At 40.9% G+C, this 288,358-nt stretch overlaps 2 protein-coding genes and 1 non-coding gene across 28 annotated transcripts; 2 read left to right on the top strand and 1 right to left on the bottom strand.

Annotated features, from left to right (window-relative positions):
- The first annotated feature begins 179,280 nt into the window (after positions 1-179,280).
- Positions 179,281-287,082, top strand: PRICKLE1 (prickle planar cell polarity protein 1). 26 transcript variants are annotated; one of them, XR_005021553.1, is made up of 14 exons: positions 179,281-179,490; positions 184,198-184,320; positions 271,718-271,809; positions 272,973-273,082; positions 273,788-273,874; positions 274,481-274,694; positions 275,466-275,651; positions 277,357-277,470; positions 278,138-278,275; positions 278,870-279,073; positions 280,406-280,592; positions 281,516-282,379; positions 284,786-285,922; positions 286,010-287,082. XR_005021553.1 is itself a non-coding variant. In XM_036866615.1 (14 exons), the coding sequence occupies exons 8-14, from the start codon at positions 275,517-275,519 to the stop codon at positions 285,646-285,648; spliced, it is 2,505 nt and encodes an 834-aa protein (XP_036722510.1). In that variant the 5' UTR covers positions 179,281-179,490; positions 184,198-184,320; positions 271,718-271,809; positions 272,019-272,098; positions 272,973-273,082; positions 273,788-273,874; positions 274,481-274,694; positions 275,466-275,516; the 3' UTR covers positions 285,649-287,079. The 26 variants fall into 26 exon arrangements, 25 of the variants coding, with proteins under 25 accessions (XP_036722510.1, XP_036722515.1, XP_036722509.1 ...); XM_036866615.1 differs by adding an exon at positions 272,019-272,098 and having other exon boundaries at positions 284,786-287,079; XM_036866620.1 differs by having other exon boundaries at positions 273,791-273,874; positions 274,597-274,698; positions 284,786-287,079.
- On the top strand, positions 216,541-216,613 carry TRNAN-GUU. Its single transcript has one exon. It is a non-coding gene; the product is annotated as a tRNA-Asn (tRNA).
- Positions 266,246-267,088, bottom strand: LOC118902752 (proline-rich protein 2-like). Its single transcript, XM_036867436.1, has one exon. It carries the CDS (start codon positions 267,086-267,088, stop codon positions 266,246-266,248), a length of 843 nt encoding a protein of 280 aa, XP_036723331.1.
- Positions 287,083-288,358: the final 1,276 nt, after the last annotated feature.

Below are 288,358 nucleotides of genomic sequence, written 5' to 3'. Positions count from 1 at the left end.
CTACAGGAGTAATTTATTGGTGACCTAAAAAAGTGAATGCATCAACCCCATGACTAACTTACATGCAGGGAGTAATTTACTCTCCTGGAAGCATCTGGCTCCTCACTTTTACTATAGTTTCTGCACATATTCTGAAGAAGGTGTCAATCACTTGACTATCTAGGTACAATTGACATAATTCAAAACAGATGTCACATCTCAAGAATGGAAAGAAGGTTCTGTTTGGAGAACTGCTGAAGGGCACAGGAAGTGCTTGCAGCTGGCAGGCCCTGAGGCTGAGCCCACAGGCACGACCACTCCTCAGCAAAGTTTTCAGGTAGAAGTTGACCTACAATACACCCAAGCATCCGCTTTCTTACTCTTTTTCCCTTTGACCTCTCTCCCTCATCATCTACTCATCATTCTCTCTGGATCTAAGGAAAGAAGCCAATAAACTAATTCGCACTAAGGTGTAAAAACCTGATAAGGCAGCTATGGGATATGAACAAGGTCACAAGGCAAAGAAAAACATCCTAGCAATGAGATTTGAGGGAATCTTGAGCCAATGAGGAAATAACCCAGTCCAGATTCCCTCAAATTAATCCGTCTACTCATTTCGAGCCTGCCTTATCCCCAATGTATCACAGAGGATGCACAGATGGTAAGAATGAGGACTGTTTTTCCTCAGCCTAGTGTGTCCCCATGGACTCCAGATGTATGGGAAACTGCAGCCCACCATTTGTGCTTGTTTCTCATGAGCAATTTAAGTGTTCTAACTAATAACAGGCCAGCACTATCCTCTCCTGTGTGCTGCTTTTTCCACTGACTGAAACTCATAAGCAGTACGCTCAAAATACTTTTCTCAACATCTTTCTCTCACTACTGAATTCTCTCTCCAAAACTAATTGATAGGATGGATGGATAGATATATTAGATAGATGATAGATAGATAGATATAGATAGATAGATTTTAAAAAACCATCATAAAGGGCAAATACAAATTTTCAAACAAGAGAACAAAAGGAAATGAAATACAAAGTAGCCTGAAAAGATCTCTTTTTCTGAGAGTATTGGAAAGGCTTTCAAACCAATGTTCGCATTCACACACTACAGAACTATACTTGTAGCCCTGTAGATTCCTAAAGAAGCATCCTTTATGCTCTATCCTTGAATGGTCCTACCCTGTTGTCTGCCCTCCCCACTGTGCCATCCCTCCATATACCCAGCCCTTAAGCAGCTCAGATTCATTTTAATGCCAACAGCGCACTGCATGAGGGCCCCAATTTGCTAGAGCCAGGGCAAAAATAAAGCTATGAGATTGTTTGCGAGAGCTTAAAATAACTAGTCTGGCAATGCTCAGCTACACTTTGAGCGACAGCAGAGCGGCAGAAGATAGAATTCTAACCATCCTGCTGCCCAAAAATGACCTCCCTGCTCTGCCCAGCAGTGCACTTCCTCCATAAGAGAACATCTTCCCCAAGGCAGTGACCATCATTCAGCTTTTTATCTTTCACCCACATATCATCTTTCTAAATGTCTACTGAATACTAAAAGACCAGTGGCAATGAGAGAAGGGCTTTTAATGTAATTTAATATGACTTCAGAAACCACATCCAGGAGACAAATACATCAGTAGATGTATTTTTCTTTTAGAATGACCAAAATCTACTCATCATGAAATCCTCTGTTGTAAGCCTGTCCCAAAGGATTGCAAGACAAAAGCTAGATTCACCACCAGCTTCTTCCTTGCTTAACAAGACTCACCCTGTCCCTTGGGGCAACCAGCAACCAAAAAGAATTTGCACCCCGCCCCACAGGGCAAACGACTGACAGCAAGAAGAAGCCTAACAAGAGGAAGGGTGGGCAGAGGACGTCCTGGCCCCACCTACACTGTCCAGGGCACTGAACCACGTCACGTGGATGGAGGTCCAACAATTGCATGCATGTTAATCAACAGCAACCTCAGAGTTTCTCTGCAGCAGGCAGAGCCAACACGATGCACCAGCAGGCACACAGACACTTGCCTTCTTGCCAAACCCCTCGGGCAAGCTGGATCCGGTCTGCATTATCCAATTTGATTCTGGGCCCCTGACTACAATGGTGGATGAGGTCCAAGCCCTAGTAAATCTTCATGCCCTGAATGGTTCCCAGGAACTCAGGTCAGCCCTGGCGTCTCCTCAAGGGTGATACTGACACTACGTACCCTCCCTCTCTCCTCTACTAGCAAACAGGCAGCTTCCCTGGAGACTTGCAAGCTGGAGGGAGCCAGAAATTAGACAGGATATTCTTAAGCAAATAGGAGCAGAAGCTGACATCAGCACCCAGCCAGGATTTCTGAGGGGCAAGGAGCCCCAGCACGTTCCTGAATACGCTGACTCCCAGACTGATGACCAAAGTTTCAAAGTTTTATATCTCCCTCAAATACCGTATTCAAGACTAAACTTGTCCTAAATACATAAATTTCATCTGTAGCTATCACCCATTACAAGACATTTTTTATTGAAACTCTGGCTATCTGATAAATTGAGGGGGTGGTGCTTAGAATCAATTTTCAGTTCACTTTGGTATCCCTAGAACCCAGCATTGAGTCTGGCACACAATGTGTAAGCAGCAAACCTTCACTGAACTTAATGATCCTGGCTAGTAATGTGGTACATACCACTGATTACATACTCCCTTGTATTCAACTTACTTGTATATTACATTGAATTTACTTGTATATCCTAGTATAAGCTTGTAAAGGAGTGGAGGCATCATAGCTGACCAATAAATACGTGTTCATCAAATAAAGTCAGAGAAATCGTGAATTCCTCAAAACGATGACATTTTTAAAAAATTAATTTGGGCTTATTATTTCAAAACTATCTACCACCAATTTTTTTTAACCACCACTGCTAAGATGTTGAAGAATGATACATATTGGCTCTAACCACCTCTTCTAATCAATATTCTAATGGGCACAGAGGGGGAAGGAGAGACATCTCTTAAAAGTCAAAGGTTTAGCAAAAGAGCAGAAAAATTATTGCCTCGTGAACTGAGTATTTTCTGTACTAGCAGAGCTACTTAGTAAGCTTGCTGCAATGGGAAGGGTTTTGGTGGTTTTGGTGGTCTCTGCGTGTCAGCACCTGGTCTCTGGGCTTGTTGCCCAGCAGTCTGGAGCTGGGGGCAGATACATCTCAAAGCAACTTTTTCTCTCTCAAACACATTAGACATTTAGCTAGCTGGGCCAAATTGTTCCCATGGATACTCCTCATATCAAGAATTGTATAAGATCTCTATGTTATTTGATTAATGCATTTTCAGTGTTAATAAATTCAAATTGGTAAAGCTTACTAGAAAACAGGAAATTCCTAAGGTGAAAATTTAATGCAAATCAACTTCCTATGTGTTACCGATTATGATGCAATTTGTTAAATGTAACAGTATATTCCAGAGTGTCTCGAAAAATAGAACCTGGATGACATCTTAAATATATACCATTCTAATTTTACCCAAGCTAAATAATTGTATGTTATTATAATAATACACACCATTACTAGGCAATAATAGGATTGCATCCATATACTAAGCATTCTGCAAGTGGTTACCATCAAGTTTGCAAAAAGCTTGCTGCCTCCATTTTCACATGCTCATGTGTACAACTGAATTTTCCAAAATCCTTAGAAAAGTCACAAACGGATGTGATAACTGAGAAAAAGAGAAAGGTGAGGGAGTTTTGCTGTTTGCAAAAGGATGGTGGTTTATGAAAAACAGTGTGGACTTAGGAGTCAGACTAATCTGGATTTGAATCCTAGCTCTTATTTACAGAGTTGTGTGACCTTGGGCAAGCAATTGATTGAACTACTCTTTCCTAATCACTAAGAATGGTGATAATAATACCCTTCAGAAAACTGATGCAAAGATTAAGCCAGAATAATGTATGTGAAAATACCTCACATCACGTTCGGAAAATAGTACTTGCTCATAAATATTTAGCTTTCTTCTTTGTGTAAAGTGAATTCTTTGCTCAAAATTCACAGCTGACGCCGGGGAGCTTGGAGCGCTTTGCACCCCCTCTCCCATTTTCCCCACGTTCTCGAGGTAGCCAGGCCCCATCCTCACATTTCTGCCCTCCATTCTTCCCTTATTCTTCAGGTCAAATAAAAATTTGATCTCAGATAACTGAGATTTCAAGGAGTTAAAAGGGTACCTTCCTACAGACAAGCAACATGTTTTTAGGATAGTCTAGATTTTTGGCTCACCTTGGTATTCTAAAGCAGAATGAGGTAGAGGAAGTGGTCTGTGAGGTCTTTAATCCAGAAAAAGTAAAACACAAGCTGAAAAATCTGAGTTTCTTCGCTCTGGAGACAGGTGTGGTAATTGGCTCAGGGGAGACTCAAGGAAAATGCTGTCTGTTAATCTAACTAGATAATTACAAAGATGCCTTCCTTTCAGGGAACTCACAGATCTTGAATATCAAAAGTTCCAGTTGTACTAAGAATATATTTGCCCTACTTCAGAAGCTCTGGAACTCTCTCAGGCCACTAAAGGTAACAAAAACTTTAAAACTGAAAGCTCTTCATATGTTTCCCTTTAGGATACATTTAGTTCAATAAATGAAATGTAATTTACCTGGAAGATTTATTATGCATTTCCAAAACGTAGACATTTACTCTCTCCTCATCACCAGGATTAGGCACAATTATGTCATTAACCTTCCAAACATTCCTTTTGGAGGGTGGTGTATTTCCTAATAACCATTATGGTCAAGCTGAGGTCAGAGGTAAACAAAAGGTTAAGTATCACAGAGTCTAGGGTCATATAACTTCAGAGGCAAAAACCATGATTGGAATCTAGGTTCTCCGGCTAATTACCTCACTGCCTTCCCAGCTGGTGTGTCTCTTCTGATACCTACAGAGACCTTTAGTTCCTGATGTGCACAGATCAAGAGGAGAGCTAAAAAGAGATGGAAATATGGTCAAGAGACCATGGACAGAAGGAAAGTCTCCTTAGCCTGCTTCATCATGGTTATGGCCTGCCTATTAGGGACACAGCATACACAGCCAGCGCTTTATAAAGAAAAATCTAGATCAAATGAGTGGGTATATTCAACATGGCAGCCAACGTGAAGCCGAGCAGCATCAAGCAGTGCAGAGAAAAAAGGGGGTTCTTGTGGCTGAGCTTTTTCCTGCTTTCTACCTAGGAAATAAGCAGAAAATCCCTTTCCTCTTAGTATGTGAATTATCCAGTTTGCAGCTCAGATCCTAAGTTTACAAAGTTAAAATAACTGAAATTTTCTGAGATTCTACTGCATGTTATACACTGTACTGTGCTGGATGTTTTATATCCGTTTTTAATTTAATCTTTGTATCAAATAAAATGATCAGACCATCCCCCCCCACCCCCGCAACTTAGACCATTCACCTACAACTTCTGACAGCCACCTTCAGCTGGGATTGATTTTTTTGAAGTGAAATCATTTCAACCTTGAGAATTAGTTTGTCTCTTCCTATGCATGCACATAGGAAGTGAGCACATTTTCATTTGAATATTCTTAACACAGAATAAGTTATGGGAATGAGAAAAACTCAATTTCCCATTTCTACCCATAAGGGCTACTTTTTCGGCGCAAATAAATCAGACAATAAAACTTGAAGATATTGAGATGGCTTCCCGTCTCAAATATACTTAGTACCAATATGTAAGAAACAATTTTCTGAAAAAGTGTGAAGGAAATATCTATTGGTAAATTCTGTTTGAGTCTTGCAGAACTGTTTTAATTCTGCAAAGTTTTTGGCTTTAATAAAATTATAAAATGAAGAAATAGCTGTGCAATATAGCAATATTGATTTAGGTATGTTTGATCTTATTTTTCACCTTTGTCTTTTTAAATTTTTTTTAATCTAGCTTGAGTCAGTTACACAGGGATTAATCAATGAAACCTTTGTCTGGCTGTTGGATTTATTTGTAACTAAACATGATGTTATAGGTGAAGTACAAGCAAATATCTTCAAGCATTTTAATGCAGAGCCAGAGACGGGAGAGTTGGATTGGGAGTAGAATGATTTAAGGTAATAGGACACATGAAATATCTAATCAACAAAGGAGTCATTCCATACTGTTAAAATGGAGACAGAATGTTCTAAACTCTTGGAGAGGGTTCAGAGGAAAGCAATGTATATAGATATAAATATACACATACATTTAATCCTCACAGCAATCCCGAGGTAGATACTGTGATTATCCATATTTTTCTTATGAGAAACTGAGGCACAAAAAGATTAAGTAACTAGTTCAAAGCCAGTTAGTAAGAGTGAGAGCTGGGATTTGAACCCTGGTAGTTTGACTTCAAAACTCAACACTCAACTATTGCACAGAAGTGCTCTTTAAAAGATTAAAAGCAAGAATCTAGGAAGGAAATAGGATCATTTGTCTCAAAGAAGTGATAGATCAATTTAAATCTTGTCACACTGAAGGAAGACCTGGCAATTACTCTGTTAATTTTATCTCTATAGAGAGAAATTCCTTTGGAGTTGAGGAGAAAGGAGGCTGAAACGTCCCCTTCTACTGTCTATACTCATCAAATTAACCATGTAATTGTCAAATGCTAAACCCATCTTGGTAGATACAGCCATAAAGTTATTCTCTAAAGATAAACAGTTTTGTAAGCAAGCATCTTCCGATTCCCACTTCCACTGACGACTAGAAAGCACCTCTGCGTGGCAGGCTGAGTAATTACCTCAGATCTGAAGTGAGGGACTCCAAACCCATGAGGAGACTCATCATGGCTACGTCAGAAATACCGCTGGGAATTAGAAAAGCCCTGCACCCACCTGCTGCTACCATTTCTCCTTCCTCTAGTCTTAGAAGTGCCCTTGCTTTCCTCACTTTCTCCCCAGTCTCCCCTGCCTCCACCTGCCCTTTCCACATGGACATTTCCAAGGTTCTGGTCCTCAGCCACCGTTGTGGATCCAGCCATCTATCATAAAGCAATTCTAATTGTAAGTCTCCTGCCTGATCCCTTCCCTGACTTCCAGACCCCCATTTCTAACTTTCTACTGGACAGTTCATTCATTTGTCCAGCAAAGGACTCATATGCTTCTCCCTCAAAGAAACAAAAATTCCCATGTCAGTGATTATAGCTAACAGCCATCTTCTCTGTTATCCAGCACTCCCCACCACTTACCAGCACTTCCTATGTTCCCAGAATGTTGGGTGAATCCCAACATTCACCTAATGCTGATTTCCAGGTCTTCACTTTTTTTCCCTTCCTCCCTTCATATTACAGCCTGCCTAGATTTCCAGCTCCCAGCAGGTCACCCAGCCTCTGGAACTGTGCTGCAGCCATGACCCACACGTGGTGACGAGGTCCTTGAAATGTGCCTCATCTGAAATGAGACATGCTGTGAGTATAAAGACACACTACATCCCAAGACTTGGTAGGGAAAAAAAGAATATAAAAGATCTCATTAATAACATATATTGATTGCATGTTGAAATTATTATATGTTTAATATATTGGGTTAAAATACTAAATTATCTCACCAGTTTCATTTTATATATTTTAATGGGGCTGCACAATGACCCCCCAATGCTATCAACATCCAAATCCCTAGAACCTGTGAGTATTTACCTACCAGGGCAAAAGGGACTTTGGAGATGTGATTAAGCTAAAGATCTTGAGGTGGGAAGATTGTCCTGGATCATCCGGTTAAGCCTAATGTAATCACAAGGTCCTTATTAAAGGGAGACGGAGGGAGAGTTGACTACAGAAGATGCTATTACTACTAGCTCTGAAGGTAGAGGAAGGGGTCGTGACCCAAAAAATATAGGCGGTCCCTAAAAGCCAGAGTTGTCAGGGAAACAGATTCTCACCTAAAGACTCCAGAAGGAAAACAGTCCAGCCAACAGCTTGATTTTAGACTTCTGACCTCCAGAACTGTAAGAGAATAAATTTGTGTTTTTTAGGCCCCTAAGTTTATGGTAACTTGTTACAGTAGCAACAGAAAACTAATACATGTGGCTACAAGGAAATTTAAAATTACACCTGGCCATGCTTTGTTGCTCACATTATATTTCCATAGATAGCACTGCTCTCGAATCTTCTCCCTGTCAGTCCATCGCCCTGCTAGAGTGATCTTGTGCTGTCACTCCTCTACTCAAATGCTGTCAATGGCAACACAGGTGAATAAAATGAAGCCCAAATTCTTATTTGACTTTCAAATATCTCTCCTTCACTTGACATTTTCCAGACTTTGCAGTTTCATCAACACTACACCCCCTAAACACCTGATCTTTCAACCAATCTGGCCTACTTCTGTTGCCACAAATTTTCCTTATTTTCATGTTTTTGCTCCCTTTTCCTAGATGTTCCCTCTACTCTAAATGCATTTTATTTTCATTTACGCCCATCAAAATCCTGTCCATCCTTCAAATTTTGGTTTAAATCCCAATTCTTCTGTGTAGCCAGCCTTCCACAGCTCCCAACAGGAGGTAATTTAGCTCCATCATTTGTCTCCTATTGTGTGTTATCCCTTGTATCACAGCTTTATTGAAATCTGACTTAGAGATGGTCCTGCACTGGGTTGTTTCCCAAGGCAAGGGCCGGCCTTACCCATCCCGGCTCTGTGTCCACCAATGGTGTCCTTCCTGTGCCAGCGAAATCAGTGCAGAAGTTTCAGGATTGGGGCTCCACTGCTAGCTTGGGTGCTAAGGATTGATTTGTGGGCACCATGGAACTATATGAAGAGGGGCTCCCAGGAAAAAAATGGGACTTTCTTTGCAAACTGGTGGAGACTCAAAGCTGGTGAGATTTGAAATGAATGCCTCATTAGTATTCAAAGGCCGGTGAAAGCTGTGACATACTGCAGACGAGAGATAGCCAAAAGAATCTGTGATACCACATAAAACATTAAACAGAAAAGATGTGCCTCCTGAGGGCTTAGATATCATTTATGCCACCTCCTCATTGGTAACAGAACCCCAACCAGAGTGCAGGTCTTAAGGCTCCTTATCCATCATCCATTCCAATTGTCTATCTTGCACAGTCATTTTCTGTCGTGAGGTCTTTGAAGAGATTTTTTTTTTTATTTCCATGAAAGAAATGTTTTAATAAGCATTCATTTTTTTTTTTTTTAAAGAAAGCTGCGTTTTATAGCTACTTTATTTATTTATTTATTTATTTTTGGCTGTGTTGGGTCTTCGGTTCGTGCGAGGGCTTTCTCCAGTTGCGGCAAGCGGGGGCCACTCTTCATCGCGGTGCGGGGACCGCTCTTCATCGCGGTGCGCGGGCCTTTCACTATCGCGGCCCCTCCCGTTGCGGGGCACAGGCTCCAGACGCGCAGGCTCAGTAGTTGTGGCTCACGGGCCCAGCCACTCCGCGCCATGTGGGATCTTCCCAGACCAGGGCTCGAACCCGTGTCCCCTGCATTAGCAGGCAGATTCTCAACCACTGCGCCACCAGGGAAGCCCTAAGCATTCATTTTGAACTTCATTCACTTAAAAATATATACTGGGACAAAGGGCCAGAGGAAAACTCTTCTTTAACTCCAACATAAAAGGGCCCTGAATTGTATTTGTAGGTGATGACAGATCTCTATTCCTAGTTCCCTGAGTGACACCACCTGTCCAATACATGAGAATTCTGAAACATTTCCCCAAAGAACAATGTGTTAAATTATGCCACTTTCACCACCTTGTGAGAATCATAGCCCAGAGCTCCAGACCTAGAATGTCTGCCTTCAGATGGATCAGGTTGAAATTGTACACGAACTTAAGAAAAGAATCTTACATTTACAGGGTCATATACAGGCTGTATTATTTTGTTTGATCCACAAGGTAACTTTGGAATGTGGGTAAAACATATATTTTCATCCCTATTTTATAGCAGAGGAAGTTTAAAGCTAAGATGTGATAGAGGGGAAATTCAGACTAATGTTCTCACACATGATTAGAAAACATACCTTCAGATGTAAACAACTCAGGGACTGTTAGATTGAAAAAGAAGTCAAGGAATCATCTTGTTCAATACCCTGGTTTTACTGGTAGAGGTAAGACTAAGAAATGCTTGCTTCCCCTCATCACTGAGCTTTTGGCCTTGCTGGTCCCACTTAATAAAAACACTCTGCCAGCTGTCCCCACCCCCAACCCAAATCCTTACGTAGAGGCTTATTCTCATCCAGGAAGCCTTGCTTGACTTCCCTGACTATGCCACATTCCCCTATTCAAGGCTCTGCCCAAACCGTTAATTTCACAGCACTTCCCACTCCAATAATTTTATATGTATTCATGTAGTTCTTTAATTATACAAGATTGTACAATCGGTTTTAATGTCTATCTTCCCCACTAGTTGATCAGCTTCATGAAGGCACCATTGCATCCCCAGCACCCCCTAGAATGCTAAATTTGAGTAACAATTTACTAGATAGATTTATTTGTCTTTTACTCACGTCTCCTGACTCTAGTCCAATTCTTTTTATCTATTTCACTATGGAAACCTGAGTTAACTCTTCTCTACTTATATTAACAAATTGTTCAGAATCTTAAGGGAGTATTCTGTTCAAAATAGAGTTTCTTAATTAAGAGAAAGTGAAAATTCCACACACAAACTAAAAGATAATGTACCCCCTCTCCTACAGCCCTGCTCCCTTATGCCTAATAGAACCTGCCTGTCGAGAGAATCTGGTTCATTAATCTTGTTATCCCAGATGTAGCCCAAGTATCTCAGGCTTCGTTAAACGGTGAATACAGATAGATCCACGCCACTGTTAATAGCACTTGTCTTTGACTCCAAAAGGTGTGGAAACTTAATCTCCCTTCAGTCACAAATATGTGAAGGAATCTTCAGGACAAATATACCTGGCCAGGGGCTTCCCTGGTGGCACAGTGGTTGAGAATCTGCCTGCCAATGCAGCGGACACGGGTTCGAGCCCTGGTCTGGGAAGATCCCACATGCCGCGGAGCAACTGGGCCCATGAGCCACAACTACTGAGCCTGCGCGTCTGGAGTCTGTGCTCCGCAACAGGAGAGGCTGCGATAGTGAGAGGCCCGTGCAACGCGATGAAGAGTGGCCCCCACTTGCTGCAACTAGAGAAAGCCCTCGCACAGAAACAAAGACCCAACACAGCCATAAATAAATCAATTAATTAATTTAAAAATATGTATATATATATATATATATATACCTGGCCATAGTTCTCCATCACTATCATGTCACCCAGGACCACACAAAATCTCATGGAAGACAACTCTGGGTCAGAGATTCTGCTTCTGTGACACTGCTCCCTGAAAATTCTGTCAGTAAAACTGGTATATCACATGACAGCTGAGTGAGAGACTATTCTTTCTGTATCAGCTTCAGTTTGGGGCCAAGTCATCGGGCTTGACCGTGGTCTTCCTATCGACAGGCTGACTCGTTCCCAGGGTGCTTGAGTTGGAATGGGTTCTGTGACTGTCAACTGCCATACTTCTCCCCTCTGACCTCTGGGCCAGCACTGGGTCTGACTCTGTGAGCCAGCCTTCTCTTCCACTTTGGTGAGCTCTCTCCAGAGGTCTTCTGGGTCTCTAAATGGCGCAACAGCAAACTCCATCTTGGTTACCCTAGTCAAACAGATTTTGATCAGCCTGGCCAAGTTCACATCTCTCCCCTATGGGTTCACTGAGGCAGGAAAATGTAACCATGAGGAGAACTGCACCCCAACTCCAGTCACCCCAACTTCTACCCTGTTTGGATTAGAGCAGACAACTAATCCTCTAGGTGTTGGAGACACTTGAAAAGCTAACTAGAATAGTGGGAAATATCACAAAATCTGCAATAAGAGAGACCTTTACTTAAACTCCAACTCTATCATTTACTATCTAAATTACTTCAGGCAAATTCTTAACCTCTCTGGGCCTCAATTTCTTTATCCATTAAATGGAGATCAAAATACCTATCTCAAAAGGTTGGAGAGAATATTAAAAATTAAACACTATACATAAAATGGTCTGGAACAGAGAAAGGGAAACAGACATTACTGCCCTACAACTTTCCTTTCAAAGGTATTAAGACTAGAATGAAGAGAGAGAAAGAACAGGCATAAAAGAACGGGAGGAAGAGTTTAGGACCCAATACTAGTGTTCATAGGTTTACACAGTAGAAGAATTATTTCCCAAAATATATTCACATCTCACCATCAGTTTGGCATTCATGCTTCCCTAGGGATTGGCTGATGCAACTACTGTTATCTATCAACCCATTCTTGGGAAAATTGAGGCACTAAGGAAGTGACCTTCCAGGTTTGTCCAGGAAGTCATTAAAAGTGCGAAGTAAAATTAACCATTAAAGTAAAAGAGAAAACCGCCCACAGGAGCTAAATTTTCAGGCTTCTTGAGAAGACCAGTCTAATAGTTGCTCTTTACTTACAGCCTACTGCATATCAGCCACTCTGCTAGGTGCTTTATGCAATCTTTTTATTCAACAAATATTTGTGGAGCATTACCCATAAGCCAGGCACTTTATTAGACACTGGAAATATAAATGATAAGCAAAAGAAACAAGGTCTCCATTCTCATGGAGTCCTGCATAAGAGCCAAAGACCAATCAAATAGACACACAAGTGAGTGAATAATTACACACCGTGCTAAACACTATGAAGGAAAGTTATACAGTGTGACTAGAGTGTACAATGATGTGTAAGGGACAGCTTCCCAGCAGAAGTGGCATTTGAGCCAAAATCTAAAGGATGAGTAATAGTGAACTAGGGGACCAAGAGGAAGAGAAGTTTTCAGCCAAAGGAAACAGCAAGTGCAAAGACTCTGGGGCAGGACAGAACATGCAACAGTCAAGAAACTAAGTCTATCATAGCTTGTACACAGACAGAGAGGGAAGAATAAGGTCAAGTGAGTCTAGAGAGACCCTGCAGGGACTAGTATATTACCTTGGAAAATATAGGCTTTATCCTAAAAGCAACAAGAAGTCATTGACTTAATTAATCTACTGAGTGTTTCTAGGTTTTTCTGGGATATCATCCACTGTAAACATCTACATAATATACAGTATAGAATCCAAATCCACTAGACCAGTAAATAAATGCATTCTGCATCTGATTCGCAATCCAATAGCCTTTGTAATTTAACAGCTGCCAGATAGGCCTAAACCTTTTATCCACAAACTCTAGTGCAGACTTTTAGAATCAAACAGGCATGATGTTACACATGTTATGCCGCTCAACACATGGGTTCAGCAGTGATGGAAAACTTATTCATGATGCTAAGACAGATCACCGCTTCTCACATGTTATTGTAAAAGTAAGGCATTTTGAGATAAAAGCTGAATTTTGGCTTCAAGGTTCTCAAAACAGCTATGTCTGCACCACTCAACATAAGCAACCTGGAAGCTCACATGGTGAGAATTAGGCATTTCTCACTCAGTATAAACTGTGAAATGCACTTGAAAATAGAGTTTTCTATTAAAATTAGCATGTTTTTTCATACTTGGCCAGCAACAGCCATCTTGTTACAAAGTCACATTATTTACAGCATGAAGATTATTGAAATGGGCTGATGCTCTGATCTCCATGAACTGTCACAGGCTCAGGAAGGCACATCAAGTTCTTCTCGGCTCTCTGTACAATGATGAGATGGTATAAGATCAGAACACAGTTCATCAGAAGACTGCTTTTAGGCAAAGTTGGGGAAAGTAGAAATTTAGGTTAAGTAAAGTTTCCAGATGCAAGAAATGTCACAATGAGTCCATAATTTCTTAAAACTTTTCATCTAGCACCCCATATGCCAGGGATTGCAAACATTTTCAGTGTTTTCAAGCCCCGTTATCATTTGTTGCATTTACTAATATTTTTCTTTTTCTCTTAAGTTCACTTAATTTCTCCTATGTTCACTTCGTGAGGGGCATGTCACTTTTGAAATTAAAAATGAGTTTAATTTAAAAATTTTCCATTTCAAGAAATTTAGATACCTTTAAGGTAAGCAAAAATACCCTAGGATTTTTGCCAAAGTAGAGTCAAGTAATCACTGTTTTTTATCTTGGTCAGACTAAGGACTCTGGACAAAATACACAAAACTTACAAGGATGGAGGAGAAAAAAAAATTCTGTGTCAAATATTTAGGGTCAACTGTTTTCAGGATCATGAATATATGAGTTCTTATGAAAAATACATGTCATTGTTTAGTTAATTCCTAATTTCTGAACTGGCAACACATACATGTCTTTATATTTTTCCTGTTCACCTTTTGGCCATTATGATGATTATTACTGTTTCTTTCAGAATATTGATAATGGAAAGGAAAGCAATAAAATGGAAATAAATCTCTTCGGTATCTTAACAATTTTTGCAACAATTTAGTCAGAGAGGATACAAACTCTCCAGTTCAAGGAGATTTCTGCTTATTCTGAACATGGTCTCTTTTCACGCTCTCCCCGTTCATCGTTAACACATCTAATGAAGACCCCGAGCTGAATCTCCTTGGGGTTTGGAGCAGACACAACAGCACAAGAAATGTTAACAGCTGAACTGCCAGCACACTTATAATCTATAATGTATATAATCTATACAACACAACTCAACCTAAAAACTTGTGTGGTGTCGTGGAAAGAGCATTGACTCTAGGTCAGGAAAGCTGGGTCTGCATCTCTGCCTCTGCTAGGAAATTGACTCACGATCTTTGATAAGTGAAGATTCAGGGCAAATTCCCTCCAGCTTTCACAACTATCCCAAGTAGAATGAGACCTTCTCGGTACTTCTCAAGCACTGTTCCCATCTCTATCGTTAGGTCTATAGTAATTTGTTAACCTACAGATGTCTCCCAATTCACCTCTAACCCTCATCCCCCCACACCACTTGGGAACAGAAATAAATCATTCATTTTTATCTTCTTAGTGACTTGAATGGTGCTTGACATACTGAAGGCCTTCAACAAGTGTTCACCGCAGACATGTATCGTCATGAGTGTCACCTCTGTTTTATCCAATTATGACTCGTTTTTCCTCTCTAAATATCCCTGGCACCCCTTCAGGACTTGTTTTCCTATAGATGGTATTCTGATTGTTACTGGATAATAAGTTGCCTTATTATGGTTATCTTAAACAAGTAGAAAATTTAGCACTAACTTTGAGATATCAAATTCCTTTTGATCATTTAACAAAGATGGGTTCTTAAATGAACTTGGCTAAATGAGTTCTCACTCCCCAGCAAAATAAGTGTAGCAAGCAGCCACAATGATACTTCGTACCCCACAGGCTCTTCTAGAACCTTGAGGCCCCCTATCAAAAAGTAGAATCTATGCTTTCCCCCCTTGAAGCTGGGCAGGCCTTTGTGACTACTTTGAATAACAGAGTATAGGTGAAGTGATGCTCTGTGATTTCCAAGTTAGTGTATAAAAGGCAATACAGCTTACAGGCTCTCTCTTAGGATACATGCTGTTAGAACCCAGCCACCATTCTGTGAGGAAGCCCAAACCACGTGGAGAAAGCCATGTGGGGAGGAAGCAAAGCCCCCCACCCTCAGTCGCAGCCAAGCTCCCAGCCGACAACCAGTGCCTATTTGCTAGGCATGTGAGTCATCTTGGAAGCAGCCCTTTCTGCCCTCAGTCAAGCTGACACTTTATGGAGCAGAGACAAGCCTTCCTCACCACGCTCTGCCCAAATCACAAATTCATGGACAAAATAAATGATTGTTGTTTTAAGCCACTAGGTTTTAGGGTGGTTTGTTATATGACAAAAGGTAAGGGGAACAGCAGTGCTATGGTAGGAGTTAGCCAGGATGGCTCATCTTGCTCTCTCATTGATTCAAAGAGAGACTCAATTTCCATGCATTCAAACACTTCCCATCTTGAAAATGTTTGTGATGCAGATGTAGAGAACAAACGTATGGACACCAAGGGGGGAAAACCGTGGTGGGGTGGGGATGGTGGTGTGTTGAATTGAGCAATTGGGATTGACATGTATACACTGATGTGTATAAAATTGATGACTGATTAAAAAAAAATAAAAGTTCTTACAAAATAATGGTTATAGTACTTTTATCCCCTTTTCTCACTTGGAAGTCTCCCTACAGAGGCAACCATTATATACTGTTTAATATCTTCTCTCTTTTTAAAAATTTTTTATATAAGATGTGTAATTTTTGTGTGCATGTATTTTTAAACTATAAAAAAAATTTTGTGATGATTTAAGAGAATGTAATAAAAATAAATAAACCCACCAGAGTACAGATTCACTTTTGAATAGAGTCTTTGGCATGCAAAAGCTTTTCCTGCTTTATTTCCTACTATTTGGGGTCCTAACGTAGTAAACTTTTCCTGTTTTACAAATCTTTATATTTTTTACCCCTATTTTTATTTCTATTTATAAACAAGTCCATGCCTGAGTTCACCTCATGTTTTAATACTTTTTAGTCACAGCCAGTAATAAACCGTACACATTACTTACCATTCTGTTTTCCAACCACTCCTCCAAGAGGTCGAGGCTGCATAGGCACTTAGTCTGCCTTCTGAGTTATTACAGACAATGGTTTTACCAAATATTTTGCCGCTACATAAAATGAGTCACTGCTTTTCCAGTTTCTGATATCCATTTCCTTGATGCCCAGCCCTTGCCAACCTCCACCCAACCATCAAGCCAATTTCACATCTTTTAGGCTTTGTTAAAGAAGAACATCACTTCGAGTTCCAGTATATATATTAATTATGGTAATTCTACCTGCATACAAATAAAATCTCAGTGGCTTAACCAGTGATGTGCTAGTAAAATGACTCCCCAAAATAAAAGCTCTGGTTTGTGGCATTTGCCAATTTCTGTGCTGTAAATGCTCCAATCATGATGATTTGAAGCCATCAACTTGATGTCAACGAGCTACAAAATTCCTTAAAATTTAACAGTCAGCTCTTGCCAACCAGGACAAGCCAGAGACAGCACCCCAATGGACTTAACCCAATGCATAAAATCCAGTCACCAGTGGGAAAGGCTGAGAAGAGAAGTTTGCGTCACAGGGACCCAAGGTGACGAAGGCTCCACCACGTTCAACACATGGTTCCCAAGGTCATCTTGATGCCAACATCCAGGCAGCAGACAGGGAAAGTGGGGAGTACAGGATCCCAAGGAGGATTTTATGGGTCAGGCCTCGGAGTGATATGTACACTTCCAGTAACTTTCCATTGGCCAAAATTCAGTTCACAGTTACACCTCACTGCTAGGAAGGCTGGGGGATGTTGTCTAGCTGCATGTACTGGTGGAAAGGAAAACAGTTTTGGCAAACACCTAGCCATCCTCTGGCACATTTCCCTAGACCCAACTTCCAGCCCATCAGTAGTATCATTAATACCTTATCAACAGTCACTTGACAACTGTGTTTTATTAGCCGCAGAGAAGAAAATTATGGTGACCTCAGTGTGAAGTATGGCCTAATGTTGTCAGAATTATGCAATAATTGTCACGACAGGCACTGAGCAAATGTATCTCTGATTGGCACTGGAGAGAGAGGTACACATTATACCTTGTGTGGCTAATGTTCTACCAGGTTCGTGGAAGAGGTTACTTGTCCAAGTTACAGTAACAGAACCACTAGCTTTCTTATCTGCTCATGCAAACTTGGACGCACAGGATGACAAAAAAAACATTGAACTTGGAATGCAGGGGTGCTTCATCATATGTCCACATCTTTAAAAAGAGAAAGTGTTCACATGGCCTGGGATTCCCATCCTGCCTTTGTCACTGTCAGCTCTCTGATTCAATTTCTTTATGTGCAGATAGAATAATTACACCTAATTCACAAAATAATGATGATTAATTTAAATAATTATTACAAAATACTGGCACATAATAGGTACTCAATAAATGTTATTTCTTCCTTACCTCCCTACACAACACGGGGCACACTTGGCCACATTCTCACAGGCAAATTGTTTGCCTGTGCTCTTTTCAGTCCCTCTGTCTCTTGACATGATCTATCACATGCTCTAAAGTTTCCCTCTCCTCTCTTTCCCCAAGAAAATGTCTGTGGCCTTTCAGCCTGGGTCATGCATGGCTCTCTACTGACTCGGTTAATGTGTTTAGTAATTCTTGAACATTTTGGAGACATTGTTATTGCCAAAATAACTGGGAGGAGAGCGTCAGAGACACTAAACATCCTGCAATACTCAGGAAATTCCACACAACAAGAATGACCCTGCCATCATGTCAATAGGGCTTCTCATTGTAAGGAGTTCTTTAAGAGCAGAAATTTCAAAATGCCTTATGGTGGGGACACAGAAAGGACTTTTCTGAGACGGTATATGATGGCCACTCTTCCTCCCCTATGTAGTCTTTGACTGGTCCATCTCCCTGAAGTGTTTCTGAAAGGGAGAAAGCCTTGTACCTCCATTGTACCTCCTCCTTGTACCTCTTCCCCCCCAGTAACTGGCTCACATCCCACCCCATCCCTACCCACAGAGTACTCTGCCCACTCCAGCTATACATCTGACCTCATGGTCTAACTACATATAATAAACTCTGTGGGAATCATCCCATGGGTAAAGGCCATTTCTTTCCATTTAAAATGGTGATGATTGACCTGTGAAACAATAATTAAGTCTGGGTATAGATAAACAGTAGGTAAACTTGCACAACCAAATTCCTCATTACAACCCAGTCAAAGTTAAAACTAATGACAAGTTGTGTCAAAAATAATGACACACAAAACCCCCTTGCTCAAGTGTATTTAGTTAAAAGACAGTCACTTCTAACTACAAAACAGCCCTCCTATTCATTTAGATGTCAGGAAATCATAAAGTTTTGCTGCCTAATTTGGAAAACTGTTAGCTGATGCATATTTATACTTCTGTTTAAAAACAAGAGTGTTAAATCTTTTCCCCTAAAGAGACGTTGCGTTGATCAAAGATACAGGATTGTCCTAATTCTTTTCAAATGTAGACCATCTTTAAAACGTTATAACAGGAACCATGTCTATGATGAAATAAAATTAAAACTTATGATGCTGGCCACTTAAGATTTTTATCTTTTTGCTGGGACTAAATCTCAAAGCATTTTATTACTGGGTCAAGTCCCTTTTCTCATAGCATGGGTTCTGTGTCCAGGACCCAGCAGGTCACAGGTTTGCCTTTCAAAATATACAATTTATGGAATAAAACTCCTCCAAGGCTGAGCTAAAAAGCACAGAAGGTTCTCGAGTGCAGCAGTCTGCCTTAAATCCTGTATATTCACAGGCACTGGGCAACTGGCCCTCTGGCTCCAAACCAAGGAAGTTGCTTCAGGCTGAGCTGGTTCATTCCTGGAGTCATTTCACCTTCACTTCTCAGCCAGAGCTTGTTTAAGTATTTGGCTCTTCAGATCCAGTTTTTGGCCCCCTTGTTCTTGAGGGGCTCTCTAAACCTCTTGTTTCTTGTCTTATGACCCACAGAGGATCTCTCTGATTAGAAGGGAAGAAGCAGTCGAAGCTGCACCTAAGCCCTTTTCCATGAGCCTGAAGTCTCCACTGACATCACCTCTGCCTTTCAGCCAGGACATTTTGAATCAGCCAGAACTGATTTGATTTTTCCCATTTGATGGGATTATACCTGAACATAGGACATCAGGAGGCCTAGACAAGATGCACTGGATGATTGTGAACTAAAACTCCTTATTCTTTAAGATTAAGAGACATGTGCTAATTCTGCTTCCCAAGGCCCAAGGCATCAGATTTCTCTCAAAGCAGACTTGCCTCAAATTGGAAGGGAACCGTCATTAAAAACCTTGTTAAAGATATTCTATTTCTAAGTTGGACCCAACAACCCATAAGTCAGACACAATTGCTTTCCTGCTACCTAGAGATCCATTTACTGGAGTCTAGACAGTATCTCGAGGGAGAGGAACATCCCTGGTCGTATTCTCACAGGGTCCTCTCCCAACACAAATCCCCACTGTGATGTGCTGCCCAGTAAATGGCTGGCAAACATCAGTCTTCTCAGCACCAATGACTTGATTGTGGGGAGATAGTCTCAAACTTTATCTCCTGTGTACATCACAACCATCTATGAGGTCCAGGTCACTTCCTCCACTTTACACATGGAAAACCTGTGGTCTGGGTTCTGGAAGTGACGAAGGGTCCAAGGGAAAGGAGAGCAAGTTCTTGTTTGTTGACTGAGTGGGGCTGGTGAGTTGACTGCAAGAAGCCAGCAAGCATTAACTTGCAACTAAAGTGGGTCTCATCAGCTTTGTATGTGAGTTTTGTAATCGGACGAATCTAAATAAGACACTAGTGTGGGTTTTTATTTTAGTTCAGCCTCCAGACCACTACTGGAGAGCATGTTGCTGCTGGTTCTTAGCAGGTCAATTAGTGGGAGAATGCTGGCATCCTCCAGGAACCATATGCTACTGGACAATATTTAGCCTACACGTAACGCCTTGAAATTATAGGAACTGAAATATAACATATTACATACCCAGGTCCACACAATCAAAGGGAACTACCCAAATGATGGTCCTTCAAAAATGCCTCAGCTAGGTCCTGAATTGTTTAGGTAATTAAGGCCAAACCAAAGCTGCTTGTCAGAAAAACCCAGTCACATGTGATTTTCTGTGCTCTGTACACAAGCCCCATAAACCTAAGTCATTCTTTTGTGCACTTTATATACTTTCATATATGTTTATCTTTACAGTCATGTGCATTTTCCTATTTTACAGGCTTAGTTATTTCCGCAGCTATTTCTAGTCTTGAATAAAGTGGTTATTTCCACAAACCACAATTTCAACAGTTAGAAGATACATCCCTAAACACAGGAGGGGGCCTCCTTGAAAACAAGTTGACAATTCACTCTTCTGCTTGGATATTAACGACAGACACAGCTAGCAGACCGTGCAGTCAGAGTAAGAGCAGCAGAGAGAGGAGACCCTAACTGTCATTTCAGTGGCCTCTGTCGTTCATCTCACATTATTATTATTGCCACCAAGTTCAATTTCTTCCTTTCCCTGCAACTAAATCATTCTAAAGAAGCCATGTTATTTTCATACCATTTACCTCCATTGGAGGGGAGAACTATAATAAGCTAAAAGGGGGGCTTCCTTGGTGGCACAGTGGTTGAGAATCTGCCTGCTAATGCAGGGGCACGGGTTCGAGCCCCGGTCTGGGAAGATCCCACATGCCGTGGAGCAACTAGGCCCGTGAGCCACAACTACTGAGCCTGCGCGTCTGGAGCCCGTGCTCCGCAACAAGAGAGGCCACGATAGTGAGAGGCCCGCACACCGCGATGAGGGGTGGCCCGCACTTGCCGCAACTGGAGAAAGCCCTCGCACAGAAACGAAGACCCCACACAACCAAAAATTAATTAATTAATTAATTAATTAATTTTAAAAAAAAAAAGAAAAGCTAAAAGTGAGTGGATCTGTTCTTCCCCTCTATATGAAAGTAACAATGGGCTGTGTTCAATATTATTCTCTGACTCTTTTTATTGTAATGTTTTCTTGTGTCTAATCACTTTTCCTTCTGCTGTCCGCAGCTAAATAGACAGCTGGAAGTCAGCTGCATACCGTCTAGTTTAGTAGGTTTTCAAATGTTTCGCTGCCCGTTAATTGTGTGACATTGTCCCTCATTCTGTTTTGCGAATGCACTATGCTGTATGTCGGAGCTAGCAATTTGCCACCGTTGCTGCTCTAGACGAGCGAACTTTCCCTGTTACCCCTGCAGTCAAGGCTAGAAAACCAGGAGGTAGAGGGCTGGGAAAATCCTAACTTTGAGGATGTCCCAGAGCTGAAGTTCTGACTGGGGCACCACCATCCCAAAACCAATGTCCACTCTTATCCTCATTTATAGTTTTGGTCACCCACATGAAGTCTTTTTATTGCCGGGGGTGGGGAGGGGCTCCGTTTTTATGATTTTATAACCCTGTCATTAGAAATGTTTGAAACAGCATTCCGCCCTCAGGTTGCATTGTGTGGTTATGAACTTCATTTGATCACGGCTCCATCAATTTCGCGTTAACTGCTGCAATTTACAACAGCTCCAGCTTTCTAGCTACAATTGTACCTTCTGCCTGTGGAAAAAAAAGGAGGGGCGGGGGGGGGGCGGTGCGGAGGGGGAGACCTTTGCTGCCCAGGGGAAGTTTAAAAGAATGTGATGTCTTGTTAAAACCTGAAGGGGCAATGAAAGGGGGAAGGGGGATCTCTGAAGACAGCAAACCCAAGCCTGGTAATGAATAAACGCCTCGCTCCCGCTGTGAGCATCGGAGACCCTGCATGGCCGGGAGTGAATAATTCACCGCGCGAGTCATAGTCTTCCTGGTCCGCCGCAGCCTTGCTTTGTCTTACAAATATGTTCTCCCACAGAATCAGCCTTGACAGGCGAGTTCGCTGCTTGGGAAATGTTTAAACAAAAGCCTTGTGTGACGGAAAGAGCACCTTGTGATTTTGGCACCAGGCTCCCAGCGCTGAGGTTCCCGGGGAGCGCTTGGCTGGTTAATAAATCCTCAAGCATCAAAGCAAAGGTAATCAAAAAGGGAACAGGGCAGAAGACGCCAGGCCGTGTTCGTGTCTGATGCAAGAGTGATGGAGTCAAACAAGAATCCATTTTCACCACACATGCATATTGAAGGCACATTCACTGTCCCACTTGGAGCCACAAAGTGAGGAAACTAGAGTGCAGCCGGGAATCCCAGGTGACTTGTTCACCCTGACTTTTGCAATTTAATTTAAATTAGAAAAAAATGTATATTTCTCCTTGAATGAAGAACCAGAAAGTGATCGAGATTTTGGTTGAATCTGCTCTTTTTGGTGGGTTGAAAGTAGACACAGAGGGTTATTTGGAGGCTGGGGCAATTAGTTGTTGGTTCTCTTGGATTTTGGAAGAAGGAGGTCTCAGTGTTAGGCCAAAGAATAAGATAATCTGAGATCTCAGCTCCTCTTTTCCTGTAAGGGACCAGGCAGCAGCCCTGAAGAGATGAATGAAACAAGTTAGAGCTGGCCTCCAGGAAGAAGATTTCACAGACTGACCTCATTCATTGTGTACCCTGAGGAAGTGAGGTCATAGAAACCTGGAAAAATACAGGGAGGCTGTCCCCAGCAGGCATCTGATACTCCCTTCCTATCGATCAGGATTTCTGTAACTTAGCTGATTTCTAAGTTCAGGACTGGGGACTTACCGCATTTGAACAAAGTTTTACTCAGTTCTGAATTAATGCTTAACCATAACTAAATTGCTTCTTGGTGTGTATCATAAACAGCCAACTAAGTTACACCAGCTTTGAAACAGACTCCCTAAGCAAAGCTCCCATAACTTTAAGCAAAGACCCAGGCCCACCTCGTGAGAAAGGGTTCTAAAATTCCAAAAGTAGTCACTCCTCTCCACCTCCCCAAATAGGTTCCAGTATGAGAGCATCGTGAATGAGCCATGGGGCTCTGTCTGCTGTTCAGAGTTGAGGTTAGTATTGTCTCCCATCCTTGCCAACCTTTGGCATTGCCAGTCTTTTCAATTCTGATACGTGGTGGTGTTTCACTGGGATTTTAGTTTGTATTTCCCTGGTATAAGTAGGGCAACCACAAAATGTATCATCTAAACCAAAAGCGAAAGGGGGTGTTTTTAAAATTTTAGTGAGTTAAGCAGAGTAAACTGGGACTATTACCAGGATATATGGTCCTCCGGCACACTAGCGAGGTTAAACACTTTTTCATATGTTTATTGGCCATTTGGGTATCCTCTGAGAATTTTTCTATTGGGTTCTTTTTTTTCACAGATAATAGGAGTGCTTAATCTAGTCTCCTTGCATTTTGGTGCATATATATTCATTTTTGTATATTCATATATATGTATTTCATAAGGATATATATTCTTATGAAATAAATTACCTTAGTAAACTACCACTACTCTATTTTATATATTGGAGTTTGGCATTATACATTTCTAAATGCTTGAAAATCAGTGCTCTAGAATGATGCAGTTAAAAGGCACTGTACTTTGCTTTTATCCAGATCATATGGTAAACCAATCCGTCCATTGTGACATATTAAGACTTTCACTCAGTCCATTTTTCTCATTGAAAGACTTTCTTCTAAATAAATGTTATTCTTTGTTTTTAACTATGAGATATTTCAATTGAAATTGAACATTTTTCTATTGACATTATAGAATATAACAATAAACATTCTTGAACATTTTGCCATATTTGCCTATTCTATTATGCTTTGTTTTGTTTGGAAATAAAACATTACAGATACAGTTGAAAATTCTAGCCTGTCATTTCCCAATCCCATTCCATTCTTTCTACTACAGAGCAAACCTCTTTAATATATTCTGTTTTTCATTTCATACAGCTTTAATAATATTACAACTTATATATATAGTTATATATAGTAAAGTTTTAATATATATACAGTTTTATATTTATGATAACCATTCTGTACCTTTTTTTTTTTTTTTTTGCCAAGCCATCTTTTTTGAGATTTGTCCATATTGATACACCTAGTTGTAATTAATTCATTTTAAACTGGTAGGTTAGTTGTCACTGTTGCATGGCTATATCGCTATTTATTCGTTCTCCTGTTAATGGACATTGAGGCCATGAACCTCCTCGGTTAATAACAACGCAACAATAAATGAGACGCCTTGTTCACGAGTGTAAGGTTTCTCTGAGGGTTATACCTATATGTAGAATAGCTGCTTCATAGAGAATACTCAGATACAAAATTATAAGATATTGTCAAAAAGCACTCTCCAAAGTGTTCTCCTTAGCATTATATGTTCTCTACATTGTATGAGGATTACAACAGCTCCATGATCTCTACAGCACTTGGTATTGTTCATTTTTGCCTCTCTGATGGGCATGATATTATAGCTCACTTTCCCTTTAATTTATATTTCCCAAATTACTTGTTAGTTTGAACATCTTTTCTTATGTTTAATTGTCCATTTTTAACTCCCTCTTCTTAGAATTACCTTTCTGTTTCTTTTGCCCATTTTCTCTTGGGTTGCCCTTTTCTTCTTTTTTTTTTTTTTTTTTTTTTAATATTTATTTATTTATTTATGGCTGTGTTGGGTCTTCGTTTCTGTGCGAGGGATTCCTCCAGTTGCGGCAAGCGGGGGCCACTCTTCATCGCGGTGCACAGGCCTCTCACTATCGCGGCCTCTCTTGTTGCGGAGCACAGGCTCCAGACGCGCACGCTCAGTAATTGTGGCTCATGGGCCTAGTTGCTCCGCGGCATATGGGATCCTCCCGGTCCAGGGCTCGAACCTGCGTCCCCTGCATTGGCATGCAGACTCTCAACCACCGCGCCACCAGGGAAGCCCCAGCCCTTTTCTTCTTAATTTGTAAGATTACTTCATATAAAGCTTTATATAAAGAGTTTCTTTAATATTTTTTGTCAGTTACATGCCTGACAAATATCTCCTCTTTTGTGACTTCTCTTTTAACTTTCTTATAGTGCCTTCTATTGAACATTTATTTCAGTCTTCATGCTTTGTGCTTTTTGTGGTATCTCTACCAATTTCTTTCCTACTCTAAGGTTATACAGATATTTTCCTATATTTTCATCTAAAACCTTACTTTTTTTTTCATTTCATATTTAGGCCTTGAATATACCTGGAATGTTTTTTGTGTAGTTTGAGGTAAGGATTTACTTTTTTATATGTGGCTAACCAATTGTCCCAGAAAAAAAAATATTGAATATTCTCCCTTTCTTCTACTTATGTGAAATGCACACACATTGTCTGTTTCCAGGCTGTCAATTTTTCTGACCGGTTGCTACAGTATATAATAGGCCTTGAGATATGATAGCACAAGTCCCCCCCATGTTGTTAACCTTCACAATTTTCCTATTTTTCACAGTTTGCTGTTTAATGTTAATTTTCAGATTGAGTACCACAAAATATCCTTATAACATCTGATTAGAATTACGTTAAATGTATGGATTAATTTGAGGAGAACTGCCATCTTTACAATACTGAGTTGTCTTAGTCACATACATTATCTATCTCTCCATTTATTCAGTTTTCTTTTGTGTCCTTCAGTCTTTGGTAATTTTCTCCATGAAGATTCTGCACATTCTTTGTTAGATTTGTTTCTATCTACCTTCTATTTTTGGTTCTTATTGTAAAAGGGATCTTTCAATCTATTTCACTTTCTATCTGTACAGAAAGTTATTGATATTTTTATGTTGATCTTATAGTCAACAATCAATGTTGCTAAATGCTTATTATTTCTAAGAATTTACTTGTAAATTCTTTTTAATTTTCTACGAGTGAATCCTATCACCTGCAAATAAGGATAGTTTGATCTCTCCCTTTTTACCATTTTTCTTTGACTTGTCTCATTCATTGGCTAGAATCTCAAGTACCAAGTTCAAAAGAAATGTTGACTAAGGGCATCCTTGTGTTCTTCCTGACTTTAATGAACATGATTCTAAGGTCTCACTGTTATATGACATTACTGTGGAAATTTAGTAGACACACTTTATTAGGGAAAGGAAATCTCCTTCTATCCATATTGTGTAATCATTATAATTGAGAATTGTTATTAAATTTCATCAAATGCTTTTTCTGTATCTTTTGAGATAATTTTTAAATTAATCTATTAATGTATGTACCTTTTAATAGATTTTTGGATGATAAATTATCCCTATATTCCTGACCATGGCCTTGGATTAATTTTGAAGTGCTGGAAGCAGCTTATTTAAGCTTTTTTTTTTTTTTTAATTTGTGTAAAAATTAAAATGACCCAAAACTTTTTTTCTTATGCTGCTCTTGTCTGGCTTAAGTGTCAAAATTCTCCTAGTGTTATAACACAAGCTAACTGGGTTTCCTGGTTTGTTTGTTTGTTTGTTTTAATTCTTTGATACTATTTATATAACATAAAAGTTATCTGTTTTGAACATGTTATTTAAAATTGTCAGTAAAATCATCTGGGCCTGTATACTTTGGAGAAGAGAAGACTTTTGACTTAGCATTAAATATCTGTAGTAATTGAAATTTAATCAGGTTTTCTATTTCCTTTGTGTCAATGGTAATAATTTATATTTTTCTAAAAAGTACAGATGTCACTTAAGTTTTCAATTTATTAACACCAACTTGTTGGTGATATTTCCTTGTTATTTTTTAAAATCATAACTGTAGTTATTCCCCTTTTTGTTCCTAACAGCATAATGATTAAAAGTATAGGCTCTGGGTCAGACTCCTAAAATCAAAGCCTAACCCCATCACTTATTAGTTTTGCAGCCTCAACAAAAATACCTAACTTACCTGTGCTTCATTTTTAACAATATTCTAGCTTCATTTTAAACTCTACAGACAACTACTATCCCTTCTCAGTAAATGGAAGCTCATGCTCCCTCGTCCCAGTCCTGGAGAATCCACCATGCAGGTGCTGGCAGGGCCACTGCCGAGAATTGATGACGGGCAGGTCCCAGGGCCCCCTGCCACTCAGTTCCTCACTCTCAGATCAAGGAGTTGCTAGGAGTGTCCAGTCCTTTTCAAATACCCTCAATGATTCATCCCAGGAACAGAAGCAAGCAAGTTATTTCCAAAAAATTATTCTGGTTTTCATTAACATTCTCCCATGATGCTCACCACTCCCTAATCTCTCTCTGGGCTCTAGAGATCTTTCTTCCAGAAAGTATCCAGGAAGTATATACAATTCTGTAACCACACTGCCAAGAATGCCCTACACTCCTCCAAAACATTGAAAGCCTCCTACGGCGTCCCCAAAGACTGCCCCTGTTCCTGCTCACTGATCTCTTCTCGCATGGAAACCCACAAGACACCTACGGAAGCCCACCGGCACCTCAAGCAAGCACAAAGGTGGCATAGGACATGTTCAGAGACATGGTTTCTGAGAAGCAAGAGAGGAAAAATACTTCCTGAACCCCAAACTAGTCATTACCCCAAACCTGTAATGATGTGATGGTGTCAGTCTCTTGGGGGATTGTTGGAAGGACTAAGTGAAATATATAAGTGCTTAACAGAGAAGGTGCTCTGAAAATGGGATTATTTTCATTCTACCCACAACTGGAGCCCTTTGCCCATATAGTAGAATGGGAAACAGGACAATTCTTCAAGCAGAGCTACCTGTCTGTAATGAAGAGAACACTTAACTAGCCTGTATTAAACATTTCCTACATGCCAGCCACTCTTTTAAGCACTTTGCATAAGTGGTTCTTATCTGCCACCTTAAAGACCACAGCTCAGAGACAGAGGGTGGTTTATCCAAATCACCCAAAGCCAGCCAGCTAGAAACCGCAGAGACAGGTCAAGGTTAAAAGAATGGGATGCAAATGCCAGAGTAAGTAAAACTATGTGCAGAAGCTTAGAAAAGTATAAATATATAAGGGAATGAGGTTCGTTTGAGGACAGAGAAGATTTAGGTGTGGGGAATGGCCTAAATGGTATGGGACTGACATAGATGACTTAGATATTTTGGTCAAAAGTCAAATGTTGTAGGAATACATGAAGATGCAGAAAGGCAGTTGGGAATGTGGGGACAGAAGCACTGCACACCTAAGTACAATTTGATTGGAGCATCAATAGTGAACCAAGAGTTCAGTTTTAAGTCATTCTGGGCTAATTATACGTTTATGAGTAGACATCAGAAGTTCACTTTGAATGAATATGTACTTGATTCTGTGCCCACATGAAAGGCTGCAATTAGCTTAAAGTGAAAAGTTTTAAGGAGTTCCAAGGACAGAACATTTTTCTCAGAAGGGCCAGTGTCTTTAATAGAGTGAATTTGCAAACAGCCCCAGGCAAATGCCAAGTACGCCAGCATCACAAGACTTTCAGCCTGGTTGGGTCAAGTCCTCAAGACAGACATAATTATCTCTAGCATGATGCTGTTTCATACCAATACAATACATAGCTTTGGATTTAGCTTAGGAGAGAGCACACAACTGGTTTGGGGCTCAAGAAGAGTGTATGATTACAAAGACCACTCCCTTACACGTTTTAATTTTTTTACGATTCCCCAGAACAAATGTATAGTGGTTTTTCTGGCTGTCTAGCAAGAAACCTGGTGCCCCCTAAGCCACCCTGGCACAGCCTCTGAAAGTTTTTAAGATGAGCTGAAGTCAAGGAAAAACTGATCTGAGTAATTAAAAGACACATAAACAAAAGATCATGTACGAAGATGACTTGAAACACTTTAGTAAAACCATTGTAACTTGTGCTTTGGGGAGAACACAACCATAAGATATTATAACAAGTAAACACATTATTGTATTATACATAATCTCAGAGCCATGGACTTTCCCAATTCTGCTTCTCTAATTTTCTATAATCTTTGTTATTTTTTGCTTGACAAAAGCCCTGAGAAACCAGTCTTTGAAACAATGATCTTTGTTGTGGGGCAGTGACATAACACAACAAGCTTGAATATGACCCACTACAAAATCCAAGGAGGAACCCCTCTTTGTTGTATACCATGTACACACAGTACACACACACACACACACACACACACGCAAAACCTCCCCACCTTTCTCCACTGAGCTGAGTGTATTTGTTGGGCTAATAGGGGTAAGTTCTTGAGCAGGAAGGATGGGTGTGCTCTTTGTGGAACAGAGGAGGAAGCTATCATGAGGCGAGAGAGGGCAGCAAGGAGGTTGCACCAGGAATAAGAGGGCACAGCCACATACCCTGTCAGCAAAGGGAGGGACACACAAAAGCCTCTCACCCCCACCCACTGGGAGGGCCCCTCACAGTCCATGGGCCTGGAGAAAACCAACCTTTGGATCCAGCATTGCCCAGGGTCACCATTGGCTTTCAACCCACCATTGGGTAGACTAAAGCCAACCCAAAATTTAGAAGGGCGAGGCCATGGTGGATCTCACTTATGACTAATATGAAGGGAAGTTTTCCCAAATCATCTGTAAAGATCCTAGGTGAAGTCAGACAGGAAAATCACCAATAACAGAAATACTCAACTGAGTTTGGAAGGTTTACAAGGGGACAGTAAAACCAGTACTTGCTGAGACTCAGTGAGCCATAAACTGTGCTGGTTCCTCTACGACTATACTATTTAATGGCTACATTATTCAATGGTTATATTATTTAACTCTGAAGGAGAGAACAGATCCCTGGCCTCTACTAGAAAAGTACAAAAAAGTCAAGATTTCCTCAAGGGTAGGCCAACCCCAAAGCCCTGCTCAGGACATGCCAACCCAATAACATATTCACAGTCAAGTCACATACCAAAATTCCCTAAACATGGATTATAAGTGTTCTCCATCTTCCTTTTTGTGGGGTCATAACTAAATACTGGAAGTCAGAGCATCAAGGTCAAGGAATACTTACTACCACCAATTTAAAAAACCAGAGTTCCTAGATGGAATTATAATAGGTCCTTCCCATTTCCAGACACCCTCTAGCACCAGATGTCATTGTCAATTTTATAGATGAGAAAACCGAGAATTAGAAAGGCTAAGTGCCTTGCCCAAGTCAAACATATATATTCAGAAGGGGAGCCTTGATCACATGACACTGTACAGTACCTAGGCATGAAATTTTTTATCCCTAAAGCAATAATTTACTGAACAGAACGTAGATTTACTGGAACAGTCTGATGCAGCTTTCATAGGTCCCTAACTTAATCTCAGGGACTAGTTTTAGAACTGGAGGAATCTGATTCAATATTTGTAAGTCTTTATTTTAGTCTTACCTTTTAACCCCACAATATCATGAGCCTGGTTCAGATTCCCTTGGGAGAAATCACTGGAGACTCTACCTCCTTATCTGAAGATCTTTTCTATTAACACAAACTACAGTTGACACTTAACGTTCACAAAGACTAACATCATGAGAAATTATGAAGTCATATTTGCAAATGCCTCTATAACATATAATTTTCTCTGTAAAATGTAGTCTTTCATTTGCTCCTTCATTTAAGAAACATCTTATTGAAATCTTGCTACAGGCAGGCAATAAAATAAAACCAAACAATTTAAATGACCCTTTTAGAGCAGAAAACAGCACAGCTGGGTTGAGATTGGATACCAAGCAGTCAGCTAGGCTCATTCACCAGTGAAGTGACTCATCTCAATGTACCAGCATCACTATGCATGCATTCAAATCCCTGCTTCAGCAAAATTATAAATACTACATGCCATGGGTTTTAGGTCATTGGTATGTAATTGAAACTACAAGTATTAAATCTATAAATGTCATAGATTCCTATACCTGGTGCTGGAGACTTAAATTCTAGTACCGTTTGGCTGTGTGGCACTGGGTCAATCACTTGACTTCTCTGTGTCTTCATTTACTCATCCTAGAGTTGAGGTAGATCATCTGTAAGATTGTTCCTGGCTCTAAACACTGATTCTATTAAGGGCAGCTTAGGAATTGTGAATTTTAATTTTAAGGGCTGTCATAGTCTGTTCAGGTTTTTATAGCAAAATACCATAGACTAGTTGGCATATAAACAACAGAAATTTATTTCTCACAGTTCTGGAGGCTGGGAAGTACATATATAAGGCACAAATTTGGTGTCTGGTGAGGCCCTTCTTCCTGATTCACAGATGGCCATCTTTTCACTGTGTCCTCACATGGTGTGGAAGGAGTAAGGGAGCCCTTTGAGTCCTCTTGTATAAGGCCACTAATCCCACTCATGAGGGTTGCATTCTCAGGGAGTGACATGATATATTTAAAGTGATGAAAGGGAAAAACCAACCACCAAGATTACTCTACCCAGCGAGGATCTCATTCAGATTCGATGGAGAAATCAAAAGCTTTATAGACAAGCAAAAGCTAAGAGAATTCAGCACCACCAAAACAGCTTTACAACAAATGCTAAAGAAAGTTCTCTAAACGGGAAACACAAGAGAAGAAAACGACCTACAAAAAGACCAAAAACAATTAAGAAAATGACAATAGGAACATACATATTGATAATTACCTTAAATGTAAATGTATTAAATGCTCCAACCAAAAGATACAGACTGGCTGAATGGATACAAAAACAAGACCCATATATATGCTGTCTACAAGAGACCCACTTCAGACCTAGGAATACATACAGACTGAAAGTGAGGGGATGGAAAAAGATATTCCATGCAAATGGAAATCAAAAGAAAACTGGAGTAGCAATTCTCATATCAGACAAAATAGACTTTAAAATAAAGACTGTTACAAGAGATAAGGAAGGACACTACATTATGATCAAGAGATCAATCCAAGAAGACATAACCATTGTAAATATATATGCACCCAACATAGGAGCACCTCAATACATAAGGAAAATGCTAACAGCCATAAAAGGGGAAATCGACAGTAACACAATGATAGTGGGGGACTTTTAACACCTCACTTACACCAATGGATATATCATCCAGACAGAAAATTAATAATGAAACACAAGCATTAAATGACACATTAGACCAGATTAGGGTTGCATTCTCATGACCTAATAACCTCCCAGAGGCCCATCATATAAATGGACCAGATACCATCCAAATACCATCAAATACCATCCACCTCCAAATACCATCATATGAATTTTAGAACACAAACTTTCAGTCTATATCAAGGACATTTATTTGTTAGGAGTGATGTACACATTGTCCCCTCAATTCATTTTCATAAAAAACATATTTTTTATTCTCTTCAGGGACTAATCTCTTAAACTTTGTCTCTACAATTGTAAAATCTGGAAAGATAGTGCCTTTGATTGTGTATAATAGAGAAGCAGCAGCTGCAGCAGCTATACCAATCAAGCAAGTAAGCATTTCATGGTTTCCATGAAACCAAGTAGCCAAAATGTATATTTTTATAATCACCTGTACTAAGTTTTTATGGAAGGCAAGGTATTCAGTTCTTCAATCCATAAAAAATTACTTTAAAATATCTCAGCCTTTGGACCATACTGTTATCGTATTTCTCTCTCATGACTTATAATTGCTTTTAAGTGTGTGAGTGAGATCTATTTCTGGATCATCATTTTCCAAAGCAGTCCCACAATTACTGTTGCAGGTTTGCTACTAACTGCTCTACAAAGCCTTTCTCAAGCTTGCATAACGGTGGTGATAAAACTGCTGCCAATAATTAATATTCATTGCCTGCCCACAATATGTCCACAAAACCGTATGTGCAGTGCAAGCTTTCTAGCATCATGGACTCAGACAATATGTTTCCTGTAGCAGGACAGTCAACTACAAATGAGGGGATCACCTTCAAAGGTGAGTTTAAAGCATTAGTCACAAACTAGGCTTTCTGGGAATGAGATCACAGCTCACTGACATGGGCTTTTAAAGTTTTTTTTACTTAGTTGCCACTATTTAAAAACTGGGATACGCAACATTTTAAAAATCTGGATTTCTTGCTTCACATGATTTAGATGATCTGGCAACAACAAAGCCTACCCAACGATGGGCTGGAATTGACTAACCCCTTGGATGGGCTTCACCTCTTCCCTACTCCATTCATTTACAATTTGTTCTGATAGACATTAAGTTTTCAATCCCATTTAAACCTATTTTTAAATAATCTATTGGGAAGAAATATGAACATCCTGGCCTAAGGTAACACAGAGTCCTTCACATGGGATTCATGGCCCATGCCTGGCACAGAGCAGGCACGCAGAAATGTTTGCTGGACCAAATTGAATGGAATGCAGTACACAGGAGGGAAGTGGATACTGAGTTTAGCATTTTGTGACCACTGAAAAACTTAGAAACAACAAATTTCGATCAGATTATAACCATGGACAAAGGCTTCTTTGCCACACTGGCATCGGGTGAGAGTGTCCTGTTGCCTCTCCCAAACATGCTGGGCACTCAAGGGCCTGGGTGCCACATGCAGGACAGAACACTCTCATTAAATTAATGGCCTCTCCCAAACATCCAAAGGTCTTCAATCAACACCAGTATTAAAGCCGTGTTGGTGGCAATAGGGGCCAAGGGATTTGGGATTGTATTTTTCATCTGATTCCTGCTGCAAGTAGCGCCTGCCTTATCATAGAAAAATTAGGAAGTGTTCCTAGCACTGTCCCCTGAGCTACTGAGGGGACCAAACTGACCCCCAAGTTCTACAGACTTGTTGCATCAATGGCTCCCACAGCTTAATGCAAGCAGCACATGTGTGCCCACACCCCCCCACACACACACACATTCTCATGTGTTGAGGTTGTGTATTTCAGGACTGGAACAATGGCACAGAAATGGGCCATATAGACGTTCTGTTCATGGTTTTCTGGCCAGGAAGTTTCCCCTGAAGTGATACATTTATTACATACTGGCTATGCAAGAATTTCCAGCCTAGATAAAATCTCTGTATTTGCAAGGGACATTGAATTAAGACACAACATCACTCTGGGCTTCTATTTTCTTATCCGTAAAAAGACAGCTCAGCGGTTCTCAAATATTTTACTGGAAAAAATGGCAAAACATTTCTTCCCTAAATAAATCCTACTCCGAACCACAATATATAAAACAAAAGCTGACCTGTTCTTGTTGAAAGGAACCAAGTCTTCCTTTCTGCTCCCTTCCCCAACACCCATACTCTGGGAAACTCTGAAACCCACTGCACTAAATGATGTCAAAGGCTCCTTCCTGCCCTGAACTTCTATAACTCTATAAGTCCTGTATATAGTTAGGTATACCTGTAACCCATGTAATATGGGATACAATAGGACTGTAATAGGGAAGAACAAATCTGACTCCATATTAGATCTGCTTCTTTTACTTTAACCTTTGTATTCTATTGCTTTTGCATCCAGTTAAGAATGTTGCCTATAGCCTGAAATATACAGGAAAGTCCATTCTCAAGGCTCTGACTTTTAAGGGTATAACACTTTTCCGTTCATATAAAGATAAAAGTTGCAGAACAGAGAATATCATTTGTCTCATTGGAGGTTTACCGTAACGTCATGACCTGACCTACGGAACAGCTTCAAGAACAAAGAAGTCTGCAACAACCAATCTCACCCCTCCTTCACCTGGCCTTTAAAAATGCCTTGCTCATCATCAGAAAAATCTACAAACAACAAATGCTGGAGAGGCTATGGAGAAAAGGGAACCCTCTTGCACTGTTGGTGGGAATGTAAATTGATACAGCCACTATGGAGAACAGTATGGAGGTTCCTTAAAAAACTAAAAATAGATTTACCATATGATCCAGCAATCCCACTACTGGGCATATACCCAGAGAAAACCATGATTCAGAGAGACACATGCACCCCAGTGTTCATTGCAGCACTATTTACGGTAGCCGGGTCATGGGGTGGCCTAAATGCCCATTGACAGATGAATGGATGGAGAAGTTGTGGTACATATATACAGTGGAGTATTACTCAGCCATAAAAAGGAACAAAATTGAGTCATTTGTTGAGACGTGGATGGATCTAGAGACTGTCATGCAGAGTGGAGTGAGTCAGAAAGAGAAAAACAAATATCGTATATTAACACATGTATGTGGAGCCTAGAAAAATGGTACAGATGAGCCGGTTTGCAGGGCAGAAGTTGAGACACGGATGTAGAGAACAGACGTATGGACACCAAGGGGGGGAAACTGCAGTGGGGTGGGGATGGTGGTGTGCTGAATTGGGCGATTGGGATTGACATGTATACACTGATGTGTATAAAATTGATGACTAATAAGAACCTGCAGTATAAACAAACAAACAAACAAACAAAACAACTAATACTAAACTTTCTTTGGGTTATTTGTATGGAAATATGTTAATATAAATGTTTCAGACATTACATGAAATTTCTAAAAATCTTATATGTTCTGGTATAATGTTATAAGTCATAATTCTAGTTATTACTTTAAAATGTATATCTCAGAAATAACTAAATTTCCTTGTCAATTGCATTATTATGAACCTTCATAAAATCTTTAACCGTGGTCATTTTTAAGTCTTTTGTTACTTACAGACAGTTCTGGGTGTACTCGGATGCTTTTGCAAATATGTTCCTATAAAAGGGTTTCATCTTCTAGGAATTCATGGCAAAGACTCTGACAAGTACAGGTTTCTGGTAACTGACTGTACTGCTGAACTGAATGAATAAGCATTTTCAGAACTCTAATGGAAAACTGATGAACTCATAAAAGTGCTAACGAAAGATCAAGATGAAAAAAAAATTAATTACATGGGACTGAGTGAACTGATGGGGATGATTATAACTTTTGTGACATTCTGTTTGAATTTAAAAAAAAATCCCACAAGGACTCAGAGGCAAAAAATATACAAATCAATTTTCAGTGCAAAGTAAAGGAGCTGTTACAGTGGAGGATTACTGGACTGAATGTCAATATTATGACATAGTATGAGTGTGTTTCATGTTTGGTAATTGCAATCATTGTTGCTTTTGTTGTGGTCATCCATTTACAATGCTTGGTGTCAGTCTATTTATCTCTTATAAAAATAAAATACAGTGTGTGTGTGTGTGAAAAAAAACAAAAAAACAAAAACAAAAAATATATATATATATTATCCTATCTCCCTTTTTTATGTAGAATCATTATGTTCTTTTTAATTTATTTTATTGAAGTACAGTTGATTTACAATATTGTGTTAATTCCTGCTGTACAGCAAAGTGGTTCAGTTTCATATTTTTCATATTCTTTTCCTTATGGTTTATTACAGGATATTGAATATATTCAATAGTTCCCTGTGTTATACAGTAGGACCTTATTGTTTATCCATTCTCTATATGATAGTTTGCATCTGCTAATCCGCAACTCCCAATCCATCCCTCCCCCACCCCCACTTCCCCTCGGCAACCACAAGTCTGCAAGTCTGTTCTCTATGTCTGTGAGTCTCTGTTTCCCAGATAAGTTCATTTGTGTCATATTTTAGATTCCACATATAAGTGATATCATATGGTATTTGTCTTTCTCTTTCTGACTGACTTCGCTTAGTATGATGGTCTCTAGGTCCATCCATGTTGCTGCAAATGGCATTGTTTCGTTCCTTTTTATGGCTGAGGAGTATTCCATTGTGTGTATGTGCCACATCTTCTTTGTCCATTTGTCTGTGGATGGACATTTGGGTTGCTTCCATGTCTTGGCTATTGTGAATGGTGCTGCTATGATCATTGGGGTGCATGTGTCTTTTTGAATTATGGTTTTGTCTGGATATATGCCCAGGAGTGTGATTGCTGGATGGAATCATTATATTATTTATGCTTTCAAAATTCCATATTAGAAGCACATTAATTGCATAATACACACCCATAAAAATGGCCACAGTGAAAATTGCTGACGATACTAAAGGCTGTTTAAGCCGTGGAGCAACTGGATCTCTCATCCATTGCTGGTGGGAGTGCAAAATAGTACAATCACTTGAGACATCGGTGCAGTATTTTCTTTTATACTATTATATCACACAACAATTGATGCAACTTTCCCACTCAAGATAGTTGCTTTTCAGGAATAAAAACTTACATTCATGAAACCTGCAGGTAGAAATGCTTCTTAGAAGCTCAATTTATAATTGCCAAAACCTGGATGGTACTCCAACATCCTTCACTGCATGAATGGATAATCAACAGGACCCGTTACTATAGTGGGATACCCCTCAAAAATAAATGGAACGTGGTTTTCTTTAAATCTAATTTCAATTTTAACAAGTGTAAATTTACTGTATGTATTGGAAAAGTTATATCATGTAAACAATAATAATATTGGATTGGCCAAAATGTTCATTCTGTTTTTTCCATAAAATGGCTCTAGTAGCACTTGGTTGTCTTTAACTTCATTCGAAACGATTTTGTTAGATTGTATTGTGACAGCTGTTATATCAGTGTGCATTCAAAAAAAACTTATCAAAATTCGTGAATTTTTGTGTAGCCATTTTAATATTGAAGATGGAAGAAAAAAAGCAACATTTTTGGCATATTATGCTTTAATATTTCAAGAAAGGTAAAAAAGCAACTGAAATGCAAATAAAAAAAGATTTGTGCAGTGTATGGAGAAGGTTCTGTGACTGATCGAACACGTGAAAAGTGGTTTGCAAAGTTTCGTGCTGGAGATTTCTCGCTGGATGATGCTCCACGGCCAGGTAGACCGGTTGAAGTTGATAGCGATCAAATCAAGACATTAATTGAGAACAATCAATGTTATATCACGCAGGAGATAGCCGACATACTCAAAATATCCAAATCAAGCGTTGAAAATCATTTGCACCAGCATGGTTATGTTCATCACTTTGATGTTTGGGTTCCACATAAGTTAATCGAAAAAAAAACCTTCTTCACCATATTTCCACATGCGATTCTCTACTTAAACATAATGAAAACGTTCCGTTTTTAAAACAAATTGTGACAGGTGATGAAAAGTGGATACTGTACAATAACATGGAATGGAAGAGATCATGGAGCAAGCGAAATGAACCAACCACACCAAAAGCCAGAAGGTGATGTTGTGCATATGGTGGGATTGTAAGGGAGTCCGCTATTATGAGCTCCTTCTGGAAAACCAAACGATTAATTCCAACAAGTACTGCTCCCAAGTAGACCAGCTTCAAGCAGCACTCATCGAAAATCATCCAGAATTAGTCAACAGAAAACGCAAAATCTTCCATCAGGATAACGCAAGACCGCATGTTTCTCTGATAACCAGGCAAAAACTGTTACAGCTTGGCTGGGAAGTTCTGATTCATTCACAATATTCACCAGACATTGCACCTTTGGATTTCCATTTATTTCAATCTTTACAAAATTCTCTTAATGGAAAAAATTTTAATTCCCTGGAAGACTGTACAAGGCACCTGGAACAGTTCTTTGCTCAAAAAGATAAAAAGTTTTGGGAAGATGGAATTATGAAGTTGCCTGAAAATGGCAGAGGGAGGGTAGTGGAACAAAAAGGTGAATACATTGTTCAATAAAGTCCTTGGTGAAAATGAAAAAAGAAAAAAATGCCTTGCTGAAACCCTTTGAGGAGTTCAGGGTTTTGGGAGACATGAGCCACCCATTCTCCTTGCATGGCCCTGCAATAAACGTTTCTCTGCTCAAAACTCCCACGTTCTGGTATTGTTTGGCCTCTCTGTGCATCAGGCATGTGAACTTGTGTTCGGTAACAGGACTACACAGTAGTACCTTTTAGCTGCTTGAGTCAGGTATTGGCAGGAGACATGGCTTTTCACAGAAAATGGTAGAGCTTTCAAGCTTTGGCTCAATGGAGGATATGTTTCAGCTCAGTTACCCTTGTGCCAAAAGCAGTGGCTCACAAACCTTCCCACCACTAGAGCCCGGAGGGAAGGGAGAGCTCAGAGAGCAGGAGCCCCAGCCCAACCAAACACAGAGATAGAATTAGAGAACAGAGGGCAGAACAAACCACACAGAGATAATACGCCATGCCAAACACTACTTTATCAAGACATTTCTGCCTTTATCCACACCATTCACACATTTACCTATTTTCTGTGAAAACTAAGATACTGTGAGGGGAGTCCATAGCATATACTGTACTTGATGTTCAATAAATAGTATTACAATCTGAATTTTCCACCTTTGGAGTCTGGATAGAGGTGTCATGCTCTCATTTTCACAGGAAAACCTATAAAATATGCCATCTATTTACTCAACCATATGAAGAATCAAAGGTCAGCTGAGCATACCACATTAGCATAAAGATTCTAATATATCTTTTCTACAAATGGAAAAATTACTCTTGGAATATCACCAAATACTCCCTTCTTCGGACAGTAGCTTGGACATGAGAACAATGGGTGGCTGAATATATTCTTTTTGAGAATGCATTTGGGTAGAGACTTTTAAATATAAAACCATCTTCAAGACAAAAGTGGATTCTGCATAAAATATTCACTCCACATTCTGAAATGTATTATAAATGCAAAATGGAATATTTTTAAGTAATTGTATTCCAGATATTTCTTTTTATACTCAGATACACTGTTTTTTGAGATCCCATTTAATCAGAAGAAAACTAAAATAAGAATTCTAAAGGTGGAAATGTTGGAGTGTAATTTTTGCTATCATTTAAAATATGCTTTGTTTAAACTCTAAAAATGTAGAAAAATGTAAATTGTACTGTATTTTGCAGTGGGCCAATAATCAAAACAATTTAACTGCAAATATTGTAATTAAAGTAACAACAGATTATCCCATCTAGAAATTGCACTGTCTTCTTTGCAGTGCTGCCTTGCTTATCTCCTTAATAAGAATTCCTATTCACTCTGAAAATGCTGCACTTTAAAAGAATAACAAATAGAGACTATCATTAATGGTTAAAAGAAAATAGGGAGGAGGGGGAGGAGAGAAGATGGCGGAAGAGTAAGACGCGGAGATCACCTTCCTTCCCACAGATACAGTAGAAATACATCTACACGTGGAACTGCTCCTACAGAACACCCACTGAACGCTGGCAGAAGACATCAGACCTCCCAAAAGGCAAGAAACTCCCCCGGTACTTGGGTAGGGCAAAAGAAAAAAGAAATAACAGAGACAAAAGAATAGGGACGGCACCTGCACCAGTGGGAGGGAGCTGTGAAGGAGGAAAGATTTCTACGCACTAGGAGCCCCTTCATGGGCAGAGACTGCGGGTGGCAGAGGGGGGAAGCTTCGGAGCCACGGAGGAGAGCGCAGCCACAGGGGTGCGGAGGGCAAAGCGGAGAGATTCCCGCACGGAGGCTCTGCGCTGACCAGCGCTCACCAGCCTGAGAGGCTTGTCTGCTCAGCCGCCGGGGCAGGCGGGGCTGGGAGCTGAGGCTCAGGCTTCGGTTGCAGGGAGAGGACTGGGGTTGGCGGCGTGAACACAGCCTGAAGGGGTTAGTGCACCACAGCTAGCCGGGAGGGAGTCTGGGGAAAAAGTCTGCAGCTGCCGAAGAGGCAAGAGACTTTTTCTTCCCTGTTTCCTGGTGCGCGAGGAGAGGGGATTCAGAGCGCCGCCTAAACGAACTTCAGAGACGGGCGCGAGCCGCGGCTAACAGCGCGGATCCCATAGCAACAGGGGCGCAGAGGGAAAAACGGAGAGATTCCCGCACAGAGGCTCGGCGCCGAGCAGCGCTCACCAACCCGAGAGGCTTGTCTGCTCCCCCGCCGGGGCGGGCGGGGCTGGGAGCGGAGGCTTGGGCTTCGGTTGGATCGCAGGGAGAGGACTGGGGTTGGCGGCGTGAACACAGCCTGAAGGGGTTGGCGCACCACAGCTGGCTGGGAGGGAGACCGGGAAAAAGTCTGCAGCTGCCGAAGAGGCAAGAGACTTTTTCTTGCCTCTTTGTTTCGCGGCGGGCAGGGAGAGGGGATTCAGAGCGCCGCCGAAACGAACTCCAGAGACTGGCGCGAGCCGCGGCAGTCAGCGCGGACCCCAGAGACGGGCGTGAGACGCTGGGGCTGCTGCTGCCGCCTCCAGAAAGCCTGTGTGCGAGCACAGGTCACTCTCCGCGCCGCCCCTCCTGGGAGCCTGTGCAGCCCGCCACTGCCAGCGTCCCGTGATCCCCGGACAACATCCCCGGGAGAACGCACTGCGCACCTCAGGCTGCTGCAACGTCACGCCGGCCTCTGACGCCGCAGGCTCGCCCCGCCTCCTCTGTACCCCTCCCTCCCCGCGGCCTGGGTGAACCAGAGCCCCCGAAGCAGCTGCTCCTTTAACCCCGTCCTGTCTGGGCGGGGAACAGACGCCCTCAGGCGACCTACACGCAGAGGCGGGTCCAAATCCAAAGCTGATCCCCAGGAGCTGTGCGAACAAAGAAGAGGAGGGGAAATCTCTCCCAGCAGCCTCAGAAGAAGCGGATTAAAACTCCACAAACAACTTGATGTGCCTGCATCTGTTGAATACCTGAATAGACAACGAATCATCCCAAATTCAGGAGGTGGACTTTGGGAGCAGGATATATTAATTTTTCCCCTTTTCCTTTTTTTTTTGTGAGTGTATATGCATATGCTTCTGGGGGAGATTTTGTCTGTATAGCTTTGCTTTATAATAGCTTTATTTTACTTCACTATATTATAGCTTCTTTCTTTCTTTCTTTCCTTTCTTTCTTTCTTTCTTTCTTTCTTTCTTCCTTCCTTCCTTCCTTCCTTCCTTCCTTCCTTCCTTCCTTCCTTCCTTCCTTCCTTCCTTCCTTTCTTTCTTTCTTTCTTTCTTTCTATTTTTTCTCCCTTTTACTCTGAGCCGTGTGGACGAAAGGCTCTTGGTGCTTCAGCCAGGCATCAGGGCCGTACCTCGGAGGTGAAAGAGCCAACTTCAGGACACTGGTCCACAAGAGACCTCCCAGCTCCACGTAATACCAAATGGCAAAAATCTCTCAGAGATCTCCATCTCAACATCAAGACCCAGCATCACTCAGTGACCAGCAAGCTACAGTGCTGAACACCCTATCCCAAACAACTAGCAAGACAGGAACACAGCCCCATCCATTAGCAGAGAGGCTGCCTAAAATCATAATAAGGCCACAGACACCCCAAAATACACCACCAGACGTGGACGTGCCCACCAGAAAGACAAGATCCAGCCTCATCCACCAGAGCTCAGGCACTAGTTCCCTCCACCAGGAAGCCTACACAACCCACTGAACCAACCTTAGCCACTGGGGACAGATACCAAAAACAACGGGAACTACAAACCTGCAACCTGTGATAAGGAGACCCCAAACACAGTAAGATAAGCAAAATGAGACGACAGAAAAACACACAGCAGATGAAGGAGCAGGGTCAAAACACACTAGACTTAACAAATGAAGAGGAAATAGGTAGTCTACCTGAAAAAGAATTCAGAATAATGAGAGTAAGGATGATCCAAAATCTTGGAAATAGAATAGACAAAATGCAAGAAACATTTAACAAGGACGTAGAAGAACTAAAGAGGAATCAAGCAATGATGAAAAACACAATAAATGAAATTAAAAATACTCTAGATGGGATCAATAGCAGAATAACTGAGGCAGAAGAAAGGATAAGTGACCTGGAAGATAAAATGGTGGAAATAACTACTGCAGAGCAGGATAAAGAAAAAAGAATGAAAAGAACTGAGGACAGTCTCAGAGACCTCTGGGACAACATTAAACGCACCAACATTCGAATTATAGGGGTCCCAGAAGAAGAAGAGAAAAAGAAAGGGACTGAGAAAATATTTGAAGAGATTATAGTTGAAAACTTCCCTAATATGGGAAGGGAAATAGTTAATCAAGTCCTGGAAGCACAGAGAGTCCCATACAGGATAAACCCAAGGAGAAACACGCCAAGACACATATTAATCAAACTGTCAAAAATTAAATATAAGGAAAACATATTAAAGGCAGCAAGGGAAAAAAAACAAATAACACACAAGGGAATCCCCATAAGGTTAACATCTGATCTTTCAGCAGAAACTCTGCAAGCCAGAAGGGAGTGGCAGGATATACTTAAAGTGATGAAGGAGAAGAACCTACAACCAAGATTACTCTACCCAGCAAGGATCTCATTCAAATGTGATGGAGAAATTAAAACCTTTACAGACAAGCAAAAGTTGAGAGAGTTCAGCACTACCAAACCAGCTTTACAACAAATGCTAAAGGAAGTTCTCTAGGCAAGAAACACAAGAGAAGGAAAACACCTACAATAACAAACCCAAAACATTTAAGAAAATGGGAATAGGAACATACATATCGATAATTACCTTGAATGTAAATGGATTAAATGCTCCCACCAAAAGACACAGGCTGGCTGAATGGATACAAACACAAGACCCATATATATGCTGTCTACAAGAGACCCACTTCAGACCTAGAGACACATACAGACTGAAAGTGAGGGGATGGAAAAAGATATTCCATGCAAATGGAAATCAAAAGAAAGCTGAAGTAGCAATACTCATATCAGACAAAATAGACTTTAAAATAAAGACTATTACAAGAGACAAAGAAGGACACTATATAATGATCAAGGGATCGATCCAAGAGGAAGGTATAACAATTGTAAATATTTATGCACCCAACATAGGAGCACCTCAATACATAAGGCAAGTACTAAAAGCCATAAAAGGGGAAATCGACAGCAACACAATCATAGTAGGGGACTTTAACACCCCACTTTCACCAATGGACAGATCATCCAAAATGAAAATAAATAAGGAAACACAAGCTTTAAATGATACATTAAACAAGATGGACTTAATTGATATTTATAGGACATTCCACCCAAAAACAACAGAATACACATTTTTCTCAAGTGCTCATGGAACATTCTCCAAGATAGATCATATCTTGGGTCACAAATCAAGCCTTGGTAAATTTAAGAAAATTGAAATCGTATCAAGTATCTTTTCCGACCACAACGCTATGAGACTAGATATCAATTACAGGAAAAGATCTGTAAAAAATACAAACACATGGAGGCTACACAATACATTACTTAATAATGAAGTGATTACTGAAGAAATCAAAGGGGAAATCAAAAAATACCTAGAAATAAATGACAATGGAGATACGACGACCCAAAACCTATGGGACGCAGCAAAAGCAGTGCTAAGAGGGAAGTTTATAGCAATACAAGCCTACCTCAAGAAACAGGAAACATCTCGAATAAACAACCTAACCTTGCACCTAAAGCAATTAGAGAAAGAAGAACAAAAAAACCCCAAAGCCAGCAGAAGGAAAGAAATTATAAAGATCAGGTCAGAAATAAATGAAAAAGAAATGAAGGAAACAATAGCAAAAATCAATGAAACTAAAAGCTGGTTCTTTGAGAAGATAAACAAAATTGATAAACCATTAGCCAGACTCATCAAGAGAAAAAGGGAGAAGACTCAGATCAATAGAATTAGAAATGAAAAAGGAGAAATAACCACTGACACTGCAGAAATACAAAAGATCATGAGAGATTACTACAAGCAACTCTATGCCAATAAAATGGACAACCTGGAAGAAATGGACAGATTCTTAGAAATGCACAAACTGCCAAGACTGAACCAGGAAGAAATAGAAAATATGAACAGACCAATCACAAGCACTGAAATTGAAACTGTGATTAAAATCCTTCCAACAAACAAAAGCCCAGGACCAGATGGCTTCACAGGTGAATTCTATCAAACATTTAGAGAAGAGCTAACACCTATCCTTCTCAAACTCTTCCAAAATATTGCAGAGGGAGGAACACTCCCAAACTCATTCTACGAGGCCACCATCACCCTGATACCAAAACCAGACAAAGATGTCACAAAGAAAGAAAACTACAGGCCAATATCACTGATGAACATAGATGCAAAAATCCTCAACAAAATACTCGCAAACAGAATCCAACAGCACATTAAAAGGATCATACACCATGATCAAGTGGGGTTTATCCCAGGGATGCAAGGATTCTTCAACATACGCAAATCAATCAATGTGATACACCATATTAACAAACTGAAGAAGAAAAACCATATGATCATCTCAATAGATGCAGAGAAAGCTTTCGACAAAATTCAACACCCATTTATGATAAAAGCCCTACAGAAAGTAGGCATAGAGGGAACTTTCCTCAACATAATAAAGGTCATATATGACAAACCCACAGCCAACATTGTCCTCAATGGTGAAAAACTGAAACCATTTCCACTAAGATCAGGAACAAGACAAGGTTGCCCACTCTCACCACTATTATTCAACATAGTTTTGGAAGTGTTAGCCACAGCAATCAGAGAAGACAAAGAAATAAAAGGAATCCAAATTGGAAAAGAAGAAGTAAAGCTGTCACTATTTGCAGATGACATGATACTATACATAGAGAATCCTAAAGATGCTACCAGAAAACTCCTAGAGCTAATCAATGAATTTGGTAAAGTAGCAGGATACAAAATTAATGCACAGAAATCGCTTGCATTTCTATACACTAATGACGAAAAATCTGAAAGTGAAATTAAGAAAACACTCCCGTTTACCATTGCAACAAAAAGAATAAGATATCTAGGAATAAACCTACCTAAGGAGACAAAAGACCTGTATGCAGAAAATTATAAGACACTGATGAAAGAAATTAAAGATGATACAAATAGATGGAGAGATATACCATGTTCGTGGATTGGAAGAATCAACATTGTGAAAATGACTCTACTACCCAAAGCAATCTACAGATTCAATGCAATCCCTATCAAACTACCACTGGCATTTTTCACAGAACTAGAACAAAAAATTTCACAATTTGTATGGAAACACAAAAGACCCCGAATAGCCAAAGCAATCTTGAGAACGAAAAATGGAGCTGGGGGAATCAGGCTCCCTGACTTCAGACTATACTACAAAGCTTCAGTAATCAAGACAGTTTGGTACTGGCACAAAAACAGAAATATAGATCAATGGAACAGGATAGAAAGCCCAGAGATAAACCCACACACATATGGTCACCTTATCTTTGATAAAGGAGGCAAGCATATACAGTGGAGAAAAGACTGCCTCTTCAATAAGTGGTGCTGGGAAAATTGGACAGGTACATGTAAAAGTATGAAATTAGAACACTCCCTGACACCATGCACAAAAATAAACTCCAAATGGATTAAAGACCTAAGTGTAAGGCCAGACACTATCAAACTCTTAGAGGAAAACATAGGCAGAACACTCTATGACATACATCACAGCAAGATTCTTTTTGACCCAGCTCCCAGAGAAATGGAAATAAGAACACAAATAAACAAATGGGACCTAATGAAACTTAAAAGCTTTTGCACAGCAAAGGAAACCATAAACAAGACCAAAAGACAACCATCAGAATGGGAGAAAATATTTGCAAATGAAGCAACTGACAAAGGATTAATCTCCAAGATTTACAAGCAGCTCATGCAGCTCAATAACAAAAAAACGAACAACCCAATCCAAAAATGGGCAGAAGACCTAAATAGACATTTCTCCAAAGAAGATATACAGATGGCCTACAGACACATGAAAGAATGCTCAACATCATTAATCATTAGAGAAATGCAAATCAAAACTACAATGAGATATCATCTCACACCGGTCAGAATGGCCATCATCAAAAAATCTAGAAACAATAAATGCTGGAGAGGGTGTGGAGGAAAGGGAACACTCTTGCACTGTTGGTGGGAATGTAAATTGATACAGCCACTATGGAGAACAGTATGGAGGTTCCTTAAAAAACTACAAATAGAACTACCATACGACCCAGCAATCCCACTACTGGGCATATACCCTGAGAAAACCATAGGTCAAAAAGTGTCATGTACCATAATGTTCATTGCAGCTCTATTTACAATAGCCAGGACCTGGAAGCAACCTAAATGTCCATCGACAGATGAATGGATAAAGAAGATGTGGCACATATATACAATGGAATATTACTCAGCCATAAAAAGAAATGAAATGGAGGTATTTGTAATGAGGTGGATGGAGTTAGAGTCTGTCATACAGAGTGAAGTAAGTCAGAAAGAGAAAAACAAATACAGTATGCTAACACATATATACGGAATCTAAGGGAAAAAAAAAAAAAAAAAAGGCCATGAAGAACCTAGTGGCAAGACGGGAATAAAGACACAGACCTACTAGAGAATGGACTTGAGGATATGGGGAGGGGGTGGGGTGAGATGTGACAGGGTAAGAGAGTGTCATGGACATATATACACTACCAAATGTAAAATAGATAGCTAGTGGGAAGCAGCCGCATAGCACAGGGAGATCAGCTCGGTGCTTTGTGACCACCTAGAGGGGTGGGATGGGGAGGGTGGGAGGGAGGGAGATGCAAGAGGGAAGAGAAATGGGAACATATTGTATATGTATAACTGATTCACTTTGTTATAAAGCAGAAGCTAACACACTATTGTAAGGCAATTATACTTCAATAAAGATGTTTAAAAAAAAAAAAGAAAATAGGGAAGTTCTGAAGATGCTGCCTGGCTTTGAAGTATAATTGCAAAGACCTTACAAAGAAATAACGTTAGTTTTATGAAGACTGCCAAGCAGTTAATTCTTACTCTCTTTTCCCCTCATTTAATTCCATCACTGTTACTTCCTCTAAAACTTATTTGATATAACTTTCAAAAAGTCACCCTAAGGTAGGTTCAAGCACTGAGATTTTCAAGATTATGGATTTGATGACCACCCCAGGAACATGGCATAGAGCCTGGAGAATACTGGCACAGTCAGCGGACTGGAGGCACCGTACTGCCTGCTGGTCTGCCCTTCCAGCCTCAACTGCTTGTGACAGTATGAAACTTCCCTGCTAATGGGACCCGCATTAAATGAAGTTTTCAAACTCTCAAAAATAATATTATGGAACATATTTTCCAGAAACAATTGTTCCATTTTCTTCTCCAGTTCACCTGAATCAGAAGTAGCACATGTGTCTGGCATAAATGGCGAGCTCCCTAGAGCAATTCCAGGGAATGGTGGGTTAATGGCACTTGGTTGAAGTTAATGCTGTGAATTCCTTCCAGCAGGCAGTTTATCCTCAGGAAATGTCCTGATCCTCTGTCATTTTTTCCTAAATCTTGCAACAGAAGGTCTCTCTTAAAATCTTTGAGCTGTCAATACCTGGATGTCTTCATGTAGTTGCTTGGGAGACATTGACAAATATTTCTCAGATCTAGGAAAACCTCTGGTTTCTCCTCCAGTGTTGCTGGCACCACCAAAGATTCACAGCAAATCTCATCAGTCATATTTGATAACTCCAAAATATATATATGACCAGTCTAATACTGATTTGTTTCTAGTTGTTGTTGTTCTTGGTTTTTGTTTGGGGGGCGTTTTGTTTTGTTTTGTTTTGTTTGCCAAGGTGATTGATCACATAGACATTCCTGTCAACAGTTTTTTATAGCTTTTCTGACTCAGGACACATGGAGACCTGGGGTGAGACATGACTTCCCACAGGATAATGTTAGAGAGATTTACGAATTTGTACGACTTCTTTTCTTTCTTTTCTCCTCTTTTATTTTTTTCTTGAATTTTTGAATTTTATTTATTTATTTTTATACAGCAGTTTAGTTACCCATTTTATACATATTACTGTATATATGTCAATCGGAATCTCCATTTCATCCCACCACCATCCCCTGCCACTTTCCCCCCTTGGTGTCCATACGTTTGTTCTCTACATATATGTCTCCACTTCTGCCTTAAACCGGTTCATCTGTACCATTTTTCTAAGTTCCACATATATGCATTAATATACAATATTTCTTTTTCTCTTTCTGACTTACTTCACTCTATATGACAGACTCTAGATCCACCCACGTCTCTACTAATGACCCAATTTCGTTCCTTTTTATGGCTGAGGAATATTCCATTGTATATATATACCACACCTTCTTTATCCACTCATCTTTCGAAGGACATTTAGGTTGCTTCCATGACCTGGCTATTGTAAATAGTGCTGCAATGAATACTGGCGTACATGTGTCTTTTTGAATTATGGTTTTCTCTGGGTATATACCCAGTAGTGGGATTGCTGGATCATATGGTAGTCCTATTTTTAGTTTTTTAAGGAAACTCCATACTGTTCTCCATAGTGGATGTATCAATTTACATTCCCACCAACAGTGCAAGAGGGTTCCCTTTTCTCCACACCCTCTCCAGCATTTATTGTTTGTAGATTTTCTGATGATGCCCATTCTAATTGGTGTGAGGTGATACTTATTGTAGTTTTGATATGCATTTCTCTAATAATTAGTGATGTTGAGCAGCTTTTCATGTGCTTCTTCGCCATCTGTATGTCTTCTTTGGAGAGATGTCTATTTAGGTCTTCTGCCCATTTTTGGATTGGGTTGTTTGTTTCTTTAATATTGAGCTGAACGAGCTGTTTATATATTTTGGAGATTAATCCTTTGTCCATTGATTCGTTTGCAAATATTTTCTCCCATTCTGAGGGTTGTCTTTTCGTCTTGTTTGTAGCTTCCTTTGCTATGCAAAAGCTTTTAAGTTTCATTAGGTCCCATTTGTTTATTTTTGCTTTTATTTCCATTTCTCTAGGAGCTGGGTCAAAAAGGATCTTGCTGTGATTTATGTCATAGAGTGTTCTACTTATGTTTTCCTCTAAGAGTTTGAAAGTGTCTGGCCTTACATTTAGGTCTTTAATCCATTTTAAGTTTATTTTTGAGTATGGTGTTAAGAAGTGTTCTAATTTCATTCTTTTACATGTAGCTGTCCAGTTTTCCCAGCACCGCTTCTTGAAGAGACTGTCTTTTCTCCACTGTATATTCTTGCCTCCTTTATCAAATATAAGGAGACCATATGTGCATGGGTTTATCTCTGGACTTTCTATCCTGTTCCATTGATCTATATTTCTGTTTTTGTGCCAGTACCATACTGTCTTGATTACTGTAGCTTTGTAGTATAGTCTGAAGTCAGAGAGCCTGATTCCTCCAGCTCCGTTTTTCTTTCTCAAGACTGCTTTGGCTATTCGGGGTCTTTTGTGTCTCTGTACAAATTTTGAAATTTTTGGTTCTAGTTCTGTGAAAAATGCCAGTGGTAGTTTGATAGGGATTGCATTGAATCTGTAGATTGCTTTGGCTAGTACAGTCATTTTCACAATGTTGATTCTTCCAATCCAAGAACATGTTATATCTCTCCATCTATTTGTATCATCTTTAATTTCTTTCATCAGTGTCTTATAATTTCCTGCCTATAGGTCTTTTGTCTCCTTACATAGGTTTATTCCCAGATATTTTATTCTTTTTGTTGCAGTGGTAAATGGGAGTGTTTTCTAATTTCACTTTCAGATTTTTCATCATCAGTGTATAGGAATGCAAGAGATTTCTGTGCATTAATTTTGTATCCTGCTACTTTACCAAATTCATTGATTAGCTCTAGTAGTTTTCTGGTAGCATCTTTAGGATTCTCTATGTATAGTATCATGTCATCTGCAACAGTGACAGTTTTACTTCTTCTTTTCCAATTTGTATTTCTTTTACTAATTTTCTTCTCTGATTGCCGAGCCTAGAACTTCCAAAACTATGTTGAATAATAGTGGTGAGAGTGGGAAACCTTGTCTTGTTCCTGATCTTAGAGGAAATGTTTTCAGTTTTTCACCATTGAGGATGATGTTGGCTGTGGGTTTGTCATATATGGCCTTTATTGTGTTGAGGAAAGTTCCCTCTATGCCCACTTTCTGGAGAGTTTTTATCATAAATGGCTGTTGAATTTTGTCAAAAGCTTTTTCTGCATCTGAGATGATCATATGGTTTTTATTCTTCAGTTTGTTAATATGGTGTATCACATTGATTGATTTGCGTATATTGAAGAATCCTTGCATCCTTGGGATGCCCACTTGGTCATGGTGTATGATCCTTTTAATGGGTTGTTGGATTCTGTTTGCTAGTATTTTGTTGAGGATTTTTGCATCTATATTCATCAGTGATATTGGTCTATAATTTTCTTTTTTTGTAGTGTCTTTGTCTGGTTTTGGTACCAGGGTGATGGTGGCCTCATAGAATGAGTTTGAGAGTGTTCCTTCCTCCACAATTTTTTGGAAGAGTTTGAGAAGGATGGGTGTTAACTCTTCTCTAAATGTTTGATGGAATTCACATGTGAAGCCATCTGGTCCTGGAGTTGTCTGTTGGATTTTTTTTTTTTTTAAGATGATGGATCTGTTACTGTTTTTATTTATTTATTTATTTACTTATTTATTTATTTATTTTTGGCTGTGTTGGGTCTTCGTTTCTGTGCAAGGGCTTTCTCTAGTTGCGGCAAGCGGGGGCCACTCTTCATCGCGGTGCACAGGTCTCTCACAGTCGCAGCCTCTCTTGCTGCGGGGCACAGGCTCCAGACGCGCAGACTCAGTAGTTGTGGCTCACGGGCCTAGTTGCTCTGCGGTATGTGGGATCTTCCCAGACCAGGGCTCAAACCCATGCCCCCTGCATTGGCCAGCAGATTCTCAACCATTGCACCACCAGGGAAGCCCTGTTGGAAGATTTTTAATCACAGTTTCAATTTCATTACTTGTGATGGGTCTGTTCATATTTTCTGTTTCTTCCTGGTTCAGTCTTGGAAGGTTATACGTTTCTAAGAATTTGTCCATTTCTTCCAGGTTGTCCATTTTATGGGCATAGATTTGCTTGTAGTAGTATCAGGATGCTTTGTATTTCTGCGGTGTCCGTTGTAACTTTTCCTTTTTCATTTCTAATTTTATTGATTTGAGTCCTCTCCCTCTTTTTCTTGATGAGTCTGGCTAGTGGTTTATCAATTTCGTTTATCTTCTCAAAGAACCAGCTTTTAGTTTTATTGATCTTTGCTATTGTTTTCTTGGTTTCTATTTCATTTATTTCTGCTCTGATCTTTATGATTTCTTTCCTTCTACTAACTTTGTGTTTTGTTTGTTCTTCTTTCTCTAGTTCCTTTAGGTGTAAGGTTAGATTATTTGAGATTTTTCTTCTTTCTTGAGGTAGGCTTGTATAGCTATAAACTTCCCTCTTAGAACTGCTTTTGCTGTATCTCAAAGGTTTTAGATTGTTGTGTTTTCATTGTCATTTGTCTCTAGGTATTTTTTGATTTCCTCTTTGATTTCCTCAGGGATCTCTTGGTTATTTAGTAATGTAGTGTTTAGCCTCCATGTGTTTGTGTTTTTTACGTTTTTTCCCCTGTAATTCATTTCTAATCTCACAGTGTTGTGGTCAGAAAAGATGTTTGATATGATTTCAATTTTCTTAAATTTACTGAGGCTTGATTTGTGACCCAAGATGTAATCAGCCCTGGAGAATGTTCTGTGCGCACTTGAGAAGAAAGTGTGATCTGCTGTTTTTGGATGGAATGTCCTATAAATATCAATTAAATCTATCTGGTCTATGTGTCATTTAAAGTTTCTGTTTCCTTATTTATTTTCATTTTGGATGATCTGCCCATTGGTGTAAGTGAGGTGTTAAAGTCCCCCACCATCATTGTATTACTGTCGATTTCCTCTTTTATAGCTGTTAGCAGTTGCCTTATGTATTGAGGTGCTCCTATGTTGGATGCATATATATTTATAATTGTTATATCTTCTTCTTGGATTGATCCCTTGATCATTATGCAGTGTCCTTCCTTGTCTCTTGTAACGTTCTTTATTTTAAAGTCTATTTTATCTGATATGAGTATTGCTACCCCAGCTTTCTTTTGATTTCCATTTGCATGGAATATCTTTTTCCATCCCCTCACTTTCAGTCTGTATGTGTCCCTAGGTCTGAAGTGGGTCTCTTGTAGACAGCATATATATGGGTCTCGGTTTTGTATCCATTCACAAGCCTGTGTCTTTTGGTTGGAGCATTTAATCCATTCACGTTTAAGGTAATTATTGATATGTATGTTCCTATGACCATTTTCTTAATTGTTTGGGGTTTGTTTTTGTAGGTCCTTTTCTTCTCTTGTGTTTCCCACTTAGAGAAGTTCCTTTAGCATTTGTTGTAGAGCTGGTTTGGTGGTGCTGAATTCTCTTAGCTTTGGCTTGTCTGTAAAGCTTTTGATTTCTCCATCGAATCTGAATGAGATACTTGCTGGGTGGAGTAATCTTGGTTGTAGTTTCTTCCCTTTCATCACTTTAAGTATATCATGCCACTCCCTTCTGGCTTGTAGAGTTTCTGCTGAGAAATCAGCTGTTAACCTTATGGGACTTCCCTTGTATGTAATTTGTCATTTTTCCCTTGCTGCTTTCAATAATTTTTCTTGTCTTTAATTTTTGCCAATTTGATTACTATGTGTCTCGACATGTTTTCCTTGGGTTTATCCTGTATGGGACTCGCTGCACTTCCTGGACTTGGGTGGCTATTTCCTTTCCCATGTTAGGGAAGTTTTCGACTATAATCTCTTTGAATATTTTCTCGGGTCCTTTCTCTCTCTCTCTTCTCCTTCTGGGACCCCTATAATGCGAATGTTGTTGCATTTAATTTTGTCCCAGAGGTCTTTTATGCTGTCTTCATTTCTTTTCATTCTTTTTTCTTTATTCTGTTCTGCAGCAGTGAATTCCACCATTCTGTCTTCCAGGTCACTTATCCGTTCTTCTGCCTCAGTTATTCTGCTATTGATTCCTTCTCGTGTAGTTTTCATTTCAGTTATTGTATTGTTCATCTCTGTGTGTTTGTTCTTTAATTCTTCTAGGTCTTTGTTAAACATTTCATGCATCTTCTCGATCTTTGCCTCCATTGTTTTTCTGAGGTCCTGGATCATCTTCACTATCATTGTTCTGAATTCTTTTTCTGGAAGGTTGCCTATCTCCACTTCATTTAGTTGTTTTTCCGGGGTTTTATCTTGTTCCTTCATCTGGTACATAGCCCTCTGCCTTTTCATCTTGTCTATCTTTCTGTGAATGTGGTTTTTGTTCCACAAGCTGCAGGATTGTAGTTCTTATTGCTTCTGCTGTCTGCTCTCTCTGCTCTGTACCACTTCTAATGACTGACTTACAGTAAACCATTTGGAGGGAATTCATGATCCTTAAAAAAAAAGATGAAGGAAAATATCAGAAAGAGCAAGTTAAGACTTTTCTAAGATGCCTGAAAACAAATCAAACGTTCCTTTATATCAGAAAACTTGACAGCTGCTACTCTGTAATTTAAAAAATATTTACTATAAACAGCATAGACTTCTTTTTCCTTTGAGGCACTTTGTATTTTTGATAAAAGTCACTAGCACTCAACAGCAGATTCTCTTACTAATGTGGCTTAGATGCTGGTGGGTTAGGGTTTGAGAATGTTAAGAAGATGGACTTCCAGGAAACCAAAAAATAGTTTAGAAAAATATGACCATAACACAATCCCTGGAGTTCATTCCATTAAGAAACCCGTTTGAAGCACTCCCTCACTACTATTTACTATGCAGACTTCACTAACTTATTCTCATTGGATTAGATCTGTCTTGCCTGATACAATTCCATTTTGCCCAGATCTAGAAAATAAACCATGGCCATGTTTCATATAAATCTCTTAATTTTTATCTCTATGCACATTTATTTGCATGTCAAATAGGCCTGTGCTATTTCCTTTGTTTTCTAAATGCTTACTCATCCCGATTCTTACCTTTGTCACAGAGGGAAGCAACAGATAGCCTCCCTAACACTCTTCTAAACCCATGCAAGGAAGCACAGCTTTCCCTGAGGAGCAAGGCAGCCCACAGGATTACCAGGAAAAAGATTTTCTCCTAAAGCTTCCTCAGAAGAGCCTGAACGTGAAGCCCAGCAACATACTCATTTTCATGGAATGCACCCTGGTGAGAATTCCGAAGCACATTGTCCAGCCCTTCTGTGTAACAGGACTGGCTACCAGGAGAGGAAGCCTGGGCAGAGCTGTCAGTGAATGGCCAGGAATCTTCCTTGAGTCCCAGAATAAACCCCGTGTTGATGAGATACTTTGGTCTTGGGCCAGCTTCCTGTGCCACTGCACGTGCTGGGGCTGACGGTCACATGGGGGAGAGGGCTGTTCTATTCACTGAGTGCATTTTTGGAGACACTGTAGCCCAGAGGTGACATGTCAAAATACCTTCCTAAAATAAATGGTGCTCCTGCCAAGGATAAATGCGTACAAAACTAAGGCTGCAGCGTTGGGGCTCTAGATAGCTGGTGGAAGCATCTGCTTGCATCTCAAAGAGGAATAGCAATCCTGCAGGGTGTGAACGTTCTGGTGAGTCAACCTATATCAGGCGCATACAAGTCAATTATAGTTATCAGAGATTATTCCATATTAGCATGGCAGCAAACCTGTTAGCCTGGTCTTTAGCTCTTCTATTAACTGGGAAAGTGGTCCCCTTGTGTATTAGAGTGAGATGAGCACAGTGAAGCTTGCCAAAAGATTTTAAAGAAAAAAAGCCAGTGCATAAAGCTGGTTGATTTTTGATATCTGCTGCCTAAGACTTCAACAAAGCCTGGGCTAAGAAGAAAAGATTATGTTCAAAGTTGCAATTTGGAAACCTGAAGAGGAGACATGTCCTACAATTTAAAAGAATCAGTGGAAACCTTTTCACCCAAGTACCACACCAAAGCAATCAGAGACTGAGAGGCAAGGCTGGAATCTTAGTTTATTGCAAATATTGCCATCATGATTTTAAAATAAGGATAGAAACCATACGTAAGTGTGCTAAAGTATAAGCACATTCAAGTCAAGTCACTGCCTCTGACAGTGACACAAAGGACAGTTTGTAGAGGTCAAAAGTCACTTTCATGAAAAAATAATCATGGTTGGAAGGATGCCTAGGGGTCAGCTAGTGCAGTCTCTCATCTTCCACCCTTCACCTCTGACCTTTCTTTGCAAATGTGGAAGCTGAGGCATAAAAAACAAGGGGCAGAGGGGAACTTCCCTGGTGGCGTAGTGGTTAAGAATCCGTCTGCCAATGCAGGGGACACGGGTTCGATCCCTGGTCTGGAAAGATCCCATATGCCGCAGAGCAACTAAGCCCGTGCATCACAACTACTGAGCCTGTGCTCTAGAGCCCGTGAGCCACAACTACTGAGCCCATGTTCTGCAACTGCTGAAGCCCATGCGCCTAGATCCCGTGCTCCACAAGAGAAACCACCACAATGAGAAGCCTGCACACCACAATGAAGAGTAACTCCTGCTGGCCACAACTAGAGAAAGCCAGCCTGCAGCAATGAAGACCCAATGCAGCCAAAAATAAATAAATAAATAAATAAATTTATGAAAAAAAAAAAAAAAAGACAAGGGTATTTGCCCACTGTCACACAGCTAGTTGGTGCCAAAGCAAGAACCAGAGTCCAGGTCAGTGACCCCTGGTTTACTACTCTTTCCAACCTCCACACATTAGAGATACCACCTATATATTCCTAGCTTTCTCAAAAAGTCCTACTAATGAAACTATGCTGTAAAATAGTACACAAACCTAGTTTTAACCCTTTTTTGACAATGAGCAGTTTTAAGTGCATGTCATATGAATAGCTACTTATATACAATTAGCCTGGATAGAAAAGAAAACGGAACACTGATGATAAAATATTTTTTCGTACCAAAGTCCAAGATTAAGGTAAAGCTAAAAACCACGCTTGGAATCCATAAGATCCAATCATCTTTCCAGATTTAAGTTTGAAAAGATAATAGGAACTTCAAAATGTGTGACCAGTTGGCAGATGTTGAAATCACACTGGTAGGGACCTGAAAATTTAGGGTTGGTGGATAGGGAATGAGCCCTAGTTTTCTCCCAAACCCAATCCAGCTCAACCCCAAATCACAGGGAATGAAGCCATATCCCACTAATCCCAACCCAAATCAACCCAGAGGGTGAAGGGAATGGGGCCAGGTCATCCCCCCCATGTAATCCCATCCAAGCCACAGAACAGCCCAAGCAGAACAGGTCAAAAACTCTAAAAGTACTAGATTTGCCAGTCTCAGATTTTAATTAATATTGAAAAGCAAATAAACGACATGGAACCATAAACTGGGTATTCACTGCCATCCGATGCCATCATTGCTGTTATACAGAGACATATAATAAGGCTGAGGCTATTGCTGTGGTGCCGGTTGATTCAATATGAACTAGCAGAAAGGACCACACTAGGAAAAACATTGACGTTTACTTTGGTTCTCCATCCACCTTCCATTCCAAGGAGCCTCGTGCCTTCCTGGGGAAATCACAACCCTGGGAGTCTCCACCTTCCTCTCCGGCCCAGTTTTTCAGAGTCCTTGCTACAACTTCACTCCCTGAGCCTCCACAGCCTCCGAACCGGCAGGCAGCCTCCTCCCACCACAATAGCTCCTCTGCGCCCTGCTTTCAGCAATCCCTTCCCTGTGGAAAGATGGTGACAGACAAAGCCATACTGGCTTGTTAATGACTGAAGGTGATTTAATGCTGGATTGACAGCATTCATTCTAAAGATAGAAAAAAGTGGCCAAATCTCCTGTGACATGCCCAGGTACTTGCCAATAACCGTCACCTGTCATAAGTCAGCATAGGAAAGGAAAAGCATGATGGCTCTGTAGCAAATGCCCCAAAAAGTGAGAGGAGGAGGTCATAGGCATCAGGAGCCAGGCCAGATGAAAAAGAGCTATGGTGGGCTTGGGGGCAGGTTGATTCTTTTGAGCTTTCCTGTGTGTAAGTGTGTCCAAGGCCCTTGCACAGACCTTAGCTCCTTTCATCAGGGAAGCAGAGGGGAGAGACTCAAGATTCAGGATCAGACCTTCTAAATGTGAATCTGGTTCTACCGCTTACCAGTTGAGTGACCCTGGCCAAGTTGCTTAACCTCTCTAAACCCCAACTTCGTCACCTGTATCTCAAAGGATCGTTCCGAGGATCACGAGTTAATAAGAATAAGGTGTTTTGCACAGTGCCTTGCACAGAGTTGATGCTCAACAGTGTTAAATCATTACTATTATATGGTTTTTTTTTATAATAAAGTTATTCTTTTTTTTAAATTTTTATTTATTTATTTATTTATTTTTTGGCTGTGTTGGGTCTTCGTTTCTGTGCGAGGGCTTTCTCTAGTTGTGGCAAGCGGGGGCCACTCTTCATCGCGGTGCGTGGGCCTCTCACTGTCGCGGCCTCTCTTGTTGCGGAGCACAGGCTCCAGACATGCAGGCTCAGTAGTTGTGGCTCACGGGCCCAGCTGCTCCACGGCATGTGGGATCCTCCCAGACCAGGGCTCGAACCCGTGTCCCCTGCATTGGCAGGCAGATCCTCAACCACTGAGCCACCAGGGAAGCCCTATATGTTTTTAATATTAACCATCCTCATCGTCATAACAAGCCTGTGCACTTTTTACTTCATCATGCTTTTTCTGCAGTCAGCAGCAGCAGCCTCGCATCGCTAAAAAGGGAAACAGTGCCGTGCCAAACAGGGCAGGCTTTGCCATCACACAGAGCTACATTTAATTGTCCAGTCTGCCACTTATTAGCTGTGTGACCTGAACAAGACATCTAACATGTCTGGCCTTCCTCAATTTCTTCATCTGAAAGTGGGAGTAATAACATCTATCTCCTAGGCTTCCTGCCAAGATTAAATACAATAGAGCCCATAAAATGTTTAACACACAGTCTGATGCACAGGAAATGCTCACTAAGTAATAGCTGTCATTATCATCATCATCATCATTCCATCTTGGGCCTGTGTGCTTCAAATGCCTCATCAATCTGCCCCGTTGCAGTCATGACCCAAAGACCTTCATCCATCAATTCTTAGCTCAAATGCCACCTCACCCTTTAAAGTCAATCTCTCCACACATTACTTTGTTTATTTACTTCCTTGCAATTGCCACAATCTGTAATTAACTTGGTGGTTTGGGTTTACTTGTTTATTTTCCTTTTCCCCTTACTGAAATGTAAACTCTAGAAGAGGGGAGGGCTCTTTATCTGTCTTGTTCATAATAGGACACAGTCTGGCTAGTAGAAGATACTCATAAAACATATGAGGAATCAAAAAGGGAAATGAAGAGAAAATGCTGGTGAAGGGACTATTTCCAGGTTCCTTCAGTTATACGATCCACAGGGGCAGAGACTTTCTATCTAACTCCCCATCGTATACCCATACCCAGCAGAGTAAGCTCATGACTGTTTGTTAAATGAATGCATGTACAAATTCTACTCTTAGGCCCAGCCTGCTGGTCCTTGTGGCCCTCAAAGACTTATCCAGAGGGTATCTGAAGGGATTCAGTGGGAAGCGGTCCAGGCCAGTCATCAAATATCTGCCTCGTGCCTATGAGGCTGTGGTTCTCAAAGTTCGGTATGCACAGGCATCACCTGTGGAGATTGTTAAAATCCAGATTCTTGGTCCTCACTACAGCCAGTACTGGATTAGTAAAATGGGTAGGGCCTTAGAATCTACATTTTTAGCTAGACTTTCTAGATGTTCCTGACATAGGATATTGAGGACCACACTTTGAGAATTTCTCATTAAAGTATCCACCTCGAGAGAAAATGGTTAAGAGCTAGTCTCTTCCATAAACTTGTGGTTGCCAAGGGGGGGTAGGGGGGAGGGAAGGATAGGGAGTTTGGGACTAGCAGATGTAAACTATCATATACAGAATGGATAAACAACAAGGTCCTACTATATAGCACAGGGAGGTATATTCAATATCCTGTAACAAACCATAATGGAAAAGAATATGAAAAAGAATATATATACACACATATCTGAGTCATTTAGCTGTACATCAGAAATTAACAGAGCATTGTAAATAAACTATACTTCAATAAAATTTTTTAAAAAAGAGTTAGTGTCTTCCCACAAGGTGAGATATGACAATCTGGTTGAGGAGATAGGACAGTAAATCCTGAGGGGTTCAGATCAAGATGGCAAAGGAGGAAAATCCTGAGCTCACCTCCTTCCATGGGCACAGCAAAACTACAAGTAAATATAGAACAATTATCTCTGAGGAAGACTAGCAGAACAGATTTTCTACAACTAAGGATACAGAGAAAAGGTCACATCAAGATAGGTAGGAAGGTCAAAGATACAACCTAGTCAGAACGAATACCCCTGGTGCAGTAACCCACAAGTGGGAGGGATATCATAACCATGCAGACCCCCACCCTGCTCAGAAGTGAGGGGTCTGAGCCCCACATCAAAATCCCCAATCTGGGGGACCTGCACCAGGAAGACAAGCCCCCATGACGTCTGCCTTTGATAGCCAGTAAGGCTTACATCCAGGAGAGCCAGAGGGCTGTGGGAAACTGAGACTCTGCTCTTGAAGGGCTTGTGCACAAACTCACTCATTCCAAGTCCCAGCACAGAGGCAGCAGTTTGAAAACTGCCTGGATCATACAAGAATGAAATTTATTAACTCATTTTAGGACATGTGCCAGAGGGCAGGGATCTGGTGGAACTTTCTCTGGGAACAAAAGCACTGGAGGGTGCCATTTATTTTACTCTCCTTTCACCTAGCTGGCCCATCAGTCTCCATCATTTCTGTCACTCTCCATCAACCTAGCTAATGCTGTGTGGCCGAACCTGGCATTTCCTGGGGACCACCTCCCACAACCCACTTGCCCTTGCTGGCCCCAGCAAAGTAGTTCCTGCCCCACCCCACCTGGCAGGCTGTGTCAACCTGGCAGTGCCTGGCAGGCACTGGGGCCCCTCTAAAGAGGCTCCCATTCCAGGGAGTCAGCCCTACACTCCAACCTGCCTACAATAGTTGCAGCCAGGACTCACAGCCAGGCATACTGAAGACAAACCCCACACATCAGCTTGCCTGCAGCAGTCATAGCCAGACCTCTCAGCCAGCTGGCCTGGGGCAAACCATGCCCTGAAGTGCACCTGCAACAAAGAAACCCAACCAAAACAGAGGGTGCACAGAGCCCACATAGAGAATACCCCCCTGGAACACCTGGAGGATTGCTCCACTGGGCCCCACAAAACACCTTCTACATAAGGCCACTCTTTCAAGACTGGGAGATCGAGCTCATGTACCTAATACATAGAAACAAACACAGAGAGCTGGACAAATGAGGAGGAAAGGAAATACTTTCCAAATGAACAAACAAGAAAAAACCTCAGAAAAAGAACTTAAAAAAAAAAAAAGATAAATAGTTCAATGGAAGAGTCATAAAGATGCTAACCAAACTAGGGAGAAGAATGGATGAGTTCAGTAAAGACCTTCAACAAAGAGATAGAAAATATAAAAAAAGAACCAATCATAACTGAAGAATACAAAAACTGAAATGAAAAGTATACTAAAGGGAATCAACAACAGATTAAAGGATGCAGAAGAACAGATCAGCAATCTGGAAGACACGGTAGTAGAAATCACCCAATCAGAGCAGAAAAAAAAAAAAAATTAAAAAGAGGATAGTTTAAAGGACCTCTGAAACAACATCAAGAATTCTAACATTTGCGTTATAGAGGACCCAGAAGGAGAATAGAGATAGAAAGGGGCAGAGAATTTATTTGAAGAAATAATAGCTGAAAACATCTTTAACCTAGCAAAGGAAACAGACATTTGGTCCAGGAAGCACAGAGACTCCCAAACAAGATGAACCCAAAGAAACTTACACCAAGGCACATTATAACTAAAACATCAAAATTTAAAATAATCTTAAAAGAAGCAAGCAAAAACAACTAGTTACATACAAAGGAACCACCCTAAGACTATCAACTGCTTTTTCAGCAGAAACTTTACAGGCCAGAAGGGACTGGCATGGTATACTCAAAATACTAAAAGTACAACCAAGAATACCCACCCAGCAAGGTTATCATTCAGAATTGAAGGAGAGATAAAAAGTTTCCCAGACAAACAAAAGCTAAAGGAGTCATCACCACTAAACCACCTTTAGAAGAAACTTAAAGGACTTCTTTAAATGGAAAAGAAAAGGTCACTACTAGAAATAAGAAAATTATGAAAGAAAAAAATCTCACTGGTAAAGGCAAACATATGATAAAGGTAGTTGATCAAGTACTTATAAAGTTAGTATAAAAAAACAAAAGTAGTAAAATTATCTATATGTACAATAAGTAGTTAAAGAATACCCAGAATTAAAAGATGTAAAATATGATGTAAAAAACACATGGAGGTGGGAGTTAAATGTAGGGCTTTTAGAATGCATTTGGACTTAAGACATCATCTACTTAAAATAGACACTTATATACATAAGTTGTTGTATATGAACCTCATAGTAACCAAACACCTATAATGTATATATAAAAAATAAAGAGAAGGTAATTCAAACATAACACTAAAAATAGTCATCAAATCACAAGTGTAAAGAACAAGAGAAGAAGAAGGGAACAGAAAAGAACTACAAAAACAACTAGAAAACAATTAAAAATGGCAATAAGCACACATCTATCAATAGTTATTTTAAATGTAATAAAATAAATGTTCCAATCAAAAGGCTTAAAGTGGCTGACTGGATAGAAAAAATGAGACCCACCTACATGCTGCCTACAAGAGACTCACTTCACATCTAAAGACACACACAGACTGAAAGTGAGGGAATGGAAAAAGGTATTCCATACAAATGGAAAAAAAGATAAAAGAAAAAAGAAAAAAGAAAGCTGGGGTAGCAACACTTATATCTGACAAAACAAACTTTAAAACAAAGACAAACTAGGACATGACATAATGATAAAGGGATCAATCCAGCAATAGAATATAACACTTGTAAATATCTATGCACCCAACAAAGAAGCACCTAAATTCATGAAGCAAATATTAACAGACATAAAGGGAAAAATTGACAGTAATACAATAATAATAGGGAACTTTAACATCCCACTAACATCAATGGCTAGATCATCCAGACTGAAAATCAATAAGGAAACATTGACATTAGATGACACATTAGACCAGATAAAATTAGTAGATTTATACAGAATATTCCATCCCAAAACAGCAGAATACACATTCTTTTCAAGTGTACATGGAACATTCTCCAGGACAGATCACATGTTAGACCACATAACAAGTCTCAATAAAATTAAGAAGATTGAAATCATATCAAGTATCCTTTCCAATCACATTGTTATAAAACTAGAAATCAACAACAAGAAGAAAACTGGAAAAAAACACAAACACACAGAGGCTAAGCAAAATGTTTCTAAATAACTAGTGAGTCAGTGAAGAAATCAAAGAAGAAATTTAAAAATACCTGGAGACAAATCAAAATAGAAACACAATATTCTACAATCTATGGACATAGCAAGAACAGTTTTAAGAGGAAAGTTTATAGCCACACAGGCCTACCTCAGGAAACAAGAAAAATCTCAAATAAATAATCTAACCTTACACTTAAAGGAACCAGAAAAAGAACAAAGCCCAAAGTTAGTAGAAGGAAGAAAATAAAGATAAGATCAGAAATTAATGAAATAGAGACTAAAAAGCAATAGAAAAGATTAATGAAACTAAAAGCTACTTCTTTGAATAGATAAACAAAACTGATAAATCTTTAACCAGATTGGGGGGGGGGGGGCAGGGGTTTAGGAGAGGCCAAAGAAATAAAATCAGAAATAAAAGAGAACTTATAAATGACACCACAGAAATACAAAAGATCATAAGAGATTACTATGAACAAGTATACACCAAAAAATAAAACAAACTAGAAGAAATGAATAAATTCCTAGACACATACAATCTTCCAAGGCTAAATCAGGAAGAAATGGAAAAACTGAACAAGCGAATCACTAGTAATGAAATTGAATCAGTAATTTTTAAAAAAGCTCCCAACAAACAAAAATCCAGGACCAGACAGCTTCACAGGTAAATTTTATAAAACATTTAAGGAAGTGTTAACACCTATTCCTCTCAAACTATTCCAAAAAATTGAAGAAGGAACATGTCCAAACTTGTTTGATGAAGGCAGCATTACCCTTATACCAAAACCAGATAAACACCCTACAAAAAAGAAAACTACAAGCCAATATTCCTGATGAACATAGATGTAAAATTCCTCAACACAATATTAGCAAACTGGATTCAAAAATACATTAAAACAGTCATACACCATGATTAAGTGGGATTTACCTTGGGATTACCCCAGGAATGCAAAGATGATTCAATATCTACAATCAGTCAATGTGATACACCACCTTAACAAAACAAAGGATAAAGATCATATGATCATCTCAATAGATGCAGGAAAAACATTTGACAAAATTCAACATCCATTTATGATAAAAACTCTCAACAAAGTGAGTGTAAAGGGAAAATGCCTCAACATAATGAAGGCCACATGTGACAAACCCACAGTTAACATAATACTCAATATTGAAAAGATGAAAGCTTTTCCCCTGAGATCAGAAGACAGGGATGTCTGCTCTTGCCTCTTTTATTCAACATAGTATTGGAAGCCTTAGCCACAACAATCAATCAAGAAAAAGTTATAAAATTCATCCAAATTTGAAAAGAAGAAGCAAAACTCACTATTTCCAGATGACATGATACTATTATAGAAAACCCTAAAGACTCAACAAAAAAACTACTAGAACTAATAAATGAATTCAATTAAGTTGCAGGATACAAAATCAATATACAGAAATCGTTTGTGTTTCTATACACTAATAATGAACTATCAGAAAGAGAAATTAAGAAAATAATCTCTTTTACAATGGCATCAAAAAGAAAAAAATACCTAGGAAGGAGGTTAACCAAGAAGGTGAAAGACCCATACTCTGGGTCTTTTTGAAGAAATTGAAGATGACACAAATAAATGAAAAGATAGACTGTTCTCATGGATTGGAAGGATTATGATTGTTAAAACGTCCATGCTACCCAAAGCAATCTACAGATTCAATGAAATCACTATCAAAATACCAATGGCATTTTTCACAGAACTGGAACAAATAATCCTAAAAGTTGTGTGGAAACATAAAAGACCCTGAATAGCCAAATCAATCTTAAGAAAGAAGAACAAAGCTGGAGGTATCATGATCCTTGATTTCAAACTATACTACAAACTATAGTAATCAAAACTGTCTGGTACTGGCACAAAAACAGACACATAGATCAATGGAACATAATAGAGAACACAGAGATAAACCCACATTTATATGGTCAATTAATTTATGACAAAGGATCCATGAATATACAGTGGGGATAAGACAGTCTCTTCAATAAATGATTTTGGGAAAACTGGACAGCTATGTTTAAAAGAATAAGACTGGATGATTTTTCACCACATAGAAAAATAAACTTAAAATGGAATAAAGGGCTTCCCTGGTGGCGCAGTGGTTGAGAATCTGTCTCCCAATGCAGGGGACGCGGGTTCGAGCCCTGGTCTGGGAGGATCCCACATGCCGCGGAGCAACTCGGCCCATGAACCACAATTACTGAGCCTGCGCGTCTGGAGCCTGTGCTCAGCAACGAGAGGCCGCGATAGTGAGAGGCCCACACACCGCGATGAAGAGTGGCCCCCGCTTGCCACAACTAGAGAAAGCCCTCGCACAGAAACGAAGACCCAACAAAGCCATACATACATACATAAAAAGAATGTAAGCAGACAAGAATAGCATTAAAAAAATAAATGGAATAAAAATTTAAATGTAACACCTGAAATCATAAAACTCCCATAAGAAAACATAGACAGTACACTCTTTGATATTAGTTTTAGCAATATTTTTTGGATCTGTCTCCTCAGGCAAGGGCAACAAAAGCAAAAATAAACAAATGGGACTACATCAGACTAGAAGGCTTTTGCATAGCGAAGGAAACCATCAACAAAATGAAAATGTCACCTACTGAATGGGAAGGATATTGCAAATGATATAGCCAATATGGTTAAAGTGAGCACAGGAACTCTTGAGCACTTTGGGAGTGCATTGAATGGGGAAGCCTAAGTGTGCCTGGGGCTATAGTTCACCTTTGAGCTTGATATGAAGAGAGGAAAAGTTGGTGCCAGAAAAGTAGAACTAAAGAACTTTCCCCTGTGTACCCATTTGACTGAGCAGTGTGTTACCAATACTGTTGATATCCTCAACATCTCAGAAAAAAATGTGTCCTGATTTCAAAAGTCTGACCTCTTCTCATGGCCTGACCCACCCCACAGAGGCACTGCTAAAAGAAGTTTCTGGAGAAATGAATTGATTTTTGAAGTGTTTCTTTAAAAACAAATGTGACAGAGCAAAACAACTTCAAAAATTCCGTATCTATTTTTTTAGCTTGTTTTCAAGAGCTGCATGAATGTGGGAGAAATGAAATCAGGATGGATACTTATGAATTACATAAAAAGAAGACAGATTTGAGGGGGAGAAGTTAACAAGTTTTTACTTCATTAGAAGAAAAACTGTCAATTCAATTAGTATTTATTTCATTTCTGCTCAAGGAAGGGCACTTTTCTATGCAACAGAATAATGAAGAAGTTTTTATTTAAGAAATTAAATAAATTCAAGCTAATTAGCAATCATGTTCACCTCCTTCTAAAACTGTATCATACTATGGCACAAAATATATTACAAAATATGTTATATTCCACAACTGGAAAGTCCCTTATCAGCTCCAAGGATTATGTTAACACCCAACCTCAACATTTTTACTTGGGGAAAAATTCATTCTAAAAATCATATTCAAAAATTATTCTCTGTGTTTAACCATTTTTCCTCATTTTGCACACTCACTTAAAATTAGAGCCACGGGCTTCCCTGGTGGTGCAGTGGTTGAGAATCTGCCTGCCAATGCAGGGGACACGGGTTTGAGCCCTGGTCTGGGAAGATCTCACATGCCGCGGAGCAACTAGGCCCGTGAGCCACAACTACTGAGCCTGCGCGTCTGGAGCTTGTGCTCCGCAACAAGGGAGGCCGCAACAGTGAGAGGCCCACGCACAGCGATGAGGAGTGGCCCCCACTTGCCGCAACTAGAGAAAACCCTCGCACAGAAACGAAGACCCAACACAGCCAAAAATTAATTAATTAATTAATTTTAAAAAAAATTTAGAGCCACGACAGGACAGGAATAAAGACGCAGACATAGAGAATGGACTTAAGGATATGGGGAAGGAGAAGGGTAAGCTGGGACGAAGTGAGAGAGTGGCATGGACATATATACACTACCAAACGTAAAATAGATAGCTAGTGGGAAGCAGCCGCATAGCACAGGGAGATCAGCTCAGTGCTTTGTGACCACCTAGAGAGGTGGGATAGGGATGGTGGGAGGGAGACGCAAGAGGGAGGGGATATGGGGATATATGTATACATATAGCTGACTCACTTTGTTATACAACAGAAACTAACACACCATTGTAAAGCAATTATACTCCAATAAAGATGTTAAAAAAAATAAAATTAGAGCCACGAACTATTTTGCAATAGCCAAGACATGGAAGCAAGCTAAATGTCCATCAACAGATGAATGGATGAAGAAGATGTGGTATATTTATACAATGAAACATGACTCAGCCATAAAAAGAATAAAATAATGACATTTGCAGAAACATAGTTGGACCTAGAGATTATCATACTAAGTGAAGTAAGTCAGACAGAGAAAGACAAATATCATATGATATCGCTTATATGTGGAATCTTAAAAAAAATGATACAGGGCTTCCCTGGTGGCGCAGTGGTTGAGAGTCTGCCTGCCAATGCAGGGGACACGGGTTCGAGCCCTGGTCTGGGAAGATCCCACGTGCCGCGGAGCAACTAGGCCCGTGAGCCACAACTACTGAGCCTGCGCGTCTGGAGCTTGTGCTCCGCAACAAGGGAGGCCGCAACAGTGAGAGGCCCACGCACAGCGATGAGGAGTGGCCCCCACTTGCCGCAACTAGAGAAAACCCTCGCACAGAAACGAAGACCCAACACAGCCAAAAATTAATTAATTAATTAATTAATTAAATCCATGAAAAAAAAATGATACAAATGAACTTATACACAAAACAGAAATTGACCCTCAGACATAGAAAACAAATTTATGGTTACCAAAGGGAAAGGGCAAGGGGAGGGATAAATTAGGAGTTTGGGATTAATATATACACACTGCTATATACAGAATAGATAACCGACAAGGACCTACTGTATAGCACAAGGAACTATATTCAGTATTTTGTAATAACCTATAAGGGAAAAGAATCTGAAAAAAATATATACGTATGTATAACTGAATCACTTTGCTATACACCTGAAACTAACATAACATTGTAAATCAACTATACTTCAATTTAAAAAAATTAGAGCCATGACTAGAATGAGGGGGTCTTTCTCTGCTATAGTTTTGTAGCAGGTTTTTCTAAAGATAGTGAATCCTTGTAAGAGAAAGGAAATAGACCATATTGAAAGTTTGCCTGGTCAATGTGAAGTGCTGGCAAAATTCCACTTTCTGCTCTGCAGGATTCTAAAAAGATGAGCTTATGTATTTAGTGTAGGATTTAACTCTCACTTCTGTCCCCTAAGGGATTCTTCCATTCATGGAGTTCCTTCCGGAAATCAGGACAGCAGATGAGTTTGGGCAACAATACAGAAGAATGTATGAGGGTGAAAGTGGGTGGTATTGAATAATCAGCTTACCGGGTAGTCTCAGGATTGTACTAAAGCTGGTTAAGTCTGGCTGGAGGGAACATTGGTTTAAAACAGGTCAATTTAGACATCTTCGTGTAGTTGCCCTGTAATCTATAAATAATGTCAATCTCATTGCTGGATGCTTAAAGAGTAGAGGTGGGAACAAGTGGATTTGCTGCAGTCTGTGTGATTCTAATCAACAAGGAACGACTGGTTAGTGATATGGAAATGACTGGAACCTTGAAAGAGAGTGACAGTGTTTCTTGAAGTTGTACAAAAACAAAGAAAGAAGGGATTTTTTTTTCCTAGACTATAGATAGGATGTTTAAAAATCAGAGAAAAGAGCTTATGGAGGAAAGAAACTATAAAAAGAAACACATGTGAAGAAACTCTAAAAATTACAGTCCCTGCTAAAAAAAAAAAAAAGCTTAGAGTGATCTTGGTGAGAAAAAGGAAGAACTGAGTTAAAGACCATGACTGCACAGGCTGCTCTCAGAGAAGCTCCAGTTTTAGAAGAACCTGAATGTGAACAGTCCAGCTGACTCCATGGCCGGGCTCATGCTTCCTCGGCCAGAATGCCTCTTCTACATCCTGCACCACCACAACACAGTTAAGAGCTATGATTAATTGAGCATTTACTATGTGTAAGGGAAAGATACCAAACTGCTCTTTACATAGCATTCACTCACACTGCTCACCACAACTCTGCAAAGTACCATCTCTAGTCTAAAGGTGAGACCACTGAAGTTCAGAAAAATTAAGTGAATTGCCTTAAATCACACAGTTAATGAGCACCAGAGCTGGGATCCCTATAAATGGGTTTATATTGTACTTTTAAACAACTTAGGAGGAAAGCGTCAGGGGAAGATGGGAAGGTGACATAATGTTCACAGAGGACAACAATAATGGTGAGAAGGAAGGTCTACTGTGCACTTACTCTACGTGTGTCATCTCTGCAGAGCTAATCTCCATGGATTTCCCCGCATATATTATCTCACTTAATCTTACCGTCAATCTACTGTAGGAACTCTTATTGCCCCATTTTACAAAGGAGGAAACAGATTAAGTAACCTACCCAAGGTTACACAGGCAGGATTTTGAAACCATGCTCTTAGGCAGTAGGTTATGATTCCTTCCAAGAAGAGGAATTTACTGGCCAATTCCTCTTTACCTTCAAGTGGTCATTGACAATGATTTGTTAACTACCTGCTGGGGGCCTGGCACTTTCTAGGCACTGGAGATACAACAGTGAGCAAAACAAACACAGACAAATGAAAAACCCTGCTCTTGTGGAGCTTAAATTCTTGTAGGAGAGTGAGATAATAAAAAACAAGATAATATAAAATATCTGTTATGTTAGATATTAATAAGTAGTACTAAGGAGAAAAATTAAGCAGCCAAGAAAGAGAAGCAAGGAAGAGACAGAAAGTATGCACAGGAGAATGAAATTTTAGACAGGAGATCTACAAAAGGCTTCACTGAGACTTTTAAATGAAGATATGAAAGGAGTGAGGGCATGAGTCATGTGGGTATCTGGATGAAAAGCATTTAGGGCATAGGAACAGCAAGTGCAAAGGTCCTGAGGCAGTAGGCTGGCTGATGAATTCAAGGAGGAAGAGTGGCTGAAACAGAGTGAGAGAGGAAAACTAGTAGGAGAGGAGGCCAGAGAGTAATTGGGCATAGAAGTAACAGGGAGCCAGATCATGTAGTAGGTTATGGACAGGACACTGGCTTTTATTCTGAGTGAGCTGGGAAGCCATTGCAGGGTTATAAGGAGGGGAATGACATGTTTGAGAAAGATCAGCCTGGCTGCTCTGTGGAAAACAGACTGAAACAGAGCAAGGGTGAAAGCAGGGAGACCAGTTAGGAGACTGTTGTTACAAGCATCTAATAAGAGAAGAAGGAGGCTCATCCAGGGTGGTAGCGGTAAAAGGGGTGAGGAGTGATTTGATTCTGAACGCATTTTAAAGGCAGAGCCAGTAAAATTTGTTGATGTTATGAGAAATAATATAAATCAATGACTCCAAGGTTTGGGGGCTAATGAACTAAAATAATGGAATCGCCATCATAGAGATAAGGGAGCAGATTTCAGGTTGGGGAAGGCAGGCATATCGGGTGCTCAGTTTGAGCTTGTTCAGTTTGTGATACCCTATTTGATATTCAAGTAGAGATGCCAAGTAGGCAACTGAAGTATGAAGCATAAGTCTAAAGTTCTGGGGAGCACCTGCGCTACAGCCATGAATTTCAAAATCACCAACATAAAAGTGTTACTTGAAGCCTGGAGACCAGGTGGGGAGCAACAGAAAAGAGCACCAAGGACTGGCCCCGGGGCATTCCAATATTTAGAGGTTAGAGGTGAGGAAAAACCAGTAAAGGAGAAGTCACTGTGTATGGAGAAAAGTAGGTCAGAAGAAATCAGAAGAGCAGGCCTCTTGGAAGTTAAGTGAAAAAATATTCCAAGAAAGAGACACCAGCTCACTATGTTAAATGCCTCTAATGGGCCAAGGAGTAGAATGATCACTGAGCAAGGATCTAGCGATGTGGGTGATACTGGTGGCCTCAACAAAAGAAGTTTTGGTGGAGTGAGGAGGGGAAAGCCTGACCAGAGTCATGGAGAGCTCAAGTACAGACCACACATTCAGAGACTTTTCCTGTGAAAGGAAATAGGAAAATGGAGCAGTAACTGAAGAAGGAAATGGGGTCTCTGGAGGCCTGTGTTCAAAGTGAAGGAAATCATGTCTATACTCTGGTAAGAAGATCTGATGAAAAGGCATTATTTGGTGGCACAGAAGAGAGCGGGGAGCGTCCCTGAGTAGGCAAAAGCAGGGAGACCCGGCACCGAAGTGGAGGGAGCAGGCAGAAGAGAAGCCCTAGTGTATGGACACAGGCAGGAGGGTAAGTGGGCTGGAATGAACTTGTAGGAGCACCTTCTGATGGCTTCAATTTCCTCAGCGAAGTGGAGCGCAAGGTCACCAGTTGAAACTCAGTGAGGGAAGAGGTGTTAAAGTTTCAAAGAGAAGGAAGAGGAAATCAAAGAATTGTCTAGGAAGCTAGAAAATCATATGCAATAAGAAAATACAGTACAATTGATGGGTGAAGTTATGACCCACTTAGGGTTAGTGATCATGAATTTGAAGTGAGAACAGGCAGCACAGGTAAGTGTTTTTTCTTAGCCATGTTAATGGTGCAACTATAGGCAAGAAGGGGAAAATGAGGGGATTTAACCAGAGTTAGAGTTTAGCCAAGAAAGTACAGTAAAGCAAAGGAGAGTCGTGGGAGTTGAGGGTATACACAAAGGGGTGATAATAATGATTGGTCATGGAATTTAAACTAGGTAAAGAGGGAAGTGAGATCCTGAGGATGCTGGTGAGGGACAGTTAAAATGTGACAGAATGAATAGACTGAAACAGGGCTTTCAGGTACACTTGTGAAGCTTGTGTGCTGCACAGAAGTACCCAGCTGAAAAGGGTAAGTGGCGGCTGAAATCCAGTCTGTGTCCCAAGTCATGGTCTACATCACCCATTAGAGGGAGTTGCTGACCTAGGACAGAAGACAAGATAATTGGAGGAGAGAAAGTCAAGAATCCTCTACATGTCTATTCAAATTGCCAACAGTAAAGAAAGAGTGATGAGGGAATGGCAGTGAGCCAAAGCTAACGTCTTTAAGAAATTAGGCTGAGTGGTCCAAGTTGTGCTAATTGACTGCAACGAGGGTGTGGGGACTAGTGAGATTCATAGCTGAGTGATTTTAGTGGAAGAGAGAGAGAGTATGGTCCAGAGGAGGAAATGAGTAAAAGAATATACCTACTTCACCTCCAGGTCCAGCAGTGCAACAGGGAAGGAAGAGAAAACAGCAATCTCCTGAGAGGGCTGCAGGGAAACAGTGTCTTGGGGAGAGCAAGGAGGTGAAGAGAAGATTCAGCAAAGCCTTGAGGATACGGGGGATTATGCTGACAGTTGACCTTAAATTCCAAAGGGCCAGTGAAATCCTTTAAAGAGGAGACGTAGAATCATAGGGGAATTAGTGTCTAGGGATGAAGATGGCCAGGCAGTCTTGGGCTTTGTGTGATGAGTGACATGATAAGAGTAGTCCTGGTGGTCCCAAGGCCACAGAGGAGGTAAAGAAGGTATGTGTTGGCAGGGAGGTAGGCAGGGCTGGTTATAGGAGCCTGAAGAATTCTACTGCACTCGCTTGACTTCTACTGATGGAGACCTCCAGGCCAGAAGAGGGGGGTCCTACTCTTTTGACCATCTAACCCAGTGTTGCTCCATAGAGCTTTTTGTGATGATGGAAATGTTCTGTCTCTGCCCTGTCCAAAATGGTAGCCACTAGCCACATGTACCATACTGGAAAGCACAGTTCTAACCCCATCCATGTCTCTAACCTTTTTGACCATCTGTTAGTAGTACCAGGAAACCTACTCCTTATTTGGCCACGAAAGAAAACGTTCTTCAAATTATAAAGCATAGAGTGAACCACGTAAAACAGACCAGAAGCCCAAGGGAACAAGTATTTTCCCTTTGAATAAATTGAAGTCTACAGTTCCAGAGGAATTATTACAGGTGATAATTAGAAATGCACACACATTATCATAAAGCTTAAGCCTAACAAAGTTCTAGGATAGATTATTACAGAACTGATTTCTGACACGTACTAAAGGATGTTCACCAGAAGACAGCATTGGCTCACTAAGAGAACATCATGGGAACCTCTCCAGAGACCATTTTATAATCACTCAGTAAATATTCTCTGCTGATGATGACAGCACACTTTCACCTCAACCATGCACTTTTCTCCCAGAAACAGCCTGATGTCCAAAGGGATCACAAGAGAGCAAGCGTGACCTGCGCCTGGGGAACTAGCAGGAGAACAGCATAGAAATTAGGTATCTCCAGATTCAGTAAGCAAAAAATAGAAGCACATCAGAATAGATTAGGAATAATTCAGTTGGGACCATCAAACGCACTAATTTCCATTCCCATCACGGCATACATGGGACACCAGAGAGAGAAAGGAGAAAATAAAACCAGTTATTTTCAATGCTTCACTGAAAGAGAGAATAACATTGTTTTTTCCTCCTTTCCCAGTGGGTTTCATTACGCCTCCAGCAGTAACCACAGCACCCCACCTCTCGGCCGCTCACCATCGTAGATGATGGATGTGAGTGGTCCTCCTTAGCAAACAGAGAGATTAAAGACAGAGAGAGAACAAGGGATCCAATTTTGAGATCTCCTATCAATAAGCCACCCAGAAAAAAGCAAAAGGTTTTCTTCTCTAATCCTTTAAGAAAACACGTATTTTGTCCTCATCTCCAGGGAACCATGGCCATAGAGCGTGTGTGTTGTATCACCTGTCTTTCTCCTAAATGCAACGTCTCCCTTTGTAAAGCTTGGTGGTGGCTGCTTGCTGAGGTTAACACAAGCTTCGCCACCACTGACCCCCAGGCGGACACGGCTTAATGAGTCAGTAAGGGTTAACCTTCAACACCTATTAAGTCCCAGAAAGGGGAAGCCGAGAAACATCTGTCTCCTCTGCTTGACAACGGTGTCATGCGTGGGACATGGTTTCCTGGCTCTCGGAGCTAGCCATGCAGCTAATAAGCTGAATTCCAGTGAAAGAGAAATCTGGGGCCGCTGATAGAAAGCACTCTCTTTCTGTCATTCAGTTACAATGTTATACACTTGACCAGAAAAAAAGCAAGTATTCTGGAAAAGGCACCAGTTATAATTTTCAGCTGCAAATTAGTGGTGTTTTGTGGGCACTTCCTTTGTGAAATTTTCTCTTAGCATAATTAAAATTATGGCTACCATTTATTGAATACTGACTATGGACTCAGTAGGAACCAAAACTAGTACTTTAAATGCCCTTTCTCCCATCATCCTTAAACCACCTTATATTATTTTTTTTCAGTATATATATAATTGTAGATAGTTTATTCTCAATGCTCCAATGCTGTAGAATATGTATCTATCATAACTGACTTATATATTCTATTGTTATAGACTTTTCAATAATTTCCAATTTAGCACCACTACAAATAATATTGCTATAAACATTCTACAATGTGTCTTTTTAGAAGTAAATGTGCATAGTTCTACTGGAATCAAACCACCTTATATATTTGACATCATTCAAATGATGAACTGAGACTCAGTCCAAGATTTCAGCTATGAGCTTAGCCAAGGTAATAAATGGTTGAGTCAGGGCAGTCTGACCCCAGAAGCCCTTAATCATGATCATGCTATTGGATAAACAGTGTCCAAGGTGAAGCCAGCAATCAGCCTTCACACTCTGCGCAGCAACCCCTGAGTCCTGCTGATTCTTCTGTAATCTAATCTAATAAAACTCACCCTGTATTATCTTCAATTTTGGCATATCTAATTTAAAAAAAAACAACAACCTATTGTCTGACTTCTAGGTTTGATTTTCAGCTCTTGTGGAGCCGAATTAGCCTTCCCTCTCCCCCAAACACCCAATTAATGATATTATTTGTATGTGTCACTAGGCTAATCTAGGGCTCTGTAGGAAGTCATAATTGCTCTCGGTTCCTACTTCAAACAAGCCTCTGGGCTCATTTCAAGATCGTTGCCAATTAATCCTTTAAAAATCTTCAAAAATGAGGAAACTCCAGAAGAGCAAATATAAGAAAATATTGTAACTATGATAATGAGTCTTTGCGATATCTATCGGATATGATGAACAAAAGAAATAACATATTAAATAACTGACATTAAATGCTTACCATTTGTTTGACACTATGATAAACCCTTTACATAATTTATCTTACTTATCCCTCACTGCAACTCTAGTAGATAGATATTTACTCACTTTACAGGTGATGAAACTGGGGTTCAGAGAGGTTCCATAACTTCCCCAATCTCAGTCTGCTAATCAGTAAAGAGCTTCAGACTGAATGGTGACTCCAATTTGTAGGAAGAATCAACTGGTTGAATCCAAAAGCCAAGAAGTGTTGATTATTAGATGGGTAAAACCTCAGAGTAAAATTTGTGGTGGGGTGCTGGAATGTGCTGGCTTTGCCTTTTCTTATTTAGTCTATGCTAAAAAATTACAGATGGCACAAATCCCTCTAACTAACAAATTCAAAATTACATCAGAGGATAGGTGAGCTGAAATTATTTCAAATAAATTCATGGAAGTAGTTGCATTCAGGCTCACAAAGCCAATTATACAACTATGGGGTGGAAGAAAGCTGAGGGGATAATGGCTCTTACATACATTTTCCTTTAAAAGTTAAAAGTCTTAGGTTACATTGGTAGATGTAGAACATCAAGGAGACTCAGTCTACATGTGGTATGTTGAAACTAAATCTTTATGCTGAATTTTAAAAAGGAGATTCCCAGACTGAGATTCTTCTCAAGAAAGACAATCAGAAAGGCAGAGCGTGGGGAACTCGTGCCATATATATTGAATGAGCTGAATCTGGAAGATGAGTCTGCAAAGGAAAAGATTTAGGAAGAAAATGTATGCCATTAAATATATACAATAGAGATCTGACTTGTTTTTTGCAAAACCAGAGCAAGAACCACCAGATGGAAGTTTGGGTGGATTTCCGGTGCTGTCTGATAGGACAGGTAGTGAAGTCTACATGACCGTCCTCACCTAGCAAGTGACTGAGTGAATGAATGAATGAAATGTTCCAGCAGGAGCTCAATGACTATCTCTCAGAGCATAGTGTCCAAAGAATCCTGAATTTGGGTGAAAGGCCGGATTTTCTGGGAGTACATAAGCCTTGTTCTGGCAGCTGTGCAGTTGCTAAGGCTCATTCTCAAGGGCTAGGGCTCCTTTCACTGCTTCTAAGGACAGTAGCTCTGGGAACCCCACACTCATGCCTGCTTTCTGCTCTAAGGCCCATCTCTTCCTGGGCCAGGTGTTTTTGATCCTCACAGGCCCAGCATATCAGGGAAGGACCATTTCTTAGAACCCTCTCTCTGGCACAGCACTTAGCCTAGTGATGCATCAACCCCCAGCAGAATGACAGGCTAGGGACTAACACCAAAGGCCAAGAGCAAGGTCAGAAAGTCACCAAGAGGTGGAAGCTAGAAAGTCCCTGCCCATACAGGGGACACGTGCCAATGCTGCCAATTACCCTCCACCACCCCCGCTCCCGGAGGAGGACTTGGAACAGCACCGTGGATGTCCCATGTCCCAGGCAGTGTTCCACACACATCTCAAATGGTAACTCATTGAATTCTCCCACCAACTCCATAGTATCTTATACCCTTTATACAGACTAGGAAACTGAGGCCAAAGGAGAGCTGATAACTTCCCCAAGATCACACAGTGTTTAAACAGTAGAACCAGGAATAGAAGCCAGGCAACCCAGCCCTGGGCTCCTCCCCAAGCTCTTTACCATTTACTGAGTTGGGAATTTGTACTGCCATTCCCCTCTTCCAAAGATGAAACTCCCTCGAGACAGCGTCTGACACTGAGCACATAATAGGTGCTCAATAAATAATTATTGAATTCAATTCACACTTGAAATCATCTGGAATATGCTGCCGGTGACCAGGGTATTCAGATACATCCTCAGGCTGCAGTTTAATCCTTGGCATAAAATCTGCTTGTTCTCCACATTCTACTTTGCCTTTGTGGTTTCCATGTTATTGGCATGTTATTGTTATTAGGTTGGGTCTCAAAGGCATGTATTTGGGCTTAGGCAAATCAAAGATAAACGTGGAGAACTAAGGTGCTAGCCCCTTTTGGCTGTCTCACTTTCTTAAAAAACAAACAAACAAACAAGAAAAAAAAATCTCAGCTTGTCAACTGGTAACTCAATAAAGAAACATCCTTTACCAGAAGGGACAGAATTTCTTTAATCTACTCAAACCTTTCTTTGTGACCAGGTTTAAGCCTTAAATTAGTATATTGTTTGTGAGTTGAGTTGAAAGCCCCCAATTTTATTTTTTTCTTAAGTTTTTTTGTGGGTTTTATTTTTTTTTCCTTTTTTTTTTTTTTTTTTTAAATTTGGGGTATAGTTGTTTTACAATGTTGTGTTGGTTTCTACTATACAGTGAAGTGGCGTTCCCTGTGTTATACAGCAGGTTCTCATTAGTTATCTATTTTATACATATTAGTGTATATATGTCAATCCCAATCTCCCAATTCATCCCACCCCTGTCTTTCTCCCTTTAGTGTCCATGCATTTGTTCTCTACATCTGTGTTTCTATTTCTGCCTTGCAAACCGGTTCGTCTGTACCACTTTTTTAGATTCCACATACATGCGTTAATATACAATATTTGTTTTTCTCTTTCTGACTTCCTTCACTCTATATGATAGCCTCTAGGTCCACCCACGTCTCTACAAATGACCCAATTTCGTTCCTTTTTATGGCTGAGTAATATTCCACTGTATATATGTACCACATCTTCTTTATCCATTCGTCTGTCAATGGACATTTAGGTTGCTTCCATAACCTGGCTATCTTAAATAGTGCTGCAATGAACATTGGGGTGCATGTGTCTTTTTGAATTATGGTTTTCTCTGGGTATACATGCCCAGTAGTGGGATTGCTGGGTCATATGGTAATTCTATTTTTAGTTTTTTAAGGAATTTCCATACTGTCCTCCATAGTGGCGGTATCAATTTACATTCCCACCAACAGTGCAAGAGAGTTCCCTTTTCTCCACACCCTCTCCAGAATTTACTGTTTGTAGATTTTCTGATGATGGCCATTCTGACCGGTGTGAGGTGATACCTCATTGTAGTTTTGATTTGCATTTCTCTAATAATTAGTGATGTTGAGCAGCTTTTCATGGGCTTCTTGGCCATCTGTATGTCTTCTTTGGAGAAATGTCTATTTAGGTCTTCCACCCATTTTTTGATTGGGTTATTTGTTTTTTTAATATTGAGTTGCATGAGCTGTTTATATATTTTGGAGATTAATCCTTTGTCCATTGATTCGTTTGCAGATATTTTCTCCCATTCTGAGGGTTGTCTTTTCGTCTTGTTTACGGTTTCCTTTGCTGTGCAAAAGCTTTGAAGTTTCATTAGGTCCCATTTGTTTATTTTTGTTTTTATTTCCATTACTCTAGGAGGTGGGTCAAAAAAGCTCTTGCTGTGATTTATGTCAAAGAGTGTTCTTCCTATGTTTTCCTCTAAGAGTTTTATAGTGTCCAGTCTTACATTTAGGTCTCGAATCCATTTTGAGTTTATTTTTGTGTATGGTGTTAGGGAGTGTTCTAATTTCATTCTTTTCCATGTAGCTGTCCAGTTTTCTCAGCACCACTTATTGAAGAGACTGTCTTTTCTCCGTTATATATCCTTGCCTCCTTTGTCATAGATTAGTTGACCATAGGTGCATGGGTTTATCTCTGGGGAAAGCCCCAATTTTAAAAATCTCAGTTTTCAAAAGTTCAGGGTCGAAGAGAACTGAGAGCTCCATCAGAATGATCTGGACCAGAAGGACCCACCCCTGCACCTTTGTCCAGCTTGGGTTGGGCCTGAGATTTGTCACAGCCCAGTTACGACAGCCTCAGCAGAGCAGCAATCGGATGTCCTGGGAGAGCAGGAGTGGACTTCACAGGAATCCATGCAGCCCTGGCCTTCACTCTCAGCCAAGCTGGCTCCCAGTTGCAACAAGGCAAATTCCACCAGCTGAATGACCCCCAGCAGCTGTGGTAGCCTAGAGGCTCCACCCTGTACAATTCTTCAGGCAGCTGGCCAGTTCTGAGCCAGCTGCTTTCTGTGTAATGAATCAGCCCTGGCCCTCAAAAGGGAGGTATGTCAAGACATACAGGATCTCTAGATTGTACATGTCCCTTAATTCAGTCATCCTACTTTAACCCCACCAAGAATGCCCACCCTCGGGCAGGAAATGAGAATTCATTAGTGGACAAACCAGACAAAACCCCTGTTCTCATAGTAGTTACACTTTGAATCTATCTTAAAGAAACAATCAGAAATGTAAACCAAAAATTAGCATACAGTATTATTACAGTAGCAAAATATTGGAAGCAACCTAAATAACCAACAATAGTAGACTGGTTAAATAAGTTCTAGTACATTTGAAGTCACACAAATACCTATTTAAAAATCATGTTATATAAAAATGCCTAACGATTGAGACAAACGTTTTCAACAGATTAAATGGAAAAAAGAAAAGATTACAAAGAGTACAGTATGACTCCAAAGTTGTGAAAGAAAAAAATGTGTACATGCGTTTGAAAATAAACTGGAAGGATACATATCAAAATGTTAACCATAGTTATCTTTGAATAGTGGGATTAGTGGTGACTTTATATTCTTTGTTGTATTTTCTACAAAATTCTCCTTTGGCCAAATTTCTACACTAAACGTATGTCACAGTCAGGGTCCAACTAGGAAAATAGCCCACACCAGGTAGTTCGATATTAGGAATTTAATATGGGCAGTAGCTGCAAAGGTGTTATAAGAGACGAAAGGTACACAGGGACCAGCGAACCCAGCAATTAGTAGCATCAAGAGGTGAAAGGAGAAGGGAGGAGCCCAAACTAGCAGCCAGAGCCACTCAGGGGCTCCTAGCAGAGAAGACATGGCCTCTTCTGGAACACCGTTTGAAACAAAGAGAGGGAAGTGGAAATATCCTGGTTCTTCTGCACTGCACTTACACCCTCCAATTCCCTGCAGAGTTTCACACCAGCTGAGCCTGAGCTAGCTGGCAAGGGAGCCTGGGAGACGTAGTGTGCAGAGGAAGCCACCTGTAGTACGCAGAGTCCAGGGGAAGGATGGGATATGGATCTGAGAGCAAACACACAAGTGTAATAATAGATTTTCCCACAAACCTATTATTTATGAAAAATAGATGTTACTTTTTTTTAAAGAGAAGAAAAAACTAGAGTATATTTCCAAATACCTTCTTACTTCCTCTTCTAATTCAAAAACTTAAAATTCAGTGAAGTCCTTGTTTGCATGCCATACCTAGGCATGTACACTGTCAAAATAAGCCAGGTCATGGTGGCGCAGTGGTTGAGAATCTGCCTGCCAATGCAGGGGACACAGGTTCGAGCCCTGGTCTGGGAAGATCCCACATGCCACGGAGCAACTGGGCCCGTGAGCCACAACTACTGAGCCTGCGCGTCTGGAGCCTGTGCTCTGCAACAAGAGAAGCCACCACAATGAGAAGCCCGCGCACCGCAACAAAGAGTAACCCCCACTTGCCGCAACTAGAGAAAGCCCTCGCACAGAAACGAAGACCCTACACAGCCATAAATAAATAAATAAATATAAATTTAAAAATAATAATAATAAGCCAGGTCAGAATGCTGGCGGTCTTAGGGTCTCCCTTCTTGCTTTTCAGATCCTCACCCCATCCTTGCCAGGCACCCCTTAGCTGAGTACCCTCAGTTGCCCAGGTTTCCAATATGGCGCCCACTTGGGCAAACTTCACCCCAGTCTCTTTCCTCCACCCAAACTCCCACACAATCCCTACCTGTTCCATGATCCGCACCATTTAGGTCCCATTTGCTGCCAGAAAGAAAACGCTACTTTGAGAGATTTAGTGCTAAGGTTAAGGAAAATGTGTATTTGAAACAACAAACTAGCTACTTAATCATCCCACAGGGTATATGCTTAGAGGCTGCAAATCTTTCCATCAAATTCAAATAGTTTCTATCGAAAGCTTGAAATTCACTCCAAACTGTACTTGGAACTAAGAAACATACAAAGAAAATTAAAACCAGGTCCTTTTCTTAAGGACAGAAGGTAAGAGGTTTTCCCATTGCTCAGGACAAAAATCTTGGAGTCTTCCTTGTATAATCTATTGGGAAATCCTTCAGGTTCAGTCTTCAAGATATATCCAGAGTCTGGCCAACTGCTTACTATCTCCACTAATACAGCTCTCCCAAGCCACCATCATTCCTCACCTCCATTATTGCAATAGCTTCCTAGATGCTCTCCCTGCTTCCACATTTGTCCAAACTTCCTGCCTCCCAGAGTCTATTCTCAACACAGCAGCCAGAGCGATCCTTATAAAACATAAGGAAATGATGTGTTGGGAGGAGGAAATATTGAACCATATCCTCCAAACCGAGAAGGAACTTTGAGACTGAAAAATGAAGCAGGCAACTCCATAAAGTGCAATTATGACGTTTATCGTGGGTAACTTGCATACGGGCAGGATTGGGCAGACAACAATCTAGAGGCATTCTCAGCTGTAAAGGGGGTACAGCGGGATTTAAAGGGGCCAAAGCTAAAACTAGAATCTGACAACCAAGTGAGAAGCACGTCCACAGCCACAGGATCCGGGGTTTTTTCCTCCCCCCAGGGTGTCTCATGACCGTTAACCATCTGTGTCAGCGAAAGGCATTCTTCCAGGTTTCATATCAGATGAAGGCAAGGGTATACGCTGATAGGGAACTTATCTGGCTTGGGTGCATTCCTCGTAAGTTAGGCTAAAGCTCAGTCACACAGAAAGGGCTGGGGTAGGACAGTGGGCCTAAGATGAAGCTGACAAAAACGGAGCCAGCGTGGTTCAGCCACACACAATGTCACTTCTTTGCTGAAAATCCTCTAGTGATTTCCCATCTCACTCCTAATAAAGAGCCAAAATCTTTCAAATGATCAAAAAAGCCCTAAATGGCTTACCAGCCCACACTACCACTGCCTCTCAGAGGTCACCTCCTACAACTAGCCACTCAGGGACTCCGAGATGCCAGGCCCACTCCTCCCTCGGGGCCTTTGCAAGTGCTGTTGCCTCTGCCTGGAATGTTCTTCTTCCCAACATCTGCCCAGCTCTCTCTTACCTCCTTCCATATCTTTGCTACCTAATTTACTCAGTTATTTTATTATATGGCAGGAACCAGGAACTCTCTCTTACAAGTCTTAGAGTCCCCAGCACTATTTCAGTACTCAACAAATAGTTGGTGCAGGGTAAATATTTGTGGAAGGAAGGAAGGAAGGAAAGAAGGAAGGAGGGAAGGAAGAACGGAAAGGAGAAAGGGAGGGAGGAAGGGAGGAAGGGAGAAAGGGTGGGTGGGTCGTGGCATGTCATTAACAGTTGCTTACAGATTTATGGTGTTCAAAACACCTTCACATATTTCTCTTGTTTATTCCTGACATCAACCCTCTACAGTTGGCGAGGCAGGTATGATTAGTATCCCCATTTTAAATTAAGACATTCAAGCTCAACTATATGATGTAAATTGCTCAAGGTTACAGAGCTAATAAATGAAGAAGCCCAACCTGGAAGCTAGGTCTTTTGACTTCAGATTCCATGTCTTCTTCTCTCCATCAAACAGAAAACTGCTGCTGGAGAACTGCAAGAGGTAAAGAAGTTTAGGCCTGGGATGAGCAGAGCTGTGAATGGCATGCAAAAGAGTTTTGAATTCCAAGACATGGTATCGGCCAACGTGCACATGCCAAAGAGAATGTCCCCAGAGAATGAAAAAAACTATCTGATCCAACTCCCTCACAGGATTAGTTAGGAATAGTTTTCAGCTGCTGGTTAAAGAAAAAAAGAAAGTCCGAATACAGTGGCTTCCATAAAACAAGGATATGTCTCTTACCTAAAAGAAGTTCATGAATATTACTCAGCCATAAAAAACAATGAAACAATGCCATTTACAGCAACATGGATGGACCTAGAGGTTATCATACTAAGTGAAGTAAGTCAGAGAAAGTCAAGTATCATATGATATCGTTTATATGTGGAATTTTAAAAAAACCATATAAATGAACTTATTTACAAAACAGACTCACAGACTTAGAAAACAAACTTATGGTTACCAAAGGGGAAAGGTGGGGGGGAGGGATAAATTAGGAGGTTGGGAGTAACATAAACACACGACTATATATAAAATAGATTAACAACAAGGACCTACTGTATAGCACAGGGAAGCTTACTTAGTAGTTCTATATAGGAATATAGTTCTATATGTAATAACCTATATGGGAAAAGAATCTGAAAAGGAATACATATATGTATATGTATAACTGAATCACTTTGCTATACACCTGAAACTAACACAACATTGTAAATCAACTATACTCCAATATAAAATAAAAATTAAAAATTAAAAAAGATTTTTAAAACCCAAATGAGATATCGCTACATACCAATGAGATAAAATAAAATAAAAATATCTGACAACATTAAAAAAAGATAAAAGAAGTTCATTTTAAAGAAGAACAGCCTATAGGTGGTGCGGAGGCTCCAAGGTCATTAAGAACCAGGCTTTCTGCATCCTTCAGCTCCACCATCTTTTGTGTGGTGGGCAGAACTCTAAGATGGTCCCCAAGATTCTTGCCCCTTGTGTACATGCCCAGAATAACTCCCTCCCTGTGAGTGTGGGCAGTGCTGTGAATCTGATGGCTCTCACCATCATGATTAGGTTACATTATATGAAATAGGTGAAGAGTTTTTCCAATGCAGTTAAAGTCCCAAGTCAGTTGATTTTGACTTAATCAAAAAGGAGACTATCCTGGATGGGCCTGACCTAGTTAGGTGGGCCTGACCTAGTTAGGTGAACCCTTAAAAGGTGCTGGGACCTTCCTAAAGGAAGATGTTCAAAGCTAGCTTTTAAACCTTTCTGAGTGAGATTCACCAGCTGGCCCTTATGAAGAAAGCTGCCATGTGTGAGAGGGCCAGGGGGCTAGGACCTGCAAGTGGCCTCTAGGAGCTGAGCAGGAAAACAAGACCTCAGTCCCACAACTGCAAGAAACTGAATTCAACCAAAATCTGAATGAGCTTGGAAGAGGTGCCCAAGTTCCAGTTGAGAACATAGCCCAGCTGACACCTTGATTTCAGCCTCCTGAGACCTTGAGCAGAAAATCCAGCTACCTCCTACCCAGAACTCAGAGCCAGAGAAACTGTAAGACAATAAACTTGTGTTGCTTTGAGCCACTAAATCTGTAGTAATTTGTTACACAGTGGTAGAAAATTAATACACCAGGCATACCTTTTATTCCCGAGCACCTCAAGGTGCAAGTTGGCTGTTGAAATTCTGACATCTACACGCCAGGTAGCAGGAAAGAAGGAAGGAAAGGCAAAAAGGAAGCCCTCCCCACTCAGTTACCACCTACTTTGAAGCAGCCCTAAGTCCCCATAAGTCCACACAGAACTTCACTGATATCTCCCCAGCCAGCCATATGTGACTACATTTCCTGCCAAGGAGGCTGGGAAATACACTTGTTTGGTGAGGCATTTTGTCACCTCCAATAATATAAGGAAGGGAGATTGGCCACCAGGGACGCCTCTCTCATACAGAGACTGAAGCCCTGAGACCTTAGTGACTTACTTGCCCAAGTCTTCAAGCCCTCTCTTGGGGAGGGCTGCATGTCCTGACCCTGACATCATGTGCCAGGTTCCCAGGAGCAGGCCCTTTGTGGGAGCCAGAGGCTTTGACCAATGCCTGGAGCCAGCCCTCTACCACCCTACTGGTGTCCTTTCCAATTGCTTTGTCTTTCCTTTGTCTCCTGTGACCCCAAGCACAAGGGCTGATCACACTGGGCCCACTTACACTATTTCATACCGTCTTTGGAAGGGAGAGCGTCACTTTACCAGTTTGTAGCAGGATTTTTTCTACTGATCAGAGGTTAAAGAGGGCAAGGGTAGAGGATGAACACTGGGGGCTCAGGACAGGGGCGGGGGGTTGGCACGTCATAATCCTGTAGGAAAGGATGTGACTTAGAGCTGTTAAATCTAAAAGGTGGACCTGGTAGAAAGGGAGAGTGTGGGAAGAGATTTTAGAAACGTCATGGAGGTAAAAGTCACCAGATCAGACAGCAATCAGAAGATAAAGCACAAATGGCTAAGAGCCGAACTGACCTTAAGACATAGTACTTATCGGATGAAGGCAAAGGTGTTCTGCCCACAAAAACTAGGAAATTGGGTGTTCGAAACACCTGAGGGGAAAATCAGTTGTGCTCAGCAGAAGCCAAAAGTCATTTCAGCAGGTAGAGGCATTACAGAGGCAGCTAGAAATGATGAAATGATAGGAAAATTGGGGGTAAAAGGGTAGATCTCGGAGTTGTTCACGTAGAGAAACAGGAACAATGTCTGGGGTGCAGTGAGTTCTAACTGCTTGATCACTCTGTGGGGTGAAACATTTTGCAAATGGAGTGGGTTATCATTGTTCTATCTATGCAATTACAGAGCATCATTTCCCTCACCACTAATGAGAACTCTGGGTGAGTTTCCACAAGATTTGCTACATTTCCTGGTCTTTGGTGATTTTGTAACACCAGCTCTGCCTTTAACTCCAGGCATTTCCTTCAGAAAGCAAATTCCTTTCATATTACAAAGTCTGTCCTGGTATGTATGACAAAATAAAAAGATGCCGCTCTTGCATGAATCTGGAGTGGCATTCTGCAATTTTCAAAAATGAAATGGCCCGATGATGTCTCCATGGCCTGTCTTCATAAAAATTATTATTATTCATGAGTACCCACATCACTTACCAGGCACCAGTGAGAGAGAGGAATTGCAGGGACTAAAAAAGTCAGCATATTTAATAACTATGTAACAAATCCCAACAACATGAGCATATGTCCCACTACACAAGCAAAAACTAAGAGAGAGGCAGCTGGTGGGTGCTTAGAATTACAGGTTCTGGAGTCGGGGATCTTGGGTTTGATCTGTCCCAGTGCTTAGTAACCTATTTTAGCAATTTGGCTCATTGTTTAACCTCTCTAAGCCTCCGTTTCTTCATCTATAAAAATAGGGGTAATAATAGTACCTGCCTCATAAGAGTATTGTGAGTATTTAATAAGAATGTATTTCAAGCCCTTAGCACAATGCCTGGATTAATGAATGTTAACTATTATTATTTAAAGAGTTGCCTCAATTCTCTGTTTTGCTGTGCCTCTGAAGTGCTAACCTGTAATTCCAGTCTGCTCACTTGCATCCAACTCCACAAGCCACAGCAATAACCAACAACCCACGTATATTTCTGAAACCAGAAGGCATCTTATAAGTTGTGTATCCAGTCAAGGATGTACAACCAAGGATGTGCCAGACCCTCTGGGCACCAGTGGTATTGAAAAAGCTTCCCTAGTTGAGAACCTCTGACCTACTCTAAACTTCTTGTTTCCCAGAGGAGCAAACTGAGGCCCAGAAAGATGAAGAATCTTCTAGGGTCCCAACACCATTTTCAGGGACTGCTTATTGACAGACTGGCTCAGGCCTGAGACTGGCAGCCAAGTCTCTTGACTCTGATTGCACAATTTTGGCATCACCTCAAGCTGCCTTATGGAATTCAACAAGCATTTCCTGAGAAACCGCAGTAGGGGTCATGAAGGAGAGCAAGACAGTGACCCTGCCAAGAATGGCATTGAAACCTAATCAGGGAAACAGGCATTGGTGGTGTTAAGAATTCTAAGAGAAGTGCCAACAAAGTGCTAAGAAGGTTTAAGTTCTGCCTCTAACTCATGAAACTTTCATGAAGAAGGTAAGTTTCTACTGGATTTTAAAGGCTAAGGGGTAAAGGGAGTCATTTGCAGTAGAATAAATCATTTGAGCAAGGGTCCAGAGGTTTAGAGAAAGCTTATAATCTTCTTGAACTGATGAAGGAGATGAACTATAGAACTGAAACATCTGGGTTCAGGAAAAGCCAACTGTATCTTATCAAGCTGCAAAGAGAATAAAACACTTCTTCTCTTCCCAAATGATTCACAGAGCGTCTGCTTTCTGCTTGCCACTCGTTCTGAAAGATGAAATGCCGGAGATGGTAGCACCAAAAAACAATTCCCATTGGATTCCACTCTGAAGACGTTCAGGGGAATGAAGAGGCTCACTACTCATTCCTTGGAAAAGTGGAAGCAAACCGGAATACCTCAGCCCCTCCACTGAAAAGTTAGGGACATGCTGGTGGAGGTGACTATGGCAACTACCATCATTATATTTGGTCCTGCTTGAGAAAAAGTAGGAACGCCAACTTTTTTTTTTAATATCTTTATTGGAGTATAATTGCTTTACAAAGTTGTGTTAGTTTCTGCTGTACAACAAAGTGAATCAGCTATATGTATACATATATCCCCATATCTCCTCCTTCTTGCATCTCCCTCCCACCCTCCCTATCCCATCCCTCTAGGTGGTCACAAACCACCGAGCTGATCTCCCTGTGCTATTCAGCTGCTTCCCACTAGCTATCCATTTTACATTTGGCAGTGTATATATGTCCATGCCACTCTCTCACTTCGTCCCAGCTTCCCCTTCCTCCCCTGTGTCCTCAAGTCCGTTCTCTACGTCTGTGTCTTTATTCCTGCCCTGCCATTAGGGAACTCCAATATTTTTAAATCACTGCTTTGCTCTGGAGTTCCAGTAAGCAATAACTACAGCTTTCTATCACAAAATAGAGCTATTAAAATAATAGAAGTAATACAGTTCCAATTTTCTTTACAACCATACCAAAATGTTAAGAATGTTTTAAAATAGATGAATCCTCCGATCTTGTCCTGGTTAGCTGTTGCTGTGTAACAAATTGCCTTAAAACTTGATGGCATGAAACAATTATTTTACTTTGCTCACGGATTTGGGTAGGTTAGGAATTTGGAGAGAGCACAGGATATATGGCATATCTCTGCTCCTTGCAGAGACTCAAAGGCCAGAGGCAGGCTAGTATCATCTGGAGGCATCTTCAGTCACTGGTGGTTGATGCTGGCTGTCAGCTGGGACCTCAGTTAGGCTATCCACCAGTACACCTACATGTGGCCTCTCCACTTGGACCAACAGGGGCTTGCTCACAGCATTGAGGCTGGCTTCCAAATGTGAGTGTTCCAAGAAAGCAAGACAGAAGTGCATGGCATTGCATAATCTAGCTTCAGAAGTCATATAATATCAGTCTTGCCATACTTGCTTAGTTGAGGTAGTCACAACGTCACCCATGTCCAACAGGAGACATAGACCACATCTCTCAATGGGAGATGTGTCAAGATCACAGTGCAAGAAGAGCACACGGGATAGGAGATATTACTGCAGCCATCTTTAGAACATACTATCTGCCACACATCCCAAGTTAGGATGTGTTAGTTAGGGAGTTTGGGGTTGACACATACACACTGCTATATTTAAAATGGATCACCAAAAAGGACCCTACTGTATAGCACAGGGAACTCTGTTCAATATTATGTAACAACTAAAAGAAAAAGAATTTGAAAAAGAATAGATACATGTATATGTATAACTGAATCACTTTGCTATACACCTGAAACTAACACAACATTGTTAATCAACTGTACTCCAATATAAAATAAAAATTAAAAAATAATAAAAAATAAAGTCTATATTATGTTCACACTTCCTTTTAAGTAAGTGAAAATGTGTTTATCCAATAGATGATGATAAATACATTCACAGAAATCAATAAATACTAAGTGAATGAACAAATGAATAAACACTAGGCTCAAACTGGCAATCATTTATCAGAGTGTTAAGGAAATGGCTTAACTTAGTTTTGATAAAACAAGAAAATTCCTTTGGAGGGTAAGCCTGGAAAAATACCACAGTAGAAAACTCTGATGGCCAATTTGGACTCTGAAATGAGTGAGGAATGGGTCAAGGCTAACGATAAAATTGAGTGCTTCCAAACTTTCCTCTACAAAGCTTTTGAGGGGAGGAGTTTTTATTTCTATTTTTCTTTTCAATAATAACTTGAAGATTTCATAGACAATTTAAATAATTCCCAGTTGAGATATAGGTAAACCTATCTAAGAGAATTAAACATCCTTGGAACACTGAAAGATTTGGTTTTCATATTTAATTCTTTGGGCAATTTTTCCTTCCACTACAGTCTACTAATTAGAGCATTGTTTGCCTGATCTAGAATTTGAAACAATTTCTTGTCATCTCCTCCCAACACTACTCGCCAGTATTATTCCAGGAGGCATTGGATTAAACTTTTGAGGAAAGCAATCTTCTGTCATTTTTTTTTTTAGCATCTTTATTGGAGCGTAATTGCTTTACAATGGTGTGTTAGTTTCTGCTTTATAACAAAGTGTATCAGCTATACATATACATTAAACCTTTCTTGGAAATTAATTATCTGAATATTAGTTCTACCTCAATGAACTGCACAATGAAAAGTGATCAAATAATTTTAAGATCTCACTGTGACCTTTAAAATGTATTTAGGGACAAATAAATAAGTAAATTCTCAGTTCCTCAGATGTTCTAAGAATTGGCGGAGTAGGCAGAAAACTAAAAATCTTCAAGTATTGGTTAGACATAAATGAACACAGACGAAAACAAGAATAACCTCAAGGCTTCCAGACTATGACTGTTTTTCCCTAAAACTTTCTCTTTCAGTATCCTTGATTTAACATTAGAAGTTCTTTAACATTAAAGGAGCTGAATGATGGTCATTTATATCATTTTAGTATTTATAAATCTGTCCCAGATAGGTACTGGAGCACAGAGATCAATTCATATTTCACATAATTCAGTATGCTTCTTTTTATTTCTCTACTGAACAGAAAAATAGTAACTCTCAAGACTGTAATCTCCTTTTTAAAGGGACCATTAATGATTTACAAGGGTGGGGGCTTTTTTTCCAAAGGAAGGGAAATAAAACTTTGTATGCATTCTCTTCCAAGATGGCTTTTTCAGAACACTGATATGAAAAAATTATGAAGCATTGAGAATAATTAGAACCAAACCCAACTGAACCTCTCCCCTTGGCATCCTGGGCCCTTCATAATCTACTCTTTTTTTTTTAATATTTATTTATTTATTTGGCTGCACCAGGTCTTAGTTGCCACATACAGGATCTTTTTAGTTGTGGCATACGGAATCTATTTCCCTGACCAGGGATCGAACCTGGGCCCCTTGCACTGGGAGCACAGAGTCTTAACCACTGGACCACCAGTGGAACTCTGGAAGTTCCTACAATCTACTCTTTACTTGTCTTTCCCATCACTTCTTTCTCCATCACCCTTACCCTTTCTACTCTTAAGCTCAAGAGAATCCCTCTTTAAACCCTTTCTGGACCCATGTCTGGGTCATTCTCCTCTGCTTCTCCATTTACAGCACCCATCATCCTCTTCCAAGATCCAGATCAAATGCCATCCTTGGCTGAAGCATCGTCTAATCTACCCAGGAATCCTTAATCACACTAGCTTCCCCTCATCTTGTAAAAATAATGCAACATTTATTTCATTCTGCTTGAGTTTTAAGTGCTAGCTCTTTGCATAGCTGCCATTCCAAATAGATTGCAAAATGCAAAATCCCCGAGGAAGCGATATAGTATTTCATCATTATATTCCTGCACAATGCCTTAAAGTAGGCTCTTAATTTTGTTAATGTTTACTATAGATGATATTTATTGATCACATACTATATACTGGTCTTGGTTAAGTATTTTAAGATATTATTTCAATTAACTTTCACAAGAATCCTAAAAAAAAGTACTATAGACATCATTCCTACTTTACAAAGGAGGAAATGAGATCACAGGATTTAAGTACCTTTCCCAATGTCAAATAGTTAGTGAAACTAGGATTTGAACCTGAGTGGTCAGATTCCACAGCCTAAACTCCTTTTCTCTAATTTTACCTCTCACTTGACGGTTTCTAAATCAATTTTAATGAAAGTTAAGAAACACACAGACTTTATTTATTCACTGAAAATGAGACTTTAAGGTAGGCAAAAGAAATAGCTGCATTTTCCTATGTATCATCTCTGCTGTCTACAGAGTAAATGACAACAAGTGTCAGGTATTTGATCTCATAAGCCAACACCTAGATTTTCTTAAGATTTTTTTTAATCCATTAATCAAAGTAAATCCATCTTCCCATAATGTGACACCACCCTGAGTATTAGCAAAGCCTCTACTAATCATTTTATTCAGTATACAATTATGGGACATAAAAGAGAAAACATTCTTCCTTTTAAATTACTTATATCCACTAAGCAATAAAAAAGGTCAAATAAGGTTCAGGCTGTGTTGTGGTCAAATCACTGAGTCCGACATCCAATAGGCTGATTGATATGCTTTTTAAATACTTTACCACTCAGTCAAATCATTTAAATTGCTTCATGTATGCTAGCAATCACTGTGTTGGAAATGCTTTTTCCATGTACCTACTTATTATATACAGCTTGTCCTGAAACAGTGAGAGATAAATTAATTGAGAAAAATTCTACCAAGTCTTTTCTTGTCTCTCCAATACATTTTTCCACATTGTTGACAGACCAAGCTTTCTAAAATGCAACCTCAAATGAAAAGAAATGAACCTCATGTTCATAGCAGCTTTATTCACAGTTGCCAAAACTTGAGGCAGCAAAGATGTCCTTCAGTAGGTGAGGGAGGGAGAGAGAGAGAGAGAGGGAGGGAAGGAAGGAAAGAAGGAAGGAAGGAAGGGGAAGAAAGAAAAAAAGAAAGAAAGAGAGAAGGAAAGAAAGAAAGAAAGAAAGAGAAGGAAAGAAACAAAGAAACAAAGAAAGAGAAAGAAGAAAGAGAAGGAAAGAAAGAAAGAAAGAAAAAGAAAGAAAGAAAGAGAAGGAAAGAAAGAAAGAGAAAGAAAGGAAGGAAGGAAGAAGGAAGGAAGAAAGAAAGAAAGAAAGAAAGAAAGAAAGAAAGAAAGAAAGAAAGAAAGAAAGAAGAAAGAAAGAAAGAAAGAAAGAAAAAGAAGGAAGGAAAGAAAGAAGGAAAGAAAGAGAGAGAGGCAGGAAAGAAAGAAAAGAAAAGAAAGACAAACTAATGACCTAATCAATCTCCTGATCCGGAATGCCCTATTGGTCCACTTAGAAAACTCCAAGTTATCCTTCAAAAGAGTGCTCAGCATCACTCCACATGTAAGCAGCTCACTCCAAGCACATACTCTATGCTTTTTTGATATCTATAAACTAGTGTTTTAATTACCTCTCTACTGTAGACATTTATGTAAATGGGTAATTACATTAGACTGTGAGTTCTTCCAGGGACCCACTAAATTCTAGATCCCCAGCACCCAGAAGACAATGCCCGGCTCAAGGAGTTACTCAATAAACCTGTGTTAGCCTGAGCTTTTCAGAAGAGCAGAATCCAGGCTTTCCTCAGTCTCCTCTGAGTCCTGGGTCTGATTAGGCTGCAGTGAGGCCTGTAATAGGAAGTGTGTGTAAAGAAGAAAAGTTATATGCATAAAGTTCTCATAGAGAGAAGAAGAAAAAGGGGTATACATAGAGTAAAAGGACATTAATAACCCAACAGTAACAAATATGGGGAATTAGAAATGACCTTGAACCGCATTTTCCTCTGGAAAAACAATCCCTCAAAGAAAGCAAAAGAGGGACTTCCCTGGTGGTGTAGTGGTTAGGAATCTGCCTGCCAATGCAGGGGACACAGGTTTGAGCCCTGGTCTGGGAAGATCCCACATGCCGTGGAGCAACTAAGCCTGTGCACCACAACTACTGAGCCTGTGCTCTAGAGCCTGCAAGCCAAAACTACTGAGCCCGTGTGCCACAACTACTGAAGCCCACGGGCCTAGAGCCCATGCTCTGCAACAAGAGAAGCCACTGCAGTGAGAAGCCCGTGCACCGCAGCGAAGAGTAGCCCCCACTCACCGCAACTAGAGAAAGCCCGCGCGCAGCAACAAAGACCCAATGCAGCCAAAAATAAATAAATACATACATAAACTTAAAAAAAAAAAAAAGCAAAAGAAAAGTGACCAAATGTAGGATAAGCAAAGCTGCTTATACCAAAAGAATACTTGGAAGATAAAGCATGAAGTGAGGGGACACACATTATCTCTTCCCAAAGTACAGATTTGTTTCAGGTCTGTTGCTCGGCACCACCTCCCCCCACGCCCCCGTGTCTGCAAGTCACGTAGTTTCACCTCGGCTAATGTCTTCAGTGTCCCAAGAATGATTTCGAACCCGCAAGGGGTAAAATTATTCCACTGATGAAGGGGGTTCAACTTGGCCATGATACATTCTGAATCCTAGGGCAGTAACACATGCTCTTCGAATCACTGAAAGAGGGAGTTTCTAAGAGTTTGACCAAAGCAAGTATTTGTGTTACAGAAGAGGACTTCATGCATATTAAACTTTTCCAAAAGTCCTCTGCTGGAACAGCACTCACAATGCCTCACCGAGATCGTTGGCTCAACACTACTTTTTTTTCTCTGAGTTTCAGAAGATATCACTGCCTTTTGCCCACCTGCAGCTGATTAGTTCATCGCCAACCAGGTACTAAAACATTACGAGTGTAAAGAGATGGCCCACCCCACAGTGTAACCCCAACCTCGTACCTTAGTAAGTTCTGTCCCTGAATGTAAGAGCCAGTTCTCCTGCTACTTTTCATAAGATTCCCATTAGTTCTATTTTTAAACACCATCATTTTTATCAATCCTTTGACTTTTTCCTAGGTCCATGTGTCTGTGTGCGTCCGGGTCTGTGTCGATTCTTTCACTGCATTAATCGAGTCTTAAACTTGGTAAGCAGTCAGGCATCACAGACCTAAATGTGGAAGTTCACAAGCAGGGCCAGGACTAGGGTGAGGGAGAGATGCCAAAGGTGCAAAATTTAAAGAAACACCCCCGGTCAGAGTGCTCACTGCAAAGCATCTTCCCTGCCAGTCCCACTCATCTGAGGCTCTGGAAAGGGCAGCCACACGCCAAGGTACTGGGTGGAAAACTTTATACACAACCTCTCAAAAAAATGCTAAGTGTTCCCTTCACATAACTGGCTACTCCTCAGCCTTCAGGATCTAGCTCAAACGTCTCCTCCCTAGAGAGAACTTTCCCAGACACCTCTAGAGTAAGCATTCCCTGACAAAGTCTATCATGGCATTCTCTTACATTTCTTCTCTGCAGTTATCAAAATGTATAATTACTTCTTGTTTATTGTTGGTTTCTCTTGAGAATGTAAGCTCCCTGAAAGCAGGAACTATCACTGTCTGTTCCCCATTATAGATCCATTGCCTGGCACAGCGCCTGGCACATAGCTGAAACACAATAAAGAATTTGTTGAATGAATGAAACTTTACTGAATGGCTTTTGGGATGTTTCCCATCCAGGTGTGACCTTCCTTACCTCGTGACCTTACATAAATTGCTTAATCTCTCTATGGCTCCGTTTTCTCACCTTAAAACGGGGATATTCATTGATTCAATCATTCAACAAGTTGCTTGCAAGGTATCTGATATAAAGCAAAGAGTAAATGAATAAATTAATATCTATTTTCCCATTTGGAAATATAAGTTATATACTGCTTAAGTACGCATGGCCAGTATTCTGGTTAGCTATGACCCTACAACAAATCACCCTAAAACTTAGTTCCCGTGAGTCAGGTATTGGGGAAGGGCTCTGCTGGGCAGCTCTGGCTTGGGATTCCTCATCCAGTCAGAAGGGGGCTTGAGCAGGAACAATGGAAGGTTTGGGGTAACAGGGGATTGGCCGGGCATCTCTCTAAACAGCCAGCCCTCTCTATCTACAGATACAACCAACCACGGATTGAAAATATTCCCCCCAAAAATTCCAAAAAGTTCCAAAAAAGGAAAGTTTGAATTTGCCATGTGCCTCAACTATTTATGTAGCATTTACATTGTATTAGATATTATAAGCAATCTAGAGATGGTTTAAAGTATACGGGAGGATGTGCAAACATTATATGCAAGGACTACACCATTTTATAAAAGGGATTTGAGCATCCCTGGATTTTGGTATCTGTGGGGAGTCCTGGAACCAATCCCCCAAGGATACTAAGGGATGACTGTATATGTGTGGATAGATAGATAGCTAAACTAGATAAACAGATGATAGATAGAAACATAGAAACAGAGATATGTAGATAGGGATATTGCTTCAGGGCTCCTTTATGTAATGCGCCAGTTGCGTTTCCTTACAGCATGTTGGCTCCAGGGCAGTCAGATGGCTTACCTGCCTGCACAGGACCCCAGTGCAATGTTCCAGCAAAGAAGGCAGAAGTTGCATTACCATTTATGATCTACCTTAGAAATCACATAGCATCCCTCTGCCCTACTCTATTGGTCAAACAATTTCAAAAGCCCTCTTGGCAGGAGGAGTGCCAAAGTGATTTCAGATGTGTTTTTAAACCACCACAGTTCACTTTCTGAGCACAAAATACACAAGCAAAATTCATTTACCCTCTTCCCAAGACCACTATATTTTCATTACATTATGGTATCAGGCTTGAGGTTCAAGACATTATCCAAATCAAATCCAAGTACTATGATATTCCTTGGGTCCAATTCCCTGGGCGTGGTATTTTGTGTACAGTCCCTCTCAATGAGAAAAAAATTTTTCTCAATTAGGAAATAGAATGACAAGTTGTCTGCCCCACATACTTAACACACAGTGGTGGAAGAGGCATAGGACAACCATTATAGACACTCCCTTTCATAAAGGGGAAAACAAGAAGCACATAGCAGTCTCTGGTCCATGCAGCTGAAACCCAGCTGGGCACATGTTGCCAGTTCCTTACTGCAGGCCCAATCCTTCTACCAGGGAATGTTTTTCTGTGGTTCTTGGCTTCACTCCCTACACTCTTGGTTTTACCAAGTCATTTTTACTTTTCCGTAAAAAAAATTTTTACTTTTTCTGCCTATTTGCAGCTGAGTAGTTTTCTCAGTCTCCTTCTTGGTCATATTAGTTTGAAGAAACATATAGGCCTCTTTTCATTTTGTTTTGTCTTTGTTGTTTTCAGTTCAAGCTAATACAGTTCCTTTAAAATTTTTGTGGGATTTTTGTATATTAATGTATAATCCACTCCATTGAACATAAGCTATACAAATCTCTTTAAGACAAGCCTTCTCTACCTTGGGCTTCCTGTGAAGTTGCTATTGGAAAACTCTCTTAAGATTCTTAAAAGTCCTATTTAAACAGCCTCTCTCTGTTTAACAGAGAGAGGCTGTGAGGCACACCCACAAGATCCTTACAAGATATTTTGTCTGTTTGAAATGATCTAAGAGGTACCACCTGACATTTTTCTGAGGTCTTAACCAAAGACATTACAGGACCGCCATGGATTTGATCTTTGCCCTAAAACTATTACTAAATTTGAGAGTTTTTTTGTCATCTAGTTAGATTACAAATAAGAAACAGTTTAGTTCTCAAGCACAGAGAGCCTTGGCATCTTAATACTTCCTCTAAATTTTTATTGAAAACTGAACAGTTGCATTTTGGACTTATCTCTTTCTATTTGTATCTTAGCCCGCACATCTAAAAGAAAGCAGTTGGCCTTTTCAGCATTCTGCCTGCAAATTTTCTCAGCCGGATCCATCCGTTCATTTGGTATGTTTTCTTTTCCACATGACTCTAGGTGACAATTCCGCTACACTTTCTATCACCGTCTAACAAAGGTCTCCTTTCCTCCAGCTTTCAATAAAATTTTTCTCATTTTCCTTTAAACTTTTACAAGAGATTCCTCAAGGTCCATCAAACTTCTGCTAACAATTTCTTCAAGGCTCTTCTAGCATCTGTCTGCTGCCCAGACCCAAAGCTAATGCCACATGTTTTAAGTTTTTGTTATAGCAGAACCTCACTCCAAAAAAAAAAGATGAAAACAAAAATCTGTTCCATTTATCTATCGATGTGTAACAAATCTCCCCAATATTTACTGTCTTTAAACAACGGCTAACATTTTATTATGTCTTATGGTTTCTGAGGGTCAAGAATCTGAGAAGGGCTTCACTGGGTAATTCTGGCTTGGGGGCTCCCATGTGGTTGCTGTCAAATAGTGGCTGAAGCTCAACAGTAGTGGGGTTGGAGCAACTGGGGGCTCACTAGGCATCTCTCCCTCTCTCTCGTAGCCCTAGGGCTTCTCCATGAAGTCTCTATACAAGGGCTAACTTGGGCTTCCTCACAGATGGCACCTGGGGCTCCAGCATGAGTGTTCCAGCAAGCGAGGCAGGACTGCACCTCCCTTACGTCTTCTCTTTGGAAGTCACATAGCATGACTTCCACCACACTCTATTGGGCAAATAGTCAAAAATCCTGCCCAACTTCAAGAAAAAGAGCATAAACTCCATCTCTTGATAGGGGGAATATTAAAAAAAAAAAAAACTGCAGATGTGTTTTCAAACTGCCACATCCAGTAAGCAGCGAAGTTGCAACTGAATTACTTGCTTTTCATTATATTAAAGGAAATAGATGGGTAGATTCATTCACTCATTCCATTATTCGTTTATTCATACTCCCTAAGCTCCTGTGTATATCCTGTTGATAGAATCACGTTGTTTTTAAATGACCTCTTTTTGGGGGGGGGGGGATTTTTTATTTTTTTTATTCAAACAGAAAGTCACAAATATAATCATCCTCATCAGTTCACTCAGTTCCATGTAATTAATTTTTTTTTCATCTTGATCTTTTGTTAGCACTTTTATGAGTTCATCAGTTTTTCATTAGAGTTCTGAAAATGCTTATTCATTCAGCTCAGCTGTACAGTCAGTTACCAGAAACCAGTACTTGTCAGAGTCTTTTCCATGAATTCCTTGAAGATGAAACCCTTTTATAGGAACATATTTGCAAAAGCATCCGAGTACACCCAGAACTGTCTGTAAGTGAAAAAAGACTTAAAAATGACCACGGTTAAAGATTTGATGAAAGCTCATAATAATGCAATTGACAAGGAAATTTAGTTATTTCTGAGATATACATTTTAAAGTAATAACTAGAATTATGACTTATAACATTATACCAGAACATATAAGATTTTTAGAAATTTCATGTAATGTCTGAAACATTTATATTAACATATTTCCATACAAATAACCCAAAGAAAGTTTAGTATTAGTTGTTTTGTTTGTTTGTTTGTTTGTTTGCTTATACTGCAGGTTCTTATTAGTCATCAATTTTATACACATCAGTGTATACATGTCAATCCCAATCGCCCAATTCAGCACACCACCATCCCCACCCCACTGCGGTTTTCCCCCCTTGGTATCCATACGTCTGTTCTCTACATCTGTGCAAATGACCTCTTTTTGTATCTGTCTCTTCCTTTACACTCTTACATCCCTGTGGGTGGGAACTATTTTATTCATCTTTGTATCTCCATTATTTAGTGCAAAATCCAACTCATAAAAGATAGTCAACTAATATATGCTGACTAAATGGATGAATAAATGAATAAATTGCAGTTTTACTTTGTTTACAAATATTGAAATGGAACATTTCCTATTAAGTAATGAATCACCAGAAACTAAATTTATGTTTCTATTCCCTGTTGCCAGAAAACTTTGTTCCTCTTAAGAAAAGTCAGTAGCATAATTCACATTTATATTGGCTTTATTTTACAAATGTGCGTTTTCACATCATTTTTTGTACCACTTTTTGACAGAGTCATTTACCTACATAGACTACAGAGAAGATACCCCTGGGCCCAGCATCCAAACAACTCAGGCAAATGTCAAAATACCTCCCAAAAGAATGTTGACCTAATCACAGCACAGCACTGACCGCCTAACATGGGGAAAGTGACAATAGAACAACCTGGTGAAAGGGCAGTAGGAGCAGGAAAAACTATTGTGGCAGAGATACAGCCCTCGTGAGGAAAGGAATGAAGCTCTGCTGTAATTCTGGGGACATGTCCATCTCAAGGAGACTGAGCTAAGGAAACTTCTGCATAAGAGATTCAGGGGATGGAGGAAGTGGGGGAAAAGGACATGCTAATTAGGTCTAGGGTGGTCGGGGGCACGGGAGGAGTGTCAAGAAGAAAAAAAAAATAAGAAAGAAAATAACTAAAAGATCAAGGTAAAGAGTTTAGCAGAAGGAGACCAAACAGGCAGATTCCCTCTCTGAACCTCCACACCCTCACCTAAATCCCAAGTTCCTCCCAAGATGAGGATTGGTTCAGGAAGCTGTCACATGGTCATCGTCACTGGGCAGGAAAGACGTGGCTGACCTCCAGGCACTGCAGCCCTAGAGCTTAAATGCAAAAAGGGGTGTTTTATTGTTGTTTTTAACTCTGTTATATAATGACCCATTAAGGCAGGTGGGTCAATTTGACTATTCACTCACATAACTGTTTGGTTCCTTATAGCAGCTCCTTTATTTGCTCCTGAAGAATGGTATGAAACAACTGCTTAAGGAGTAACACTTACAGGAGAAGATGCTTTCCAAACCCTTCTTGCTGTCAGGGAGAGGACACCTTGTGTTTTCTCGGGAGTTGTACAAGTTCTGGGGTGGGGGGTAGATGGATGAGGTAGTGGGTGAGCCAGTAGGTATATAGAGAAGCTGAGAATGAGCTAGGAGTGGACAGAGATAAACAAGTATAAAATTAAAATGCATTTTTTCACAACAAATTCTGATTTGTTGAGAATTGTTGTTTATTTCTCACCCTTGAGCAAACCACGTATATTCTCCTCATTCAAAAGTTACCCGGAAAATTATCAAAATTCTCAAAACAAAAAAAGTATTGCATGTATAATATGTCTTTGGGAAAACTGAACCCTTTGTCAAAAGACATCAAATGTTGATACCGTGAAAAACTATTCTATTTGTCATGAGCGTGACTGAGGTGAGGTTAGCAGAGCTGCCCACTCTACTCGGAGATGAAGTCACACAGGACGGACTTACTGGAGGACATCGAAATGACCTGAGCGCTCATGTCATTTGATTTCAGTCTCTGATCAAAATGGTCCCTCAATCAGGTTTCCTGTTTTTCCACCCCGTTACACAATGATCCATTAAGGCAAGTGGATCAATTTGATCAGCCATCCGTGCAACTGTCTGAGAACAAAATTTACAGTTCACTTGCAAAAGTTGGCATCATGTAAATACAATGCCTGAGAGTCAGTTTAGAATCTCTGTTTACCATACTATCAATCTCTTCTAGTGAACAAAGAGGAAAAAAATATCAAACCTTTAATTACATTTAAACGAGGACATTTTCCATTCCCTCATACACACTCTTCAATCAAAGAACCTAAAGGCACTAATACCAAGTGAATCATTTTATGCCTGCTTTTGCAAACAACTCAGTTTATTCCTAAATTTTGGAACTAGAAAACTTTGAGACACTTCTAAGCTTCCCCTTATATTTAGTCGAGATGTGCCAGACAACTGCAGAGATGGAGTTATTTCTTGTCCAACACAGGATGGATGGCATGTGATTCACAGTAACTTTTACTATGGCAACAAGCTGCAGGACGTGAATTTATGAGAAAATGATGCTAGAACTCATCATATCCAGAATTTGATAATTAGGAGTTGGAAAGCAGTCAAGTTCTAGTATTTTGAACTGTAAAAGGGATCTAAGTTTAAAAGTAGACTTTTAAATTCTATGTCTCAGTAAGTTTCCCACCAAGAATAATAATTAGACAACTTTACAGATGATTCAAAACAAAAGACCTCGATTGAGATATTATTTAGTCAAACATTTTTTTAAAACGGCAAGAGAGAGGTGCAAAGGGCACTCATGTATTTCTGGTAGTGTAGTGTATTGGCAAAATCATTTTTGAAGGTAGTTTGGTAATAAGTATCATGATTCATAAAGGTATTTGTACTGTTTGGTCCAGCTTTTACAATTTGGATAATCAATCCTAAGGAAATCATTTTAAAATATATGGGAAAATATGTTTTCCATAAAATTATTTATAGTAACAGAATTGGAAACAATTTAAATGTCTCAAAATTAAGAGAATAATTATATTATTGGGGGGGACAGCCAACAATATGGAAATGCTTAAGTAAACTGTGGTACTGTTAGGGCAATAAAAGCAAAGGCATATTTTTCCTTTTTGGTAAGTTCCAAACTTGCTATAAAGTGGTTATGATATAGCTATATTTTAAAAATAACATTTTAAAGTCCTCGAAACCCCACCAATGCATTAGAGTGTCGTGTGAGCTTCAACACTGAGGAAGTTTTACAAATAGCTAAAGAGGTAGCCTCATCCATACTTTTAACACTTCGATTTCTTCAATAGGAGATGTGTTTCTCAATATGAAGGCAGCATTTGAACAGACTTCATGAAAATAGCATACCATTATACATTTTGTCAAATAATTACAGTTACTGTGTGCTTGGCACATGCCTGCAACCATGCTAGGCACGGGGGAGAAAGAGAGGCAAGATGCCCAAGCCCTTTAATTGCTGTGAGAAAGAGTCACAGAAAAGGAGCAGGTACTGAGAATGAGCATGCCCCAGGGTCATAGGGTGCACGAGGGGCCGTATGCAGCCAGAAGAGGTGACCAGACTCCCTCTGGGACATTTCCCCAAGGACAATACTTCTGAACTGAGTCTGGAGGCATGAGCACAATTTCATCAGGCAAGCAAGTCAAGAAAGGGCATTCCAGGCAGGGACCATCAGGCAAAGACAGGAGAGCAAGAAAACCTCAGCATAGTCAAGGAGTTTCAAGTAGTTTGATAAAAGTAGGGAGGATCAGGACACAAGGTTGGAATGTTAGGAAGAAACCAGATCATAAAGACCCTTGTGTGTTCTCGTAAGGAGCTTGGGCTTCAGTTAGTGATTCAAAGACTTTGAGTTTTTTTAATCTTTCCATTTTAATTAGAATTATAAGAAAACCCAAAGAATGAGGTCTTGATACAGAAACTTAGAATGGATTTTAAAATGTTCAAATTCAGTTTCCCTAAGGTCAAATAATGGAAAAAAAATTAGGCTGTTTGGGTAAACATAAAGTATAAATAAAAAGACAAATACAAAAGTATAAGTACACAATTTGAAACTGAGGTTTATGGATAATAGTTGCAATCATGTAGCAGCCTCAGCAACCAATTTATTTCTGTATTCTAGTTTGCGCAGAGTCGAGAAAAATTCTAATTCAAAAAAGTTAGGAACTTCAAATCATAGCAGGGTTGTTTTTGTTTTGGGTTTGGTTTGGTTTGCCCCCAAGACTTTACTTTGCAATCTCAGGCTGCTCCTGAGATAAATGGATCTTGAAAGCATTGTAATAAGGAAGAACAAATCTCACTCCATATTAGATCTGTCTCTTTTACTTTAACCTTTGTATTCTATTGCTTTTGCTTAGAGTTAAGAATGTTGCCTATAGCCTGAAATATACAGGATAGTCCATTCTCAAGGCTCTGACCTTTAAGAGTATAACACTTCTCCATTCACACAGAGATAAAAAGTTGCAAAACAAAGAATAACATTTGTCTTGTCGGATGTTTACAGGAACATCAGTACCTGACCTACATGGACAAAGGATTCCTGCACCAAGAAGTTTGCAACAGCCAACCTCGCCCTTTCCTCAACTTGCCTTTAAAAATGCTTTGTTGAAATCCTTCTGGGTTTTTGAGGCATGAGCTCCCTGTTCTCCTTGCATGACCCTGCAGTAAAACTTTGTCTGCTCCAAACTCCAAAGTTTCAGTATTGTTTGGCCTCACTGTGCTTTGGGCACATGAACTTGCATTCAGTAACATCACTGTATAAATTGTATTTCAAATTTGAATCACTAAAGCACTGAACAAGTCATATACTTATGACAAATATAGATCCAAAGGCTACCTTCTGACTATGTGCAGTAGGAGATTAAAGGCGAGTCTATGTTAAAATTTCCCTTTTAAGCTGTCCTTTAAACTGTGTGTATGTGTGCGTGTGCGTGTGCACGCATTCAGGTGGCATGGTCTAAAGGAGACTGGCTGCCCTCACCTTCATCCCTCTGACTTGGCACCACTGAAAGTGAGCAGCAGCCTTTCACGTACATTGGCTCTCAGAGCTGGGAGAGGAAAGAGAGACAATGGGGGAGAGGAAAGTAGGAGGAGGGCTCTTCCTTATAGTGGAATGTCAGTTAATAAAAGTGGAGGCTGTAAGGCCAGACACTATCAAACTCTTAGAGGAAAACATAGGCAGAGCACTCTATGACATACATCACAGCAAGATCCTTTTTGACCCAGCTCCTAGAGAAATGGAAATAAAAACACAAATAAACAAATGGGACCTAATGAAACTTAAAAGCTTTTGCACAGCAAAGGGAACCATAAACAAGACCAAAAGACAACCCTCAGAATGGGAGAAAATATTTGCAAATGAAGCAACTGACAAAGGATTAATCTCCAAGATTTACAAGCAGCTCATGCAGCTCAATAACAAAAAAACAAACAACCCAATCCAAAAATGGGCAGAAGACCTAAATAGACATTTCTCCAAAGAAGATATACAGATGGCCAACAGACACATGAAAGAATGCTCAACATCATTAATCATTAGAGAAATGCAAATCAAAACTACACTGAGGTATCATCTCACACCGGTCAGAATGGCCATCATCAAAAAATCTAGAAACAATAAATGCTGGAGAGGGTGTGGAGAAAAGGGAACACTCTTGCACTGTTGGTGGGAATGTAAATTGATACAGCCACTATGGAGAACAGTATGGAGGTTCCTTAAAAAACTAAAAATAGAACTACCATACGACCCAGCAATCCCACTACTGGGCATATACCCTGAGAAAACCATAATTCAAAAAGAGTCATGTACCAAAATGTTCATTGCAGCTCTATTTACAATAGCCAGGACATGGAAGCAGCCTAAGTGTCCATCATCGGATGAATGGATAAAGAAGATGTGGCACATATATACAATGGAATATTACTCAGCCATAAAAAGAAATGAAATGGAGGTATTTGTAATGAGGTGGATGGAGTTAGAGTCTGTCATACAGAGTGAAGTAAGTCAGAAAGAGAAAAACAAATACAGTATGCTAACACATATATATGGAATCTGAGGGGAAAAAAAAGGTCATGAAGAACCTAGTGGCAAGACGGGAATAAAGACACAGACCTACTAGAGAATGGACTTGAGGATATGGGCAGGGGGAGGGGTAAGATGTGACAGGGTGAGAGAGTGGCATGGACATATATACACTACCAAATGTAAAATAGATAGCTAGTGGGAAGCAGCCGCATAGCACAGGGAGATCAGCTCGGTGCTTTGTGACCAGCTGGAAGGGTGGGATAGGGAGGCTGGGAGGGAGGGAGATGCAAGAGGGAAGAGATATGGGAACATATGTATATGTATAACTGATTCACTTTGTTATAAAGCAGAAACTAACACACCATTGTAAAGCAATTATACTTCAATAAAGATGTTTAAAAAAAAAAAAGTGGAGGCTATGATGGATGTGGAAAATCACCATTTTTGTAACCATCATAGCAAAGACTGGCTTAATCAAAAATCAATGGGTGCTCAATCTAGGGGAGAAAGTTTGATGAGGAGCCAGATAGGTACATGTTCTTAAAGTGTCTTCCCAAGGACTGCAAGGGAAAAATAGTAACTGTAGACTCAGTGAAGAAACTGGACAACCCCATGACCAGATGATCAGAATTAATGTCATAAGCCTCTGGATGTGATGCCCTGAGAAGGGCACAGCATTCCTTTTGTGGTATCCATGCTGGAAATGTACAACTGAATCCAATCATGACAAAGTATCATAAAACTCACATTGAGAAACACTCTATAAAACTAGGGGCCTATAATCCTTTTTTTTTAAATGCCAATGTCATGAAAAACAAAGAAAAGCTGAGGAACTATTCCAAGTTAACAGACTAAAGAAATGTGACGCCCCCCCCCCCCAAGATGCAATATGTGGTCCTAGATCCTGTACTGGAGGAAAAAAAGCTTCTGTAAAATACACTACTACAAGAATGGATAAAAATGGCAAATGAGGGCTTCCCTGGTGGCACAGTGGTTAAGAATCCTCCTGCCAATGCAGGGGGCACGGGTTCAAGCCCTGGTCCGGGAAGACCCCACATGCCGCTGAGCAACTAAGCCCGTGCACCACAACTACTGAGCCTGCACTCTAGACCCCGCAAGCCACAACTACTGAGCCTGCGTGCCACAACTACTGAAGCCCATACGCCTAGAGCCAGTGCCCCGTAACAAGAGACGCCACTGCACTGAGAAGCCCGCACACCTCAACAAAGAGTAGCCCCTGCTCGCCACAGCTAGAGAAAGCCCGCGCGCAACAACAAAGAGCCAACACGGCCAAAAATAAAATAAATTTATTTTAAAAATGGCAAATGGACTACAGATTAGATAACATATTATACAAATGTACAGTTTCCTAGATTTGATAACTGTACTGTGATTACGTAAGAGAGCACCCTTGTTCTTAAGAAATGCACACTGAAGTATTAAAGAGTAAGGGAGCAGGGTATTTACAGCCTATTCGCAAATGACTTAGGAAAAGAAAAAGAATAATTGTTTGTGTGTGTGTGTGTGTGTGTGTGTGTGTGCTGAAAGTCAACAGATATGGCCAAAAATTGATAAATCAAATACTATTATTAGCATATTATTTACATAGAACCCCCCAAAAATTTGAAGAGCTAAGAGAATTTAAAGTGGTTTCCTCTGGGGAAGGAAGAAGTAAGGTAGAAGATTTGTTGCTTTTCTATACCATTTGATGCTTTCAACCATTCAACAAAAACTTGAGAATTTAAAGAAAATGACATTTACTGCTCTAAGTATTGAGACAGAGAGACTACAAGCAAGGGAAAGATGTGAGCAGACTGTGTTTTAGGAATAGCCCCCATGGTGAGTCTGGAGAATGGATTAGAAGGAACTGATGGAGACAGTTTGTTGGAGCTAGAAAGTTTTAATGATTATTCTTCACATTTGTGTTGTACTTTATAACTTACTCTCTCACTCCATTATCTAATCTGAATCCTCACCATTTAAAAAGGCAATAATTAGACATCAGATTTCAGCAGAAATGAGCATGCAAGTGAGGCATCACGCAAAGAAAACATCACAAACGCGAGCCCCACTTAAAATCTACAATAAAAATACCAACAGTCTGCAGTTGCCAGGAAGCTCTGAGGCGCTTAATGTTTATCATAGGATCTGTACTGAACTGTATTTTAAATGTATCTGTTCCATCTTCTTTCCTCGAGGTCTTTTGAGAATTTATTCTTATTGGAACAAGCTTACTGCTGTCCCCAAAGGTCAGTCGGTTGTCCCATCTTTATCTTCAAGCTATCACACCCGAAAACTCCCACCTCACTGACTTTTACCCAAAAAAAGGCTAAATGGTCACTGATGGCTTGGACAGAGCTGTTCTCTATCCCCGGGATCTTTTTTAATCCTCTCCCATTTACCACTCTGGCTGCAGAAAAAGAATTGGTAGATTTGCCCCAATCCAGAATATTGGTCCCATTCAGGCTACACCAGTCCCCACCCACCCCTCCTGAGCTCAGAGGAGAAGCAGCGATTATGATCGTGAACCTCCGTCTGGCCTTGGGCAGAGCACTTTACTTGCATGGTTTCAGCCGTGCTCCCTACAGCCCTGTGGGGTAGGTACTATTGTCCTCTCCCCTTAGCTGTGAAGAAAACAAAGCTCAGAGATATCTGGTAGCCAGCTAAAGCCACACAGCTGGTCAGTAGCAAAGCTAGGTTCAAACCTAGTGTGTGTAACTCCAAAAGTTTTGCTTAGGCACGGGGGTAAATGCGGCACTATTCTTGGGTGGTCTCCCAGGCCATGTGTCCTTCATTCCTGTAGCTTTCACTTAAGGTTGAGTAGAGAAAGGGGTCTTTGTGAAGCCACAGAAGGCTTAAGGATCCTTTGCTTCTAGTTAAACCCAGGAGTAATATATTGATCTTATCTAAGCAGTCACTTGAACGTACTAACTCAATTCCTGAGTTTTAACTAGTATATAAAAACAGGCCTATTCCTGAAATGCTACGGTATGAAGCATCTGAGTCAGATTAAACCAGAGCATGTGCCAGGCTATTTTTAGAACAGGGCTGTATATAGGACATAGTTTTCTGGTTATGTCACAATCTTGCAGGTGTGCCTTCTATTCACATTTTGGATAAAAATAGATACATGTATTGGTGATAGAAAGATAAATGCAATACAGTTCCTGCCCTTGAAGGGTTCCAAGACTAGTTACAGGGACAGAAAAAGTAGAAATCAGGCAAAAGAATGTAAAAAAGGGGCATAACGGAGGCAGAGGAGCACAGACAGCAGGAATTTATGACACCTTAGTGGCCCGCTTCATTGGTGCAACAAACTTTATTAGGTGCAGGCACTGCAAAGACAAAGATGCACAAAAACGGACACAGTTCCTGCTCTCAGGACACTTCCACCCTCATGGGAAAATCAGACCTGGTCAAACCGCAGCCCAAGAGCAGCGTGAGATTCTGAGAGCAACGCTCAGAAGGAAAGCCGTACTGTCATGGAAGACACATAACAAAGGGCTTGACTTGGACAGGAGCTGGGATACGCTGCCCTGATGGGGACATGATTCCTGAGCTGAGCAGTGAGGAAAGAGGGGCAGGGGGTGGAGACCATTTCAGTCAGAGGCAATCCCAGCCCTGTGGTAAGAGAAAGCAGAGCCTTTCCCAAACATTGCAAGAAGCTCAATGTGACAGAAGTGCAGAGAGCAAGGAGCAATGGGGACAAGATGATGGGGGAGGAGACGTACCAGGGCCAGTGCTGCAGGACCTGGCCACCGATGGTAAGGATACGGCTTGGGAAGATATAACGGTCAATAAGACTCTCGAGTCTCCATTTACCTCCTAGGTACCATGTCATTTAGGCAGCTGCCTTTCAGTAGCCATGTATGGTAACAGAAGTATCACAGACAAACATTCAGGCAGGTCATGCAAACTCTTAGTTTCTTCAATTAATAGAAATCAACATTTTGGCCAAGGTAAATGTTTTAAAATCTTTTCAATTAGGTGAAATTTTTTAGCATCAAAAAATTTTCCGACCTTCCTCCCTACCTAAGTTTGGTAGTACTTTTACTCAATCCTGATTGAGATATAATGATAAATATAATGAAAAATAGCTACTATGCTTTCAGTCCAGACTTTAAGTGAATCTTAGCAAGGTAAATTATAGTAGCATCTATTGATATGTACATCTGAAAAAGTATAATTCATGTATGTGTGCCAGATTTGCGCTTTCTTTCATCTGCAGGGCAAAGTTTGTGACCTATATAGATTTAAGGACCACTTGTAAAAACTATGCAGTGCACGGGAGTTCCCTGGAGGTCCAGTGGTTGAGACTTCACCTTCCAGTGCAGGGGGTTTGGGTTCGATCCCTGGTCGGGGAATTAGGATCCCACATGCCTCGGGGCCAAAGGACCAAAGCATAAAACAGAAGCAATGCTGTAGCAAATTCAATAAAGACTTTAAAAGTGGTCCACATAAAACAACAACAACAACAAAAAAAAAACCCAAAACTATATGGCGCATAGCTTAGAAACCACCAGTCCAGATAAATTCTAAGATCCCTTTCAGCTCTGAAATTCTGATTCTATCATAATTTTCAATAAGAATGGCCTTAACCCTTCTATATAATGGAGTAAGTGGCAGAAATAAGTTCTCCTTTGACTCACACTGCATCAAAAGTCTTCCTTTGGATCACAAAACCAAGTGGGAAAATCTGCTTAAGTTGACCATGATTTAGCGAGATTCTAAACGTGTGCTCTGCAGCTGATTAACACCTCTCTTTAATGTGCTTTTTAAGCTTCCTGAACCCCTTAACCTCAGCTGTTCTGAACCTTGATGTCATCAGCCTTGATCTCTCCATGTTCAAATTTTCTCTGTGAGCTTTGCTTCCAGACAGTCCTCTTCCACATTAATGGCCCCAACAGCTCTGGGTTGGCAGCTCCAGTATTGTAATTCTAGAGAAAATCTCGCTTCATATTTCCAAGAGTTCCTATAAAAATCCTCAGCTGAGTCTCTCTGACATGGATTTTGCCTCGTGCCAGTCCCTGAACCAATTATTGTAGCCAAGAAGATGGAATTCACTGATTGTCCAAGCCAAGTGCCACCACCCATGACTTAAGAGTGGAGAGGTGCATGGGTTCCAAACGGAAAACCAAGGGGGTGATTAAATGAATGCTCAGTAGCCAAAACGGCATCTCGTATATTCTTCTGGACACAGTTTTCTGTTGCAAATGACAAAATCCCAATTTATCTAGTTTCACCAAAAGAGAGTCCTACTTGGCTCATATAACTAAAACCTCTAATAGTAGTTTGGCTTCTGGCATAGCTAGAATCAGGGATTCAAATAATAAGAGAATTCCCAATCTCTCTCTCTCTCTCTCTCTCTCTCTCTCTCTCTCTCTCTCTCCCTCCCCCCTGCTTTCTCCAAATGGAAGTCTATGTCCTCCCCTGGCAAGCCCTGAGGTGCGTGATCTTAGCTCCTGAACTTTCCAAAGGAGAGTGGTCCTCTCTTTCCCTCCATATTAGGCTTCAGGAAGGGCTCAGAATAGTGCAGCTGGGGTCACATGTCCCCCCAGTGACAAGTCACCTTGACCAGGCAGGGCATGAGCTACTCTGCCTGAAAAGCTTAGAGCTCTTATGGTAATAACCTGAGTAAACACTTACTAAGCACTTACCAACACCACTATTCTAAACAGTTCACGTGTTGTCTCTCAATTGAAAACATAGCACTTAAGGTAGGTCCTCTCATTATCCCCATTTGACAAATGAGAAACCAAGGCGCAGACAGACTGTCACTTTCCTAAGGCCACACAGAAAGTGGTGATGCTGGGATTCAGAGCAAGCATCCCATTCCAGAATCAATGGACTCAAACTACACTCTAGACAAATAGGCAAATAATTTCAGACAACGGCCAGACCATGAAGACAATCAAAGGGGGTGGTGTGAGTATGCCTTGGTGTGTGGAGGCCGCATTAGACGGGAAGTCAGGAAAGGCCTTTCTGAGGAGGTGAATAACACTAGAATTAAGACTGGAAAGGTGAGGTTTGTGGGAACATTGTTCAGGCAGGTGGAACCGAAAGTGCAAAAACCCTGAGGTAGGACTGAGCTCGGTGTATTCAAGGACCAGCAGGACCATCAGACAGGCTGAATAATAAACAAGGCGGGGCGGGCACCACATCTAAGAGTCAGGCAGGGGCCAGGCCACGTAGGGCCTCAAAGGCCATGAGACATAGTGTGGGTATTATTACGAGTGGACAGTAAGTCACCGGGGCCCTTGGAGGGAGTTACTTCAGTCGTTCCATAATCACTGAGTCTGGACCAGAGGCAGTGGGTAGGAGTCTCTGGGGTGTCCTACAAGGACTAATGGGCAGAATCTGCTCTCCAGCAATATATAAATAAATTGTGTGTACCTCTCTGGTGTGAGCATGCTTCAGAAAAGCAGTTTTAATAACCTTTTCCAGTAGCTAGAGTTTTGTGACCTGTCAACTGGGTCTTATTATAAGGTTGATTGACACAGACCTGGTATTTATGTTTATGGGAAAGGAACCGTGCTGACATGGTTGCTTTGCCCCTTTATTAGGGAACGGTCCTCACTGGTGGTGGCGGCCTTTGTGGCCTCTACTGACTTCCCTAGGTCTCCCTTACTTGGGAGCCTACCTTGTTCCAGCCTCCTCCTCCCTGTCCTTCTAAAGAAGACAGCAGTTTTGTGCACTGTCTTCCCGGAATTCTCTGAGTCTACTTCATCCAAGGAACATCTTTCTTGATAAGGTGTAAATGGATTCTTTTCCCTAGATAATATTGGAATAACACAACGAAGGCAAACTACTTTAAGCTGGGGGTGGGGAGCAGAGGACACTCTAACACTAACAGTGTCACGGATTGTGGCAGAATAAGGGGGGCGGGCAGTCACTGGAGCTATCTTAGAGGGCAGTCGCGCTGCGTGGCTTCTGCGTGCATCCAGAAGCATGGCAGCCGCCCCATCAACCCGTTTCAGGAGGCGCTGGAGAACTTGGAGGTCGTGCTAGGATCCATTGACCCCTGTACTCCAGGTTCCTTCCCTAAGCTGCTGCTGATGCCACTGTGTACGTGTGTGTGTTTAATTAAATTCACAAATAGTAAAATTGACTTTTCTGGGTGTACACCATCCTATGAGTTTTTGTTTTTGTTTTTGTTTTTGCTGGAATTTGCTTTTTTTTTAAAGAGCTCCTGACATTTATTTATTTATTTATTTAATTTTTTTGGCTGTGTTGGGTCTTTGTTTCTATGCGAGGGCTTTCGCTAGTTGTGGCAAGCGGGGGCCACTCTTCATCGCGGTGCATGGGCCTTTCACTGTCGCAGCCTCTCTTGTTGCGGAGCACAGGCTCCAGACGCGCAGGCTCAGTAGTTGTGGCTCACGGGCCCAGTTGCTCTGCGGCATGTGGGATCTTCCCAGACCAGGGCTCGAACCCGTGTCCCCTGCATTGGCAGGCAGACTCTCAACCACTGCGCCACCAGGGAAGCCCCATCCTATGAGTTTTAACACTTGTTTTTTTTTTAATTTATTTTATTGGAGTATAGTTGATTTACGACGTTGTGTTAATCTCTGCGGTACAGCAAAGTGAGTCAGTTATACATATACAGACATTCTTTTTCGTATTCTTTTCCATTAGGGTTTATCACAGGATATTGAATAGAGTGCCCTGTGCTGTATGTAGGATCTTGTCGTGTATCCATCCTATATATAATAGTTTGTATCTGCTGATCCCAAACTCCCAATCCATCCCTCCCCCACACCCCCTCCCCCTTGGCAACCACAAGTCTGTTCTCTATGTCTGTAACACTGTGTTTTGACACCCCAATAAGAATACAGACTAGTTCCATGACTCTCTCAATCCCCGCCCCTCACACCTAACCCCTGGCAAACAATGATCCATTCTCTGTTGCTATAGCTATAAATATGTATTTTTGAGAATGTCATATAAATGAAATCATCCAGCATGCAACTCTGAGACTGGCTTCTTTCATTCAGCGTAATGCTTTTGGGATTCACGCAAGTTGTTGCATGTATTAATAGTTTGTTCCTTTTTATTGCTAAGTGATATTCCATCGAATAGAGGCTTACTCATTCACCCATGGAAGGGCATTTGGACTGTCTCCTATGTTGGGTGATTATGAATAGAGGTGTCCCCTTTATTGTGTGAACCTAAGTTTTATCGTGGGTAAATACTTAAGAGTGGTATGGCTGGGTCCTATGATAAATGTATCAAATAATATATAATAAAAATAATTGTAAGAATTGCCAAACCATTTTCCATTACTCCAGAATAAGTGACGCTATACAAATGGCTCTTCTAGTGCCCCAGAGCTCACTCATCTAAAAGCAAAGCAAAAGAGTATTCTTATCTAAAAGAAGTAGCCATTGATAATTTGTCTTACTCAATGTTTATTCCTACTCACAGCTGTGAGAATTCACCCCGGAGGGAAAGCAAGCACTCTTGTGTCTTTTTATACCAAAGTAGGCTGACTTAGACGTAGCTTAGGTTGGGGCACTGTCTGGGTCCACAGCATCAAGCAAAGCCTAGAATGGAGCAGTGGGAGATGGGCATGCTTTCTGCCTTTGCCCAGAGGAAGAAAACAAGCGTGAGGTGCTGCACGGTAACACTGAGTGTACATGAAGCAACCAGCAGGGACAATTCCTGAATTGATCTTCCAAACAGTATCGTGAAAAAAGCGGCAGATAAAGTGTGACAGTCCTCTAGCACTTCTGCCTGTTGGTTGTCTTTTCTTCTGATGGGTCTGAGTGCCTGAAACAATTCCTGCAGCCTGAATCTCTGGGAATTCAGATTAGCTAGCATCCAACCCATCTTCTCGTGAAATCCATCAGCGACTGCACACAGCAAGAGTTTAAGCAAATCTTAGGAAAAGCTTTTTACTAATCACAGAAAAAGTCACACTTCACTTATATTTTAACACATCCCACTATGCTAAACCCACTGAAATGAATCAGAGATAGTTATATAAAGGATAAGTATACATTTCAGAGGTAACATTTTTGTAACATTTTCTAAATTTATTTTTCTGATTTAAATTCTATAATAGCACAACTTTTAATCACTCCTAGGACAATTATAAGATAGAAAAATTGATATATGTGTAAAGGACATAATGGATCAAGGATCATATCAGACAAACCTATAATTATAAGAATTTTGGTGAATGATAAGTAGCAATTGGAGAACCTCAGAAGTCTTTCCGGCTTGTCTTGGATGACCACCCGAAAGTTTCATCCCTCAGGCAAACATTTTGTCTCTGCAGTCTAGAAAAACTGGGCTGGAACTCTTAGGACAACATGATTTCCTCCTTCTCTCGGGATATTTAGCACTTCTGCTGTAGCTCCTTCCAGAAATCAGAAATTTAGAGATCCTACAACAGTTAAAAACCAACAATGAAATGGTCACTCCTATGATCAAGTGACATCTTGCCAGTCCCTTCCCTCCCCCAAAATGTCCACGCACAGCTGCCTAGCTTTCCTGAGGTTTCTCTCCACTCTTCCTAGGTTATTTTCACCTTTCTCTTCTCTGAAAAGGAACCAGGGCTACAGGTTCCATTCTTTTCTTTTCTTTCTTTTATTTTAAATTATCTAGAGTGCAAATTATCTTTCTTTTGTTTTAAATTATCTAGGTGTTTGTTTGTGGTCACCCTCATGTGAAATGCTCTCTCTTTCCCCTGAAGGCCAAGCATCCTAGCATCCCAGGTTTGAGTACCACTCCTGTGATATTTAACCCCACTGACCTGTATTCTAATTAGATCTTATTTTTTTCTCTAATAGACCAACTTCATCACAGATCTGGGTACATTCATCCAGATTTTGCCTCTCCCTTGATAACTAGAAGTGTCTTCTAATGAGCAGACTCTCAAGACATGTTTATTGAAAAATCGAATTCATTCATTCATTCAACAAATATTTAGTGAGCACCTACTATGTGCCACGTACTACTCTAGGCAGAGAGGAGATCAGAAGCAAACCATGAAAGTTAGACCTGTGCCTTCAAAGAGCTTACATTCTGGTAAGCGAGAAAGTCTCAGCTCTCCTTACTTGCATACATCACATATTAAAATTATTATTTTGTCCCAATCCAGCATATTCAGCCTCAGGTGCTATCTCAGTCCTATAAAGTAGATAAAATTGAGGAGTAGTAAAGGGTACATATTTTTTCTATTTATCAAGTAGGTATCATTCTAAATAAAGCAGTGCTAACCTTCAAGTGTCCTATCCAAGAACCACATATAGCTCCACCTGAATACTTTTGTAGATTTTATTCCATATTTAGGTCTCTGTGACTTCTTAAATATCCAAAATTGATGTGGATTACTCACTGAAATCTGAAATGGTAATTTTTAGTCACCGAAGAAGAATAAAAAATGAAAATGATTGCTTCAAGATCCTGCAAGATGTTTTGCTGTAATTACATACCAGGTTTAATAATGGTCGAGTCTGACACATGCATTCCAGCATCCTGTTGAAATTAATTGAGGTAAAATATTTGTGGGTCGTTTCCCTCTTTTCTTCTCTTGAAATGTATAATTCAAAAGAATGAAAGGAGCCTGATTGCTAACTAAAGAGAGTTCACTAGGTTGCCTTTTTTGGTTATTGTTGTTAGAGCTGCATAGCCACAAATTACTGTTACTTGTTACCTGTTTCTACCTTCAGTAACATTACCTGATGATCAAGTGCCCTGAGAGATGCTATTTTTATATAATGCTATAGGGCATATGCATAGAATTTTTTCACATCTGACATTACGTAACAGAAAGGCATTAGAACTAGTTCCGAATGAATCTTTTTGTTTATCCAATTCCTAAAGAACTCATCTTTTAAGTGTACCAGCTGTCTTGTATAGTTGCACAATTATGATTCTCAGAGGTCACTGTGTGTCCCACTGAACCACAAAAATAGCAGTGTGATGGCCTAGAACAGCTTGATTTCTTATTTTCCTTATATGCCTTCTTTCTGGTGTAAAAGCATTAAGGAATTTTGACATAATGATAAGCTGCTATTTAAAGTCCTCACTTGTGAGATCGGAATGCAGTGCATTCAGAAGAAATGTACACGCTATGCATTCACGCTGGGTGAGAGCTCACAACACAGAGCATTGTTCAAAAGTGGGAAACAATTCACGTTTAAAATTTCTGTGACCTTGATTACATTGACTGTGGAGGTGATTATCAGAAAAATTTGAGAATATCTTTAAGACTCTTTTATGGTCTTATAGGAAGCAAAATATGCTGGTGATAACTAAAAACATTTTATGGCTATCCAGATGTTTTGTTCTGGTAATGCCAAACATCTGGATGTTAAGAAACATTTGGATAATTGAGTGCATTTTTAAAGTTGGGTTTTTATGCTTGCTATCATGTGGCCATGGCTGCCTAGTCAACATCAGAACATGACTGTTTTGTAGTTTTATATCATAATACTAGAACATAATCTCAAAAGTATATCTGAAAGAGATCTCTTTCCCAGGTAGAATCCGCCTTGATTTCTGAAGAAATTGCATCCAGTTGTATAAGGGATGCTTATAAGAAAACTACATGGATGAGGGATCATTATCCAATTAAGCCGATGTTTTACAGGAGGCACCTTGCAAACTCAGGGTTACACATCAAGATGGAATTGAAGGAAACAATTTCGATTCAAGGAACTGGAAAGTGATCCAGAGGGTTATAAAGATGCATAGGATAACACTGTCACCTAAAACAAGCAAAACACATAGCCTGAAATTTTCACTAAGGGAAATCACTATAAAAATTGATGAAAAATATTGATCTCCTTAGAATTACAGTAATGGAAGTAAAGCTGTATTTGACCTAAAGATATACTAAACAAATAGAATCAGACAGAAATCTGAAGCAATTAGATGTTAGAACTATATCAGAAGATATTTGGTATTACCTTTCTCATGTTTAAACAAAACGGTTTATGAGGATTAGAGAACATTTCCCCATTTATTTTGTGTCCTTCCTTAGTTCTCTGGAGAGATTTTTATGCCTCCTATATACTCAATTCAATGCTTGTTTCTTCTAAAAGTGTCCCCAAATTAAACCAAGCCAAGACCTTAGCATTGTAATTTATGATTGCCTGTAAGGAAAGATAAAACCTCTCCATTCTGGGGCTTCCCTGGTGGCGCAGTGGTTGAGAATCTGCCTGCTAATGCAGGGGACACGGGTTCGAGCCCTGGTCTGGGAAGATCCCACATGCCACGGAGCAGCTGGGCCCGTGAGCCACAACTACTGAGCCTGCGCGTCTGGAGCCTGTGCTCCGAAACAAGAGAGGCCGTGATAATGAGAGGCCCGTGCACCGCGATGAAGAGTGGCCCCCACTTGCCGCAACTAGAGAAAGCCCTCGCACAGAAACGAAGACCCAAAACAGCCAAAAATAAATAAATAAATAAATAAAGTAGCTATAAAATTTAAAAAAAAAAAAAAAAAACCTCTCCATTCTGCATTCTAAATGCCTCCAGGTACTTTTTTCTAAATTTGTTTTACCTAGACCAAAAAGTAATACAAATTTAGAAAAAGCCTCCCAAAGTTCCTATATCAGTTATTCATTTACTTAACATACATTTAGTAAACATATACTGCAAGCAAAACACCTTGCTATGTACCAAAGGGATACAAAAAGGAAAAGGGAAGGGAAGGGATGAGATGCAATGAGAAGTATGAGATACAGTGTCCCAAGCACAGTGCCAGACATTTTACATCTGTGGGGCTATTTGAAGACATGATTACTACCTTCAACAAGTTTGCAATAGAGTAAAAAGGAGATGATGGGTACTGTACCCACAATCCAAGGTAAAATGTGAGCAGCGCTACAAGATAAACACCAACAAAATTTCATATGAGAGCAGAGAGGAAGAGACCATTTTCAACTGGGAAGGTCAAGAAATCCTACTCATTTGAAAAATGGCTAGCATTTCAACAGGAGGAGATGGTATTATTGGTGGGTAGAATTTGAGGAAACTAGAGGTCAGCATATGGAGCTATTGGATGTAAAGTGTAGAGCAGGAGAGGAGTAGAAAATCTTTGAGCAAAAAGAAATGCAGTTGAGTTGGTGTATAAGGTATGTCAGTGCCTCCCAACATGTCAGAGCAAAAGAATTATTTGTGTGTATGTGCGTGTACCTAGGGGAAGAAAAATGGATTCCTCAGCCCCACCTAGACTTACTGATTCAAAATCTCCAGAATATATTTTTGGCAAACATTTTTCTTCTTTAAATAAGCACTCAAAGTGATTGCTAATATCCAGTAAGTTTGGGGAACACTAGAACGTGAGGCATAGGATTGAGGAAGTCCTTGCATTTGGTTTTTATTCAGGAGGCAATCCATTTGCAAGTAAGAATTCTCACTTCTCAGGTCAATAAGCAAAATATTTCTGATTTTTTTTTTTTTTGGCTGTATCCCTTTGTTAAATCACATTGTTTGCAGTTGAAGTATAGTTGATTTACAACGTGTGCTAATTACTGCTGTACAGCAAAGTGATTCAGTTCCATATACATTCTTTTTTTTTAATTTATTTATTTTATTATTTTATTTAATTTATTTATTGTTTCTGGCTGCATTGGGTCTCTGCTGCTGCGCGCGGGGCTTTCTCTAGTTGCAGCGAGTGGGGGCGTCTCATTGCGGTGGCTTCTCTTGTTGCGGAGCATGGGCTCTAGGCGTGCAGGCTTCAGTAGTTGTGGCATGCGGGCTCAGTAGTTGTGGCTCGTGGGCTCTAGAGCACAGGCTCAGTAGTTGTGGCACACAGGCTTAGTTGCTCCGCGGCATGTGGGATCTTCCTGGACCAGGGCTTGAACCCATGTCCCCTGCATTGGCAGGTGGATTCTTAACCACTGAGCCACCAGGGAAGCCCTACATTCTTTTTTTAATATTCTTTTCCATTATGGTTTCTCATAGGATATTGACTATAGTTCTCTGTGGTATGCAGTAGGACCTTGTTTATCCATTCTGTACATAGAAGCTTATTTCTGCTAGCCCCAACCTCCCCCTCCATTCTTCCCCCAACCCCCTCCCCGTCGGCAACCACCAGTCTGTTCTCTATGTCTGTGTTAAATCACATTCTTTATTTTTATTTATTTATTTATTTACTTTTGGCTGCACAGGGTCTTCATTGATATGTGCGGGCTTTTCTCTAGTTGTGGTGAGCGGGGGCTACTCTTCACTGTGGTGCGTGGGCTTCTCATTGCAATGGCTTCTCTTATTGTGGAGCATGGGCTCTAGGCGCGAGGGCTTCAGTAGTTATGGCACACGGGCTCAGTAGTTGTGGCCCGTGGGCTCTAGAGCTCAGGCTCAGTAGCTGTGGCGCACGGGCTTAGTTGCTCTGTGGCATGTGGAATCTTCCCAGACCAGGGCTCCAACCGTGTCCCCTGCATTGGCAGGTGGATTCTCAACAACTGTACCACCAGGGAAGTCCTAAATCACATTCTTGAAGAACTTTGAGAACCCAGGCCTGTCAGGTAGATGCAACACCAGGCCCCCACATGCCTTCGTTGAGCAACTAAGAGGCTGTGAAGTGTGGACGCCCATAGCCCAACCTGAGGAGGCAGCTGCCGTGTTAAATGCTCTTATTGTGCTGAACTGGGCTGTGTTCTCAGTGGAAGGTTTAGACAGTCCTCTGAAGGCAATTCAAACCAGTATTCTATTGCTCACGGCTTCCTCTTGGTTGCCGCAGTGGCAGGGCTGGGACATGTTTTGAGTGGTCAGGGAATGCCAGTCTTGGTCTCTTGTGTCTCATATTAAAGTAGCAAAAGCACACGAGCTGTTGGAGAGTGGAGGGACAAAATGAAAAGACATTGCTGCTGGATTCCAGTCTTTTTTATTTTCATCACAAATGCTGTCCTGTCTGTGCTCTGAGGCTGATACCATGCTCTTTATTAAAATGATGTTTTTATCACCTACTAGCAGAGGACCACAGGGCATGCTGGATTTTGAATGCCCAAGGAAAGGACCTTCTTTTTTCATTGTGTCTTTTCTTTTTCTTTTCTTTCTATTTTATCTTTCTGGACCCAGATCGCCTTTTCTAAACTCATCTCTCCTTGGCTCTACCTCCGAGGACCTGCCCCTCCACGCCCCTCCCTGCTGCTCCCACCCCTCAGCATCCAAGCTCGTCCTCACACCTCCTTAACTCTCTCCCAACCACCTGAGTTTCATTCTTGCACATCACCCCTGTCAGCCCACTTCTAGCTTCTCCCGCCTCCACTCGATGTCCCTTCCCTTTGCTTCTGCTCCTCTTTGTGTCCTGTCGTCCAGTCTCATCCCTCCTGCCTCTGTTTCCTTCAGTATCTCTGCTCTGCCTCCTTCCACCTGCTCTTTCACTGCCCTCCAGCTTCCTGAAGCTACAGTAATAGCATTAAACTGTGCTCAGAAGTGGGAGTGAAGGGCTTCCCTGGTGGCACAGTGGTTAAGAATCTGCCTGCCAATGCAGGGGACACAAGTTCGAGCCCTGGGCCAGGAAGATCCCACATGCCACAGAGCAACTAAGCCCGTGTGCCACAACTACTGAGCCCACGTGCCACAACTACTGAAGCCCGCGTACCTAGAGCCCATGCTCCACAACAAGAGAAGCCACCGCAACTAGAGAAAGCCCGCATGCAGCAACGAAGACCCAATGCAGCCAAAAATAAATATAAATTTATTTAAATAAAGAAAAAAGAAGTGGGAGTGAAGAGTGGTTAGAAACAGAGGCTAAGGTGGTGGGGAGGTTAAGAGCAGAGGTTCTTGGGCTCTACTGCCTGGCTTCAAATCCAGACTGTGTGATCTCAGCAAGATACAGTCTCTCAGTGCCTCACCCTCATCTTTAAAATGGGCCTGCTAGCAGCATGTAACTCTCAGGGGCATTGTGAGGACTGAACAAATTCGTATAAGTCAAGCACTTAGGATAAGACCTGGCATGTAAATATCATGTAAGTGTTCATTGTTATTGGTTTCTTTGCTCTTCACCTGTAACTGATGTCTTTTTCCTTCACATTGAACATGTCTCTGCACATTTGCCAAGTTAAAACATTATCATATTATTTGTTAAAAAGTGGTATATTTAAAAAATACATTATTCTTTCATTTCAGATGGGAAACTTTAATGTTTGAGCTCTACAATATTTGCATGAGTCTCTGTATCTGTGTAAGACAGTGTACAACAAAGACTGTGCAATCCCTTTCTGCGCTACATGTCTACTCAAATAAATGACTGATGCATTTTTGTGAGCAAGCAGTTCACCAGCTGAAGATTGGATGGATTCAAGTGATCTCTCCTTGCTAAATATACACTGAGAACTAGCAAGCTGTTATCTTTTTCTTATTTCTAACTATGTTCATTGACCTGCACCTTGACAGTTTGTGTAATGCTCATGGGCTACAGATCAAAATTACAGAATATAAGGAAGAAGGAATAGAAAGAAGAGACTAGAAGGGAAGCATCTTACAAATTGCTAAAAGATGAGTATCAGCACTTTGTTTTAAAAGAAGAAATGGATCACCAGGTAGGTAGGATCCATCATCCTCTAGAACGAAAGGCCTGAAAAATGTCCTACATCAGATTCACCTGGAGGATTCCAGCCTCAGGATTTCTGACAAGTGCAAAGTTTTTTGTTTTTATTTATTTATTTATGACTGTGTTGGGTCTTCGTTTCTGTGCGAGGGCTTTCTCTAGTTGCGGCAAGTGGGGGCCACTCTTCATCGCGGTGCGCGGGCCTCTCACTGTCGCGGCCTCTCTTGTTGCGGAGCACAGGCTCCAGACGCGCAGGCTCAGTAGTTGTGGCTCACGGGCTTAGTTGCTCCGCGGCATGCGGGATCTTCCCAGACCAGGGCTCGAACCCGTGTCCCCTGCATTGGCAGGCGGATTCTCAACCACTGCGCCACCAGGGAAGCCCAAGTGCAAAGTTTTAAACAGACTCCCAGGTGATGCTGATGCTGTGACCCTCCGCCCACACTCTGAGGAACGCTGCGGTAGACTTCTCTTCCCATCCCTTTCCTTCGTGACGCTTTATTCTTTGCTTTTTATTCATTAAAAAATAATAGTATTCCCTTAATTTCTTCCTGTTTTAAAATGATTTAGTTTTCGTTGGAGTTACTGCCACTTATTGTACTTTATCATCTGTATTTGTAAAGTTGCCCTCATTTCTTTGCTATGAACCCCTCCCTTCCCCAGTCCTGTCTCCCCTCATCGCACTGCCATCACCCCTACACCCTGACTCCTAATGGCCAGTACACCCTGGAGTAGGGACTGTCCACTGGGTCAGGGTGCAAAAAGAAGGGGTCTTGGGGTTGGGTTAAAGCAAGAGGGATGTTACCAGGAGAGTTTCCTAGGAGTGTGCCGAGCCAGGAAGGAAAGAAGAAAACAACAAGGTCAGGAGTCAAATGCTGGGTGACAGACACAAGATGTGTCAAGCTGAATGTTAGGTGAGGCCTGTAACAGACGTCTGTCACCTTTGCTTTCCTATCACCCCTTTCCTCTTTCTGTTACCACATCTGACTTTTCCTGTAAAAAGCTGTTTCTCTTATACTTTGTGGGCTGATCATTTGGGGCCTCACCGCCCTTATTCCAACACATGGTATAAGCTCAGTGGATGTAAATAGCTGAACTGTTTGTTCACTCTGCCCAGTGTCTAGAACTGTGCCGGCACGTAGTCAGCAAGTATTTACTGAGTGAATGTAGGAAACGATCTATGAATATGTGATCAAGTACTCTGGTTGCAATGGAATTCTTCAGGGATGCCAACCTTACATGGAATAGCCTGCTGACTGCTGGAGGCTGGATGTTTCAGGATCAAAATTTAAATCCCCCAAAGCAATTAATTAAATAATTAAATAAAATAAGCTCCAGCTGCAGGGCATATGGACTATGCCTAACCAGTCCTATAATTTAAACCTGACTAATTTTAAGTTCCTCAGGGGCAGGACCTGTGTATTTCAGTGTCGCTATCCTTTATAATGCTTCCAGAAGGTGCCTAACAGTTTTTTAAATGAATGGAATGTAGGAATGAGTATGCAAGGGTTTAGTAAGAAGTTCAGACTGATGATAAGAACACTTTAACCAAATGCCCTTCCAAGTTTCTCTTTCCCATTTTTCTGCCTGAAACTCCGTGGTCCATAAACCAAATCCATATACTTTGTCAGAGTAGAAACACTGCCTTAGAACCACATAAACATCTCCTTCTGAGTTTACAGAGACAGGTTAAATAAACAAGGCAATATCATATATTCCTCTCTGTGGTTGAGGCCATTTTTAATGCACTACATTTTATCCTCTTTAATGTCCGTCTCCACCTGACCTACCCTCTCCCGGTCACCTCTTTACTCCACCATGTTGGAAATCCACCTAACTCTTCTCAGAACACATTTCCCTCTACTGGAGAATAGCAAGGTCAGGGACTACATTTCTAGAATTTACTCTTACTCAGATACTATCTAAATGTGTTGACCATCTAAAGGTTGATGTGGGTAATTGGACATAGGTTTCATTTCCTCTCTTCTGGAATTAACATTTCTCTAAACTTCACAACCACACATTAGTCTTCTTTATTCCTTCTTTTTTAACAATGACATCAAAATATTCACTCACGTTATTATACAAATGTACCAGTCACATCACAGACAACTTTCAAGTAGTTTAATACAGGAAGTAATTACAAAGAATTATATTTTGAAAAAGTATTATCTGGGTGATTTTTATTATTCAAGAACTATGAATTTTTACTAAAATTACATTTTTTCATAAATGTATGCACACACACACACACTAACTTGTGATTCTGTCTGAAGACTTCAATACACCCAGAAGCACAAAAACATTCAGCAGCCATCACTGGTGCTGGCTCCAGGCACATAGTATCTCTTTTCATTAAAACAGGACTTTTTTTCAGCAGTAAGAGCATGGCAAGACCTGAAGGAGGTCCAGCCGTTTGGCCCAGGAATGCAGACACAGCTCTACTGTTTAACACTGAAATGCTATTTATTAGATAAACATTACATTGAAATAGCCAAAGAATACACAAGGCCATTACACGAGTGGACTTTTTTTGCCACCCCTTAATTCTTTTTATGTTATCTCCTTAAAGAAAGACTTTCATACTAGAGCAACCTTGGGGGAAATGAGACCACAAAAAAGGCATTCATGGTGGTGATTTTCTAGACCCTCCATTCTATTATTTTGGATATTTCCTTTTGAACATGGGCTCTCTTTCCCACAGCTATGCTTGGCCTCCTGGTTTGCAATGACGTTATGTCTGTGTTGGTGACTTCCCAAACTGCCACTAGAAAAATTAGTTCCACAAATGTAACATAAAGAGCTAAATTCTAGCCTCAGTTGTTTCACTCTAATTCAAGGATTCTTTGACTATAAATGAAGTCTTGATATGGGAATTCCTCTTTTTTTTTTTTTTTTTACCATTTATATTGATGGAAGAGAAAATAACGGTAAAAGTAAAACCCATATGCCAGATACATGTCACCAACATTGCATCCAATTTTCCCAATTCTGTCCACTAATATTTATCAGGTACCTTCTGTCTGAAAGACAAAAAACAAACTTTTCCAGGGACTACCAAGATAAATAAGAAACAATATTATTTTCAAAGAACTTACAGTTGGTAGGAATACAAAGGAGAAAATACCTACCATACACACTTCTAGATGTGAATCAAAAGAAAAATATCAATAAATGGAAATTTAAAGAGAAGAAATTACCTTGGGAAGAGAATAAAGATGGTAAATTAAAGATGCTTTAATGAAGGAAAATTATTTGAGCTCTGTGTCTTATAGAATGGTTTAAAATTCAAAGCGCTGAAATTGGAGAAAGCAGACAAAAAGGCGTGAGCAAACATCAGAAACAAGCAAATGAGGTGCCTGGTTAGGAGCACAGTGAATAGTCCAGTTATGTAGCGATGACCCATGTGGGCAGCATATGCTGTGGTTTGTGATTGCAACACCACCTACTCACTGCTTCTGCGTGGTTCTTTATCTCTTCTCCGTGGCTCTCCAGCATCAGCTCATGCCAGTCAGTGTCCCAGGCTTGTAAGGGGAGGGTTGACTTTGATTGTAATTGACATGGCCCAAGAGAGCCAAGACCAGAAAGAAATTAGGTCGGACCTAATTCTAACCTAAAAGATTAGAAGATAAATTGACTGTATATTCCGAAATATGAATAAGAAACTTCAGACCCTTAATGTTCACTGCCATTAGCTATAGAACTGAGTGAAGTTCAATAAATGTTTTTTTTGAAATAATGAATGCATGATGGGAAGAATAAAGTTGATCAAATTTTTGCAGGTTGCTAAAGTTATTAGCAGCATACTGTTAGATTTTTGGTCAGTCTGTCTGGAAAGGAGATTCTTTCAAAGTTGCCATATTTTTGTTAACATAAAGACATTTAAAACATGGCCTATTGATTCAAAGATTGTTCATATTTAAATTTCTAAATTTTCTTGGGCATATATGTCTTCTCCTAGATCATGCTTCCCTAGCTCAAGATGAGAAGAAATTCTTGAAGTAGCCACACATTTGATTTCAGAGTTGTTGAAAATCAAAGCATACTTTTTTTCTAACTCTCTTCTCAGACCTTCACTTTTCAAACTGAAATGCTATGACAGTATTTATGTTTATAATTTTCTAACATGACCAAGAAAGATAGAAAATGTATGACCAAAAAGATCAATTGCTGCTGAAAATGCAACGCCATCACAATTTATCTTAAAAGCCCAGGACTAATGAAAAAGAGTTAAATCTATTTGTTTTTAAGGAAAAGCTTTCCTCAGTTCAACTTTAAGAGATGATTAATTGCAGTGATTTTCTCATGTGTTCCACTGATCTCGCTGGACTGCCTTCATTGAATTCAAGTGGCAGTTGGGGCTGAATAGCTTTATATCTTCTGTATCATATGTCCTGCTTCCAATGTAATTACAAGTTTCTAGAAGCAGAATATAAAGAACTCATTTAGAATGGCTATTCAGGTTGTTTACTATACACCATACATACAGTTATTCAGAACTGTAAACTCATTGGGTTCCTAATAGGCTTTTTTTTTTTTTTTTAATGAATAAAGCTCTTGAAACAGGGAGGTTTTGCTTTAATCAGTACCTCAATGTTAAATTTTGCTGTCAGACCAAAGTCCAAAACTGGGGTTTGGTTTTGTGCCATTGCAGTGTAAATCGTTCATCTGTCTGTGTTCACATCAGTGACCTGCTTTCCCAGCACTCACTGAGCAGGCTAAGCATCTGAAAAGCAGAAAAAGGAAGTGCCTCCATCTGCTAAGGAAAAATGGCAGTTGTCAATCTGGATCCATGAGCCATAAAGAGGAGCAGCTCATGGTTCAGTCCATAGTTTTGTTTTGTTTTGTTTTTAAATTTATTTATTTATTTATTTATTTTTGGCTGTGTTGGGTCTTCATTTCTGTGCGAGGGTTTTCTCTAGTTGTGGCAAGCGGGGGCCACTCTTCATCGCGGTGCGCGGGCCCCTCACTATCGCGGCCTCTCTTGTTGCGGAGCACAGGCTCCAGACGCGCAGGCTCAGTAGTTGTGGCTCACGGGCCCAGTTGCTCCGCGGCATGTGGGATCTTCCGAGACCAGGGCTCGAACCCTGGTCCGTGTCCCCTGCATTGGCAGGCAGATTCACAACCACTGCGCCATCAGGGAAGCCCCAGTCCATAGTTTTAAAGCAACGAAGGTCCCAGGAACATTCTAATTAGCAAATTAGTACCCTCAGTGTTTTGAGTTTGGAATTTGGCATTTTGTGCTTTATTTGTCTGGTAACATTTTGTCCCTTGCTTCACCTTCTGCTTCTTTTTAACCAAAAAAGGACGTTTTTATATTTTCTGCCCTGTTTCAGGAGTTGAAAAATCCTATGACACATTTCATAAGTGTAAAGGGTAACCTGTTACATAGTGGAATGCTTCCGTTTCTGTGAAGCAGTGATATTACCTAAATTAAACACCCCTGGAATTTTCCTGAAATTGTGTTCTTTTTTTTTTTTTTTTTTAATTTTTATTTATTTATTTATTTATTTATTTTTAGCTGTGTTGGGTCTTCGTTTCTGTGCGAGGGCTTCCTCTAGTTGTGGCAAGTGGGGGCCGCTCTTCATTGCGGTGCGCGGGCCTTTCAGTGTCGCGGCCTCTCTTGTTGCGGAGCACGGGCTCCAGACGCGCAGGCTCAGCAGCTGTGGCTCACGGGCCCAGTTGCTCTGCGGCATGTGGGATCTTCCCAGACCAGGGCTCGAACCCGTGTCCCCTGCATTGGCAGGCAGATTCTCAACCACTGCACCACCAGGGAAGCCCGTGTTCATTTTTAATAAGATCTTTTTTGAAACGTTAGCAGGCTGATCTGTCCTTTTGCAGTAGGCTTCATTTTTCTTCCCAGGAATAAAATAGATTATCCCGGGTCTTTATTTCATCTGGTAGCTCTCAGATTGCCGTTTGCCCATGCCAGCAACAAAATTATGAAAGATCATCAATCTTCAAGTTCAATATATCAGTCTGAAATTGTGAGACCAGCTAGCCTGACTGGTAAATGATTGGCAAGATCGGTTTAGTTACACAATAAATGGAATCCCCACCATTTCTAATACTCTACCGTATGTCTGTCCCTGTGGCTATGTAGTCCTCACCATAATGGGCAAAAAATGTTCAAATAATATCCCTGAGCTACTGCTCCCCGGGTGGGGGGATGGGTGTTAAATGGGGCGACAAGAGACGTCTTGGCATCCAAATTGCTGTCCAGTAAAGAAATCTATTTTCAGCTCTGACTCCAAGCACAGAGTAGCTTTCCCTGCCAGAGGGGGTTTCCGACTCCCCTCCCAGTACAACGGCACACAGAATGTTGAGTCCATTAGGACAACACACAAACCAAAGCATATGCAAAGGCAGAAGCGCACAGGAAAGTCCAAGAGGGTGAGGGTATCACGCCGTTAACATGCAGCCGTTGTGGTTGATGGGGGAGCAGGTAACCAGCGTTTGCAGACCGCATGGAAGGGAAGCCAGCTGATAGCACAATGTCCTGGACTTTGCACCAGTGGCTTCCGGGAGACCGGAACTATTCCCTTTATCAAGTGTTACTTAGTGGAAAGGAATGAGAAACTGCCTTCGAGGAGCTTACATTCTAGAAGGGACCAGGGGAGAGAAAATAAACACTCGGACAGGTAAGTAGCCCAGGTGCTAGTCAAGGTAAGAAAAACACAGGTGCTCGAGGTTGACTGTGAGGGACGGGAGCACTGATTTTACTAACGACTGGTGGAGACAGCCTCTCTGAGGAGGGAATACTTGAACTGAACTTGGGAGCAAAGAATTCCAACCAAATAGTACAGAGCACAAAGTTCCTGGGACATTAAAAATACTTTCTAGGGCTTCCCTGATGGCGCAGTGGTTGGGAATCTGCCTGCCAAGGCAGGGGACATGGGTTCGAGCCCTGGTCTGGGAGGATCCCACATGCTGCGGAGCAACTGGGCCCGTGAGCCACAACTACTGAGCCTGCGCGTCTGGAACCCGTGCCCCGCAACAAGAGAGGCCGCGATAGTGAGAGGCCCGCGCACCGCGATGAAGAGTGGCGCCCGCTTGCCGCAACTAGAGAAAGCCCTCGCACAGAAACGAAGACCCAACACAGCCAAAAAAAAGAATAAATAAATAAGTAAATTTTTTAAAAAAATACTTTCTATTAGTTTGCTAGGGCTGCCATAACACACGCCACAGACTCAGTGGCTTAAACAGCAGAAATGTATTTCCTCACAGTTCTGGAAGCCGTGAGTCAGAGATCAAGGCGTCAGCAGGGTTGCTTTTCCTGAGGCCTCCTTCCTTGGCTGGTAGATGCCACCTTCTCTTTACATCTTCACACGGACCTCCCTCTGAGTGTGTCTGTGTCCTAATCTCTTCTCATAAGGACACCAGTCACATTGGATCAGGGCCTACCCTAATGACCTCATCTTACCCTAACTGAGGACCTCCTTAAGGACGCCATTTCCAAATGCAGTCCCATTCTGAGGCACTGGGGTTAGGACTTCAACATGTGAGTGTGGGGCACAGTGTTCAGCTCACTGGAAGCTTGGTGTGTTCAGGGGGCAGAAAGCACTAGAATGGCCATGGTGGGCCGAGCAAAAGCGAGTCGAGGGGCAGCAGCGGGGGGAGAGGAAAGGACTCCAGATTTTACTTTATGAGTGTTATTCCAGGGCCTGGGACAACCAAGCTAAGCCCTTTCCATGATTTCAGTGCTTTATTCAGTGTATCTTATTCCCAATAATTATTTTTTTGAATTTTATTTTATTTATTTTTTATACAGCAGGTTCTTATTAGCTATCTATTTTATACATGGTAGTGTATATATGTCAATCCCAGTCTCCCAATTCATCCCACCACCTGCACCACCCAATAATTTTTGAATGGCTTATATATCACACCGATTTAGTACACAGTTTTGTGTATTTTTCTGTTATTTTGAATTCATTGGCACAAAACAACAATACATTGGTTCTTGTGTCATAGTATTATCGTGAGGATTTGACTAGACGATGCATGTAGATAGACGCTAGCACAGTGTTAGAATTGAGTAAGCGATTCTACTTGTATCATTATCCTCATCATTCTTGGGAAGGGAGCCCTAGATCTTAGTCAGGAGCAATGTTCCCCTTAACTACCCCAAAAGAAGAAACTTCTCCAAAACAAGACTTCTCCACACACTGCCTCAGCTGACTGCAGAGAAACTCAGGACGTGAGAAAACAATAGGTTCGCCACCTTTGAACTCTGCGAGGAGACAGACTTGCTCTGTTGGTTGGGACCATGTGGGACTGTGGTGGCCAGGGCTGGAGGAGTGCCCACCCTCTGAGGGAAAAGCAGCCCTTCTCCTCCCTCAGACCCGACTCCTGGCCCTGCTGCAGAGCCTTTCTGCGTTCCTCGCCTTCCAAGGCTGTCCTTTCTGTACAGCGCTCCTATGTGTGTGATCCCCACATAATACGAGTAAAAATAAATAGAAGGGAGCAGGGGAGAGCGCTTTTTTCTCCCCTAGTTGCTGGAAACAAAAGCCCTCAGAAAACTCCAGAAGGGCTTTGGCTTGTGTGCACAACCATATATCTTTTTTTTTTTTTAAGATTTTTTTTTTGACGTGGAGCATTTTTAAAGTCTTTATTGAATTTTTGTTACAATATTGTTTCTGTTATATATTTTGGTTTTTTGGCCGTGAGGCCTGTGAGATCTTAGCTCCCTAAGCAGGGATCGAACCTGCACCCCCTGCATTGGAAGGCGAAGTCTTAACCACTGGACCACCAGGGAAGTCCCACAACCATATATCTTATCCCCCAGTGAGCAAGTAAGGAGAGAAGCCTTTGCTGAGACCAGCAGAGGCAACTAGAAAGAAGTAAGTGAGCCCATCATTTAGGCCCCTGGGAGAACTAAAGGAAAGATCCAGAATCCTCCTAGGGTATTCCCCAGAGATTTCATTCACACCAGGAAAAGTTCCCACAGCCACCTCCTTTCAGTGTCACCTAGTTCATCAGCTGTCTCTCGCCTCCCAACACCCACCCTGCTCAAACCCATGCCACAGACCATGGCAACCACCACCATAACTTAGAAATTGAGTCCTCTACTCATAATTCCCAAACATAGGAGGAGAGGGGAGAGGCAATAATAAGGATAAGGGGGGAAAAAGGCTGAGAAGACAGGGGAAGGGATATCCTCTTGAGAACTCTGAACACATTTTTCTAAAACAGAATGTTATTCGTGGTTTTGGTATCAAGTAGTCCCATCAGTGTTCTTTACTGCAGTACTTAAAAGAGCAAAGTCTCTTCTATCGCAGGTCATGTAAGTTCTGATGGCTGGCCTGGGAGCGTGACCTCATGCATGGCATTGCTTCTATTGGAAAGTGCAGTATGAGTTCAGTAGGGATTCAATGCAGTTTTACAAAATAATTTGTTATCCTGACCACTTGAGGTAGGCATAAGAATGTCCTCCCCAAATATATTCATGGCCTAATCCCCGGAACCTGTGGATATGTTACCTCACCTGGCAAAAGGGACTTTGCAGATGTGATTAAGGTTAAGGACCTTGAGATGGAGAGATTATCCTGGATTATTCAAGTAAACCCAATGTAATCATGAGAATCCTGAAAAGCAGAAAAGCTTTTCCAGTTGAAGCCAGGCAGTGGGAGATGTGACTATGGAAGAATATCAGAGAGATGTTAACATTGCTGTCTTTAAAGATGAAGGAAGGGGCCACAAGCCAGGAAATTCAAGTGGCCTCTAAAAGCTGAAAAAGGTGAGGAAATGAATTTCCCCCAGAGTCTCCAGAAGGGAAAGCAACACTGTTGACATCTTGATTTTAACCCAGTGAGCTCATGTTTGACTCCTAACCCACAGAAACATAAAATAATACATCTGTGTTTTTTTAAGCCGTTAAGTCTGTCATCATTTGTTATGACAGCAATACAAAGCTAATTCACCACCAAAGTAATGTGTGTTTATCTTAGGAATTTTGGAAATTTGGGGAAACGTTTAAAAAGGAAACAAAAATCACCCAGAATTCTACTCTCCCATAATATCCATTATTAACTGTTCAGGGTATATCCTTCCAGTCTTTTATTTTTTCTTACAAAATTAAAGCACACCTTTAACCAATCTGTTTTTAAAAACACAAAGATAGGCTTTTCCTGATCAAAAGTTGGAATCATACTTCACGTGATATTTTTATAATCTGCTTTTCTTCTGTATTGTGTGAATATTTCCCCACGTTATTATATATTTTCTATAGCAGTGTTATTTAGGCTACATAATATTCCATCTCATAACTGTAAGTTCAAAATTATATTTAAAAGTCTTTTAAAATTGACTATGTTGCATTCACTTATAAAGTTGTAGCTATAGATTATATATGAATACATTTATATATTATAACGCAACTAGGTTGTATTCACTTATAAATCTGTGCCAATATATATTACCACTGGTTATTTTTCCATCACCTTGTCTTTTCAGTTCCCACTCAAAGATCTTCCCATTCAGAAGCTGCAGATATATCAGCATGACCTATGATGAGTCATGTGTTGGCCAGCAGATGTCAGGATAGAAAAGGTCAAAAGGTCTATGGACTACCTCAATACAAGCATACATACTGTACTGCATAGCTTAGTTATATCTAACTCACCAGGGTCTCCCTCTGGAAAGAAGAGTTCGTTCAATTTTCCATCTAAGATAGGAATCCATTGAACTCCATCTCTCACAGAGAGCAATCCAGGCTTTGCCTTATTTGTCCCAGTGACTGAGAGCATTCTGTAACATTAGACAGCTTGCTCATGTTAAGGAAGCTCTTATTAATAGAAAATATACCCTCCTATCAAACCCAAGTTTGCCCCCCTCTAATTTCTACTCACTGGTCTAGTTAACCCTCAGCAGCAATACACAATAACCGTACACCCTCTCCTCCACAGTAGCTCTTCAAATATTTGAAGACAGCATTTATAGCCTTGACATATGTGAATCTCCTGAAGGAATGTTGGGACTTTGAGATCATGACTGAATGGTAATGAAGTGTGGTTTCTCTTAAAGACAAGTCATATGAACATTCTGTTGCCGATCTTCAGAGAAATGTCAAGCAATTCACTTACAACTCAGAAGGCAACAAACAGAGCAATTCCTCTCTCTCTCAGGGCTTCATTTTCTTGGATCTAAATTTCGAAGTCCTGGAGATACTAAAAATATTTCCAGAAAGCTAGAGTTAAAAATGGTTTCCTCTTCATGGGGGAAGACCAGGCGCTATGCAGGGATATATCCTTCTAGAGGATCACAGGCTAAGAATGGGGTAGAGAAAAATGGGCAGAAACTGTCTAGTGTTCTGTTACTCTGTTTCCACTTTGTTACTCACCTAGCCTTGATTGTAGTCCTAGTAAAATATTCCAATCTTGACTCAACTGTTATCTAGGTATTCAAATAAGGATCATAAAGCCTTTGGTGGTTGAAGGGCAGAATTATCCTCCTGGAAGCAGTACTTAGCAATAGGGCATTAAGGTAGGGATTGCAAATAAGCATCATCTTTAATGCCAATAGCAATCAATTAGTAGTGGCTGCCTGGAGTACTGTTGAGAAAGATTCTGAGGCCATATCCAGATTCAACAGAAAAGAATGCTTTGATCAGTTACTGCTATAGATCATTACTATGACAGAGGCAGCAGCATAGATGAATAATGAGTACCATCCTTGCCCTAAAGGAAGTTGCACATCAAGGAACAAGGGTTAAAACCTTGGAGGATCTAAGTTTTCTTTAATTAAGAAAGAAAATATTCATTAAGAAAGTAAATATACTGAAGAAGCCATCGCCTTACAGTTTCACACCATAATTTTTCTAAGAAGACATTTGCCTCTATTTCCTTCAAATGTTCATCACTCAGCATGGTTTTCAGATATTTTGACATCCAGATTATCCTCCATGGGGGTACCTTCTAAAATGTTATGCCCAGAACTCCCTGGAAAGTGGTGGAGTAGGAAACAACACAGCCAAATATACCCCCAAGTAATACTGGAAATAAAGAGAATTAAAACCACAAAGAAGCAAAATTAGCCTCAAACACTTTTATCAAATCCATGAAGAATCTAACAAGTATGGCACCTCTGAAAAGGAGAAGCAGGCAAAAAGCTTTAGATGACCCCAATGGCAGAAACTCCAGTGTGAGGATAAACACATTTTCATCCTGTGTTTTTTTAAAGATTGATAACAATTACTGCTGAAACAATAGGGGAAACACTTCATTAAGTAATATTTAAGAAATCAGACTTATTTGGAGAGAAATGTAATAGTAGAGTTTTATATATAGATATATAAAATAAAAAGTACCAAGCCTGAAACACAATTATAAATGTTCAACATATTCTTGGACTATCCTAATTTATTTTTCTACCTATCTGATTACTTTTCCAATGTACATGAAACCAAAAGTCGCAGGACAGAATGGAGTTCAGCAGTGTCTAGTCTTCCTTTGGAGAACTATGTGATCTCTAATAAAAAGCCATGCTGTTCAAAGACCTCTTATGGTCCCTGGAGTCACTCTCCTGGCTGCACACAGCAGACGCTTGGAGAGTTGTGGGATTTTGCGCTTGATGTTTTGTTTTGTTTTGACTTGTTTATTGTTGTTTTTATTAATTCCAAAGTTTGGCTGATTAAATCAAGCTCTCTGGCTAAAACAGCCTCTCTAGGGTCCTCTAACAAGAAGCCACATTGAGTCCTAGCTAAATTCTAATACAGTTTAGCCTGCCACCTCAATTCTCTGACCACTATTCAGCCCGGCATTCCAGCTGGTAAAGTGAAAATTGACCGTTGAGCTGGGAAAATTAGATTCTTCCTGCACTGTTTTCATCAGATAACTTCTCTCTGTTCCCAGTTCAGCCATGACCCAATCCTATCTCATTTATGCAAATTGCAGATGATGTGCCCAAACTAGGAGAACATAGGAGAAGCAAGGTGCCAAATAAAGGCTGGGAGGTCAAACGCATCAGGAATAAAAGTATTTCTTCAGTCCTGTTCATCAGTCCAAAGCTGCGAAGACTTGGTTCCAAGAGTGCACATGTTTTTCAACAAAGTAAGAGCATTTGGTACGTTTTTGGCAGATGGCAAGATAAAGTCCACTTGCTTAAGAAGCCACTCCTTCTTTGATGTGGGTAATTATGACCTCTTGGGGCACATACCAACCTTATCAAAATCCATCTCGGTTGTGCTCTCTCTTGTAAAAATGCCTCCTGTTGCTTTACTATTAGTGTTGCTTTCATGCCAACAGTGTTCCTGACATTGTGTAATGCCGGGAAGACAGAGTTCTGCACCAGTGACTTGAAACTTAAGTAAGACAGACACAGAAATTGAGACATAAAACTACAAGTGAGAATGTGGGAAGATTTGAAGACTGTAAGTTTTATTTTCATGTTTCTTCATCTTTCCTTGCGTTATTCATTAATCCATGCAGTTAAATTTTTTTCTCCTTATTTCTTTCCTGTGCTACAGAATAAAACTTGCTGACTGTAAGGGAGAAATTTTTTTTCCAAAAATGTCAAAGTACATAAAGAAAAAATTGAGAGTTCCCTCTCACAGTTCCAGTGATAACAGTGAGGTGTGTGCTAGTCAAGATTTTTTTCCTATGTATATACTGTACATGACTTTCAGTGTCGCTATTTAAAAAAAAAAAAAAAACAGTTTTACACAGAGACATTCACACAAAATGAGTTTTATGAAGATTTTTAGGAGAGAAGCTTTAGGTCAGCCTACTAGATGCAGAGGAAAAAGAACCAAAGGATTAGTATGGGCAGTAAGAATAGAGAACATGAAACTAGAAGGAAATGAGAGAAAAGTCTAAAGCCATCAACAAATGAAGAATTAAAGGAAGACTTCACTGCGATCCAGAGAGTTAAACAGAGGCTACAAAAACAATAGAAAGAAAAGAAAGAAGTCTGTTTTATTCTCAGTGGTATACCCAGGGCCTAGCATAGTAGGTGTTTAATAAACATTTATCTACTAAATGAATACCTTATAATCTCACTTACATTGTGTAGCCTAGATCAAATGAGAACCCAGGAAGGCAGGGACACATTGTGATAGTTAAGGAGACAAGAAATTAGCTCAAGAAAGGCATTCTGATAATGAAAAAGCTGACATTTGATACTGGCTTTTACATGTGTAAGAGAAAGTGTATAGAGATAAAGTTACATGAAAAAGGCAATATAGATCAAATGTAGCTGGTAATTATGGCAGACACAGAGGGAAACTATTCAGTATTTGTTAAGGAAGATAGCCAGACCGGCTGAACTGGGGACCCCAGGTGTGGAGTCCCACCTTGGGACAGACACTTCCTATTGGGTTTTCTTATTCATCTTCAACCTTAAGAGGGAGGAATTCATTTATGGTATGGAAAGTGAAGTTCAGAAAGGTTTGGTGTCCCAGCTGTCTCAGCTAATATGTAACAGAATCAATTTTCAAACCCAGGCCTTAGTCCTCTAAGCCCAAGCCTCATTCTAAGAGACCAAAACTTTCTCCAGAGCAGTAGGTGGTGGGAATGGACCTATCAGATTGATAAATAGTAGCATTAGCATCTTGCTACTCTGAGTATGATGTAGGGACCATTAGCATCGGCATCACCTGGAAACATAATCTTGGGCCGCACTCCAGAATTACTGAGGCAGCATCTCATGTTAACAGATCCCTAAGTCATCTGTATGCATCTTAAAGTTTGAGAAGCACTCATATAGACCATCCTATTACCTGGAACTCAGCACCACCTGTTTTGGGGAATTTTAAGAATTCTCTGCAACTGAAAAGCCTGTAAATAGTGAGAAGCTATTTTCCACTTGGTCCCTGGCAAATTGCATATGGGACTCTCTTTAATTATTTCATCCTTGTTATGTGCATATCATCAGATTGTTCATATGGTGGAACAGAATAAAACAGGCCCAAGGCCACGATTGCTCCGATTTGGCAGAGTGGGCAATGCTTCTCAGCAGCGTCCACCGAAAAGGCAATTTTCCACCCAAGTTCATTCCTCTCCTTCCTATCCAAACACATATGACAGCCAATTTTAGCTCCCCCTCTACTGCTTAGACCTCAAAAACAACCCGTCACAGGCTGTGCAAGTCGTGTGGGGATGGGAAAATGTTTACTTTGGAAACCCTCCCTGCATTTCTGCGAACTGCTGGGCTTAGGTAAGTGAGACCCAGAAGAGCGAGGGCTTCATTCTAGTGTGATCCCTCCCACTCCCTCACCCACAAGATGCAGCTGGCTCTGGACACCTGGAAGGTACAGAGCTCTCCAGGCTTCTGGGCTCTGCCATCAGCTACCCCATGGCCTTGAGAAAGCCACTTGTCCTTCCTGTGCCTCAATTGCCTCACCTGTAAAATGGGCCTCACCTAGTTCACAGGGACACTAGGAAAATTAATTAGTGTTTTGTAAAGCGTTGAGATTCCCTAGATGAAAGTGGCTATATAAGTGTAAATGATTATCATTATCATTATTATTATTATTACATAAAGTATGGATCACAGATTAAGCATGGGATTATACATCAGCCTCCTGGGGATGGTTGATTTCTGGATAAACAAAAAGTGCTGTAGACTGTTATTAGCCACCCTCTTTTCCCATGTCTGTTCAGGGATGCACCACCATGTTTGCTAGGCTAATAAAACAGAAAGAATTCCTTAGTTCACCAGTGAATTCAATAAGATGGAAATGACTGAAGACTGGAAAATCCTTTGAGCTGTATATCTCCAGGATCAAGCAGAGCCTGCTATCCATGTGAATTGTAATCATCTGGTGAATGGGTATGGAGACAATTCTAAACCTAGTCTACCACAGAAACAAATGACCAAGTTAGTCCAATTAAAAGTTTGCATTTTCCTTTCAGACATACTATAAAGGAAAGTGTAAATAAATGCTAAGAGAAGTCTAAATCTCCCCCAGATGATCTCACCACACAACAAAAGTTAAGGAAATCTGTGGGGGATTAAGGCCACTTCTGTTCACTCTGAATAAAATTGAATCAGCCTCATAGCATATGTTCAGTCCTTTCCATTTGCTAGGATATGGCCGTGTGTGTGTGTGTGTGTGCGTGTGTGTGTCTGTAACAGGGTTGGAAGTCCCAGATGCCAGCCAGGCAGAGCAGCCACATGAAGAAAGCAGGAACTTTGCGGGGAATAGCTAAATAAGGGGCCCTTAATATGGAGTCCCACATTCCTGTGTGTCTGGGGGTCTGTGAACTCCCTAAAATAGCCTGAAGGCTTTTATGTCTATGTGAATTTTTCCAGGGAAAAGGATCACTGTTTTTAGAAATTTTCAACAGATTCTGTGGCCTAGAAGGATTAAGATCCAAATGCCTTCCTCCCACTTATTTCACTATTCTTGGACATACACAATTTCAGTTCCCCTGAAACCCTAATTCACACCACTTCCTGATATGGAAGTGATAACTGCATCTAATATCATGATTTTCCTAGCAATTCCTCTACTATGCTGATCATTTTTAGGAATAAGTTTGACAAAGTCAACATGAGTCCTATAACCTGAATCTGGTTCTGATTTTATGTTTAGTTAGGGACACTTTGTTGTTCCAAACCTTTCTCCATTTGGAATAACATTTGTGCTCTGCTATCCAAGTTTTTTACTAAACTTCTAATGCTTATGCTGTTCATTTAACTGCCCTTTCACTGTGTTAAAATGACCAGACTATCATTGAAATTTGGTGCAGAGGGAGCTCAGTCTGAGAAAGTATGAATCTTTTATTTTATTTCAGATAAGCTCCTGGAAAAAGTACATATTTTCCAAAGCAATCAATAAGAATTCACTTGGCAACTAAGCAATCCCACAGGCCCCAGTTCCCTTATGTGATTTATGAGAGCTTCTCTTTCCAATAAAGTTGAGAGTACCTGGAGAATAGCTTCTCACCCAGCAGTTTTTAACTGTAGCTTCCAAGCTAAGCCAAGAATCAGAAAGGAGCACAATGGGATGCAAAAATTCAAGGAGTGAAAAAAAGAGATGGAACAAATTCTATTTGAAGGTGGAATATCCTCCTTAAATCACTTTCTAGCCCAATGATTCTGCATTTTTCACTGATGCAAATATTAATTTAAATGCTGGTTTATACCATAATTCAGAAAAGGTCCTGACAGCATTGGGTAGTGTAAGAAATTTTATTCTTTAATTACACAAACCACACTGGGGTAGTCCAAAGAACATTGGCCTGGGAACTAGGGGGCTTGAGTCCTAGGCCACCACTTGCTTCCTGTGTGAACTATCACTTTCTTATTTATAAAATGAGGAGGCTCTACCAGATGCCCTCCAGTTCTAAAATTCTGCATCCATGGAATGCTAGACGAATACTCTGAAGACTGTTTAAGGGCACCACGTTCAGGTTTCTGATGCCCTGGCTATCACAAAGAAACATGTATTGAAATGCTGTTATATGCTAGGAACTGAGCCTCATGCAAGATGTTCAAAATAAAGAAGACGATATCCCTGCCCTTAAGTTGCCTGTTTCTCTGTGCCCAGAGACCACCCTCACCATTTCCCTGTGCAGTCCTGCACGGTGTGGGGCCCTCTCCTCTCCAGAACTGCACAGAGTGAGGCGCTGGAAATACAACAACAAGCAGCCACTGACTGGTGCCTACACAAAGCTGATACTTTTGGTGGGAGAAAATTAAGGAAGAAGCAAAATTTGTGGCCCTGAACCAAGATGGCGGAGTAGAAGGACGTGCTCTCACTCCCTCTTGTGAGAACACCAGAATCACAACTAGCTGCTGGACAATCATCGACAGGAAGACACTGGAACTCACCAAAAATGATACCCCACATCCAAAGACAAAGGAGAAGCCACAATAAGATGGTAGGAGGGGTGCAATCACAGTAAAATCAAATCCCATAACTGCTGGGTGGGTGACTCACAGACTGGAGAACACTTAAACCACAGAAGTCCACCCACCAGAGTGAAGGTTCTGAGCCCCACGTCAGGCTTCCCAACCTGGGGGTCCGGCAACGGGAGGAGGAATTCCTAGAGAATCAGACTTTGAAGGCTAGTGGGATTTGATTGCAGGGTTTTGACAGAACGGGGGAAACAGAGACTCCACTCTTGGAGGGCACACACAAAGTACTGTGTGCATCGGGACCCAGGGGAAGGAGCAGTGACCCCAGGGGAGACTGAACCAGACGTACCTACTAGTGTTGGAGGGTCTCCTGCTGAGGCGGGGTGTGGCTGTGGCTCACCATGGGGAAAAGAACACTGTCAGCAGAAGTTCTGGGAAGTACTCCTTGGTGTGAGCCCTCCCAGAGAATGCCATTAGCCCCACCAAAGAGCCCAGACAGGCTCCAGTGTTGGGTTGCCTCGGGTCAAACAACCAACAGGGAGGGAACCCAGCCCCACCCATCAGCAGTCAGGCGGATTAAAGTTTACTGAGCTCTCCCCACCAGAGCAACAGTCAGCTCTACCCACCAACAGGCCCTCGCATTAGGAAACTTGAACAAGCCTCTTAGATAGCCTCATCCACCAGAGGGCAGACAGCAGAAACAAGAAGAACTACAATCCTGCAGCCTGTGGAACAAAAACCACATTTACAGAAAGATAGACAAGATGAAAAGGCAGAGGGCTATGTACCAGATGAAGGAACAAGATAAAACCCCAGAAAAACAACTAAATGAAGTGGCGATATGCGACCTTCCAGAAAAAGAATTCAGAATAATGATAGTGAAGATGATCCAGGACCTTGGAAAAAGGATGGAAGCAAAGATTGAGAAGATGCAAGAAATGTTTAACAAAGACCTAGAAGAATTAAAGAACAAACACACAGAGATGAACAATACAATAACTGAAATGAAAAGTACACTAGAAGGAATCAATAGCAGAATAACTGAGGCAGAAGAACAGATAAGTGACCTGGAAGACAGAATGGTGGAATTCACTGCTACGGAACAGAATAAAGAAAAAAGAATAAAAAGAAATGAAGACAGCCTAAGAGACCTCTGGGAAAACATTAAATGCAACAACATTTGCATTATAGGTTTCCCAGAAGGAGAAGAGAGAGAGAAAGGACCAGAAAAAATATTTGAGGAGATGATAGTTGAAAACTTCCCTAATATGGGAAAGGAAATAACCACCCAAGTCCAGGAAGTGCAGCGAATCCCATACAGGATAAACCCAAGGAGAAACACGCCGAGACACATAATAATCAAACTGGCAAAAATTAAAGACAAAGAAAAATTATTGAAAGCAGCAAGGGAAAAACGACAAACAACATACAAGGGAACTCCCATAAGGTTAACAGCTGATTTCTCAGCAGAAACTCTACAAGCCAGAAGGGAGTAGCATGATATACTTAAAGTGATGAAAGGGAAGAACCTACAACCAAGATTACTCAACCCAGCAAGGATCTCATTCAGATTTGATGGAGAAATCAAAAGCTTTACAGATGAGCAAAAGCTAAGAGAATTCAGCACCACCAAACCAGCTCTACAACAAATGCTAAAGGAACTTCTCTAAGTGGGAAACACAAGAGAAGAAAAGGACCTACAAAAACAAACCCAAAACAATTAAGAAAATGGTCATAGGAACATACATATCAATAATTACCTTAAATGTAAATGGATTAAATGCTCCAATCAAAAGACACAGGCTTGTGAATGGATACAAAAACAAGACCCATATATATGCTGTCTACAAGAGATCCACTTCAGACTTAGGGACACATACAAACTGAAAGTGAGGGGATGGAAAAAGATATTCCATGCAAATGGAAATCAAAAGAAAGCTGGAGTAGCTATACTCATATCAGATAAATAGACTTTAAAATAAAGAATGTTACAAGAGACAAGGAAGGACACTACCTAATGATCAAGGGATCAATCCAAGAAGAAGATATAACAATTATAAATATATATGCACCCAACATAGGAGCACCTCAATACATAAGGCAACTGCTAACAGCTATAAAAGAGGAAATCGACAGTAACACAATAATAGTGGGGGACTTTAGCACCTCACTTACGCCAATGGACAGTTCATCCAAAATGAAAATAAATAAGGAAACAGAAGCTTTAAATGACACAATAGACCAGATAGATTTATCAGATATTTATAGGACATTCCATCCAAAAACAGCAGATTACACGTTCTTCTCAAGTGAACGCAGAACATTCTCCAGGATAGATCACATCTTGGGTCACAAATCAAGCCTCAGTAAATTTAGGATAATTGAAATCATATCAAGCATCTTTTCTGACCACAACACTATGAGATTAGAAATGAATTACAGGGAAAAAAACGTAAAAAACACAAACAAATAGAGGCTAAACACTACATTACTAAATAACCAAGAGATCACTGAAGAAATCAAAGAGGAAATAAAAAAATACCTAGAGACAAATGACAATGAAAACACGACAATCCAAAACCTGTGGGATGCAGCAAAAGCAGTTCTAAGAGGGAAGTTTATAGCTATACAAGCCTACCTCAAGAAACAAGAAAAATCTCATATAAACATCTAACCTTACACCTAAAGGAACTAGAGAAAGAAGAACAAACAGAACACAAAGTTAGTAGAAGGAAAGAAATCATAAAGATCAGAGTAGAAATAAATGAAATAGAAACCAAGAAAACAATACCAAAGATCAATAAAACTAAAAGCTGGTTCTTTGAGAAGATAAACAGAATTGATAAACCATTAGCCAGACTTATCAAGAAAAAGAGGGAGAGGACTCAAATCGATAAAATTAGAAATGAAAAAGGAGAAGTTACAACAGACACCACAGAAATACAAAACATCCTCAGAGACTACTACAAGCAACTCTATGCCAATAAAATGGACAACATGGAAGAAATGGACAAATTCTTAGAAAGGTATAACCTTCCAAGACTGAACCAGGAAGAAATAGAAAATATGAACAGACCAAACACAAGCACTGAAATTGAGGCTGTGGTTATAAATCTTCCAACAAACAAAAGTCCAGGACCAGATGGCATCGCAGGTGAATTTTATCAAACATTTAGAGACGAGATAACACCCATCCTTCTCAAACTCTTGCAAAAAATTGCAGAGGAAGGAACACTCCCAAACTCATTCTTTGAGGCCACCATCACCCTGATACCAAAACCAGAAAAAGATACTACAAAAAAAGGAAATTACAGACCAATATCACTCATGAACATAGATGCAAAAATCCTCAACAAAATACTAGCAAACAGAATCCAATAACCCATTAAAAGGATCATACACCATGATCAAGTGGGATTTATCCCAGGGATGAAAGGAATCTTCAATATATGCAAATCAATCAATGTGATACACCATATTAACAAATTGAAGAAGAAAAACCATATGATCATCTCAATAGATGCAGAAAAAGCTTTTGACAAAATTCAGCACCCATTTATGATAAAAACTCTCCAGAAAGTGGGCATAGAGGGAACCTACCTCAACATAGTAAAGGCCACATATGACAAACCCACAGCAAACATCATTCTCAGTGGTGAAAAACTGAAAGCATTTCCTCTAAGATCAGGAGCAAGACAAGACTGTCCACTCTCACCACTATTATTCAACATAGTTTTGGAAGTCCTAGCCACGGCAATCAGAGAAGAAAAAGAAATAAAAGGAATACAAATTGGAAAAGAAGTGAAACTGTCACTGTTTGCAGATGACATGATACCATACATAGAGAATGCTAAAGATGCCACCAGAAAACTACTAGAGCTAATCAATTTATTTGGTTAAGAAGCAGGATACAAAATTAATGCACAGAAATCTCTCACATTCCTATACACTAATGATGAAAAATCTGAAAGAGAAATTAAAGAAACACTCCCATTTACCATTGCAACAAAAAGAATAAAATACCTAGGAATAAACCTACCTACGGAGACAAAAGACCTGTATGCAGAAACTATAAAACACTGATGAAAGAAATTAAAGATGATACCAACAGATGGAGAGATATACCATGTTCTTGGATTGGAAGAATCAATATTGTGAAAATGACTATACTACCCAAAGCAATCTACAGATTCAATGCAATCCCTATCAAATTACCAATGGCATTTTTTATGGAACTAGAACAAAAAAATCTTAAAATTTGTATGGAGACACAAAAGACCCCGAATAGCAAAAGCAGTCTTGAGGGAAAAAAACGGAGCTGGAGGAATCAGACTCCCTGACTTCAGACTATACTACAAAGCTACAGTAATCAAGACAATATGGTACTGGCACAAAAACGGAAACATAGATCAATGGAACAAGATAGAAAGCCCAGAGATAAACCCACACACCTATGGTCAACTAATCTATGACAAAGGAGGCAAGGATATACAATGGAGAAAAGACAGTCTCTTCAATAAGTGGTGCTGGAAAAACTGGACAGCTACATGTAAAAGAATGAAATCAGAACACTCCCTAACACCATATGCAAAAATAAACTCAAAATGGATTAGAGACCTAAATGTAAGACTAGACACTATAAAACTCTTAGAGGAAAACATAGGAAGAACACTCTTTGACATAAATCACAGCAAGATCTTTTTTGACCCACCTCCTAGAGTAATGGAAATAAAAACAAAAATAAACAAATGGGACCTAATGAAACTGCAAAGCTTTTGCACAGCAAAGGAAACCATAAACAAGATGAAAAGACAACCCTCAGAATGGGAGAAAATATTTGCAAATGAATCAACGGACAAAGGATTAATCTCCAAAATATATAAACAGCTCGTGCAACTCAATATTTAAAAAACAAACAACCCAATCCAAAAATGGGCAGAAGACCTAAAATGACATTTCTGCAAAGAAGACATACAGATGGCCAAGAAGCCCATGAAAAGCTGCTCAACATCACTAATTATTAGAGAAATGCAAATCAAATCTACAATGAGGTATCACCTCACACCAGTTAGAATGGGCATCATCAGAAAATCTACAAACAACAAATGCTGGAGAGGGTGTGGAGAAAAGGGAACCCTCTTGCACTGTTGGTGCGAATGTAAACTGATACAGCCACTATGGAGAACAGTATGGATGTTCCTTAAAAAATAAAAATAGAATTACCATATGATCCGGCGATCCCACTATTGGGCATATACCCAGAGAAAACCATAATTCAAAAAGACACATGCACCCCAATGTTCATTGCAGCACTATTTACAATAGCCAGGTCATGGAAGCAACCTAAATGCCCATCGACAGATGAATGGATAAAGAAGATGTGATACATATATACAATGGAATATTACTCAGCCATAAAAAGGAACGAAATTGGGTCATTTGTTGAGATGTGGATGGATCTAGAGACTGTCATACAGAGTGAAGTAAGTCAGAAAGAGAAAAACAAATATTGTATATTAACGCATATATGTGGAACCTAGAGAAATGGTACAGATGAAGTGGTTTGCAGGGCAGAAATTGAGACACAGCTGTAGAGAACAAACGTATGGACACCAAGGGGGGAAAGCCGGAGGGGGGTGGAGGTGGTGGTGTGATGAATTGGGTGATTGGGATTGACGTGTATACACTGATATGTATAAAATTAATGACTAATAAGAACCTGGTGTATAAAAAAATAAATAAAATTCAAAAATTAAAAAAAAAAGATGTGGCACATATATACAATGGAATATTACTCAGCCATAAAAAGGAACAAAATTGAGTTATTTGTAGCGAGGTATATGGACCTAGAATCTGTCATACAGAGTGAAGTAAATCAGAAAGAGAAAAAGAAATACCGTATGCTAATGCATATATATGGAATTTTAAAAAGTAGTACTGATGAACCTAGTGTCAGGGCAGCACTAAAAACGCAGATGTAGAGAACAGGCTTGAGGGCACGGGGGGAAAGGGAAGCTGGGATGAAGTAAGAGAGTAGCATTGATGTATATACACTACCAAATGTAGAATGGATGGCTAGTGGGAAGCAGCCACATAGCACAGGGAGATCAGCTTGGTGCTTTGTGACGACCTAGAGAGGGTGGAATAGGGAGGGTGGGAGGGAGGCTCAAGAGGCAGAGGATATGGGGATATATGTATACATATAGCTGATTCACTTTGTTGTACAGCAGAAACTAACACAACATTGTAAAGCATTTATACTCCAATAAAGATGTGAAAAAATATATATATATCCCTGCCCTTAAAGAGCTCCCAATCCAACCACATACTATTAATATAATATTATGGGATTAAACTAGCAGAATCAGCCAAGTTCCATGAACACAAAGTAGGAGAGAAAAAGGCCAGGGCATTTGAAACAAAAGAGGCGACATGTGCAAAGTCACTGGGGTATGAAATGCCTGGGGGGGCTGGGGGAGGGCAAAATGCTCTCAAGACCTTGCCTCCCTCTCTACCCCACTGAACCAGCTCAGGCAATCTAAAAGGAAACCCTAAGGTCTCCTTATCTTTCTCCCTACAGCTCATGTCTCCCCTACCTCCTTTATCTGGACCCATCTGGGCACCCTCTATTTCTAGAGCCAAGCAAAAGGCAGTCCCACCCAGAGAGAAGGACCTACTGAAGTCTCCCCAGTTCATGCTCACTTACTTCTTTATTCCCTGCACCTTCCCTGTCTCTGTGTTGTTTGTGCCTAATAGGAGGAAGTGTGGAACGGAAGACTGTGGTCACCTTTCTCCCTTTCTGCTACAGGGTAAAGAATTCTTTCACTTCCACGCAATTTCCTGTTCAAATGTATTTCTTTTTTTCCCCACTGTTCAACTTGATTGACCTCTCTAGAATAGCTCCTTCCTCCTCTCTCCATATCTTCCGTTGTACAATAGTAACCAGATCTCTTCCCTGGCGATGTAGAGAGAGGAGGTAGAATGTCTGGGCAAAGTACATTCCCATAAGTATTAATGGGTTCATAAAAGATGACATTACCAAAGGGGTTTTCTCTTTAAATTAGTTTTCTAGCAATGGTTCTAGGTTGGTACTAACTCATGTTTTTATCCCATCTCCCTTGGGACGAAGGTCAGCAACTGAGCCAACAGTACAAAATCCAAGATTCACACTTAGATCTTCCTGTCTAATGTACCTACTAAGATATGACATTAATTCATTAGTATCAAACTAGCAAGCACCTGAAACAATCTACAATTCTTATGCTATTGGTTAGAGTAAACTTTCCCAATAGTATTTGGTCAAATAACAGATATTCCCCCGCAAAAAAAGTTTTGTAATGAAATAATTTGGGGAAATCCTGGGTTTAAAAAGTTAAGCAGTCCCTACTACAGGACTTCTCAGAGCCTTTAATGTGCTACTTTGGTTTGTAAATCTTCAAGAAAGTGGGTCACAAATTTATTGGACCCTTTATTCCCAGAGGATGTATGAATCACCCTGAGGAACTGTTAAAAATCTAGATTGCCAAGCCGCACTCCCAGAGAATGGGAGTCCACAGCAACCCTGGAGTCTCTATTTTAACGGACACCCCAGGAGGCTCAGATGCGGACGACCAGCACATTGAGAAACACTGATCTGGACAGTTTCCCTAACTAGGCTCCTCAGAATACACTTTAGGAAATGCAAATGCTGGTGTAGGGAATTAACTCAAGTTTAGTAAAAAAAGACGTGTTGATTTGTTCCACTACACAATGGTTCTCATTCATATTAATTTGAACCAGTTTTCTTATAGCTTCAAGATAAGACCTCATTAATGAAAAGGGGGCAAACCAGCAATAGAATTGAAATAGGGCAGCTAGCTATTGGCAACAAGACCCCAAGATTCTGACATCCAAAAGTAATTCTAGCAGAGCTAATAGTACTAGTGTCAAGATTTTCATTGTTGAGTTTATTTTTAAATATGATCATCCAAATCTAAACAGACTTTCTCCACATCTTTTTAAAGGCAGAGAAAGAAGAGAACACTATATTTGGGGGGGGGGGAGGTGTAAATTTAAACCATCTTAACACTTGGCGTATTGTCAAGTTTGGTCCCAAGGTTTTCATGAACGATGACAATTAACCACTAACACCTCTGAGTTATCAACAGTCAAGTACCAGAAAGTAAACATACCAAAGGGATTTTGATTCTTTTGAATCAACAATATGTGAAATGGGTCATAGCTGTAGTGAGACAAAATAAAGTGTTAAATGCACACTGGAGCAATGTCAAATTGAAGAGTATTCCTACTACCTCAGTAGGACCTACTCCAGACTCAATCGCTAATTAAGAAACAGGACCTCAGGGTACACATTGGCAGGCAGCGCTTTGGTAAACTGAAATCAATAATTCAATGAGGGAAAATGCAGTGTTCTTGAAATGCAGAGTAACCATATTCTAACTGGTTCTCTGGAAAGAGTGCTATGATTTAATATAGGTAAGACTCATTTTCTGAGGATAATTAAAAATAGGTTTTTAAAATCTTGTAAAGTTATCAACTTAAAAACAATATTTCATTTTAAAAGGAAGGAGAAAAATTTTGTAAAATGAACTGAAAATTATTAATATAAGTTTATTCCATTTATATTATGACTTTAAAATTCAGTTATAAGACTTTTAATGCTAACATTATACAGAACTGAATATTTGAGTGAGGACAGATTGGGTGAGTTCACTAGAGACTATTTTTATTTGACTTCTTTCAAAGATAGTAACTATGGGCACTGAAATATCTAGCTAAGGAGTTCCCCTTTTACATAGTTTTGAATCTTATATTATTAAATGTATTATCAAAGCTATGAGGGAGTTTTAGAGATGATGAAATCTGTATCATCAAAAGACTTTCATTCATAAGTTATAGAAACTTAATGTGGTTTGAGCCTGTTTCTCATCCAACTAAAATACCAAATGCTTACCTGACCCTAAGAATCTTGTCTCTCTGCATCCCTCAGCTCTGCTTTCCTTTTTCTTGGCATTATTCTTGGGGCAAGCTCTCCACAAATGACTAAAATGGCCCTTTGGCTACTCCAGGATTATATTTTACTAGCCTAGCAACAAAGTAAAAAAGCAAAAGTTCTTCTCCCAATAGTTTCAGCCAATGGAATAAGGTAAATATTTGACAACTGGCTTTCCAGAAAAAAAATTCTGGTTTGTAGCATTCGCCAATTTCCACGGTGTAAGTACTCCTACGGTGGCCAATTTCAACCTACTAACTTGATATCACTAAACGTGGAGTTGGGAAGGGCACTAGTCCATTATACAGTAGTCCCTCGGTGTCCCTGGGGGATTGGTTCCAGGACCAACCCCTCGGATACCAAAATCCGTGGATGCTCAAGTCCCTATATAAAATGGCTAGTAGAGTTGGCTCCTATGCAAGGGTTTCCAATTTTAATTGCAGTCATCTGTTGGTTGAATCTGCGAACGTGGAACCCTCCAATACAGAGGGTGGATTGTTTAGTATTTCCACCATACATATAGGTACGACACACATATATAACTTTAAGAGACTAGATAATAATAAAATAGAGTACTATAACTAGAAAGCTATAAATTTTGAGTATTCAGTACCTTTGTTTTAACAGAATTTAATTGTAAGTGTATATAATCTAATTTTTAATAATGGCTGTGTTTAACAACTGATTGGCAAAATTCCTAGAAATTAACATTGGCTCTTGCAGGCCCTGTGAGCCAGTTCCATCAGAAATCCAGGAAGACAGTTCACAAGAGCCTGGCTTGGGACACACACCCACATTTAGACCCATCTCTGAGGCAGAGGGGATGTGGTGCTCTGACTGGCCAAGCCTGATCATGTGCCTCAGGGGAGAGTTAGACTGCAAGGTGTAGGCTGGTGCTTTTGTATTTTTTAAAGATTATTATTTGGTTTCTTTTTAAAGATTAATAATTATACAAGCTGCTCAATTATTTTTAAATTGCTGTGCTCTGTCCACTGTAATGTCCTGACTTTCTTCACATCTCCATTGCTGCATTCATCCTGCTGTAAAATCAGTTTAAAACTTTTTAGCGGAGATGGATCCACCACGCGGCAAAAATAAAAGAAATGAGAAGAGTTTTAAAAACACAACTCAAGGAAAATCCCTGTGTAAAAATTCAGTAAAAGAAGCCTGATTTCCCTAACCTGCAAACACTACAATTTACAGCTCTGTGCTGACTTTTCCGCAATTGTTCTAATTTTATTTTATACTGCCTACTTTGGGAAACTTTTGTAAAACAGCAGAAATAGACGTCAACTCAGATTATTTCCAAGAATCTCTCTTGTTTCCCACATAAAGGATGAATTCAGAATGACGTGGACTTTTAAGAATCCAGCAAAGACAGGTTTGAAAGACTCTCCAAATACAGTTTAGAAAAGAGTCAAAAGATCGAATTTTGAATTCATTTAACCAGAAGAAATTGAAGAAATAAAATTAACAAAAGGATATGAAACAGGGAGGGGAAGATTATGGTAAATGATTCCTTTTAAATTCACTTAGGGACTTCCCTGGTGGCGCAGTGGTTAAGAATCCGCCTGCCAATGCAGGGGACACGGATTCGAACCCTGTTCTGGGAAGATCCCATATGCCATGGAGCAACTAAGCCCGTGTGCCACAACTACTGAGCCTGCGCTCTAAAACCCGCAAGCCACAACTACTGAGCCCATGTGCCACAACTACTGAAGCCCACATGCCTAGAGCCTGCGCTCCGCCACAAGAGAAGCCACCACAATGAGAAGCCCGCGCACCACAATGAAGAGTAGCCCCTGCTCGCCACAACTAGAGAAAGCCCACGCACAGCAACAAAGACCCAACACAGCCAAAAATAAATAAATAAATTTATAAATAAATAGATAAATTCACTTAAAGGAAAGCTTATAAATGCAAATTTTAAAACACACAAACGCACTTTGATTTTGCAAGTCATAATGAATTTTTAGGCTACCAAACTCAGCTAATTGAAGATGAAATATCCACCAACACACATGGCAAGGAACCCCTGAAATTAGAAATCCATTTCCCTAGAAATGTATTTATTTTGCCATTAAATAGTAAGTGAAAGAGTGAAAGAAGAAACAAGGACGCTTCTAAAGAAATGTTAGCTTCAGGGCCCAGGTTTTTAAATTACAGCTATTGCATCAGAAAGAGGACTATACTTGGAAACTGAAAATAAGAATTTGGGTCCTGGATTTGCAATTTACCAGCTCTATTACCTTGGAAAAATAACTTTACTGCAGTATTTCAGTCTTAAAATATGTATAAAATCGTAACAACTATATAGTTGTTACAAGCGCAATGACTGGTATATATGGGATGCTCAATAAGTATTGGTTAAATGAATTAAGGGTGTTTGTGAGATTACTTTGCAAACTGTGTAGACAACAGTACTTCCATAGCACTTAACAGCACCTGACACAATGACACATGTTACTCATTTATATTTTGTTTTCTGCCTCCCCCCAACTAAATGCAAGCTCTATGAAAGCAGGAATTTTTTTGTCTTTTCTGGTTTTGCTTCTCAATTGTCTTCACCTTTAGATTTAAATTTAAATTTAAAACAAGGATCTCAGGGGTTTCAGGCCCTCTGTTCTCATGTAATCTTGATGACCAGACTAATATATCTATAGCAGAAAGCGCTCTTGGCTCTGAATTACCAAAACCTTAACATAGTGAACACAATTTTCTCTTAATAAGAATTCTGTCCTGAGCTCGGTAAAATGTGTATAAACTGCACCAGTACACATCTTGGGATGAGAAAGCTCGGGAGGATATAAGGTAGACCAACCTATATTTTCAGCAAGAAGCTGACCTCCCCTCCCCTTGAGCATAAGCTCCAGGAGGGCAGGGATCTTTCTCTATTTGGTTCCCCACTTTACTCCAGCATCTGGTACGGAGCCTTGCATAACTGTTCTTCAGTAAGCATTGTGAAAAGAAACATTTTGGGGGTGAACCTAATCTGAAACCTCTGATTAGGTTTCGGAATACAAAGCTGCTCTTGGACAGTGAAAGGCAAGTCTATGCAATGGGCCTGGAGTCCGAGACAATTATCCTAATCTTAATAGAGTAGGACAGTGACAGAGGCGGAGTTGTAAAGAAAGGGAAATAGTAGTATGTAACTGAGGAGAAGAAAATTCCTCTCTTCCTGGGTTGATCATTCTTAGAAATGGAAGCCTGAAGATGATGGAGCCATGTGAGGCTATAGCTCCTAACCCAAGGTGAACACACATAAAAATAAATCTTCCAGTAAGAATGAACTTGGTTTCTATGTTTTAAAAGGCAGCTGGGCAGAATTGTCACTCTCTCTTAAAATAATTTGCTGTTGGTCACCTGGAAAAACTGCAACAGAGAGAAAACAGATTAAAATCAATTTTCCCCACTTAATGCCTTAAAGCAGCTTCAGTTTTAGCTATTTCACTAGAAAAATGAATTCTTTTATTCTCTCAGACAAGTTCAGTTGTCTCAATGTTTTCTTCGTGTGCATTTATGACAGATAATTAAACAGCAGTTGGGAAACTGCACTCACGAAAGTGGCAAGGTACCTTTTAAAACCTCTTAGAGTTACCTGAAAAGCCTCTCTCATCTCAGAAGTTGGGACTTCCTCAGTTTCCCTAATTGTTGACACCTCAAGGAGATAAAGTTAGCTCTACTCTGTACAGTGGTGCTCTCAAAATACAGTGTTCCTTTCAGATTTGTGAGTGTAAAAAGAACAGAAAGTTGCATTTCCTTTTAAAACGGGTGCACAGACTCCTAGTAAAGGCCCACAGAGATTTCCTGTAAAGCAAGGAGCTGCGAAAAGTCCCAGTTTCCTGCCACAAACAGTGACACAGATTAAAATGAAGACCTAAATGCTACCCCTTGTAAACTAACATGTGTGGCCACTCTTGGTCAACATCATGGAAATTGGAATGTTTTTTTTATCCTTCTGAACTTTCTTGCAGTGACTCCCCAGTTCCCTTCATACATAGGCAGGAATGCACTTGGCAAGATTTCCAGAAAGAAAAGAAAGACTTCAGCTTTGAAATTACTTGACATGAATTAATGGGAGCTTCAGATGGAGAAAATGGAAGCCGCTGGCCAAAGCTCAGGTTGCGTCATTGAGATGTAGACCTGGGTACCATGGGGTGGGGGGGGGGCATCATCTCTAACCATCATTGGCAGGGCAAACGGGCTAGTGACACATGCAAATAACAAGTCCACATGGCGATGGCTGCAAGAGCAGAGCTGCGGCATAAGCCAGGATCTCACCCAGCGAACATTACCACCGAGGCTCTCTAAAGCCAGCTACACAGTCAGAGCCAAAGCCCTACTCTCCAAACTATGAGCAGCTTTCTAATAGTCGACAAAACTCAGACAGTGGTCTTGAAAAGCCAAGCCAAAAAAATTCTCACACAATAAAACAGAGGACTTTACCTCCAAGATTGTGTTATACATTTAAAATGTTCTCCTAAAAACTACTTTTAACATTTAGATATTCTATCAAAAGATACTGTATACTAACTGTACGTGATCTTTGGGGGGGAAAAAAAGATAGTAATTACTGAAATATCCTTGGGTTTTTTTTTTTTTTAACATCTTTATTGTAGTATAATTGCTTTACAATGGTGTGTTAGTTTCTGCTTTATAACAAAGTGAATCAGTTATACATATACATATGTTCCCATAGCTCTTCCCTCTTGCAACTCCCTCCCTCCCACCCTCCCTCTCCCACCCCTCTAGGTGGTCACAAAGCACCGAGCTGATCTCCCTGTGCTATGCGGCTGCTTCCCACTAGCTATCTATTTTACGTTTGGCAGTGTATATATATCCATGCCACTCTCTCACTTTGTCACAGCTTACCCTTCCCCCTCCCCATATCCTCAAGTCTATTCTCTAGTAGGTCTGTGTCTTTATTCCCATCTTACCACTAGGTTCTTCATGACCTTTTTTTTTCCCCCTAGATTCCATATATATGTGTTAGCATACGGTATTTATTTTCTCTTTCTGACTTACTTCACTCTGTATGACAGACTCTAACTCCATCCACCTCACTACAAATAACTCAATTTCATTTCTTTTTATGGCTGAGTAATATTCCATTGTATATATGTGCCACATCTTCTTTATCCATTCATCTGACGATGGACACTTAGGTTGCTTCCATGTCCTGGCTATTGTAAATAGAGCTGCAATGAACATTTTGGTACATGACTCTTTTTGAATTATGGTTTTCTCAGGGTATATGCCCAGTAGTGGGATTGCTGGGTCGTGGCTACAGAAAAAGAGTCAATGTGGCAGCGTTGGCTTCACTGTCTGGGACCAGGACTCTGCAGATAGAAACCCTATGCAATCAGTCCATTCACATTTTAATTGCACTGTGGTTTAATTGTAAAACTTGTAATTTGAAAGGGAATGGTTGGTATGAAACCCAACAGTATTTATCTTAACAGTTTTATTCTTTCCATAGACCATTCTCTCACAATTAGAATGATGAGTAATTGATTTCTTGACCTGTCACAAGTCTCTGATGAATAATCAATCTATTGATTTAGTGATTTTATTTTGTAATTTACTTTTAAATATAATAAAAAGGAGAGAGGGAATTCTTCCAAGAAGTTTTTTTAAAAATGAGCCTTATTTAAATGGTGTTTAAAATAATACACAAAAGTACCAAAATAATTCAAAGTTATATTGTCTACTCCATTTTCACTCGTGGCATTTCAATGACTGAGGACCAGGCTAAGTAATGACATGAAAAATAGGGTGGGAAAACAAAGAAGCAAGACTTTGATAAAACAGGTTATTTCTATACTTGGATTTAGCCAGTTCATCTGCCTGATAGTCTGACCTGTGGGTTTTTCCAAAGATTTTCTTAGAGATAGCTGAGGTATACTGAAAGGAACTCTGTAAGCAGAATCATTTTTTAAAAAAGTATGAATTTGGCTATTGATGACCTGTGTGATCAAGTCACAACCTCTCTAAGTCTCATGTGTAATATGGGGTAAATGATTCAAACTTTACAATGTCATGTTGGGGAGTCAATAAAATAACTCGTGGGAATGTTTGGTTAAGTACAAACCATCTGTGGTTGGATGTTAAATTCTAAATGAGGGTCCCATTCAGTTGAGGAAAACCTAGACCACAGCAGGCTAATGCCTCACTTCCTGCAGCCCACTATGGGGTACACTGAGCCTCTCAGAGAAGTAGGAGTTCTGTGGGCTACAGGGCAGGTGAACAGCAATGCTGAGCAAGAAACCCAGGGTAGTGTCCTCAGGTTGTCTTATAAACCAAAAAGCTCTCAGGTATTTACTATGTATCATGCACTCTCAAAAGCATTTTGCATATGTTAACCTATTTGTACCTGACAACAACCATCTAAGGTAGAGTTACCATCATGATCAACCTTCTTTTCCAGGTTGAACAACTGAGACAAAGAAAAACACAAAGAGACTCAAGGTCACTGGGCTCCACAGAACCAAAACACAAACCCAAGAGCTGAGGCTCAGGATCTTGTGTCCCAGTGCCTCTCACGCCCCCTCCAGCACAGATCAAGTCTCCATGCCCGAGCAGTGCTGAGAGGACCAAAGAGGTCTGGAGTCTGTACAGAGAGCCCCAAGCTGCTGGGAAAGGGATCCTGGGGACTGGGAACAGTGGTCAGGCCAGTGGTTATCAGCGGTGATGACCAGATTCAGGTGCAGAAGAGGCGAACAGGGTCAGGGCACCTTGCATTAACTTTGGCAGACAGAGCAAGGACAGAGGCTGAGCCCCAGGGACAGAACAGGACCAGACTCTTCCCTCGGCTGGAAGTGAGCACCGTGCTGTGTAGGCGAGGTGGAAGGAGCCCCTGGAGGAGGGCAGGAAGGAACCACTAAGACAAGGCATTACCGAAAGCAGAAGAGACTCCAATGTCATTCATCAGCAAACCAAGTGCTTCCTTCCTTAAGGGAGCATGGAGCCTGAAGACCAAGATCAGGTCATGTAGGAAAATAAATCTACAGGCATGTATCTGCCCAAGGTCTTCTGCTCACTATTCCCTCTACGTGGAATACTCTTCCCCACATCATTACAGTCTTTCTCTCGCTTTGTTCAGGTGTCTGTTCAAATGTCACCCTGGGGAGCTCTCTATGTCCTGCTTTCAAATACCAAGCACCATCTGTAATTACTTCATTTATCATCTTTCCTTCAACTAGAATGTTGAAGGACTTTTTGTCTCCTTTCCTGCTTTACTCTCCATGCCTATAACTGTGCCTAGTGAATAACAGATGCTCGGTGGTGTTTGTTGACTGACTGAATGGATCAGAATGTGTTCACGTCAACCCCAAGGCGAACACATTTAGGATAACAGCTAGAAGGGAGCTTAAAGTTCAATCTGGCAAATCCCAAATTTTTTTTTCCTTTTAATCAGTGGAATGCCTTCTTTAAAGACTAAGATATAAGTGGGAAAAGCCCTATTAGCTCTGCTTGAACCCTGAAAGTGAGGGAGAGGCACTTTCTAGGAGGAATTGTAGAGAATGGTTTAGAGAACACTTCTCTAGACCAACTGCTTCGTTTTCGATTGGGGAAATTGAAGCTCAGAGAGGTTATATAATTTGCTGAAAGTCACTAAGTCCAAAAGTTAGCTGTCAGGAACTCCAGTCTAAATGAATACCATATTTGCAAGTTACCTGTTTTGTACCAGGCAGAGTGGAGGCTCCAGTTCCAGAAGCAAGTCCCTTGTTTAGATTTTGTGTGATGGTGACTCTGCCTGCAGACTCCATGAGTCATGCAATTTCTTGAAAATTATAAACTCAGGCTCTGGGTAAAGAGTTTCATTTCTTCTTTGTTGTTGTTCTAATAACGAAAATTAGGCAAACACAGCGAATGGCGCGACGTGAGTTTGTCCTGTCTTCTTAGTACTGTTTCCCTCACCAAGCCCTCCCTGGCACACCCAGGGTCTTAGCCTCGTCTCTTTTGGCAGCTCAGTGATATTCCTGTCTCCCCCGGTCCTCCCCTCCCTTGTATGAAGTTGGGCCACACATGTTCCACATCTGTCAGAATGCCCTCCAGCAGCTACACACTCCAAAATACTTACATACACAATTCCTCCTGAGTATGTGCACGTGGCACTCTCTCTCTCTCACCCTCCTTCTCTTCTCTCTCCCTTTCTCCCTCTCACCCTGTCTCCCCCTCTCCTCCCCCCAACAACCCCACTCAGCCCTTGCTGTGATAGGCTTTTCCTTGTCTCTCCCAATCCAAGCCTCCCCCGCTTGTTGCATCTCTCCTCTCCCTCTTCCTCCAGGCTCTGCCAGGCTTGACTCATTTGCCACTTTCCTCCATCCCATGGCTCCTTCAGATGGCAGTGGGGAGTGGGACCATTGGCCATGAGTACCAAGTGATATGTTATTATGGAAAATTCTTCTCTAAATGAAACTCAGCCATCTGGCAAAATGTGTAACAAGGGGAAACCAAAGCAAGAAGGAAAAATCCATGAAACATTTGCTCATTTCAGGTTGGGAAGGAATATAAAAATGGAAGGTGTTATACTCCAATCCATCTAGTTAACATGGAATAGAAAGTAGAACAGCCTAGATTAGTGATAGAAACACACATATCCCAGTCTGTGTACATAATATTGAAATTCAAGGTCTGAAATTAAGTTTTGCCAAGAGAAGTTTGTGGTAAGCAACATTTTTAATGAAGTTCGTTGGGGAGAAAATTTGCACCTCTGCCTGATATAATCGATAAATAACATTGCTTTGATCTTCATAAGTGAAAGTAAAAACTGTCCTATGGAAGATTTTTCTTTAAGTTTTTGGATAACTTTTAAAAATATTTTAATGTCAAAATAAAAAAAATACCTAATATTTCTCTTTTATATCCATATTCCAAGTAGTCTCTCTGATTTTTAAATATTCTACGCATGTAACCTTAAATCAGAACAGAAGGTCAAAGGATAGAGTTAGAATCATAATATGTCCCTTCTCATAAAAAGCTATACATCAGCTACAATGAAGATTTTTCCACTTTATTTTCAACTGAGACAGAATTTTGGCATGAAGCAGAGAAAGAATGTGCTTTATGAAAAACAGACAGTGCTGACTTTTCCATAACTTGGCTCTACCAAGTAGAAAGTTATTTTCTAGCAAAGAAAATAAAAGACTATTTATGTTTGAATAATAATCATATTTGAATCAGTCACATCATAACTGGGATATGAATTATCTATGTCCGATGTGGAAAAAGGGAGTGGTAATTATCAAAACAACTTTCAAGGCCCTCTCAGTTCCCCCCAGAATGCAAATAAGATGACAATATGCAAATTTCAAAATGTCGTAATCAGACCTTGAAGAACAAATCATTCCTGCCTCCAACCAATGGTATGTGTCCTGTGGAGGGATCCAAGAGCCATCATTTGATCTGCCCAAGAGGACCAGGATCTTTCTGTTGGGCATACACTCTGCACATGTGAAACTTTACACTTGGACCCTGTCTTTCAAAACGTATTTCTTTCCTGACTGTAGCTACATCATGCTCTGTGTGATTTGTTGCCGTGGGCTCTGGGCTCCAACCTCTCACACACACACCACAAAGTTTCCCTCAAGGAGGGTGTGTGTGACTGTGATAAAGAAAGGAAGAAAACCTCCCATTTCCCAGTTTGATGAAGACCTCTTTGTTTATACTGCTCTCTCTTCCTCTACTTTTCTCTGCTCCTTGGAGTTGTGGCAGAGTGCCAAATGAAATAATGCCTGGGTAAATATGGTCTAGTTAGGATTCTTTGGATTAGAAGTGACAGAAGAAAACTTCACACCTGCTCAAACCAAAAAAAATAAATTAAAAAAGTGGGAGTGTTATCATAATGATACGGAGGTGATCACACACCCCGAGGACAGGAATGTGACCAGGCTTCAGGAATACAAGAATGAGAATGCAAAGGGGTCAAGAATTTCTCCACCTCTCCTCCAGACTCTTCTGCCTCTTCCTCCTTAACATGGTGTTATTTTCTTTCACCGAGTGAATATACAATGGACACCCGTTGCTCCCGGGTTCAACTATTAAAGTTCCAGCCTCTCTGAGAGACAGACTTCCTCACAATCCCACAGAAAGGGGTCTGATTGGCCCTACTGCACACGCTTGGCCTAATCAGTGGTGTCTGGGGAGGGTGGGTCATCTCCCCTAGAACTGCTGGGAGCCCACCGTTCAGAAGGGCTGAGCGACGGGTGACGTGCTGGACAGACACAAGATAAGCAACAACCCGGTGACTGAACCAAGAAAACTAACCAGGAAGTGGAGTCAGGGTGACAGGAAAGAGAAACCGACTATTTTATCCATCAGAAAAAAATATATTTGTGACAAACGAGGCTTAAATAACTGTAAATCACATGGAATCCAGCCTAATAGAAAGATTAAATGTGTAACCTGGGTGACCTGTGAGGAAGCATTTCTCATCTCTTCTCAGAAATCCCCAGGAAAATGATCCCCCTGAATTGCAGTTGACATAGGGTGAGGCTTCTTTTTTTTTTTTTTTTTAATTAATTAATATTTATTTATTTATTTTTGGCTGTGTTGGGTCTTCGTTTCTGTGCGAGGGCTTTCTCTAGTTGCAGAGAGCGGGCGCCACTCTTCATCGCGGTGCGCGGGCCTCTCACTGTCGCGGCCTCTCTTGTTGCGGAGCACAGGCTCCAGACGCGCAGGCTCAGTAATTGTGGCTCACGGGCCCAGCTGCTCTGCGGCATGTGGGATCTTCCCAGACCAGGGCTTGAACCCGTGTCCCCTGCATTGGCAGGCAGATTCTCAACCACTGTGCCACCAGGGAAGCCTAGGGTGAGGCTTCTTAAACTCTCTGACAGTTTTCTTTTTAAACTTTGTGGGAGAGTTGGGGTCAGTGCGGGGGAGGAGGATGAGCGCACAGGGGGACAGCTTTAGAAGAAAGCGCTTGACTGAGGTGTAACAGAGCTCCACTCTGCTGTGCCCCGGAAACCAAAGGAGCGGGAGCTTCTCGTCCAGGCTGTGGGAAAACCCGAGTCCTCAGCAGTCAGCTCCACCTCAGTCTGCTTCTTTGGCTGTGATCCCTTCAGCCTAAAGCAAAGAACAGTTCGAAACCAGGCTCTGGGTAGAGACAGCTCTCACCACTTAACATCTCCCAGACCCAGAATCCAGCCCACTGGGTGTCCTAAGTTCCTGCATGTCTGTTAAACGTCACCGTGGCAACAGCATCTCCCAAACACAAGAGGGATGTTGAGAAAATGCAGTGTCTTTGCAAAGGGTAAGGACGCGCAATGTACCACACAAGGCTGTCACCTTACATTCACATTCCCTAAGGGACCCTCCCAGACTTAAACCCGAAGGCCGGAACCCAGTTGTGAACAAGGGCAGGGCCTTGTGGGTAGAATTTTTTTTTAAGGTGTGAATGGACTTAGAATGTCTCTGGGGACCAGCATGAACTCTAACAATGTATACTTCCTGTGTATTGAAGAGCGTCCATCCTAGAAAGCCCAAATCTAAATCACAGCAACGAATGCCAAGGCAGCAGCCAGCCAACAGTGTTACGAGCCTAACTGGGAGCAGGCTGCCGGATCGCCCACGTCAACTGCAGTCCACTCCCATGACTCAGAAACCCGATGTGTCACCTTCCTCCCATCTGTCCCAGCAGAACACCCATTCTCCACGAGAAGGATACAGGTCTCAACAGATCCTTGCCCTCTCTGCTTCTCTTCTCCCCTCCTAGAAGCTTCAGTTGCACAGCAAGTGTTATTTGAGACATTGGGAGAGGAAAACAGAGGAATCAACAGGACCAGGGCAAACATGAACCCATTTAAAATAAAGGAATGGCCTCAGTGTAAGGCCAGACACTATCAAACTCTTAGAGGAAAACATAGGCAGAACACTCTATGACATGAATCACAGCAAGATCCTTTTTGACCCAGCCCCTAGAGAAATGGAAATAAAAACACAAATAAACAAATGGGACCTAATGAAACTTAAAAGCTTTTGCACAGCAAAGGAAACCATAAACAAGACCAAAAGACAACCCTCAGAATGGGAGAAAATATTTGCAAATGAAGCAACTGACAAAGGATTAATTTCCAAGATTTACAAGCAGCTCATGGAGCTCAATAACAAAAAAACAAACAACCCAATCCAAAAATGGGCAGAAGACCTAAATAGACATTTCTCCAAAGAAGATATACAGATGGCCAACAGACACATGAAAGAATGCTCAACATCATTAATCATTAGAGAAATGCAAATCAAAACTACAATGAGGTATCATTTCACACCGTTCAGAATGGCCATCATCAAAAAATCTAGAAACAATAAATGCTGGAGAGGGTGTGGAGAAAAGGGAACACTCTTGCACTGTTGGTGGGAATGTAAATTGATACAGCCACTATGGAGAACAGTATGGAGGTTCCTTAAGAAACTAAAAATAGAACTACCATACGACCCAGCAATCCCACTACTGGGCATATACCCTGAGAAAACCATAATTCAAAAAGAGTCGTGTACCAAAATGTTCATTGCAGCTCTATTTACAATAGCCAGGACATGGAAGCAACCTAAGTGTCCATCATCGGATGAATGGATAAAGAAGATGTGGCACATATATACAATGGAATATTACTCAGCCATAAAAAGAAATGAAATGGAGGTATTTGTAATGAGGTGGATGGAGTTAGAGTCTGTCATACAGAGTGAAGTAAGTCAAAAAGAGAAAAACAAATACAGTATGCTAACACATATATATGGAATCTAAGGAAAAAAAAAACAAAAAGGGTCATGAAGAACCTAGTGGCAAGATGGGAATAAAGACACAGACCTACTAGAGAATGGACTTGAGGATATGGGGAGGGGGAGGGGTGAGATGTGACAGGGTGAGAGAGTGTCATGGACATATATACACTACCAAATGTAAAATAGATAGCTAGTGGGAAGCAGCCGCATAGCACAGGGAGATCAGCTCGGTGATTTGTGACCACCTAGAGGGGTGGGATAGGGAGGCTGGGAGGGAGGGAGATGCAAGAGGGAAGAGATATGGGAACATATGTATATGTATAACTGATTCACTTTGTTATAAAGCAGAAACTAACACACCATTGTAAAGCAATTATACTTCAATAAAGATGTTTAAAAATAAATAAATAAATAAAATAAAATAAAATAAAGGAATGGTGTTGCTGACTTTTAATTCCCAAAGCAAAAGTCTACAAATGACATTACTATTCAACTTGGTAATGAGAAATATGCTTTAGAGTTTATAAATTCCCTGTGAAAGAAGATGAACTTCATGGGCTTACTTGACTTCTTGCCGAAGAGTTTTCCAAAGACCCTAGGACCATTTATCTCCAAAGGGGGTACTGGTGGCAGGGCCTCGTTACAAACCTACAGTATTTTAGCTTCTGTCACTCTTGCCCTTCTGGAGACTATCAGTGTTACTGAAATCCACATGAGCTCTCCTTCCATCCGTCAGTCAGTCTTTCATTAATTTGTCGAACACTGTTTTCCCCCACGTTTACTATGTACCAGGCATTGTACTAGATGCTGGAGATGAAACAAGGAATAAGATATCAAAACTGCTCTTTGGGGCTTTTCTGGTGGTGCAGTGGTTGAGAATCTGCCTGCCAATGCAGGGGACACGGGTTCGAGCCCTGGTCTGGGAGGATCCCACATGCCACGGAGCGGCTGGGCCCGTGAGCCACAATTACTGAGCCTGCGCGTCTGGAGCCTGTGCTCCGCAACAGGAGAGGCCGTGATGGTGAGAGGCCCGCGCACCGCGATGAGGAGTGGTCCCCGCTTGCCACAACTAGAGAAAGCCCTCGCACAGAAACGAAGACCCAATACAGTCATAAAATAAATAAATAAATAAAAGAACGTGAATTTCTAAAAAAAAAAAACAAAAAAAAAACTGCTCTTAAGGGAGTTTCAGTGGGTGGAGGAAAAACCGTGATAGAAACAATATGCAATATTCCTGCTTGGAACCCCCTAGAAACTTGGCACTCCTGCCTGAAAGTCCTAACCCTATTTGAGAAGCATGTGGCATATTTTCCGCCTGCTGTCCACCGTCAAATTGCTTCAGTGCTATGAAAGATGACATTTTGGAAGTACCAAATATCAAGATAAAGTACCACCCAACATTTGAAGAAAATCTAGTGGAAAAAAAGTAAATAAATTACAATCTTCAGAAAGAAGGGCCAGGCTACAGAGGCACCCAAAAATGAAACAAAATGTTTTCAAATGAAATGCGTAAGGTAGAAAAGTAAGTTTCAGCAATTTCGCATGTGCCTAAGAGGCTGAATTCTAGGACTAGGGTGTAGCTGAGTACAGTCAAACATGTAGACCTAAACCATGAATTGGATCCTGCTACTCCCTTACTTAAAAACCTCCCTTGGGTGGTGGTAATCATTTTGCAGTACATAAATGTATCTAATCAACATGTTGAACACCTTAAAATTACATAATGTTTTATGTCAATCACATTTGAATGAATCTGGAGAAAGAAAATAGAGCTGTCCCTTGGTGCCTTGTTGCTCTCTTAACAAAATCTAAGTACACATTTTTACACAAATAGCTCATTCATTCATTCATTTGTTCATTCATTCATTCATTCAGCAGAACCTAAACACAACATGCTTTAACGTTCTAGGCCGTGGGAACGCAAGACCATGATCACTGCACTAAAGAATCTCAGTCCAAATGAGGACACAGATTTTTAAAATAACAAAGCCCTCAGAGCCATATCATACTATGTACAAGGTGTCATGGGAGCACCAAGAACAGAGAGCTGAATTCCTTCCCAGAGCAAAAGGGAAATAAGAGAAGGCTTTAGACAGATTTTCAAATGGAGACTTGAACAATAAGTGGGAATTCTTTAAGAGATAGAGGAAGAAAAAGCAACACAGCCAATCAGTCAAAACAAAGGGGCTGAAACATGATTTTACTTATTCTTTTCTGTGGAATTATCCAATTGTTTAGGTGGGTCAGTCAGGCAACTCGGTCCAGGTGATTATGCCTGTATATGCAACATGTACCCGGCAAATATAACTCTGGGCTTTAAGAAATGAGAGTGTTTCTAGGAATGTTTTCATATTTAAGCCCTTTATCTGTTTGAAGAAGATTTCTCAAAAGTATTTGATATGAGGGCAGAAGTTTACCACCACTTTCAATCAAGTTTTATATACATATTCAGTTTAAGATTTTATCAATGTATTTATTGTTTGGTTGCTTTTTAAATCTAAGAACCAAGGATGCTTTTAGTAAAAAGGAAAAGGAAAAGATGGAAATTATCCAGGTAATTTGATACTTATAGATAATCTTTATTGCATAAGCGAAAGGAAATCATTTAGCAATAATGTTGTAATTTAGGCTATGTACGCATCTGAATGATAAGATTTATTTATCAGAAAAAAAGTCTTTGGACTTCCCTGGTGGCACAGTGGTTAAGAATCCACCTGCCTATGCAGAGGACATGGGTTTGAGCCCTGGTCCGGGAAGATCCCACATGCCGCAGAGCAACTAAGCCCGTGCACCACAACTACTGAGCCTGCACTCTAGAGCCTGCATACCACAACTACTGAGCCCGTGTGCCACAACTACTGAAGCCTGCACGCCTAGAGCCCGTGCTCCACAACAAAAGAAGCCACTGCAATGAGAAGCCCGCGTGCCGCAACGCAGCCAAAAATAAAATATAAATAAATAAATAAATAAATTTATTTCTTAAATATTCTAAGTGCCAGATTTGTAGCTAAATCATTGAAAAGACACGGCTCTCCCTCAGATAGCATACATTCCAATGGGAAAGACAGACTATAAATAGAAAATGAGTTTAAGAGATCATAAAAGTTGCAACACATGCTGGGATGAAAACACAGAGTGATGTGATAGGTAGCTGCTCTTTTCTGGGGCAGTGATATTTTGGCAGAGATCTGAAGGGAGACTGAAAAATTGCACTTCTAGAACTAATATTTCATTTGAGTTCCTACATGGATTAAATTAATAATTATTGTATAAAATGGGAAAGAATGCACTTTGGAGCTAGACACACAAAATCTGTGTTTAACTGCTTTGGGTGAGTCACTTCTCATTTCTGGGCATCTGCTTCCTCCTCTGCAATTTAGCCATAATAATACCATCTAACTGAGCCATTAATGGCAATAAAGGAGGAAAATACAATAATGGGCCAGATACACATTTCTATATTAAGTCATTTGTATCACCCAGCATACCTAGAATATAGGTACCATTATTATCCCCATTTTACAGATGAGGAAACTGAGCATCCATAAGGTAGAAGTGGGGTTTAAATGAGGGCAGTGTGACTGCAAATTCCATGCTTTTTAAATACTGTGTTATGCTGCCCCCCGATACTAGTACCTAGCAGTCAGGGCTAGTTAGTCTTCTTCCCTTCACTTTGGGTAAATACAGTTTTAGAAAACAGAAATCCTTTTACAAGTTTATCCTGTGAAAATAATGAATGAGCACAAAGAGTTAGCTAAAGAATGCTCATCACCAGTTAAAGAATGTTTATTTTTTTTTAATTATTTTAATGTTAATGGCCAACAAATATATCTTATAGCCATAAAGTAATGGTTGTAAAATAATATTGACATGGAGAAATGTTCATTATATATTAACTGAAAAGCAAGTTTCACTTGTCCAATTTGATCAGTTTCTGTAATATACGTATGTCCAGGAAAAAAAAAAGACCAGAGAATACATTTTCTTTGTGCTTTTTTATATTTTTCAAAATTTTGAAATGAGCTCGTTCTTTCAGTAGAAGAGAAACCATAGAATGGGAGTTATCCAAACACTACTCCTTTTTAAACAGCCTATTCATCTTTGTGTATTCATATAATATTTTTCCTTGTGGAATAATACTTCTTTTATTTTTTTTTAATTTTTATTTATTATTTATTTATTATGTTTATTTTTGGCTGTGTTGGGTCTTCGTTTCTTTGTGAGGGCTTTCTCCAGTTGCGGCGAGTGGGGGCCACTCTTCATCGCGGTGCGCGGGCCTGTCACTATCGCGGCCTCTCTTGTTGCGGAGCAGAGGCTCCAGATGCACAGGCTCAGTAATTGTGGCTCACGGGCCTAGTTGCTCCGCGGCATGTGGGATCTTCCCAGACCAGGGCTCGAACCCGTGTCCCCTGCATTGGCAGGCAGATTCTCAACCACTGCGCCACCAGGGAAGCCCAATACTTCTTTTAACAAAGATAAAGCATTCCAACCATACATTGCATTCTTGGAAGTTTAGAGACCAGGGGTGGACAAATAGAGACTCAGCTCTGACACTGGCACTATCTCCCAGTTTGCCTGTGATAGGGCACCTCCTTCCAGAAGCTTCTCTCTCCGAGTTCATTACTTTCGCCACAAAGGATCTTCACCCGCCTCTCCAGGCAACAGAAGGGGCAGGAGGAATGTGCGGTTCCCTGGTGGAGAGGAGACTCGTCTTGTTCCTGCTACTTGAAACCATTAAAACACTGATCTTTAATGTGGAACAAAACGGGTTGATGGAATGAGACATTTTAAGGTAACAGCCATTGTGCCACGATAAGGAAATTGGACCTCATTTTATCTGAATTTAACTGGAAACCTCATCAGCATTCTTCTGACTACAACGACAAATGATACCTTTATGGCTGGAAAGCCCTATAGCATACTAACCTATAAAACAGATGAATCAGAGGAAGCATATCTGCATCACAAAAAAAGATGCTTTGCTTCACAAAAGATTCACCTCAGGGCTTTTTTAATATCTGGATCCCCTTGGACAGCTGTTTATTTGTTTACAGGTTATTAACTATTTGGCTGAAAGATGAGAAGAGGCCAGGATGGGCCAAAGAGCCAGTGCCACCATGAACTAGAGATCAACTAAACCTGGAAACAGAGCTTTCTGATGGAGAATCCAACCCCTTTTTTTCTGCCCCATGTCTGGGAAGGAACTGTTAGGGAGCCAAGAAAAAGAGGCAGACTAGCAAGGAAGTACGTGGTTTTTGTGTACTTCTGAGAAAGCTGCCTTGGGTTCACACGTGGCAGGGGAGGAGGGGCAGGGGAGGGACTCCCACAGACCTCAGTGGGAGGCCTGGCCCTTAGACTGTACTTGGTGGCTGGGGCTTTGTTTTCACAGGGCTGTGATGGGAGGAACTGTGACTTACAGACCTCTGTCAAGGCCCGGCTCTGCTGCTGCAGCTTCGGGACAAGGGCTCTTGTTTTGCTTCCAGAACACTCCCTAAGACAAGTCTTAAGCCAGAGAAGGGTCCCAAGGCAGCCCTGCCCTGGGAGCTCTTTAACCTACTGCAATTTACAGGTCTGATTTTTGGAGAAATCTGTACCTCCATTAACTAGATGGACCCAAAGACCATTAAAAACAAAAATGAGATAGACCCATTTCATCTCTCATTTCCTCGGAATTCTATGCCAGTTCTGCTCAACAAGGTCCAGGCCTGGGTCACTCCACCTCTTATCCCCCCCTGGAAAGCAGGCTGGTTTGAGGTTTAACTGTTCAAATGTTGCTTTTTGTTTCACTTAATGAAAATTTTAATTTTTCTGGCAATTATTGATCTGGTGTCAGTCCTTCATTCTACAGGCAATGATTTATGGCCAGATTACATAATGTGCGTTGACCTAAGGTTTTTAATACCCCTTTACCGCATTTAATTCCCTACTGGTCGGAGAATCAGAGCTGACAAAATTCACTTTCTGACAACTATAGCATCTTTTCAGTGGCACACAACCCCTTCCAAGTTTAACTTGTACCTGGACTATTTGGTACTAGCTCCAAATCCAAGGTACCTATTTGGGCAACAGAAGAGAAGGACCCTTTTTATGCTGATCACATGGCACCACTTTCACATTCCAGGAGTGGCCTCTAAAAGCAGTTGAACCTGTTGACCAATTACTGCCTAGGAGAACAGCTAAATAGTAATTATGTCAAACCAAACTCTTGTCAGTTGCACTGTCATATGTAAGTGGATAACACTAAACAATTTTAGCCAAAAGATTTCCCCATTCAGTTATACAGCGCTTCATCTGGGGGACGAATTATCTTAGAATCAGATAAGGTTGTAGTACTTTTCAAAATTAAACATAACTCAGGAGCCAAGTTTCCTCTAGGGCAGAAATAAATGAGGTTTGGGGTAAATTTTTCCCCAAAAATACCTAGGTCAAAGTCTGTTCTTCTTGATTTTTTTAATGGGACAGAATTTGGGGAATTCAACAAAGTATTTCTTTAAATTCTGAAACAGATGAAGAGCTCAGAAATGAGGAACTCCTCTACGTTGTCCATAGATATTACTAAGTTTATTTTCCATGATTTTACTCAAGAGCATTTGCTGTGTAGGCATCCTTTTGACAAATTTCTTTAAGAGCTTAAAATTCTCCTCCCTCAAAAAAAAAAAAAGTGCCTTTCTTTTGTGATAAAACTTGATCCTTGAGAACTTTGTAAATTGTCTTATTTCCTACCTTATCTGGGCAGCTAGAGAGTATAGGGCCTGCCTGGCGAGAGGAAGCCTGGGTGGCTAGGAGAAGGCGTGAGACGGAGGCTTTTTATTGTATGTATGTTTTAACTTTCAAATTTTGAAACTTACGCATGTATCACCTATCTAAAAAATTAATAAACTTTAAATAAGATGGCATGATGATGGCAACTCAGAAGGCCGTTCTTTATTCTGATATTATTCCCTTCCCTGGTTATGGTGAGAATCAGTAGGCTGTTTTACTTTGCTTTGTTTATTTTTATAATAACCTGATTAAGTTTAAGATTTTGACTCTTATTGAATCAGTGCCTTTTATTCTCAGCTGCCTCACATTCTTATTGGAATTAGACTAGATATAAATACACAAATACAGACAGACAGAAACACGTCACACACACGCACAAGTTACACACTCCAATCTTAATGCTAAAAGATCCCTGAAAGGCTCCTCTTCCCATACCCTGACCTGATGAATGAGGAAACCTGAGCAGAGGGGATTCCCACCCTCCCCTGTTAAGGGGGGCCCTGGACCCAGAACCCAGGTCTCACAATTCCCATTCCATTGCCCTTTCCATTAACTTTTTGGTGTTGTTTTAATTTTTATTTATTTATTTACTTACTTACTTTTTAAAATTAATTTTTATATGAGTATAGTTGCTTTACAGTGTTGTATTAGTTTTTGCTGTACAGCAAAGAGAATCAGCTATACGTACACATATATCCCCTCTTTTTTGGATTTCCTTCCCATTTAGGTCACCACAGAGCACTGAGTAGAGTTCATACAGCAGGTTCTCATTAGTTATCTATTTTATACATAGTAGTGTATATATGTCAATCCCAATCTTCCAGTTCATCCCACACCCCCTTCCCCCTTGGTATCCATACGTTTGTTCTCTATGTCTGTGCCTCTATTTCTGCTTTGCAAATAAGATCATCTATGGCATTTTTCTAGATTCCACATACGTGTGTTAATATACAATATTTGTTTTTCTCTTTGTGACTTACTTCACTCTGTATGACAGTCTTTACATTTTAAGTCCATGAAAAACATGATTTGCTTTATAAAAGTACTATTGTATACCACTGGGAAAAACTTAATGATTGCAAAAGCAAAAGGTATCTCCAAGAACTAATTTTCATCTTTATAGGAAAATAAAATGAGCCCGGGTCTATTTTTTCTTTAGCAGAGCTATTTATATTCAGCAACGTGTATTACTTTGAGGAAAAGGACATTAGTATTGTAGGTTTCTGCTCTGCTGGTTCTTTCCTCCCCATCACCTTGAGCTAAAATATAAACTCCTTAGCACAGCATCCAATGTCCTTTAGATTTCTTCTTTCCTGCCTTGGCTTTCAGGACCCCTCCACACAACTCCTCACTTTCTACCACCCCAAAACATTTCTGGGTTCCTAAGCATTCTGGGTTTTCCTGCAGCTGCACATGCTACCCCCTCCGCCAGGGACATCTCTCTTCCAGCGAAACCCGACCCGATAACTCTTCCATGAACACTCAATGTCACTTCCTCGAAAACGTTCGCCTGGCCTCATAGACATCATTAGCTGTCCCTTCCTTTGTGCTCCCACTTCGGAGATGCCTCTTTCAGCATTTATCTCACTGCTGGGTGAATAATGGTGACATTCATCTCCCTAATAAACCCAGGCGCTCCAGAGCAGGGCAGAGGTTTTTCATAACCGTCTCCCCATCATCTACTCCGCATTGTTCTCAGTGTATTGTAGGTGATCAACAAATATTCTCAGAAGGAAAGAAGGAAGAGAGGGAGGAAAGGAGGCCATTATTTGGGATGCAAACAGAAAAAAGCCCTCCTATATGTTTGCCTTTGGATTGTGGTCAAAGAAAAGAATGTTTCCCCTGCGGCCAGTGCCCAGAAATAGCTGCTTAAAAAGAAACTTTACAGAAAACCAGGCAGCCTAGGCCTCAGGTAAGAAAGCCAGCAGGCACACTTTTGGCTGCCACGTTCTCTTCTTTCTCTTTAGGCTCATGCCTGGGAGCTACTGCTTAGTGGAACATTCTCTTTGCCCCATATCAAGACAGAGAAGGATTCCCTATAGCCCTGGGTCCTGTGTGATGTGCAGAACACCCTGTGCTCTACTTACAAAACAGCCATCACACTCAAAGCCAAGAACGATGCCTTAGCATCCCAGGATGTGTGCCATGAATTCTTTTTACCACCAGCCCCTAGTCTCTTGAACTTTACTTAATGAAACCAGTTTCTGCAACTGGTAAGGAACAAAAGGAAAACATAGGGCTTCCCTGGTGGCGCAGTGGTTGAGAGTCTGCCTGCCAATGCAGGGGACACGGGTTCGAGCCCTGGTCTGGGAAGATCCCACATGCCGCGGAGCAACTGGGCCCGTGAGCCACAACTACTGAGCCTGCGCGTCTGGAGCCTGTGCTCCGCAACAAGAGAGGCCACGATAGTGAGAGGCCCGCGCACCGCGATGAAGAGTGGCCCCCACTTGCCGCAACTAGAGAAAGCCCTAGCACAGAAACGAAGACCCAACATAACAATCAATCAATCAATCAATAAATAAATCTTTAAAAAAAAAAAAAAAAAGGAAAACATAGAGGTCTGACAGCTGAGTTCTAATCACCGCTTGGTGTTGTGCCTATGAGCACAGTTTTTCCCTTTCTTCTCGGTTTTCTCTTCTATAAAATGAGTCTCCCACAACTCTTCTATGATTTTGTGTTCAGAGTACATTGAGGATGTGGAAATACCCACTTAATCAATATGAGTTGTCAACCAGCATGTATTGCTTTCCGACAGTGTGAAGACACAGTTCCACGTGCATAGGTATATGGGAGGGATAGAAAGAAATCTTGGAAATGACCCCTGCCTTCCAAGGGCTAACAATCTAATCGGCGGAGCTTTAAACCGCACAAACCATGCCAAATAATATGAAAGCAGATGTGCAGGACTTCCCTGGTGGTGCAGTGGTTAAGAATCCTCCTGCCAATTTAGGGGACATAGGTTCAAGCCCTGGTCCAGGAAGATTCCACATGCCACGGAGCAACTAAGCCCGTGCACCACAACTACTGAAGCCCGTGTGCCTAGAGCCCGTGCTCTGCAACAAGAGAAGCCACCACAATGGGAAGCCCACGCACTGCAACGAAGAGTAGCCCCCACTTGCCGCAACTAGAGGAAGCCCGCATGCAGCAACGAAGACGCAACACAGCCAAAAATAAAATTAATTAACTAATTAATTTTTAAAAAAAGAAATGTATCCTTTAAAAAAGAAAAGAAAGAAAGCAGATGTGCAAAGCTCCAGATGAGAGGGAGAGGTGGTAAAAACTTTGCCACCACATAGCTGCTGTGTCAGCAAACCTCACTCAAACAGAATAGAGAGAGAATGCACCACTTAAGTACTAACAATAACACACCTAGCATCCCATCCTTATGATGCTCATAAATCAGTGAATAAGCTAAGGGTTTTTTTGTTGTTTTTTGTTTTTTAAATTAATTTATTTATTTATTTATTTTTGGCTGTGTTGGGTCTTCGTTTCTGTGTGAGGGCTTTCTCTAGTTGCGGCAAGTGGGGGCCACTCTTCATCGCGGTGCGCGGGCCTCTCACTGTCGCGCCTCTCTTGCTGCGGGGCACAGGCTCCAGACGCGCAGGCTCAGTAGTTGTGGCTCACGGGCCTAGTTGCTCCGCGGCATGTGGGATCTTCCCAGACCAGGGCTCGAACCCGTGTCCCCTGCATTGGCAGGCAGATTCTCAACCACTGCGCCACCAGGGAAGCCCTAAGCTAAGGTTTTTGTTTAAACATTTTAAATCAATTTCAGCATCAAATCCTAAAAGTGAGAAGAAAACTTCATTCTCCAGTATTAACCCTCAAGAATCCAATAAAAATAATGTCGATAAGAGTAACAATAACAACTTGCCCAGCGCTGGTCACTGAGTCCATTGATAGGCATTTGCACTATAAATGGAATGGCTTAGATCTGTTTCCAAGGACTTTGCTCCCACGGAGAGCGTTTCCCTAACAGATGCATCCAACTCAATTGGGGAAAAATAGTATCAGTATATTCCCACCGGGTTGTGACAAGAGCTCCATTTCCTTTGGCTGTGTTTTGATAGTTGCCTCTCCTTTCTCTTCCTTTTCCTCCTTACTACTGTCACCCACACACCTTTGCTGATTCTTGCAGAGAGAATCGCTGTGCAGAGACATCAACTTCCCACTGTATTCACATTCCTCCTAGGCCCTGCTGACAGAACTGCCTGCCTGTTTTAACCTATTTAATGAGACAGTAAGAGAATTATAGCTGCTTCCAGGCAAACTCCAATTTCAGACTAGAAGCGATTTCATATAACTTGCAAATATAGAAGTTCAAGCGCCACGCAGAAGCATGGGCTGGGATCTCACCATCTTGAGTCATTCATTTGGGAAAATTCATTGATTTCATTTTCAGCTCCTGTGTGGGGTTTGAGGTGGGTTTTTTGTGGGTTTTTTTTTTTCCTTTTTCTCATATTGACTTATTCTGCTTTGGGGGCTGGAATAGTACTTTTTAACAAGAATGGGTTGTAACTCTGAAACTCTATAAAGAGGATTAAGCATGTTGATTTGCTTGGCACCCTAATTTCCTCTGTTTCTCTATTAAGCTCCTTAAACTTCATCATTTCACCATATAGAACGTTAAATTAAAAGAGAAATACCCTGTCAGGTAACTAATTCTGAAAAATAAAATATTACCATTTGATTATGGTTTCAGTCTCCCATTTGCCTTTTAACCTAATGGAGTTAGTAAACTCATTTCCTTTGTACATTTCGCTTAACCACATCACGAGTGACAGGTTATTTTGCTAATGCTTTAGGATAGCAATGGAGAGTCACGTGGTCAGCACACTAACATAAAAGGCTAATTTCCAGGCCCATCAGTGGCTCTCACTCACCAGAAAACCACATCCTGGTGGAGGGTGCCGGCCTGGGAGCCCTTTCCCAGGGGATCAGAAATGCTGCCCTCACCTTCTTTCTACCCTGTGGCTTGTATCTGAATTTTCAGAGTTGGTAAGCAAAGCCAACAGTTCCTTTTTTTGCTCATGAAATGGCATGCAGTCAGCACCCCACAATCTCGCCCTTCCCATCTTAAACTCCAGAAGAAAATGGATGTAAATCTAGCAATCTCTATTTGAAAGTTGCTCCTTTTTGACACTTATAGCCCATAACCACACTACCGAGCATGTCATTTTTTTTTTTTTTTTATGCTTGCTTGAGCTTTGTTTTATTTTAATGGCCCACAAATGCTGGGCTCAGGGTGGGAGTTGGGACATGGGGTGGAAGTATGACTAGGAGTTGTGGGATTATTTAAACTCCAACATCTGGGAACTTCTGTCCCAGCCAAAGCACTAGTGAGGGGAAAAGCTAATTCAGACATTGCAGGTCATACCTGAAGATATTTATGGAACACCATGTGCTATCTGTAGGAGATCTTCAAGCCTGGGGCCAAAAGAATAAGCCACATTCTGAAACAGGAATTGCTACTTTTTATAAAAAAAGAGAGAATAGGTAGTAAAATCTAAGATTAGAGAGACAAAGGGTTGACTTTAGTCTTCCTTCAGTGATTCAACTACAAGTTCCAAAGTTCCTTTCGGACAAAAACAAGAGAAAATAAAACACCATTTAACCCAGGATATTTCCAGAAAGGTCATTAGAAGCCATCATGCCACTGTCTTAAGTTTTGTAAGCTGTCAACGTGAAGGAATTAGTCTTAGTGCCTCTACATAGCACAAAGACCTGAAATAAAATAGATAGGGTTAACAGCTGTGAGCGAAAGGACATGAATTTTTCCTCTCTCTGTTTTTCTCAAACTCACAGGTATGTGAAATCGATAGTGTCTGGTTTGAAGTATAAATAAGGAAGCCAGAATCAGAGAACCAAAATAAACAAAACACCAATCTATTCTCCAGACCAGCTCCTCATTTTGGCTGCGGAGGTCTGGAATTCATCTTGTTCTCCAAAGTTGGGGATCTCCTATAGGAGATGCCCCTATCACATACAGACACCACTGGACTTCACCCTGATTTCTAATTTGGCCACTGGGACTCTGGTCCACCCTTGAACCTCAGCTCCTTTGGTTGAACACTGACAACCTGACACTCCATCTTCCGGGGATGTTAGACTCTGCCCCTAAACCCCGATTGCTGCTTCACCTAGCCCACTGCCTCTCCAACTATGGAGTCCCTACTGCCCAAAGGCCTGGTCCTGAGCTCCTGCAGATTGTGGAGCACACTAGCCTTGGCTGGATCACCTTAGGGGGGGCAGACCAGCCCTACCTGCCTCCACCTCTCTCCCTCCTCCCCAGCAGCTCTCCATTGGGTCCCAGTGTTCACTTATAATTCTGTGTATATTGAGCACCAACTGGGTTCCAGTCTCTGTGCAAAGCACTGGACTCACAACATTGAAAGAGGCAACACTGCCTTCAAGGACCAGACTAGTGGAAGAGACAGCGAATTAAAGGCCACAGAGATTGCTGTGATGGACGAGTGGACCCTGACCCAGCGACCTCCTTCCACTCACCTTTGAAATGGCCTTCAATTCTCATGTGTCCTGAGTAGGCACAATTTTTACAAGAGATCATCAACTGGGCTCAGCTGAATTAAAATATATAATTCCTTTTAAAATGAGCAACATGGAATAGTTCAGTATTTCCCAGGGATTATAATTTCAAGATCACTGCTGGTCAAACTCCCCAAAGCCTAGTGCACTTTTATTTAAGGAGGATTGCCTGAAGGATACGCAGATTTGTTGGTCCACTTTATGAATATAAATAAACTGCTGAAACCCCTCGAGGGGCCCAGGATCCGCCCGTCAGGCCCTCTGAGGGCCTCCATCAAACCTCTTAGTTTAGGGGTTCGATAGAACTCTTAGGGCTCCATGGAACATAGTCTGCTCTGGACAGTCTAAAATTTAGCAGAAGAGGGTAGGTACTACTCTCTTCTCTTGAATTCTTGCACACTGCTTTCTCCCTAGCTCCTTCCACTTGCTTTAACTACTTCTTAGTTAATATTGAAGGTTACTTACTTTCTCTTGTCTTCCAAAACTGAATCTTCCCCCAACAAACTTGTCCCTGCTTTTAAGCTCATTCATGACCCAGCCTCTGCCCATCTCTAGAGGCTCATCCAAACCTCCACCATCACTCTCCCCGAGTACCTCAGACTGCAGCCAGATGGAACATGTTTCAGTTTCTCAGATTCGCCATATTTACACTCTCCTCCTCACTTTTACACGTGATGTTCCCTCTGCCTAAAATGCTTGAACACATGTACACTCACACACACCCCCACACGCACACATACATCTTTCCCTAGGTTAACTCATCTTTCAGGTGACTCTTCTAGGAAGCCTTCCCTCACGCTACCTCTGTCCCCTCCAACTATGTAGCTTGCCTCTGCTATGCACTACCAGAGCACTCTGGACCTCTCACTTTAATGTCATTGCTTACATTCTGTGAAGTGCCGTCACAAAATGAAGTGAATTAAATCGCTCCTTCTGAAACATGGATTTTCCTTTTTTTTTTTTAACATCTTTATTGGATGAAACATGGATTTTCTGAAGAGTGAATTGAGGGATGCTCTGAGAAACAGCCTCAAGTGACACATTGTTGTGTGCTTCTGTGACGATTTTGTTGAGGATATTGTTTGTCATTTTTCTAGAGCCTTCTTCATAAAGACCTGGCGTGAGGGTGCTACTTTCTGCTCTTTGATTTAGCAATAGTTGTGCTTCTCTTAATAGGATTGTTTTACCTTAAATACATTTTCAATTGTGTAAGAATTATGTAACCCTTATTATACAGGCTGCTAGAAACCTAAAAGCTAAATTGTGTCCCACTCTTTATGGGATGAATTTTATGAATTTGCCTCATATCTGTTTCACATTTCATAACTATTTTCAAATTACAATTTCACATTAACTTGCTGCATTTTATTGTTGCGTAATTGTTAAGTGGACTTAAATTTTTTCTGGAATAACATCAGGTTTAATTAATTAAACAAAGTGATGAAGGAGTAGAAAGTTGAACAGAGAAAAGTGGCATCTAAATGGGGGAGGGATATACCAGTTAGTATCCTTTAATTTTAAGTCATTTAAACCCCTAATTGGCTTAAATAACAACAACAAGATATTGATGTAATCTGACAAGTTCAGTGGTAATTGTTTTCAGGTAGGGTTTGATCCAGGGGCTCAAAGAAGATCCACAGGGGTAGAGACTTTGTCTGTTTGGTTTACTGTTGGATTTCCAGTAAAAAGGTGGCTGGTACATCAGTGCTCAGTACATATTTGTTGAATTTGTTGTTGTGGAATTCCTAAAAGCTTGTGCACAAATCTCAGGACCTGACTTGGATCACATACCCTTCCCTGAACCAATCTTTTGATCAGGGGGATCCAGAGCTCTCCCTTTCCAGGTCTAGGTCACATGATCCCAACAGCAAAACCAGGGATGAGTCTGCAATGAAAGCTTGTGCACTCACAGTGAAGGAAGGTGGTTCCCCAAAGGAAATCTGGGGTGTTACAAAGGAGAAACAAATGCCGGGCAGACAAAACAACAAATATGCAAATCAATGGACTGTCAAGAAGTTGATGCTTGAGTTGAATTTTAAAGGATAAGCAGGAGTTAGCTAATAAAGAAGACCTTTCGTCAGTGGGTAATGTTGTAGGTGTGTTCAAAGCACAGAGGCATAAAATAGCTTGATGCTTTCAATGAATTGTAAATAACTTAATATGTTAAGAGCAAATAGGATGGGGAGTGGTAGGAAAATAAACTAGAAAGATAAGCAGAGTGCAAATATGGAAGACCTTTTAGGCTAACCAAATAGGGTGCACTCTATCCAGAAAGCACTGGGAAGTCTATGTAGGATTCCTCAACAGGGGAACATGCCTTACAGCTAAGCCCATGCAGGTCATTACAGGGTCAAGATGATTCATTCGGGAAACATTAAGTAGGGCTGAGTCTGCAGGTCAGGGAAAAGAGTCCCAGATGTGGGCAAACAAGAGACACAAGGAACAGGAACCAAGCAAAGCCTAGGAACCCAGCAGACCTGGGAATCAAACAGAGCCTGACAACACCATCAGGTTCTTCCTTTTTAAAGTCCCCAGCTTGTGGCCTAAACCATCGTGAACGCCTCATCTTCACGTGAAAGTACTCTTCAGCGAGCCAAGGCATTCATAGCGTGACTTGATTGGGAATTGTATTTGTGAGCGGGGCTGCCATAACAAAGCATACAAACTGGGTGCCTTAAACAAGAGAAATGTATTGTCTCACAGCTCTAGAGGCTAGAAGTCTGAGATCAAGGTGTCAGCAAGGTTGGTTCCTTCTGAGAACCACAGGAAGATTCTGTTCCAAGTCTCGTGCCTAGTTTCTGGTGGTTCCTTGGCTTATCTATAAGACACATCACCCTGACCTCTGCCTTCTTCACATGCTATTCTCCCTATGTGCGTGTCTGTTTGCACTTTCTAGAAGAACACCAGTCATGCTGGATTAGGGCTCACCCAGTGACCTAATTTTTTCCCTGATTATCTCTGTAAAGACCCTGTTTCCAAATTAGGTTGCATTCTGAGATACTGGAAGCAAGGACTCCAACACATGAATATTTGAAGGACATTTCAACGCATAAAGGTATCATTTACAAAAAGATGCATTTGTTATCAAAGCTTTAAAAGAAAAGTAGACATTCCCTAAGTGAACTGATTTATTTATAAAAGATTTGGTACTTGTTGGTTTGCAAAGACAAAGAAAATAACACCATTAATATAAAAGACCCAGAAGCAACCGAATAGTCCACAATGAAGAATGCTTTTTCAGATTACGTTCAAAATGGTTCTTTCCTAATTTGTAGGATTTTGCATGGAGGCTGGTGTAGAGAAGGGTGGTGTGAGACAATGCCTTATACAATGGCATTGTATAAACTTTCCACCTACTGAGTCTCTACTGCATACCTAGCATTCAATCCTCCCAACAGCTCTCTGAGGGGGATATTATTATCCTCACTTACAAATGAAGAAGCTAAGCACCACTTTAATCCTAACTACATTATTCTAGGCTGCATTTGGTAAGCAGTTGGGCTGAGATTTGAACTCAAATTTCTCTGACCACAAATTATCACATGTACCACCCAAAGTAATTTTGTGAGTCCTGGTTGAAGACCAAGGGTTCGTCTTTGCAATGGGTCCAAAAGATGCTTCCCAGAGCATTGTCCAAAGAGGCAACAATCCTCTTAAGGGGCAATTATGAATGTCCTCCTGTGCCCAGCATGTTTGATACCAAACAATAGGTTCTCAACAAACAAAACCTTTGTGAAGTCACCATAGAGCTGTAAGTCCTCCGATATCAGATTCATTTCTAATCATAAGAAAGTAGCATTGTCTCCAGTTAATAGGGAGAGCCAAGTGCAGTTTCCATAAATATCCTCCTCTTGAGCTCCATGCTCAGCTCTGCCTGCTACAAGTGTCTACTGGTCCATCAAAGAGGACTTTCTCATGAAGACACAGCTGCAGGAGTTCAATGATGCTGTCCTCCACTCCATCCTCCATTGACTCTATTCCACTGCGTCATTCAGTTTGTTGGGAAACTGACTTTCATTTGAAGGTCTCCATTGAGACAATAGACAGATAGGCACCCACAGATGCTAATAGGAGAGTGGACTCTTTGCCCTTCTAAGTACTAATTTTCATGACCTCCATGGGTGGAATAAATCATTTTGTCAGTCTTCTTGGCATTTCTGGAGTTTAGGTAGAAGATAAAAGTTTACAGCTTAATAGAAGCATTTGTAACCCTGGCAAGATAAACAGACACAACTTAAAAGGCCAACTCCAATAAAATGCCAAGGAGCAAGACAGCCCAGATCGTTTTTCCTTAGATTCCCGTCAGTTACAAACACCAGGAACAAGTGGAGTTATTTCAAAAGCAACAGCCTTGTTTCCTGAGGGATCTATGCTCAGAGGTTTAGAAACTCAGTCGTGAATCTAGAGGGGAGAAAGTTTCGACAGTGCAGGGAGATCTGAATCTGACTTGGAATCACAGAGCACAGGGCTGTGGTCAAACATTTTCCTAGATTTGTACCTTTTCTCCTTCCTTCTGCCTTTAGATGTTATTGCTTTACATCCTCTTTTTCATCGGCTCCGAATTTGTTTAGTATTGCCTTGTTTTACTCCCAATGAAAATCGAGGAGATTTGGTGCTCTGAAATTGGCTGTTTTGATTTTTCTTAAAGGAATAAAAAAATGCATCGATCAACACCCCCCACCCCCACACACACACACGCATACACACATCCTCATCTTTCTGGAAGATGTTACAGTGTCTTAGAGGGTTGTAGAAGGGATTGAGAGGTCAACGAAGCCCCAGCTTTGCAGAGACACCCGTGAAGTTGGGCTCAGCAGCTGCTGTCGGATTCACCTTCTGCAACGGGGGAAACAGTACTCCCACGGTGTGAGACTCCACTGATCTGGAACTGGATGGAATGAGTGAAGGGTTTTAAGGTTCTAAGGCAACCCAGATATCAGGGCAGAACTTTCAAACAAGCTAAGTCCAAATTCCTCCTGAGCGAAAAGCAGCTGAGAGCCCAGCCCTGGGAACTGGGCAGAATGAAAACATGGAGATTAGCTTGGCCAATGAAAAATGATCATCGTGATCAAATTAACACTTTGAACACGGCTTTAAGTTCGCCACGCTAACTTGGGTCAGGTTGGGGACATTGCGATGGGCTGAGGTTCTCACGTGCACTCCCTAGACTTAGAGGTTTTTTTTTTTTTTGAGACGACCAGGATCGTCGGGGAGGGAAGGGAACAGACTAGAGGCTGAATCTTTGGCTTCGTGCTCCGAGGCGGAGACAGCCCAGCCTGTGGGATTACACGAGATAGGATCGAGTCCAAGCGGGTCCCCAGCGAGGCGAGGCGCGCCGGAAGGAATCTAAGTGAGAGTTTAATTAACTACCCCCCTCCCCCACGCCAAAGGAGAAGAAACCCAAATAGGCAACCTCCAAACCGTTTGATCAGAGGAAATTGGGTTTGTCTTTTTCCCCGCTTCACCCTTCCTGTCTTTCAATCCATCAGAATGGTTGGTTAAAAAAAAAAAAGGCTTAAGATCGGGGGCGGGGCAGAGGAGACGACCCAAGTGCACTTGAGAACCTGGGCTGTGCCCAGGCGAACTTCATCCAGCAGATCCCCCGCGCCCAGCTCAGCCTTCCCGCTGCGCCGAGCCGGTCCTGCCCGCCCCGCCGCCGGAGCCGGGCGCCGACCCGGCCTTTCCAGGCGGAGCCAGGGGCGCGTGGGCGCGCGAACAGCCCTGATCCCGCGGCGGCGTCCGCGCTCCGCGTTTTCGCTAGTGCCGGGCAGGCGGCCGAGGGCGGGGTGCGCGGCAGCGCGGCGCGGGCTGGGGAGCAGGGCGCACTCCGCCTGCAGCCCAGCGAGCGCCGCCTCCCGCGGCCGCCGCGCCCGACAGCGCGCCCCGGAGCGTGCCCGCCTCGCACAGCCTGCGCTGACCTCCGCGAGGGGCACCGCGGCCGGCACGGCCACGTCCCGGGCTTCGGATGGTTCGCGTGCTGCCCACCCTCGCCCGCCGCTGACGCCGCGGACCTCAGCTCCGCAGACCCGCCGCGGCGCCGACGACAGTCCAGCCGAGTCCCGCTCCCTCGCCGGGGTGAGTGGGCTCCGCAGAGGGGCTGCGGGTGCGGCGGTGAGGGGCGAGCGCCGCGGGGGAAGGGCCCGGCACGGTCCGCGTCACTGCGGGGGGTCTGTGACACCCAGACTGGGTCGGTGTCGCAGAAAATGGGGGAGATGGGCATAGTCGGTTTGTTGGGCTGGGTAGACAGTGAAAGCAGATACTGGGGCTGCAGCACCAAGAGGGCTTCAGATAGGCTGCCCGCACGGCTCCTGCTTGCTGCATCACAACCAACTCTTCCCTTGATTCTCTCCTGCGTGGAAACCCGCTCAGCGGCCCCAGAGTTGGGGCGATGCGGGGCGCGGGGAGGCCGGGGTGCATTGGTCCATGTCCACCTCTTAGGATCGCCTGTCACCTACTGGCGTCCGGAGGCAGGGTGCCTATTCTCCCCTAACGCTCTGGGGAAAGGGCCGATTGCTTTTTGGCTGAGGTGCATCAGCTCCCCCCTCCCGCCCCCGCCCCCGCCCCAGCAGTGGTGTTTTCCGGATTTTGCACGCATATGGGAAAGAATGGGAGCGTCTTCTTCCCTTTAGGCAGAAAAAGTTGGAGAAACTGGGCATGTTAATAATTAGCAGGACCAGGACTCAGGATGCAGCAGAAAGCTGTTAAATTTTCATTGCCCTCTAAGAAAAACAGACGGCATCGCCAGTGACTGTTGGCAGTGCCGTGTTATTTGGGGGACTTTGGGAAAATCGTCCACAGATTGTCTTCAGGAGGCTGAAGAAGGAGGTGGGGGTGGGGGGAGGATGGCTGGCACTGCCGTGGGTTCCAGCTTCCCTAAGGAGGATTCAGAGTCATAAGCCAAACACGTTTGGTTGCTGATTTTGAAGAGTATGGTAGGCAGAGCTGCGGCCCTGAGCAAGGTGAGGAACACAGCATGGGAACTGCCTAAAGGAAAAGAACACGTAAGGATCTTGCCTCTCTCGAGGAGTTCAGATGCATTTGTGCTATAAAAAGCGTGCATATATATGTGGCTTTGGGGACGGGTTTTATGAAGGACAGATTACATGTAATGAAATTGTATTTGTGCATGCCGGTACAGTTTTGTCTACCTCCCGATTTTAACCAGACTTCAGAACGCACTGTCTACAGCTGATGTTATATAATCGATGCGGTTCACCATCAGTTAATTTCTAATGTGCCTTTGGAGTAAAAGGAACTTCGTCTGTTACTTCAGACCAAACCCAAGGTGTAGACGGGTGAGGGTTGCTGAATGTTTGCCCTGGTCTGGCTCCAGATGTGTGAGCTCAGCTGTTGCCTGTCACTTAGGTGACAACTGGCCTTTTCCCACTAAGCCTTTGCTGTCTCCATTATCCTCAGTGAAGTGTCAATGTTCAGCCGCCTTCTATTATCAGAGTGGACTCTAGCCCCTTGGGAGGTGGCAGCCTTGTTTCACCATCCCCAACAATATGTCTGTTTTCAGACACTAGGAAGGAAAAAAAAATCCCATGACAGCAAGATAGATACATTTTGAATGGAGCACCAACTTAATCCAAAGATTCTGCTTTAATCAAGACAGCTCTGGAAGGATGACGCAATATTTGTCAAGCCTTTTTCTTTGGAACAATATTTACTCCCACTAGGGGATTTTAAACTTAAACAGCAGCCATTTATCTTGCTGTCTGGCGGGGCCCGGTTCAGTTTGCCTCCATGTGGTCCTAGCCTAGGTGGCTGGGCTGGGCCTGGGACAGGAATCTGTCATTGTAGCCCAGCTGGAGCCTGAAGAAAACAAAATACAGCACCTGCTGGTACCAGGAGGTTCCTAAATGCCATCAACTGGCGAGTCAGGAAACACAGAAGGAGATATTTTACAAGCTCTTCCAGAAATGTTTATACAAAGGATTTAAAGGTTAACAATGCATGTGCTCTACCTATTAATACTAAAAGGTGCTAGAAATGAATGCACGTTACCCACAGTTGAAAGTTAGCACACTTGCTGATGAACTTGAGAATCTCTTTTAATAAGCCATGGCTAACAATAGTGACTTCTTCTTGTGAATCAGTGTGGGAGGGAGGGAGAGAGGGCTAAAGGACTGGATGGGACATAGGGGTAGCTATATTGATGTGAGAGAATGGATTTTGTAAATTAATTTTTCAATTCTTAATTTGGTACTAATTGGTGATTTATCACTGAGGGAGCCTGTTGGTTCACAGGTTTTTAAAAGAAAAGTGATGTATTTTACTCAAGTGACAGATTCAATCAGTTCTGCCAGCAATACCACTGAACCTTTAATTAAAAGTTTATCATGTTTTCAAAATCAAGGTCCATGGAACCACCATTTGTCTCTATAATAAAGGAGGTTGTAATGAGTCAGCTTGGGTCACCCAAATAAAAGCTAATATCAGCTGGAGGAAAAAAAAGACCCTTATAGGGTTAATAGCTAAACTATTAAGTTTAGAGTCAGATATGGGTAAAAGTCTGGTTATTCCTAATGTCCTCTGCTATGATAACTCTGAAAAAACACAAAAGAAAAAAAGGTTACAATTTAAAATTTCTTAAGTTAGAATTTTAAAAAGTAAGCTGAAATCTAAGTTTTAAAAAGTGACACTGTAAGATAATTTCTCTAAAACCGTTTATAATTACTTGAAAACCAAAAACAAATACTTGAGTATTATGAGTGACTTTTCATAATACTCGTGAGATGGAACAAGAATTTTTTAAATGATCCTCCAGTAATTAAGTAACTATTTTAGTGATACAGTTTGGGTTGTCCATATTACTGGAAACAATTTTCAGAAAAGATTATTCTAGTTACTACTGTTAATTTTCCCATTAAAGTAGTTTATAAAGAGTAAATTTTTCCTTTTAAAGAAGGAAAGTAATTTTAAAAATCAAAGTGATTCTCATCTGTGCATAGAAATGTTAAAGATGCAAAAAAAATAGCTCTCTTTTTTTCCCTCCAGGTTACATAAAATAATGTTAATTGTTTAACTCTTATTCATGTGAGAATATTCAGTTTGCTTAAATGCAGGTCCAATTATTTCACAATCAAGAGGAATTAGGAAAGTGAATGAGTTATATTTCTTGGCTGATTGGTTGGTTGGTGTTTTGAGGGGCCACTCCTGCTTTGTCTTCTGGTCACAGAATAAAGCAGTACCGTATTACACACTAATGTCTTTAGAAGGTCGTATTAGCAAACGAGCTGGGAGAGGGAAGTACAGTAGTCCTGGTGCCAAGTCCTGCCTTGATGCAGTTCCTCGAAACCTCAGGCGGTACGTGGAGCCAGAGCCAAGTGCCAGGACCCAGCCGGCCCCCCTTCTGGACTCTTCCGTCTCTGGACGCACACAAGCCTAGCACCTCAGCGCCGCCAGCAACCAATAGCCAACCTTCCTGTCTGTGGCCGTGCAGAAGTGATGTCGCGGAGGTTAACTAAGTGTGTGTTGGTGGAGGAACATTTTGGAACAGTGGAAAAGGCCTGGCCCGAAATTGCACATGGGGGTCCACCTCCCTCTCCATTTCCCTCACTCTCCTCTCTCCTGAAGGAGGGATGGTGCGAAGAGACAGGCTTTACAAGATGAAGCACGCTGATGTCATGACACTCCTGGCGCAGAGACACGACAGAATAATCGGACCCCTCTCCCGTGTGCCAGAATGACACGATTTTTCCAAGAACCGTTCCTGAGCCAGTTGTCCGCTGGCTCTATTTCCAGTCCCCCGGGGGCGGTGCGGGGGGTGGGGGGCGGTTCAAACCTCTCAAAAAGAATGCAGTAATTCTTCCTGTGTCTCTGCTTTGTGCGCTTGTTTAGACTAAACTCTAAATGCATTTTGGTCACTTTTGAAGGGACCTCTCTAGAACAAGAACGATTGCCCAGCCTGAACTGATTAGACCTCTCCAGATTCATTTCCTTATGAAGAGAGATTTTAAATGTAAAATAAAAATAAAAATACCAGCAAGGCAGAAGCCAGTGTAAACATTTTAAAACTTAGAGCTGTAAACTAGCGAGCAGCTGTCATTCCCCCTTACTGAACTTTTTCCTTCCTGTCCGTAACTTCGTCCGAAGCGATCCTAAAAAACAACTGACCAGTTCGACTGCAGTTGCATTTTTTTCTCACTGGTAGGTTTGTTCTAAACTCTTGGGAGAGAAGCCTTTCATTTCTAGTGGATTACACTTCAGAAGAAAAAAAAAAAGTGCGGGCTGTGTTATTTCAGTTGTTGAAGTACTAAAGTCATGTACTCCTTTCTAAGAGTTTTGTCCCGACTGCTGATTTATAGCACCCACCAGTTTTTGCTTTGTGTACGCTTCTCTCTGTTTCCTTCTTGTCTCATTGGGCCTCTGGAAAGAAAGAGTTGTCAATAATACAGTGAAAATATTGTAGTCAGATGTGGCCTTAAGGAGACCCCTGGGTGCAGCGTGCTCTCCCTCAGCTGCCCTGCTTTTATCTGCAGTGCAGATCCCACAGCTTACAATTATGGTCTTTGACTTTGGTAACAATTCTGTTTGAAATGTTTCCAATTACACACAATATTGGCGGCATGTAGCAGCTGCATGCCAAAAAGCATTTCCAAGTGTGTTCCAAGAATCAGGCTGTGATTGCTTTTAATTTAAATAAAGGCTATTTGGTTTCCTGGGAAGCTTTTTATAACCACCTTCTCTCCCCCACCCCATTTTTGTCACCTTTTAAAAAAAGTCTGATATAAGGTAGCCACCACTTAATGTGACACAGTATTGGCCCTGGTTTTCTAGGATGGCCCTTGGCTTTGTGCAAGCATGAGGACTGTTCAATAAAGGAAAACTTAAAGAAACATTGTACAGCAGTTTGGATTTCCCCAAAGAAGAAAAGAAGGAAAGGTTATCTGATCACATATTGTAAGTAGCCAACGTTTTTCGAATTTTTCCCCCTCCTTCTTTAGGGAATCTGTCATTATAATTATCTATTTAGGTCACTGAAGATTATTGGGTACAGTGTCTTTCCTTCAACTTCTTCTACTTTTCTTTTTGTGAGCCCATGAACATATGTTAAAGACACATTTAAAAAGTAGAGAAAAGTTCAATAAGAATATTCTTAAAACAGTGGGCATGGGGGGGGGGGAGCGGGGCAGGGAGGGAACCATGGAAATAATTTCACCATTCTACAGCCACCAAACCCGCCAGATCACCCCCTCTGTGGGCTTGAAATCTCTGAACACTGAAACCTTTTAAAACAGTAGTGGCTTAAATCTTTTAATAGCTACCAGATATACTTGACTTATTAAATCTGAAAATAAGAAAATATACACTTTCAGGATTTAGAGTGAAGGGATTAGTTGCAGGACTGGGGAGTTCTGTTTCCAGGATGGTTTGTTGGCCCATTTGAAACATAACACCTAGAGCTAGAGGGTATCCAATAGCTGAGGTGCTAAGATGGTCCCAATTAGGGTGTTTTCACATAGGCTCTTTCAATCCTGGCAAACACATCCTATAGAATATAGTGCTTCTTTGGGTTGAACAGTAGTTGACTTGCATAAATGCCAACATCTCTTCTGGCATTTTTGGAAATCTTCCATCATGTAATAAATAGTGCTGTATAATCCAAATTTGTAAATGCCATGTTTCATGTAGCCCCTGTAGAGACAGCTGAAATTAACCCAGGCTGCTAGGGATCATTGAGATCCTGGAGGTTAAGTTACTGCCTGCATCCAATGTCCTACCACTAATGAACGATGGTGGGGGCCTTTGACCAAAGCTAGGAGAGGGTGCGAGGTTAGCCTTAGTGTAAGAAGCACCCACCAACCGACACTTAGACTTGTCCTTTCTCCTTGAAAACTCTTTCAATTAAGCAAACCTTCTTAGAGGAAATTTACTCAACTCAAGGTAGAATGAGATTTATGTTGCTTTACCAGCTGAGTACCCCAGCCTGCCAAATACTCAGCCCACCCAGGTCCATTGCTATAGTGACAAAACCCACTATAGTAACTATGGTTGAAGTAGAAAGTCTATTAAAACCCATTTCTATATTGGCCAGCTCCTCTGCCCTCGTTGCAGTGCAGTCTTCTGGATACACACACACACACACACACACACACACACACTCATACACAACATTCTTTTAATCTAATAATAGTAAACTGATTTAGACCATGTTATAGTTTCACGAGAGGCATTTGTACTTGTTTTTTTTTTGTCTTTTATCTCAGTGATAAGTAAATAGTATGGTATTCTTCTGAAGAAACTCATAACTTGTTAACTGTAATTGATGTTTCCAACTCTGTTATTTACATTCCTGAATAATCTACGTTCCTTCATTAGGATCTGAAAAAGACCTAGATAGCATGGCATTTTGTTTTTCTTTAAAATATCTCTGCCTTGAAATAGAGACACAGATGTAGAGAACAAACGTATGGACGCCAAGGGGGGAAAGTGGGGAAGGGAGGGTGGTGATGGGATGAAATGGGAGGTTGGGATTGACATAGATACACTAATATGTATAAAATAGATAACTAATTTTGAAAAAGACCTAAAAATAAATAAATAAAATATCTCTGCCAAACAATTTCAGGAACTGTTAGATTTTATGTAAGAAGACTCCTTAGTGCTCTAGTGTTGAAATACTTGTTATAATGTGTGTCAAAAGAAGACAGCATTTTAAATTCTTCCATGACTATGTAATTAATAAGTATGTTCAGTGCTTGAAGTATGTGCATGTTACATAATTTTTAGAAAGAGATAAAGTTAGCTCTGAAGTGCATTAGAGAATCACAGATGTTTCTTGTAAGAAAATTCATATGCTTCGTGGGAATTTTGAACTCCTTTCTGAGGCTTAGCTTTGTTCCTTGCAAGGATCATATGAATAATTTCATTGAGTTGCTTCAGTTCTTATTTACACAAGCCTTGGGAAGGGAGCTGAAGTGATAAATAACTTGCCCCCTCACCTAGTTCTGAAATGCTTTAGCCTTTTATGTTTTTGTGAATGTGAAGGGAGGGAATAAAATATACAGAAAAGATGTTTGTGTTTAACTAACTTAATCATATAAGTTCCCTTTGTGGGTCTTCTATAAGCTTAAACAGCTTGTCAGGCTAATAGCCAAAAACATGTCCTCAAGTACTGCCAAACGTGTTAAAAGCAGACCAGGCTTTCTTCATATTGAGGTATTGGAAACATATTTTTTTTTAACCTTCTGAATTTTAGGAATAAACCAGAAAAAATCACTCTCTTCTTCTCCTTACCCACAAAAGCCAAAATTATTATTCAATGCAGTGCTGAAATGAGAAACTGATAGGAATAATGATATTTGTGTGGGAGAGTTTTAAACTGGCTTGACTTGGCTGTTTAAGCAGGAAGCAACCAGGTTACAATGGTACATGATGGGTCTTTGTTTTTTATGTGTTCATGTTGCCTGTACACACTAGCTTTTTTTTACTTTGGTTCAGTAACTTTTGGTCAAGTACTTGTCCATTTATCCTGTTTCTTCTTGAGCAGAGATTCAAGAACAGACAGTGGTGATGCAATATAATAGTACAGAAAAAGACAGTTTTTCTACCATCATTTTCTGAAAATCAGAAAATTTGGACTGTAGTCTCATAGCTGTGTGATTTCTAGTCAGCCACTCAGCCTTTCTGGGCCTCAGTTCCTCACATACAAAGTAAGGGAATTAGGCCAGGTCAGTGCATGTTAACCAAAGGTTTGAACCGTAAACACCTATGGAGCTTTTTCAAAATGCAAACACACAGAGATTGTTAAGGCAGCAGGTTTGGGGTGGGGTCTTGCACATTTAACTTGAAAAAGCTCTTCAAGTAATTTGATACACAGCTGTGGTTAAGAGCCACTAAATTAGATGATCTCTAAGATTTCCTTCCAGTTCTAAAATTTTATGTTTCTAATCCTACTAGACTGAACATTTTTCTTTCCTTCCTTCCTTTCTGTTTTGTTCATTTGTTCATTCATTCTTAACAGCTACATTCATTCCTAATGTTGCTGTCAAAATATAGACATCATTTTAACTCAGCTCTGGGAAGATCTATGTTCTGCTCCTGTGAGTAGATGGTAATTGATATAAGGGAGGAACCACGTTAGTTCACCATTTCATACCCAACGCCTAACACAGTGCCTGGCACATAATGGACACTCAACAACAGAGAGCCCCAAAACTCAGGAATCTTTGAAAATGTGATGTTAGTTATTTTAAAATAATATGGTCAACATTCTGTAGTGTACACAGAAGTATAAATATAATGCTGTACACATGAGACTTATATAATGTTACAAGCCAATATTACCTCAATAAAAGATAAATTAAAAATGAAATAAAGTAAAATAATATGCTCAATATGTTTTTTGTCAGCCTCCAGTTACCTTTCAGGTAAAGTGCCTCCAAATTTAAAACAATGGATGTAATTGTTCATCTGAAAAATAACATAATAAATACATTATTTCCCTTATGTTTTCAGACTTTTGGGATACTCTATAGTGTACTGATTGTAGTTTTTCCCAGATTAACAATTGGTCTCATTGCTTTAAATGTGGAGTTACATCACCTGAAAAGGTATCTGGAGGTTGACAAAAAAGATACTAAGCATATTACTTGAAAGTGTAATTAATGTACTATGAAAAACAGATTATCCTATGAAAACCATAATGTGTCTTATGTTTCCTTATCTCTTGGGCTCCTGCATTTGTTGAATGAATGATTGTTCAATTTTCTGCCATGACCTATGTGTGTCAGTTTAAGAAGTATAACCCAACCAAATCACTATAAAGGTTTCAGAGCTTATCTGACAAATTTACAACTTTATTACAATTTTAAGTCTTATTTTAAAATATTTTAAATTACAAAGGTTAAAATTTTTAAATCGATTGCTAATTATAATTGTTTTTTATAGCCAGCAATTATGTTGGATCCTTTTACAGACATGATTCCACATCATATATTTCATAACATATAAAGTGTTTTTAAAGTGTCCGTATCCACAGTGCATGTGTGTATACATAGATATATGTGTATGTATACACATATATATATTGTTCTAGGTACGATAAATCAGAAAATCTCAATAAAATATGAGAAGCACACTCTGTTTTTCTCATAACTATGATGCATCTGAAAGTTTTATTATCAAGGGTAGGAAAATTCTTGGTTGCATAGTTTTGTGCAAATTGATTAAAAGAGTTTGTTGCCCATTTTGTTTCTTTGCTCTTTTCTTCAGTCTTTGAAAAATTGGGTTATTTCCTATCATTATCCATTACTACCATTACTGTAGAACATAGACTAAATAAAAAGAACTTAAACCAATCAGTGTAACTGCTGGCTGTGTCTGCATAATAGGAACAAAAGGAGACATTTGATACTTACCTAGTTTACTTGATTTTTTTGTTGTTATTGTATGTTGCCGTTCTTGAGGGGAGGAAGGGTGCTTTGTTTTTAATTAAAAGAACTTTAAAAATTCACCTCTTTAAAACCTGGATAACTGTCCAGTTTCCTCTGAACTTTTTCACTGTGAAGGCATGGCCAGTAGCAAAATCAGCTAGCATGAGCTCTTTTTTCCTACACCCACTGCCAGATCAACTAATCAGGGCCTCAGAGTGGACACTGACACCTGAGTTATCTGCTTGGGTTGTTTGTACAACGTTAACAGGAAAGCTCTCTCTTAGTCATTATGTGAAGGGATACTACTGTGAGGCACTTTAGTCAGGAAAAAGATTAAGTAGTCGCTAAACAGGGTTTCAGGATCATTGGAGGTAAATTGAGGGCTGGTCCAAAGTATGGTATAAGCCTTATTATTTGTAGGTTTCACTTTCCTGAAGTTTCACAGCTAATCTTGTTTGTTCTGGACTTCAAGCTAATATAAAAGCACACGTGTTGGTTTTTCCAAGCGGGAAGATGGCTCACTCCATCCCTTCAGGTCTCGGCTCAAAAGGCATCTGATATCCGGGAAGCCGTCCCTGATCACCTTACATGAAAGAGCAGCGCCCCTGCCTTCCCAGCCACCAGTTAGCACTCCCAAAACCCCTTAACCTGCTTCACTTTTCTCCATAGCACTTACCACTCCTGGACAGATACCTACTTATTGTAGCTGTTTGTTCCAGGAAGAAATCTCTATGCTGTCTTGTATATGGCTTTATGCCCATTCTTAGAGTAGTGCCTGGCACATAGGCACATAGTGCCTGCAGAATGAATGACTGCAAATATTTAGGGAGCTTCGAATTGGAACACCCCTCCCTGATCTAATAATATGTATAATAATGTGTATAAGCTAGTTAGAGGGTTTTACTCTTACATTCTCATTCTCATAATAGAACCATAAAGTTAGCAAATGGGCACCCTCATTTTCCAGGGTAGGCATTTGTGGACCATTTTAATGTTATATATAAAGTAAAAACGGAAACCAGGACTTCCCTGGTGGCACAGTGGTTAAGAATCCGCCTGCCAATGCAGGGGACACGGTTGGAGCCCCGGTCCAGGAAGATCCCGCATGTTGTGGAGCAACTAAGCCTGTGCGCCACAACTACTGAGCCTGCGCTCTAGAGCCCGCGAGCCACAATTGCTGAGCCCACATGCCACAACTACTGAAGCCCGCGTGGCTAGAGCCCGTGCTCTGCAACAAAAGAAGCCACTGCAATGAGAAGCCCGCGCACCGCAATGAAGAGTAGACCCCACTCGCCTCAACTAGAGAAAGCCCGCGCGCAGCAACAAAGACCCAACGCAGCCAAAAATAAATTTAAAAAAAAAAAGAAAAATCTATATGTCATAAAATAACCTTTAAAAAAACCAAAAAAAAAAAAAAAACAGAGACCTGACTGCTGTTTTTATCTGAGTGAAAATCTCCAAAACAGAGTCTTTTGGTGTATTTGGCTGGGGGCGGGGCGGGGTGGGGGGGGGTGGGGCGGCGGTGCGGGTGGCAGCTACACTGGAGTTTCTGAGCTGTTTCCTCCCTTATCTGAATAAAGCCAGAGAAATGTTATGGAGTATGAGGAAAGAAACTGATCAAAACCCCTCCTCCCTTCTCTCCACCACAAAGTGCTCAATGATATGTAATCATATAGCGAATGGATGCTATATTAATAGAAGTAAGACCAAATATTTGTGAGCTATGTGATTTCCCACTTCATAATGCACCCATGCTGCTCTGTAACCTTAAAAAAAAAAGGTAGTATCTTCTGACAGACTTTTATGTTAAAATAAGGATGATGGACTATCTTTCACTCAAGAAATCCTGACTTAAATTCTAGAGGTGAAAAGCTAATCCTCTAAGTGATTTCAGCCAGCTCAGTAAGAAACCTGGTTGCTTGAAATTATTATTTTAATGTCTCAGGTTCCAGGGCTAAATTGGCGGTGAGTCAGCTTTCCTGTTAAGGAGCTGTGCCAATGTATTTGTCCAGAAATGATCATGTTTTAACTCAGGGGTTGTTTATTACTAATGCAGCTAATACCTCCGAAGTACACAAAGCAATTTCAGATTCATCTCATTTACCTTCACTGCATCTTTGTGTAGAGGTCTAACCAAGGTTGTCCCCAATTTACTGATGGGTAAGCTGCCTATTTGTTCAAGATGCACCTTCCTAAGGAGCTTTGGTTTGATGATTCCTAAATAAATTAGTAGTTCAATTTTTCTAAAGAAAGAAACAAACGAAAGAGGAAAATAAGCACTTATAATCTATCTAAAATAGTTTGATGATGTTTTATTGTTTTGTAAACATTGCTGTGTTTATATTTGTTCTATATTAAATGCTTTTAGATAATTATAGCCTCTACTACTACTAACTTACATGTAATCTTGGACAAGTCACTTAATTTTTTGGACTTCTTACCCACTTTGTGCCTCAGTTTCCTGAATGATGTGAGAGGCCTGATGACATTTTAGGCTCAGAATTTCCTTGATTCTAAAATACTGGATTTGAAGGCTAAAACTTTAGGGGAATCGTTAATAAATGGGAGCTAATATTGTTATTATTATTAATTTTCATCATTACCTAAGTCCCTGACTAGAATTATTTCACAATCTACTCAAAATTATTCATGTTAACCAGGTGCAACTTTTAAAAATGGTCTCTTTATTCATGATTCAGTGTGGCCAATTCAAAATTCAACAGTAGCTGTGTTTTAAAGACCTAAGAGAATGTACACTTCCCCTTACCAAAAGTCTGGTTTAATAAGTTACATTATAATTTAATATGAGAAGCTAAAAAAATGTAGTAATATTCAGAGCAAATTATTAATCTGATGTAGTTACAACAATGGCATAGTTATATTCATACTAAAAGTTACAAACGTGAGTACTGTGTTTATACATAGGAAATATGGAAAATTTATAAAGTAAGACCCAAAGTAGTATGTTCACTTACTTATGTAATCAATAGTGATTATAGGGACTTCTCTGGTGGTGGAGCAGTTAAGAATCCGCCTGCCAATGCTGGGGACACGGGTTCAAGCCCTGGTCCGGGAAGATCCCACATGCCACAGAGCAACTAAGCCCATTGAGCCACAACTACTGAGCCCACGTGCCACAACTAATGAAGCTTGCATGCCTAGAGCCCATGTTCCACAACAAGAGAAGCCACCACAACGAAGAGTAGCCCCCACTCGCTGCAACTAGAGAAGTCTGCGCGCAGCAACGAAGACCCAGTGCAGCCAAAAATACATACATACATAAATAAATAAATTTTAAAAAAAATAGTGATTATAATTTTGTTTAAAACATGCGTGTCCATTGACCAAATTGGAATTAATTGGGGGAGGTTTAGAGAGGGTTTGCTGGAAAATAAGAGTAGCCCAGCATCCATTTTAGTTGCATTCTTAATATTTTTTTAAACCATAATAATATTCTTATCTCCCCCCTCTCCCAATAAAAGCTGGTATAAATATGCAGTCAGTGGTGGAACTCTTTCTGTATTAATCTTAAATAATACATGTTGGCCTGTGTCACCATACCTACTGGTCTGGGTGTTCCATTTTTGTAGCAAAAATCATTTTTGTGATTAATTAAATCACTAACTTTTATGCAGATTCTCAGGCCCTTGGATCTTATTCACATTCTAATTAGGCTGAGCCTGAAGTTACAGACAGCCCACTGGGAAGTAGGGTACTACTTATATTATATCTCCGAAGATGGAGTTTGTGAGTTGTTCAGATGAACAACTCAATGAGCCGTGGCCCCGATCCCAGCAGATTTGCAAGTGACTATAAGTGCTGTTCCAATAGGAAGTCCTATAGAAATGTGACATTAATAATCACCAGTTTGAATCTGGGTCGCTTCAGCCATGACTCAGAGATCAAACGCTATCAGATGGTAATGAGTGTGTGAAAGTGCTGCAAGAAGGCATTCCATCTCTTAATGACACCTTTGTGGGCCTTCTCAGCAGAAGGTTAGAGGGAGGAATAGAAATAAAGTCGCATCTGCTCCTTGGTCTGGAGGCCAGCCCTCCAGGTTACAGTTGGCATACTTTTGCAGAGATGTTTTAGGGACAGCTCACAGTAGTTTCTGTTGTTCTAGCTCCTTAAATGGACATGCAGAACCTTTCATCTTCTGCCTCATTTCCTGACCATTTATTCACTTCAAAGTGATGGTAGCTATTTTGCATATTCTCTACCGCCTTTTCTCTCCTCTGAAAGGTAAAAAGAAATTGCACTTACAAACGCATGTTAACCATTTAATGTTAAATTTCCCATTTTTATTTCAGTTTGGGGGCATCATTTTCACTTCAGCACACCCTCATTGAGTCCTGTGGTTTGCCAGGCACTGTGCTAGGCTCTGGGAATACAAACATCAAACAAGAATGGTTCCTGTCTTTAAAAAGCTCACCATTTTGTAGGGAAGGAAGGCATTTAAGCACTTGTGAAATACTGTGGTAGAGGCAGGAATAGAAATGTACTAGATATAGTAGTGGCACAAAGCTAAAAGTGGAAGTCATTTGTTCTGTGTGAATTTTTAAGGAAGGCTCCAGAGAGGAGGATATGGTTGAGATGGGTCTTGACGACTGAATAGGAGTTGACCAAGCCATTAGAATTGGACAATGACTCAGGTTGGGGAGAAGGCAAAGTGTGTGCAAAGGCAGGAAACATGAGACAAGCATGATGCTCAGTGAATTGCAGATCTTTATATCTGGCTCTAAGATTAATTATGCTCTTAGTCATGGACTTATTGTCACCTTTATAAAACTTCAGTTTCAATCAAAAGTAAGAGATGAGTTTTGACAGCTTTAATTGTGACCCTGTCTTTCTTCTCTGTAATTGACTTTAAGCTTCTGAATAAGGGCTCTCTCTTCTCCTTAAATGTTGCATTAACCTGGCCATCCCACCAGGTATTTATTTACACTTGTGTCTTTTCATTGTTATGTTGGTACAATCTAAATTTATTTACTCTTCATTTTCACTGCCACGTTTCAATTTCAGACTCAAGTGTTTAGACAACATTATATAATGTGTTGCACTTTTATGACATCTGCTTTAGTACTGTAAGTGCTTTCCATGAAAGCTAATGGTTGGGACAAAAAAGAGCCTAAATGTCACCAAGTGGCCACCAGATGTGTTTTATTGTGTTGGTATCTCTGTTTTGTTTTCATAAAAACTTTTTTTTAGTCTAAAAAAACCTTACCAAGCAGAAATAGCAGACAGTAGACTTGTAGGAGATGAACTATTTTCTTCATTTCCTGATTGTTATTTCTTGATCTCCTGTTTCAAAAACTATGATTCAGCTGAAAAAAATCCATAACAATATAATTTAGAATACTGTACTTTTTAAAAGCAAATTACATTATGTTTGTTTTTCAAAGGTAAGTTCACTTCTTAGGCTGGAAAGCCTGCTGTGTTTCAATATGTGGTTCTTCAGTGTGGTGAGATTAAGATTGTGATTTAACATCTTTCAGAATTTCTGCCATCTGATTGTTCACTGAGCAATCAGTATGTTTTCAGGCAGTCTGGCATGTGATAAATATTTTGTAGCATATGTGGCTGAACATGCCAATCGCAAAGGGCTTTACAAGCTTTAATTAATTTTCACAACAACCAGATGCACTCTGCTTTATTCATGAGAAGTCCACAGACAGTGGAGTTCAGAGTGTTGCCCAGATTCATCTAGCAAAGTGGTTTACAACTTTTTTTGGATAGCTGAACACTTTTCTCAAACACAAGGTAATCTGGAACTCCAGCACGTCAAGTAGAAACTGCTTTTGTTGGGAGGGAGAAAGGGAGTTAGTGATAGGGCTGCCAGATTTGTCAAGATAAGAAAACCACACAAGATGCCCAGTTGATTTGGATTTCAGGTAAACAATTAAGAATTTTTAGTATAAGTGTGTCTCAAATATTGCATGTCCCTAAAAAAATGATTGATGGTTTGTCTGAAATTCAGACTTAACCGTGCATCCTGTATGTTACCTGGCAACTCAAAAGTTCCTGTTTATAGCCCTGCCCTTTCAGTGCCCTTGTCTCCTCCTCAGCCAGGTGAGGGTCCTGGTTCCTTGCACACAGTTTGAAAACCACAGATAGAAGAAATCTATACAAATGCTGAGAGAGAATTAATAATACGTTTTCTTTCTCAGTCCAAATTTAGGAAGTATTATCACTTCCTTGGCTGTGTTAGAGAATCTCCATGACCATGCACCCACTGCTGCACACGATAGTTGTAAAGAATTTTTGCCTTTGCTTTGCCTTTCTTGTTTCTTAGGATAAAATACTTTAGTCTCCCAATCTTTGGGAACAATGTTTGTCAAGTCACCTATTCATATGTCAGCAATTTAAGAGGAAGGAGAACTGATGGTAAATCAGAATTGCAGGTTGGCCAAATAGAGTCCATCCATAAAGAGAAAAATGGATGGGAGCTTGTGAGCCTGATTCTAGTGCAACCCAAGGGAGAGGTGCCTGCATGGGCCTATCCTTGGCTTTTGGTCTAGTTGACATGCACATGTTTTAGTGGTCCTGGCTTGAAGATAATACCTGTTAAGGTAATTCGGTTATTTTGCTCCAGTATTTTAAAGCAGCCCTCAGATTATTATTTTCATTTCTCAAGCTGACTCCTTTGTGTAATATTCTTATTTATTTGGCCATTACATTTCTCAGTGTAACTGAGTACAGTCTAATTAGCGATCAGAAGCCACTAAATTTCTTTAGGATGAAACAATCCTGCAATGCTCGAGGAACTCCCTGGATTAACTGATGAAAAGTCTTTTAAAAACATACGAGAAACTGAGGACCTTCTCCCGGACCTATGGGTCCCCAGGTGCTTTGGGTTTGATGCCCTGTGTGGATGGCCTACTGACTCTCCGTGAAGTTTTTCTATTAGCAAAATGTTAGTAATGGTTTATTTCTTGGTGGGTAGATTAGGAATGGATATGACTTTGTGTCCCTCTTTCATTTTTTCCATAGTTTGTGCTGTAGGTGTGTTACTTTTTAAATAAGGAAATTAAGTATTAGTGATATATTTTAAATGTTTCTTGGCAGGGGGAAAACCCATAAATATTTCCTTGTTTAAATGTTCTAAAGTATAGATGAAGATATCTGGAATACAGATAGTTTTCATTTGCAAATGCTTATATATCTTTGAAGGTTAATCGTAATATGAAATCTACCCGAATTGTTCACACTTAAAATTTATCTCTCATTCATTCATTTTATTCATTCAACAAATATTTATTGAAGAAACATAGACATATTCCTGTACAACACAAGAAAGGGGGTGATGAGTGGAAGCAAAAGGAAAGGAAGATCCAAAGATGTGACCCACTCGCTCCATCCTTCAGGACGCCACGATGTGGTGGGCTGGGCTGGGGAATGCACTCATGCAAGAGGAAGGATGCTTGGCCTCAATTAGTAAATGAGCCCTCTGATGCTCAATGAATGAAAGTGACTTTCACGAGGCTGTTGGCACATCAGGACCTGAAGACCCAGGTCACCCGAGTCCTGCTGGGGGATCATGATCTTGTACCATAAAAACAAGCGCAAGCTTCCATCCCAGGAGCTGGATTTGAAAAGCCACCAGAATCCCTGCTTGTTTCCAAACCAAAGGCTTGGGACCCCGGAGTTCGTCTGCTTCTCACCACTGGCTTTAACTACAGACTGGGTTTGTGCTGGATGGTTTCACCCTCCCCTAGGCTGGTTTCAGGGATTTTGGTTTTGATCAATATATAATATAAGCTACAGGGACATTTTCTTTTTCCTATTAGCTTCTTTTTGAATTCTCTTGGAGGAGGAAATAACTTCTTCATAAAATCCCTCTTACTGGTCTTTTTTGTTGACTCTGAAACTCATACCAAGTCTATAATATGGAGAAACCCAAAATATTTGTTTTTTTTCTTTTCTAATATTAACATGTGCAAAAATTACCTATCCATGACGTTTATACTTACTTTCACAGTTCAAATAGGCTACATTTTACTCTACATTTTTCCGTGGCTAGATGAAGGTAGAATTTGACAGGTGATTTGAGGGGATTTACACGATAAAGCCTAGGAAATTAAAGGTTTTATATTTGCTAAGACAACTTCTGGGGTTAAGGTTACATTCGCACAAACTATTGCATATTAAATTAAACTGGTTATTGTTGACCTTAACACATAAATGCTTGTGAAAATAATTTCCCAAATATACAAAATAGTTGCTTCAAAATAAAGTTAAATATTTTCTTATTTTGACTATATATTTTAAAGTTTATATAATAATTTTCAAGAACTCACTGAATTTGGAATTTTTAACTTGTGATATTAAACTGAAATAAATATGAAAGGACTTTCTTAAAGATTTATTTTACTTATGAGTAAACTAGGTGTTTTCTAGAAAGAGAAATATGGGTGCCATTCAGAGTTGCCTAATCATAATTCTGTGAGCTGTTGAAATCAAATCAGTGTCTTGATAAGTTGAGCTGCCAGATGGAATTTTATCTAAAACCAGTACACTTCGTTTATACTTTAGGACTCCAGTGAATTTTATCACAAAAATCACTTCATACCCCATTTGGAAGGCAGCCACTTAAGCGTGGAATATGACAATTGTTTAACAGTGCACAGTAAAACTTAAATAATCTATGACTCATGAAAGGGAACTGTATCCAGTTGAAACTCCCAGGGTAATTCAGGTAGGTGGACATAACCACACAAGTGTCTTGGAACTATTCCAGTTCCAACTGGCTAATGAGCTCGTAAGGCTGAAGTCTCCTTTGCTGTGTGTCCCTTACTGGTTTACTTGTCCATTAGCACAATTCCACCTAACATCATGCTGGGACATTGATTTCACATTGATTCACAAAGGAATGCCTTGGGTCACACAGAACTATCTAGTCTGTAGCAGGTGTCTCTGCAGGACTCTGATTTCAGAATCTGTGCTGTTCAGCCGCTGACATAATCTTTCAGCTGTGCCAGCCAGAGCAGAGTTTCCAGTGCCACACTGCTCATCTTAAACATGAACCTTGGTGGGGTTACATGTTTCCATCATCGATCCATCTGTTATAGGGATTACATCACCACAAAGGAGTTAATTTGTCTTGTTTTGAGGGTCATGTCTAATTGCATAGGTCAACAAAGGATAATAAATGACTGCTTTTTACTTCAAGTCTGTTCCTCACTTTTTCTCTAAGACTGCTGAGCAGGACAATTAATTTCCTTAATCGGCACAGCTGGTACCGTAAGAATGACATCCAAGCTGAAAAAGGTTACTGCTATCTATCTAAAACCTGAGTTAACCAATCCAGAAAGTTAACTATAGACTCTCCTTAAACTGACTTGCTCACAGAAAGCCTCTGCATCCAATAGGGAGAAAGGAGGCACTAGATGGCAGTCTTAAACAAACTTGAAATGACCTTTCCTCTCTTAAAACAAATGCATTACCTAAAAGCAGTCACTGCTGTTCCAAATGAACGTGGACTTGAACTATACTTTATAAAAATTGCAAATATAAGGGCATTATGAAGCTTAATATCACGATAAAAAATTTTGCTTTTGATACGGAAAAGTATTCCATATGCAAATCTTCCTCAGCCCACAGGTTAGGTGTCCCGATAAACCCATTGTAAATTGAAAATACCATAAGTCGAAAATGTGTTTAGCACACCTACCCTATGTATAACTGAATCACTGTGCTGTACACCTGAAACTAACAGAACATTGTAGATCAACTATACTTCAATTGAAAAATTAAAATAGGGACTTCCCTGGCGGTCCAGAGGTTAGGACTATGTGCTTCCACTGCAAGGGGCATGGGTTCAATCCATGATCAGGGAACTTGGATCCTGCATGCCGCTCGGCCAAAAAAAATAAAATTAAAATAAAATAGTAGTAAAACAATAATAAAGTAAAATAGTAGTAATAATCTCTTTGCCCCTCATATACAAAAATTGGAATAGTAAGGAGTTTAGCTAACCCTTTGGCAAAGATGGCGTGCAACCTCTGTTACAGTGCTGAACACATATTATAATTCATTTCTTTATATTTTATCTCCTGCACCCTGAAGTTTGAGGCCCTTAAGGAAAACAGTGTTACTTGTGTTTCTGTTTTTAGAATAAGTGTAAAGTAGGGGCTCAAAGATGTTTTCCTTGATGAGTAAATAAATGTTTCTCAAGTGAAAAGCCAAGTTTGGGACACCAGATCCTGACGACTGTATCAGTCCCTGTGAGATCACCGTCCACTTCTGTACCTCTGGTTCCTGGGCGAAAATAGTACCAAACGTTTGATGAGTGTAGCGGGGTGTGGAGGCTTTCTTAGCTTCAGACTTTCAATGCTTCAGCGTTGAAAATGCTTTTACACACATTCTCATTTAGTCCTGGTAACACACTGTGGGTCAGTTGTCTCATTTGATAAATGAAGAATCAGGTTCCCCATGGTTGAGAGAATCACTGTGGGTTACACAGTTAACTAAATGTTAGCACCAGGCTGGAATCCAGACTTCTTACACGAGTCCAGTACGTTCTTGCCCTAGTTTGCTTGAGATCAACACGTAGGGTACCTACGCTGAGACACCACTGTCACCTCCCCGGCCAGCCACTCTGCTTGCCACCGTCCATCCTCAAACCTTTCCTACCATCTATATATGTCCTAAGTTAGTAACTTCATAAACCACCTAGTTGTCCAAGTTAGAAACCTGAATGTTATGCTCCACTCCTCTTTTTCCCATTCCTTCAACCACAAGTCCCATCTGATTTACCTCCTGGACGTTTCTGGGACCAGCCATCCTCTTCTCTCCAAGATTCAGTTCTTCATCTTCGTTCACTAAACCACCATCCAGACTGCTGGACTGTAGTCCTGCTGCCTTCACAGTGCAGAGTGATCTAAAATGAAAATTTGTGCCACTTCTTCGTTCAAATTGTGCTTCTCCTGTGAGCCCTCCGTGGCCTGGTTCTTGAGCCCACCTCGTCAAGCATCTCACTCGAGCCTCTCCTTTGCCTTTAACCATCTAGCAGCACAGGTCAGACAGAGCGCCCCCATATCTTACTTAGATTGTCTCTTTCCAGGTCAGAACCACATTTTCCCTCCCCCTCCCCCCACCCCCAGATTCTCATTCTGGCCCACTGTAGGTGAGTATAAAAGCCACAGGATCAGGCCTTAAAGCCAGAGGCCTGGAGGAAAGCTCCTCAGAGGGCAGTTGTAGTTCTTCCATCAGTTCCTTTAGCCCAGTCCGTCTCCAGCAACCTCCCCTCACCAGCCTCTGGCATCATGAGGTCAGTGCTGATTTAAAAAGAAAAAAGGAAGCTAGGGGAACTGGCTGTGGGTGAAAAGCAATTAGCAAAAAAAAAAAAAGCAGATGCAAACAAATACACAGAACAAATGGATAAAAACTGCAGGATTGGGGAATTCCCTGGTGGTCCAGTGGTTAGGGCTCGGTGTTCTCACTGCTGGGGCCGGGGTTCAATCCCTGCTCTGGGAATTAAGATCCCATAAGCCACGAGGCAAAAAAAAAAAAAAAAAAAAAATTGCAGGATTAGCCAGGCTTTACCAGTAAGGAGGAGGTGCTGCTTTGGTCCTTTGGTCGTTGTGGGAGAGTGAACCCATAAAAAGGGCTCCCTTTTTGTTTACCTCTTCTCTTTCCCTGTGTCCCTTAAGGATCCCATCCTGTATTCCATGCTGCTTTCTTTAATGCCAGTTCATCAGGGTCTTTATGGCCTCTGATAAAACACCACTTTGGGAATGGGGCATGGGGGGAGGTTGAGGTGGGACAGTTGCTTCCCACACCCCTGCTCTACTTCCCCTGTCTCCAAAACACACCCTCCTAGATGGAGATTCTTCCCAGAGTCTCTGGGCTCTTAAGGCGACCCAACCCACCGTTTTCCTTCCCCACACTGCTCTCCCCTCTCTCCAACTTGCTTGGCTGATGAGAATTTGGAAGATCCCCCTGTTTTAAAACTTTCAGCGCTGATGGCCTCTCCCCTTAGGCGTCACCCACAGCAGTCCTGCTGTGCTGCTTGAATGTTCCTCAGCACAGAGAGAGCTGCTGTCCCCAGAAGGCTAGTGATATCCAGCAGCAACTCAGATGTCCCTGAATCTGGGAACCCTAATTGAGGTATTAATATTTGTATTTGACCTTGACCGTACTGACTCAGATATTTATGAATGATATTTTCGAACATGTGGTATCAATGTGAACTCCTTTTGAGATTCTTTGTTTACTTTCAGTTTGCTAGTGCTAGTGTCTTGCCCCAGATAAAATGTATTTGTATTTATTTAATGCAAATTAAATGCAAGCTAATCCTTTTTGCAATCATTAAATTATTGTTCTTTATTACCAGTGACACTAAGCTCTACATCTGGATACATTACAGTAAATGTATCCTTTTGCGTTTGTTTACATTCCACTAGGACTTTGGAATCCAAATGATTCTGAAACTGACAAAAATTAAATTAAATCCTTTTACAACTAACCCTTCCGAGGATATTTCTTTGAATTCTTCAGTGAAGTTTGGGAAATGTTATTCCTACATTTTAAAATACGACCTCCAGAAGGATTGTGATAGCATTTTGGAAAGGGACATTTTTCATAGTGGGAGAAGGGTGGGTGGTGAGTCCAATTTTTTTTATGTTATTTCACTTTAGAATTGTGCTATATTTAGGATGACTATACATCCTGGTTTATGCCTATTGTCCCAACATAGTTATTAATTGCACTCAAAAAATGTCCTGGTTTGCATGATAAATTATATGGTCTCCCAACTGTATTCTATTTAATTATGAAACAATTGATCAGGATTTTTGTTTGTCTGTAATTAAGTCTTGCAAAGAAATGAAAAAATATATATATATACACATATATATGTGTATATATATATATGTGTGTATATATATGTGTATATATATATATATACACATATATATATAAATGGCTTTAAAAAACCCCAATATGTAAGTGTAGTTTGAGAAAAAAGCAGTCAGTATTCTTACTCACCCTGCTTGAACTTGGCTCACCACAGGCAAGTTTCTGTTTGTGGCAGTAACTTAGCTCTTTATCTTCCAGAGCTGTGAAATTGTCCTGATCACAATTTTAAAATTTTAATTAAATCTGCTAAAATTTGAATGCAAGCTATGTCTTTGTTGGTGATCCAGTGTTTCTGGCCAGTGATCTCCATCATCTGTCTTAGCAGCAAAGTTCCTTCCACTGTTATATCATTTATTTTTTTCTCTTTTCCATCTGTGATTTAGGGTACTGAAGCCACTCTTCATATAAGGAAACTGTTCGCGTCTTCACCACAGTATGAAGTTGATATTTAAATTTTATCTGCAGGTCTTTGCCTTGCTTTGGTTCTTTCTCATCTATTTCTTAGTGAATCCTTACACCTTTGGCTTTTCTTACATATATTCATTCATTTATTCATTTCTCATTTCTTTCATTGCTAGTTCTAATTTTTTTCTTTTTTTAAATTTATTTTTAAGATATCTTCCAGAGGCGCTTTATTTCAGAATTCACTTCAGCTTGCAGGAACATTTCAAGTACATTAGCAACTTTTCTTAATTTCCTTTAGCTCTGTTATGTGTATAATATACTTTGAGTCTGTTATCAACATCTTTTACATCTTCAAAATGGGTTTCACTCTTTTAGACAATCTCTAGTGAGGTTTCCCTCCCCCTCCTAATCTTTCCCTTTGTAATCTTACCATGTTAGCACATATATTTTAATTTTCTAATACAATAAATGAGATAAGATATCTTTGCCTTTTGATTGATTTGAAAATGGGGGGGTGAGACATTACATTTTCACCTATTTGTCTGGGAGCAACCGTAAGGTGACTTCAGTGACTGACAGATTTCCCACGGTGATTTTGAATTAGCAATGTATCTTGGCCGTTCTTAGAGATGACTTTTCATAGTTACTGTACATAAGCATTGAGTCATTTTCATTAAAAATGGACATCTAAAATGGAAAATGAGACGAATTTCATTATACACCCTGATAAAATCTCTAGTGAGGATTTGTAATGTATATATTTGCCTGCAATTGAAAAACATTTGTGGGCTTCTAAAGTATGACCTTTAAATTTAAACCAAATTAGTTCATTAGTTCTTGGACAGAATAGCGTTAACTTTCTACTGTAAATAATGCATTTGAAAACACATATTCACCCAAGGTAGATGCCAGTAGTAAGCTATTCTGTGACTGAGTGTTACAAAACTGTGAGTCGAATGGAGTAGAAAAAAAATACTATTCAGGAGAAAAATTTGGGTGGAGTAACAGGAAAGTTTAGAAAAAAGAAGGTCAGAGAAGTGACTGGGAGTGGTTAGAAAGGGCTTTCATAGTGAAAAATGCCTTTGGTGCTGGAGACTTTTCTATTGTCCTATTTTCTATTGTCTTATTGTGTTATTATCTTTTTAATAGATCTTTCCCTCACAAGCACACAGAAAAGGAAAACAGAATAAAGGTTATTACTAAGTATATGGTTCCCTTCTTGCCTCAGTATCCACCATCTTGCTGTAGCAGACAACAGTATATTATTAGTAAGAGGCATTTGAAGGATGTTGGTTTGATAAAGTATAACCCCTAAGCCACTTCCCCTAACATGATCTTTCTAATATCTTCAAAAAGTGTCTGAGGCTTATCTGGTTCTAATCTTGTCTGGCAATGTGACAAATGCCTCAGGGAAGTGGGAAGGATATAACCTGTCTTCAGAGATTTATAGCATTTCAGGCATCACAAATCCTGGAAGACATTTTCGTTCTTTTGGGGGGTAGGATTCTATTAATATTTTTTATATTATTAACACAAGTTAGCAATATTATTACTGGTTTTCAGAACTGCCAATGGTACATGTGTTTCTTGCATGAAGATGGTGCTAGGGACCTGCCAAGATTAAGGGAAATTTTTTCCGGAATCAGATGCACATCCATTCTTGCCTACCATTGCTTGTGAACAGTAGTGGCCGTGTGTGAGGTGACTGTCCAGTGTTGGGGCTACTGACTTCAGCCACGGCAAAGCACAGATGTAACTAGATAACTGCCTAGTCCAGAATTAACAAAAGCTTGCCTTTAATGGAAAATTGGATCACTTATTCTCTCTCTCCCACACTCTGTCTCTGGCATTATTTCCACACTCTTCAACAAATAGTCTCAGACAATAGAAATGGTATAAATAAGTTTGAATACTGAGTTCGAAGACTAAGAATATCTAAATGTTAAATGATTTCCCATTTTATCTGTGATATTTAAAAATTTATATCTCCACTTTGTCTGAAGAACTTGTTCCTATTTATTTCTTTTCCAGCGTATATAGAACTAATGGTTAGCACATTAATTTTGTGAAGCAATGTTTAGGGAGCATGGATACAATTGTTTTGCTTGCCAATGATTTGTGTATCGTGTAACACCTTCAGCACAGGCTCCAGACTTTGCACCTGGAATGTACTTCCCCCGCTGTGAGAATGTGGTAAAAACCTGTTCAATTGTGGTCAATCAAATCAGGTAAAATCAATACTGTTGCCAAGGGCAGGTCGGTAGCCTATATCTAAGGGAAGAGAGATCAGGAAGTTTCCCTTCCCATGGAAAGTCTTAAGTAGGTTTTATTTTGGTACATTTTAATTAGGAAGGAGCATTTAAGCATCTTGACATCAAAATAACTCTTCTAAATAAAAGACGTCTGATGGCTAAATGGATTATATAGGTTAATATTATTTTCTAAAAACAACCAGGAAACAGAGTGGCTGTTGAAATGAGAGATGATATTAGTGACAAAGAAGAAAAAGTGATTTCTTTGAAGGAGTTTCAGTGCATGTCTAGCACTTCACATAGGCCTGAACTCATTGTCCTTTGATTTTCTTTTCTTTTAAACTACTTACCGCTCCCAATTTCTCAGGTTTCTACAGAAATTTACCCTCTACACTGCAACCTAAAAGCTAGGGCATCTCACAAATGAAAAAAGACGTGTAAAATAAATCATTCAATTCAGTACGCCTGGTTAAATGTCAGATTAAGAAAAAAAAAATCCTGCCTATTTGGTAGCTATTTGACTGCCTAAGAAAATTAACTAATTCAATATACTTGTACTTCCAACAGTATCTTCTGCCTTCTCAGTTTAGCTTCCCTTGGCTGTGGCTTATACCATATCAACCATATACATCAGCTCTGGCTCCTCTATGGGAAAATGAAGTTCTTTAAAAGAATATAAGGTCGTAAAAGCCAAGAAATAGCACTTTATTACTTTCTGTAAGAAGACTTTTAAAACAGAGCGTTTCTTTGTAGCTTAGTGACCCAAAGGCAAAAGTGATGCTTGTCCAGTGAGCCTGTGGTCCAGCGCCCACTCCCGGCTGGCATCTGCTGGTCCCGGGAGAGCCGCTGGGGACCCAGACAAGCCGCGTCCTGTCGGAGACCCTCACCGCATTTTCCACAACAGCATCGGAATTTTCCTAAGGCACTTTCACATCTGGAATTTTAAAGAAAGTTTGCCCTTCAATAAAATGGTAGTAAATCTTAGGAAACATTGTGCCGTTTTTGTTTTAATTAACCTGGTATTTCTCTCGTAAACCATTAACAAATTATTGGTGGTTCCCTCCCTTTTTCACCCTTGATGGTAATAATGGACAAAGAGAAGAATTATGAAATGCTCTTTTGTACTTTACTTTTGAATTAAGGTGGCATAAGTGTTTCCCAGAATATCTTTCCATTTCTAACACAAGAATATGTGTGCACTAAAGTGTAAATATTACATTTTATTTATGCAAAATAGTATTACTTTATTATGAAGATGTAGCATTTGTATGATTAAACGAGATTGAAACACATTTCTAATGGGCGGCTCGTGTGTGACATGCCTTTATCCAGTCTTTAGAGACACCGTCTTACTTGGAGGCCTGATTTGGAGGCTGTCATCACAGTATGCCAGTTACGAAGCATGTGAAGTATCTCTCTGAAAGCCAATTTTAATGACTCCAGCTTGCTATTAGAATAGTTTAATCAAATTCTGCAAGTGACAGTTTCTTATTTTAAAATGTCAAAGCTGTTCAGTTTTTGATTGAAAAAATTGTGATGATTTTGGAATAAGTATTTTAATGTGTGTGAGGAACCTTTTTTATACAGAGAGAAAAACTTTGCATGGTTACATAAAGCAGTCATGAAACCTAGAATTTTGATTTGCCAGTTTTATAAAAACAAAATGACTCCCACAGAAAGCTCAGAATTGTAATAACTCAAGTATTCCATGTGTCACAGATGACATAAGGAGGGATCCAGCCCTTCCAGTCCCTAAAGCATCTTTTAAGTAAACATGGACATCTTTAAAAAGAAAGCATTTGCAGAAAGGAAGAGAGGGTGGTGTGTGAATAGGTGATATAAAATCTGGAGTTCCATTTGCTATTTTGATTATTGACTTGCCTCTTATTTTTAAGGGAAGCATATGTGGGGGGCAGGGAGTTGCTAACTATGGCTCCTCTCCTGCTCTGATGTAATGAGAGACCTGAACTACATGAGCCTGCAAGTTTGGTTAGAACCTGAAATGCATTTTCCACGGTCATCAAACAAGGTGACCAGTCACAGTTGGCTTGCTTCCTTCATTTGTCCCTTTCTTCATCCATTTAACAAACAGTAATTGAGTGGCTCCTCAGGCCAGGCACTGTCGCAGGCCAGCTCACAAAAGGTTAAAGCAGAATGAATACGTGTTGAATAAACTGGCTTTATTTATAGAGCATTCACTGTTGTCTTGAACCCTCCCCAAGGCTTAGCTCTTTGCAGCTCAGACGAGCTATTCTGTGGCTGAGTGGCATCCAGCAGTCACCACTCCGGTAACAATTAGTGGCCTGTTCTTGGTCTGTGTCCTACACTGGGCCATCAGCTTTCTGGAGGCAGGGCAGTGTCTCCTTCTAGCCTGGGTGCCTGGCACATTGTAGGTGCTCTGCAATATTTGCTGAGCAAATTTCTGCATTATCCATTTAAATCCTCCTTTGAAACTCATAATGGAGTTATGTGTAGAAACTGGGAAGTCAGGATTGACCGTATAGACTTCTTGACTAATTGTAGAAGTCACTTGTTCAGTCATTTAATAAAGATTTATTGAGGTCCTACTTTGTGCCAGACCCTATCTCTGTGTAAGTGTCAAGAGGGGAGAGCTCAGACCTGGAGCCACACTGTCCGTGTTTGAATCCCGGCTGCCACACTTGCTAGCTGGCAGATCGCAAGCAGGTCATTTAATCTCTTCTGTAGAGTGGGGGTAATAATAGTCCCTCCACTAAAGGGTGTTGGTGTAAGGATGAAATTAATTGCTTTATATCCAGTGCTTAGGTCCTGTGTGGGTAGTAGTTATTACTGTTGGTGGTTATTAGAGCAAAGGTGAGCATGCTGTGAGATGAAGCTGGATAGGTCGGAGGACCACATCTCCCAGTTTGGGGCCTCATCCTCTACCCTAGGAAGCCATCAAAACCTTCAAGCTGGGGCACGGTGGTGGTGAGGTCTGTAGCGTTTTGCCTCTGCCAAGGCCAGAGAACCTCCTTCAGTGAATTCAACAAGCACTTGCTTAAGGCACCCTTGTAAGTGGCCACTTGAACATAATCAATAGGGCTTTATGTCTGAACCACAGAAAAGAATATGGATTGTATTCAGGCACTAAGTGGGCTGGTACATGTTTGCTTACCTTCCAAGTGGAATTAAGAGATACATAATATTACAGACCTACCTTCAGGCTATTTGTAAAGAAAATCAAATTTGGTGATTAAATGCTGAAAGGTGTAATTCTTTTTACTTTCCCTAGAAATAATGAAAGGTTTATATGCGCTAGGAATAAGCCTAAGGTTGTTGCTAATTCTGAGTAACCATGTAACATACAAAGAAAATACTGTATAGCAATAATGGTTATTCTAGAAGGATCCTAGAGGGACGATTTTAAAAAGCTCTTCTTGAATAAGTAAGCTTTATTTCTTACTGTTAAAATATTTAGACTCTATTATAACTTACAAATACTCATGTGTCACATTTCAAAATTATGTGTTAGACCATAAAAAAAATGAGAAAAAATTTAACCCTGAACTCTTGTGTCATTTGAAACTTGAAAATACATTGAAAATAATTATTTTTGTGCATTCTTATTTTAAAAATTAATTATATGTATGTAGTAATCAGTACATATGTTGTGAAAGATTTTAAATTTTGGAGGTGAGGATAAGAAAAGGAAAGCAAAGAAACATTGCTAAACTGATTTTATAGTCCCACAGAAAGATTATTATTTTCCACATATTTAAACAAAATAATATTATTTAAACCCCCCAAAATATTTGGGCTAAGTTTATTCTATTTTCCTTTATAATCTAACAGAATTTGTGTATTCTGAAGGAGTTTGAAAATTTTTTTTAAAGCTGCCCACTCAAAGCAATACTTTTAAGTGGACCTTCCCCTCCAAGTGTCTGTATTGCACTACCTAGTATGGTACTCTTCGTTAAAAAAAAGGTCTAGGTCCATTCTCTGTGATTCAGACTAGAGAAATTTTCATATTAATACCCATTATTGCCCAGTGCCTTAGGGAAAGAGTTGATGAAGGGAACTTGAACCTGGGTTTTAGGGAGAAAGTTCCGTATTTTAAAACCTACACCTCGAATAGGACTTGGATTTGTTGACATTAATAAATGCATTCCCTTTCTTCTCTTGGGTTTGGCTAAAACTCTTTTTTGAACTTGGAGCTTCCCATTTTAGTAGGCATTTGCCTTGCTTCCTGTGATACTTTTGCTGTCTTACAGGTTTCTATTAATAGTTCCTCCACTAAATAATTTGTGAACTGTTAACGGGTCTAAAAGGGAAATACAGAAGTCATCTCCCACCTTTGGAACGTCTTAGTCCAGACTCCTTTTTAAAGGATTATTAGGGAAATAAATTTCCATAGTTTTCTTGGAAATAGTGTCTTTCTCCAACCACAATTCTGGTCATTTTTATACTATTTAATTTTAAAAGTTTCCATGTAAAAATTGAGTTATTTTACTTTTTTCTGGTTTGTTCATTTTATTTTCTAATTTCTTTACAGTAAGAATGATAGGTACTGTGTAACGAGCACTTAATACATGCAAGGCTTACATGCATTATCTCTTTTAATCTTTACAATGATAAGCAAAATGAATTCAGTTCTAAGACCCATTGTAGTATCAGCTTATTTAATGCTTACATAACTTGATGAGTATTTTTATTATCACCACTTTTCAAAGGAGGAAACTGAGGCAGACATTCAGTGATTTGCCCCAGGTCACCTAGGGTAAGTGGCAGCATGGGGGAGGCACCCTGGTCCCTCTGACTCTAGAACCCATATGCCTTTTGATGACATAATACAATGGACATATTTGTTTGAAACTTTTTTAAAAAAGAAACTGAGGGTGGCATACAAATATTCATATTCTAAAACACCTCTTCCCTCTTTGCCAAAAGATTTGTTGTGTTTACTCAACTTTAAAACAGGGTCTTTGTGTACATTTCTGATAGAACGGCTGCTTGTGGTACTGCACACAGCTACCTCAGCCCAACTCTTTCAACTTCCTCCCTGGATTCCTTTTCAAAAGAAGAGAGAGGATGCCTTCTTTCTGGTAATGATGCCCTTGGCAGGGGTGATCCCTCAGGAATCTTGATGATTCCTAAGATTTTCCTGCTAGTTTCTACCGTAAGACTGGCCATAATGATAATAAGAATAAAAATGACAAAGATAACTCATATTTGTGGACACTTACTCTGCTCCAGGCCCTGGACTAAGCACTTTTCATACATTATCTTTTTTGATTTTCACAGCCGTCTATGGTAGATACTATTATTTTCTCCATTTTACAGAAATAAAAAATAAGGTGTTACGACATTAAGTAACTTTCTTAAATGTATACAGGTAGTGAATGGCTAATGGAGATTTCAGTCAGTGTCTGTCATACTTTGCAAAACCCATCTTCTTAACCCCTCTGCTGTTCTGTAGGTTGAGGACCAAGTAATACCTAGTTAAACATTGTAGAGCCAAAGTGGGTTTTTTTTGGTGGGCTGGAGTGGTGAGGATTAGCTGTTTCTTACCAACTGGCTTTAAAAATTCAAAATCCTTCGTTACATTGGTTAAAAACTGGATGGTCTTTGCCTATGAAGTGAACTGGGCTCTAACAGTGGACGCATACAAAAGCAGACAGTCTGCTGGCTTCTTTTCGGAAGGGAAGATGTCCAAATAAACATCTCCTCCGCCCTTGGGCCACACACACACAGAAGAAACTGGCTTGGAGCTCTTGGCCCAACGTGTGTGTTTCTCTTTCCTCTATTCTCCTCCTGCTTTATTTATTTGCCACCATTCAGAGATGGCACCCTTATTCTTTACAGGTGGATCAATATTTACAGCCATTCAGAGGAGACGTTGGCTCTTCCCGTTTTCTAGGCTGCCGTGTAACAAAAGCTGCCTGTTTTTCTTCACATCTGCTAGCAGAACTGCAGTTAGAATGAGCAGGAGCTTTGAGAGATGGCCAGTTCAAAGGAATTTTGTTTGGAGCACTCAGCCATTTTCCTGTTTGCTAGGAGAGGGAAATATCCCTCCGCACACAGGCATGAGACCCAGAGGCGGGTATGTGGTTCAGAGTGGACATTTATTTCTCATCTTTATTTTTTTCTCATGATCACCTCAACATTCTGATGTGTGATCACAGCCATCTGTACAATTATAGCTATTTAACCTACCGTAAGTTTAAAATTGAAGGTTGCATAGGTGCATATTAACAAGGGTGGTGCTGATATATTTTAAAAACCCAGCATTTTTAAATTAATGAATGTGATTGGCTTTAATTATAAAAAAAAAATACATATGTCTAGCAGGCTTCCTCAATAAGACTCTGACTACAGCACATGTTTCCTCAAATAATTGCAGAGCTCAGCTTTATCATTAAGCAGATGGTTTCTATTAATTCCCAAGGAAAGTAAATGATTGCAATTAACCAAATACTCAAAACTTGAGGATTTTAGAGTTCAGTCCTGCGATTTCCAGCATGAGTCTGTGTGTCACCCTTTTCTTCAAGGGATGCAAAGACAATTTCATAACATCTCCCATTTCATAGGGGGGCTTTGAATGTAATTTTGAGAGTTCTCAAAGCTAAGTTGGTGCTAAATCTCTGTTGCCTGGCTGGTTCTAAATTTTTGTGGTATTTTTGCTGTTTTGGTAGTAGAGAAGGGGTTGAAAATATTCTAGTTAAATTTGAGTACCAGCAGGGTGGAAAAGAGTTCCAAAACCCTGTAAATTCAGGTAGTACCATAGAGGTCATTTCTTTTAAACAAATGCTCCTTTGCTTCCTTGCCCTGTTGTACAACATGCGTGAGTCTATTTCATTGGCTTGACAATTTCAAAGGAAAGATAAACTGTTGGAGAATATCCCCATGCAAGTCCACCCCACCTCCAATTAAATAGACTAATGTTCCCAGTGGATTTCTTCAAACTTGTTGATTTTAACCAAATAATATCGATTCCTCTCTTTTTCATTTTAAAATTAGTCATTTGCTCAACAAAGTTTTGTTTGGGTGGGCATTGTGTGCAGGATGCTAGAGCTAGAAGGAAAAAGGTTTTTGTTCCTGATTTCAAGGAGCTTACAAAGCAGGTGCAAAGACAGACATTGTAAATTGTCACAGTTCTAGGATATACTTGGATAGGGAGCATCTCAGCACATGGGCAGGTGTCAGGAAAGAATCAGAGCAGAGAAAGGACTTGAGCTAAGGCTAGAAGGATGAGTAGAAATGTTCCAAGTTGTCAGCACAGTGGAGGGAAGAGTGTTTGCAAGGCGGGGAGGCCCCAAAGCAGGGTGGGTTCCAGGACCTCTCAGGTAATTAGATGTTGCCAGGATGCAAATTTCAAGGAAAGAGTGTTGGAAGCTCAGGTCAGACTGGTCGGCTGGGGCCAGATAATGATGCCCTTTTCTGCCTTGCTAAAAAGGAGTTGAGATTTTTATCCTGCAAGTGAGACTCTTTGTGGCAGCAGTCTGGAGAATATATAGATTAGAGGAGGTGAGACCAGACTGGGGAGATAGTGACCCATCCATTAAAGAGTCTAAGGAAGAGATGGAAGTCCATGGGGACTTTCAGGTTTCTGGTTTAGGCCACTGTTGGGAGGAGGCATGCATATCCTATGAGATAGACTGTGGAAGGAGAAAGGAAAGGGTGCCTAGAGTCACCCAAGTGGAGATGGTCAGTAGCAGTGGGGTGGAGGATGGGGGCATTACACCATCCCAGGGCATAAAGGAGACTTTGAGTCACTGGAAGCCTCACTCTGAGAACTCTGCATGTGACCCATGCAACTATGTCAAGATAAGCTTAACAACAACAGGTATTTTAACCCGTTTCCCTCTTGTGTTTCTTACACTCTTTATTTTGTAGTCTCATAAACCCCCATTTGGTGTGGATTCTGCTTATAGCCTGTTGGATGTATGTTCTTACCTCTGACCAGCTTCAGCAAGACCCCTCGATGCCACGGGGGCTTGGGAACCCTGGCGGATGAGGAACGCTGGGATGGGTGCCAATTGTTCCTCAATGTTACTCCTCATACCTTTATTCTAGCTTCCTGTGGGGAGAGGCGACCTTATCTAGAAAGTTATAAGCTGCACAAGTTCTCTCCCTTCTTCTTACGCCAAATCAGGGAACCTTCTGAGACTCTGGTTTGCAGCTTTATCATTAGTTTAAATTGTAGATGGGGGTTGGATAGGCCAGCACATTCTTTCCATCTGAAATAATGACCTTCCTCTTCCCCACCTCCTCTCTGGAAAACTGACCTTTAGGGCCCAGCTCAAATTCCCCCTCCTCTTTGACCACACCTCCTGAAAGGGAGCCAGCCCTTGCTCCTTTGAACTTATTATTCTGGACCCTTTATTCACCACTTAGCTTATATGGTCTTGTGTAGTTAGTTATTCTGGTGTGCGTGACTGCTGTGTACTCCTGGATGGACTGTCCTCGGGGGAGGACCCTGGATTGTCCTTTTTGTCGCCTATATTACGCTTATGCTTAGAAAGCACGAATACATATTTTTCTGTTAATATATTAGGGAGATTTAAAGATAGAGGATATTTTTTCTACTGCATATACTGTGAAATTTAACCTTGATTTTCTTCTCTCATAAATTAAAATTGTCAGTTATAAATATCGCTGTCTTCATTAGGTACATAATGCTGTTAATCTAAGAACCTTGAAAGTAGGTTTATCCAGTTCCCGGTTTGTTTCCTTTTTTAAATTTTATTTATTTATTATTTATTTATTTATTTATTTATTTATTTATTTATGGCTGTGTTGGGTCTTCATTTCTGTGCGAGGGCTTTCTCTAGTTGCGGCAAGGGGGGGCCACTCTTCATCGCGGTGCGCGGGGCTCTCACTATCGCGGCCTCTCTTGTTGCGGAGCACAGGCTCCAGACGTGCAGGCTCAGTAGTTGTGGCTCACAGGCCTAGTTGCTCCACGGCATGTGGGATCTTCCCAGACCAGGGCTCGAACCCGTGTCCCCTGCATTGGCAGGCAGATTCTCAACCACTGCGCCACCAGGGAAGCCCCAGTTCCTGGTTTTTAATCTGAATTGTTCTAATAATGGTAGCTTATACTTTCTGAGCCTCACACATTTTATCCCATTTGGTTTTTAAAAATAACATTGTGAATTAGGTGTATTATTTTCTCCATTTGGCAGCTGGGGAAGCTGGGCCTCAGAGAAGAGAAGTAACCTATCCTGAGACACACAGGTGTCTACAAAGCTCCAACTCCACATCCTGGGGTTTTGTCTATTGCATTGTGCGACTGGCTCTTGTGTGTCTATTACATTACATAACTGCCCAAGTACTTCCTGGGTATCTGTTGTTCGCCTCTGTTAGAAATGGTTAAAACCATCTGGCTCCCAATCCCTTGCTCTTTTGACCACCGTGCACCACTTCCTATTATCAGCACTTGCTAGGAAGATGCCTCAAGTGGAGGTTTGAAAGTAGCTCATTCTTTTTTTTTCCTCATTATTTATTTATTTATTTATTTTTGGCTGTGTTGGGTCTTCGTTTCTGTGCGAGGGCTTTCTCTAGTTGCGGCAAGCGGGGCCACTCTTCATCGCGGTGCGCGGGCCTCTCACTATTGCGGCCTCTCTTGTGGCGGAGCACAGGCTCCAGACGTGCAGGCTCAGTAGTTGTGGCTCACGGGCCCAGCTGCTTCGCAGTATGTGGGATCTTCCCAGACCAGGGCTCGAACCCGTGTTCCCTGCATTGGCAGGCGGATTCTCAACCACTGCGCCACCAGGGAAGCCCCGAAAGTAGCTCATTCTAAGAGCCTCCCCATTCTGAGATTCAATGTTATAAAAGCTCGACATATAAGGGAAATAATATTACAGGGGGTAGAAATTATTCCAGCTACAGAAAATAATTTCAAATCTGCTCCAGATTGCTCCTGTAAGTAATAATACATGAATACTTGGAGCCTGCAGCTAATTACAAAAACAAAAACAAAAAACAAAACTCAGGGTCTTATTTTGTCAGAACTATTAACAAGTAATCAAAATGGCTGGTTTCAATTTCTTTCTTTCTTTTCTCTTCTTGCAAAATAGTTGAAATGCAATGAAAGTGAAAGGCCCAAAGACACACAACAACAAAACACAGAGAGAGAGTTCTTGGAAAATTCACAAAGCTACATAATTCAGCCAGTAAATTTAAGAGTTTTAGTGCCTTGTTAGAAAATTTGATGCTGGTTGAAGTCAGCTTGAGAAATTCTCAAGTACTAAATGGAAGATTTGCCACTTTAAAGGGTTCCAAGTGAAGAAGAATATTTAATTCTTTCATCAGTTTGCCTCAGATAGTCCCGAAAGCTGGATAATACAAAGAGGCAGCAGCAAGTCAGGTGAAAAATTCCTTCCATTGTATGAATCTGTTTTCATTTAACTTTTATTAATGTCCACTACACCTATTTTGTCTTTGTATAACATAATTTTGTCTGTGATTGATTATCCATCCATTTCAAATTTATGTGTACTGTGATTTAATTAACTTTACCCTTAAGCAATGTGTTTTGAGACATATTAATGAGGTGGGAGTCTTTTCAGAGTACTCATAACTTATACTTTTTTTTTTTGGCTTAGCATCAAACTTTGAAATTCTGTGAGGCAAAGGGCTGAATTCTGAGCCTGCATGACTCCAGGGAAGGTCTCCCATATATTTTCAAGCATGTTTGCTCATCATTTTTAGAAAAGACTACTTTCTCACATCTAAAGTAAGAAAGTAGAGATTTCTTTCTCTACTGCCAATTAAGAATTTACTTGAAAAAAGATCTTTGGGCTGCAGAGATGTTTTTACTGAGTCCTTTAAATTAGTTTCATGACATTCCTCTTTTAAAAATATTTTAATGTGTTGAATTTTAATGTTTTCTAAGAACATACTAAAACAAAATACAAATAACCAACTTAAATGTATGTGATTTGGGGAGATTAGGTATTTCTCCTACATTCTGCTCGATGCATACTTGCTATGAGAAACTGCAGAATGCATCCTGGCTTTATGCATTTGGATATCTATATCATTCATCCAATGACATTCAACAGTATTTTTAAGGCCCACTAACCATGTGCTAGTTGTTGTCAAAATTCAGTGTGGTCACCTTAGGAGTTCACGTTCACTTCTCCTCCAAAGCAAGTAATAGGAAAAGCAGCTAATCCTCATCTACTGTAAGAGAAAGTCAGAGATAATGACTAAAATTTTTAAATTAAGTGTACTAGTTCTACATATTATTTAGAAATATGGAGGTAAGTAGTGGAAGAAATAACTACAAGAGTTAAAAGTGGTTGACTCTTGGCCAAGGGCGGCCAAATGACTACTGTTTCTGTTGTGAGCCTTTTAGCACTGTTTTGCTTTTAAAAAGTGTATGTGTGTCTGTGTGTGTATATAAAACTTTGATAAAATAAACATTTTCAAAAGCATAACTAATTTTACCAGATGGTTAGCATTGTTCTTAGAGTTTTGGGTAGAGATTGAATTCTGTCCATATCGTGATGGAACTCCCCTGTCCTGCAAAAGGTAAGGCCCACCATCTTTACTTGGCACGTGGAGAAAAAGGCCTGAACCTGCGGTTGGGTCTATGAATGTGACACTGGGAGGTGGGAGTAGGGCAGATTTGGCTCACCAGATTCCCAACCCAAATAATGAATGTCGCAGGAGGATTTTAATTGGTAAAACATGATAGATTTACAAACATAACATAAAAAATAGCTACAAAAATTGAGAAATTGTTGAGGAATAGCATATCTACATAGTACCAAAAAAATTACGTATACTAACGATTGACAAAAACAAAAAGTAAAACAAAACCCACTTTTAAAATGGAGAAATACGGTGCTCACCAACTAAACCAAGTGATCACTCTGAAATTCGGTAACAGCGGAGCAATCTTATATGTTTCTTGATATGAAACAATAGGAAGCAACGTGAGCAATGTGAAACAATGTGAAGCATACCACCACCAGTGAAATCTTCTTTGCAAGAATCCAATCAAACATGACACAGGTTACAGGAAATGGAGGGGCTAGCAGAATATGTTAAAAGACGATATAAGGAAACAACCAAATCCAGAATGTGGCCCTTCTAGAAGACAACAGTTGTGATGCTTCAAAAAGCCAGTGCGATTTAAAGAAATGATGGGGACGCTATTCTAGTCTAAAAGGTCTAAATAGACCTAGTGACCAAACGCAGTGTACCACTTTGTTCGGATCCTGGTTAGGTGAGGAAAAAGCTGCTATTAAAACATTATAGGGAATTCCCTGGTGGTCCAGTGGTTAGGACTCTGTACTGTTACTGCTGAGGGCCCAGGTTCAACCCCTGGTCTGGGAACTAAGATCCCGCAAGCCAAGTGGCGCAGCCAAAAAAAAAAAAAAAGAAATTTAAACAAATTTAAATTAAAAACAAATTGAAAATTTTGAATAGAGATGAAATATTTGATGATATTATGAAAAATTACATAAAAACCCCAGTTTTATAACCTTACTTGCTTTGACAGTGTAGAAAATAAAACCAAAGGCCACAAGAACCACACCTTGGTGAAATCTAGTGCTGCCACAGCCGAGTTCTGAGTGCTTCCCTCCCCACAACCCTTTTCTCGCCCTCTGCCCACAGAATGACATGGATGGAGTTCCTACCTCTGCCACGTTGCTGGTTTTCTTGGGCATGCCATCTTCCCCTCAGACCTTCATTTCTTGACAAGATAAAATAACTGTACCAACCTCATGAGGACCATGGTCAAGTGAGTTCTGTTATGACCTTGTAGATGGGACGGTGCTATGCACATGTGCAGTGTCAAGCCTGTTTCTCTTCCTTGCTCCAGGCCGCCCCCCTGCCCCGCACCCTATGACTGGAGGGGGCCTGGATTCTGTTACTGACTAGCACTGTCATAAACATCTTAGATGGGAATGTGTCCACCGCCCTCCCTTCAGAGAAAGGTCACCCTGATGCAGGGAGTGTGCACATCAGACCCCTTCTCACCTGACTGTGCTGATACACAAGCCCTTTCTTTGGCTGATGATGGGAGCTTGGCCAGCCTGAGTGATTGTTACTGGGACCACTGTCTCTTGTCCCTGATGAGGAGAATGGTTCTTGTTCTCTCTCAGTCAGTTCTGCGCTCAATAAGAAAAGAGAGGAGTTGACATGATTCTTGTGTAGGCAACAACCAGACTAGATACTGAAGGACAAAAACAGTCCTCTTTGTGAACTAAGTCAAATTTTTCCCCTATGCAATATAAATTATGAATTTGTCTACTTCTACTTCGTTCTGAGCTACTTGGACCTCACTTCAGCAACCCCATGACTGAAAGTTTTCTTCTAGAGGAGTGTATCTAATGTTACTGACTCAATCTGGATATTGATACTATATTTATTGAGATTATACTTCAGTGTCTTTGAATCATTTTCTCTCTGAATAGGGGCTATAGAGCATTTCCAGGTGAGCAGATAACATACTTGTTTTGAAAAAACAAATCCCCAAATACATCTTTTATTTCTCTCATAAGTAGATATTTTTTATATCTTAAGGGAAGATTTCTAGATACAAACACAAAGTAAGAGGTCTTAAAGGAGCTTGATGAAAGTGAAGGAAAATATTTCATGGCCACTGAGCTATGATATATCCCTTTCAGACCTAGTAAAAATAATTAAGGTTCATTTAAAGCTTACTGTGTGCTACATGCTTATTTGCTGTGTCAAGTGCCATATGATCAGTATTGCATTAAATGCTCCCAGCAATCCAATTCTCATTCCCATTTTACAGATGAAGAAACTGAGTCTTAAAGAGAGCTAATTTTCCTAAGGCTGACATGATGAGGAGGCTGAGTGGAGAATTTGTATGCAGCCAGTAACTCCAGACTCAAACTGTCAACCATCATACTGCTGCCATCTTGCTGCCGGAGAGCAGTCTACTCTCCTCCTAGGGGAAAAAATGCTCATTTAGTTAACCCTCCCCAGAATGAAGCAGGAGTTTGAGGAATCTTAGCACAAACTTTTATTGGCTTAGGTTGTGTAGCATACATAAATTTATTGATTTAACTCTTGAAACATTTCCATCTTTTAATGTGTCCAAGAAGGTCTTAAACAAAACCAGGGAGGTTCATGACGTACTCCCAGTGTAATTCCTGATGATCTTGACGAGGTGGGATGACTTTGTGTTGTACTGATCGCAGTTGATTTTCTTACACCGGCTCGAATGCCAACTGGAAGAGATATCAGATAGTCTTCTCTAGGACATTAGATTGTAATTACAGGGCTCTTCTGTTCCACTGCTTCTTTTACTTTCTCTGAAGTCCAAAATCAAAACCAGAACTCTAGCATACTTGACATTTCTTTCAGTCTTGTGCATTAATAAAACTTTTTTTTCCTGTTGCTTTATAAGGAATACATTTAGAAAGGCACAAAGGACTCATTTCTTTAGAAACTTAATGCATAAATATGTGACTTTTAGATACAAAAGTGATTGAACTCTTAAACCTAATACAAAGTTGTTAATTAATAACTGACTATATATAGTAATCACTGAAATTTCTAGGAAAATGGAAGTTGCTGATGGAAAACTATGATAAGAATTATAGAAGTGCCTGCTCATACCAAGACAGCTGTCAGCTGTCCCATTAAGAAAGGGTGCTCTGTGTTTCCAGGCTAGGAAATAAGGCCACAGTAATTTAAAGACACAGATAAAATTTCTGATTGTATTATTTTTGTAAATATTTTAATCATTTTCTAATTGTAGAGACAACTTGGATATTCAATTGTACTTTCAGGAGACTATTTAGCATCCATTCAGCTATCAAATATACCTTATATATATTTTCTCAACTATTTAAAAATTATTTTAAATATGTATGCTTTAGTAAAATTCACAATTCATTTTAAAGCCATTAAATACAATTAATTCCTATGTGTTTTCTTGAGGTTGACATAGTACAGCTACCAGTGTCTCACTTTTGGGAAATCAAAGGCAATGAATGGTTAGATCAAAGACCTGGTGTCTTTTAAAAAGAAAAAGAGGGAATTTCCTGGCTGCCCAGTAGCTAGGACTCCGTGCTCTCACTGTTGAGGGCCTGGGTTCAGTCCCTGGTCAGGGAACTAAGATCCCACAAGCTGTGCGGTGTGGCCAAAAAAACAAAAGGAAAGAAACTGTTTATGTGTATGTGTTTATGTGTAGCATTGCAGTAACTTGCACCAAATATAATGCACTTATAGATAGGAAAACTTACTCCTGGTCTAACCCTACGCTGTGCAGTCATGATGAGGGATGGGAAGTATAAGATGTGTTGCTCTATCTTTTTTTTTTTTTTTTTTAATTTATTTATTTATGGCTGTGTTGGGTCTTCGTTTCTGTGCGAGGGCTTTTCTCTAGTTGTGGCAAGCGGGGGCCACTCTTCATCGCGGTGCGCGGGCCTCTCACTATCGCGGCCTCTCTTGTTGCAGAGCACAGGCTCCAGACGCGCAGGCTCAGCGATTGTGGCTCACGGGCCCAGCCGCCTCGTGGCATGTGGGATCTTCCCAGACCAGGGCTCGAACCCGTGTCCCCTGCATTGGCAAGCAGATTCTCAACCACTGCGCCACCAGGGAAGCCCATGTTGCTCTGTCTTAAGCAGCTTAAAATCTCATGGGGCAGACAAAAACATCCTACACATTAAACTGTTAGGACACTAACTCTTGCAGTATTAACTGCAGTATTGAAACAGAACCTTGACACTCCATACTCCCAAGTGTGGTCCTCAGACCCAGGGCAGTTCTGTGGACGGAAGCTTATGAGGACTGTATAATGTCAGGCCCCATCCCGACCTATAGTGTATCAGCACCAGCATTTGTACATGACCCCCACAGATTGAGTGCTATGCCTATTAGAGTTTGAGAAGTGCTGAGCTGGAATAACGCAAGCAGTGTGTTTTAGACCCTACAACACTGTCCAATGAACTTTCTGCAATGATGGAAATAATCTCTTTTCTTCGCTGCCCAGTACAAGAGCCACTAGCTTATGTGGCTGTTGAGCACTTGAAATGGAGGTAGTGCAGCTGAGGAACTGAATTTTTAATTCTAAATTTAAACTTAAATAGCCACATGGGGCTAGTGGCTACCATATTGGATGGTGCAGGAGAAGAAAGCACTGGATGAAAAACCAAGAAATTTAATACTTGTTTGAGCACTAATGATATGGACCACCTTGGGGAAGTACCCTTAACTTACATTGCCTCAGGTTTGTCATCTGTAGATGATGGGTTGAATTAGATGATCTTAAAGGTTTTTTGTGTTTGTTTTGGGGTTTCTTTTTTCTTTTTTTTCTTAGTATTACTGTTACAAGATAGCTTTTGTTGAAAGAATGCTTCTTTGAACAACTGAGTCTTGACATGGACATGCCATTTTTAAGAGTATATCCTGGGCAGAGTCAATAAAGTAGGAAGGAAAGATGGATTTATCTCCACGAAGGAGGAGAGCATAGTTTGGTACTCAGTACATACAAAATATTCAGAAAATGTCTTGTTCCCGCTTTATCCCCAAAGCCTAGATCACTGTCTGATACACAGTAAACACTCACTATGAATTTGTTGCATAAGTGAATCAATGTGATGGTTAAATGACTTCTGAAATCATCAGAGTTGGTATTTAAGTCCATTTGACTTGGTCCATTATTACTGGGTTTTCGTTTTTGTTCCTTGGTGCATTTATTCAAGAAGAGTCTCCCCTCAGGTCCCAGTTAACACAAAACAGATAATTCAGGAGGCGTATTTGTGTTGAGTGAGGCGTTTTAATTTAGCAACACCCAAATGGGATCTTTATGTTGAGATCTTGTAAATAGAAGAGTGGAGAAGAACGAAAATAACTCTTTAGGTGGACTACATGTAGTTTTTCCAAACAGTTAATTTAAGAGCATTCACCTCCACTAAATATGAATTAAATCTGTGAATTGGGCATGTAACTTAATGAGTCTTCGTAGCAAATAGGGTGAAAACCCTACACATCTGCACAGCGAGTTGGGAAGAGGCCCCGTTTGAAGGCTGGACACACAGGAATGTAGGAACCCAGAAACCAGGTGTTCTTGGTAAGTTCTGGGGCCTTGGATCCTGCGTTTGGCAGAGCAGTTCGTGTCCCGCCTCACTGAGGAGGGAGCGGATGTAGAATTGCTCAGGGAAATACAGTAATTGGTCAGGAAGAGAGATGAGCTACTGAGAGCTATGCTGGTAAAGGCCAGAAAAGTCTTGCAGTGTTCATGTCCTTTTGTAGCAGCTGGAGGCATCTTTCACCTTGGCTCTTTGCGGTGTCCCCCCTGACGTTCTGTTCTCAGTTCCTAGATTGATTTCTTTCTTCAGCAACTTTATTTCTGGAAACAGACCAGAGTCCACTTAGATTCCTGCAGTTCTGGTTTTAACCCTTTCTGCCCATAGCTGCTGCTGCTATCAGGGCTGGTCTCTCATCTTCCAGGTCTCCCTGTCTTTTGGCCTCTGCACTTTTGAGCCTTTCATTATATAGTTCAGTGGACGATGTTTATGTCTAGACCAGAGAACCAAGACTTTCTTTTTCATCAGGTGCTGTTTTTACTGCACTGTGTTCAGTTTGTAGGTAAATTATGATGTAGGTACGCTCACCTGTGCTTCCTTCCTTTTCCCTCTGGAGTAGCTATGAACTCCAAGGGGGAAAGGGACTGTGTCTTGTTCATCAACATATTCCTGCACCCAGCGCGGAGTCTGGCGCCCCTCAAGCATCCAGTAACTCTTTCTTGACTGCTGGCTGTTTGCACCTGCATCTCAAAGTTGTGCTTTCCACTTGGTTGGCTGCCTGCCACCAAGAAGGAGGAACAGTTTTACTGCAGCCATCTGAGGGTCTGCTTTCTCAGTGGTCATATAATGGCCACTTTTCTGCCATATTGGCTAACACTGGCCTTACTCTGGCCCTCATTTCTCTCCAGTCTGCTCTGACTCTAATCCACACTAGGTCTTTTTTGGTTGAACAATCCAACTCAGAATGGCTTCTCAGAGAAAGAGAGCTTGTTGGTGTATTCAGCTGGAAAGTCGAGGAGTAACTCTTGCTTCTAGTTTGTTTGAACCCCTGTGCTCAGTGATTCATAAGGACTCTTACCTCTTCATCTCCAGGCACGTTTTTCTCCTCACTGGCTTCCTCCTCAGGCAGTGTCGTCCGATATGGAGGCGGTGTGCACACCAGCGTCTGTGACCTTACGTCTTTCTCAGTCATTCAGGGAAGCCCCAGATCGAGCTCATATGCCGTCAGTCATGTACCATCTCTGAGCCTGAAACTGGCCGAGGGAATGAAGTGTTCCAGTTGCCTAGGTGTGAAAAGTCATGTGCTCAGCCCTAAAGCCAGGGGTAGGGTCTGCCCTACCAAAACCACTGTAGACCGAGAGAGGGGGAGGGAGAGCTGCCCAAAGAAAATAGTTTTTACTAGAAAAAAATGAAAGTAACGCGTCAGGAAGACAAAACCTGCAGGTATATGCTATAGCGTGCTACACATATTTTTCTTTGTCCTTCCTCTGTGGTTTAGACATGAGCGAATGTGGTCTTCCGTGTCCATAAGATAGGTTTCTCCTTCTAGGAACAGAAATCTCAGTTTCTTTGTTTTTTTTCCAGTATCCTCTTTCAAAAAACTCTGCCTTTGCCCATAACTCTGGTGGCAATGGATCAGGGTGCAAAACTTGGAAGGGGAGGCAGTTCATCCAAGAGGATGCTGTGTCAGCAGACCCCTGCCCTGCCCTCGACGAGTCATGTCACCTCAGACAAGGGTCTAACCTCACAGGTGCTTCATCACCCCTACCTCAAAGGGCTGCTGTGTGGAATTAGTCCATGATTGTGTGCAAAGCTCTTAGCATGTGCCTTAGCTTGTCAAAAATGCTCATATTTTATCTATTGCTCTCGTCGTTAGTACTAGTAATGACCATGCTTACGCACTGGCCCCTCTGCTAGACTCCCACGGGCTGGAGTGGCTCCAGCCTTCTTCCGCTCCCTAACCCTAACCCAGCCAACCCTGGATTCCTGAATTTACCTGGGCTGCCATCCACCCGGGGCTGGGACATGCACATCTTCAGGAAGGCACTTCTTCCCGCTTTTTCCCTCTCATCCATCAGGTCTCAGCATCAGTGGGTTTGTCCTTTGTCATTGGAGAGGGCTTTCCTGACCACCACCCTGCTCCTGCCCCAAGCCCCAGTCTATTAATCTTCTTCCATAGCACTCTCTTCATTTCCGTTATTTTCCTTACCACCATTTAAAATTATTTTTGTATATTTATGTTTTTGTGTATTTCTCCTAGCTGATGTAAGCCCCACTTTAATGCAGTAAGTAGGAGCTCAGTAAATATTTATCAGTAAAATAAATTAATGTCAGACGTTTTCTGGACCTCCTTAAGGGTCACAGGAATTTTGTTGAGGATTAAATGAGGAATGCCAGAGAGCTAGACAGTGCAGAGCTAGTGATGGGGAATATTGAGAAGAGATGGTTGAAGAGGAAATATAGGCTGGTTTGTCTTAAGAGCCTTTTGTGTGGGGTTTGGGAGGGTGGGCTACAGTGATGAAGAGGGTCAGCAGAGTAAGCTCTCTGCTCCTTGAAGGTGGATGCCGAGCTTGCAACAGTCATTTTAGTTTAGTCTCCCTTTTTCAAAGTGGATATTGTCTGTATTTAGCATCTTTGCCAATTTTATATATTTTCTCTCTCTTTTTTGTGTGTGGTTTGGGGGTACGAGGAGGTGTTGGTCACATTGCCTATTTATTATACAATTTCCCGAGTACCTTGAATGGAAACTTTATAAATAATGGCTATTTATGATTTTTGTCTAGACTTAAAATGGTTATTTAACAGGCAATGAAATAATTTACTCACAGTTCTTATACTGTAAATACACACACTACATTTAAGGGGCAAATGTTAGGGCTCATGCTCAAAATATAAATCTTGTACATAGTGGTGAATTATTCTCTAAGGACAATGAAATTTGTACTCACTAGTATGAAATACAAAATAAATACAGTTACTTTTCAGGGATCAAATTCTTAGAAAGAGTTGAATGTCTAAGGTCATCATAAATCTAATCAGTGCTGATTGGAGCATGTTAACAGAATCATTTCTTAAATTCAAAATAATACAGGTTTATTTTCAAACATTTAGAAAATACAGAAGAGAAAAAAAAAACCAAGAAAATAACTATAATCCTGCTTCCTAGAATAATACTGTGAGCATTTTGGCATATACCCTCCTATGCTTTTTTCTCCTGTTCGTGAATTTTTAAAGCATACGATTAGAATCATACTATAGATATGTCATATAATCTGTTTTTAAATTTTCATACATTATTAACTACTTTCTAGATCTAAATATTGTCTGTAACTGCACTGTTCAGTACTGTCACCACAGCAGCATGGGCTGTTGAGCACTAGAATTGTGGCTAGTTAGAATTAGGATGTGCTATAACTACAAAAAACACATCAAATTCCAGAGGAAGTACAAAAAAAGGGAAAATGCCTCATTACTAATTTTTATATTGATTACCTGTTGAAATATTGGGTTAAATAGGATATAGTAATAAAATTAATTTCACTTTTTAAAAACTTTTTTTCATGCACCTACTGGAAAATTTAAAGTTACAAATATCATTCACACTCTATTTCTGTTGGACAGCACTGGTTCTATAGCATCATTTTTATAGCTGCACAATTTTATACCACTTGAATATAATTATTTAATTCTTAATCAGTCCCATAATGTTGAATCTTCAAGGCACTTCTTATTTTTCAGAATTAAAAATTACTCTTGGAACACCCTGTACATAAACCTTTTTGCACATCTCTGATTACTTCCTTAGGATTTACTGCTAGAAGTAGAAATGCTGGGAGAATGGAAATCCTTATTTTTTTTTTTTTTTTTTTTTGGCTTCGTTGGGTCGTCATTGCTGCGCACAGGCTTCCTCTAGTTGTGGTGAGTGGGGTCTACTCTTAGTTGTGGTGCACAGGCTTCTCATTGCGGTGGCTTCTCTTGTTGCGGAGCACAGGCTCTAGCCACGCGGGCTTCAGTAGCTGTGGCTCGAAGGCTCTAGAGCGCAGGCTCAGTAGTTGTGGCGCACGGGCTTAGTTGCTCCGCAGCATGTGGGATCTTCCCAGACCAGGGATTGAACCCGTGTCCCCTGCATTGGCAGGTGGATTCTTAACCACTGCGCTAACAGGGAAGCCCGAGAACAGAAATTTTTAAATGAGAAATATGTTATAAATAAATGAAGAAGAAAAAAATAATGCTTTTGTTTCTCATTATGTTATCATCCGCCTTGTAGAGAAAGATATGCTTCTGATTATTAACCATTGCTCATTTTACATTGAATCAGAAATATCATGTCAACTATATTCAAATAAATCAAAATTAGCTCTAAGTTGTCTGTAAAGTTGGCTCTGAATTTTCATGTTTTATGTGAATTGCAAGGGGTTACGAGTTGGACTCAGCGTTATTCTTCCTCCTGAATTAAAACACATACGCTTTCTCGGTTGTTGCCTGTAGACAATCATGAAATGGAAAAGGTTTTCAGTATATAGTTTTTTAAACCTTTCTGATTTATCTTTGTAAAACTACATGATGTGAAGGGGGAAGGGGTTGTGAGCCTAAAAGATCATTTATCAGAGATCCAGAGTATTAGATCTATCATTGGTGGAAAGGTACCACTGTTTTAACACTATTTATTGTACATTAAAAACAAAGCCTTAGGATGTTTAGCGATAAGGCATATGTTCGATGAACAAGGTTGTGATTTTCTTGTAATATTAACTGGACAAAATACACTTAATTTTTTGTGTCACTTGGCCAGTAGATCCTCTGTGAAACCTTCCTTGCTTACTTAGGGTTTTTGCCTTTTGTACTTTTCTCTAGTGTCTCAGGGACTCTTAGGGAAAAAGTCAGGAAGCTTCAGGAGTTGCTGAACTCTCTTTCGTTTCCCCAGGGGAGTAGTAAAGAAAATGTCGATCCAAAAAGAGAGCTTATGTTTGACTAGGGAAGTTAGCAAGTCACTAAACAGCGACTTCAATATAATTTAGGGGGAATGATTCATGGCATTTCTAAAGTATAAAATAAAGAGTTACAGGTTCTCTGTCAGTGTTTCATTTAAAGTAATGAATTACATTGTCTACCAATGAAAGAAGCAGAAATAAAAATCCATAATTTAATCCAACTTGACAAATTCTTCCTTTTTCCTAACTTTGGATCTAATGAATTTGATCCAAACCCTACCTCCATGAACAGAAACTCCAAGCTGGATTTTTCCCTTTATGAGTGAGGGGAGAAGAGAAAACTGACTTTCAATGGAATGGTATTCAGAACTACCAAAAAAGAATTTTTACCCCCCGAGGATAATGTTATGTAAGACTCTACTATCTATACATTTTGGATTATTATTTAGTTGCTTTGTCTTCCCTCCAGAGGAGATAACCATCCAAGATAAAAATATTTACATAACTCTTTTATTCCTAACTTGCAGTGAATGTTTCCCATCTTTGCCATCTGATTGCAAAAAAAAGGTTCTCCATTTATTCACTTTAACATGAGTCTTCAGTGAAAGTCATCTTTTACAGACTTCGCCATCTGCCTCTCAGTTAAACGTACATGAAAGTACACCATGTCGTACTAGCTTGGGATAGTTTTCAATTTTCAATCAGATATAGTAGCAGTAGATCTGAGATGACCTGACTTCTGTAAGAATCACATTTTTATCCTATGGTGGCATTTTAAATAAAAGGCTAGTATTTTATTTCATAAAAACAAGTAGCAAACTACAAGCACTTTATCCTTACTCTGTTTCTAGCTTGACTCTTGTATCTCCCAGGTAAACAGACAAGTATGAGAAACATTTTTTAGAGGTCATTCATTTAGATTTCTTTTAACTTGTATATATAATTAATAGCTTAGTTTAATTCCATATTAAATCTTTGCCATCTGTGGGATTATCATGCAGTGGCGACATGAAAGTCACATAGGAACATGTTTAATTGAGTAATTAAGGCTACAGAAAATGCTTCCAGAGAAATATTTTGATTACAAATAAAATCAAAGCAAAATATCTAGTTTTGAAGGACTAGAAATTTTTCCTAATTAAAAAAAGAACCTGCCATTTTTTAGTGCAATTTTGTAAGTGTTTCCGTGTGTAGTGCCACAGAGCAGAAGGTCTAAATCCGACACATCCATTCTTTAAAAAAAAAAGTGCAGAGGAAGAGGGGCTGTTTTCAAGGGAAGCTTCCCTTCGTGGTGGTACTTCAGAGGCAAAGAGCCATCTTTTGGTTTTCACGTGAAGATTTATTTGAGAGGCTACAAGGACTGCTCTCTAACTAGGATGCTGGAGGGCTGTGCAGTCCTTAAAAACTTAGCTAGCATAGCTCATTCATATGCTCATCGTACACCTACATATTAGGTATGTGATGATTATTTCTTGATTTTTTCACACTCAACAGATTAAAAGAAAATATTTTTAGTACAGTTTTAGGTTCACAGCAAAACTGAGAGGAAGGTACAGAGATTTCCCACATACCTCCTGCCCCGCCATGCGCACGGCCTCCCCCGCGATCAGCATCCCTCCCCGCAGTGGTACGTTAGTTACAATTGATGAACCTACATTGATGCATCATAATCACCTAAAGCCCATAGTTTATATTACATACAGTTCATTCATAGTGTTGTATATTGTATGGGATATGATGGCCTGTATTCATCATTATAGTATACAGAGTATTTTCTCTGCCCTAAAGATCGTCTGTGCTCTACCTTCCCCCAACTTCTGGCAACTACTCATCTTTTTACTGTCTCCTTTCCCTGAATGTCGTATTGTTGGAATCATACAGTATGTAGCCTTTTCTGATTGGTTTCTTTCACCTAGGAATATGCATTTAAGTTTCCACCATGTCTTTTCATGGCTTCATACCTTCTTTCTTTTAGAGCTGAATATTCTATTATCTGGATGTACTACAGTTTATTTACCCATTTACCTATTGAAGGACATCTTAGTTGCTTTCAGGTTTTGGCAGTTATGAGTAAAGCTGCTATAAACATCCATATTTCTGTAAACATAAGTTTTCATCTCCTTTGGGTAAATACCAAGGAGTGTGATTGCTGGATTGTATGGTAAGAGTATGTTTAGTTTTGTAAGAAACCACCAAATTGTCTTCCAAAGTGGCTGTACCATTTTGCATTCCTACCAGCAATGAATGAGAGTTCTTATTTTTTTTTAATTTTATTTATTTATTTTTGGCTGTGTTGGGTCTTCGTTTCTGTGCGAGGGCTTTCTCTAGTTGCGGCAAGCGGGGTCCACTCTTCATCGCGGTGCACGGGGCTCTCACTATCGTGGCCTCTCTTGTTGCGGAGCACAGGCTGCAGACACGCAGGCTCAGTAGTTGTGGCTCACGGGCCTAGCTGCTCCACGGCATGTGGGATCTTCCCAGACCAGGGCTTGAACCCGTGTCCCCTGCATTGGCAGGCAGATTCTCAACCACTGCGCCACCAGGGAAGCCCCTGAGAGTTCTTATTGCTCCACATCTTCACCAGTATTTGGTGTTGTCAGTGTTCTGAATTTTGGCCATTCTAATAGGTATGTCAGTGGGTATTTTTTTGAGCCGCTGTGAGAATATCAAATGGAGTCTCACTGTTATATTCCAAACATTTCTAATTACATCAAATTCTGCCTGATTGATAGAATATAAAAATTTCTGGCAATTTAAATTTAATACATTTAACTTTTTCCTAATACCTAAGATCTTTAAAATAATAATGTTTTATTATGAAATAATGTTTAAAGACAACTGTAAAACCAGGCCATAAGTATTATGTTCTTATCTTTATAAATATGAAGACTTCTTGCAAATATTCATTTTTTCTCAAACTTAAGAAGTTTTTCTCAAAACTTTCCTTAAATATAATTTTTTCCACAGTAAGACTTCCATACAAATTTAGCTTTCCCATGTAAATTTGAGAAAGCTTGCACTTCATTTTATTTGTTTAATTGCTTTATGGCAAAAAGATACAAAATAAAACTTTAGATAGACATTAAAGAGTATAGAGTATATATAAAATTTTTAATAGATTGCTTATCATTAGATACAGAACTTGGGTAGTTACTCCTTTCCAACATCAATACTTCTTGATCAGGACTTGCTTATTTTAAGAATTTTCTTTCTTTAATTCCTAGCATTTTTATCTCCATTTTATAAATTTATTTATTTATTTATTTTTGGTTGCACTGGGTCTTCGTTGCTGCACGCAGGGTTTATCTAGTTGCGGCGAGCGGGGGCCCCTCTTTGTCACAGTGCACGGGCTTCTCATTGCAGTGGCTTCTCCTGTTGTGGAGCACAGGCTCTAGGCATGTGGGCTTCAGCAGTTGTGGCACGCAGGCTCAGTAGTTGTGGCTCATGGGCTCAGGAGCACAGGCTCAGTAGTTGTGACACATGAGCTTAGTTGCTCCGCAGCATGTGGGATCTTCCTGGACCAGGGCTCGAACCCATGTCGCCTGCATTGGCAGGCGGATTCTTAACCACTGCGCCACCAGGGAAGCCCTCATCTCCACTTTATAAATGAAAAAAATCAAAACACAGGAGTTCAGTAGATTCAGGTAATTTTGAGACCCAGTCCACTGTTTTATTCACTTCCTGCTTATCAAATTCATGACACGCATTTATTAAGTGCCCTCTGCATGCCATGTCTTCATGGGCTCCCAGTAAAGTCTTTTCATGACAAGGTGTCCTGGTCATGAGATGGGGCCTCCAGTAGTGCTTGTTGCCTGCTAAGTGAATCTTGAGTTGCATCTTTCCTTTAGGAAAACACACCGTTAAATTCTACCCTTTCCCAGTGACCCAATCTGACTTCCTCACTTCTCCTTTCTTAACTGCTTAATCATCTGAATGTGTAGAGATAGTGCTGGTTCACAGTTTGATACTGGACACGTTGTCCTTGACAAGGCCATCTCACAATGGCCCCTGTAACATTCAAGCACCATAGACTATTTTGTCTTCCTGGGAACTCACCCTCAAATCTAAGCCTTCCTCTCATTTTCATTGCCACGCTTAAGGCACCGTGATTATTTAACAGCTTCCCAACTGGTCTTTCTGCCTAGGCTTCTTTCTGCATTCCTCTGAACCATTTTCCACACTGCAGCCATGGTCACTGTTCTGAAGGGCAAGCTGATCATGGCCTGGCCCTGCTACAACATGCCAGTGGATCACCCTTCACCGGAGTTCTCATGCAAGGCCCTTGCAAAGTGGTCCCAGCCCACCCTCCAGACCTCTCTGTCCACGATTTTGCACTTGCACTCTCTGTTTCTCAACCACGGAACCTCTCACTACCCTCTAGGCAGGAAAACACGTGGATTTCTTGGGAAAAGGCATTCATCCCCTCCTTGCCCATTGTGATGGTCTTTGGTCCATTCGTAATAGTGACATTTAACATCTGTTGAGCACTTACTGTGTAGCAGGCATGGTGCTTTCTATGAATTATCATTTTTATTGGTGCTATTGATGTAGGTGCCATTATTGTCCTTGCTTTAGAGAATAGGAAATGGAGGCCCAGGGAGGTGGCACAGCTAGTGAGTGGCAGAGCTGCCATATGAACCAAGTCTTGATGATTCTAGAACCCATGTCCTTAACCACTGTGCCTTACTGTCTTCCAAACAAACATTTCTTCTAAAAAGGATCATAACTAATAAAGAAGAATTTTCAGGTAAACATAAAAAATTTAAACAGTAATTATTACAACAATTTTTACTCAATAATTTAACTTTGGTCTTTATTTCAGGAAAACTTTAATCTACTATTGGGTTAGTAGGAAAAAATTAATTTAAAAAGGATTACATGACTAAAATGCAGGTGCTTGCATTTACTGGTTCTTTGTTTTTCTGTTATTTGCAGTGTTTTAGAATAGCCTTGATGTTCATAATCACACATTCTATACAAAACAACACTTTGTAAAGCTGCTGTATTATAGATAGGTGTGCTTGCTGTTTCAAATTACCTGTGTTGCAAAGGCCATTTTAATGGAAATAAAATTAGCTTAAAGATAGGAAGTGCCTTCCCTTACCTCAACCAGGCAATAGGTCCCAAATCTTTGGCCCCTTAAATGCCTTTGCCATTTGAGGATCTTCCCTGGCTGGATTCGTTCATCAACATTCTTTCATTACAGTAAAATTATATAACATGAACTTGGGAATGTATTCTCCTCCCCGTGCTGTTGACGATCTTGGCTACATTCCTTCCTGAGCAAAAATACACAAGAACACACACACACACACACACGCGCCATCCAAGAAGATTCAGTAGTTTTGTCTCAAATAAAGGTGATAAAATCAAAAAAAAAAGATAGGAAGTGCCTTTTATTAGCTCAGTGAAGCCATGGTCAATTCAATTAAAGTGTTAAAGTATATTTCAGAGGAAAGGATGTTTAGGGTCATAAATTAATTCAACATTGTTGAATTGTTGTTCCTAGGCACTTACTATTTACCTGGGAATGAGTATTGTGTTTGGTACTTTGAAGATAAATGTTATTTACAAAATGCCTAGTTAATAAAAACTTGCTTCAGAATGCTGTGTTTGACATCCAAAATCTTTTTTTTTTTTTTTTTTTAATTTTTATTTTGGCTGCGTTGGGTCTTATTGCTGCGCCCGGGCTTTCTCTAGTTGGGGTGAGCAGGGGCTACTCTTCGTTGTGGTGCACGGGCCAAATTGTGGTGGCTTCTCTTATTGCAGAGCACTGTCTCTAGTCGTGCGGGCTTCAGTAGTTGCAGCACGCGGGCCCTAGAGTGCATGGGCTTCAGTAGTTGTGGCGCACGGGCTTACTTGCTCCGTGGCATGTGGGATCTTCCCAGACCAGGGATCGAAACCGTGTCCCCTGCATTGACAGGTGGATTCTTAACCACTGCGCCACCAGGGAAGTTCCTGACATCCAAGATCTTTATCCTGAACTCTGTGGCTGACAAGGTTTAATTTCATTTAAGCATGGGATAAGTTTGGTTAAGTTTGCAGATAGATAAAAGTTGCAGGTTTATACAGATCACCTGTTTTGACTGTGTTTGTAAGATGTATTTCCACCTGTACTACATAATGTGACCCCCAGATTTTTACCCTTTAATACACCAAGAGGGTTCGTATTTATAATTGGGCATTCCTTGAGCCATCTGAAACCCTGAGGATGTGAAAGACATGCATATGAAAATCCATTGCTTCCACCCGTCTTCTTTCTTTCCTTTCTTGGTCGATTGAAGACTCAAGAAAGGTGTTTAGTATCAGCCTATTGTTTCACACAGGTTGGGAACAGATGCACTTGCGCGAAAAAGAGTTTATTGAAATATTTACCAGGTGACCTTTTTGTAAAGTAGCCATTAAAAGACCTAGTTCCCTGTGTCCTGTTCACAATTCAAGAGGTGCCCCTGCGTCAATTGGGCTAGAGGGAAATTCAGAAAATGGGCAACTTGATTAACCTTTAAATGCCTGCTCCAAGTTTAAAAAGAACTTAAAAAATAAAAAAACCTCTTTTAGAATCACCTTTCAGCTAACGTGAACTGCTTTGGGACATGGGCAGTCTTTATATTAAAGTGGTTAAGGATAAAACGGGTGGAGTAGCACAAAGCTTGCTTTCTTTATGAGAGTTCACTGAAGATTCCTAGATCCCTTAAGTTCGAATTTATGTAACATATCCACTTTAAAAATAACTTTGCCAGTGTCTTGCTTTAAAGAAAGATTCTGTTTGCTGATGGAAAAAGAGAAAATTTTGCTCAGCCACCAAAGTAATAAAACTCACTTGGTGCAGTGGTGGGTTTCCCACGGCAAAGTGCCACAGGAGGTGCAAAGGAAAGGAGCATTAATGTGGCCAAGTCCCAAACCCCACCAGATGTACATAGCTCTCATTTTCCAATTTTTAGGGTATTTTTTGACTGCTGGCTACATTTATTAAAACAAGATACATTGTCAGATAAACATACTTTCTCTTGTCACATTAGGTGGTAATTCTATGGACTGTGCTGTGGTATAATTTAGAAACCAGGGTTTACAATACCAAACTTGCAAATTTCAATGCCAAGATATAGCCTGAATTATCTGAGTAAAACTCAGCAAAACTTGTCTGCTTTGATCTGGTTCTATTGCAAATGGACTGTAGTCATTTAATTCCACATAATTGTAGTTGTACAAGCAAAGTAGAAAATGGCAGTCCTAAAAAACCCCTGATTTCATTTGAAGTATTTAGATAATTAAAACCAAATTGGGTTGTTCTGAGGGTAGTTGTCTCACTCTTCACTGTTGTTTTGTACAGCGAGTGTCTTCATAGGAGACATTCTCAGTGCTGGGAGAAATGGGACAGATTGCAGCAGACCATTTCTTCTGAATTTTAACTGGTTGGTTAATTTCTACTGTTAATCACTTTTAACTGTATTCCCTTCATAACTATCTTGAAATTGAAATACATTGTGGTTTTAAAAGTATTTCTCTTCATCCATTAACTATGTAATTAATAAAGAAATATAATGTTCCTCAAAATAAGGTTTTAAAGTTTCTTTGCCATCACTCTTTTGACTTTCAATTATATAATCAACATTTGTATTAATATAATATAAATTGCCTAGATTAACTCATTTATCCTTGTATCAGTAGATGTAAGCACACACTACCACAACATGACATTACATCTGATTCAAATTGTGCATAGAGTGAAATTTCTTGGACGCTTACATTCTGATTTGCAATACCTCACTGTATTGCTAACCAACCAAATTCAATCGACAGTTTGAGGCTCTGCCTAAATTAAAGAACTTCTTCTTAAGTTCAAAACCTTTTGAATTAAAAGTGTATTGTTAGGTTATACAGATAACACAAACTAAAGTGAAGCCTAATCAAATTAAAACAATGTAAAGGACTATTTGGCATGGATCTTGTTCACAGAATCTCCCCACTGTGCTAAGCACTTTTCATGCATCATCTCATTTAATCCCCATCACAACTTGGTGAAGGAGATTTTACATTTCCATTGCGTAGTGGAGGAAAATGAGGCTAAGGGAGAATGAAATGACATGCCCCCCATGAGGAAATTACTAAATGGGAGAGCTGGCATTCTAACTCAGGGCTGTCCTTCTAAACAGTCCACTGTCTCTTAATATTCTTCTCATGTATGTTGTCCACCAAGGCCCTGCATCTTTCTTTTCCACATGTTAGGTTGGTTATGTCGGAAAAACATGGTGAGAGGTTCGGTTACCAGGGTGTATTGGGGGAATCATCTGTTCTCCTGTGCAGATTCCATATAACTCTCTTACTTCCAGGACTCCAGATCCACCATAGAACTAGGGACACATAGGTATACAGTGACCTTATCATTTTTTGTCCAACAAACCTGAACACTTGAGAGGTTGAAAGAGGGTGCCGTCAATAATTCTATGTGGAAAGGAGGCACAAACTAAGATTTTCCAAATCAAAATGGGGCGTGTGGTTACAGTACATAAAGCAGTGGTTGCTGGGAGGGTGTGCCATATCAGAGCTGCAGGGGAGGGAGTGCTGTGGGTTGAAATACACCATCCTGGGGACTGCTACGGATCCTGATCGGGACAAAGAAGATTGAGAAATTCTGGTTTAGAGCAGTATTTCTCAACTGTTTTTATTTTTTTTGTTTGTTTGTTTGTTTTTTAAATTTTTACTTTTATTTATTTATTTATTTCTTGGGCTGTGTTGGGTCTTCGTTTCTGTTGGAGGGCTTTCTCTAGTTGCAGCGAGCGGGGGCCACTCTTCATCGCGGTGCGCGGGCCTCTCACTGTCGCGGCCTCTCTTGTTGCGGAGCACAGGCTCCAGACGCGCAGGCTCAGTAATTGTGGCTCACGGGCCCAGTTGCTCCGGGGCATGTGGGATCCTCCCAGACCAGGGCTCGAACCCGTGTCCCCTGCATTGGCAGGCAGATTCTCAACCACTGCGCCACCAGGGAAGCCCTCTCAACTGTTTTTAAAAGCACATGCCTATGCTGCTAAACACATAGGTCTGCCTTTAATGTTATTTGAATTGCTAAGTAAACACTAGATTAAAACATTCAAAGCCACAGGAAAGTTCTGCTTTGTTTTCAAACTGCCCAACTTCCCCCCACTCCTTTTAGCTAACCATTTCTAGAGGTGTTCCCTCACCTACCCCATCACTGGTCTAGAATTCTGTAAAGCAGTCTTGCGTCAATGTTCTTCCAGCTGTGGATTAATCAAAAGAATAGGCCTTTTTACTAAGTGTCGGAATGCTGTTTTGTTACCATCACCAGCACTGATCAGTATTCACTCACCAAGATCAGCGAAGGGGTTGCAGTTGATCAAGTACATTAAGCCACAGAAGTCTTGAAGTATCCCTTTTCTTTGGTAAAAGTCTAAAGCTAGAGCTAAAAATTCAGTAAATGTCTATTAACAACACAGTGGAGGGACTTCCCTGGCGGTCCAGTGGTTAAGACTCTGTGCTTCCACCGCAGGGGTGTGGGTTCGATCCCTGGTCAGGGTACTAAGATCTGCCTGCCACGTGGTGCAGCCAAAAAAAACCAAACAAACAAACAAAAAAACACAGGGGAGGCAATAGTTTAGTTCCCTGAGTGCTATTTAAGAATTGGTCATGTTGAAGATATTTTTCAGTATTAAAGATGACACTGATTACTGTTGAGGGTTATGTACATGAGGGAGATATAAAGTAGCCATTCTTTCAACATTTCAGGTCTGACTTTCCTAAATAAAGCAGAGAATTATCCATTATGAAGCCACAGTGCCTCTCGTGGAAGACCTGCTACTTTATATGAATTATCATTTTTATTGCCCACATCAGCACCGTTATGCTGTAGGTGCTATTATTGCCCCCATTTTAGAGAATAGGAAATAGAGGCACAGGGAGGTGGCACAGCTAGCTAGTGGCAAAGCTGCTGTGTGAACCAAGGCTCCAAGATTATCTTGTCAGTAAGCGTAATTTACAGTTTATTGGAAGGCTGTAGGGATATTGTTGCTAGGTTTGTTTTTTTTTTTTAGAAATATAAGATGTATTATTCTTGCCTCAATGAGTAGATATTGCCAAATAAATTTCAGGATCAATTTGACTAGATGCTAATATAGAATACAGTTCAGTTTTAAATAAAAATGGGATTAAAATTCATCTCATAACTTTTATATGAGTGAATTCAATAGTGTTTTCATTTTAAAATTGGAAGACAGATGCAAGGACAAATATAGAAAAATTAAGGACCCCTGAGCTATTTTTAACATTTTAAAATTAAGTTGACAGCTGTTGTTGTGTCAGAACTTAAATAACTTTGCTTCGTTAAAAAATACATCCACAACATATGGATTTCAACATGTCGTATATTTATTGTTTGTGCTTATTAGGGAAAGGCACATCAGTTGAAAAAAATGAGAAATTCTCCAGGGTATAAAAAGTTGTCCTGGTGGCGCAGTGGTTGAGAATCTGCCTGCCAATGCAGGGGACACGGGTTCGAGCCCTGGTCTGGGAAAATCCCACATGCCGCGGAGCAACTAGGCCCGTGAGCCACAGCTACTGAGCCTGCGCTCTGCAACAAGAGGGGCCGCGATAGTGAGAGGCCCACGCACCGCGGTGAGGAGTGGCCCCCGCTTGCCACAACTGGAGAAAGCCCTCGTGCAGAGACGAAGACCCAACACAGCCAAGGATGGATAAATAAATTAATTAATTAAAAGGAAAAAAAAAAAAGTTGTCCTTGTTAGCAGGCAAGCAGTCATAGTGCTATCAAGATATCTGTCCTTAAAAATTTCTGATGCTTTTAATTTAGCTAACTTTTACAGTAAAATCAGTTTTCTTGCTTATGAAATGAAGGCATTATATTAGGCTGGGTTTTTAATTCTCTTATTTTTAGAATTACAAACTCAAATTTAGAAGAGACATCCTGAGACCTTTTAGTTCCTCCTTCGTGCTCTAGAAATTCATGTCTATCTGATGTTCAGAAAGAAACCCATCTATTATGCAGAGAAACACCTTTCAGACTACTAAAGTCCCCACTCTTCTTGTTAAGTGTCCAGTTAAGTATTTAAGGACACATTTGCCTTTTATCAACAGAAATTCCTTTCCTTTTCCTTCAAACTCGGGACTTAAGAGCTGCAAGGTGACGTTGAGCTGGGAGGAGGCAGTGAGACTGGTATTCGAGGATGGCCTTAAAAATAAGCCCATGGAAAAAATGAAATAGGGACCTCTGGTTAAAGATGGCAGATTGAATATGCACACTTACCTCTGTCCTGTTGCAGAATTTCACTAAGATGACAGTAAATAAATTACTTTTTAAAAGGAGATAACCCACAAAAATGAGAATGGGAAAGAAGAAAATAACACATCTTGGAGGCTGGCAGCAGGATACCATCACCCTCTGTACCCATAGGTTCTGCATTCTCGCATACAGAGGGTGGACTATAAAGGAACTTGAGCATTCTATGGGGGGGGGGTCCTGGAACCAATCCCCCATGGATACTGAGGGATGACTGTAATTGGTAACTGACTTAGAAGACTCAAGGAAGCAGATCCTAATCTAGAACTAGAGAAAGTTGAGTTGCAACCTGAGTTATACCGTAGACGTCCCAAAAGGCTCAAGAAAGTTTACCCTTGGGAGAGTAGAACAAGCCTCTCTAGCCTGTGAGACACCAAGCACAATTGAGGGAGGGGCTGTTGGGTGCCCACAGGCCCACTAGGCCTGCACTTGCCCAGCTTCAAGAGCGAAGAAAGAGCCTGGAGTCAGCAGCAGAGACATCAGTGGTTTAATGGACAGGGGGAGCTTACATGTCTGAAGCAAGGTCCTGGAGTGACACCCACTGTGTGCAGTGGACAGAGGACAGGACGTGGCGGCAGTCTTTGCTCCCAGGGGGAAGGGGAGATTACCAGTTATAAGGGGAATTGACAACAGGTTGGCTCATTGGTTACCAGGAAGCTAGCAGAGGGGCACAGCCCTCACCACCCCTTTGATAAGCATAGTGGAGAGTTCTGATCTAAAGCTAGAACAATCATTAGCTTTGGGCCTGGGGTAAGTACGTAGGAAGGTCAGTCATGTGAGTAGCGTGTAGCTAAAGCAGGCACTGGTCAAGCAGGGGCTGTACAGAGAGCAAGAGAATAGGCATCTTGGGTGGCCTGACCATACAGGGATCCCTAACCAAAACCAGAGGAGTCAGGTAACATGCCTCAACTTGCCTTCCACATCATTCAGCTGGGTATCATCCTGTAGGCAGGAGATGGGAAGTGTTCTCTGGAGAATCTGGTTAGCCAAAAGTGGGCAAAAGATGAAACAAAACTAGAGATACCGACTTTGGGGGTTCCTGTATTATCTTAGTCTAGAGTGAAGACAGAGTCAAAAAGCTCCCTTCCCCTGACCCCATTCTCCCAAAAACAGATAGCGTCCAATCAGATTTTTAGTGTCTCACTCTGAAATATGAACAGATAGCCAAGGATCATCAGACATTGGAAGAATGTCTGTAAGACATTGGAAGAAATATCTAATATGAAATGAACAGAGAGAGAGAGAGTACCGATAGAACAGATACTACCCAGGGAGAAGAACACTTAAAAAAAAAAAGAAAAAGAAAAAAATATATATATATATATATAATTAGCATTGTCTGAGAAAGGAGAAGATAGTGTACCCAGTAAACAAGAACAGAATGCTACAAAAAAGGAACCTTCATGGGCAAACAAAGCAACTCTTGGAAATTAAAAATAAGAAATGAAAAACCATCCCCTAGAAACCTTGGAAGCTACAATAATAGAAAATCTCCTAGAAAGTAAAATTAAAGCACTAAGAAATGCAAAATATGAGATAGAAGATGAGAAAATGGGAAGTCAGGTCCAGGGAACCAAAATCTAAATAGCAGGAGAAAATGGAGGGGAGAATATCATCAAATAAATCATTCCATAAATTTTCCTGAACTGAAGGAAATTAATTTCTGGATTGAAAGGCCCACCAAATACCCTGTCCAGTGTATGAAAATAGACTCAATATGAAGGCACATCATCAGGTAATTTTAGAATGCTAGGAATATAAAAGGTCCTACAACCTTTCAGAAAGGGTAGAAAAACAGGTTTCATGTAAAGGATGAAGAATCAGAATGGCAACACTGGCAGCTAAAAGACAGCAGAGTGGTGCCTTCAAAAATCTCTGGAGAAATCAGTTTGGGCTTAGAATTCACTAGTCCATCAAAGTATCATTTGAAGTTCAGGGTAGGTCATGGTAATATCAGGGATGCGAGGTTTCGACAGGTTTACCTCCCAGGAAAGGTGCGTGAGATAGAGTATGGGTAGGAGTTAATAGATAATACATTTTAAAAAAAAGAAAAACCAAAGTATTAATATCTCTGCACTATCTAGAGAAGTAGAGATAAATAGTAAAAGGATCAATAAAAAGCGATGAACTTGGCTGCCTTTGGGAAGCAGAAAAGGGGAGAGGGAGGCACAGGAGGGGACTGCTATTTTTCAAAAAAAGCCTTTTAGAATTGTTTGATTTTTAAAGTATGTGCTTGTATAATTTCAATGAAATGAAATTTTAAAAAAGAAACTTGAAAAGTGGAATAGGCCAGGATGGGCAAAGAAACTTTGCTTTCATTTTTGATAATGTGGATCTTTCAATTTGACAACGTATAATAGATGAATTGTCCAGATTTAATTTTAGCTCATCAGCCAGTGAGTTTCCCAAGGCATTTTTGTTGGTCTGCATGCAGTCATTCCCTTGTAACAAAAATTAAGCCGTATTTGGATATCTATTTCTTATAAGAACACTGGCAAGAAATTCAGAAAAAAAAAATAGATGATGATCATTCTTCTTCCACTGAATAACCATGAGATAAGAGTTCTATCTGGTGGGGGATTTAATAGTCTCCCAGCACACACAGAGGAAAATATGAAATGCAGAAAATAAAAGGATCTGTGATTCCAGAATGGAAGACATAGTTTCATTTGCTGCAACCTGAAACTAATTGCTTTTATTAGATCACTAATGTTTCATGATTTGGGGATATATTTGTATACCAAACAACTGTTGGACTATTTTATTGCAATGAAGATGCCTCAAAGGATTTTTAAAGACAACAAATATATATTGGAATGGTTATAGTCTTGGGGCTACTGTATATACTAAATTGAATAGCTCACTAATATACAGTGAGATTATATCCATGTTTTATTGTGTAATGATTTTTTAAAAGAGACACACTAAAGCTTTAAGAGAGACATAAAAATGAGGAAAGAATTGACAGTATATATTTAAATAGAGGGAGTAGTGAGTTGCTTCAGGGTAAAAAGCAGCTGTTGTTCCTCTTTATACCGCAGTGTCCAGCACGGTTGCTTATATCCATTTATGTAACGCATATTAATTGAGTACCTACTATGCACCAGGTTCTGGAGCTACATCAGTGAACAAAATTGACAGAAATCCTTGCCTGGTGGAGCTTACATACTAGTGGTGTTGGGGGCAGGGATGGAGGCAGGGGCCAAACAAAACAATAGTCTGTGAGATGGGGCTAGGAGCTATGAAGAAAAATAACCTGGGGGAAAGAGATGAGAAGTGAGGGGCAGAGAGAGGGCTGGGTGCAATTTTAACTAGGGTGGACGGGCTCACTAAAATGCCTGTTGAAATTATTTCTTGACAAAAACAAATCTGTCCATCTCCCTGAGAACCTTGCCTGAACTCTTTTTTTTTTTCCCCCTTTGGTTGATTAGTGGGACATGCGCTGTTAGGCATTCAAGCTCCTCATTGGGGTTGAAGCAAAGACAGGAACCTGAAAAGAACTAGGGCGAGGTTGCTTGAATAGCACGACCCCACTGGGGGTAGAGTGATGGCTTAAAGGACTGCCCAGACCTCACAGTCCTATTGGTCTTCAGCAAGGCCACCAAGCTCTTTGCAAAGTACAAAGGGTTCCCTATAATAATTGGAGGTTGTTTGCTTGTTTTTAAAACACCCTTGATATCCTAGAATGTACAAAGTACAGGCTTTGAAAAATAAAGAAAACCTTATAACTTACTGTTTGATGTCGACAAAATCAGCTGTTCCTTATTTGGCCTCCTGCTTCCAGTATCTAAGTGCCTGGGTTTCTTTGAAATAACACTATCTATACATGTCTCTAATACACATCTCCAAGAAAGGCCTGGGGAACCTCAAAGGTAAGTTTTTCAATCATTTCCATACCTGTTTTCCTGTGGAACTTGATTTGGGAAAGTTGGTATTTGTTTTTGATTTTCACGGAAGTTAAACAAACAAGGCCAACAGATCAGAGCCCCCATCACAAGGCCAGACCCTCAGAGGGAATACAGCAAATTCTTTTCTTCTGTTATCCTCATACCTATAGACTTTCTCTTTGCATCCTGCGAAGCCAGTGTAGACTTTTACTATTTTTATCCACATCTGCAAATTTCATGTGGACACCTGCAGATGATTCTGGGTTATCTGCAGACATACTTCTTTCTCTCCCTCTCTCTCTCTCTCTCTCTCTCTCTCTCTCTCTCTCTCTCTCTCTCTCTCTCTCTCTCTCTCTCTCTCTCGGCTTTATTGGTAAAGACAGAGTCCTTGACTGCTCTGCAGGCGTGATGCCCTTGACTGTCCTGCCTGGCCTTTATTGTGGGTTGAGCTGTTGAAACGCGTGTGTAAACATCCCAGTGAGGGGCAAACTCAGGGCATCCTCTGTGCGGTGCCTGCTTCTTTTGAAGTGTCTGGTGATTGTACCATTGTCATGCCAGTTGGAGGAATCCTTTGTTTTACAATGGCAGGCCCCTGAAGAGCCAGCTGATAAGACTTGGGACCCTGGTGTGAAACTGACCCTTTGAACTAGGAAGAATCTTTTAAGATAAGCAAGCCTTGGCATTTTTATCACACACTTTTTATTAGAGCTCTGAATGCAGCAGGTTAATGTCCCTGCTAGGCAGGGAAATAAAGGTTTTTCAAGCTCTTCAGTAGTGACACAGGCTAGGACCTGAGCTCCTTTTTGACAAAGATGTAAACCTTCCAGTTGCCCATCTCAATGAAGATTTTTAGGAAATAGTATCAATTTGGGGGATTTGTTTGTTTACTCATAACAAAAAGATGAATTGTACCAGGAATAAAATACAAATGAAACTCAATTAAAGACTTTTTCAAGAAAATGTTATGTTTCTGACTAAAAAATGATCTTGATTATCTTTCAGACCAAATGGCATGACTTATTTCTTAATAAAGGTCATTGGTAGAACAGAAAGTAGAAAAACTGGGTACATGGTAATCATTTTTTAATTGACATTTTAATATCCTGAATGTTCCACATCTCGGATATTCTCATAAAATGAATGGCACTCATCATTCAGCCATTCAGTCACTCAACAAACCTTTGTCAGTCCTGACGGCGTGACGGGTGTTAGGCTTGTTTTCGGGGGCAGGGCTGAGCAAGACCATCTCGCTCTCCATCTACATAAGTCCTCCAGCCCAACGGAGACCCCAGACATCACACAAATGATTAAAGGGTGAACAGAATATGGGAGGGAAGTGACACGTGCTGTGGCAACATTATTCTTAAGTCCTTTAGAACTTTATTCGGGACTGTGCTTTAAAGGAAGAATCTCATTTTCCTTTTTCAACAGTTCTTTGAGAGTTTCTATGTTTTATGTCCGAGTTTGCTTTCCAACTGTTCCTTCCCGTTAGCCTAAATGTATCCCGAGATGGTTTCCCGAAATAGAATTTTCTATTCAGACTAAGGAGCCGCGGATGAGATGGGGAATTTAGGGTACATGCCTGGGAACTTTCATGGGAAGTTTTGTACCGTCTAAACCCCAAAGTGACAAGAAGGGTCCGTGAGGCTGCACAGACGGTCAGGCCCATCACTGTGTGTGGGCTTCTCTCCTGCTGACCTCGCTGGGAATTCGGGCATTGGGTCCACTTCACCATGCTGGGGTGTGGCAATAAATGCTAAAACCAGCCTTTGGTTAAAGTGGCCCCTGTGCATACAGCTGACCTCCATTCCTAGGTTTTCCAGACTGAAGAATTCAGAGAATTAGAGGATTTCACAGCCAAAAGACCTCAGAGATCATCTACCATTTTGTGGATGAGAAATTGAGGCCCAGAGGGTAAAGGTCTGACAGCCAGTTACTGGCAGAGGCAGGACTACCATGCCAAGCCCTGCCCTCGCCTCCAACCCAGATCCGGAGTGGAGCAGCCCCCGCTCCGGGACCCTGAGAGTGCGCCCACCCACCTCCATCACGCTTCTTCATTCTCGCCGCTTCCGGGACCTCTCTGCCCATCTGTGTTGGAAGCCCGCAGTTGTGAGCGATTTCCCGCGTTTGACCTAATCTAAATGTCTCTCTATATTGTTTTTCCTTTAAACAAACAACTAAATAATAATGCTGTTTATAATAGCTCTCTAAGTAATAAGTAAAACTCTAAAGAATAAAGCTATTTATGCAACAGTTCTTTATCAATGAGTTCCGTTGATGAATTTCTAATTTGGTATATGTTATATACCCATACATAAAACTGTTGAGCCCAGACCAATAAAGGTTATCCTAAAAACTGCAGTAGGGATTTACAGATTTATTACCACTTGCCTTTTTTTCCCCCCAAACAGTAGCTCATTTGTGGGAATTACATTACACATTATGTTCAGGCATACTTCAGTTTTCAGCCAAAAAACTCCATGGTACAGGATATTCTAACAGGAAAGTATGTTGTGCTAAGATTATTGCCATATAATAAGTTCTTAGTGCCCTTAAGCAGCATGAGTGGGGAGGATCCTTTATAAAAATTCTTAGTCTAGGACAAACATTCCACCCCCTTCCCCTTTTCCTGTTCCCTCCTTCCTTCTCAGAATCACATTCTCCATACTTCTCATTTTCCACTGTAACCATTACAAAAGAAGGATTATTATCTTTTCATGATTTTTTATAAATATAAAAGCAGTGTTCTCAATCGTCGTTAAAGTATATTTTCACTTTTGCTTATTTATACAGTTAACTTTTGTAAAACCCCATAGTGACAAATTGATGGATTAATTCAAATAAGATTGACGTAATTGCATTTCATATCCTGATAAAAATCACACAGGAACAGGAGGTGTAATCCTATCCTACTCTGTGTCCTCAGATATGTATTTATCTTGTTCTCTGACTAATGAGGAAAAACTAATCCTGTCAATACTGCGATTCAGCCTGGTGATAAGCTTCTATGTCATCTGTCACATGACTAACCATAGTCATCTTCTGTTTCCCTGCATTAAATCAACACAGATGCGTTGGCTTTGGAAATGTCCATCAACCTCATTTAGGCTCTGCTTTCTGCTCAGCGCGATGCAACCTTCATTGATGGTGTGATGGGGATTGGAGGCTAGTTCCTCCAGAAGAATTCTTTCTTACAGTAATATTAATAATATCTGGAGGAAAAAATCTTCCATGTAGTAAAACAAATTAGAAGACTGAGCACGAAAAAAGTCGGTGCAAGAAGAAAGGGAAAATACTATAGCAGAGAAGAGCAAGAGATATAGTTGTGGACAGTGAATCGTTTGTTGTTGTTACTTTGGGACAGACAGCAAGTTGTGGGATAGGGGAAGCCTTTTCTATCCTCTGCCAAGACAGTGCTCTCCCAGTGAATTAGTTTGTTTAGTTCAAACACCTTCCCAGCTTATGTCTGTAAGGGTCACGTGATTTATTATTTTTCTGCTTTGTCTACACACCTTGATCTTCTTAGTATTTTCAGTAAATATCCCCTGTCTCCCGAAATGACATGTGATCTGCTTGCTATGTGTCCATGTGCTGGGAGGCTAATGAACACTCAGAACTCAGGGAGACAGCAGCTTCCCAGCAGCCTTCAAGTTTCAACAGCCTTACCCAGCGGGACAGCAGTTAATTTACATCAATGGGAGTGGCACTCACCTCAAAAGCATCCTGAGAGTGGAGCTTTTGCAGAGGAAATGTGTTGAAATGACAGCAACTGTGCATAAATCAAATTAAGCATTGTATGTCCCCCAAATTATGGGTTTAAATATTAGATATTAAATGGCTTTGAGTTCTACATTTCTCACTTCATGCTCTTTTCTAATCCATTCTAGAAACCATAGTTCTCAAATGTTTTGTGGATTAAAACCAGCACCACAGGCCACATCAAAAGAATAGTTTCACCTAATATAATAAAAGAGAAGTTAACTTTCACTTGAGCAAGACATCTTAACTAAGGTGGGTCAGATCCCTAAAATGATATGTTTCCCTTTAGAACTTTTTATGAAAGAGATCTGAGATTTACTCATCAGCGTGCCTGCTTCATAAGCAATATTGAGGACGCTGGAGGGTAGAATTTTGCTTCGACCAACTACTCAATAAGGACTTGAAGTAGCTTCTCTTTTTTCATTCCACAAATTTACCACTGTCTTAGGAGAGCTAGTAAGCAAAGTGAATGGTGTCTATAGACCAATGCATGGTTCCTAAACCCAGTTACAAACTGCAATTACCTAGGAAGACTGTCTGAAATGCACATTTCTGGGTCCTAACTCAGACTTATTGAATCAAAATCTATAGGGATGTGGTCCAGGCATCTATATATTTTTAGGCTTTCCAGGTGATTCTTAAACTGTCAACCAGCTCAGCATCAATTGCTCTTGGCTCACCGTTATTAGGGACAATGCCCATATTGTACAAATAGAATTTTTTAATCCATTTAATAGACACTTTTGGAGTATCTGTGCCGGACAGAAACAATTCCACCTTCACTGGGAATTACTGGCCTGCAGCCCATAAAACACACATGCCCAAATCCAAATCCATGTACCCACGTGGATACATGGTCAAGGAGTGGGCCCTTGGCGGTCATGTTGGAGTCCATCCCCAGAACTGAGAGGGGGCCAATTTTTTAACCTCATAGACTAAGGAGCCACAAAGCCCTGTCTGAAAGGAAAGAAGCACAAAATGTTAACCAGAAAGAAGCAGACGGAAGACTAGAGGAAGAAAGAATACTGTCTAGATTTCTGAATCACATTTTCTGAAGCTCAGCTACAATCCTGCTCTGTGTTGCCTGAGACACCTCTTGTATCCATCCAGTAAGTTATCACTCCCCACCCTTTTTTCCCTTAAATTAGTCTGGTTTCTGTTCCTTACAAAAAGAGTCCTCACTAATACAAACCTCATCAATTTCAACACAGCCCAGTTTGCAGCAGTATAGTTCCCTAATGTACTTACCATGCTTGGATGCCACCAAAAGGGAGAAGAAGTAACCCCGTCTGTAGAATCGGTTCCGAGTGACCCAAGTTCCATTCAGAAGTTCTGCCCAAATGTGCTCATTTGGGAGGCAGGTACACTTGTTCATCATCGGAATATTCTCCTTAAAGACCCTTGGATTATAACTAAGCAATTTTCCTATACTCTGCCTACCAGGTTTCCCTGAACAAGAAGTTTCCTTTCCTGGCACCACTCCCAGGACTCTGGTCCAGGAGAGGCGCCTCTGAGCTTACTCTGGCTCTGTTTTCAGAAATCTGCATTCAACTTTTAACATCCCCTGCTTTTTAAACACCCTCATATTTTATGACGTAGACTTCTCCTAGGACTCCACTTTTCTTCGCATCTCATTTCCCTTTTTAAAGAACCATCAGCAGAATTAATACTCCAGTGTGATGATCATTTAGAACTTCTAAAATCCATGTATGATTTTTGTGAGGAAGTGGGGTTTTTGTTGTTGTTGTTGTTTTTGCCACAGACGTAAAATTTAAACTAGATGTTTGTGTCAAACCTCTTTTCCCCAAGAATCCCCTTTGTCACTTAATTAAATAACCAGGACCCCCTTTCGAATTACATGCAGATTGATGACGGGAGGACCACAGGGAGGGATTTGTGGAGGATGTGGGAATCTCAAACTTGACCTAGGCTTCATCCCTTTATTATGGTAATTGAGTTAGGGAAGGAAGAAAGTGTGGGGATAAAGATTTCCACAGCTGAGCATTACCCCAGCTGGGAATATTCTGATGAGAATTTATTTTGGACATTCACATTTCTTACGACTGTAAGACCTAGAAGAAAAATAAGCTTTCATAATTTGTTACTTGTTTGTTTGTTTTTGGTTGGATGGTGCTTTCCTTAGAACAGACATTGAAGTCTATGGTCCTTAATTGTTTTTTGTGTAAGTGTTACATGGAAGAGCTCTAAATAGACTGTCTCTTATGATGGTTTTGTAAAGGTCTGTGCTCTTTTCTGTGATTGCTTTAGTTAAGATCTGTATTGTGATAGTCTATTTGGGAAAATTCCAGGGATTTTAGTGTGTGTCTTAATTTCTTTACTACCCAGCACTGCAAAGAATCTATCCCCTTGTGTAAAATGAGTGTGAGGAAAGTCTGGACATGCGCATCCAGGTGGGGAGTCGCTAAGCCCAGAACTGTTCCAGATAAGTAACAGGTGTGAAGTGTTGTCAAAAGGCCCTTCTCTTTGACAGGTGAATTGAGCCATAAAAATGTTGAATAATTTATGCAAGCCTGTGGAAGCCCAGATACAGATTGTGAATCCAGGGTTCAGAAAGCGCCAGTGTCAATTTCACAATGAAATCCTTACAGTTAATTTTTTGTGTGTGTCTCTTTATCTTTGGCTGAGGTGAAAATATTCAGATTGCCCCATAAGTCAAAATTAATTTTGTAAACTATTATCCACGGTCTTAGCATCTTCTCTGTGCTTCTAAGTAAAATCAGAGCTTATCACAATCATATGTTTCCATTTATATTTTAAAATATTACAAGATGGCCAAGACTGGGGTTAAGAAACCTTTAAAACATCTTTAATTTTAGCAGTGAACTGCTAAATTTGCATACTCTTCTTGTAAGCTGGATTTTTCCTCCTCAGAAAAAGGAAAGCAGAGCAACACATGGTTTGTTACATTCACTGCTTCTCTTAGCCTGTTTTGCATTAGGAGGTTATGGAAACCTAAGACTGAAAGCTCCATAAGGAAACCTTACAATGAAGGAAAGAAATAGAGAAAAGAGACATCTGAAACTTGGCCCTTTTCCCCCGTCTGCCCTAAGAATACATTCCAGTGTAAAATGTAGGTCCCTGATAGTTGGAAGTATAAAGGAGCAGAGAAGCAAATACTTAAAAAAAAAAAAAATCATACCTATTAATACCTTGGGTAAGTAGCCCCTATATTTCCCCTTTAAGAGCTATCTAACACATAAAACCCTCTGGGAAAAAAACAGAACCATAAATGTCCATTCATTCCCAAGCCATTCTTTAAATTAACTGTCAGTTCCTCACCTACTCAAAACAAAAAACTGCCACCGAGCATCTACCCAGTGAGGGTCCTAGCTGCCATACCTGTTGACAGGCTTCTAGGAGTCACATGGCAGAGGTCCCAGCCCACTTTTTCCTAATTTGTCCTAGCGCTGTTAGCGGTGAGAGTATCTTCCTCATGATGCACAGAAAATTTGCAGCCTAGCTAGCACACTAGTGGTCATCTTGAATTCTTTTTCCCATTATAATTCCACTACAAATTAAATTTTTTATTACACAGCATCAGCGTCAAAATGCCTAGATGTTCCTACTATAGGCTTTCAAGGAACCCAAATAGTTACGTATGTGAACATCATACTTATTCTCCCTAAGAACTCTCTTAATGAGGCATGAGAAACATTTTTCTGTAGAGTGACAAGCATTTTTCTGTAGATTTTAATTTCCCTGATTGTGCAAAAAAAAAAAAAAAATGCTGCACTTCATGAACGGTGTTCTTAGGAATCAGATAGTTACATGTTCAGGAAAGTCACTGTAAAGATTCTTGGAAAGACAAGAAGATGATCAGAAATGTTGCTTGTGCAGGAAGTGGCGCTCCTCTTTTATCTTTTGAATGGTGGCTCCATTTGAAGAGGTTGTCTAACCATGTCGTTGGATTTTTTCAAAAAACATTTGACTCTTTAAATCCTGAAAGCATTATGTCATAAAACTATTTTGCTAATGATACTTTCAGTCTTCAATAAATTACTCCCCCTCCCAAACATACCTTTCCAAAAGGTGGAGAGAAGCATTTCAGAGATTCCTGGAATCTTGTTAGCATCTATTGAAAGAGAAGCTAAAAACTTCAGAAATGGTGGATAATGGAAACGTGGTTTGTTCTATTACGTAAGCAACAAAGTAGTCAGCAGTCTTAAATCAGAGCTAGAGTTTGTGTTAAGTAAAAAATGTGTGCCCTTCAGTAAGAAGCAGATTGTCTTTACAAGCCTGTGTGGTATTATATGAGTCTTAATAGTTTCCTATTATTTGCACTCATCTGCAACAAATTTTTGTTGGGGAACATACTGGCAATAACAATTGCCAAGAAATGCTGCCAGACAGACTATTAATTCTGTTGTCTTTTGTTTCTTTCATGTGCTACAACTGAACCGAAGGACCTTAGTAAAATAATAATAATAATGTATTATGGTCCTGGGAGTTGAGCTGTAATCAATTTTGTCTGACAGGCTTATTAATGGCTGCATTATTACTTCAGTGCCTTTTTTGCCTTCAGGATGTCGTGTGAGATGCGTTCAGTAGAATGGGTCACACACGAGCTATAAAGCGAACCATTCTCATGGTTTGCCCTTTGTTCAGCATAATCTGCCTCTAAGTTGAGGAGCTTATGGTTGGGCTTCTGAACCCATCCGAGAGTGACACCCTTACTTGAGTAGGAGCTTAGCGCACCCTGATACTGTAATGACAAATAGTTGCATCAGAGCAACTGTTACACAAATGATCTTCAAATACAGGCCAGTTTTGTTGTATTTGGACAATAAATGATTTTGTATCTGTAGAAATTAAAATGGTGCAGCGAACTGCTTCCAAAAGCTCAGAGTTGCATTTGTCTGAGGATCCCCAGGATTGGGGGCTGAGGGTGATCCAGCTCCTTTGAGCTGTGCAACGTATTGGTCCTAGAGGTCAGCAGAGCCAGTGTGTTGTCACTGAGCATCCCTCAGTGAGGCCGACAATCACTGCTTCATTTCTAGATGAAATAACGCAGTATGAAACTTCTAGAATTATCCTTCCTACTTTCTGGTGATATCGCTGAGTGGCAAGTTAGGAAAAGCAAAGCATTTTATTTCACTATTTATAAGGAGCTCTGCTTTAAAAGCAAATAACATAGTGATTTAAGACTGTAGGCTTTGATGTCAGACCCAGTTCTGAATACAGGCTCTTGCACTAATTCACTGATGACCAGAGGACTGAGCAACTTACCTTACTTTTCTCATTTGTAAAGTGAGGAATATAAGATCTACCTTATCATGTGGTTATCAGGATTTTTTTTAATGTACAGGATTTAGCACAAGGCCTAGCGTACAAGTACTCCATACGTTATAGCTGCTTAATAATAATAATAATAATAATAGAGGTTCACTTGACATTATGTTCTTACTCAATATATCACCAGATAAAATGCAGTAACATCACATTATATGTCCAAAGTGACACGCAATTCTAATACATACTTGACTCCTCATTCTATCCCACCCCCATCTTTAGGTCACTGCATGTTCAGTGAAAGGAAGGCCCTGTACGAGGTACTCGATGGCCTGCTAGGAGGCAGCGCTCCCTTTCCCCAAAGGGCACGAGGGATGTTTGTAGCCTCCAGATCCACCCAGACTGCAGTTTTATCCCTGACAAACAGCTTCCTCACCATGATCGTCATGGGATGCTGTTACTGCCTTTTGTTTGGGAAAGCTCTTTGAAGGAACTAGAAACATCAGGAGGTCTGTTTCTCAAAATACATCTCTTCCATACACTAATATTAACCAAAATAATGACTACAGCCTATCCTTATTGGTGTAGCTGCTGAGTGGAAAGTTTGACCCTCTGGGTTATCCCAAAGCTGTGTGCACAGAGGAAGAGAAACACATCACTTGAGTTCATAGAATTTCTAATTGAAAAAGAAAATAAGCAGTAATTATGGTGTAGGGACTGGTCTGAATAAGATAGGTATCTTGGGGCTAATGGAGGGTCTTGGAGCAATGGAAGTGCAGCGTAGAAACCTTTGGTCTGATGGGGCCTCAGGGAACATTCCTGGACCCATCCCAAGTTACGTCCTGAAGTAAGAGTTAGCCAGGCAAATAAAAGTGAGTGGCTAGACAGTTGCAAGTAGAGGAAGCAGCGGGATTAAGCAAAGGGTCATGAAACAACATGATACACTTAGAAACCACCAGTTCTGGAGCCAAGGGTGAGGTATGACAAGTGATGGAGATAGGGTTGGAGGGATCAATAGGGGCTGGAAATGGAGGACCTTCATTTATTCCATGGAGGTGTTGGGAAAGCTGAAGAAGGGAATTTTAAAGTAGGAGAATGACATAGCTTTGTGGTGGTCTAGTGAGGGAGAATGAGTGTAGGGAAGAGAAGCCCCGAGGCGATGTTAGGCTGCAGTAGCATCCCAGGGTTGAGGAGATGGGTGGGCAGCAGTTTTAGGGGTGGGAGAGGGATATACAAATCAACAGAGAAAATTGAAAAGGTGCAAAGATCTGATAAGCAACTGACTGAGGGCAGGCAAGAGGGAGGGCGCCTAACGAAGGAAGCACCTGTGATGGTCAGGTGTCTGGCTTACTGGGAGTACTGGTGGTACCATAAACAGACTGGGAATAGAGGAGAAAAGAGGCTATTGGTCTGGAGGTGGGTGGAGCACATGATTTAACAAGTTGAGCTTTCTAAAGAGATTTCAATTTAGCCGATTGGTTTGAGTTCATATCAGATCTTATATGCTAAAAAGAACAAGTAACTTAAATGATAAACTTGATGAGGTTCCTTTAAATATTAAAACTAGAGGACTGAACCCTAAATTAGTTGACTCACTTTTTTTATCCAAATAAAAATAAAAACAGAATCAGTAGATAGATAATTGAGATAGAAATAGGAGTGCTTAACAAGGTCTGAGTCAGGGTTTATGGAAGGTCAAATGTGAACCAGTCATTGACCACTCAACAAACATTCACTGAGACTCCACTATGTAGCAGGCAAAGTACCTAATGGACCAGGCCTGTGTATCTAAGCACTTGGGATAGATCCATCACTAAACAAAACAGGTGAGATCCCTGCCATTAACCCCTGTATAATTCAATGCAAATATAATGCTGAAGAGGCAAGGGCTCCAAGCATAAAGGAGAAAGGAAATATTAAAAGTGACTTTCATCAAAAGACAGTTACTGAGATTGGTTCAAGATGGCAGAGTAGAAGGACGTGTGCTCACTCCCTCTTGTGAGAGCACCAGATTCACAACTAACTGCTGAACAGTCATCGACAGGAAGACGTTGGAACTCACCAAAAAAGATACCCCACATCCAAAGACAAAGGGGAAGCCACAATGAGACAGTAGGAGGGGTGCAATCACAATAAAATCAAATCACATAACCGTTGGGTGGATGACTCACAAAACTGGAGAGAAATTATACCACAGAAGTCCACCCACTGGAGTGAAGGTTCTGAGCTCCATATCAGGCTTCCCAACCTGGAGATCCAGCAACGGGAGGAGGAATTCCCAGAGAATCAGACTTAGAAGGCTAGCGGGATTTGATTGCAGGACTTTGACAGGTCTGGGAGAAACAGAGATGCCACTCTTGGAGGGCACACACAAAGTAGTGTGCACATCAGGACCCAGGGGGAAGGAGCAGTGACCCCATAAGAGACTGAACCAGACCTACCTGCTAGTGTTGGAGGGTCTCCTGCAGATGCGGGGTGCGGCTGTGGCTCACCGCAGGGACAAGGAAATTGGCAGCAGAAGTTCTGGGAAGTACCTCTTGGTGTGAGTCTGCCATTAGCCCCACCAAAGAGCCCAGGTAGGCTCCAGTGTTGGGTTGCCTCAGGCCAAACAACCAACAGGGAGGGAACTCAGCCCCACCCATCAGCAGACAAGTGGATTAAACTTTTACTGAGCTCTGCCCACCAGAGCAACACCCAGCTCTACCCACCACCAGTCTCTCCCATCAGGAAGCTTGCACAAGCCTCTTAGATAGCCTCATCCATCAGAGAGCAGACAGCAGAAGCAAGAAGAACTACAATCTTGCACCCTGTGGAATGAAAACCACATTCACAGAAAGACAGATAAAATGAAAAGGCAGAGGACTATGTACCAGATGAAGGAACAAGATAAAACCCCAGAAAAACAATGAAATGAAGTGGAGATAGGCAACCTTCCAGAAAAAGAATTCAGAATGATAGTGAAGATGATCCAGGACCTCAGAAAAAGAATGGAGGCAAAGATTGAGAAAATACAAGAAATGTTTAACAAAGACCTAGAAGAATTAAAGAACAAACCATTAGAAGAATTAAAGAACAAACAAACAGAGATGAACAACACAATAACTGAAATGAAAAATACACTAGAAGGAATCAATAGCAGAATAACTGAGGCAGAAGAACGGATAAGTGACCTGGAAGACAGAATGGTGGAATTCACTGCCGTGGAACAGAATAAAGAAAAAAGAATGAAAAGAAATGAAGACAGCCTAAGAGACCTCTGGGACAACATTAAACACAACAACATTCACATTATAGGGGTCCCAGAAGGAGAAGAGAGAGAGAAAGGATGCAAGAAAATATTTGAAGAGATGATAGTCGAAAACTTCCCTAACATGTGAAAGGAAATAGCCACCCAAGTCCAGGAAGTGCATAGAGTCCCAGGCAGGATAAACCCAAGGATAAACACGTTGAGACACATAGTAATCAAATTGACAAAAATTAAAGATGGAGAAAAATTATTAAAAGCAACAAGGGATAAACGACAACATACAAGGGAAGTCCCATAAGGTTAACAGCTGATTTCTCAGCAGAAACTCTACAAGCCAGAAGGGAGTGACGTGATATATTTAAAGTGATGAAAGGGAAGAACCGACAACAAAGATTACTCTACCTGGCAAGGATCTCATTCAGATTCGATGGAGAAATCAAAAGCTTTACAGACAAGCAAAAGCTAAGAGAATTCAGCACCACCAAACCAGCTCTACAACAAATACTAAAGGAACTTCTCTAAGTGGGAAACACAAGAGAAGAAAAGGACCTACAAAAACAAACCCAAAACAATTAAGAAAATGGTCATAGGAACATACATATCGATAATTACCTTAAATGTGAATGGATTAAATGCTCCAACCAAAAGACACAGGCTCGCTGAATAGAAACAAAAACAAGACCCATATATATGCTGTCTACAAGAGACCTACTTCAGACCTAGGGACACATACAGACTGAAAGTGAGGGGATGGAAAAAGATATTCCATGCAAATGGAAATCAAAAGAAAGCTGGAGTAGCAATACTCATATCAGATAAAATAGACTTTAAAATAAAGAAAGTTACAAGAGACAAGGAAGGACACTACATAATGAACAAGGGATCAATCCAAGAAGAAGATATAGCAATTATAAATACATATGCACCCAACATAGGAGCACCTCAGTACATAAGGCAAATGCTAACAGCTATAAAAAAGGAAATCGACAGTAACACAATAATAGTGGGGGACTTTAACACCTCACTTACACCAATGGACAGATCATCTAGACAGAAAATTAATAAGGAAACACAAGCTTTAAATGACACAATAGACCAGAGAGATTTAATTGATATTTATAGGACATTCCATCCAAAAACAGCAGATTACACTTTCTTCTCAAGTGCCCATAGAACATTTTCCAGGATACACCACATCTGGGGTCACAAATCAAGCCTCGGTAAACTTAAGAAAATTGAAATCATATCAAGCATCTTTTCCGACCACAGCGCTATGAGATTAGAAATCAATTACAGGGGAAAAAAACATAAAAAACACAAATACATGGAGGCTAAACAATACATTACTACATAACCAAGAGATCACTGAAGAAATCAAAGAGGAAATCAAAAAATACCTAGAGGTCAATTACAACGAAAACACGACAATCCAAAACCTACGGGATGCAACAAAAGCAGTTCTAAGAGGGAAGTTTATAGCAATACAATCCTACCTCAAGAAACAAGAAAAATCTCAAGTAAACAATCTAACCTTACACCTAAAGGAACTAGAGAAAGAAGAACAAAGAAAACCCAAATTTAGCAGAAGGAAAGAAATCATAAAGATCAGAGCAGAAATAAATGAAATAGAAACCAAGAAAACAATAGCAAAGATCAGTAAAACTAAAAGCTGGTTCTTTGAGAAGATAAACAAAATTGATAAACCTTTAGCCAGACTCATCAAGAAGAAGAGGGAGAGGACTCAAATCAGTAAAATTAGAAATGAAAAAGGAGAGGTTACAATGGACACTGCAGAAATACAAAGCATCGTAAGAGACTACTACAAGCAACTCTATGCCAATAAAATGGACAACTGGAAGAAATGGACAAATTTTTAGAAAGGTACAACCTTCCAAGACTGAACCAGGAAGAAATAGAAAATATGAACAGACCAGTCACAAGTAATGAAATTGAAACTGTGATTAAAAATCTTTCAACAAACAAAAGTCCAGGACCAGATGGCTTCACAGATGAATTCTATCAAACATTTAGAGAAGAGGTAACGACCATCCTTCTCAAACTCTTCCAAAAAATTGCAGAGGAAGGAACACTCCCAAACTCATTCTACGAGGCCACCATCACCATGATACCAAAACCAGACAAAGATACTACAAAAAAAGAAAATTACAGACCAATATCACTGATGAATATAGATGCAAAAATCCTCAACAAAATACTAGCAAACAGAATCCAACAGCACATTGAAAGGATCATACACCATGGTCAAGTGGGATTTGATCCCAGGGATGCAAGGATTCTTCAATATATGCAAATCAATCAGTGTGATACACCACATTAACAAATTGAAGGATAAAAACCATATGATAATCTCAATAGATTTCTCAACAGAAAAAGCTTTTGACAAAATTCAACACCTATTTATGATAAATACTCTCCAGAAAGTGGGCGTAGAGGGAACCTACTTCAACATAATAAAGGCCATATATGACAAACTCACAGCAAACATCATTCTCAATGGTGAAAAGCTGAGAGGATTTCTTCTAAGATCAGGAAGAAGACAAGGATGTCCACTCTCGCCACTATTATTCAACATAGTTTTGGAAGGCCTAGCCATGGCAATCGGAGAAGAAAAAGAAGTAAAAGGAATACAAATTGGAAAAGAAGAAGTAAAACTGTCACTGTTTGCAGATGACATGATACTATACATAGAGAATCCTAAAGATGCCACCAGAAAACTACTAGAACTAATCAATGAATTTGGTAAAGTTGCAGGATACAAAATTAATGCACAGAAATCTCTTGCATTCTTATACACTAACAATGAAACATCAGAAAGAGAAATTAAGGAACCAATCCCATTCACCATTGCAACAAAAAGAATAAAATACCTCTGAGTAAATCTACCTAAGGAGGTAAAAGACCTGTTACTCAGCAAACTATAAAACACTGATGAAAGAAATCAAAGATGACACAAACAGATGGAGAGAGATACCATGTTCTTGGATTGGAAGAATAAATATTGTGAAAATGACTATTCTACCCAAAGCAATCTACAGATTCAATGCAATCCCTATCAAATTACCAATGGCATTTTTTACAAAACTAGAACAAAAAATCTTAAAATTGTATGGGGACACAAAAGACCCCAAATAGCCAAAGCAATCTTGAGGGAAAAAAATGGAGCTGGAGGAATCAGACTCCCTAACTTCAGACTATGCTGCAAAGCTACAGTAATCAAGACAATATGGTACTGGCACCGAAACAGAAATATAGATCAGTGGAACAGGATAGAAAGCCCAGAGATAAACCCGCTCACCTACGGTCGATTAATCTATGACAAAGGAGGCAAAGATATATACAATGGAGAAAAGATAGTCTCTTCAATAAGTGGTGCTGGGAAAAGTGTATAGCTACATGTAAAAGAATGAAATTAGAACATTCCCTAACACCACACACAAATATAAACTCAAAGTGGATTAAAGACCTATATGTAAGACCAGACACTATAAAACTCTTAGAGGAAAACATAGGAAGAACATTCTTGATCTTTTTTGACCCACCTCCTAGAGTAATGGGAATAAAAACAAAAATAAACAAATGGGACCTAATGAAACTTCAAAGCTTTTGCACAGCAAAGGAAACTCTAAACAAGACAAAAAAGACAACCCTCAGAATGGGAGAAAATCTTTGCAAGTGAGTCAACGGACAAAGGATTAATCTCCAAAATACATAAACAGCTCATGCAGCTCAATATTGAAAAAGCAAACAACCCAAGCAAAAAATGGGCAGAAGACCTAAATAGACATTTCTCCAAAGAAGACATACAGTTGACCAAAAGGCACATGAAAAGCTGCGATACATCACTAATTATTAGAGAAATGCATATCAAAATTACTGCTGTATGACCTCACACCAGTTAGAATTGGCATCATCAAAAAACCTATAAACAACAAATGCTGGAGTGGGTGTGGAGAAAAGGGAACCCTCTTGCACTGTTGGTGGGAATGTAAATTGATATAGCCACTATGGAGAACAGTATGGAGTTTCCTTAAAAAACTAAAAATAGAATTACCATATGACCCAGCAGTCCCACTACTGGGCATATACCCAGAGAAAACCATAATTCAAAAAGACACATGCACCCCAGTGTTCATTGCAGCACTGTTTACAATAGCCAGGTCATGGAAGCAACCTAAATGCCCATCAACAGACGAATGGATAAAGAAGAAGTGGTACATATATACAATGGAATATTACTCAGCCATAAAAAGGAACGAAATTGGGTCATTTGTAGAGATGTGGATGGATCTAGAGACTGTCATACATAGTGAAGTAAGTCAGAAAGAGAAAAAGAGATATCGTGTATTAATGCATATATGTGGAACCGAGAAAAATGGTACAGATGAACCGGTTTGCAGGGCAGAAATAGAGACACAGATGTAGAGAACAATCGTATGGACACAAAGAAGGGAAAGCAGGGGGTGGGGGGAGGTGGTAGTGGTGGTGTGATGAATTGGGAGATTGGGATTGACATATATACACTAATATGTATAAAATAGATAACTAATAAGAACCTGCTGTTTAAAAAAAAATAAAATAAATTTCAAAAAAAACCAGACAGTTACTTATCTAGAGCTATGTGAGTCAATCCAATAGAACAATTTGAATTCTAACTCCTGGCCCTGGCACAATCTAATTAAAGCTTGTAAACAAGTCCCCACTACAAAGTCACCTTGTTTAAATTCCCAGTTGCAGAAAGGGACTTGGGATCTTAGATAAGATAAAGAAATGTTATGGAAAGCTTGGCTGACCTTTTTCATTTTGGCAAGAAGCTGCTTGAAATAATTCTTTGCTGACACCTCTGTAAGAAAGCTTTTTTTTTTTTTAAGCCACAGACTTTTTAAAAATTTTTTTTTAATTTTAATTTTTGGCTGCGTTGGGTCTTTGTTGCTGCGTGCGGGCTTTCTCTGGTTGTGTAGAGCGGGGGCTACTTTCGTCGTGGTGCGCGGGCTTCTCGTTGCGGTGGCTTCTCTTGTGGAGCACCAGCTCTAGGAGTGCGGGCTTCAGTAGTTGTGACTCGCGGGCTCACTAGTTGTGGCTTGCGGGCTCTAGAGTGCAGGCACAGTAGTTGTGGCACTTGGGCATAGTTGCTCTAAGGCATGTGGGATCTTCCTGGACCAGGGCTCGAACCTGTGTCCCCTGCATTGGCAGGCGGATTCTTAACCACTGCGCCACCAGGGAAGCCCCTGTAAGAACGCCTTGATTAGTTATTGTACACGGTAACTGTTAAAAGCTGACCTGCCTTGATTGGCCCAGATTTTTCATTGTGGAGAATCAACCGTCTTAGATAGTGGAGAGTTTAAATAGCATAAGACAATACACAGGTGAGTGAAATAGCTTTGATCATGTAGTTCATGAAGTTAAGGAACAAATATTCTATAACTTTAAAATTTAAGACAAAGCAATATCTATTATGTAGATGTTTTGTACAAAACACTAACTGCTAGGTGAAGACCCCACATAACACAGTAAGTTTCCACTTTCGCTTCATCTCTGCAGCTGCGTTGGTTGGGTAGTTCTTCTGCGTAGATTATCTTTCAACCTGAAAGTCATGTGCCTGTTTCCTTCATAGTGATGGACCCTGAGCTCTTTAACACTGGAGGATGCCAATGCTATATTTTAAGGGTGGATTCCAACAGGAAGATAAAGTTTGAGCTTAGAAATGTAAATACTTCAGGTTACCTTGAGTTTGTCTCCCATGGGCAGTGAAATATATCCACAGTTTTAAGCTGGAGCTTACATCAGGGCTAAAGCGTTGGTTGTCTTTCCAGTAAACTAAGGGAACACTGACTCCTTCAGAATGTCAGCCCCCATCTGCCACCCCTCAGTCCTCAGCATACACACTGGGCCACCACAGTCCAGTCTGTCTGCCCTCAGAAGTCACACCCTCAGAAATCACACCCTCAGACGCACTGTCTTGTGTTTTCTGCCCTTGACTCCTGGAGCGGCTTCTAGGCTCTTCCCATCTGGTTTCCCTGCACTGTTCTCTCTGCCCTCTTTCTAACGAGGGCAAAGATACAGTCATGTCACTCTTCTTTAAGCTTCTGTGGCTCCCTGTAGCCCCTGGAATAGCTGAGCGGTCCTGGCAGTCCTGGCACACGCAGCCATTTAGAGCCCGGTGCTGCTTTCTCCCCTGTGCTCCTGTTCTCCCATCACTTCACTGTGGGTTTACTAAGGGCTGCTCACAGTTTTGTCCCTCAAGCTTTGACTGGCTCAACCTGGGCCCTGGTTCCTACACCCAACTCCATTCATTATCCTGATTAACTATTCAGATCCTTACAGGCCCAGCTCAGATGTCACCTCACCTTCCTGGATTCTCACCTTCTAACCAGAATTGATTGATCAACGTTTCCTCTTGTTCCTGTATTAGAATTTTAACCACACCTCAACTGTAGTATAATCGCAACATATCATGGTTTGTTATGTATTTTGGAAAATTAGACCAGTTGTTTATTTTCCCCGCTCATCTTGTGTATTTTTCTATGCCTCTATTTTATCAAGATATAAATAGAATATGAAATTTAAATACGAAGTCCTTAAGTTAAGGGGAGGGTCTAGGTCCAATAGTGCTGCCCTTCAACAAATATCTTTTGATTCAACCAAAGAATCTATCGGTGAATCAATGGATGGGTTCATGAGGCATCAGCTGGGGCAGCTCCTGTTCCAATATGTCTGGCTCCATGGAAATGTGGGACTGGTGACACGCCTTTTCCGAAGTATTATAAATAACGCAGCAGAGATTTCACCCTTGAAGTTTGCGACTGAGCGGAAGATAGCACAGTGAGGAATTACGTATTCATACATCTTCCTATATCAACTAATAACTTAAATCAAGAAAGTCACTTTCTGCTTCTGAGCTTTTCTTCCTTATAGTAGTATTGTAGAATATTTTCTTTAATGTTTCTTAAACCATTTACAAAATTTTTATATGATCATTATAAAAAGAAAAAGGTTATAAATAACATGAAGATACAAAAGTACATTTATTTTACAAATATACAGTTGATGCTTGAACAACACAGGTTTGAAACTGCACAGGTCCACTTACACTCGAATGTTTTTCAGTAGTAAATACCACACTGCACAGTACTGCACTGTCTGTGGTTGGTTGAATCTTTGGATGCAGAGGAACTGAGGATAGGGAATTATACATGGATTAATCCCCACGTTGTTCAAGGGTCAACTGTAAACTCAAAAGTGATAGTTTCCCATCATCTGCCGTTCCCTAGAAATCACATTAATGGTTTGGTATTTATATTCCTCTAACTAGTTTTGCTATGCACACACTAGCCCATATATTATTTGTTACAACAATGTGATCATACTATATATTGGGATTTGCATCTTAATACTATCTTGGATCTCTTTTCATGTATAGATCTCTCAGTATTTATTGGAAGATTTATTCTTTATTTCTTAACATTTTGGCAGTTTTTCAGCAATGTTTGTATACTTAACCACAGGTCTACAGGAGTAGAGAAAGTTGAAGAACTTAAGGAAAGGTGCTTGAATACTGGTTTAATTATCTGTCCACGGAAAGAAACATTTCCTGGGGTGGGGAAGGGCTATTTCAGAGCAGTTGAGAGTGAGGCGTGGGATGGGCAAAGACGGTTGCCAGTTTTTACTAGAAGTCATAACCCTGAGCGAGAGTCAAATGAAAGGACCTGACCCCATATTCTCCCACCCAGCCTAGGCTGTAGACTCAAGACACCTGCCTGGTATGAGTGTCACAACCAGCTATCAAATTTTAAGAGACTCAAAAAATATTAGAACTGGCAGAGCCTCTGGGAGCATCTAGTCTGAGATGGAGGAGCCTGAGCTCCTCATTGGAAGAGTAGGTTTGGGGAGGTAGTTGTGGGAGGGGTTTGGGAAGAAACCAACCCAGAGCTTCAACAGAGCAGTTTTACTTTCATCAGTTTCTATATTAAGATTCCTATTTTAGGGGCTTCCCTGGTGACACAGTGGTTGAGAATCCACCTGCCAATGCAGGGGACGCGAGTTCGAGCCTTGGTCCAGGAAGATCCCACATGCCACGGAGCAACTAAGCCCGTGTGCCACAGCTACTGAGCCTGTGAGTCAAACTACTGAAGCCCGCGCGCCTAGAGCCCGTGCTCTGCAACAAGAGAAGCCACCGCAGTGAGAAGCCCGCTCACTGCAACGAAGAGTAGCCCCTGCTCACCGCAACTAGAGAAAGCCCGCACGCAGTAACGAAGACCCAACGCGGCCAAAAATAAGTAAATAAATAAATTTATTTTTTAAAAAAAGATTCCTATTTTAGTTGAAAAATTGGTTGTGTTCCCTCCTCAGAAGTTCTACCCACTGACCTAGCCCAAACACTAGCATTTTTAGAAATGAAAAAAACTAATACCTTAGAGAAGTGATTTATCCCAATGTCACAGAGCCTAGTAATTGACAGAGAATAGACTTTTAAGGCTCCCAACTCCAAACTCCGTGCATCTGGGTACTTTGCAGGGAGGATTTTCCTCACTCACAAAGGAGGTAGGAGTTGGGGGAGGGGATGGATGGCTGGGAGGACTGGAGTAGTAAATCTGAAGAGGGATTGGGTGTAGAAAATGTTAAAGAACCAGTGCTCTCTAATCACATTGCTTTAAATGTAATCAAAGGGGGAAAGAAAGTAATCTGAGACCTAGAGAAACTGCAACCTATTATAAAACACCATTCAGCCTGTTAACTCTGGGAAGAGCTGATATCTTCCTTTGGGCCCTTCCCTGGGGCTGCTAGGGACTCAGCTAATGCTACAATTTGCACATGTTCAGTGACCCAGCAGGATATACTGCCCCATTGGAGATACAACACAAATGTTTAAAATTAGCAAGAAAGTAAAACATTTTACGTAAACTTTTAGTGGTAACAAATTTGGTAACAAACATGAAGAATTATGATTATGATTGTTTTTCTGGATCTCGGTTTCTTTTTCTGGACAAGATGTAGGATCCTACAGGTTGTTGTCAACTCTAACATTGCCTGATTCTGTGATTTTTTTTTTTTTTTTTGGCCGCACCGAACGGCATGTGGGATCTGAGTTCCCTGACCAGGGATGGAACCCGTGCCCCCTGCATGGGAAGCACGGAGTCTTAACCACTGGACCGCCAGGGAAGTCCTCTGTGATTCATTTTTTAAGCTGTTTTATTTTCATTAGAAATTGCATCCTACAGGTGTTGTGATTCTTTTAGTTACCTATCTCTATATAGTCAGAACTACCCAACTGCTGTCCTGAAAACTAAAACTGTCACCCTACTTAACATTATTTATGCCAACTGTCCCTTCAATTTAGTGAGTGAAATATCATTTGATGAATTTTAGAGTGCTTGATTTCTCTTTTCTATTCAGAAACTTAGACATGCAATCATTTAAATAGACTCTTCCTAGATGACTGGCTTTTAGCTACAAATCCTTCCAAATGTCCGAGACCAAGAGCAACTCTTACTCTTAAAGCTAGAAAGCAGGTCTGTTTTACAAATGAAAAAACAGAAGAAAGGAGCAGAAAAGACCTCAAGGTCACTATATACAAATCATAGGAGAACCAAGGAATAGAACCCAGGTGTGCTTTATATTTTGTATGCTTATCTCTTTCTTCCAGACCCAATAAAGCTGACTGGCATTTGACAACCAAAATGCTCCCTTCTTTATTTCTCTGCCCTTGGCATATTTCTGTCTTTCTATCTTAGTCTCCTCCATTAAGACACTGGAGTTCAGTCTGCCTTTTAGGTTAGAAACATTCCTTCTTCAGGTATGGTATGGCTGTGAGGGCCTGAGAGGAATGTCCAAAAATCATTCATTCATTTAACTCGTGTTTATTGAACTTGTCTGCTAAGTGCCAGGCATGAATCTCAGTGCTGAGAATACAATAACGAAATCCCCAAAGTCCCCACCTTCTCAGGGAGAAGAAAGCAAACATGAACAAATAGACATAATGTCAAGCAAAGTGCTGTGAAGACAATAGCACAAATAAAAGGGGGGGGTGATATTTGGGATGGGTAGTTGGAAAAGGCCTCTCTGAGTGAGAACAGGGCAGAGACCAGGATCACAAGAGGGAACCGAGTCCTGTGAATTTCTGGGCTTCCTTTCTCAACCTCCTCGCAAGTGTGATCTGCAAGCAGTGAATATTCCTCCTGGCTGAAACAAAAGGATGCTGGCTGGGGGCCTTGCTCCCCATCCTGAATAAGTTCGCCCTTGACAATAACAGTGCCTTTCAGACCAGAGGAAGGTCTGCTGCATTCAGATTGAACTTTAGTAGGAAGCTTTTAACTGTCTCCAAACTGCTTCATCACTGAAAACACTTACAATAGGCAATAAAGCTGACAGTACTTGTTGAAAATGTAACAAACAGTATTTACAAGTAACTGCATGAGAGGAAGCATACTTACAATGGCTGACATTTAATACTCGTAAGTGTTGCTATGGCTTGTGGTTGGGAGGGTTCTGGGGCCTTGGCTAATGTGTAGTTCTCCATTAAAAGCTTTCAAAAAGGATCCATCCACCAGGCTTGAAGCATTGGCGTGCTGATACTCCCTTTATTACAATGATACGATAGTTCAGCGTTTGATTTAAATCAGTAATGGACTGTACACTGTCAGTTGATGACTTCCCCGAAAAAGCCCAAAGGGAATGAAATAGGATAAAGGAAATCTGGCCTAGGTATTCATGGTTAATTTCACAGCTCCACAGAGGAAAGTGGTCACCTGTGAAGCCCACCACCACCCTCTCATAAATCCCCACACGACCTGAAGGCTAGAGGAGTTCTATATGAGAACTGTTTGGGAACTGTCTTCAAAACTGGAGTCTAGATTTGCCAACAGAGAGTCTATTTAAATTACAAATCCTGTTGTCTAAATCAGTGTTTCCAAGCTAGTCTACCAGCCGAGCCGCAACCTTTTTTTTTTTTCTGTCTCTGCCACTTTAAAAAAGTAACTTAAAAAAAAAAAAAGGCAGCTTCTCAGCTGCCTTGCTTTGCAGTGGAGATAACAGAAATTGGCCACAGAATTATTTACTTGACTGCTCTATTTATGGCAACTTATTTGTGTATTTTTAAGTCAGTTACAATGGGCTATTGTTCAGTTGTATACTGTAGAAACATATATGTTGCAAATCACTCCCAAGGAATCCTGATGGTTTAAGGATTTTTTTTTTTTAATATAGCCTGAAAAAGAGGTAGGATACCCAAGGAACTGGTGACCATTTTAAGTTGCTTTTATTTATGTGCATTTTATAAACTGATAGAGCTCTTAAATATTGCATCTTTTTCTCTCCCTTCCTCTGGCATTTTTTCACCTTGTGATAAGGAGGCTATTGTAGAAATTAAAATTTGTAGTTCCGAAGACTCAGTCCTCTGCTGTGGGTTATTAATCTATCGTTTCTTTCTGGGCTTGCTTTGAGGTCCTGTTTTTGCTTCTTTTTGTTCTTTCTGTAGACAACTAATGCCAAGCTTCGCTTTCTCTTAGTGTACCTAGAAGTAGCTCAGAAACAAGATTAGCCTTGAGTATGAGCATAGTTCTTGTGTTTGAATAATGATATTCACTTAACCTATTTATAAAAACTCCTTTTCATGTACTTGACTGAGTGCATCCCGCGAGCTGGTTTCTTTTCTTTTGCTGTTATTTACTGATAAAAATAAATCTCCTGCGCTAAGCAGTAGGAATCTCTCCGAAATGCGAGGAAAGTCCTAAGAGGAGAATTCATATGTTAATGATCCCTTCCAAGTGAGAACTTGGTTAAACGTGCCATTTGCTGACATCATTGTTATGGGCAGAGTGGAGATGATTTCTTTAAGAGGTGGCCTTGCATATGCTCCCAGAGTTTTGTGGCCCGCGCGTGCACCTGCGGGAGGGGGAAGTTTACATAAGCGTCCTGGGGTATTTGCATGTCAGCTGCTCCACTCACTAGGGTTCCCGGGAACGGAGCGGGCGGACCGAGGTAGGTGCTCGAGCTATGAGGCTGGCCAAGTTGGGGGGGGGGGTAACTTTTCGAGGAGTAGCGTGTGCGCGGGACCTCGTGGAGACCTGCCAGGGGCACGGTTTGCAGTGACAGTTCCTGGAAAGCGGGTGGCAGCGAGATCAGGCCGGGCAGGCGCCTCCTGCGGGCGGGAGCCGGGTGCGGAGCAGGGCGTGGATCGCAAGCCGGGCTGCCGGCCCGCAGCGAGGCGAGGAGGGTAGGACCGGCAGGAAGCGAAATGGTTACTTTTCTTTAATGCGGGCTCTGGTTACTTCAGAAGATCGCCGGCCCAGGGCCGGATCCCGGGGCTAGAGGGGAGACGGGTTTTTTTCTTTCCGCCGTGAAGGATCTTGGAGAGGCGCGGGGCTGGGGCGTGGGGGACGCTGTGGCCTGGGGTAGGCGACTCAAACACGGGGGGAGCAGAGTCGGCGACGCCGTCGGGGACAGAGGGTCTCTGGGGAACTGGGGGACCTCTTGCCGGTTCGCCCACGGCAGGTTAGCTGGCGGCCGCGGTTGAGGATCTCCGCGTTGCACCGAAAGGGGGCTCGCGGAGGACCGGCCGGCGGTGAGCGCGTCACGGCGGGCGGTGGCGACCCCTCTCCCGCCGGGCGGGGCCAGCATTGCGGCGCGACGGGGCCCCCGCGCTCGCTGCCCCCGCCCCTCGGCCCCCGCCCTGCTGGGGTGTCCTCCGGATATGGGTGGGCGCGGGTGACCCGCAGAGCACCCAGCCCTGTTTTCCTCCGGGAGCCACCCGCGCCTGGCCGCCAGCCTCGGCCGGTCGCAGAGCGGGGGGCGGCGAGCGCGCGCCGAGGGCTCCGCGGAGGGGCTGCAGGCCGCGTTCGGTCGCACGGCCGCAGGTGGGGAGCCGCCGTCTGGGTCCCGGGGCTCGATGGCAGCCGGGCGGCAGCGGCTGAACGCTGAGACTGCGGGGAGGGCTTCGCGTCGGAAGTTGGGGATAGACGCGGGGATCCGCGGCCACTCCGTGTCGGCGTCCAGCCGCGGGGCGAGTGCGGTCCCCGGGAGACGACGCTGCGCCGAGGGCGGCGCGGGGCCCCCTATGGAGGTGGCGAGGGGGCTTCGAAGGCCCCGAGGGTCGGGAGGCTGCCCTCGCGGGCCTCGCGCCGGCGCCGAGGAGGGCTTCTCTCCCCGCCGCTGGGTCTGGAGCTCGGCTTCTGGGTGCGGGAGGCCGCGGAGGCGGAGGAGCCGGGGGCCGAGTGGGACCCGCGGCCCGGGCGCCCCCTGGCGGCCCGAGCAGCCAGCGCGGCGCGGAGGGTGGGTTTGCGGGGCGCCGGGGCGCGGGCTCCTGCTCCGAGCGGCTTCCCGAGGCGGGCGCGCAGGGCCCGGCGGAGACCGGCGGCCCCATCACCCGCGGCCCATCTCGATTTACCCGCAGGGTTTTCCCGAAGGACGGTGGCATCCTTTCCTCCGACTCCCCTCCCGCGGCCTTTTTAAAAAGCCCGGGTTTTCCCATTAATCTGTGTCAGCTAAGTCAGGCTATGTGTGGAATTTGTTTTTACAACTCGAGTCTCGTGACTTCTCAAACACTTTCTTGAAGTGTTTTCTCTGGAAACTTGTTTCAAATGAGGGCTGTAAGTTTCACAAAGAGGAGTGTTGTTCGAGAGCCAACAGGTGACGGGGTGAAACCCGAGTCTGTGTGTACATTGGAGTCAAGTCTGGCTGCCGTTTCCTTGGGCCGCCGTTGAAAATGGAAATTCAAAAAATCAATAGGAAACTTGAACACGATTTTGAGAAAATATCTGCGTCCCCCTATTATGGAAAATAGTGAATTCATTAGAACAGTGCCTCGCGTGGCCCGTCTTACACCGTAGCCAGCGTTTCGGATTTTATCTTTACAGACCGGTTTACAGCCAAATAACCTGACCCCCAAAGCGCCGCTCTAGCAAGGGACCATGCTTTGTCATGATGTTTCCTCCTTTTGTTTAAGCAGGCTGTCTTTCTGTCGTGGAATGTATTTGTGCATGAAATTAGAATGCTTTGAAACCCTGCAGAGTTCCACATTTCCTCTTGGAAAAATGGATAGCTACTTGGCAATGGTATGGTGCCTGACGGGCCACTCAGCTGTCGGAAAGTGTACAAGTTGGATGAAGGTTTACCTGGAAAATACAGAAAAGGCCAAAGGGCACATGGCCTAATGCCACTAATTGCTGGTATGAAGTCCTTTTAGTCAAGGAATGTTTCATAAGCAATATCTTCGGATACCTTCATTCTGTTTTTATTTTACAGTTATCATAATTCATTTCAGTATAAGTCAAATTGGGTCGGCCTCTGTTGGCCATGACTTTTTTATTGTCTTTAGCAGACAATAGGCTTGAGTGCTGTTTGTGTGAAAACTTTAAAGAGATTACAGTTTAGTGTCATTTACTAGGGAATTCAAATCTTGATTGTAATAGTTTTAAGACCTATGGCTTTTGCAGGTCTCTGACTTTTTTAAAGTTTTAAGCTAAGGACATCATAAAACTAGGATATATATATATACATATATATATATATATACACACACACACATACATGCATACATACATTCATAAATACATACATATGTACATTGTGTGTGTGTGTGTGTGTGTGTGTGTGTGTTGAAAAGGATGGAAGTGTTAGGGGGTTCTGAACTACCAAATTAGTCTGTAGTTCAATTTAACTCACCTGCATATTTTGCCCGGCTGAATTAGAGTAGCTCTTGAATGGTGTGTGTGATCTGCATCTTCTATGTACAAAGGCCTTGTTAACAAGCAGTTTAACAAAGAAGTTGTTAAGCAGCTTGTGGCCCACAGGATGGCACTTAGCAGCAGGGGACACTTAGGGAATGTTAGCCCAACTGACTTCACAAATCAGTATCTGTTCTGGTTTTTGGTGATCAAAGGACTTCTAACTTCCCTGGGCGTGTTCACACAAGAAATACTTTTTCCTAGGGATCCTATAATGCTATGGTAGTCTTCTCATAGGAACTAGAGTGGAATTTCATTGGGAAAAGTATGTCTAATTAGGGGTATGACCTTAGACTTCATTATTCAATGGCAGGTGCTGAAAATTGTTGTTTTCTATTTGCATGATTTTGATTTGATTTGGTAACTTGGTCCAAGAAAATGATGAATAATAAGAACCATACCAGAACTGATGTACAGTTACAACCTCAATCTGAATCTGATTGAACTCATTCTCCTCAGTGCTCTCAAATCCTCCCTCCCCTTCTGACTCGCCTATGTAGTATTTCCATATTGGTGCATCATCTTTCAGCCACCGAGGACTCAGAACTCTGTTTGACCCAGTTTTCCCCTTTCTTATCGGCTCCTTTTACTTTCTCTCCCCAAGCCACCATGTTTAGGCTCTCTTGATGACAGTGGGCTAATAGGCCCCTCCCAGGTTCCTTTTCTCTTTTAATTTAAAGACCACGAGTGGCACCCTCCTACTCATATGCATTTTGTCCTTTCTCATTGCCTCTAGGGTTAAGTCCAAAGTCTTCTGCTTGAGATGTGTAATTCTTGAAAATGTTACTCAGTGCTACCATGGTCATCTATTGTTGCTTCTTTGGAAGAACGTGTCTTCCAGCAAAATGTCAACTCTTTACTGCCTCTGGACCTTTATATACTGTGTTGACCTGTTAAGCTTTTTAGGGAAAATAGGAAAGGCTCATTTATGTGTATGTCAAGGTCAATCAAAATAATAATCCTTAACTATCCTGGATGCAGCATACAGCCCAGTACAAAATAAATGATCTCCAAATGGCCAAAATAGCATAGCAAAATAATAAGGCAGTTTTTTAGTTTGAATAACACCTTCACATACTGTATGTTATCTTCCTTAACCAGTGATTACTGTGCTTATGGGAGGAATGCTTAAGCCCTTGTCCACAGCATAATTATTCTGTATACTTTTGGACAACTTTTCAAACTGTATTTGCCTAATTTATAGAATACTGAAAGCAACAAATTAAAGGCACATGTCTGAAGCCATGTAATTCTGGACATCACCTCTGCATTGTGAGATAGCCCTCAACTCCTCCCAACTGGATGGCTGACTTAGAACTCCATTTGCTTGAATCCTGAAGCCAGTGTTCTTTATATTGTTCATTTCCTACTCAAAATGAAAACAAATGATCAGCCAAAGGCTAAATCACATATAACTTACACACATACCACCATTAAAGAAAGCAAGGAAATTCCAAATGGAATTTGGAAACATTCTTATCACAGTGGGTACTTTTTTTGTTTTTTAAGTTCTAGCTTTTAATAGAATAAATGTCAGTTTCCTTGATTTTTGATGTTTCCCAGAATGACTCAATAATGGTCTTTAAATATAAGGATGAATGAATGAGTGAAGTAAATGAATCTGGAAAGTAAATCTCACAAGGAACCCCTCCTTAGATGAATGAATTTGGGGAACAAGTGCCACCTCATAGCCAGTCATATACTGGGTGCTCCCAATTTTCGCTTTGCCAAGGAAACCTGGAAAGACCCTGCCATGCTCCGTAGACATGGGGTGTGTGTGTATATGTCTGTGTCAGAGATTTTATGTAGGGACTGGTTAGAAGCTCACTCTGAGGGCCAGTAGTGGCCAATAGTTTATCAAAACTGTTTGCCCTTCAGGAGGCTAGAGTGTCCCGAACTCACAAAGAAGATGAAACTCCCCTGTCAACATTCGGTCTTTGTTACTAAAGTGTTCTTATTCTGAATGTCACTGGTCAGCTTCAAGATGTGTGTAATCAGTGGAAGTAACAGTGGCGATTGGTACATGTCAGTGGTAACTTTAATTCTTTATATTCATATAATTATTTTCTTCTTTAAAACTTTCACATCCTTAGGCCATCTTTGGAAGGAAAATAGTTGCTGTTTTAAAGAACCAGGTCCCACAATGTTTGGTGACTTGTCAAAGGTCTGAGGACTTCAGGGCTGAGCTTACCGAATGCCCAGGGCAACAGGTTGCCTTCCCTCAGCACTGCTTCTGTCCCTTGCGTCAGGTGTTCTCTTGACGAGTATATGATGATTGAGAAGTCATACATCTGCGGGCTGTTTGTCTCTGAGTCTTTTTAAATGGTGAGAAGTAGCTATTTAACTATTTTGAAGGAAGAAGGGAAAGAAAGGACAAAGGGGGGAAATGGAACTCTTCAACTTTGTTGCATGGCTTTTGGGGAGCAACCCCAAATCCTCGTGTTTCTAGGAAAAAGTATCTCATCTCTCCTTACCCAACCTCAGTCCTCTTTGACAGTGGTTTTAGCTTTAAAGATGTTGCTTTCCCTACACATTTCCTTCATGGTCAGACTCAAACCGTTTTACTTCTTTTCCATGCCTTATCAGACTTATTTACATCCAGAATCATAAAGACATTGGAGCGGTGGGGTCCCTGCTGGTTCATTTCCTTAACAAACCTAGCACAGAATTGGTTAATGCATGATTGTCATTCACTTGTGATTGAGTTCAGTTTATGGCAGCATTTCAAGACCAGGACAATAAACCTGCCTCAGAATAAGCATGGAATACTGGCGGCCTGAGCTATTTTGGCTTTTTTATTCTATTTATCTCTAACATCTAATATGGTACCTTGCACATAGTTTTTTTTTTTTTAAATAAACTTTTTTTTAAGAGAACATGTTTAATTTAATTGTGGTTAGGTAAGAGAATGTGAAAAATACTTCCAAATGGTTCCCACAAAAGTGTGTGGGTGTGTTTGTGAGAAAGAGGAGGAAAAGGAGGACGAGATGGGGGGTGACAAATCAAATGAAGGAAAATGTAAACAGCTGGTGAGTCTGGGTGAAAGGCTCTGTCTAGGAGTTCCTTACTCTTCTTACAACTTCTCTGAAGTTTGAAATTACATCAAAATAAAAAATTTACAAAAGTAGTGAATAACATACAAAATGACTAAAGGATGAGTCACATGATGGGGCCACTCTTGTCCACGTTAAGTGTGGTTCTGCTAAAAAGAAATCTCGAAGAGCTGCTTCCCTCCATATCAAAACCCGCAGCAGAATAGTCCTGTTTCAGTTATCATTCAGCTTACTTGCAAACCTGATTTGTGGCTCCTGTTTTCACAGGATCAACCTTAAGAGACAGCACCTGGAAAGAGAATGAATGGAACTTTCCTGTTAGATCTCATTCAGCCATGGTTTCATGTTTGGCCTAAAAGGTAGTATTTTGGCAAAGCAAACACAACCACGTGTGGATGGCATTTGGAAGACCCTTCCTCATCACCCAGAGAGCATAAGTAATGGCCAGGCTTCCCTCTTTCTCTCGTGCTGCAAAGCAAATACCATGTAGTAATGTAAATGTCTACATAAGGTGTATTTGTGAGATCACATTTTTGTCAATTATTTTATACATTCTTACATGTGCAAGAACCGTACTGCTTCCATATGATGTAGTCTGAGACGGCGATATACCTAACAGTATGCTTTCTGGGCCTGCTGACAAGACAGGTAATTTTTAAAAGAAAAATCCAACTTCAGGTTGTTATGCTATCAGGTAGAGAAAAAATACATAGTGTTGATGCAGCATGTGTACCACTGCCTGGCACGTGGAGGTCACGCAAAGTAACTTATTATTTTTTAATATTTCTTTCTTTCTTTGGTTGTGCTGGGTCTTGGTGGCGGCATGCGAACTCTTAGTTGCGGCTTGCGTATGGGATCTAGTTCCCGGACCAGGGATCGAACCTGGGCCCCCTGCATTGGGAGCTCAGAGTCTTGTCCACTGGACCACCACGGAAGGCCCTATATATTTTTTTAATGTTTATTTTTTGGCCAGCTCTTAGAACTTGTTTAGTAAATGTAATGTTTTGTCATTTTAAGTAATTATCCTCTGATATAAAGGAAAACAAGAGGCTTTCTCCAGATTAAGAACGCTGAAGCAACAGCTCATGAGGCCATTGAATTTTTATAATCCTTTTTGACTGTATGTCCTCCTTAAAATGCCCTCTCTGGGTGAAGTGGACTGGCCCCCCCCACCCCCGTCTGGCTGTGTCATCGTGCATGTCTGCAGTGCAGCAGCAGTGTGACTACTTCACCAAAGAAAAGGTTCCACCCAGGAGGCAGTGCAGGGCTGCAGGGGTTTAAGGTCACCCATGAGCCCGGTTCTAAGGCCACTGCCCTTGGACAGCTGACCCATGGCGGATTGCTCTGAGGCTCGGTTTCCTCCTTGGTTTTAAGCAAGATACGCCTTCGTGGGGTTGCTTGACGTGGTGATCAGATGTCACGGCACTGATCACGCCAGGCTAGGCACAGAGGTGAGAGTTAGCTGTCAGAGTGTCAACAAAGGACACTGAAAGCTGCGCCTGTGTCACTCATGTTCCTTCAGTTCATCACGAAGTTCGTCGCTTCGCCGGTGAGCGGTGAGTGACAGTTCAGTTTGAACCGAGGCTGGGATGGCTGTGGGAGCTGCAGGCTGGAGACGTGGCCGGCGTCCAGGTGATTGGGAGGACGGGACCATGGCACTGAGTGCTAAGTGATTTCCCTTGATGAGGGTAGTCATTTTCTGTGCAGTTTCCACAGAAGGCTAACCAAGCAGTATAGCTGTCAAAGTAATTCAGCTCTTTGGCAATCTGCATCTTTGTTCTAGCCTGGAAAATTTGCAGTTTGTCTTAATTTGTGGTGTTTTCTCTTGTTTTAAAATATAGTGACATTTAAGTTTTAGGTTCTAGTTAATATTTATGATCTTAGTAAGTCTGTGCAGAGCAGGTACCTTCACATTTCCCTCCTCAGCCAGATTTGGCAAAGGGTAGATGTGCATATTTCATGATTCAGGTTCATTTGCATTGAAGGCACCCATTCTCCTGGTGCGGGTATTTGAGCTACGGATTAAATTCTTTTTTTTTCAGATAAAATAGACTTTATTTAATTAATTAATTTATTTTTTAACATCTTTATTGGAGTATAATTGCTTTACAATGGTGTGTTAGTTTCTGCTTTATAACAAAGTGAATCAGTTATACATATACATATGTTCCCATATCTCTTCCCTCTTGCGTCTCCCTCCCTCCCACCCCGGATTAAATTCTTAACCTCTAGTTCTCTTCCTTCCATATGGGGGGAGTGGTTTTTTTTCAAAACAAAAGGGAAAGACTAGATCCAAGAAATGTTCTGACTTTCATTAACACGTCCTTTTTTCCTGAGGAGTACAAGGAATGTGCCAATGTTTAGAAAGCCTTTCCTCAGACATGAATGAAGTACACCTGTGTGAACTTATGTCTTGTGTAAAAGGTCAGTCCCTCCCAGTGGTGGGGCAGGAAATGAGGTCATCTTTACTTTTTGTTTGGGGTGAATGAAAGTTACATTTATTAGTTGGACTAATATCTACTGTTGGGCATTGCTCCTCCCTAATAAAGATTGTAGCCATTGGATGTTTGGCCTCCCATTTGTGAACTGTTACAATTTTAATTTTTTAGCTTCCTTTGATTCATCAGAGAAAAATCATCAGTTTCCATACTCACAGGCTTTAATAGGTACCATGTTCTAACAATAAGTATCTCGTGTTGCACTGTGAGAGTCACTGACAAATGACTGAGTGTCAGGCTGACAATGTTTACCTTCCACTGTCTTTCCTACTTGTTGCAGCAAATGAGAGAATTTTTTAAGGCAGAATTTTTGGAAGTCTGATGTGTCAGACACACAGTGTGACTAGACTCTGGTTTTTAGTTGTGTGACCTTAGGCAAGTCACTTAACTTCCCTGAGCCTGTTTTCTTTAAAATTGGGTTGGGCTAATTATCTGTAAATTTCTTTCTTTTTTTTTTTTGGTGGAGGGAAAGGGGCAGGTATAAAAAGCTGCATATGATCTTGAAAGTCTTGTATCTTTTTTTTCTTCTTAGTGCCTGGGGACAGGGGATGATTTTTAAGAATCGGAAGAAACTTGGAAGGAACATACATGGGGAAAACAAAGTCCCTGTGCTGTAGATCAGGGACTGTTGTCTTGACACCTTTATAGGCCTTCATCTGAGGAGACTTTTCAGAGGCGGACTTACCCTGGTGGCGCAGTGGTTAAGAATCTGTGCCCCGCAGCAGGCTGAGAGCATGTCACACACAGTAGGTACTGCAGAGCTTTTCAGTGGAAGCCTTCTAGTAACACCGCTAAACACGAGTTGTCACCATGCTGGATTTTATTTTAACCTGGTGCTTGGATTCAATTACTGTCTTATGAAGGAACTCATTAATGAACGTCTGGCTGACTTTAGCCCATGGATAGTAAAGGCTTGCGGGTTTAATGTGCTGTGTAAGGATTTAACTGTGCTATTTCTACTCCATGAGTAAACGAGGTTCAGTGCCTCTCAGACTTTATTGGAAACCTGAAACCTAAGCAGTGTGGCCCAGCCGACCCCATCTGTGCAGGCAGCCGTGCTCTGCTGGGAAGATGGATGAGGAAATGCAGGGAACCAAGTGGGGCGACTGGAGCCATCTTTTCACGGCACACAGTAGTGGGCAAGGCGGGGGGGCGCAAACCCAGCTTCTTCCTACAACCCCTGAGGCTTCGCAGGGATTTCATCTGTGGGCAGTCAGCAAAGCAGTTTTCTTGAGAACCTTTCTAATGAATAGTGTGTAGAGAAGCACCTTTTAAAGGCATCTGGAAGTAAGCTAGTTTGGGTGGCATTTTCTGAAATGCTGAGCTGGTAAAGGTCCTCTTTCCGAATCACGTGGCCCTAGATTCTAAGTTCCGGGGGCCTGGGGACGGTGACACTGGCGACTTGGTCCCTTTCTCTGGGCCTCGCCGTGTGTACACGGGCATTCAGTAGAAGCTCTTGGAGGGTGAGAGCAATGCCTTCGGGTTCATCTCTCCAGTTTGTCTTCTATTGCCCACAGCAGCCGCTGTCTGATGTCCTGTGACTGAGAAGCTGGCTGTTTGACTTTGTTATGATGCCTTTGGAGATGGAGCCCAAAATGAGCAAACTTGCCTTCGGGTGCCAGCGGAGCTCCACGTCCGATGACGACTCGGGCTGTGCGCTGGAGGAGTACGCCTGGGTCCCCCCAGGCCTCAGACCCGAGCAGGTAGGAACTGAGTCCTCTGCTTTTCTGTTTTTCAATGTGATTTAAGGTCTCCAAGGGTTTATTTTTTAAAAATGATCGACTATCACTGTCACAGTGACATGCTACGTCCTTTGGCCTCACTCTTTGGATGGTTTTAAATTTTTGCTTTTAAGGTCACACAGTTTCTCCATGGAAGTTTTCAATCCCTTTTGTACTCTTGGATCCAGAAGCCCTATAAGGATGCTATTTTTGCCCTACTGAGTGAAGACTAGAGTACTGCCTACGCATCTGTCATGTGGATTTCTGACTTGGGTGTCCCTTTGGAGAGAGTGGGAGGAGTTTAACTTTTTCAAAAACTTTAGTAACAACAAAAAGGTAATCAAAGGAAAGAGGAAAGTTTCCAAGTCAGTTCTCAGCAGTGCCTTTGCTTTGGAAGAGAGGAGATACAGAGCTGTGAGAGACCATCTGAAGTGTTATTGCGTAGGATTTGGCCTTTGATAACCTTGTGCATGAAAGATTCTGTCACCACATGGTGTAAATTGGAAAAAAAATTAAAGAGCTCATTTTGTGCTTTGTTGTATTGTTATTTTAAGGAAGATGAGAACATTCTGTGTACCTATTTTTATCTTCCCAATATCCTTATAATGATGAACTTATTAAAAATTGCTGGTGTTAGACATAAGGGCCAAGATAGTTTGAAATTAAAAGAGCCAACTAGGTGTATGATTGCTTCTGAGTTATGGTTGTGTTTCCCATTTTGATGGGAGCTCGTTTGAGAAAAGGGGTTTTCGATTCATCCGGGGTCTAGCACAGTACCTGGCACACAGGTAGCTAGTATTCAGTAAGTGTTTACAACTGTACAAGCTCCTGCGGCTGATGCAATGGAAGAGGGTGGAGAGCTGGTCCTCCAGGTAGGAAAGCAATGTTTTGATAAACTGCTCATTAAGAGAGAACCCTTCTTGCAGCTTAGGGTGAGTAGGTTTTGTGAGACACTAAGATATTGAAGCAGACAAGCCCCGAATTCCCTAATCTCCTATTTTTTTTCCTTCAAACATTTTCATCTTTCCTCAGCACTGCAGTATCCTTCGCAGTACTCATTAAGGATTTCCTTTAGATACAACAGAAAGAAAAAAAAAAAAATCTCAAACAAAAATTGAGTTCCCCTTTCAAAGTGAACTAAGTACAGGTTAATATAGCTCCCTTCCAGTTTCCTTGGGGAAATTGACTCCAGATATTTGGAAAATAGCACCCATGCAAGCAAAGAAAGCTGAAGCTTGAGAGAACCTGATAAGGGAGAGTTTACAGAGTTTAACAAAACAGCTTTTGTCTTTGCAACATGTAAAATTCAGAGAGCAAATCCAATGTGTTGTGTAGTGGCTGGATTGTGGACAGTGTCACACAGCCTTGTGTGGTCATTTCCAGTATTCATTCAGGACTCTCTCGGCTGACCCTAGCATTAAATGTGCATGTCTTACGGTGCATAATTTATGATGCCCCTAATTGTCACTATGAATTGCATTCCTGAAGAGCAATTTAGCAGCTGGATGCTAGCTATCTGTGGGTTTGCAGTTCTGCTGAGTTGGCTCAGCTTCTCTTCTCATTAGCTCCGAGTAGCCAAATCCTGTCAGAGGCCAGAGCCAGTACCTAAAGGGCAGGGTAACGTGAAGATGGAATGAGCTGAAGTGTTCGGTTCCTGTGTGCTGATGTCCTCTTCTCTCTCTCTCAGATCCAGCTCTATTTTGCTTGCTTACCAGAGGAAAAGGTTCCTTATGTTAACAGCCCTGGAGAGAAACACCGAATTAAACAGCTTTTGTACCAGTTGCCACCACATGATAATGAGGTAAAATAACAGGAAGAAGGCTAATTAGGGGAAAAAAAAAAAAATCCACCCTGAGCATCGTGGTGCCTCCCATAAACCCCAGCTCCTCCCTGGCTAGGGCCCTTTTGCCCTTCTTCAGTTAAAATTGGGCCGGAGAATACAGCTTTCCATTCTTTAAGAGAGAAAAGGGTGTCAGTGCAATAAACTTAACACAAGTTGGTTTTTACAGTGTTTGCAGCCACCCACCAGTTATCAGGAGCCTACAAATTCCTGCGATCTCCCTACCCCTTCACCCAGAGTCAGTGCTTTATGGTGACCCAGGCCTGCAGTGGACTTGAGTGCCTGTAGAATGTAGAATGAAGGTGGCAATTAGCAAGTTTAAACCTTTTGTAGAAAGGTTAATGTCTTATGATTTTTTAGTGTCTCTGCTGATAAGAGTTTAAATTAAACTTTTCATCTTTAAAAAAAAAAAAAAGGACTCTTCCTTCAAATTGCATTTCCCTTTTGCTAGAGAGGCTGCAAGATTTGGTGTCATTTTAAACGTACGGGGTCATTTTTAAACTGGCGATTCACGGGGGCAGGCCAGCTAAACTTGCTGTTTTATTTCCTGAAACTTGATTCTGGAAATAAAGAATTGGTGACGGAGGCTGTTTGCTTCAGAGTGGTGCTTCTGTTTCTTTCTGTGAAGGTGCGGTATTGCCAGACTTTGAGTGAAGAGGAGGAAAAAGAGTTGCAAGTGTTCAGTGCTCAGCGGAAGAAAGAAGCACTCGGAAGAGGGACGATTAAACTTCTGTCCAGAGCAGCGATGCACGCTGTGTGCGAGCAGGTAGCCCGTTCTAGGATGAGCAGTGATGTGCGTGGATCAGCTGGGGGGGTGGGGGTGGGTAGGGGGCAGCTCCAGCACAGGCGTGGGCCCCCTAAAAGCCTCCAAAAACTGAGAGAAGGAAAGGCAGCGTAGCTTCTTATTACGTGGGGATTCGTGTCGGTAACCGGCTACACTGCTGTGCATTATGGGGGAGGCATGTAAACATCGGGTGAAATCCGGCCTTTCGTGAGGTCTTGGCGTGGAGCGCGGTGCTGGGGGGCACCTAGTGTTCAAGAACGCAGGGACGTAATGAAGACATTCGGGGCCTCCTTACTGGCTGTCCTCGGAGTAGGAGTATATCCAACAGGAGGACGCCCCCAGAAAACCACTGCGCGTGTTCTGAGGAGCAGCCCAGTGTGGTAGTAGATCTGAGGCATGTTCATTCCAGTGGAGAATCACGAATAATCCCGCATTAAAGAGCTATTTAATCACTAGCAGGAGGGGACAAAAGTTAAAGTTTCCCTGACAAACTTGGGATTTAGCGTAAAGTGGAAAGGGCTGAGAATCCAGTCATTAAAAAGGGGTCATTTAAGATCTAAATTCTTCTGTTTTTAGTGTGGGTTGAAGATAAATGGAGGTGAAATTGCAGTGTTTGCCTCTCGAGCGGGCCCTGGAGTATGCTGGCACCCATCCTGTTTTGTCTGCTTCACGTGCAACGAGCTGCTGGTCGACCTCATCTATTTTTATCAGGATGGAAAAATTCACTGTGGCCGGCACCATGCTGAGCTGCTCAAACCCCGGTGTTCAGCATGTGACGAGGTAAAAAAGTTCATCCCTTAACACTGGAAAAAAATAAGCTTCTAGTAAGCCAATATTCCACTGTTCACACCTAAGCAAAACACAGATCTCTCCTGCTTGCACTCTGTGTGTACATTTTTAAGATAACCCTTCCCATTGGTACAATGGAATAATATGCAGCTAATAAAGAGAAAGCAGCAGGTGTCGTTGTGTATTGATAAGTAGCATGTCCTTGATGGACTGTGAGAAAAAAGCAAGTTGCAAGAAGAGTGTGCAGCAATTGATCTTACTCTTGTTAAAGGGGGGAAGAACAAGACTGTATACATATTTGCAAACACTCAGAAATGGTATGTAAAGACATACACTAAGTTAACAGTGGCGACCCCTGGAGCATGTGTGGGGAGGGCTGGTGGTGTGAAATGAAATTTTTTTCCTTAAGCTCTTCATTTTTAAGTACTTTTAGATTTATAGAAGAGTTGCAAAGATACAGAGAGTCCCTGTGTACCCTTCTCCCAGCTTCCCCTATTGTTAAAACGTCTCACATAACCATGGTATATGCATCAAAACTAAGAAGTTAACACTGATGTAATACCATTAACTAAACCATAGATTTTATTTAGATTTCCTCAGTTTTTCTACTGATGTCTGTTTTTTATTCCAAGACCCCATCCAGGGAACCTCATTGCATTTATTCACCACATCCAGGGAACCTCATTGCATTTATTCATTATTATCTCCCTAGTCTACTTCAATCAGTGACAGTAAACTTTCAGTTTTTACCTTTATACGTTTAAGTTTTTTCAATGATGTGCTATTTGAAAATTTTTTGAAAGCGAAAATGTAAAAAAATTAAAAGTCCTTAATCTGGAGACGGCACCGTCAAACGAAGTGTTATCTACACAAGTGGTGTTCACATAATCCAGCATTCAGAGAGTGCTAACTATGTTGACTCCACAGCCACTTTAGTGAGTTTTCTTTATTAAAAGATGCACAGACCACTAAATTATTTCAATGTTAATGTATTCTTTGCCAGATTATGCCAACAAAGTGTGATTGGGGAGCAAAAATAGGACCAAGTGAATTATATCCAACGTAGAATTCTGTTTTGTTTTTTAAAGTATCAGCATGCACTCAGTTTCTCTTTTTCAACGTTTTCACTTTCTGTTCTTGTTCTATAGCTAAATCAAGTTAGTTAGTTAAGCTTGAGGCTGTAAGAAACAAAGTTCACTGTCTAAGCGACTTTAAGATCCAGTGCCTGTCAATTGCCCAGCAAACGTGCAGTTACTTGACCTTTAAAATCGTTCACAATGATTTTTTTTTTCATTCATCCTATGGCCTCATATTTCTCTGAAGATAATTTTTGCTGATGAGTGCACAGAAGCAGAGGGTCGCCACTGGCACATGAAACACTTCTGCTGCCTTGAGTGCGAGACGGTCCTGGGGGGACAGAGGTACATCATGAAGGACGGCCGCCCGTTCTGCTGCGGCTGCTTCGAGTCCCTGTACGCCGAGTACTGTGAGACCTGCGGCGAGCATATTGGTGCGTCCACGGCCCAGCCTGCTGGCTCTGTCACTTACCCATCAGTCTGTCTCTGATTACCTACACTCTTATTTCTTTCTTTCCTTTTTTTTTTTGTTTTTTTAATTGAGGGATAGTTTACATACCGTGAAATGTATAGGTTTTAAATGTTTCAGTTTGATGAGTTTTGATAAATGGGTGTATACTGGATTCTCATTACTTCTGCTAGTTGTGTTCTGTAGAGTCGCCATGAACTCTATACTGAGCCACTGCTCCTAGGGATCCAGTGGGTTAGGTTCCTGTGAGCCTCTGGTCGCAACATTGTCATCAACCAATCAATATATAATCTTGTTGGTGTGTATGTTTTGGTTTAAAGACACCTTATTTAATATATGTTGTTGATTCATTAACATTGAACTCACAGCCAACAGCCCTGTAACTCCTGCCCGAACAAAGCTTATCTAACCCATGGATTGCTTCTCCAAGGCACGTCACAGCCTCCTTGCGCTTAGGAACACTAGACAGCACTTCAGCTCTATGCTTGGGCCATTTTAAACAGCAAAACCACCAACAGAAAGCACAAAAAGTGCGAAAAAATGGCCCTAAATTGGCCGCAAGTGTGAGCGCAGTGCCCTTTGACCCCGGCTGGGACACACACATCACTTGACTCAAATTTTTTTGCCACCTTGCACATGTCCACAAATGACCTTGAAAGCTCTGCGAGTATTGATTTTTGAACTACAAAATATTTAGCACATAGGCAAATTTGTAAATGTGGAATCTGCAAATAATGAGAATTAATTGCCCCTGTGTAACTCACAGCCCTATCAAGATCTGGAACAGTCCCGTCACCCCCAAGTGTTCCCTCATGCCCACAGTCTGTCTTTTCTGCCTTTGTTTCAAGATGGAACTGTGACCTGTTACTGGATCCTTTTTTGAAACAGGTGTGGACCATGCGCAGATGACCTATGACGGACAGCACTGGCACGCTACAGAGGCCTGCTTTTCCTGCGCCCAGTGCAAAGCCTCTCTGTTGGGATGCCCCTTCCTTCCCAAACAAGGTCAGATTTATTGCTCAAAGACATGCAGCCTCGGTGAAGACGTCCATGCCTCAGATTCTTCGGACTCTGCGTTCCAGTCGGCCCGATCAAGAGACTCCAGAAGAAGTGTCCGGATGGGCAAAAGCAGCCGGTCGGCAGATCAGTGTCGGCAGTCTCTCCTCTTGTCCCCTGCTCTGAACTACAAGTTTCCTGGCCTTTCAGGCAATGCTGACGACACCCTTTCTCGGAAACTGGATGATCTGAGTCTTTCCAGGCAAGGAGCAGGTTTCGTCAATGAAGAATTTTGGAAAGGCAGAGTAGAGCACGAAACCCCAGAAGACCCTGAAGAATGGGCTGAGCATGAAGATTATATGACGCAGCTGCTCCTCAAGTTTGGTGATAAAAGCCTCTTTCAGCAGCAGCCCAATGAGATGGACATTCGAGCCAGTGAGCACTGGATATCTGATAACATGGTTAAAAATAAGACCGAGTTAAAGCAAAATAACCAGAGCCTTGCAAGTAAGAAATACCAGTCTGATATGTACTGGGCACAGTCACAAGATGGACTGGGGGATTCTGCTTATGGCAGCCACCCGGGCCCTGCGAGCAGTCGAAGGCTCCAGGAGTTGGATCTGGACCATGGGGCTTCGGGATATAGTCACGATCAAACTCAGTGGTATGAAGATTCCCTGGAGTGTTTGTCAGACTTGAAACCAGAGCAGAGTGTTCGGGATTCTATGGATTCTTTGGCTTTGTCTAATATCACAGGTACATAATCTAGGGGTTATGGGGTATTTGAAAAAGGAGCCACCGAAAAGCTCATTCCACAAATATCAGGTCAGCACCAGCAGGGGGGGCTATGTTATTTACAGCTGTAGACCAAGGAGAGGAAGGAGTTTCAGTTGAATGCCAAACACTATAGCAAAACAAACACGTGTGTACATGTGTGCATACATATAAAATATATTTCCAATACAGTCTTTGGGGATAGGTCTTATTATCCCTGCTTTGAAGAGGAGAAATGAATTTATTGGGATCGTGGAGTCTGCATCTGTATCTGAAGAAAGATACTGGACTCTTTGGATCATGCTATGAATTTCAAGATACTAAAATCAACATGTGTACTCTATAAGCACAGAACATTTTTTGTATTTTCCTGAATTTCCCTGTGGCGACAGGCAGCTCAAAAATAGTAGCTAAGTTTTTTTTTACCCAGATTATAAAATAATTTCACTAAAGTTTTCAAAACACATTCATGTCAGTTATCTATACATTTCATCCTTAAAATGACCTGATAGAGTGGATATTATTGCATTTTACAAATGAGGAAACTTGAATTTCCAAGAGGCTAGGGGATTCCCTGGTGGTCCAGTGGTTAGGACTCGGTGCTTTCACTGCCAGGGTTCAATCCCTGGTCAGGGAACTAAGATACCGCAAGCGGTGCCGAGAGGCTAAATGCCAACTTTACATAGGTGTTTAAAGACAAGATTGAACCTGGAACCCAGCCCTCCTGAATCTTACATTTGCAGTAAGTTTTTTGATACAGAAATACTGCTGTCACTTGGCTAGTTTTATAGTCCAACGAATGACATTCAGTCCTTTCATAAAGGTTATGTTACGTTGTAACACAGGCAGGAAAGGCTTGAGCAGCTGCCCGCTGCCACGAGGGACCCTGTGCCAGGTACCGGGCAAGGAGGGATAAGACAGCTACCCTCCTGGCTTTGGTCGGGCTTGTCAATGTTAAGGCCTACAATAAAGGGGACTTGAGGGATGGTGGGTAAGACTAAATATTAGGCACCTCCTGTTTGCTAGGCCCTATGACAGGTGTTTTAACACTTAATATCAAAAATAGACAACATTTGGTATACGTCGTGCTGGTGCTGACATTTCTTGACAATGATGGGCTGAAAAACAGGCTTTCTTTAGAAAGTAGGAAGCTGTGTAGCCTACAGCTGACAACAGTTCACACCACTTCCTGTTGTTCCTTACAGCTATCTGGGTTACATCCATTTCTCTTAACTTGCCTGAGCCCTGTTATAACAAGGATTGCAATATTGGCTTTGAGAAAAGTTTTACAATGAGATTAATATGGAAGTGGCATTATTAAGTTTATGGGTCGAAGGGGCAGAAGACTGGATGAAGGTCTAGGTCAGGGGTTTGGCAGACTTCTTCCGTAAAGGGGCCAGAGAGTACTTTTGGGGCCTTACAGTCTTTGTTGCAACTACTTAACTCTGTCATTGTGGAAGGAACCATAGATAGCATGGGAGCAAATAGGTGTAGCTGTGTCCCAGTGAAACTCTATCCACAAATAGGCTGTGGGCTGGACGTGGCCCTTGGGCTGCGTGACCAGGTATAAGACTAGTCTGGGGCTTCCCTGGTGGCGCAGTGGTTGAGAATCCGCCTGCCAATGCAGGGGACACGGGTTCGAGCCCTGGTCTGGGAAGATCCCACATGCCGCGGAGCAACTGGGCCCGTGAGCCACAACTACTGAGCCTGCGCGTCTGGAGCCTGTGCTCCGCAACAAGAGAGGCCGCGATAGTGAGAGGCCCGCGCGCCGCGATGAAGAGTGGCCCCCGCTTGCCACAACTAGAGAAAGCCCTCACACAGAAGTGAAGACCCAACACAGTCAAAAATAAATATAAATAAATTAATTAATTAAAAAAAAATGTACTTTAAAAAAAAAAATGGCTAATTGAGGCTCTTCCTTTAAAAAAAAGACTAGTCTGGCTATAGGAAGAGGACCATAATGGTAGCCGTGTGAGAGCAAAGGGAAGGACTGCTTTGAGAGACGTCCAGATGAAGCAGTCTGGCTTTAATGGGCTGAGAGACAGAAGCTTCTGTGTGCCGTATTAATAAGCTAATGGCAGGACTCTTAGTTCAGGAAGGTAAGCTTTTAAAGTCTGGCTGCTCACCCCATGGGCTGTACCTCACATTTGGCTCCCAAACGGCTGGGCTCGTAGGAGACGCTGGGCCCCTTGTTTCAATAACAAAATTCATACCTCTTGTCAATTAAGTGTATATTGTAGTATGTTGGTTTTGCCTAGTGATCGCTAATCAGATACTGAGGTTTGAGAGACGTCACTTTGAAATGCTTCCTTTCAGTAGCTTGTTGGTAATAAGTGTCAGAGTATCAGGATTACCGAGAATCACATCTTGTCTTGGCTTTTCTTTTAGGGGCTTCGGTGGATGGAGAAAGCAAGCCAAGGCCATCGTTATATTCTCTGCAAAACTTCGAGGAAATAGAGGCAGAAGACTGTGAGAAAATGAGCAATATGGGGACTTTGAACTCTTCCATGCTGCACAGGAGCACAGAGTCCTTGAAGAGCCTCAGTTCAGAGCTGTGTCCAGAAAAAGTCCTGCCTGAGGAGAAGCCAGTGCACCTGCCAGTACTCCGCAGGTCCAAGTCTCAGTCCAGGCCACAGCAGGTCAAGTTTTCCGATGATGTCATTGACAACGGAAGCTATGAGAACATCGAAATCCGGCAGCCGCCCATGAGCGAGAGAACGCGGAGACGGGTGTACCATTTTGAAGAAAGGGGACCCAGGTCTCATCACCATCGCCGCAGAAGAAGTAGGAAGTCCCGCTCGGACAATGCTCTGAACCTCGTTACAGAAAGAAAATACTCTCCCAAGGACAGGCTGCGGCTTTACGCCCCTGATAACTATGAGAAGTTTATCCAGAGTAAGAGTGCCCGGGAGATCCAGGCCTACATCCAGAACGCTGACCTGTACGGGCGGTACGCCCATGCCACGTCCGACTACACCCTGCAGAAGCCGGGAGGGCCTCGGTTTCTGGGACTCTACGGGGAGGACGACGACTCCTGGTGCTCCTCCTCCACCTCCTCCTCCTCCGACTCAGAAGAAGAAGGATATTTTCTCGGACAGCCAATTCCTCAGCCCCGGCCGCAGAGATACGCATACTATACAGATGACCTTTCTAGTCCAACTTCCGCACTCCCCACTCCTCAGTTTGGTCAGAGGACAACTAAATCCAAGAAGAAAAAGGGACACAAGGGCAAAAACTGTATCATTTCTTAACCTAGTAGCTGTGGAGATCGTAAACTTAGCCATTAACCATCTTAAATCGTATCTTTTTTCTTCCATAGGAAAGTTGCTAAAATAGATTCAAGTGCTTTGCCCATGTAAATGAGACCCCGACTGCTGTTTACAGTGTCAGATTAGCCTTTGGAAGGTGTGATTTCTCCATTTACCCTCCTTGGATGGTGCCAGGTGGACGTGACCTCTTGTGCCTGTTGGGTGCATCACAGTTTGATCTCCAACCCTCAAGAGATCCTCAAGAACCTGTTGAGAGGTGATTGGATGGGGGTGTTGATTTTAGACAATAGAGAACTCGAGCCACCTTTGTAAAGCACTAGTGTTTGTCGTTTATCTGCACCAGGTTGGTCCAGGTCCTGACAGTCTGTCCTGTTGTGCGGCATGCACGTAAGTCATGTGACCCAGCCAACACTGTGCGTCCCGTCATGCAAGGCCACGTCGTCCCCTTCCAACCCTCATTAGCCAGGTAAACATTATATTGTATTAGCTCCAGCTAGAGATCGAAAAGAACATTGCTATTTATAATGTAGTATCTCATAGACTTAAGTGTATTCCTAATTTAACGGTGCAAATATTAATGTATATACTGTACAGTTCAGATTTTAAAGCTGATATTTTTATATCCCTGAAATGTAAGATGTTTGTTACACTGCAGTGCTAGATTTGTTAGGGAACCAGAAACATCATTTATGGATGAAATGATTGCTTGTATTTTAGTCAGGGTTTATAAGTTTAGATGGTCAAATTTATATTGCCTAGTGATGGAAAGTTCCTTTTTTTTTTTTTTTTTCCTCCAATATTAAAAAGGCTCTGTATGCATGGTGGGGCTATGTAAATACTCTTTAAAACTATGGCCCTATTAATCTTACAAGTGTTATTTATGGGTCAAGCAATGTAAACTGTATAAATGTAAAAACAAACAAACAAAAAAAACCCCCTACACGTACACCTGGAATATATGGTAAAAACAAGCAGAAGCTGTTTGGGTGAATACTTTTTTTCCCCTTTGGCATGGGCAGGGGTTGCCTTTCCCATTTTCAGCAAGGTAGTGATTATCTCATGGAAAGAGACCAAAAAAACTACAAGGATCTGCTTTCTGTGGCAGAGTACTTTGTAGATTTATTCCTTTTCATCCCTCCTTTCCAGCTAATTTGTTGGCCTTTAACAGCAGTTTTGAAAACCGGGCCTTCTGGTTATGTTTTTCTTTTAAAGTATTTAGAGGATGCTGTGTTACTGGTTACTTCAAGTTAATATGTGGTTCTATTTCAAGGGAGAATTACGTTGGATTTGAACTGATGAGCTAATATTTTGATATGGGCCATTCTTGCACATATGTTTCAGTCCTAACTAACTCAGTGTCCCAGTGGTATCGCAGAACTTTAGGAAGGTATTTAATAAATGCTTAATAAATAACAAACTACCTTTCTGAACACAGATCTCTGCAAACATATCCAGATCACTGGATCCACTTTGCTCCTTTGATTTACCGTGCCGTTCTCCTACCATTAACTGACCAACATTTGACTCCTGCGTGTCCACTTGCCCTACCAGTCGGCACAAAACAGAAGTTGAGGCACAGAAGCAAAGCTGTCTGTATTTGCTGGTATGGGGAAAGCTGTTAGGCCTTGGGAGGGCAGACCTGAATCCAACAGGAAAACCAGTGCTCGACAGCATCCACTATACCCTCCCCTGGATGGGGCAAGGTTTGGTATCTGGGCTAGACAGAGCCCCTTCAGAAACACACCAATGAGGGGAGAGCTCTTTCCTCAATAACTGTATCATCGTTTCCCTTGTCTGGTTCATTTTAAAAACATAGCAGTGAAAAGAAAATGCATACACGTGGTTAAAAAACAACAACAAAAAACAGTGAAGAATCTCCTTTCCACTCTCCACCCCTCAGTTCCCCTCCCTAGAAGGAACCACTGTTATCCATTTCTAGTGTATCCTTCAGATGTTCAAACCATATTTACATTAATGTATCATCTTTTAAAAATGGCAGCAAACTAGACCGGCTTAGACTTGCTTTTCTCACTTTACATGTGGACATTCCACATTAGTGCATATAGGTCTGCCTCATTCTGTTCTTGCAATGACTGCATAATAGTCTACTTTTGGATATACCATAATTTACGTCACCAGCCCTTTAGTGATGGGCTTGAATTTCCTCATAGACACCTTATCCTGCACTGGCACATATGCACATAAATTCTGAGCAGCACAGTTCCTGGGACAAGGGTTATGCATTTAAAATTTTGATGGTTATCACCAGTTTTCCTCGGAAGGCCATCTCCTGCTCTACATTTACAAGTATGAGAGTGCTTCTTCCCTCACGATCTCACGTGACACAGGAGCAGACTTCCTGATTTTTGAAGACCTTTTCAGATCCTATGCTGCAAACAGTGGGCATCCTTTTAGAAAAGACTGTTGCTTGGAAAGGATGGATAACAAATAGTAAACAGGTAATATTCAGCCTTACTTAACCTGGAGAAAGGCAGGTATAAGCTGAAGTCACTGTCCTCAGTAGTTTTCAAGTCATAGTTGCTTTTGCTTCTGGCAATAATCACCCTATTCATCTTTTCATTTCCTTATATAAGGGTTATACAGATTGCCAAAGGATTAAGGGAATGCAGAAATATTTATTCATAATAATAACGTAACCTTTAAAGCTTTTAAATCTTGGTTAATAGCAATA

This window comes from Balaenoptera musculus, chromosome 10 (genome assembly GCF_009873245.2).
Source record: "Balaenoptera musculus isolate JJ_BM4_2016_0621 chromosome 10, mBalMus1.pri.v3, whole genome shotgun sequence".
NCBI classification, from domain to species: domain Eukaryota; kingdom Metazoa; phylum Chordata; class Mammalia; order Artiodactyla; family Balaenopteridae; genus Balaenoptera; species Balaenoptera musculus.
Note: the sequence above shows the minus strand (reverse complement) of the source record. Positions and strands in the feature narration are given on the sequence as shown.

What these genes read in the sequence shown, in the direction of transcription:
- PRICKLE1 (XM_036866635.1), top strand. Translation starts at nt 275,517, where the DNA reads ATGATGCCTTTGGAGATGGAGCCCAAAATGAGCAAACTTGCCTTCGGG. An exon ending in CAGGCCTCAGACCCGAGCAG is followed by an intron (nt 275,652 to 277,356) that starts GTAGGAACTGAG and finishes TCTCTCTCTCAG; the next exon opens with ATCCAGCTCTATTTTGCTTG. An exon ending in GACCTGCGGCGAGCATATTG is followed by an intron (nt 280,593 to 281,515) that starts GTGCGTCCACGG and finishes TTTTTGAAACAG; the next exon opens with GTGTGGACCATGCGCAGATG.
- LOC118902752 (XM_036867436.1), bottom strand. Translation starts at nt 267,088, where the DNA reads ATGCCACCGTCCTTCGGGAAAACCCTGCGGGTAAATCGAGATGGGCCG.